The following is a 230,656-nucleotide window of genomic DNA, read 5'->3' as shown; positions in this document are numbered from 1 at the left end:
ATTTTTGGCGGCTTTGTGCAAGGAGGCACTTGAGGGGGGGGGGGGGGGGGGGGGGGGGGGGGGGGGGTTCTCTGCCGGGTAGAGCAGGGGAATGAAAGCCGCTCCCATTCCAACACAAAGATGGAACAGTAAAGTGTTCTTCATCATTCAAAGATCAAGAAAGCGCGCTCCGTTGAAGTACGCCTGCAATCCCAGAAAACAGTTGGGAAGAGAGAGAGAGAGAGAAGAAAGAGTAAGGAAAACGTAAAGAAGAGGTGGTCGATATTGTCTAAAGTCATTTCAAGGTCGTGGAGGTTGTAGAGTTGAATCATCAAGCGTTGGTGACCTGGGAAGCATGTTAGTTATAGGATTTCGATGGCTGGTAGCAGCACATTGACGCACCTTCAATATCCTCCTCGAGTAATCCTCGTTATCGGCAATGCTTCCATCACTCATTCTTCTTTGTGCCATAGCATCAGGGTCAATGCGGGCATCGGGACCTGCAGATCTGAAGGCCATGGGCTTTTGGGACGAGCTCGAGTAATCGTTGAGTTGCTGGTGACCGGTCTCTGCCTCACGACGTTGCTTGCGGCGCCAGAAGAAGAATGCAGCACCAGCAAGGGCGGCGACAACGACAATACCAACGACAACACCAACAGCGATTCCAACAGTGTTGGAGCCTCCCTTCTTGGATTCTTTGGCGCCGGCAGAGTTTGTAGCCTGAGAAGCAGGTGCTTGTGTGATGATGACGGTCTTGCCAGGAGCAATGCTGGTGATGACGGTTGCCTTGTCTGATGCGGCGGAAGCAGACGTAGCACCAGTCACTGTGGAGGCTGCTGAGGAGGTTGATGAAGAGGCGGCAGAAGACTTGGCTGCGGCGGATGATGAGCTAGACGAGCTAGATGAACCGCCACCGCCGTAGTAGTTGATATCGGTTTCGGTGGTTGTGAAGTAGACGCTCCAGTATCCGTTGCCACCACCTATATGCGAATTAGCACATGCGAGCATACGGTATTGCCAGTGATAGCTTACAAGTGTCAGTCGGATATCCTACACATGCCAAGCTGCACTTGGAATTGTCTGTCAAGCTGCTCTTAGGTGGCAGCGTGGTACCGCACCAACATTCGTTGGCGTTGGACATGGCCATGACGGTGGCATCGGCGCCGATGCATTGTTCCTGACAGTGACCTTTGGACTGGTAGTTGTATGTGTCGCTTTGCGTGAGGCCGTCAGAATCGTTGAAGCATCCAGCACTGGTGACGACTCCAGCGGTGAGGGCAGATGTCAGAGCCGAGAGGGCCAGAGTGACAGCTGCAACAGAACGCATCGTTGACAGCATGTTGTGCGAAAGTATTTTGGCTGAGAGTCGCGAGAAGAGGTTGTGTGTGTGAGTGTCGGATGGTGCGACTTGAGTAACGTCAGTCGCCTTGTCGTGCAACCACAGCTGAACAGGTCAAGTGCCAACCTCGTGTCCGTATTAGCCAACTCAAAACCACACTATCGTGACCAGCACGCGGAAGTGTCTATTTTTTGGTGGATTATCAAGATCTCGAATAAAATCCTGTATAAAAATGCCCGAGTTTCGAATCTGCCTCTTGTGGGTGTGTCGCAAGATGGCAAGCGGGAATGATGTTTTGGTCAATACAGGTTTGAGGAATGTAGAGTCCAGGGATTAGTGTGTCACTCTGAGGCCGGTCGATGGTTGTCGAAGGGGAAAATAATGATAGCGAATGTATATCTGCCAGGTGAACAGGCAGTGTCGGACGGTCTAACTAGTGCAGTCGATGATGAATTGATGGAGACTTGGATAGAGAGCGAAGACGGAGAACAATCGAAGAAGAGAAAGACAGCGTCAAGGGCAGAGACGTCCGTGTCCGTGACCAAGCAAGCAGCCGCTCCCTCCGTCCACTTCAGTCTTCCGTCCACTGATCAACCCAGCCCCGTTGCGTCTTGCCCGTTGCGCTAAAGCAGGAACCGCTTAGTGTTCCTGATGGCCCCTGGCCAATATTGAAACACTTGAGAAAATGTCAACAACTTTGTTTTCCGAGCTGCCTCGCAGAAGAGACAATCAGATTGTTTCCTCACTATCGATGGGTATCCACCGGCCATTTCTCACTTCTCCGACCAGCTCTCACTCATGCGCATCTGCTCATCCCTTTCGGTAGCGCTCAATACACCACCTGTTCTAGACCCCCCTGGGCTAAACGCGTACCCTCTCGCGTACCTGATCCCAATCTCATGGCCAGTGCGCACAGGCCCATTTCTGCTCCGCCTGACTCTTTTCGCTCCCTCTCCTGCTCGGCCACGTTGATGCGCCAAGCTCCGTTTCTTTAATTCCCTCTTTCCTCCATGAGAAGCCGTTCACAACGTCTCTCAAATGACAGGATCGAAGACCGTCGCAGGATGCAGGGTAGGATCCATCACCACGGGGAAGAGAGGAGAACAAGAAGGAAAAAAGGGCAAAGTATTCATCGTCGCTTAGGTACTCGTGTACTTCATCCTTCACCCCACGCCTTCTCGTGTTCCTCGATGTTGATCTCACTTTGTCCGAAGCACTCGCGTTCCTGTTGATCATCGACTACCTTTTCTCTCCCGTCATTAACCTCTTACTTTTCTGGCGCCGCCCGCATGTCAGCCATGCGCCACGTTTTTTCCCCGTCGCTGATAATCATTAGTCTGGAGTTGTTCTTGTGTTCAAATCCATGACCATTCTTCACTCGATGTTTTGTTGTTCTCTCATACCAACAACGAAAGCCGTCATGAGCCGTCGGGTTGAACTCGGTCCTTGAACATCATCTCCGTCGCGACGTCGGCTTTTTTGCAACAGACAGCATGACAGCCCAGCGCGGAGGTTTCAGACTGCGCTGGGCTGGCGTATAACGTTGCTTGGCTGTTTTGTATTTGGTCTTCCACAGAGACGAAAGGCAGTCTTCCTGGATGCCATTAAAGCCATCTGTCACCTTCTCATCAACCTATCAATCCCATCCGCATATGATAGAGTGTCCCTCGTATGGACAGCCTGATAACTGGATCGACTGGTAGAAGTCTCAGGATCCAACTGATATGGTCATCTGGGCATATTCATTAGATCCCAAACGGCAGTGCCACCACAATCGTTCTTGCCATTCGGATACACAACCACAATCCACGACTCGAAGAAGCTTCAGGCCTACGAAAGAGGAGTTTTCAACAAACTCCAGCTTCCAAACCTTGTAACCTTGCTATGGTTCGTGGTCATTGCACTGTTGTGCGCAGCGTAAGTTGTTTCACCCTTCTCCTTGACTTTATACCCGTGAGGCTGGATTTGCCTTAAACCGCCATCAACCGCATTTCAATAGGCCTCCCGAGCCTACAAGCAGATCGACGATACCCGAACTCCAGGTTCCCACGATCCTCGAAAATGGCGCAAACTGTTGTTCTCTTTGTTCGTCCCTTGTTTCGCGCATTGTTGCCTGCCTAGCCAGCTTGGCTACTCATAGGTTATCCCTTGAAGGTTTAAACTTTGGTATCCAGTTTTGGTTTGACACGCACGACATGTACAGAGACAGGACTCGTCAGCTGCGGTCTTGTCGCCGCTCTTGTCCGACCATATCACGAAGGTTGGTCAACGTTAGATGTCGCTGCTTGTCGATGTTTTAGTCACAAGTCTGCATGGACAGGAACACATCGTAGTCTTGAATCGGCAGGCCAGATGAAGCAATGACTTTTTGAACCATCCATATACCATTTGAGGCGCTTGACTTTACATATGCGTCTTCTGCTTCGACCCATCCAAACTTTGAAGCACGCAGCAAGCTATTATTACTGTGCATTTACGCCGGTGACACACGCCTGCCATGCAGCCATGCGGTGTCAACGTTTTTGCCTAGATATTTATATACTTAACAAGATCTTCTGGTCCCATGGCACGAAGCAGGAGCCGAGCATGCTGTGCTTCTATTCGATATCGTGGATCTACCGGCAGATGGATTCAGCAATGTCGCTTCTGGCAAAGCGAAATATGCGAATCTCCATGGCTTCATGGACGCACCAGTCTGCCTCATCATACAAGAGCTATCGGTGGCAGCCTCGCCTGTCATCACAACATGCACAACTTTTCTGCGTCCACACCTGCATCTACGTTGTCTTGTGCACAGTAATTCCCCCTTGTTGCACTCAAATACCAGAAGACGTCGGTGTTGGTAAGCTCAACACCATATACGTCTATCCGACCCGTCCCGTCAAGTCATGATACACAATGACACAAACAACACAACAATGACAACATACACTCGGGACTCTAAACCCCCCGAGCACCCCGTCGTCACTATCCGCGGACACCGGCAGTGAACTCTCGGACCGTACAGCTCCCGCTGCCATTATGCCCGTGCTCTCCTCATTTCGGCACCTTGCTCCCGCTGACAAAAGGGTTCCGAATTTTTTTCTCAGGGTCGCCAAAATACTTGGTGCATCCATGTTCTGGCCAGCAAAAGAAGACTTTCCGACACGGGGAATTGAACCCCGGCCTCCTCGGACCTAGTTGTTCATTCGAACTGTTTGAGAGCGAGAAATCCTAGCCACTAGACCATATCGGATTTGATACAGGTAGACTTGCTCAGTCTGTATATAATATTTCAGCAAGTCTCTTATGAGCACAAGCTGTTGCTGTCATCACCCTGTTTGTTACTACCATCCTCTCTTCCCTCGGCCACAGCGAATTTGCTCGCTTGTCGATCAATCGCCCAGGACTTGGAATGTTCGAACCATATGAGGACAACACCCTGGAAACTTAAGTCCAGAGGCGGTTGAGATTGATCTCAAGACTCACAGAAGCCAGCCATACGCCAGCAGACACACACTGATCAGGTCAACTCTGACTTCTAACTTCTCCAGTACGAGGAACGTCAAGAAGTACATCACATTCGCTCAAGGAGATATGAGAAAAACATACTATGGACGACAATCCCAGATTTGCCCAGATTGTCAAGAACATCCTGTTCTAAGCATTGTTATCGACCAATCGACCATCGGGCACGCAAGCGAGCTTCAGGCTTCGCACGGAAATCTCTTCCCCACACCCACAAACTGCATAACAATGTTGCAACAGGAAGCCAGCTCACTGGCACACAGTCATCCCGCAAGGATCTCATGTCCACGCATGAGTTAGAGCAAAAGCAAAGGATTGTTCACTAAGGGGTTCTGGCTTGGCAAAAATCAAATGCCGCTTCTGTGGATCGAACACAGTGCCTCCAGAATACTCATGCATGTGCATGGAGGACAGAAGTTGACTTCAGTCTGGCGCTCTCCCAGATGAGCTAAAGCGGCTCATTGACGAGGCTCCACTCCAGCATAGTATATATATTTTGATCAAACGCCGAAGAGCACCACAGGCGTCTTGTGAGTCGAGCTCGGTATCAAAGACTGTTTTTAAGCACAGTACACCGCCCGCAATCATTCTGCGTCATCATTTTACCGTGTGTTGGATATCAAGCACGCACTCGACTTAGGGTCGCTCGCTCTTTCCTCCTCCGCAAGAGTTGATGTCACACGCGTGGAAGGAGCGCCTAAAAAACCTCGCAAAGAAGGAAGGAGGAAAGAAACAAGCGTCTGCTCCTTCCTGTTTTAGTCACAGACTTCAACCTATTTCGCTCCCGTATGATATTTGATTACCCTGTTGCTTCTGATCTGAGTTTGGGGTGCTGAAATTGCTGAACGCCTGCTGCGGCCTGGCATGGTCCTCTTTCTACCGCCTTCATGGTCGTTTTCTCTATCCCGACTCCAAAACGCAGGTCTTTCCCCTTTCTCACCTACTCGTCCGACTATGTCAAGGGGTTTTGTTTAAGTTGATTACACCCTTCCAGGCCACCTCTCCCATTTGGTAGTGACGTCTTCGCGCCTCCTCTGCGTTACTGGTCCAGATTCTAGACTCACCCCAAATAAAACTCGGGCAAACAGTTCACACGTCTCACCCCCTTCCAACAGGGTGCTTTCTAGCACTGTTCTAGATCTGGACACATGCTCCAAGTAGCAAAAAAAAAGCCCAACGTGGGGCTCGAACCCACAGCCTCAAGATATCAGGATAGAAGTCTTGCGCGCTACCATTGCGCCAGCCGGGCTGGTCTGTTGTGGCAGGCAAAGCCGCCGTGGTATACAAATGAGTTAGAAACGAGGAAGCTGTAACCCGGCATCCACGAGAGCAGAGACTGCGTCACGCGGAAGATGGTGGACAAGGATTATCATCAGAGGACCCATATACTGCTGACAGTGGACTGAATGAGGTATCGACGAGCTCCCTGAAGCCCGGATCTGAGCCGACCAACAGGACGATCCTAGGGCGACACCATGTCGAGTCGCGTCTTCGCTGACGGTAACTTGTCCTTTCTCGCCCTTGAGACTGTTCGCGAGATTTGCTCTACTCTGTTCTGCTCTGCTTCTTACTCGACTATCAAGGTTTCGATCACTGTAACTGCCGGAAGAGGATTCAGCAAGCGAGAAGGATTTTGCAGCTAGAGAAGCAGCTGCAAGCCTCGACGCCGAGCATTCATGCATGACTTTACTCTGCCGCCTGGAATATATGGGAGTGCATGCAACCTGGTCATGACCTGAAAATCTTCCATCCATCCAAGTAGCAAGCCTGGAAGATATACTGGTATCCTATAGTATCTAATCAACCTCGACAAATCTAGAACCGTGGACAATGTAGACAGGATGCATCAGCTGCTGTCCGAGGTCGCCTCGTCGGCCACTTTGGGTAAAGCTGATCAAGCTCTCAATTGGACTTGCATTGAGACATATTCTGACTTGGCTGTAGACCCTTGTTTGATGGTGGGATGCCAACATAGGATCAATCTGTAAGTGACCGACCATTGAATTATTGCGTGGCACTCCTCGTAGAAGAGGTGTCTAGGTGTTTCAGCTTTCAATCCTTCAAGTCAGCTCCTGCTTCCCTTTACTTGCGTTTTCTATATCTATATCCTCGTAAACCCTCCTACTTCCCATCAGATCATATTCACGCTCACCAAGCAACCATTCTTACCGCCAACATGAATATCAAATCTCTCCTCGCCCTGTCCTCTTTCCTCCTCCCTACCTTGGCAGTCCCTCAATATGCATCCCCTTCATATCCCACCATCTCAAACGACTCCAACACCACCAACCCTCAAACCCCAAATTTCTCCTCCCAACGACTCTGGAACCTCACAAACCGCTTCCTCCAAAACCACATGTACCCCCTCAATATCGCCCAATCCCTGTCCATAAACTCTTCCCTCTTATCCGAAGATATTCTCGGCCGCGTAGATGCCACCCGCGATTACGCAGGCAGAGAGCTAAACACTGAATATCTCTTCGGCCTCTTTGCAAATATTGCTTTGAACCCTGACGCTTTTACTCTGCTGGGCTATCCCATAAACTACACTTTTACGAGATTCTTGGGGCAAGGAAATGTGGTCTCTTTCGCGGCTGTTGTGGAGTACAAGTTACCGGTTACTGGCACTACGATCCCTCAGGAGCTGGACTTTTGGGTGACGTATAACGACAAGGGTGAGATAAGTCAGTATGATGGGTGTGTACTTATTCCTTTTCTCCACTACTTCCTCTTTCCCCTTCCACCTTCTCTTCTCCTCTCCTTTCCAACCTTAGTACCCACGACTAATCGTAAGGAAAGCAACTTCCGCTACCTACAATGGCAATTAAACAGCACAATCGCCACAATCGCCAAACTCCAAAACCTCTCCACCACCACCGATTTGACCCCCCTCCTCCACGCCAAACTCGCAACTTCCATCTGTGAAACCGCGACAACATTTTGCAATGGCACGAATCTGCAGTATGAAAGCCAAGCAACATGTGAAGATTACCTAGGTAAACAGACGAGATTTGGAGAGGGTTGGGAGTGGGGAATGGATACTGTTGCTTGTCGTATGGTGAGTTTGCTCCATTGCATTTCTCCATTTACTCATTCTGTTGGAAATTCCTGTGCAAGGGGGAAAATTTGCTGATCAAAAGTGGCAGATTCATCAGAATATGGTGCCCCTACGTCCAGATGTTCATTGCGAACATATCGGTCCTTCAGGCGGTGGTATGTGTGTAGATGATCGCACATATGTTGGAAACCTGGAGGAAGACTATTTCGTCAACACGCCTTTCTTGGCCCCAGGCTTGGAAGGTGGGGTTATGTAAGGAACTAAAGGCAGCATGGTGGTGCTTTTGATGTCCTTTTCGTGAATAGCCCTTCGATGAATCTGTTATCGAAATGGCAGAGGCAATACTGCGGCAGGTATTTGATGGCAACGAGGCCCTTAGATAAGCACAAACTCCTTATTCCCACCTTCTTCAACTTCGATATCAAGGGCAGGTAGCCTATAAGGACCCTTTAATTCGTCCCCAGTGCCCCAAGTCCATCTTGGAATACTGGTACCCTGTCTCAAGCTGACACGATACCTCTTCCCCACCTCCCAGCTCTGATACCTCCCGTACAGACTCTTCACCCCAGCACGATCAGAAGGATTGAAACACGCCTCCCCACCAGCTTCATGCTCCTCCAAAAATACCTTGTCATCCTCGTCTTCCTCGGGACGTAATTCAGCCAGGAAATCTGTAGGTAGAGGACGTAACACAGGGAGTTGTAATGGGACACCAGAGTGTAAAGTCACTAGGTGGGGTGAGCTGACTTCATCAGTCTCTTCCACGTGTTGCGAGAAGCCGTAATCGAGGAGTTTTGGTCCTAGCGTCCATACTTGAAGGTGAGACGAGGGCTTTTTGGCTGCGTCGTTTCTAGATATTTCGCGTGACGATGTGGCATCCAGTATGAGGAGGTAGGAGTGCCAAGACGAGGTATCGAAAATTGTGTCTCGGACGTTGAGCGTGATGGGCTCGGAAGCGTGTGATGTAATGGTCAGTCCCATTGGTGATGGGCTTTCTGAGTCAGAGCTATACTCTGAATTGACAGAGATGTGTAGGGAAATACGAGGTAGAGGCGGTGAAGGCGAGCGAGCAATCGGCTGGGCTTCGGAGCAAACGACTAGATACGTATGAAGCATATCTGCAGCAAGGTCCCATGATCCGGGATTGAAAGTTATGAGGTCAATGCTATCTGACTCCCCAGCAGTACTGGAGACATCCGACGGTAGCGAGGTGACGTGATCTGAGATTGGGACGGAAAGGACGAAGGAGGGGCTATCCGTAGCGGCGAGATACATGTAAACATGTTTGTAATTCTGTTGAGGGGTTCCAGCATAACTCGACGGATGTTTTGTTGTGCCAGCTGAAGAGTTCCTGGAAGCCATGTCCCTTGCGAAGATCGAGGAGGCAGATGACATGGTGGCATTTGAATACAAGTGCAGGCTCCATGAAACACCGGCCATTAGCCCGGAGTTCAGACGTGCAAACACTGACAATCTTTCGCTGGAGGATATATCACGGCCGAGCACAAACAAGCAGAAGACGAACAGAGGCGGTTCGCTTGAGGCATGCTTCAGTGCCGTATAATTACCCCTAGAGTCTTGTCGCGGCTCTTCAACAACACCATCGACATCCGCACTCAAAACGGTCACAAGGTCAGCCACATTGAGAGCAGATGGGTGCAGTGCTGTTGATGCTTGCTCATCGTCGATAAGAGACATTCCATTGACGCTTTTTTCAGGCCCACTGTCAGGATACAAGTTGAGGTCAATCGACCAGCCTCGCGCCAGGTTTCGCTCGTCAAGCAACTCCTCAATGGTTGTCATTCCTTGATAGGACCATTGCTCCCTCAGACGAGTAGCTAATGAGTCCCAGCTCTTATACCTCTCTGCTTTAACACCGTATGGCAGATGTGCATCATTCGTGTACTCGACACATAGTAGCCCCTCATCTTCCCACTCATCAGAATCGACGACCAAGAAACACGTCTTGTCGGACATATACGGCTTCTCACAATCAAGCCTCCTAGACGTCTGCTCTTGCTCGTAATGCTCGATGCATGCAAACACGTTATCCTGCACAGTCGTGAATACCTCGAGGTGCCAACACGGGTCGCAAAGCTGCTGCCAGCCACTGATATAGCACAAAAGCTTGTCGGTCAGAACTCCAGTAACATTCAAGGATGTAGCTCCACGAATGAGATAGATATGAAAGGGGAATGGAGGCAGCGGCGAAGAGCCACCTTGCGAACGTGACCATGCAATCTGCACGTCGTCAAAACTGCGCACAATAGTGCGACTGTCCAAAGGTCGCTCGAGCCGTTGCTTAATCGCTTCTGCAAATGTCGGTTTCCCTCTGCCCATGATCGCGGTGTGGGATTGAAGTCGTGTATGTCTAGGATGGTGTACAAGAAGCTGGACATTGTTGTTCGCAGCATTTGCTTCGTTAAGCTCAGTCGGTACAGGTGTCCGTGCCTAGGGATTTGACCATCCTGCAGAGATCCAGATCATCAGCACCCTACGTTCTGCTTGACCAATTGTTCGTTTATTGATGGCAGATCAGAATAGTCTATCTAGATGACAAAGGGAAGTGTTGAGGACAGAGCAAACACATGCCCTCGTGAGAAACAAGGTTAAATCTCGGCCACACCTCACAACAACCGTTTGCGTCTCGGCAGATGCGGATGCCATCGCGATGTCAACAAGGCTGTTTAGAACAATGTTCACAAATCATAAGCGAGGTGACAGGCCAAAGTCTCAGTCAAAATTCGTAAAAGTGTATAAATCTAGAATCTAAGAAAATAATTTGGGATATCTCATACAATCAAGTAACACCAGTGGTCATAACAGTTTCATCCAAACCCTTTGAATCCTCCCAAATCCCCAAAAGCCCAAGAAGATAAAAGTGCAAAACAATCATGAAAGAGTTCTAGCGACCACCGATCTGGCCCTTGGGGATGGGCTTGATCCAAGAAGTCACAACACCAATAGCCATCATAATAGCACCGATAGTGTAGAAGCTCTGTCCGAACAAGGTTTTCTTGCCATCGACGCTGTAGCGGAAGATGATGGCAAACACGATACCACCCAAGTTTCCAGAAGCGCCGACGACACCAGACACGATACCATTGGCGTGAGGGTGCACGTGAGGAACGAGGGAGTAGTTGAGTCCGTTTGCGCCTTCGAGGAAGAAACCGACACCGGCGGTGATGAGACCGACGAGAGCAGGGCGAGAGTGAGGGTTCACGACACCAGTGATGACCATGAACATACCGGCCAGAGTGACGTAGGCGTGGAGAAGCACTTTCTTGCCCCAGGGGCCGGACATGCGGTATGCGTAGTCAGAAGCCAGACCACCCAGGGGACGGAAGACAATGTTAAGAAGACCGAACATGGCAGCCCAGTTACCTGCATCTTGGAGACCAAGGCCAAGGTTACCACGGTAGTAGTTTCCGAGGACGCTGTTGACGGAAAGTTCGCAGCCGAAAGTGCAGAAGTAGCAGAGACCGAGAACAAGAGTCTGAGGAGAGAAGACAACGGGGAGGGCGTCCTTGAATGAGGGCTTCTGTACAACTTCGCCGCGGACGGTGTCGACCATTTGTTCCTCGCCCATCTGGGCTTCGTTCTCGCCAAAAGTACCACGGGTGTTGTCGAGCTTCTTCTCCTCGCTAGCGACGTCTGAAGTGGAGGGAGAGCGGGAAGCTTCCTTTCTAGCCTTCTCACCTGAGATCTCACCAGTGCCAGGAACATCAACGATGGCGCCCTCGAGAGCGTGAGAGCGAAGGTTGGTCTCGGCAGTCTGGAAGCGATCGGCCCACTTACCAGTGGGAGTGTCGTCACAGCAGAAGAAGAGAGCAAGAGCAACAGCAGTGATCAAGATACCAGGAACGACGAAAGAGACACGCCATGCGACGTGGCCAGTCAGACCTTGATCCTTCATGAGGGAGGTGTAGATGGCAGGCATGACGAAGTAGGTGATACCACCACCAGCATTACCCAGACCAGCAGTCAATGAGTTGGCAGTGCCGATGATGTTCTTGTCATAGAATCCAGTGGTCCATACTTGGCAAGGCACGAAAGAACCTCCAAGGATACCGACAAAGAATCTGAGAGCGTACAGACCAGCAGCGTTCTTGACAGTACCAGCCAGGAAGGTGGGAATGGCACCAAGAAGCAGGCATCCGGCGAATGTGTATCTGGGACCGAAGCGATCACAAGCGGGACCGGCAATGAGACGAACGAGAAGAGTGGCAGTCAAGGCGATAATGTTGGAGTTGGCGACTTCGTGCTTGGTGATACCGATATCCTTGGCAATGACATCGCTGAGGAGCGGTGGGAATGCGTACCTATTACTCGGGTCAGCCACAGTCTGGGGTGGGTGGTTATGTGGGGATATAGTGCACTTACCAAGACCAGAAAGCGAGCAGGAAACCGAACCATGAGAAGAAGAAGACACGGCCATAGTTGTTGATGGGGTTAAGGACTGGAATAGTGCGGGCCTTTCTGTTGATGGGGTTGACCTCAGGGGCCGACCACAATACGCTGATACCCATAGTGATGTAGTGTGTGGTATATCCTATACTAGAGATGGCGTGTAGTTGAGAGAAGGTCGAAGACGGTTTTCCAATGCCAGAAATAGGACTGCCTTTGAACCTCTTTGGGGTTGTTGGTATGTAATAGAATCCGAATGGAGAGACCAATCGATGGGGTGAGGACGTGGAGGTTTAATATTCACGTCTCTCTCCCATTGACGTCCAGCAGTCTGTTCAATGTATCTCCGGTGCACGACTGATTACCACAACGCCAAAGCAAAAAACAAGTCCGCGGATCTGTAACTGCCGTCACAGTGCAGATCTTGGGAGCTCAGCTATTCTGGGGTCGTGTGGAAATCTGGAGCGTCCGGCCACTTGGCTACAGATAAGGACCGAAGAGGAAATGGTCGAACGATGTGCAAACCGGAGTCGTGTGCAGAGCCGCAGATGGGTCAAAAACGTGGGTGAGAAAGGTTGACTTCAGGCTAAGCCGTGTCGAGATAAGAATCCGGGACTTTTAGGATGTGCTACAGATGGGACATCCTTGATCTGCCAGATCTCCTTCTCTTCTTGCTCTTGCGTGTGTAAGAATGTTATTCACGTCGACAGTAGACCTTACCTTTCGAGCCTCAAAGTTGTCTACTCGTCGTGCAGTAGACCATCATCAGCCAACTCAGAATAATCTGACAGAGCAAGCTATGAGAGGCGGCAGGCAAAAGACGTGTGTGTCTGGCTGGGCGAATGGTTGACTGCGCATTGAGTTGGCTTATCTCTGGGCGCACAGATAGCCACAGCTTTCCGTGCGGGAAAAGTGGATTCGAACGTCCCCTGCCTTATCAGTGGCTTGTTGCTGTAAAACCTCTCATCATAGAAATACTTGACCATCTGCGATGCAAATACTCTCAGTTCCTTCTGATGCATGCTGTTTTTTGCTTTCTCCTCGCACCAATTCCTTGTACCGTACTTGCCCGTATCGCCTCGAGGAGATTGATGGTTCTGCAACTGCGAGGCATTGATTATCTGTCTCGCGAGTCGCAATCAACACAGCTAAGCGATTCGTGAAGTTAGATTTACACAACGTTGGCAGTCGTAAAAGTGTATGTTCTTCTATCTCTGTAGGTAGCAATTGCTTGCGACAGTCATCACATGTGTAAAGCAGCAGAAATCTGTTGAACCAGTGTCGTTGTGTTTGACGTTGGCGCACTTCCCGCTAGCGTCCGCGTCCCTTATCTTGTAGTTCCTTCTGACCAATCAGGACCATTTGCTTCATCAGCCCTGCTACTTCTGCCGATGACGATCATCTCGTGGTTACCTGTTCGTGTCAATAGCATGTGAGATGCTAGATTACGATACAATGCACTTTGTCTCTGCTATAAAGAATGCGAATTCCCTGTCAGAATGCAGTGATTGCTTCTGCGAGCATATTGATATTTTGTATAACCAAGACTCGCTATACAGGCAGACGTCAGGTTTGTCTGATAAATCTATCTTGGCTTACAGTCCCTTATCATGCCGAGACGTGAATGGTGAAAGCAGTCTTTGGTACTGTTCCTGCTTCGCCCTGATTACCAACGTGGAGCTTAACATCGAGGCGTAAAGCCACATGCATTCTTTGCGAGTCTGGAAGCCAAGTCACTGTGCTCAAGACAATCAGTAAAGAGATCCATGGCAGGGGTGTATCGTGCTTGGTTGATAGAGCCTCCGCGGAAATGCTGTTGTCGGATTTATTACCATCTATCTGCGTACAGACCTGTCTCCTCTTCGTAAGAAGTCTTGAGTGATATGAGTGTAGCCTGATGACAACGCAGACCACTTGAGAGGGACGCACAACTGTAAGAGTCTTTACCAGAGGTACTGTGAGCAGCAGCGTGGACGCAATTATGTTGATCGCTACTAAGGCAGGTCAGTGGATTTGCAGCGCGCAAGCCGAACGGACCGACAAAGCAAGTTCTTATCAGGTAACTTCCGTACTCTCGTCTCTACCTGGGGCATACCATGCGGGTGCTGCATACGCTTCGAAGAGGCTACACCTACAAAATATCGCCATCTCCTGGGAGCAAACCGGAGAAGTCACAATATCGGAGACTTGTTAATGTTCGCGTTTATCTTTACTGATTCTGCCACAGCATAGATCAAGAGCTCAACCAACCTCCTCGAACTCCACCCTCAAGACTCACTTCTCCGGTCGCGAAACGTGATGAAAATCAGCATCTCCGCGCGTCATGCAGGTACGTGCACAAGGCAGCGATATGCTTGAGTGAAGGAGCCGCCAGGCTGTCCGCTTGGCGCGAAGGGTATTCATGCTGGGGGTCCAGGCTCCCTGAGGCTTGCTATATGATAAGAAAAGTCCCTGGCTGATTTATACTTCACTCTGCCTACTCATGGTTAGGATGCAGTCTGCTTGATGTCTCCGGAAGCTGTTGGCAGAGCCGAGGTGTATTGTGTTGAATAAGTCTCTGTTTCGAGTGTTCATTTTCGTAAAGCTGCCATGGCTCAAGCCTCGCTTGTCTCGTCTTTCACGGCTACAGTCTCAGTCTCGGCCGCTTCTTTGACAGCAGGGACCTCGATTTCCTCCTTGACGGCCGGAGTCTCGGTCTTGACATCGACATCCGTCTTGATGGCTTCAGCGGACTCAACCTTGGGTGCCTCGACCTTCTTCTTTGGTTGCTCCTTAGGGGTAGGCTCGAAGATCTCCGCAAGATTGTATCGTTTTAGTGCGTCGTAGTCATTGGGCACGACGCTGATACCACAAATACTCTGCGAGGGTTGAGTACATGTGGTACAATATGTAGATTTATAACGACTTACAGTGTAGACTTCCACCATAATAAGGAGGTCGGGGTTTTTGAGGTCGACTTGATGGCCTGGACCTACAGCAGATGCAACCTTTTGGATGATGTCCATACGCTTCATGACGTTGTGGTTGCGGATCGTAGGGCGGATAGCGAACTAGACAGTCCATCAGGGAATGACAACGCGACAAATTACTGGAATACTGACCTTTTTAGGCACATGCGGTTCTTGATGGAAGTGAGGCGCGAGAACTTCCTTGGCTACTCTTTCCAGACCGTCTTCGGTGGCCTTACCCATAAGACTCATCGGACTCAGGCGGTTGCAGAATCTGGTACGCTTGGGAGCATTCTGTTTGGCGGCATCCTCACAAATTCTTCGTACGAATGATACTGGCTCCACAGGTGCTCTGGTCTTGAAGAAGATGACTGAGTCTGTATTAGTATGGTAATATTACATTGGATAGATGGTACTCACCGCACTGTACATCGAGCTTGATTGACCAGAACAGAGGTTTTGTTTGAGGCTTGCGGATGTCTGCGAGTTCTTGTTGAATGTCGGCTTCAATGTTGATCTCACCATCACCCTCATCATCAGATCCTGCTGCGCCAGCTTCGGCAGCCAGCTCATCGCTATAAAGCAGTTGAGCGTACTGCAATTGAAATATTAGTAGATTTTAAAAGTTGCCACAATCAAATACATACCTCGTTAAAAAGATCGCGAAGCTCAGCGGTACATTTGCCCTCTCTGCCTTTATCGCACGTGGCCCAGATACCCTGGTCACCCGGCAGGATGTTCTTCTGATTTGCGAATTGGTCGACCTTACGAGGCACACGCCATTGCTTCTACTGACTTGTCAGAATTACTTACCAAATCCCGGAATGCAGATTTTTACCTTGGTCTTCTTGTTCGCTTGTTCAGCACCACCCGCAGGGACGGCACGCTTTTTGTTCTCGTCGGCCATGGCTTTGCTCAGTTTGAGATGGAAATGGTTTGTTGGAAGTCGGAGCTTTTCTCTGGATGGACTTTCCAGAAGCCGTGAAGCGAGGTCTGAGGTCGCCAAGCCTTTCCTTCTGGAAGGAAGTACCTGGAGGTAACGATCAAGCAAGCATAGCAGGTATAGCTGTTCAATCCAAGCACATAGACTATTAGACAGATTGAAGTGAAATAAAAATCATTCATGCGTTTTGTACAGCTAGGTAAACTGCCTCGTGTCCCACGAAAGGAGGCATTTTTGGAAATCAAATAGACAAAATAATGCTTTCCCACTCTCTTTAGCCCAAAACCTCAACGCCGACGACGCCGCTACTCCGACAAGATGGCTTTTGTATGAGATACGCCAGCTTACATGCTCTTCCTTGACTTCTTCTTCTCCTTCTTGTCACCGTCAACACCCTCGCTCTTGCGCTTCTTCTTCTTTTCCTTCTTGTCGGCTTCGTCGTCTGAGTCGGCGCCGATTGACTTTCTCTTCTTGTCCTTCTTCTCCTTCTTCTTCTCGTCCTTGGACTTCTCCTTGCGGACGGCCTGCTCAGTTGCGGCAGAAGTGACACCATCAGCCATCTCGACGTCTTCGGAAGCACCAGCGGTAGGGTCTGCGATGTTGATGTCTCCAAGAACAGCGTTCATTGCGGCTTGCTAGCAGGTTGTTAGTTTCATGTGTTCGTTCATTCGGAATCATGTATTGATGCTTACCATTGCTTGCTCGTTCTTGGTGGGGGCCTCGCCAGTGGCGTAGAAGTTCAATCTCTCCTCAACCTGTGCCTTGAGAGCCTCACCAAACTTGGTGGTGGGAGTCTCTGAGAAGTTGTCGATTCTTGAGGCGATCGAGGTCTTGTTGGCAAGGAAACGAGAGATACGACCCTTGTTCTTGGCTCCAGCACGACCGATGAAGGAAGAGTGGTAGATGATACCGAACTTGGGGGTGTTGCCCTTGGTCTTGAGGGCTCTGAAGAGGGCCTTCTCGGCACCGAGAATCTGGACGGTAGAGGCGGGGTACTTTGCGAGGTTGGTCAAGGAACCAGCCTTGGAAATGAGACGGGCACCGACGGTCTCGCCGATGAGAGCAGCCAAGTTGGGGGCGACAATGCTCATCTTGGAAACGAGATAGTTGCCAACCGACTTGCGGTACTTGTTGAGCGAAACGACGCGCTCAGCAAAGGCCATGACGTTCTCCATGTCAGCGTCGGAGATATCCTGACCCATGGAAACCTTTGCAGCGTCGAGGATGCTGCGGGCGACGGCCTCGTCGTCGTCGACGATGGCGGCAATGTCGTGCAGGTTGTCCTCGGTGAGCTCCTTCTTGTCCTTGATCAAAAGAGCGAGCTGGGCGTACTTTGTGTTGTCCGAGACGACCTTGACCAGCTCGGGGAAGTGCCAGCCGTACCATTCGCGAACACGCATGGAGAACAGGTTAGTAGCCTTGTCGAGATGATCGATGGTAGCAATGGCCTGGATGATGTGGTTGTCGTTCTTCTGGACGCTGAACTTCACCTTGGCACGCGAGTAGGCGTGACCAAGACCGAGCTGAGCGCGGTCGACATCACCGATCTGGAGCTGCTTGAGCAGCTTCTCGGCGTGAAGTCTCAGGCCACGGAGGAGGTCGGCGCAGACTTCGGAAGTCTCAGAAGTCTCGCACTCGAGCGAAGGGAAACCGGCCTTGATGCTTCCGGCAAGACCTCTGTCGGTAACACCGAGGACAGTCTTGTTCTTCTTGCTGGCCTTGGGCATGTTGGCCTCGAGGACGGTCTTCAGGTAGTCGGACATGATGCCTTCGGAGACGAGGTTGGCGTTCTCAAGGGCCTGGGCGGCACCCTGGAAAGGAGCGAAGGAGACAAGCTCGACCATCTTGCCTACGGGGGATTAGAGAGGTGCGCAGACGAGATGACAGCATGTGGGAGGCAATACCGAACTTTGCGAGGTCCTGCGACTGCTCCTGGACTTCCTTGAGGCGCTGACCGACCGAGTCGGCCTGCATGCGGACCTTGAAGATGGCATAGCCCACACCGGACTCGTGCAAAAGGTAGTCGACAGACATGGCGCCAATAATACGTTGTCGTAGTTAATATATGGCGGCGCGCAAAGGTCTCTCGTCGGATGAACTCTTTACGTCGAAGCAGAGAAAAAAGCTGGAGGACCGAAATTCGAAGTTTTTGCCAAGACCCAAGCTTGCGGCCGCCGTAGGGCTGAGGGTCCGATGCGAGACTGCGAGACTGCGAGAAAGTTGGCGGTGCTGCAAGCAGGAGATACTGTTTCCAGCTACTCTGCCCATTTACTCTGCTTAATCACAGGGTCTTTGTCAGATTCCAGGCGTAGTAATAACCACATACCATCGCCATGTCTGCAGCCCAACTCCTCAACCCCAAGGCCGAATCAAGGGTGCGTCGCCGAATTATTATTATGCGCCTGCCAAACATAGACTGACAGGATATATACAGCGCCGTGGTGAGGCCTTGAGCGTCAACATCGCTGCCGGCGAAGGTCTCCAAGGTGTCCTCGCCTCGAACCTGGGTCCTTCGGGCACGCTGAAGATGCTGGTCGATGGCGCTGGCGGTATCAAGCTCACAAAGGACGGCAGTGTCTTGCTGCGCGAGATGCAGATCCAGAACCCCACCGCCGTCATGATTGCCCGCGCTGCCACCGCTCAGGACGAGATCACTGGTGACGGTACCACCTCTGCTGTCATCCTCATCGGCGAGCTCCTCAAGCAGGCTCAACGCTACATCTCCGAAGGCCTCCACCCCAGAGTCATCACCGACGGCTACGACCTTGCAAAGACCGAGACCCTCAAGTTCCTTGACGACTTCAAGCTCGAGCGCGAAGTTGACCGCGAATTGCTCCTCTCCGTTGCCCGTACCTCGCTCTCCACAAAGATCAATGCCACCCTGGCCGAACAACTCACCCCTGATATCGTCGATGCTGTCCTCGCCATCTACAACGCTCCTGCTAAGCCCGATCTGCACATGGTTGAGATCATGACCATGCAACATCGTACCGCCGCCGACACACAACTCATTCGTGGTCTCGCCCTCGACCACGGTGCCAGACACCCCGATATGCCCAAGCGTGTTGAAAACGCTTTCATCCTCACCCTGAACGTCAGTCTGGAATACGAAAAGTCCGAGATCAACTCTGGCTTCTACTACTCGAGCGCCGACCAAAGAGAGAAGCTTGTCGAGAGCGAGCGCAGATTCGTCGACGAGAAGTTGCGCAAGATTGTCGAGCTGAAGAAGGAGGTCTGCGGCACCGACGGCACCAAGGGCTTTGTCATCATCAACCAGAAGGGCATTGACCCCTTGAGTTTGGATGTCCTGGTCAAGAACGGCATTTTCGCCCTGCGCCGCGCAAAGAGAAGAAACATGGAGAGACTGCAGCTCATCTGTGGTGGTATTGCCCAGAACAGTGTCGATGACCTCACACCCGATGTTCTTGGTTACGCCGGAAACGTCTACGAGCACCAGCTTGGTGAGGAGAAGTACACCTTCATCGAGGATGTCAAGGAGCCCAAGTCAGTCACCCTCCTCATCAAGGGTCCCAACGCACACACAATCGCCCAGATCAAGGATGCCGTCCGTGATGGTCTTCGCAGTGTCTACAACATGATTGTTGATGGTAGCGTCGTACCTGGTGGTGGTGCCTTCCAGATTGCCGCACATGCACACTTGAACAGCGAAGCATTCCGCAAGACGGTCAAGGGCAAGGCCAAGTGGGGTGTTGATGCATTCGCGGATGCTCTCCTCGTCATCCCCAAGACTCTTGCTGCCAACTCAGGTCACGATGTGCAAGACTCAAGTAAGTCATGTTCACTCGATAGAAATGAGGAAAATGCTAATTTGTGTAGTCGCCGCTCTGCAAGACGAGCAAGCAGAGGGCAACATTGTCGGTCTCAACTTGACGACAGGCGAGCCCATGGACCCTACGCAAGAGGGTGTCTACGACTCATTCCGTGTACTCCGCAACTGCATTGCATCAGCCTCTGGTATTGCATCAAACCTACTACTTTGCGACGAGATGCTCAAGGCCAGACAAATGGGCAGAGCCCCTGGTCCTGGTGGAGAGCAGATGGAGTAAACAAAAGTCAAAGTCAGATAAAAGTATTCATGACGATCATGGCACAATGCGCCGAGTTGCAGCATTTCTTACATTTCGACTTATGCATCGCTCTCAGTAGGTGAAATCGCTGTTCCGTGTCGATTGGGTAAAGGGTATGCTCCATAAGCGAACCTGGTTCCAGTCATGGCTACAATGTTGCACCCTTGACACAGGCAGAAAGGCAAGGTCGAGAGAGTGACCTGACTCCACATTCCCATACCGCGGATTAGACGCTTGGCATCGAACGGGCCAAGAGTCTCAACAGCTTAATTCCATACACTACCTGTCTTGTCGTATTGTACCTCGCTGCTGTTCCTGTTCCTTCTCCTACTCTGTACCGACTTTTGTCTCGTCCCTCTACTCCTATTCTTTTATTCTAGGACGCCAGCGCTCCCTTCCGGTTAAGCGAGCGGACGTGGACACAGGTCAATCTTCCCCGTCTTTTTGTCTCGGAGATAAGTCACACGACCGTTTCGACCACCTCGGTGCGCGCATAATCAGCCGCCATGATTCGGTATAGACGTTACAGGGCCTTCATAGCCTTCACAGTCATTGCTATCCTCGCTACATATTACTTCATAGGACACGGTGGTATAGACCTTCCTTCGGCAATTGGTGCAGGATCGTTGAAAGCTGCCGGTAATGATGCAGCAGCCGCGGCTAAGGAGAAGGTTCAAGCTGGTCTTGACCTGATCAAGCCTGACGAACCGACGAAAGAGGATATACTGGGAGTTCTACCGCCCCTCCCGACCACCAAAGCAGCTCCTGCTACTACGAAGATCGTCGCCGAAGCACCGAAGCCGTCGACTGAGAAGACGACCACTTCCTCCGCTGCCGTTGCGACAGAAACACCCACACGAACCCCTCTTCAAGATGCTGCTGCCATGCTACCTCCCGTACACGAACTGGACGATATGACAGAGATTGGCGAAGGCAGATTTGAGATCCCACCAACCAACCAAGGCCAGGTCAGCGTGCCTGAGATACACTGGTCTAGGCAAGATGAGCATTTCCCTGTCGCAACAACCATCCAGCTCCCTACTGGCACTCCCAAGGCCATCCCTCGTATCCAGCACAAGTTCAAGAAAGAGTCGTCTGCGGATAAGGCTGATAGAGAAGAGAAGCTCAAGATCATCGAGGGTGCTGTTTCACACTCCTGGAGTGGGTACCGGTCAAAGGCTTGGTTGAAGGATGAGGTCAGACCTGTCTCTGGAGGATCCCGTGATCCTTTCTGTGGTTGGGCTGCCACTCTGGTTGATGCCTTGGACACACTCTGGATCGTTGGCCTCAAGGACGACTTCGAAGAAGCTGTCAAGGCAGTCGGCAAAATCGACTTTACAACTTCCCAAAGAAAGGACATTCCTCTCTTCGAGACGACTATTCGTTATCTTGGTGGCATGCTCTCAGCTTATGATCTGAGTGGTGCTAAACACAAGGTTCTGCTGGACAAGGCTGTCGAACTTGCTGATGTCTTGATGGGCTCTTTCGACACACCTAACAGAATGCCTGTTACGTTCTATCGCTGGATGCCAACTTTTGCTTCTCAGCCCCATCGTGCTGGTACTCATGTTGTCCTGGCTGAGCTGGGCTCTCTTTCCGTCGAGTTCACTCGTCTTGCGCAGCTCACGAAGGAGCCCAAGTATTACGATGCTATTGACCGCATCACTGATGCTTTCTTAGAATGGCAGAACGCTTCGGGTGTTAACGCCACACTGATTCCCGGCTTATTCCCTGTTCATGTCGATGCTTCTGGCTGCGAGAAGCCCGCTCAAATCAAATCTCACTACTCTCACCCTGCTGGAAAGGACGGTGACGTTGCAGTGGGTGATGGAGAGCCAGTAGTTCCCGAGCGCCCAGTCACTCAGGGTCAAGGTACAAGGACTGGTGCTTCCACGGAGAAAGATGGCTCTTCTCAGCCTGTCAATGCTGGCGGTTCGCGAATGGGTGCAGCTTCTGCTGCTGGAGTGGGCAAGATCATCGGCTGGGACGACCCTCTGACCGAAGGTGATCTCGACAACCCCCAGGTAAAGGCTGCCGTACTCGACTCCAACAGCGCAGAACTCAACAAGCGTCAAATTGGTGACGTCGAGAATCAGAAGGAGAAGGCTGCCGAGGACGTCTTCCAGAAGGAGACACAGGCCAAGATGCATACTCTGCAGAAGGAAGTCTGCGTTCCTCGTGGATTGGCCTCAAGCAGTGGTGGGGGTCATGACACCTTTACCATCGGTGGCATGGCTGACTCTCTTTACGAATACTTCCCCAAGCAGTACCTCCTGCTCGGCGGCTTGGAGGGTAAATACAAAACTCTGTATGAGCAGTCTATCGATGCCGTCACCAAGCACCTTCTCTTTCGACCCATGACGCCTGAGAACGCAGACATCCTCTTTGCAGGCGAGTATACCGCTCGCGCACCCAGCGTAGAAGGCACCGTAGAGGGCGCACTCAAAGCCGAAGGTGCCCACCTCACCTGTTTCGCCGGCGGTATGTACGCCATGGGAGCAAAAATCTTTGGCCGCGAAGAGGACCTCGAGCTAGGTGCCAAACTCGCCGAAGGCTGTGTGTGGGCCTACAATGCCACAGTCACCGGAATCATGCCCGAACACTTCCTAGTCTCCAAATGCGACAGCATGACAGACTGCAAGTGGAACAAGACAAAGTACTGGGAAGAACTAGACCCATACGCTGCAACCCGCACGCAAGTCAACCTCGCGAATCCACTAGGAGGTGACCGCAATGCGCCTCAAGTGGGTGCAAAGAGAGATCTAGATGGCCCTGCCGCTACGATTGACCATGTCCCTGCTCCTGCGGTGCCGAATAGTATCCCGGAGCTTGATGTCGCTACGCCTGCCGATGCCGCTCGTGTGGAATACACCCCTCCCACGCCCCCTACCCATGAAGAATTCGTCCTCGCACGCATCAGTGAAGAACGTCTGCCCCCAGGAATGACACGTCTGCTCTCTCGAAGTTACATCCTTCGCCCCGAAGCCATAGAATCGATCTTCTACCTCTACCGCATCACCGGCGACGCACACTGGAGGGAAGTAGGCTGGCAAATGTTCTTGGCCGTCCAAAAATACACGCATACAACTTATGGAGCTTCTGCTCTCGATGACGTTACCAAAACCGTTCCTGGACAGGTGGATAGCGAAGAGAGTTTCTGGTTGGCGGAGACGTTGAAGTATTTCTACTTGCTGTTTGAAGAGGAAGGGGTTATTAGTTTGGACGAGTGGGTGTTGAATACCGAGGCACATCCTTTTAGAAGACCGGATGCTCCCGTGTATTCTGTGCCTGCTGCTGGTGTTGCAGATGTGGAGGAGACTTGAGGTATTTTTTTTTCCATTTGCGAGTTCTCATGCAAAAAGGCACAAAAGTAGGATTGATATGAGCACCTTTTTTTTTTGTATATCAGTCACCCTTCCATGAAAAACGCAATCTCCTAGCAAAGCTTGTTTCAATGTGAAATGTGCAAAAGCTGAAGTTCAACAAGACGAGGACGAACCGGTTTTGAAGGAGTTATCGTGAGACAGACGAGCATCAGACATAAAAGAGGCATAGACAAAACGAAAGTGTAGGCGAAAAGAGTAGAATGATTTCGATCAAGCCGCGACTCGAAACTGGACCCAAGCCCCTATGTCTTTTGCTATCGAGTACAAGCCACCGAGCATCCCCGCCAACAAACCCTCACACCACAGAAGACATTTGAGACGGAGTTTGGTTCCAATACATGGTCTTCCTCTTCCCTATGAAGGCTCAATCATCGAGCTGACTTGGTGCTGGCGAAACTGATCCAAGGAAGAGGATCCAGACTTCACTTTTGACTCCGAGGTAGGCACACTGCCGACAACAGCAACATTGAGATTGCTTGGTATCACTTTGGGTGCCCAAGCTTACCTGAACTTTGTCAGCTTGCATGATTACAGCCTTGGAGAGAGAGAAGGGGTCGTGGCAGCAGGAATGAGGAATCAAGTAGCGACATCGATACGATGTCATCCCTGGTCTCTGACATCTCATGGCACAACATCAGCAGCGCGTTTGCTGCCACTAAAGCCAAGAGATAGCCAGCTCGATAAGTAACAAAGGAAATGAAGCAATGTCCAACCTTATGCCACCACAAAATCACTTTGACCGAGCTTCATGACATTACTCATTCGGATGCCTCTGCTTCAAGGGCCGAAATCCAGTAGTACAGCCATCTTCACACCTCCAGACCTGTTGAAGCTAAACACGGTTGCTCACGACTCCCTACTGCTTAGCTGCCGGAAGACATTAACATCCATGGCTCTGACAGCGTCACCAACCAGGCCCATACGACACGTCTCTCAGGCATCACCTCACACCGTGAGAGGTCTGACTACTTTCCCGTCGCAAGTATGATGAGTATGTTCTCGTGCCTCGTCTCCGTGATAAAACTACAGTGATAGCCACGACACCACGAGCGTGGAGGGCTATACAATGCGTTCTGGACCCGTGGTCCGTCTTCTGTGTATGCTCTTGTCGTGAGTTCGGGAAGTACGTTCTCGTGCCTTGCTTCAGTGATCAACTGAAGTATCAACTCGGTACCACGAGCGTTAAGACTAGATGATGGGTTTGGGACCCGCGGTTCATCCTCTGTGTGTACGGCGCTGTCTGACACAAGACTTCTGCGTACTACCCCGTCGTAGGTACGAGGAATACGCTCTTGTGCCTCGCCTCCGTGATTAGTCGCTGCATCAGCTCGGCACCACGAGCGTCGAGAGCCCAAAGAACGCGATCGGGACCCGCGTTTCGTCTTCTGCGCTCCGTCTTCTACGTGTGCACACAAGACTTCTGCGTCATAGTGTTGTCAAAGCGGAATCATATCCAGCTGATTGTGGTCGCCATTGAGGACGTTGTGATGATGATTATCGGAGACGTTGGCGTCTTAAGTAGTCTCTGGCAAAAAGTATCGGAAAGAACAGTTTTACTATTATATCTTCCCTTCCCTTCTCTCGTAGCCACGATAACGTGAGAAAGAGTATGCTCCGGTGTATGTCTTAGGATGTAACGTTCGAAGATAATCAACCAGTATAAGTTTTTTAGTGTTATAAGGGAACCAGCAAAGTTCGGGGCAGCCATTTGCCGTGACGATACCCTGCGTTTGGACGACGGATGTTGCGTCGAAACAGCGACTCACGGTGTCTCGCTTTTTCTTCACACGAGAGTGTCGTCTTTAGTCTTCTTCTTCTCCTTCTTCCCACGAGAGTGTCGTCTTTCGTCTTTCGTCTTCTTCTTCACACGAGATTGTGGTCTTTCGTCTTCTTCTTCGCACGACACTGCTGTCTTGTCTCTTCACACGACGACACCATTTACCTTTCTTCCATCTTTGTTAGATCACAAACATGGCAAACAACATCGTCACCTACCGCAAGAACAAAATGGCTTCCTTCGTGGGCCTCGCTCCGGAAGTGCGTCTCATCATCTACAGCTTCTTGCTCGAAGAAGCTTTCGCCAGCAACAAGCGTGTCGTCTACGCTTTCGAAGGCAGTCAGCAGACTGGTGTCACGTCTATAGACTTACTGTCTGTCTTTGAGGCCGGCGACTCGGATCTCGAAGAAGACGTTGTTCCAGTCATTGCATGGACCCGCGACACCATGGAGTACGAGCAGGACCGTACAGGCCGCGTCATCTCACTCGTCGATGTCCTCTTCAGATACGGTCCAGAAGTACGCAAGAGAGCCGTTCACCATGCCAACATCGACGGTCTCCTGGCTCTCGGAGGTACCTGTCGTCTTCTCCGCAGCGAAGTCCTCCCTATCGCCTGGTCCATCGCCGACATCTCAGTCTACACGCCTGACAACGGTTTCAAGGATGACATCCAGTACATCTTCGGACACTGTTTGTCAGAGCAAACCTGCAAGTTGATCCGTACCCTGTACATCGACGTCGGCAAGAGTGACTGGTCGGTCGCCTGTGTCAGCGAGACCGCCAGCTTCATCACCAAGAGCCTGCCCAACCTCAGCGTCCTCACCATCGCCATCTCCCGCCGTTACACCACTGGTGAAGACGACGTGCTCAATACCGGCCTGATGGCGCTCACCATTGTACCTTCCACCATCTCCATCGAGATTGTGGCTTATGTTCGTGCCCATCTTGTCGCTCAGCGTCAGCTCCTGAACTACGCCATCTTGGGTATGTCTAGCGATGCCAATCTTGCGGAGATCATGGAGTGGGAAGATGGCGTCAGCTACAGTGACACCCTTCGTGTCGAGTTGAACCGCCGTCTCGCTCAGTCCGCCAGAGCTGTTCGCAGACAGAATGAAGAGGGTCAGGAGGATAGTTCGTTGCTTGAGGATACCGTTGTCCTGCGCTCAAGCATGGCAGATTAGCGGGTCAGTGCCAGTCAGATTGCCCGTCAGAAGAGATGGGTCTGCAGATAGGAGGTCAGGGGCCATAGGTATTGTGCCTGGTGCGGGATGGCGTTGGTGCCCGGGTCGACTCTCTTTGTGGACCTCTATATGCTATAATCTCCGTCGGACCGCAGAGTGGTTTCCAGTCAAGTGGGTGTTGTACCTGTGGTGGGCCATCGTCGGTGCCCGGGTTCGACGCTCTTGATCGATCTCCGTATCTCATGTAGCTGCCAGAATGCAGAGTAATTTCCAGTGGAGTGACCTGAGTCAAAGAGATCAGCCTGTTCTATCCCTCTCCATGAACGACGACTCTCAGATTGGAAATCTTTATGCATTTCTACAACCTTCTTTCCAGCCTACCTTCATTGCTGGAGTTCGTGTTGGTTCAGCCTCATTGACCCCAGATAGACAGAAATTGAGGGAAGACTGACATCAAACCTAGCAAGTTCTGCTGTCTCATAGCAAGCTTATCCCTAGTGGGAAGGTATTACGTATTGCTTCCTCGGTCCGTTCTTTCCACTTTCTTAATTAATCTCCTTCCTCCATTGCTGTCAATCTCTGCACCTGCAACCCACCGTTCTTCTGGACATCTTCAGTGACGAAGGTTTTCCAACTTAGGAGCCACGAGCACGAGGCAATGCGTGTCTTCCCATATCGATAGCATACCACCTCTTGATCTCTCTCAAGCAAACACCAGCAGCAATGTACTTCCAGCTCTGCAACTTTCCCACCTTCTTGTCGCCCAGCGCAGGTTCGTCCGTGCCCACAGCAAGACATGCGATGGCTCTGGGAAGAGCTTCTTCGTTACGGTCATTGTCATCGTAGTCACCATCAATGATGCGAGAGATTGTGAATGTGAGGACATCTTCGAGCTGTTGGCGCATGGCTCGAGTCGCTTCGCGGAGGCGCTTGGATTGCTTGCTGCCGTCGCGGCCGAGGATAGTGCCAGAGAAGATTTCGGTCTCAGTCAAAGGGTGACGAGGGGAAGAGGCGAACTGGTAGAGGGACTGCAATAGGGCTTGCTCGTATCTATGCAGTGGTCAGTATGTGTGGATAGTGACTGTTTTCGGCTGAACTCACCCATCTCTGATCTGTCTGGCAAGATCTAGGTGATGACTCCACTGGATAATCTCGGTGTGCTGATGAACATAGGTCCAGAGAGTTGAAAGAAGATTATCCTCATGGTCAAGGATGAGTTTTGTAGCATCCTGCATATTCTTCAAGAATTGGTGCTCGTCAATGGCACGGTATAGGTGACCAAGTGCCTTGTTACTACGGTAGTAGCGCATGGGCCGAACACCATCCAGGTCGCCGAAGGGGTCATCCTCCTGATCTTCATCATTCTCAACTGCATCTTCGAAACTTGCGAATCCACCAGATTCCACGATGACTCGGGGGCTTGGAGCCATGAAATCAGGTTTGGCACGATGGGCGCGTGGTGCGTTGATCATACTCACCTACTAGCGTTAGCTTATGATGATGTTCTGAGATGTTAGCTAGACTTACTGATATGCCGGTCTTGGAAAAGTCGACAGCAGTCGATGCCATACTTGCGAGCTGAACGCAGTCATTATCAAAAACACCAGCTTCTTTCTGGTCTGCGAGCTGGAGATGACGGGTACAGATCTGACCAAGCTGATCAGTTTCCATGAACTCGACAAAGAAGTTGCTCATATCCTGGATAGTGACTTCGCGGTCAAGTTCGCGACCGGGGACACGGGCATAGTCGGCAGGTGGGGCAATCTCTCTTTGAGGCATTAACGAGGGCTCGAAGATGACGTTGTACAGGTCACCATCAAGATCACCACCACTGAGCTGACTGGGTAGATCGCGCTGGCCATGCTGACTGAAGACGACACAGTTGCGCAGATGCTCGAGAGGAGAGCCTTCGGGTACGTCGATAGCTTCAACGACTCTGATATCACCAGGGTGTAGTGCAGGCGAGCGCGTGATGATGACTTTGCCTCCCGTGAGGACCTTTCTGGGCTCGTCGAGGGCGCTCTGAGTCGCGACATAGATCTGACCTTCTCGAAGAAATCCTGTCTCGTCCATGATGCCGTAGAGCGTAATACCATTCTGCACAGGGATGCGTCCTTTGTATTTGATGTCACGTAGCTTAGAAATCACAGCCATCTCAACGACTCCCCGGAGGAAAGTGTCCTTACGATAATCGAGGCCAATGTCAGCCAATATCTCGAGGAGGCCGGGAAGCCTTGCGGCTTTGCTCGTTTGCGTGTCGTTGAGAAGGAAAGATGCGTTGAAAGTGTTTGTGGTCATCGATCTCAACTTCTCGATTGCCTTGTTCTGTAGCATCATGAAAGAGTGCAGAGGTACATTGAGATCTTCCAGGATCTTGATGAATTGGCGGTTGAGGACCATGGGATAGGGTCGCCATGCTGCACCACAGACCTCTAGGGTAGTGGAGCCAGAGCCAATGAACTTCTCCATAGAAGGCCGGATGTTGAATTGTTCCTCGTGGAGACGTGAATCCAATGATACGACTCCCTTTGAGCCAGCGAACCGAATCTGCAGGATGACGGGCTTGACGGTACGTCCGGACCCGTAAACGCGCCAAACTTGACGAAGAAGATCAAGCGAGATGGTACTGCATCCATCGCTAAAACAGCGACCATTGCGTTCAACGTCTGGAAGCCTTCCCAGGACACCAGCTTCGACCTGAACCGTACCGGTGGTGTCGGTAAAAGCCTGTCCAATCCGTGCGGCGCAGCCGGCGGGAGTGCGGATATGACTGAAGTCACCAAGGTTTCTGATAAGCTCTGGTGCACGCAGTGTTCTTCCTTGGTACACGAAAGGTGCCATGAACCAGCAAGTTTGTGAACGAAGGCTTGAATGCGAGAAGCCCAAGAACGAGTAACCTCTTCCGGCAACCAAGTATTCTGACTCCATAAACTTGCGGAAGCGGGAGTAGATTGCTGTCTGATCGGACTGACTGTCGAAGTGAACAGGCTCACCATCTTCATCGACGAAGGTGACTCGGATGAAATGATCAGAATGATCTTGATACTCTCTGAGTACGCGGTTGCTGACTTCCGGCTCAGGACCTTCCAGATATACGCCAGACACTGTCACAGTAAGTTTGTGCACGAGCACGATGTGTGCATGGCGATTGACTAGCTCGTATGGATTTTGCGACTTTGATCTGTCATACTCCTGTGCATAGTCCAGCAAGTTGTTCGTGATTGTGTTGACGGAATAGAGCTCTGCTTCAGAGTGGGGGCTGAGCGCGTGGAGGCCCTGATACACGCGTTTGAGCGATTCGACGATTGCAGCACCGTCGTGGTTGGCCTTCAAAAGTTCAATTGTAGGGAGAATCTCAATGATTCGGTCGGGCGGTAATGCACCGTTCCGAGCCAAGCGGAGCACTTGAAACTTGACATCAAACGGTAAAGAGTTGTAGGGGTACATGGTGGCCAGAATCGTGTCCAGACGCTTGAAGGAGGATGTGAGATTGTTGCTTGGAGACAAAGTCGGAGTAGAATGATTGATGGTCATCGATGAGGTGTGACGATTGTTCCTCAAGAGGTGGGAGACCTCTTGTAATTGTCTGTAGTCAGCGAGCTGAATCTGGTACACAAAGGAGGTACCGACGACCTCGCTATGAGCCCGATTGATGCTGGTGACTCGCTGTTTCTGTGGTTGCCACTTCGCTCCCGCTCCAGCCCACAAGCCAACGCGAGCCATGAGCTCTGCAATGTCGACTGTAGGGTTGCGGTAGAACCTGGGAGCTAATTGCAGACCGAAAGTTACGGTTGGATCCTTGTAGCTTCCGGTGGTTGCCGTATCAATGTCAAAGTAGTTGATGTCGATGCGAGATGCAGACTGATCATCATGACCGCTTGCATCGTTGTACAGAATAGCTAATTGACGATGGCCGAACAGGACCCTTCCACGTCTTGAGTCAATGAAGTGTTGCACGAACGTAAGCTCACCATCGACAAAAGACCAAACTCCGCAACGCAGATGGGAGATCTCGAAGCTTGAGGTTGCGTTACGATGGGTGGCAGGACGACTTTGCATCATGGCGCCGGGCTGCGCAGCTTTCGACTTGAGACTTCGGAGGAGCCATTCATCTGGTTTGTTTCTGGACTCCGCAAGATTGATGCGGTGACCATTCATACTAAGCTGAGACAAAGGGGCTCGCTGACCAACGGATTTTCCATAGTTCTTTAGAAAGCGTTTGCCTTTGTCCGTGTTCGAGAAGATGAGCTTAGCACAGGCTTTGCTACCTAATTTCTCGCAGACAAAGTCTGTGATGCCGAATTCGGCGAGAGGAGAGCGCAGAAAACGCTTCAGGTCGCGCTCTGTGCAGTGCGCCGGAATGCTGTTGATGAACACCTCCATAGTTGAAGATGATGAGGCGCAAGCTTGCGAGTGTGTCTGAGAAAGCGCACTCCAACAGGCCCGGATTTTGGAGTTCAAGAAATCGAAAGTTGAAGGTAGGAGTTGTACAGTATGACGAAGGAACGTTGTAAGTTGCTTGGGTGCAGACTACTGATTGTTCAGAGAATGCATCAACATGGTTGGTGGTCTGTGGATGACGGAAAAGTGAGGAGCTCCATGAAGATGTGAACTCTGAGAAGACTGAAGACCCAGCAAGTTCATATCTTCACTTCGCGGTGGACATGCAGGCTGCCGCTACATGCACATTGGCGACACAGCTTCACTGCAGCTGCTGTGCAACATGTTTATCACAACGCTCCATGCGGAATAATTTGACCAGTCGTACTAAGTGTCAGTCGCTTGGAGTTTGTAAGAATCCACGGTTGTTATGCAATCAGATGCATAATTTGAGGTGATTGTGACCAGTTGAGCGAACCCAACAAGCCCCTCTTGTGGTAGAAGGAGCGCGACGGGGAACACCGCGCGACCGCGTCATTTTCGCGCCGCGAATTTCCAGCCTCTCAGCAAGCAGCTCCGCATCACATCCCTTACTAATTCAACTTGTGTTCTATCAGATGCAGGTACTGTCATCGCACTAGACACGTGAGAACACCTAGATCAAGTCCACATGCATAAGGACGATACGACGATGATGACGGGCAGTGACTGACCAGGCAGATTGGTCGATAGAGGAATACAGCTGCCTGCCAGGGACAAATTGGCCAAGTCTACTAGCCTTGGGGCAAGGACTTGATAACTCACGTCCATCGAGTGTGGCTTGATCCATCGCAAGATTCAGAGGCGGGCAAATATCGGTATCAACGTCCGCGGGTTTAGGACTTTGGAGATCGTGAGAGCCTCCAAGATTTCGGGTACATGATAGTTGTGGGGTAGTCTGGAATGTTTGACGTCTAAAGACATCTAGGCTCCTGCTTTCCTACATAAGATATGGCCTGTAAACACTGACTCAATTCATCCATCAATGGCTGCACAGACGACTGGGCCAGAGCTGCCACCTAACGCATCACAACTTCTAGATGACAATGCGAAGGACACAGCCGAATCACGAAAGTCTTCGTCTCAGGCTCAAAGCTCATCCAGAACTCCAGAGGGGAAAGATGAAGATGAAGGCAAAGGAGGAGGCATCGGGGTCTACTTCGTGAGTACGCAATTCGTGCATATTCTGCATGCTTGACTAACCATGATTGGCTCACACAGCGAATATTTCGGTATGGCGATCGTCTTGACTACCTCCTATATGCCATCGGCATTCTTGGCGCTATCGCGGTTGGTGCTGCTCTGCCTTTAATGACGTTGGTCTTCGGTTCGTCGGCCAGCTCTTTCAACGATTACGCTGTCGATCAAGGAAACTCGAACCAATTTCAAAGTGACATCAACCGCCAGGTCCTTTATTTCGTGTATTTGTTCATCGGCCGTTTCGTGATTGGATACGTTGCAACCCTTTGCATCTGCATCGCCGCTGCAAGAACTACCAACTCATTGAGGAAAAAGTTCCTTGAAAGTCTGTTGAGGAAAGAGATCTCGCATTTCGACTTGCAGGGCAATGGATCTGCTGCTACTCAGGTCACCACGAATGGGCATCGGATCAACCAAGGCATAGCTGAGAAGCTGTTTTCTCTTGCCATGGGTATTTCGTTGTTCTTCTCATCTTACATCGTTGCACTGGCCGTGCAATGGAAACTTGCTCTCATCACAATGAGTATAGTACCTGCAATCGTTTTGATCGTCGGAGGATGCATCAGTCTGGATGCACCTATCGAGGCTCGGATCACACGTATATATTCCAGGGCAGCAACACTGGCGCAAGATGCCATCAGCTCTGTCAAGACTATTCACGCCTTTGGAGCACAGTCAAAAATTGTCGAATGGTATGATGAGTATCTGCAAACAGCACACAATGAGGGCAAAAAGAAGTCGCTAATCTACGGCGTTTTGTTCTGCGGGCAGACATTTCTAGTCATGTCAGGCACCTCGCTCGCGTTCTGGCAAGGCTTTCGGATGTTCCGCAGCGGCGAGATTGGTGATGTCGGCACAGTACTTACTGTCATCCTGAGCGTCACACTCGGTGCGACCTCTGTACTGCTCATTATGCCACAGATACAGGCCATCACGAATGCTTCATCGGCCGCTGCAGAGCTTTTTGCAATCATCGATAAGCCATCTCTACTCGATCCTCTCTCTCCCGAAGGTATAATGCCTGATGATTGTGTCGGAGACATCGAGATTCGCAACTTGTCTTTCTCATATCCTTCGCGACCCACGGCGCCTGTACTGCAAGATCTTAGCCTGCGTATACCTGCTGGAAGGACTACCGCCTTAGTCGGACCCAGTGGATGTGGCAAGTCAACGTTGATTGGCCTACTAGAAAGATGGTATCAGCCAACATCAGGACAAATCCTGCTAGATGGCCATGACATCAGTACCTTCAACACGAACTGGCTGCGCAACAACATCAGACTAGTCCAGCAGGAACCCACCCTCTTCCAGGGCACGGTAACTTCGAACGTTGCGAAAGGCCTGGTCGGGGATCAACTAGGCTTGAGCGAAGAACAGCAGACTCAACTCATTCAGCGAGCTTGTGTGGCTGCCGATGCCCATGACTTCATCCAAAGGTTCCCCGAAGGCTACAACACACAGCTTGGAGAACGAGCCAGCATGCTCAGTGGCGGACAACGCCAGCGAATCTCTATCGCTAGAAGCATTGTAGCCGATCCCAGAATTTTGTTATTCGATGAGGCCACAAGTGCGCTTGATCCTCGTGCAGAAAGAGTGGTTCAGGCTGCGCTCAACAGAGTCTCGATCAACAAGACGACATTGATCATCGCACACAAGCTCGCTACAGTCATGGCAGCTGACAATATCGCGGTCATGATCAGTGGAAGAGTAGTCGAGCAAGGTACTCATAGCGAGCTCCTTGAACGCGATGGTCTCTACGCAGCCATGGTACGCGCGCAGGACTTAGGATTTGCCGTTGCCGAAAAAGAGCCTGAAACAACATTCAGCGGGTCAGAAGAGCCTATGAAAGCTGAGAAGGCGGACATCGAGATCGACGCAGCATCAACGAAGGAAAATGAAATCGGATCGGACGTGCCAGGATCCACCGCAGATAAGCTTGTTGCCGGCACGCTCAACTTCTCCCTCATCAAATGTATCCTCATCATGCTAAGAGAGCATTCCGACCTGTATCCATGGTATTTGCTCATAATGTTGGTTTACTTGACCGTCGGAGGCACACAACCGGCTCAAGCCATCATCTTCTCCCGTCTGATCCGAGTCTTTACACTTGAAGGCTCGGAAGCCAAACGACAGGCTGATTTCTATGCCCTTATGTTTTTTGTTCTGGCTATTGTCAACCTCTTCGGCTATTTCTTGATAGGTGTAGCATACAATACGCTTGGTCAGACTCTCACTCATCGCTATCGTCGTGAGATGATCGAGCGTATCGTTCATTTCGACCAAGACTTCTTTGACAGGCCTGAAAACTCTTCTGGCGCCCTGACTGCCAAGCTATCTTCCGTCCCTTCATCGGTACAAGAGCTAATGTCAGCCAACCTCGGTCTCATGCTCAATGTAGTGGTCAATATCATAGCTACTAGTGTAGTAGCCATTGCTTTCGGGTGGAAGCTTGGTCTAACGCTAGTGTTTGGTGGACTTACAGTCATCGTTGCTGGTGGATATATTCGTATCAGACTGGATCAGAAGCTAGAAGCTTCAACCGAGGAGCAATTCGCGAGTAGCGCTGGACTGGCGTCTGAGGCAGTTTCGTCTATCCGGACCGTCAGCTTCTTAGCACTCGAGCGCTCGGTCATGCGCGAATACAGCGAGACGCTGGATGCCATCGTCAGCAAGGTTATCCGGAGTCTGGTAAGTGATAGCAAAAGACCATGTTACGGACATCTGCTAACTAGGCATGGTCATTATAGATGATGACCTTGATTCCTTACGCGTTCTCTCAATCAGCAGACTTCTTGGTGATGGCGCTCGGGTTCTGGTACGGCTCGCGACTCATAGCACAAGGCGAATACTCGACAACCCAATTCTTTGTAGTCTTCCTTTGCGTCATCTTTGGTGGCCAAGGAGCTGCACAATTCTTCGGATATACGACTTCGATCACCAAAGCGAGAGGTGGCGTCAATTACGTACTCTGGCTTCGAACCATTAGACCCACCATATGTGAGACAGAAGAGAATGACGGCAACGGACCTCGCGCGGAGAAAGATGACGTGAGCTTAGAGCTTGATCATGTCGACTTCCAATACAAGCAACGCGGTACGGCGAAAGTCTTGCGCGACATCTCGATGAAGATACCTGCGGGAACATACGCTGCTTTTGTCGGACCCTCAGGCTGCGGTAAAAGTACTATCATCGCTCTTCTCGAGCGCTTCTACGACCCCTCTACTGGTCGCATCACCCTTAATGGCGATGATATCTCGTTGATGTCGCCACATATGTACAGAAGCTGTATGTCACTGGTTCAGCAAGAACCACCACTTTACCTGGGCTCTGTACGTCAAAACATCACTATTGGGCTGGACTACGAGCCTTCTGATGCAGAAGTACTGGAAGCTTGCCGTCAAGCAAACGCCATAGACTTCGTCACCTCGTTGCCAGAAGGTCTTGCAACACCTTGTGGCTCGCGCGGTTTACAATTCAGTGGCGGCCAACGCCAACGTATCGCGGTAGCTCGAGCGCTTATACGCAAACCATCTCTATTGCTTCTCGATGAAGCGACATCAGCACTGGATACACAGAGCGAGAGGGTGGTACAGAAAGCACTCGATGAAGCTGCTGCTGGAAGGACGACCATAGCAGTTGCGCACCGTCTGAGTACGATCAAACATGCTGATGTCATCTTTGTGATCGAAGATGGCAAAATCGCAGAGATGGGTACACACGAAGAGTTGCAAAGATTGAGGGGCAAGTATCATGCTATGTGTTTGGCGCAAACTCTTGATCAATCCTGAGCCTACTGTAGAAAGAAGGACATATCGAAGTAAGTGGATGTGTTCAGGGGTCGAACATTCTTGTCGCAAGCTTCGCATAATCAAGGGTTCGGCAATTAGAACAGTCGCTCTCCAGCGTGCTTGATGCCACATTCTGGACCAGTCTCACTTGACGTTGTATTCGATCCCCGCTGTGCGACCGCTATGAGACAGCCAACTTTGACATCCAAACCGAATCCAATCCGTCGATTGTGAGATCACGTTGCTTCCATCTATGCAACAAAGTCAGCGTCTGTATTTTTTACTGATGTCAGACAGCTCACCGATTCCTAATCGCGAGTCAATACTGCATCAAATGTGATAGTTGCACCGGTCTCTACAAAACATCAAGCCACAGTACCGCTGGGTCTAGTAGTTACTGTGTGACAACAAGCCCAAGGGTGCTCTGCGTAAGTCTTGAGTGTCTTCGAGAACCTTGCCCAGATTATCAGAGTCTCTCCTGGTCTGTCTCTCGATAGCGAGATTGCGGAGTCGATGCACAGTGGTTTCCATGGCGATAGTCGATGCTTCCAGTATATCGCCGAGGATACTGTCGTCTCTGAAATACTCAGACCAGACTACATGAATGTTCGTTGCAGGGTGGTTGCTTAGCGACACAGAGATGTGCGAAGGGATAAGCATCAACACTCCCACATCAGCCAAGTTTGCAATACCCATGAGAATCGTGGATGGGTGTGACGGAGAGTTCTCGGCTATGGCACCAGATATGCTGAGCTTGACAGTCTTCAAGTTGTGCAGACGCTGGTTGATAGCATTGACGAGTGGTTTGAGCTCTCTGACGACCGAATTCTCTCCGTCATTGAAAATGACAATGTTGAGATGCTCGATATTGGCAATCGCTGTAGTTGACAGTAGTTCGAGGACGTAGAGTAAGGAGAATGCCACGCCAGATGATGCACCTTGAACGGACAAGTCAGCATTGCGCCAAATATGAGGCACAATCTCATGATAGAGGAGTTTGCTGGTTCTGGCGACAGCGAGTGCAGCACTACTTCTGACGCAGTGGGTCATTGGAGCTTTCCAGACCAGCCCTTGGAAATCATAGGGACCCTGGGGTCGATAGCGTTTGCAACAGCCGTGTTCGAGCGACAGATACTGCATGAACTGTTCGCCTGGAGGACCGTCCAAGATCACACCAGCGCGTTTGTTCTCAGCGATGGCTTCTTGGATCAGTAGATGGTAGATCATGGTTCGAACCTCGGGTGGCAACGACAAGAATGATGCCATCTTGGGGTGGTTGTGATGATCGTTGGTTCGCGGTAGTTACAAGAATGTGGGAAGAGATGTCCGTCGTCGAGGACAGAGGGTTGCGCGGGGCTGTCGAGGGCGACCGGGGTTCGAACCGATGAGTCGCTCACTTTGTTTTTTGTCGTCGCTGCCTAGTTGTGCATAAGCCTTCATACATTCAGTCCGACACTTTTACGGAGACAGAGCTCGACTAGGCAACAAAGCTTACAACAGTTTCACTCGTGACCTGTGGTACTATGGTATGACCTTGCAAGCACCTTCATAAGTGTCGTTCGAACCTCCATCTTTCTTACACCTCCAACACCAAACACGATCTGCGAATCGCGCAGATCTATCATCATCGGTGTGTTCACCTAATCGCCAACACCGACATGCCATCTTTCTTGTCACTCCCGTCTGAGCTTAGGCTCGTCATTTACAGCTGCCTCCTGGACGATGCCATCGCCAGTGGTGCCTGCATCTTCTGGGCCCCGGATGTTCTCGAGGATGAGATGGACACCATCTCTGTTTCTTACCGTCGAATCACTCCCTCTGCCGAAGATACGTTCAACATGTTTGGCCTTCCCGCTGCCCTGAGTCACGTCGACTTCAGTGCACTTGCTTTTCTTGGACAGGCTTCCAGACTGATCCGCGACGAAGTGATGCCTCTCATCTGGTCGTGTCCGGATCTGTCACTCCATGGACAGCGGTCTAAATGGGTCGAAATCTTACGCGCTGTGAAGTCACGCCAATCCGTCAATCAGTGTTACGCTTCAACAAGCACCATACTCTGCTATCCCCAGAGAGTTCCAGCTGGTTGGGGTCAGAACGACAGGGTCCGTCAGGGAGTCATGAGGGCCTTTATTCTCTTCCTTGGCATCCAATTTCCTAAGCTCCAAAACTTGAATGTCATCATGTCATCCCCAGCTAAGTGTATCATTCCTGTGGTGTATCTAAAGCTACCGCCCCACGCAAAAACGATGTTCGCTATCAACAATCTACTGCATCCTACAGTCTCTGTCAGTTACACCTTGCATATCAGAAGCTCACTCCAAAACCTAGTGGATATTGGTTGGTTTCTTCCTTCAGAGCTCAAAACATTTCACGAGAAGTACGAGAGCCTTCCTCGTGAGTACATCGCAAACTGCCGCAACACTCAACACGAAAGAAAGCTCAAGAGAGAATGGCTTCACTCAAACCACGCAAGCCTCTTGGAGGAGACCCTTATGCTCCGAGCACTCTTCCATTGCTAAATCAAAGTACACGGCTTCATGGCAAACAATGTGCACGGCTTCGTGGCAATAGATGCACACAACTTTACGATAATCGATACACACGACCTCACAGTCTTTACACGCTCCTAAGCAGCAAGATCACAAATTGTACGATACCAAGCTTTGCTGCTGTATCATCATCGACTGACGTGATTACTCCAGATAGCGCAAAGGGCTTTCCGCTCACCAGACAAGGGCTCGACCCTCACAAGAAGAAACAGATCATGTTGTCAGCACTCTTTCGACAATAAATCAGTCGGGGGCTGAGGAGGAACACTACAGACACTCATTTTAAAATTCGGACGAAACATGGGCACATGGCAAAGGTACTCCGAGTTATCACAAAGAAAGTACATACAGCGAGAGATGCCTACGTTTTCCACACAGCACAAATACCTGAGTGAGCTCGTGCATCAAACCGCACTCAGCCGATTACCATATTGAGTGACTAGTTTGATGCTCAGAACGCTTTGATGACACCGTGAGTGAGATCACTAACAGTTAGCATTTTGAGTTTCCACATCAGCCTTTGAAAAGTAAGACGATGATCTAGGAGAATACTACTCTGCTATACGAAAGCGATCCACGGTCGGGACGGCGCCGTAGAGCTTTGTGTGACAGAGCACGAAACCCTGAACAAATCATGGACCTCCATGATTGACTTCGCTATCTCGACAATCAGTCTGTTTACTCTACTTATACCGCTTTATCAATCTGGATCTTCGTTATATGTAAGTCTGGAGTCCTGAATGGCACCGGCTTCCATCGGTATGATCACGACTTCCGAAGAAGCACTTGCGACCAAAAGACATTTCCAGGCTGCAATCTTGATTGTTCGCAAACAGCATCTCTCATTTCCTCTAATCTTAGTAGCGGCAGAGCTCTTTGTATCTCACTCCCGACTCTCAACTCTTTATGATCACACTCTTGACTGCACAGTCATTGGCTCAGACAGCGGAGATGAATACATTATGAGCGCCTTTGTATCGTATCTGGGGCAAAAGCAGCGCTGGGACTTTGCCATCTACCGTCAGCATTCTTCTTCGGAAGCCGGATGGACGAAATTACTTGCTATGTTTGCTACTTGGTCTCTCTTTGAGTTTCCCAGCCCAGCGCTCGAATATGGCCGTGTGGCTAGGTCATGGCAGCAAAACTATTGGATGAACGACAAGTTGCCGTTTGACAGTGCCACAATTGAACAACTCCGACAGCACTTTCAGCTATGGGTAGCTTCCAGGGTTTTGGGGGTCTGAGAGCACGGCCAGAGAGTTATATGTTCCTGGTCGTTGACAAGATTGTTCTCGACAACGTTCGCCCGCAGGAATCCAAGCTGGACTTCAAGCCGAGGGACGAGGGACCCTATTTCAAAGCCATAGACGAAGTTCACCCCCGACGAAAGTGAAGGACATTCTGGCTGGATGAAGCTGAGCCTGGTGTCTCTGCTCGATGTGTACAGTAGAGGCATGCACTTTGAAGGCATGAGGGGTCTACGATTGCGACATTCCGATTGGTACACGAGTAGTCTACCCGAGGAAGATACTACGTATCTGGAGGAAGATGATTCCGTTCTCAACTTTGAGCTGGCCATCTGAGTCTGGAGGCGAGGAGAAGACATCGGAGACTTAGCCGCTGCGTACGTCCATTTCAAGTATGTCTTCCTAAGCTCCGGGAGCTGTGTGTTCGGCGCATTCGTCGCGAGCCTCATCTGGAGCACCTGAATTCATTCTCCGACAAGGTTATTGTAACCAGAACGGCCCGGCTTGCATCCCAGCGAACGCTTGCATCCCGCGATGGACCATACTAATACCCTAAGATATCTATATTGTAAAGTTTTTGTATCAAACACATACGGCCACAGTCAGCTGAAAACTGGGCATCCCGTCCGCTCTGCCATACATAAGCAGTTGAACGGCAGATTAGTACTACGGTGGGTGACCACGTGGGAATCCCTGCTGCTGTATGTTTTGCATCTGTTTTGTCACATCAACCAGCGTGGTGGAGGCCTACTCTATATCACTTTTGACGTAGCTTCGAAAATACATGGGTGTTTTGTTCCATTCGGCCGTTCGCTGAAGAGCGTTGTTTTGTTCAGATGCTCTCACAGAATTGGCAGGTTGTGCCGAGGTCTTAACACTACTCTGTCGTTTACGCAGCCCTGACTGATCTCTTCTATACCTTCATCTTGGTGAACCATGTCGGGCGAAGCAAGGTTCTGATGAGCGTATGTGTCCTGCATGTCCTGCAGGAACCACAAACCCTGCCGCCTGGGGACGACCATAGCTTCAAATTCAGAGCAAACTCGCAGGTGTTACATTAAGATAATAGCTCTGGCTATGCTGTGACATAAAACTGATCAAAGTCTTCCTGGGCGACTTTACAAGTCCATTCAACCAAAGCTTTGCTAAATACACAAATAGCAAAGGTCTCTCCAAAGCAGCCATTTCCCGATTATTCACATATCCTTCATTACATCCACTCACAGATAAATTAAATAAGTCTTGGGCACAGATACGAAGCAAGAAATTGGTAGAAAATGATGTGGATGAGAATGAATTTACTTTGAGACTGGTGGGGGGAAAACACGAAACTACTTACGGTGGAGAGAAGTGCAAGCAGAGAGATTGATGGAATGCCGCATGGTGCTGTTGCTTGAGTTTTAGTGAGCGTCCTGGTCCTTCCTTATATCGTCGGCTCCGATCATGATTTGTGGGAAGTAAATACGGACTCATGATACATCGAGCCAATCTTGAAACGGTCGAATCGACGTTGGTATCAAGCCTCTAGTCATGCTCACTAACGCTCCACAGAGCATACGGCACGAACACAAACATTGAATCAATAAAATTGTTTTTACTTCGTTCTCTCGCTTACATTCCGCAAGTCTTGTTATGTTCACTTTTTGTTTCGCCCCATCCCGCCAACGCCATGCTGAATCAAAGCTCGCATAGACACAACCCCTCCTTTGCAATGTCAACATGTAAAAGGAGACCATCGGGGAAAAGATAAAGAAAGAGAGAAAGAGGAGAAGAGCAAAGAGGATTACAACCCATCCCACTTTTAGACCGGGGGCTTCTTGCCAAATTTAAGCTTAAACTTTGGCTTCTGCTTCTCCTCTGCGCCTTCTGAGGGGCGGGGACTGTTGGTGGCGGTGGTGGTGCCATTGCTCTTTATCGGATGGTTTGTCGTCATGGGACTGATGGCGCTTATGGGAGCGGAGTCGGTTTCCTGCTTGATGGCACTCATGCCATTCCAGCTCCTGAAAGCGCCAACGCTTGTACCTGTATTCAATGCGGTGGTGACCTCCGGGCTGGCAAAGTAATCGCCATTGCTGCCACTATGGTCTTTTGAGCCTCCACCTGCTGTAGGTGCAGGGCTGGGACGCGCCGAAGACGATGTGTTGATCTTGGCGGGGATGGCGGGTCGCTGTTTTTGCGGTCTGTTACCTGGTTGAGGTGGCTGCGCCAGGATCCTTTGCAGACGTTTCTGCTTTGTGATTTTCAGGCGAAGAACCTTCGATTTGCCGGGCTTATCGCTTGGTGTAGGCTTTCTGGACACTGTGGCTGAGGTAGGTGCGGAGGTGCCAGATACAGTGCGAGATGGCGTTTGTGCATGTACCTTTCCCAAACTGATACTCGGGCTCTTTTCCACCTTTGGTGTTGCCGACGTGCCATTTGTGGTCGGCAGCGTGAGATGCGGGCGCTTAGGACTAGTCGCGCGTGGCTCGGCTGTCGTACTCTGCTTGCGCTTCAGAGTGAGTTTCATAGACCCACCCGGAGTTGATATTGGCAGAGGTGGCGGAGACATGGCGGTCGGGGGTGCCTGAAGAGGTCTTGGTACTACAGGAGCCGGAGCCTGATCGTGTACTTGCGTCTTCCTGTAGAGCTCTTCTTGTATGGCAGCGACTTCATCTTCCAGTCTTTGTTTCTCATGCTTCTTGTTTTTGATGTACTCTTTGGTTTCCTTCGCAAGTGGTCCAGTGTACTTGATGCCATGCTGCTGCACCATTTCGAACTCCTCTAGACCAAGACCAGTAAATGGCGTTGTTCGGAACTTATCCTTCTCTGTGAATTGCATCTTGGCTTTGCCAACGTGCTTAACATTGTAATAACGAGGCAGGCGAAGACGCACAACAAGGCCGTTTGATGGATCATAGACCAGGGCCGCAATGTCCAGGAACGAGACGACCTCAGGTATGGCGAGCGTCGGTGATTGTATGACATGCCACAATGATGCTTTGAACACCTCGTCGTTGATAAGGGCAGCTTTGAGCGCGATCAGAGCAAGCTCTGGAGGACTCTTGCCCATTACGTCGAGCGGTACTGGTTGAACGGCCAACGGCTCCTCCTGCTCGAGGACAAGGCCCCCAGTTTCGATAAGCTTGGGAGCTGGCTTCTCGACCTCTTGTGACTTAAGCGCAATAGTTCCTAGAGCCCGGCCCAGTACTTGCAGAAGTTGATCTCTGAAGTAGGGTGAAGGATCGTCACATAGCGAGTACAGTAGATACTTCAAGATCTGTGGCCGCCTGGCAAGTTTGAGTTGGACCAAGGAGTCCCATGCTGCGAGCCGGACCTCATCTGCGTTGCCAGTCTGTGTGTATTGTAGAATGTCGGCCTTCTTGTTCTTGACGACACCATGTTCCAGCAGCTTCCGCATGCATTCGAGTGCCGTGACAGAATATGTGTTCTGATAAGAAGAGATCCATTCATCGATGCGACGGTAGCGTTCGAGCTCGTTTATGGCTTCCTTTTGGAACTTCTCGTCTTCGATGGCTTCTTGCATCAGATCGTCTTCGTCGTCAGGATTGATGGCGAAGGTCTGCTGTGGAGCTGTAGACGCGACCAGAGATTCGGCGAGACATCGCATGAGTGTGGATACATAGTAACAGTCGGAGAACTGAATGCTGTCAGTGGATGACAAAGTCACACAAGTACAACTGTCTTACCTCGTTATTGGAGTTGTCGTTGAACTTGAGCTTGTCAACGAAAAACCTCCTCACACTCATCGGTACCTTACCACGCTCATCTTTGACATGTGACAACGCAATTGGTATGGCTTTTTGAATCAAGTAGCTCATGCGATCCGAGAAGTCGTTGGCGCGAGGCATGGACGAATCCGCGAAGCAGAAGAACTCCTGGAATGCTCTCTCGAGATGGTACTGACCAACCCAATTCAAGCTAGGCGTGGCGCATTTGGTCAAGCCCTCGGCTGCCAGTGTACGGATGCCGTGGAAGTATCGGCGGTCCATCAATGTCCTGACGAGAATTGTCGACATCAGAGGATGTGCGTTCTGCTTCAGGACATGCTGAAGCGACTGTATACAAGTTAGCGCCGTGTCAAACAGCTCCGTGGCGGAGCATTGCTTACCTCGTATTGTGCAACAACATCTCTATCTTGTTGCAACTGACTGACATACATGTAAATTGGCATGATCAGGTCGATCTTGCCAATCCATTCGAAGTCGGCATCCATACGAATCCACTCGTAACTTTCTTGGCCCATTCGGTCTTCCTCTTCTTTGCCCCAGTCGACCAAACGCCAGTCTTTGACTTCATCTTCTGACTGAAGCACGTCACCAAGACAGTATAGTAGCACGTCATTCTCGGCTTGATCGCCAAGGTCATTGTCGTTGACAGCCATAGCCCGCTCTTTTGCCCGTTTAGATCTTTTCAAGCGTTTGTACTTGGTGTTGTACGGAATCTCGATCTTGGTGTGCGTGTCCTTGATCTCCACAATGTGTTCGTATGGTGTACCATCGGCTTCGTGAATACGAATGGTCATAGGCCCAGTAAAGGGATCCGAGACCTCAGGGGCCCATACTTCCGAGACTTGTTCTTTAGCCTCTCTCATGAAGTTAGACGGCTGAAGTTCAGGCTTGATCTTTCGTTCGCGTTGCGTTTGGTAAATGTTCATCTCCACGACCAACTTCTTCTTGTTGAAACGCTGGTTTACCTTGAACAGGGGACAACCAGCGCCATATACCCACTGCTTAAAGAACGCATCAAGTTTGGTGTGTCCAAGCTTCTCACAGAGACGGTGGAACCAATCCGTGGATAGTTCACCGTTCTGAAGGTCACCCGTCTTCGCGTTCAACAATAACCTGACGATAATGCGTGCCACACCAGCCGCTCCACTTGCCTTTGTGAGTCGACGGTCCAGGATGAAGAGGACGACTGCTGACTTTAGAGCCATGAATTCGTACTCTGAAGGGTCAATGTCAAGCTGAGCGCCGAGTTGATGTATGCTATAACGTTCAACATCTTGCTCGAACACCTGTTCGGAAGCGAGTTTCTGTTGGTAGCGGTACTCGTTGTTGCCGGCCAGCTTCCTCATGAATGTGTCGCGCATGAATCCTGAGATACCGGTGATGGCCCACATGTCTCGAGCTTCTTTGGGAATGATGTTGACACCAACCCATTGGCTCGCAAGAGCGTTAACGAGCACTCGAGTGTTCGCGTCCAGCGGTTCGATGATGTCTTCTGGGAAGAGCAGTCTCGTACTGCAGATAGACAGAGATGCGGTGTGTACCACATCTTGCACCAAGTCATCGACAAAGATTAGCTTGTAGCTGGAGAACGGGAATGAACCGTAGTTAACGGTAAAGTAGTCGATCGCCTTCCAAAACTGTCAGTTGATCATCTAGATAACACAAACAGAGTACATACCTTGGCCATAGGCATGCAGGTGTTTCGTAGCTCTTCTGCTCTGCCTGGCAGACAGAAGCCATCTACTTTGATGGCATTTTGTCCAAGCTTGTCATCCTCGTCAACTTCTCTGAAATCAGTAAGGTCAACATGCTCGAAAGGACCGATGGCAAAGCCGATGTGGCGAGCAGTAACGGGAGCAAAGCAGGCAAATGAGACTGTCCGCCAAGTAGGATCCTGGGGGTCAATAATCTGAAATCTGTCAGATAAAGCAATATTGGTATATGGATGAGACTGCATACATCGTCTGTCATTTCACCAGAGCACACGATACTCAGATCCAAGGATTTTTCTTCCTCGCTGAGATTGATCGAGTACTCTTCCCGCGACTTCTTGTCTTTCTGGTCGGCCCCGATCATGTCCACGTCTCCATCGGTAATACTTCTTTGCGATGTTTTTCTGAATGCATCGCCTAATGTCTTGTGGCAGCGTATGGAGATCTCCCACATACAGCGGGATGTGACATCGTCAACGCACGGGAAGACAGAGCAGATGGCGCCCGGGCCCAGAGTATTTCTTGTGTATAAATGAGGATATCGCGAATCCTGTTCCGAGAACCCGACGAAGTGGAGACCGTCGCGAAAACTTGTGACTTCGAAGTCGATGACAACTCGTAGAGGGGCATACCTTAGCGTCGGCTCCTGGGCGTGTGATGCAGTCGGAGTGTCGGCTTGCGCAGGGAAGTCGCTTTCTTGTCTTTTGAGGCTGTCTCTGGCCAAGGTTGACGAAGACTCGCTGTTCAGCTCCTTTATTGTGACGCGCGATGGAATGGTCAACGCTAGCTCTGGGTCCGGGGATTGCTTGATGGCGCCCTCAATCTTGGTACGGAGGTATTCATGCTGATGGGCGGTTGTTATCCCTGGGAGTTTGATCTTCTGGTAAGGATCTGAGTAGGTGACTTGTGCTTTCGAACCTTCGACGGTAGCACTCAGGATACGGGCCTGGCGGCAGTTTAAACGTATGGTTTTGAGGTCCTTGATTTCAGGCTGGATTGTGATTTCGGTAGAACCAGAGATGGCCTGCTTCGCAAAGTTGACTGTGAAATCGACCTTTTGCGAGACAACGGAGAAGCCGAGATCCAGCGATTGCTCGGTTGGTAGGGCGTTGTCAAAGTAGCCCGGCATGGCGCCCACTGCGCGCAACCTCTTGACCAAGTGTCGGCTCAGTTTGCATTTCCCATGCCCCAAGACATGCGCGATACGGTCGCGTTAGTTGGCTGAATTCGGTCGTGTGTTGCGCCTGCGTGTTTCGAGGAAGGTGCGGCCGGTAGAGGGGTGGTGATGGGGCGGCGTTCGTTGGAGGCGCGTTGCAGCGGTAGACGTTCGATGGTGAAGAAGCCGGGAGGTGAGAGGGGCGAGTGTGACTGCGATGAGACGACCGACGGCGACGAGTATGGATGCTTGACGTGATGCGCGCGCGAGGCTCTGATCGACTGAACGAGCTGTAAAGTCGATGCTGTCGGGAGTGACGAACTTCGGTGAAGCTGGTCCGAGCTCAACTTCGCGACTACCTCGAAGTTGCATCTGAAACAGTGAAACTCTCTTCTACCGTCAAGTCGTATCGTCAATATCATAGTGACGTGCTTCGTGAGCGCGATGCTCGAGATGAATCATCCTGGAACATAGTGACGGCGACATGGTCTCATCTACTCTGAGAGCACAACACCTCGTTGCGGCCAAGTCTCGCACACAATCACATCGCGTGACAGGATAAACGACACTTTTGAATGTTCATAGCAGTTTTCAATTGAGCAACCATAATGCAACATCCCTCAGGGTATTTCGCTATATCCGTGCGCCCAGAACGCCACTCCGTGTATGCTAACTATGTGTTATCCTGTACATCTGCCTCGCCTCTCATGCTTGACTTGAATCCATCGCACTTTCCCGCTTCATTCTCCTACGCTTCCTGGCATTGGCTCTCAATGCATCTGGCGTAACGTACTCTTCTGGCAGCGCAAACTCCTGTTCCTCAGCCTCGGGTATTGGTACGCCGAACGCTGTCAGAGTCCGGCCATGTCTGGTGTTCCCTAGCGCTGCCGCTCGTAGATGAGGTTTCGAGTAGAAGCTCACAAAAGGCCCATCGGGTGTGGGCTCTCGATATATAATCGGAGCAGGTGCTGGAGGCGTAGGTGCGGGTTCAGCGACTGGTGCTGACGCTCGTGTCCTGCTTTTGAGCTTTCCAGCCTTGCCGTCTTTACCACCACTTGCTCCTCCTGAAGCCTCAGTCTGTAGTTGACGTGCTGCCGAAGCATCCAGATCACTCGAAGACGGCTCACTCTCACTTTCCTCCTCCTCCTCTTCCTCCTCGTCGTCATCGTCTGCCATGGCTGCAGCTTCTTTCTCTTGCCGAATGCGCCTTTCTTCGTCTTTCCACGTCTTGAACTTCAAAAGAAGTGCACTGACTTCGTCGACAAAGTATTTTCTCTTTGGTTCGTACTTTTTAGCATCTGCGTCTGCCACACTGACGATACCCATGACACGCAGCCAGTCGTGTCCTTGTAGAGCTTCGAGAAGTCTTTCGAGGTGTGCCTTTTCATGCATGGCCCTCTCCTTCTCGATGTTGCGTAGTTGTTTTTCTTTGCGTTCTGCTCGACGATGAGACTTGAAGTAAAAGGCATCGGTCAATGGATCCTTGGGATGGTGGCCAACGCTCTTCTCGATGGACGAGAAATCGATGACCTGAGCTCCATTGTATTTGTTCTTTTGGGTTGGTGAGGATGGTGGTTTGTTAGGCGAGGAAGAGGGACGACGGTTCCGTGCATTGCTAGCCAGGCTATCTGACTTGAAGCCCGGGTCTTGTGCAGGGTTGTAGGGCTCATGGCTGATATGAATGATCGTATCCGTAGTGATGAATTCTGTGTCTGGTCAGCTATGGTCACAGCACGTAATCGACTTGGTCTCACCTGGTTCCTTGTTGGAATCGTAGATAATGTCCTCGTAGTAGGGAAAGTAGACAGCCAGCTCACTCTTCAGACGCGGACCTTCATCGTGAGAGCGCAGACTACGCCTCTCTGACGTCTTTCGAGTCTGTCTTTGTGACGGGTTCAGAGCGGTGGCCGGGGTTATGGCAGGTGACGTGTTGGATGTTGGTGGATCGTCGGAGGGATCCAGTTGGGTGCGTGCGCCGTTGGTAGTCTGCAGCACCTGTCCATGTGGTTCGGAGAGGGTCAGCTTGACGGGCGGTCTCGGGGTCGGGATGGTCGCGTTTGTGTCGCCAACGTCAGCAGATACCGCAGCTAGCTTCGGGCCTTTGAGCGTCAGCTTGAGGCGTTTGGCGGGTCGGTCTATTTGTGCCAAAGGCTCGCTGGTTTCATTGTCGGAGGGCAGCGGTTGCGGTGATGTCGAAGGCCGCTGTGAGGGGGGTGGTGTGGGGTGTCTGACGGAGGCGCGCCGGTTGGGTGACCTGGTCGAGGTGGGCCGGAGAGAATTGACCATGCTTTTGATGGCAGACGACCATGATTCTTGTTCGACTACGCCGTTCTCGTCCGCCGCAAGCGCTTCGCTGTGCTGTTGGCTCGAATCCTGCGCTGTCTCGCGGTTGCTCCGTTCAGGACCCTTTCCTGACAGCCAGATTTGGAGAGGAGTCATCCGACAACATTTGGTCGGCCTACTTTGCGGCGGAGTGTCAATCCTAGGCCCAGATCCTCCTCTTCTACCTGTACTTTTAGCTATTGTCACTTCTAGCGAGAGCCGACTCGTCACTGTCCCGCGGTCGCGTCTCCCTTCATCGACTCTACGAAGCTCCAACGAACTTGGCTTGGCACCATCTCCTCTTTTGCGGCATGCAATCTGCAACTATGGGCGAATGGAACAATTCAATATCTTTCATCGGATAGCTACACACAGTATTTAGACAGATCTTGAGTCGGATCCGAGCCTCTTCCATAACTATTGGTTGAGAAGACGCATGTGTATTGCGACACTCACTCGATGGGTGCCGGTCAAGCTTCTCACAAACCAGCAGCCTTGACACTTCACGACCACACAGATCGTTAAGCTTCAATGGAAATGTCAGGTCACTTCTTGAAACGGTTCCTGAATCGATGGATCACAGCGTAGCTGTATTTGAGACTCGATTGCGCCGGGCAAAGGCATAATTGTGCTATAAAATCGACGCTGTCAGAATGACCCTGTCCATACTGAACTGAGCACGTTCCAACCACGCAAGGTAGCAAGAAGTATATCATATTAGGTATTAGTCTGCTGCTAAGCTCCCTGAATTTGCTGTCGGCTTGTATATGTACAATGTTGGTTGGCCTCAGGCGTTGATAAACTCCGTGACTATTGGTGATCTTGAGAATTGTGGATTGAGAAGAATGCATCTATGATACAAGTCAGCGTCTGAAACACGGTGTCTGATAGGACTCGTACGTAAGGAAGTGACCAAGACCAGCCTTCCTTTGCTCGAGAAACTTTGTTCGAAATCGTGCTGCGAGGAAGGTTAGGAATCGGAATATGTATGAGCTTTTGTCATCAACATACAGACAAGACTTTTCCGAGGCAGCTCTGGGATAGATGCTTCAGAAAGGGGGAAAGCCCTCACAAGATTCTGTCTGAGTGTGTCGAACTCCGAGTATCTGATCTTGTGTCAGCTTGATATGCTAGAAGCTGCTTGCAATCCGAGGCCCGAACCTTTTGCGTAGGGTGATGCTGCCACCCTTGAATGTTTCAATGGTAAAGTTCCACACGACATAGGCACCTATCCCTGTAGGGCCGCTGACGACCACGTAATCGTCCACGGACACATCACTTGCCCAGCACACCCGTCCAATTTCATGGTCTTCATCTGATTGATCGACGAGATCTATACCGTGGGCTATAGCCGGCGTAGCTGAGTCAGTCCGCTCAAGGCGGAGGCCATTGAAGTATGGCGGTATTACATGAGGAGCTGCATCTGCAAGTGTGACTGATGACGCGGCAGTGTGATCCGAAGTGTTCACGGCCTCTTCATGTGTTGTAGGGGTGGCGGCGGCAGCGGCGGCCAGAGGCTGGTCCTTATTGCGGGGTGACGAGGTATCGCCGTTGACAAGAGTTTCCGTCTCCGCAGACTCCATCCATCAGTCCGTGTTGGGGAGAATAATAAATAGATTGAGTTAGCGGATCCTGTGGTTTGGCGATGCACGATTATCCATGGGGTAAAGAGGTGTGTGGTTTCTGGGATAGTCGCGAGCGTTTGCTCCGTTAAATCGCTCAGCCACTTAGCGCAGAAAGAGGGCGATCAGATGGCGAGAAGAGGTTGGAGAAACAGAGCCGCAAGTCAGGGCTTGGCTATATGTCTACCTATCGGCTCTCGTAGCGTCCAATAAGTAGATGAGAGCTGGGACCCTCCCCGGCCCTGATATTCTCCGAGATTCTCGAAATCTCCTTGACTCGCTAACCATGGTATGGGATTCATCACAACCACCAAATGTCTGCTCTTTGCTCGACGACTCACGGTTGACAGCGAGACAAGGATTCTGTTTCCGGGCCTTTTATGGATAGAGAGCAGATATCGGGACTCCACTTATGCCCTACATGCCGTAGTTTGATAGGCCTGGATGCACCTCACCCGCGGTCGAACGACCCCAGAATGCATGCAGATACGGGAAGGGCGTTGACCACTGCTTTCGCCGCCCGCCATCCCCGTTTGTGCTCTAGCAAGTATTTCAAGCGCGAGCTATGGCCCTTGAGCGTACAGGATAAAGACTCAACGCCTGTCCTGCTGGGGCAACCCTCTATATCTCTCCAACTCTCTCGTTAAGTCGGTCCAGCACTTCTGATATCTGTTCCCTCTCACCTTCGTTGTTGAACATTGTCTTTCTTCTCGAACACTATATCTGTCGTTCCTCGTACTCAAAAGTATCCTCCCATTCACACATACAACCAGCACGATGCGTGGTTTCGGTCCTCTCCTCCTCCTCCCTGTGGTCGCCAACTTGGCTTCTGCTCAGTTCAACGTCTCGAGCGTGCCTGAGTCTACCAGAGGTTCGTACTACTCATCTTTCCACTCCATGTTCATGATATCTAACCTATGTAGAAACCTGGTGCACCAACCAACAGGCCGCCTGCCCTATCATCTGCTCCCAAACTTCCGCAAACTCTTCAGAGACCCTCGAGGTATGTGCTTGTTCAAGCTATACGACTGTAGTACATCGACTGACTTCAAACATAGAACGACTGTGACCCCGAGACCCTCGACTACTCATGCCTCTGCAGCAACAACCTGAGCCCCAACGCCTCCGAGTACTCGCAAACCATCCCCTTCTACATTTGTACCGCCACAAACCAAGAGTGCATTTCAAACTGCGGCGGCAACACTCAGTGCGAGTTCAACTGCAACGCAGACAACCCTTGCGGTGCCCAGAACCCTACACGCATCAATGCCACCACTTCCTCCGCCTCGGCAACCGCTTCCTCAACTGGCTCTGGCAGCGCAGGCCAGGCTACAAACTCCGCCGGCCAGACCATCTACAGTGGTCTCGGCGGTAGCGGTGGTGCCTCTGCCACTGGCTCCAGCAACACCAAAACTGGTGCAGCAGCCGCTCTCCAGCTCGGCCAGGCTTACGGTCTCCTCGCCGTCTCTGCCGGCATCTTTGCCGGCTTCGGTCTCCTGCTCTAAGATGTCTCTTTTCCGAATATTCCCTTCCCACCTCTTTTCTCTCTGGCTTTTCCAACCAATTCCCACTCTCCTTTTTTTAATCAGAGCATAGCAAGCGCAAGCGATTTATTCCGACCTTTCTTCCTTCCTTTCTACTTCGCATGGGTCAGCAACGGGGAACGACATTCAATCTTTTACTGAGCATAGTGTGCTGGGGGCGTTTTCTGTTTTCTTGTTGCTGTAGTTCGGCCATGTCGCTTTTACACATGGACATTTGGGATTAATGCTACGGATGATGTTTTGCTATACAAACCAAGCTACGAAATTAACAATCACACTCTCTCCATACCAATATTTGACGAACTCAAAACTACGAAACCGTGGCGTGCATAAGGTAGTCGATATCTCGGACTTTCAAGAGTTTAGCTACATTGTTCATGTGATATTGGCGTTTTTTGTACCAAAGTACCCCAGAGATTAATGATCCTTTGCCCTTTTTGTGTCTTTTCAGGTGTTTGATCGTCCCGAGACTTTGATATTATACTTTCTTGATCCCGCCCGTGTTGACCTCTGGGTGTATCGAAGCCTTCCGTGATGGGTATATGTTGCAAATGCAGGAGGCTTGTTGATCATACACACCGCTTGCGCATCATAAATCCTTGTGGACGGCAAGTCGATGGGCAGCGACGGCTCGTCAAACATGGCATGTGATTGGAAAGCTTTGTGTTGGTCACAACGCCATCACCAAGAGACAAGTCAAGCGAGAGTTGAACGAATCGTAAATGCATTCTCTCGCTGCAAACTGTACAAATGCCAATCAATGCATCAGCACCCGAACAGGGGGTATCTTTGTATAACTTTTTTTTCTACTTTGGTGATTTCCTTGGATTATCCCCAACTCGCTCTAGCTAGTCTTGGGAGCAGCAGCAGCAGCAGCAGCTTCGTCGAGATTTGTTGTGTCGAGCTTGTCAGCGACAGCATCGACGCTGTTTGCTTGTCTGCTGGCGTTGATCTTGGCTGCGACTTGCTCCTCGAGCTTGTCCATGGCGATCGGTACACCCTCCTTCTCGGGGTGACCGTCTGGCAGACCCATCTCCTTGAGCTTGCACTGACCAGCCTTGAGTTCTTCCTCGCCGAGGATAAGGGCAAAGGGAACGCCGTTGGTCTCGGCAGCCTTGAACTGTGCGGGAAGCTTGGGCTTGACCTTCCAGTTGAACTCGGCCTTGATGCCGGCATCCCATAGACGCTTTGCGACTTCCATACGCTGGGGTAGGAGGCCCTCGAAGCCCTTGCCACCAAAGGCCATGACGTAGACGTCGACTTCGTTTGTGCGGACGGCCTTGTTGCCCTCTGCTTCCAGTCTGGCCTTTGTGATGCTGAAGATGCGCTCGACACCGAAGGAGATGCCGACACAGGGGAGGTTGCTCTTGCCGCTGAACATGCCGACGAGCTCGTCGTAACGACCACCAGCAGCGACGGAGCCAACACCAACGCTGGGGTCGTTGCTACGGTCATCATCCTCGTTCTTGGGCTTCTTGCTCTTTGACTGCACCTTCTGGCCTTCTGAGGTCTTGGGGGCAGAGCCTTCGGTAACAATCTCGTAAATGACACCAGTGTAGTAATCAAGACCACGAGCCAGTGACATGTCGAAGGAGATTCTGTCGAGGACACCAAAAGTGTCGAGGTAGTTGAAGAGAATCTCGATGTTGTCCAGACCAGCCTTTGCAGACTCGTTTGCGCTTAAAGTTGCGTCGGCTTGGAGGTCTTTAAGAAGGTCTCTTCCACCCTTGCGAACAACGTATTTACCAATCTTGTCTGCAATTTCAGGGTCGAGACCCTTCTCCTCGGTCATCTCTCTCTTAACCTCGTCCCATGGCGACTTGTCGAGCTTGTCAACAGCAGACGAGATGGTTCTGAGCTTGTCGGTGGGGACACCGCAGACAGAGAAGATACCGTCCAGAATCTTGCGGTGGTTAAGCTTGATTGTGTATTTGCCCTTCCAGCCCAGCTCGTCAAAGATCTCGCATGCGATTCTCAGGATCTCAGCATCGGGGATCATGGGGTCGTAAGCACCGGCAATATCGAAGTCGCATTGGTAGAATTCACGCATGCGGCCCTTGGTCATGGCGGGCTGGTCACGGCGGTAGACCTTTGCGATGTGGTAGCGCTTGATGTTCTGGACGGAAGTGTTCATGGCGAGCCATCTGGCGAAGGGAACGGTCAAATCGTAGCGCAGAGAGCACAGCTCTCCACCCTGGTCGGCGAGGTCGTAGATGAGCTTGCTGTCCTCACCGTACTTGCCCGAGAGGATCTCCTTGAGCTCGAAGACGGGACTGTAGAGCATAGAGTCAGTATGCTGGGAAGACCACTGTTTCGCATATTCAGTGACTCACGTATCAATAGTCACAGCACCGTGACGCTTGAAGACGTTGGTGATTGTGCTGAAGATCTTGTCGCGGATGACCATGTCCTTGCCCTCCCAATCCTTGGTGCCCTTGGGCACCTTGAGCTGGAAACCGCCCTTGTCTCCCTTGTCCTTGCCCATGTTGTATTGCTCTGCTCGTTCCAGACGGTGAATGGATGTAGAAAATGTGCGGTTGCCCAAGTGTCCAACTGTGGGCCTGAAGAGTCGGAGTTGAGAAGAAAAAGTCCTTGCGATTGGTATGACAGCCTTCATGCAAGTATGCAAAGCTAGTCAGCGGTATAGAATTGAATGTCACAAAAGCAGATGGAGGGGTACGAGATCGGGCATAAATTGTACACGTCGGAGTCATGTCTTGGCAATTTTGTCGTCTTCACGACCATGTTTTGCGCTCACACGTTTCGACTTCGACTTCAAACCGCGACTTTACTTCAACCCGACTTCCTTTCCTCCACGCCTTCGTGATTGCAAGATGTGATGGCGCCCCATGCAGAGATAAACCCTCAAGACATCACCGAAAGGGCGCGTAGAGATCTGCTCCAACTGCTCGAAGGCGTACGTAAGGCTACCTGGACGCTGGCCGACCGCTATCCCGTTCCACCTGCTCACACCCATTGCGCAGGTTCCTGGCAAGAAGAATCTTGTGATTGAAAAGTCTCTTGCTGGTCTGATCGGCTTGCTTGTCAAGTTCAGTACCTTGCAGGAGTATGGAGTCGACAAAGTCTTCTACGTAGAGAATCGCAACGTCGACGACTCTCAACGAAACATTGTCTTCCTTGCCAGAGGCGAGAAGCCCAAAGACGTTCAACTCATTGCTGGTAGGTCTTCCTGCTTGTAGTCGTCATATCGTCCATATCTTCCTTTCTCGCATATCCTTAGCTAGACATTTCCCCTCTTCCTCATCCATGGGCCTTAAAGTAGAGTGCGCAGGTTTACACCTACCCTGCACGTTCAGTCTTGTGCCCTACATCAAAATCGTTACATTGACAGCCAGTCGATGCAGCATGAATCATTAACTCTCTCGTTGCGCCTCCGTTCTGAGAGATGTTATCATTACATGCTAACATATCCATAGAACAGATTAGTCAAATCCGTCAAGAAAGCAAAACCGATCATGAATTTTCAGTCTTCTGGGTGCCCAGACGAACGCTCGTCAGTGATAGGATTCTCGAGGAGGCCGGCGTGCTTGGAGAAGTGACTGTTGGCGAATGCCCGTTGTTCTTGGTCCCTCTGGAACCTGATTTGCTATCACTGGAGCTGGAAGATGCGTTCAGTGACTTGTATCTGGTATGCTTGTACTCCAACTGTGTCCCGAGGCCGACGTACTGACCCCGGTCCAGCGCAAAGATCCCACATCAATATTTCTTGCAGCTACAGCATTGATGCGGTTGCAGCGATCCACTGGCCTCTTTCCTCGTATCCTGGGCAAAGGCGACAATGCGAAGAAACTCGCCGATCTGCTTATTCGTATGCGATCGGAAGAAGAGGTCAGCGCTTCGTCTGCCACCTCGAAATCGCCATCGACTTTTGGCCTGACACCTAGTGCCGTGGTTGAGAATGTCATCATCATTGATCGCGAGGTCGACTTCTTCACACCTCTGATGACCCAACTAACATACGAAGGCCTGATCGATGAGGTCTTCGGCGTCCGTCATAACCAAACCGAGGTCGATACCTCCATTGTAGGAGCAGCACCTCAACAGCAAAAGCCCCAAGGAGCAGCAGGTGCAGCAGGAGGCTCAACCCAAGCCGCTACAAAGCGCAAGATCCAACTCGACAGCTCCGACAAACTGTACCCTCAGCTCCGAGACTGCAACTTCGCCGTCGTAGGACCTCTGCTAAACCGAACAGCACGTCGCCTCCAAGCCGACTACGAATCCCGCCACAAAGCAGACCAGTCAATCTCCGACCTCAAAACTTTTGTCGCAAAACTTCCCTCCTACCAAGCCGAGCAAGCCTCATTAAAGATCCACACCTCCATGGCCGAGGAAATCATGAAGACAACCCGCAGCGAAATCTTCGGCCGTGTCCTCGAAGTACAGCAAAACTTTGCAGCCGGAGCAGACCCTAGCAGTATGAACGACAATCTAGAAGAACTAATCGCCCGAGACACACCCTTGCCCACAATATTGCGTCTATTATCCTTGGAGTCTTGCGTAGCTGGCGGTATCCGTCCGCGTGAGCTTGAAAACCTTAAACGACAAATCATGTACGCATATGGTCATCAACACCTCCTCACCTTTTCCTCGCTTGAGAAAATGGGTCTCGTGGTTCCTCGTGTGAGCAACACTGGCTACCTCAACCCAATGAGCGGCACGAATTCTGGAAACACGGATTACAATTCCGTGCGCAAGACGCTGAAACTGTTTGTGGATGAAGTGGACGAGCAAGATCCTACGGACATCTCATATGTGTTTTCTGGCTACGCGCCGCTGAGTATTAGATTGGTGCAGTGTGTTTTGCAGAAACAGATGTTGGTTAGATTGGCGAATCCTAGATCTGTTTCTACTGGGAATGCTGTAAATGGAGGGGCTGGTGGTGCTCCTGCTACTGCTCAGGCGGCTGGATGGAAAGGGTTTGAGGATATTTTGGCGAGGGTCAAGGGTGCTACTGTTGATGAAGTGCAGAAGGGGTCGAGTGGTGAGGCTTCGCAGGCGAGACAGACGCTTAGAGGTGGGAGCGGTGGTGGGAGAAAGACTACTATTGTCTTCTTCCTTGGTGGTGTCACGTTTGCGGAAGTTGCGGCGTTGAGATTCATGGGTGAGCAGTTGGGGGATAAGAAGAAGATTGTCATTGCTACGACTGGTATCTTGTCGGGCAATGCTGCTGTTGAGGCTGCTATGGAGAAGAGGGCCTGGGGTCGCAAGTAGTGGATGCATGATAGGCAGTAATGTGAAGAGCGTTTGTATTTCCTTTGGATGGATCCTCGAATGGTCATTGTTTGTCCGGTGTGCTCTTAAGACTATGTGATCTACAAATAGCCACCTCCAGAGAACTTTGAGCCAAAGGTGGAAGCCTTGTTGAGTAGATCTTTCTTGTCGACCAGACCGAGCGAGCTTCCACCAATGTCCTTTTCCCTGTTGAAGGCTCGTTTACTCGGATCATCATCCTTGTTCTCTGGATTCGACTCTTTGTGCTGCGCCATTAGTGAAGGCCCTCTTGCCTTGTCCTGTAGCAGCATGTCAGTCTGTGTGGTCAGCGTCGAGAAAGTAGCCAAGCTTACAGTTTGTTCACGTATGCGTCTCGCCTCTGCCTCTTTCTCCCTGTTCGCAGCAGCCTCTTTGGCATCGACGTGTCCAGAAGTGGCAGGCTTCACACCCATGGCTTCGTCTTGTAGACGTTTGAGCTTCTCCTCTGGGGTTTCTGTCCATGCTGCGGCAATGTTTCCTCCAGCAGGAGTTGTGTTGCCACCTCTTGCGTTCTTGCCAGTGTTGAAACCACGAGCACGCATTTTGGATGGGTCCATGCGTGCTGCGAGGTCGTCTTGCTGTGGTGGTAGTGTCATCCATTCGTCGCGCTGAGTTTTGACTGGGGCAGCTGCGGTCTGCGGTATTGGGGGACCATTGTTGGTGGATGGGTTGAGATCGGCTGCGGTGGGTAGGGATGGGCCAAAGTCGTCGTCGTCAGAGTCCGAGTCCGAGTCGGGTGGAGCAGTCGGGCGCTCATCTAGAGGGGCCGGCGGTGGAGCGGGACCGGCGACAGGACGGACGGGCTGGACTTCGGGTTCTGCTGGCGGTAGGGTGGGACCGACTGACGGCGGAGGTCCTGATGGTGGTAATTGTGGAGCAGCCGGTACTGACGATTGCGAGGGCGGGAGTTCTGGACCAGACGTCTTTTGGCGTTTGTCCTTGGGGCTCTCTTGGTTTGCGCCGGAAGAGGTGGCGGGCTGATTCCTCTGTGCCTCCTCTTGTTGTCGCTTTCGCTTAGCTAAAAGATGCGGAGGAAGATCTGGACCGGCTGCCGACATGATGGAATGCTGTGTATGAGAAGTTGTTGATGCTTAGGATGAATTGGTCGGTGTGGAAAGCGCGTCATCGGTATCGCCATAACTTCGGATTGCTCGAGGAGCATGGACTTAGGCTCCAACAGTCAAGGCATTATCTCCACAAGCCCGCCATCAACAGTTCCGCCTCTCTCCCGCTCTGTATATTGTATCTCCAATCGATTGTCTGGAGGTCGATCCTGGAAAGAAGCATCAAGACTCGGCGAAGTCTGGAATAAAGAGAAGGAGGCCTTGCGATGTACACGGGTCGACACGTTGGTCAATGAGCTCCCCGCCCGGCCTTACCGATCTGGATGCCCACGACGGTGATGGCACCTCCCCCTTTCCAGACCACTACAACGACCCTCAGGACAACCATGACTCGTTTCTTACCGCCGACGAGACGGTGAGCCGTGATGTCAGTCCCGTACGCTCTCCCGACCAACCCGCCAGAAGCCTCGAGGACGAGCTCCACTCAGACGACTTTGACGACATACCCGATGTCGTCCCTCATAGCCCCGCCTTAGCCAGTCCATCCGAGTCTGCCTCTATCCCGGACGACACTCCGTCCGTCCGAGGCTCTCTAGCCTCTTCGCTGCCCACTCGTCGTCCCCGCTTGAACCCGCGCGCCTCGACAAACACTCCTCGAACCCCTTCTGGTGCTCTCCAGCCCTTTGAGCGACGCTTCAGCTCTAGATTCACCTCGCCCTCACCCTCAGCTCGTGCCTCGTCTCCTGCCTTTCTCTCTCCACACTCTCGCCAGTCTTCTCTATCCTCTCAAATTGTTTTGTCGCAAGGTGGCAGTGACGTTGCAGACAATCCTGATGCTCCTTGGGAGGTCATACGATGGACAAGACTACGGAAGATCACATCTCAAGCCTTTTCCGAAGCCGGTAGACGCAACTTTGGCCTGCCCGTATGCCTGGCTGTCTCCTCGTCCATCACCATTGGCACCTCCAAAGGTCTGATCCTGGTCTTTGACTACCACCAGACTCTTAAAGGTATTATTGGTCAAGGCACAACGGCAATCGAGTGCGGTGCCATTACTTCTCTCGCCATCTCCGCAGACTACTCTGCCATTGCCGCTGGACATGCTACTGGTCATATCTTCACCTGGGAGCTTTCACGTCCTGCTAAGCCCTTCCTCCACATCCCGCCTGTAGTCAGAGATGGTCAACCCCACTCTCCAGATGGCCATGTGCCAGGTCGTTCAGTCTTGCATATTGGTTTCCTCGGTACGCGGCGCACCGCTTTGGTTTCTGCAGATGACGGTGGCATGGCCTTCTCCCATCTTGCGACTCGCGGCATGGGTGCAATCTCCCGCTCTGTCAAGACGACCCGCTTGCTCGGACGCTATCCTATCGCGAATGTACAAGAGGAAGTCAGAATAAAGCCTAGCACGGTGCTTGCATTTGCGCCACTCCCTCTGGGCAACGTAGAGCAAGCTACAGACGTCATGGGTCTCACAGCTCTACTGACTCCATACTTGCTTGTCATCGTGTCCACCACTCCTGTTGCCCAAACACAACACAAGGCTCCAAGGCCGAAGTCTATCTCGCGCCATAGTGCCATGAGTGGATGTCTAGCCTGGTTCCCAGCTGTCAGGTTAAAAAACAGCAACACAACCGCAGAGCGCGATACCTCTGAAACCAAACTCGTATATTGTTGGTCAAATGTTCTGACTGTGCTCGACGTCGAGGTCCAGGGATCACAAGACCCGGCGGATAAGGAGAAACCTCCAACGTTGTTCTTCCATTCGCGGAGTACCTGGGAGTGCGAAGAAGCCATTGTTGCAGTCCAATGGTTGAGCCGTTCAGTCATCGGCGTGCTCACAATCAGTCAGCAAATGATCATCATAGAAGATGGTGAGATGCATGTCATGGACTCCGTGGACCTTCTCCATCGACACATTCATCATCATGATATCTTCTCGAAGCAGCTGCATCCTGTGGTTGAGCAAGCCGATAATGAGCATTCAGAATTGCACGGAGTGATTGCCGACGCTTTCTATCAGAGTTTCCGAGTCTACAAGAACCGCCTTTTTCTGCTGGGAGCAAGTGATCTCTCAGTCGGCACACTGTCGAACTGGGCGGATCGCTTGACTGCTCTGATCGAGCACGGCGATTACATTGCGGCGATTCAGCTTGCTAGAGCCTACTACACTGGGCAAGCGGGCGGTATTACAGTAGGCTTGCCAGACAACGAACATGCTCGACATGAACTGGTTAATGGAAGGTTACTTGAACTCATGTCTGCATCCATATTGTTCTCGTTCTCTGAAAACAATAGCAGTGGGCGACCGCTTTCCGATCTAGTGGCTGAGTGCTTTGATGCCTGCGTGAGCATGAACAATCAGAGCTTTTTATTCGACGAAGTCTACGAGCCGCTGAGAGATGCTGGCCAGAGAGACGTATTCCTCGAGATCCTGCAATTATACATTATGGATGAGGAGGTTACATCCCTGCCCCCGCCGCTAGTCAAAGACCTCGTGGAGTGCTGCATCTCGAAGAGACAGGTCGCTCACCTAGAAGAGCTTCTATGCCGACTAGATCCACGCACTTTCGATCTGGACCAGATCACGACTCTTTGCAAAACACACTATCTCTACGATGCATTGACATTTGTCTGGAACGAAGCATTGAACGACTATGTCACCCCGTTGTCTGACCTCCTAGCACTCTTACGCGATGTCAAAGACATACAGGACGAGGCTGAGGAGGTAGCGTTGGAATCGGCCGTAAAAGTCTTCCCATACCTCGCATTCATTTTGACAGGAAGGAAGTACCCTCAAGGTGACTTCCTGGACGACGAAAAAGCGGACACTCAAAAGGGGAATATCTACCGATATCTCTTCTCTCACGAGCCTACAGGGTGGCCGCCGGGCTCTTCGTTTATCCTTAGAACGCGACCGAACCACGCCGACGAACCTGCTTTCCCATACTTGCGTCTCTTACTCGAGTACGACTCGGCTAGCTTTATGAGCATGATGACCGAGGCTTTTGAAGACTCCTATCTCAATGAAGCACAAGATGATGAACCTGCCGTCGCTCAACCACGATCCAATGGTACAGGCCTGAAGATCACTCGACAGTATATTGTCAGTGTCCTGCTTGATATTATGTCATCAGATGAATTCGTGCCTGAGCAGACCATCTACCTTGATATGTTTATTGCTAGAAACTTGCCGAAGTATCCTCAATTCATGGTACTGTCAAGCTCATCGTTACATCAAGTCCTTGATCGTCTCTGCAGCTTTCGCGAAGATGATCTGGTGGACGATTGCCAGCTCAGCGCGGAATATCTTCTATCCGTTTACCACCCTCCGGTCACCGACGCGCTTATCAACCAGCTTCGGGATGCCGAATTCTACCGCGTGCTCAAGACATTGTATAGAGGCGAGCACCGACCTGTAGATCTCATCAATACATACTTCGAGGACCCCAAGGGAAAGACTGCTATCTTCGACGACCTTGCATATGCTCTCCAAGAATCGCCGGAGAAGCAGACGACTCAACTGAAGGAGCTTTTGTGTGAGCATGCTCAAGAGTTGGCAGCCATCAACACATCGAAGACTGCGCAGACACTTGCGAGATATACTGATGACATCCTTGAACGTTTCACCGACGGCATTGGAGAATCATATACACGCTTCCACTTCTTGCGCACTCTGCTCGAGCCGTCATTACTTGACCATCGTTCCAGGAAAGCCGTCAATGAGTCTGTTTCTGAAGGCTTGGTATCACGTTTCTGTGAGCAGTATGTCGAGCTCATGTGTATCCATGATCCACGACACGTAGCTGATTATGTCGGTCTCTTGAAGTCTGGCGACCTCGATCTTGATCGTGTGCTTCCTTCGATGGAGGAGAATGGTGTTGTCGATGCTGCAGTCTTACTCATGGCTCAAGACGGATTGGCCAGAGATGCTATAGACCGTCTCTGCAAGCATTTGAAAACGCTACAGAATGCAATCTGCAGTATAGTACAAGCAGCGTCAGATGCGCCAGATATGCAAAGCACAGAAGAGGCCACTGATGATCTTGTGGATGCCATTGAGAAATATACACGTCTGGGCATCTGGCTCTGCAACGGGCAAAGCGCTGCAATGAACCACAATCGCCATCCACGCCAACGCACAAACATGGCATGGGAAGTCAAAGAAGATGACCTCGAGCTAGACGAACTGCTTTGGCTAAACCTCATTGACGCCATCGTCTCAGTCTCCAAGTCCGTGTCTGCAGAAACCAACAACCTCATCGACGACACCACCTTCGACATTGACAAAACCAATAACGTCCTACGCAGCACCGTCCAACAAACCTTTACAGCCCTCCTCAGCGCCACCTCTTCCACACCCCCAGATCCCTCCAACAACTTTGACGCCACAACTCGTCGAAATCAGCACAATCAATCCTTTCTCTACATTTTCCGCGCCTTTCTCTCCCGCGCATCTTCCTCCTACGCACCCACCCTCTCCGATCTCCGCGCCGTCCTTTTGGACATCTTTGCAGCATATGCTCATGAATCTTCCGTTCTGAATCTCGCTTCTTCATTGCTGGATATAGATGTCTTTGCCGATATGGACAGTATCCACAATCTACGAACCACTGGCTGGCGACCCCGCACCCAATTCTGCGAAGTCTGCAAGAGACGCACCTGGGGTACTGGAATTTCTGGTGTAGTGGAAGGGGATGCAGAAGTCATTTGGGAGGAATTTGAATACATGCAAGAGCAGAGGCGGCAGAGGAAAATGCAGAAATTAATGTCGGTGGTGGACAATGGGAAGGGGAAAGAATCTGTAGGGGTTGGGGAGGGAGGAGGGGTGGAGAGGGGAAAGCGGAGGGAGGAGGTTGTTGGGGAATTGGCATTGGTGGTTTTTGCGTGTAGACATTGTGTGCATAGGATTTGCTTGGAGGAGGAATTGGCGAGGAGGGGGGATGAGGATGGAGGGGGCTATTATTGTCCTGTTTGTCATGAGGAGGGGGGTTGAGTTTAGAGGAGGTAGGGTAGGGTGAGATTGGGAAGATTGGGGGGGGGGGGGGGGGGGGGGGGGGTAAATGTTCAATTGTTGATATCTTTGTGTAGAAATAATGGATGACGAGGTCATTCGAATTGACGCTTTTCCCCGCTTGATGACCCCCCTTCCTCCGCGATGTGTTCTTGTTTCTCTTATCTCTGCCTTTCTTGATGATCGTGTTTTGCCTATCTTGGTGGTTTGTTCCGCCTTTTTAGCTCATACTCTAGCGTCCAGACATGACCCAAACCTCTGCCTCGAAAGCATCCAGTTCAGCCATACGCTTTTCATGACACGCAAGTTTGATCAAACCGCAGAACTCCTTGCTGGTGGTCTCAAGGTAAAGACGGTCGAGTTGATCGACAGTAAAAGCTTTGAGCCGGGCCTTGATATCCTCGAGCTTCTCGGTTTGGGCGGTAATTTGATCAGGTGTGCGCATATTTACTAGTCTGGCTTGCGCGAGCGCTCCGTACATGTCCTGATTTGAGGGATTGTAGGGCGGTTCGGCTTCTTCTTCGTTCAAGGTGGCACTGGAGTAGTCGGGTAGTTCTTCGTCATTGGCGTCGTTGTTGTAGCCATCGGGAAGCTCTTCGTCATCAGCGCTGTATATACCTGTTAGCTAGATTGACAGCCCAAAGTGGGCAACAACAGCTCACCCATCAAAGTACTGCTCAGCATTGTAGCCGTCGTCAAAGTCCTGCTCCAAGGATTCAATACCAGAGGCAGTCATTGTGTTCCACTGCCGATGTGTTGTAGGAAGCGAAAAGAGGAGATGGATGGAGTGAAGATAAACAGGGCAGACAGAAGCAAGTTGTGCAAGAAGAAGACAAAAACAAAGACAAGCAAGAGAGGAAGTTGTGAATTGAGAATAGGTCGAAGTGGATGTGAATGTTTATGTCAATGTAAGGATGCCGAAGTGAATGCAAGAACGGACGTGAGAAGCGGCACATGCGCCTATTGCGTAGGCTAAAGTAGAGGTCGATAGCGAGATCAATCACCACCACCTTCAGATGAATATCTCGGAGCATCACCGAGAGAGACCTCCCTAGCACAAACCTTTCACTCTACTATCATATTTCCAGAAGTTCACCAATCTTCCGGGTGAATCGGTTGGCTGGCGTAGCGGGAGAGTTTGAAGTCAAAGTGCTTCCTCACCCTCGGAGGACTCACATGTACGCGCTAGGCCACTTGTTCGAATTCCCATAGAGTCAGAGGTCCCAGTAATCCTTGCAGACAACACAATTATGACGAAAGGAAACTTCCACCGAGGTGTTCTTCAGTACTTTCTCTTCCCTCTCCAGGCTCAGGCTCACTGGAGGGGTCTCTGTTTTGCCAAATTTGGCGTGTTGTTTGTTTGTCTTTGACATGACTTGCTTGTCGTGTGTCTTTCTGATCCTTACTTTGATGTTGGTTGTTATGATTCCAGACATCGACGAATTGTTCCACTTTCACGAAGGGAAGCGAGTTCGAGTTGTAAACAGGTATTAGTGTTCTTGCAGTGTAGCATTTTGGTATCTTTAAATCATCTCTTCCTACTCGTCGGACACACAGAAAGCCTTGAACTCTGACCAGGCCTTCTCGAGGTCGTCGTTGATGATGACCTTGTCAAAGACACCAGGAGTCTTTGCGAACTCGAGCTCGTTCTTGGCCTGTGCAAGGCGCTGGGTGATGGCGTCCTCAGTGTCGGTAGCACGGCCACGAAGACGTGACTCGAGGATGTCGAGGGATGGCGGTTGGAGGGAGAGGTAGCGGGCGTTGAGGTTGGTCTTCTTTACTTGCTTGACACCCTGTGATAATAGAGATCAGAGCTTATTCCTGAGAGAGAGAGCTGAGATCAAACGGTCATCCATACCTCCATCTCAATGTCCAGGATGCAGGTGCGGTCCTTCTGGGCGACGTCCTTGACAGCCTGGACGCTGGTGCCGTAGTAGTTGCTGCCGAATTGGGCGTGCTCGATGAAGCCTCCCTGGTCGACCAGGCTCAAAAAGTCCTCCTTGGTAACAAAGTGGTACTCGACACCATTCTGCTCGGAGCCTCTGGGTTGGCGGGTAGTGTCTTGTGCATACTATCAGTCTCCAATGTTGATCAAGGAGATGAGATTGACATGTTCGTACGAGAGATGGAGAAACCGAAGCGATCAGGGTAGTCTTTGAGCAAACGGTTCAAGTGGGTCGATTTGCCAGAGCCAGAGGGCCCGGAGATGACGATGGGACGGTTGGTCTTTTCTGGAACGTGTGATTCATGTCAACCAGTGGCTCTGATATGGCGTGTGTAGCGGTGATATGGACGGACCGATGGGAAACATTCTGGCGGTGGTATATGATCTCGACACGGACTGAGTAGTTTTGGAGAGGAAGGAGCGACGGAACATGAAACAAGGAATCAGACCTTCTAGAATGTCAACATGTTCTCGTCGCATGTGAAATCTAGGGGTGCCTTCTTATCTTATCTCTTGGCCACATAGTGCGGGGACTAGTGTCGTTGGCTCCTTCCAATACAGGAGCCGCATTCCGGCATCCGTCCAAATTTTGATGATGCTATTCATTCTATACGTCGCATGCACAACTATCCAATCATGGCAACACTAACAGGCGCCCAGTAAGATCCTCTTGATATAAGATGTTCTAGTGGTACTGATAACTGGGTCGCAGAGTGTCGAGATCAGACCTCAACGGATCACCACAATCATCACGCGCTTCTTCACCAGATCTCGAAACACTGGAGCGGCTAGGCGCAAACTTGCAATTCGAGATAGTCGACAAATCACCTCAAATCTTGGAAACAATCGAAAATCCGGAAGACGAGGAGGAGGAAGTCGAGTTCCAGCTGTTTGCGCCCACGAAACCCTCCACCGATGCATCGGCCCCGGCTCCCGTTCCTCAAAAGATTCGCATTCGAACACCGTCGGAAGAGATTAGAGAACCTGGAATTATCGGTACTGGACGTCCATCGAGCTACTATCATACTGGGGGGGTTGATCCGATACGCGCCAAAGAATATGAGATTGCAGCCGTGACTGGTGCAGACGTGATAGCCATGTCAAAGCAACCATGTCCTGGATGTGCATATCCTTGGAAGGTTGTCAATATCCCTGCGTCACAAGCAAAGGCAGCTCTCGCAGCCGAAGCATCACAAAATCCGGTAGCCGAAGCCTTCCTTCCTGACGTACCAAAGAAACGCACACGCATGGGCAAGAAGGATAGAACAAAAAAGAGAGCAAAGATGGCAGCTCTCAAGGCCAAAAAGGAGGAGGAAAGCAAGTCAAAGGAAGAGAAGGAGAGACTGGATCGCGAGAAGAGGGCCAGAAGAAACAGAGAGAAGAAGTTCAAGAAGAGAGCAAGGGACAAGGCCAAGAAAGTTGCTGGCAAAGAAGGAGATGACGCTGGTGCAGATGACGACTCTGATGACGAGAGTGATGTAGATGTCGAGATGGCTTCATGAACCTAGGCTGGATCGATCCGCACCAACTCCTTATATGACATTTGTCGCCAGCACAAACCAACCGAGATCGTAAGACACCTGCTCCAATGAGATGGCCCACGGAACTCTCCACGAAGCCACCAGAATGAGACGCCAGATGGTTTTTAGACAAGTCCCGCGACAAAGCACATTCGGCAGAGGTTTCGATGAACAGCGATGAGACGGCTAGACCAGCAGGTCTGTCATCAAGACCTGTGGCTACGCTCCTGCGACGAAATGTCGACACCGATCGTTCGGAAGCCACGTTCAGAAATACTCTTTCTTCCACAAGGGATAACTATAGCCAGATTATTGCTGTCCTACTGCAACACTGCGACGAGATCGGATCGCAGACTTTGCTTGCGTTGTGCTCTCTGAAGGATCTACCAGGAGACAGCCCTACAAGATTGCTCCACTTCTTTGGCGAGAGCAAACCTTCTAGGTCGATGCATAGTCTGAGTGTCTCTCATCCTAGAGCACCCACGCATGACCTTCCATGCCAATCCGTAGATCAAGTATAAATAACATCCACCCCCCATTTCTCATCATCTCACAATCATCAGAACTCACACAAGATGACAAGCATGAGTTCCGCCCCAGACCCCAACGATCACGACGATCGAGTTGTCAAAATCAACCTTGGCGACCCAATGTACGAGCAATGGCACGGGTCATATACCAACCGGCGATGACTACACCTTCCCACCCCCTGCCGACTTCTTGAAGCTGCTCAGCAGACACTTCAACCGCAAGCTAGAGACTGATGCCACTCTACGCCAGGAGTTTGGTCTACGCTACCAAGGTCAGTCAAGACCCACCTCACATCAACCAAAACCAGCCCTCTAACACAAAATCTACACAGGCGCCAAAGTTGAATTCATCAATCTCCCCACTGGCTACACCGTTACCAAGAAAAGACGCGGCAACGATCAATCCACCTCAGACTATGAGATTTGCGGTCACTTTGCCTTGCGCAATCGCTTCTTCAACTCTGCTCCTCAGTTTTTGGAGCATGCTGTTGGGATCATGAAGTTGCATTTGGTGGATTGGCTTCAATTGACTCCGGGTGGGCAAGCTTCGGAAGCTGATGGGTTGGAGTGTAAGTGTGTGCTTTGCAAGAGTCCTACTGCTGAGATGGATTGGGTGAAGAGGAAGGGGGATAAGAAGGTTGTGGGTGGGTAGTTGGGTTTCTTATACTCATGATATTGCGTTTGGATCGGGTTTGTTCGGAGCAAATTTTTCGAATGGTCGGTTCTGCATCATGGTAGTGAGAAACTCGGTGGTTCTGTTTCTGAATGTCTGTGGGTAGTCCCCCCTGACTTTTCCGATCATGACGTTCATTCCGCTGGCCACGAGGGAGATTGAGCAGGTTATAGTTTAGCCCAGGATGGCTGCCTAGACTGCTCGGATTTGCTCGCTCAACTTATGTAAGCAGCCTCTCTCTCTCTGCTCGCCTATAAATGCCTCCTCCTCGTCGCAATTGTTCTTTCTTCTTCCCACCTACTTCCTCTTCCGCAATTTCCTAATCTCCTCTCTCGCCCCATCGCTTCTACTGGTCTGAGGACTGGTAAGTGAAGGGGAAATCATGGTTTCAGAAGTGTATGCTTGGAGGAGAGGATATAGGCCATGATGCGTAAGCCATTGACGTGTAGTATTTGCTGTAGGATACACTATGATCTCTCATGTACCAATCTACCAAACTTCCACACCTGATCCACTTGCAATCGTTGTCCATCGCCATCGACTTCTTCAGATAATACAAGCAAGTCAGCGTCAGCATCCGCCTCCAAACATCCCTTCACACCTTCCATCCCCAACATCTTAGATGGGGTGATGGTAACAGCCCTCACAGCTTCGGGTATGCTCGCATTCGACCAATTTAGGAAATTGTTCACACAATCCAATAATGTCGCGCAGCCACCAGCAATCTTGTCCGTGCCTTCAAGAGTGAGGTTCGATCCCTTCTTGATAATGCTATCGCCATTCGTCCAGTTGTATGTGCCATCGGGCAGACCGGCGAGACTCATGGCATCGGTAACTAGAATCATGCCCTCGGGGTGTGCGGCATATGCGATCTTGACGGTTGTAGGGTGGAGATGTATTCCATCAGCGATGACGCCGAAGAAAGGAGTGTGTGTTGATGGATGGCCCAGGATGCCGAAGACACCTGGGTTACGGTGATGTAATGGCTTCATGGCGTTGAAGAGATGTGTGATCATACCAGCGCCAGCGGCTACAGCTGCAGATGCTTCTTCATAAGTGGCTTCTGTGTGGCCAATGCTGAAAATGATGTCGCGTTGCACGATCTCAGGGATGATTGAGGTCATGTTGCCAACTTCGGGGGCGGCGGTCAATTTCTTGATGTTGGGAATGTTGTGGGCACCATAGCAGGCTTCGAGGTCGGCGAAGGAGGATGCTGATTGCAGGACTTCAGGACTGTGTATGCCGTTCTTGGTTGGGCTGAGGAAAGGACCTTCGACGTGGGCGCCTAATGACTCTGCACCTTCATCCGCATCGCGGTCTGCACCCGAGGGACCGAGGTATGGCAGGGCGCTGTGATAAAGCTCTGGCTTCTGACTGGTGATGGTAGGTAGATATGATGTAAGGCCCGTTCCAATCAATCTTCTGTTCAGCTCCTTGAGGCCTTTGCGATAGGAGATGGGGTCTTGTGGTGCTTGCGAGAAGTCAAAACCGAATGCGCCATTGAATTGTACATCGATGAATCCGGGAGACACAATGCGACCGCCGAGGTCAATGACCTCATCTGGTGCTGCTTGATGTTCATAGAAGACTTCTTGGCTATGTAAGATGCGACCCGTTACAGAAGAGAGCCAGAGATCCTCTTCGACCAATGTGTTGCCTTTGATCAGTCGACATCCGGTCAGGCGAGTGATGCCGCTTCTCGGCCGTTCGGGTGATACAGCTGCTGGCATTTTGACTTGGTCGACAGCGGGCGGTGATATGTGTAGCGGGGGTTTTGTTGTTGGCTAGCTTGTGAAAGGTGCGATCTGCTGGGAGTGGGGTTTCTTTGAGGGAGGGGAAAAGTACAGGTATTGAGGAGGATATCAAGACCTGGTTAAGGACAAATTACTGAGATAGCGAGATCGGCGACCTACCAATGATACGCATGAGAAAGCTACATCTTGCTGAAGCTCCATGACGAGATTACAGATACTTTGGTCCACACGCCCTCCATCAGTTTTGATAGCCTGATGCTGCTGTAACCTTGATGGCCCGGCTGATTAAAAGCAATCTGCCCGATAAGGAATGGCAGCAAAATGTAACATGCAACAGAAGCTTGATGGAGACTTGAGAGCTCGAGTAAGATAGCCGACTAGTCCACGTGGGGCGGACGAAGTTTGGCGACTATCGACGTGATTTTTCTGTCAGTTGCAGGGCGTTCTGATCAAATTGCTACATGGAGTGGTATCCGACAAGAAGAAGGAACGATGACCCAGATGTCGTCTGGAAGCGCGTCGGCGAGCACGGACTCCCCGGGCGTGTCAATTGGCCGGTGTGGGGAAGGCCAGGGCGAGGTTACATCCACCCAGCTCGTTGCTTATCATTACGAAAGCACGTTTCGTTACCACTCCACAAAATGAACTGGTGGTTGTCGGATGCCACGCTGTGTCGTCAACTCGTGAATTAGCACCGCTACCGTATCTCGGATCCCGTTCGGCAAGCCCTACTCACGGCTTCTGGTTGTGACTCTCGGCGCGTGGGACGCATGTCATCGTAGAAGATACCAAATCATGGGGACTTCCGACGCTAATTCGTCGAGCGGGCTCTGGGAGAACATGGACAGGTAAATTGCCATAGTCCGTTTGGTTGAGCATGCGACCATGCACCAAGTGCAGTCTGCTAATCATGGCGTGTCTACCAGAGCCCTGGGCCAATTGTTTATGATGGTAAGGCTGACTGTCAAGATGTTTCCAGACTAGTGTTGACTTTTTGCATGTAGGGCTTTGATGGAACTGCAGTGACTCCTCAAATACGTACTCTTATACAGGAACATCATCTTGGGTCCATCCTTCTGACAGCCAAGAATTTGAAGTGTAAGTAGGTCATTTCCTTTTTGGGCTATCGCTAGGTGGTCACTCCCTATTGCGTACACTGTAGGGCCGCGTGTCTCTTCGCAGCCGCGGTGATATCTACAAAGCTCAGCTGGGGAGTGGCAACGAACATGCGTAATGAGGCTCCTAGTTCCGTGTCTCTCGAGTACAGTGTGTCCTAGAGTCGCCTCACTGGTCTGAAGCAGATGGAACAAATGCACCGATAAGTTGGTCAAAATACATACTGACACCTATCTCAGCCGCTGAAGATACAAGCGCCCTTGTCTACGAACTTCAAAAGTGTGCTTTCGATGCCGGACATCCGGTGCCTCTACTTATCGGCATCGATCAAGAAAATGGAGGTGTCAACTCTCTGTTCGATGATATCTTCATCCGACAGTACCCATCAGCTATGGGTATCGCTGCGTCAGGAGACCCCGATCTTGCATACAAAGTTGCAAAGGCAAGTGCAGAGGAGATTTCTGCCTGCGGAGTCAACTGGATCATGGGACCTTGTTTGGACGTCCTCACCAACACTCGTAATCAGCCGCTAGGGGTGCGTACTACTGGTGATGATCCAGTGCAATGTTCAGAGTACGGAGTGGCGTTCATGAAAGGTTACCAAGAAGCCGGCATTGCGACTATGGGCAAACACTTCCCCTCGTACGGCAACCTCGAATTTTTGGGATCGTCGTTGGATGTGCCTACGATTACTGAGTCGTTGGAACAGTTGAGCTTGAGCGCTCTGATACCGTTTCGCGATGCCATCAAGCAAGGGCTCGACTCTATTATGGTTGGTGGTTGTGCGATGTCATCAGCCGGATTGAATGTCATGCACGCCTGTCTCTCCGATCGAGTTGTCGACGGACTGCTAAGGAAAGAACTCGGATTTGATGGTGTTGTCGTCAGTGAGTGTCTCGAGATGGACTCACTCTGCCAGAATATCGGTGTCAACGGTGGTACAGTCATGGCCGCCAACGCTGGTTGCGATATTCTGTTACTCTGCAGGTCATTTCAACATCAGCTTGAAGCTATCAACGGCATGAAAGTTGGCTTAGACAACTGTATGATCACCACAGACAGGGTTCGTCGGTCACTTAACAGGGTACTGGCCATGAAGTCAAGATGTACATCTTGGGAGAAGGCCTTGAATCCGCCAGGCATCAGTCTTTTGTCGCGACTGCAGCCATCACATACTTTCCTGTCCACCACAGCATACAATTCGAGTATCACTGTCGTGCGAGACCAGAATGGATACTTGCCTCTGACCAACATCATTGAGCCAGAGGAAGAGCTGCTTCTGCTTACTCCTCTAGTCAAACCACTAGCTGCATCCGCAGCCTCTCGAGCACTGTCATCCCATACTTCCGTTGACTCCCCGGAACCACAATGGGAACGAGGCAATCCAGGATTGAGTGGTGAGAGAGTGTTCAGGGAGCTCGGACGATCTCTTGCCCGTCAAAGAACAGGCAGAGTACTGCATACCAGCTATACAGCAAATGGCGTCCGACCTCAACACGAAAGTCTGATCAACAGAGCAAGCGCCGTCATCGTCGTCACAGCAGACGCAAATAGAAACATGTATCAGAACGGATTCACAAAACACGTCTCCATGATCTGTAACATGCAATATACAGCCGGTGGCGATAAAAAGATAAAGCCACTCATAGTCGTGGCAGTCAGTTCACCCTACGACTTTTCCACAGACACATCAATCGGGACGTATGTCTGCACATACGACTTTACAGAAACAGCATTGGTATCCCTAGTCAGAGTACTTCATGGCGATATCAACCCTACAGGTTCACTCCCCGGCACAATCAGCCGCAGCGAAAAACTCACACAATCAAAAACACACTGGCTCGTGGAGATCTTCAATGAGGAGCGAGATGGCCTAGCCCTCGATACCCTGATCAAAGAGATCACAGACTGGTCAGCGCCAAACCAGCGCTCGGAACTAAAAGCCGCAACCTCAAACTCCTTCCTGCTCCGTCAGCAAAATGTCCTGGAAACCCACTTCGTGGTCAGAAATAGCAGTACGTCGGCATTATACGGCTTTTGCTCGACCTACTTCTTCAAATCTACAGGCACTGGAGCGATAGGCGCACTATTCGTCGATCCAGGAAGACGAAAACTCTCCATCGGCCAAAGTCTACACGATCGCGCCATTCGTACTCTCCTGCAACGAGAAGGTATAAAGCGCTTCCAACTAGGCTCAAGACTCCCCAGTATCTACCTCGGCATCCCCTCCGACCACGGCTCCGAGCGCAAACGTCTACGCGGCTGGTTCGCAAATCTAGGCTGGAACACCGCACTCTCCCGCCCTGTATGCAGTATGGTAATGCGCAATCTACCCTCTTGGTCCCCTCCCGAGGGAATGGCGCAATCTCTGCAAAGCGCAGGAGCGGAATTTGATCTCGTGAGGGGTTGGGAACATAGTAGAGCTGTTCTCGATCACATAAAGACGAACAACCGTCAAGGCCTTGCAGAGGTTTATAAATTGGCGCTCACAGATGCCAATTCTTGTGGTATTGTGCGTGCGACACGGCCGGAAGATGGGAGTATTGTGGGTACGGTGGTGTTGTATAACAATGCTTCTGCATTGGCGGAGTTTGTGCCTGCGCTCAAGGATGAAGGGGCGGAGGATGGGGGTGTGGGTGGTGGTGTTAGTTCGCCAGTCGTTTCTCCTTCGGCGGGTGAGTACGCGACCATTTTGCAGAGCTTAATCTTGTTGGGTGTCAAGCAAGTCAAGAAACAAGGGTGTGCTTCTTGTGTGCTTGATTACATGGATGGAGATGGTAATTTTGATGGGTTGTCGGCTATGGGTTTTGAGACTATGCATACGTTCGAAGAGGTTAGTTGTGATGCTGCGACTATCACTAGGGCGAAATGAGATGGATGGTTCAAAGTGAATGTGGAGTAAAGGTTTATAGTGCTATCGGAATCCAACAACCATTTTGTTATTATGCAAAGTATCAGTTCCTATGACTTCGACGAGCTCAATAAAGACGCGACTCCCTGAATTCTCGATTGTCTACCTAGTAAGCCGTGAAGGGGGATCGCATCGGTGAAACAAGGGTAGTGAGTAGTAGTCAGTCCGGCATCCGAATCGGAAAGGGCCGCGGGGTAGGGCAGACGACATGGTCAGAGCCAAGCCCAGCATTGCTCCTCATTGCGCTAGCCTGCGATTCAACGACGGGCTTCCCGTCTCGATTCGCTGATTGAGACGTCAGAAAAAGTCGCCATTGATCGGAGACGAGCTTCCTGTCAGGTACTTCTCCGCCTCCATAGCCTTATGCATCTGCTCTTTGTAGGCCTTGATGTGTCTCTCAGCATGATTACGTGCGTCTTCGTCGACCTCGTTTGATAGACTGCGATGCAGAATTAGTGATTACGGTGGACCACACACGATATGGCTCAACATACAACTTCAAAGTGGTGGGCTCCTGGAGCTTGCAATAGCCACAAAGACCAGGGTCGATGGCCTTGTCGTCGACGACGTGGTTGAAGGGTAGAAGTGTGTGATCATGGATCTGTCCATCGGCTTCTCTGAATACCTCACATTTACACAGAGTGTGGGGAGTGCGGAAGAGAGGCAGACTATGCGCGATCAGGAGGAGAAATGGCGGGCGTGGTCATCAAGACTCACGCATCGTCACCAGTGGCGCAATCGACGCAGGCGTGTGGATTTGGGGGGGCCGGTATTGGCAGTGTTGACGTTGGACTGAGCCTTAGCGGCGGGTGTGGAGCTTGACGACATTGTGCAGCGATGTCGAGGTTGATGTTGTCAAGGAAGTCGAAACTCGAGAAGAGCTACGCTTTTATGTCGTCTGCAACACTCCGAGAGTGAGTGTGAGAGTGACGGTGAAGCACAAAGGTCGTGTTGTGGCGTTGTGTTAGAGCCAGTCAACAGTGATGTAATTGTCGTTTGACGAGTGTGAGCACGGCGAAGCCGAAAGGTTGAGTTGGAGCCAGTGAACAGTGCTTCGAAGGTCTTTTCAGCGGGTGTGAGCACGAGTATCATCTACTCAGCCCACGTCTTCACTGAAATAGCGTTTATTTTTTAGACGACTTAGACGGTCACGAGCTTTGTTCTCAGGCAGTGGGTTAATGTGATGAACGACGTGGGGGCGATACACAGCATCGACGGGAGGTTGCCAATCGTCCAAGCTCAGCGGGAAGTATTCGTAAAGCAGATCTGCACTCTCATCTGGACTGCTACCAACCTGTAAGGCAAAGGCAGAGGGCGTGCTCGCGGCGCGATTCGGAGCTACACGCTTGCTCAAATGCCCATTCCTTGGCGGACTCATAGAGGCTTGCTTAGGTTCCTCCTCCTCCGTCAACGACAGCTTTTGTGGTACTTGAGGTGGGGCAGGCATGGTTGATGGTTGGCGAACCAGGTCTGGAGATGAGACGGCGTAGTCCTTGGGCTCCGAAAGACGTGCAGTAGGGGGTCTCGCTGTCATGGCGTTTTGTTGGAAGCCATTGTTAAAGAGTGCAGGCATCTGGAAGTCTGCAGGATCGAAAGTTGTAATGACAGGAGCTTCGTTCATGGGCATATTGACTACGCTGCTGCGAGATGGTTTCCTAGCATGACCATGATCTGCTTGCGATGGTACACGCGGCCTTGGAACTGCTGTGGTAGGCTTCTTTGCCTGCGTTCCGTTTCCAGTGAGCAGGATGTCTTTTCTTGATTGAAAATTCCTAGGACTGCGACCTCTGACTACGATAGGATTCGATTTGGAATGGCAAATGGTAACTTTTCCTCCAGTCGCAAGAGTGGCCACAACCTTGAGATGCACAATGAAGTGCTGCTGTAGCTCTTTCCTTCTGCCGTTGTTCGCTGTGGCGCTACGGAATTGCAAACGTTTCCAATGGAAGGGGAATGTTGCAAAGTTGGAATCTCCCTCTTGAGCAGCCGAAAGGTCCAGCGATATTGACGGTGGTTCCTTCTCGGCCCTTTCTTCGGCGGTTGAGTTACCATTTGGCGGCGTCTTCCAAGGAACACAAATGATCTTTGTAATGCTCCCTTCGGCAGACTCTGTTGCAGAGATGATGACCTCTTGAGTTACGATAGGGATCTGTTTCGTCTGCTCGGTGACAATGTTGCGAAGCGCTCGTGGGACCATGACACTGCCCGAGACCTGGAAGATGTTGCGGCGATAGCACATCAACTCGGCATTGTCTGTTGGTTTGGCCCAAGCCGAATTATCGGTGAAGAAGAGACCTAACAGATCGGCGTTCAAGCTCACCGAGACCTGGCGATAGTTGTAATCTAGCAAGGCATACTCGTACTCGGGCGGCGTGAATTTCAGGTATTTATGGCCTTGTTCTATAGCTATCTCTTTTGCGTCTTGCGCATCTTGAGCATCTTGGGTCCCTGTTTCGGCGATGGTCTCAAAGGCTCCGACAGCGTCGGAGAAAGCGTCGTCGAAGGTGCTGGAAAAGCGCTTGAGCGATGGCGTCGTTTGTGGCGGTGGTAGTCCATAGTACTCGTCTCTGTCATGACGATAGTTAGCGGGAATGTGACAGCAGTACAGAGGGTGTCGGAGTTACAGTACCCAGGGTAGATGGTCTGCGAGTCGTAGGTAGAGTATTGTTCCATGAAATCATTAGGCATCATCATCATGTTCCCGTACATGTTTGGAGGGGGGTTCACGTTGTCGGACGTGTCAAAGTTTGTGGCCATATAGGTCATGGATATCGGGTCGAAACCCTCCATTATTGCGTCCGGTAGTCCTGTATTCGCGAATGCGATACGACTGTCCAAAATTGCGAGTGACTCCGGGTAGGGATGGAGTATGCGACCAGGAGTTATCGTCGGTCCTGCAGAGCGTATTCAGTGTCGCGAGAGGGCATCAAGTCCAGTCACGGCAGTATCGACCACCGAGGCAGCGTAAATTAGGAAGTCGCGGTTTGCTCGTCTCTCGTGTGATACGTCGGACGACCTGCAGTGCCTGCTTTCTGCTCACCGTTCTGCCCAAGCTTCAGCCTGTGTCGCTCGAGCTTTCCGAATTGAAGCAATAGTCTCTCACGATCTTGCAAAATTGCAACTCTCTTGCCATATCATCAACATGCTATGGAAACATGGTTAGAGGGGACATCGGATGCGACCAGCACATGCGGAACTTCGGAGGTGACGCTTCCCCTCCTAATTTGGTCTTCCCGATTCAAACGCTCCCGAGTGGCTTATCTTATCGGCTCTAGCTCACAAGCACCCCATGACATCAAGGTCTCAGTGCCTGGTGGTGTTCAGGTTGCAGTGGTGTCCGCCATAAACTATGTCTACCCAGCAGCACGTCTGGCTGTTTGATCGGCTCGCCAACAATTTCTAAGCTTGCTGGAATCGAGTCTCGAAGCAGCTAGTCGTTTGTTACTCTGACTTGTGACAGTTCTAGGAGAGAGCCTCTTCCCATTCAGCATTCACGAGACATGTGGATATCCAAAAGAGGTGTTCTGAGTATTCATCTTGTTATTATTGTAGAGATCTGAGAGAAAAAGTCGCTAATGTCAAATGTATCCCTTCGGCTAAATGTGAAACCTCTACCTGCATATCAAATGCAGGAAATGCTCCTTGTATCCACAACGCCTTCATTAAATGCGGTCTGCTCAAAGACAGAATTGTTTTCCGAGCGACAGTCCACTAATACTATGCTTCGGATTCTGAGGCGGCGGCGACAGCGGCACCGAACACCGAGCTCTCCAGAGCCATCTCAATAGAGATGGCCCCTCGTGCCTGGCCACTAATTGCTGCCAGCTCATCGAGATAGCTCTGGCACCTTGAGCGGAAACCTGGATATTTCTCCATCACCGTGCCATTGCAGGCCACTGTTGCTCGCACTCGAGCCTGATGTGCAAGCTGCGATTGAGTAGTGCTTGTCGGATCCACAAGGCCGTGTTGAAGCGACCAGAGAGCATGAACCGCTGTAGCGACCAGGGCAGCTGCACGACCAGATACTAGTCGACTGACTTGTTTGACGAAGTGAAGGTCTCTAGGCGACGGCGTGCGGCCTGCGGGTAAAGGATGCGTAGATGTGAAGACGGATGCGGCACAGGATAGAGTGGAGGATGAGTCGCTCTCAAATACAGCAATCGTCCCGGTATCCAAAGAGTACGGCTCCTGCAGCTTAGCAGGCATCATACCACAGAATAAATCAGCAGTCTCGATTGCTTCAATGAGGATAAGACGGACCAGCTCGCCAAGATACCTCCCGCTAACCCTGTACTCCAGAGGCTGGAAATCGGGGAGGTCATGGGTGGCATTGAGATATTGATCCCATCTCGAGACTGGTAGCACATCCTTTCCAAACATGCTGAGCTCGGTATTGACGAGCACGTGTTCAGCGGACGCGTGCCAGCTCTTTGAACGGTTTCCATACTTCTCCTGCGCCAGAGCGGAGACAGGTAAGTAGATAGCCGAATTCATGCCAGTACCCAGTATAAGCGACAAGCGAGTCGAAGGGTCGCGATAAGCCTGTGAGAGCAGCGTTGCTGAAGAGTCATTGATGATGGCCTGGAGCTGAACTTGAAGATTGCGATGTCTGCAAGAATCCATCAAAAGCTCGTAGAGATCTTGACCTTCAACGCCATGGGTAGCACAAAAGCCTTTGCCCATGGTCAGGATGCACCCGGTCCGCGTGGAAGTCTGCTCGATAGGAAACGACCATGACATGGCCATGGACAGTGGAGTCGCAGCTTTCTGGTCTGGGCCAAGTACCTCCTCTATTCTGGTGGCCATCCAGTCGAAGAAAGCCTTTCCCTTGAGGTCTCTTATGGGCTCGTCTATGACGAAGCTCTTCATTCTTTTGATTTCCATTCCATCTCTGGCTGTTTTCTTGCCACTGAGGTGTACCAGTGCGATGCGAAAGGTCGAGCCGCCGACGTCGAGAGCGACGAAATCGCCAGACTCGGCGCCTGTTGGCAAGGCGTAGTGGAAAGACGGCAACATGCATATGTTTGACGACTGTAACTTTGTGTAAAACTCGGTTTGGAGCTGTTCTGACATGGCATGCAGACTTCTTGGACGCAAAGGGGCCTCAAAGAGGCCTTCGACGTCATGCAAGAGTTTGTCCATGCTCCTTGTGCGCGAGCTCTGTGTTTCTAACCCAAAGACATCTTTGTTGGGCGAGGGCAGTTGTAAAGGCTGGATCAACGAGGCTAGCATGGCAACCAGGCAGACGGGTTATGGAGCTGTAGTAGCGTGACGAGTGGTGACAGGCAGCGGCGGCTTATAGGAGTCGTGTATTCGGGCTAAGTGATGCTTGGTCGAGAGCAGGGCGCTGGCAGACGTGTTGACTTGTCGACTTGATGACCAGTCACTTATTGACGGAAGATTTAGTTATGTATCACAGCTGTAAGGACGGCTCACGACAGGCGTACCCGAGAGCGCAGGGATTGATGAGCAGGAAGGGACGCAATACGGATGCTGCCAAACGTGATGGCTCGCCTCCAGCATGGCATGGGGCATGGCCGGTCAAGTTGCAGTCTGGCGGGATGTTTGGTTGCAGCAAATCAGTGCAAGTGGATCATCGCGGCGGGGTGACTTTGACGCTTCACCGTTCCATCAGGCCTCTACAAACAGCTACGACACTGCACCACCGCCTCTGTTCTACACACAGCGCTCTCCTCGGCCTGCGTATCCTACTGATACGCCTTGGCCGAGCCCTAATCACACTACTTTGCCAGAGTATTGCAACCTCCAGCCTGGGTCCTCGACTACCTTATCGTCTATTATTTCCCGTTTGCATGGTCACGAACTTATCGATGATGTTACATCGGCATTCCGCGATCGGCATAATCGCGCGCTCGGACGACTTTCTTGTCCTGTGTACTTGCAGAGCCGCGCGTTCTTCCACCTTTCTCAAGCACTGATCCTACATGACATCTGGTATACCGATAAGACATGTCGGACATATCTCCTCATGACCGATGAAGTCGATCTCAAAATATCAAAAGATATTCGTTGACTGTCCTGCCAAGCAATCATGTCACATCGAGTATTCTGACACGAGCGTAGTAAGGCTAGTAAAATTTGCTTGGTCATTACAATGTAGTAGGTACGCTATACGAGAAAAACAACACCGAGGCAGATTCGCTTCCATCAATTCGTCTGGCGTCACGAAATCGCAGGATCAACCCGCGAAATCATCACAGACTTGACAACATATCATTCAAACCTTCTCGGCATCATGAATGGGCTTGCCGTCGGCTGTGCCGATAATCTCTTCGACCGTCTCATCGGAGAATTTGACGTCTTCCTCAACACTAACATGGTCCTTGACTCTGATAAGCAAGACGGGTAGAGCACAAACAAGAGCGCCCAACAGGAGTGCCCAACTTGATGCAAACTCGCTCATGTATGGAAGACTCTGAGAGTCCAGACGCCAGATGACTGCAGCTCCGGCGGACTGAATACCCTTGTAGAACCCGGCAAAGTTGGTGAGCTTGCGACCGTTGTTGGTCAATGAGCCCATGAACCAGTATACACAAGTCTGCCATGCAGCATCGTAGAAGCCGTAGAAGATGTAGAGGAACATTGGGCCAACGTAACCGGAGTCACTCCAATCCTTGGAGACGAATCCTGAATCCTTGGACACAGACTCGCGGGTATATCGTGTTTGGAAAGCATAACCACCGCCAAACACGGCGAGTGTTAGGATGAGGATGGCCACCCAAGCGATCTTTGCTCTAACGGATCTGCGAATCTTGGAATAGTCGAGGCAGAAGCCGAAAACGAAAGCTCCCACAATTTGAGCGGTCCAATACAGGGTGTTGTTCAGGGCTCTGGTTCTGGTGTTGAAGTATGCCAGATTGACACCGTTGAACTGGTAAGTGTAGAACCAGTTGGATGCGAAGAACATGGGGAATAGACAGATGATATAAGGATCGCTTCTGATCGTCTCCCACAGTCCCAACAGCTCGGTCTTCCAGGTGGGATTTTTCATAAGGATGATACGAGATCCATCGTTACGCACGACAGACTTCGCATCGACCAAGAACCAGGCCAACCCAGCACCACAAGCTGTCAAGACAATGAAGCCGACATAAGTTCCATCGGAGACAGTACCGCTGCTAGTAGAGTTGATGTTCTCACCAAGAGGGATCTGATGACGTTAGTGCTAAAGATTGAGATGAGAAACGGATTTGACTTACCAGACTTCCTATGACAGCACCAAGATTGAAGATCATCCAGAACCAAGAGATGTAGCGGCCTTTGGAGTTCTCGGCAGGGTAGGACATCATAATAGCACCCTGAGCAGACCACAGCATACCAGCACAGCAACCCAGCAGAGCACCTGCAAAGATGTTGAAGCCTGTGTTTTGTGTGTGGCTGTAACAAAGGAACGAAGCCACGTAGATACAGTAGCCCAAGCCACCGAATGACAGAGACCATCGGATACCAACAAGGTTTACAATGCTACCAGCAAAGAAACCTAATGAGAGTGTTAGACTTGACTTGAAACATTGAGAAGCTGCAACACTTACCAATAACAGAGAAGCAAGCATAAAGAGCAATGTTGGCCTCATCTGCTGCTTTGGCTGAGACTTGGCCACCTCCACCCATACCAGACAGGGCGTTGAACATGCCAGGGCATAGGAAACAGACAAAAGCGACGATCACCAGTTGTGTGGCAGGGCTGGCGTAGTGAGGCAGTGTCACAGGACCAATCTTGACCGATCTGTACTTCCGGCCAACAGGCATGACAACACTCGTTGTGCCATTATCGACGGATCCATTGGCCGATTCGACCTCATGTAGGTTCTTCTCGTTGGACTGAGCCATGTCGACTCGAAGTTGGGAAAGAGGCTTGACAAGGAGAAGAAAAAAAGGACCAGTGTCGTGTGAGACCGAAGTGGTATAATAAGAGACAGTCAAATGCGGGGGCGGCAAGGGCTAGGTTTTTTAGGACTGTGAGGAAGACCCTTTGGGAGAAAGCTCGAGCGAATGGTACACACGCGACTGGGCAGAGTGGAAACAGCGGTGGGAAAATGTGGTGCTTTATGTCAAGTGCGTGTAACCACTGCAAGGCTGGCTCCAATGAAGCGAGTAGGAGCGTGAATTGAGATAAGTAAGGAGAGGTGGTCTCGTGTCAGCACTACCTGCAGATAACACAGATGCATTGGATCGTCGCGTGCCCCGGCCTGCATTGTCCGCCCCCCAGAAGAAGGTTGACTTCCACGCACTCGACTAGCCAGACAGCTTATCGCGCCCCATATTTTTAGCCACGGCTTGGCTCCACGCCGATACGTCCTTGCGCTGGCCGTTATCAGCCGGTTGGTTAATCAAAACTCGCGATGCAACCACAGCTTGTTTGACAGCGTCCCTCTCCCATGTAACACCTTGATAGGCACGTTCGCACCACGAGGAGTCATCATGATGCCTTTGCCGATATACTACTCTTCGACGCACGGGGTGTTTGAGAACCTTATCTCATTGTGACAGTCCATCAAATCCTCCAGTCGCGTAGTATTCTCCTCGAGGTGACCCGCGACGGCCTTCGATCTGGAGATGGAACCGTGACACTTCGCCGGCCAGTGATAGCAATCCGGCTCGACATGTGGGTTTCCTTAGAGACAAGTCTTCGATGATGTAGGTCGATCTTGAATTTCTTTTGTTCCGATATAATCCCTTCACTGCCATCTTCTTCTTGTCAGTTGTCACAGCCCACTCTCTAGAGACATCGTCTTTTCAACTACACACATTTGTCTCCTAAAAGAAGACCTTTGACCATTTCACAAACATGTACGTCCTCCTCGCATTGGACTAGCAGGCCGATGCTCATGGACCTATCTCAGGCGTCTCATCATTCGTGACGACAAGGACACAGCATCCTCGTTCATCGCAAATTATATCATCGGTACGTGGTAGTCCCAATGGGTCAACTCCACATATACTGAGTCTGTCAGACCGTATCAAGGCATTTGGCCCGACTCCAAACAAACCATTCGTACTCGGTCTTCCCACTGGCAGTTCGCCAGAGGGTGTGTACAAGAATTTAGTCAAACGTCATAAGAATGGCGACATATCATTTCGCGATGTAGTGACCTTCAACATGGTAAGCATGCCAGGATTGATGCTCGACTAGCATGGATTTGACTAATGTTTATTGTGCAGGACGAATACGTTGGCCTCCCTCGCGAGCACCCCGAGTCGTACCACAGCTTCATGTACAGACACTTCTTTTCACATGTCGACATCTTGCCATCGAACATCAATATCCTGAATGGCAATGCTCATGACCTCGAGGCCGAATGCATTGCGTATGAAGAGAAGATCAAGCGCGCAGGTGGTATCGAGCTCTTCCTTGGTGGCATTGGTCCTGACGGTCACATCGCCTTCAACGAGCCCGGATCCAGTCTCGCATCGCGCACTAGGGTCAAGACTCTTGCATATGATACCATCGTTGCCAACTCGAGGTTCTTTGGCGGAGATGTCGCAAAGGTGCCTCGTATGGCATTGACGGTGGGCGTGCAGACAGTCTTGGATGCAAGAGAGGTCGTCATCATCATCACTGGCTCACACAAGGCTCTCGCACTCCAGAAGTGTATCGAGGGTGGCGTCAACCACATGTGGACGCTGTCAAGTCTGCAATTACACCCTCATGCAATGATCGTCGCCGACGATGACGCTACATTGGAGCTCCAAGTCAAGACTGTCAAGGTGAGCAAGCCATACCCAGGCTACAAAATCAACACTAACAATGTTGAACAGTACTTCAAGTCCATCGAGCAGGTCGCTTCGACTCAAGGCTTTACTCAGACTCTGCCCGACATCAGCATCACCACCTCGAAACGTGATTCCATCATCGAGAAGCTTGACAGCCCTCGCTCGCCCAAGTCATCCTCGCCATTCGTGATCACCTCGAGCTCTACACCAACATCACCTACGTCAATCAGTAACACAAGCAAGACCTTATCAGTACACAAGACAAGCACAGGCCTACAAAGATCTGTGACACCTGAGCCAGTGCTAGACAGGATGGCAGATAGACTACCGCCCTCTCCCTCCCCAGCTTTCGCAAAGCTATCTGTTAGCACGCCAATTCAACGGCCGATCACTCCTGAGCTAGTTCCGGATCGCATGGCTGATAGACTTGCCAGAACGCCTCAGATGGCAGGTCAAGGTCATGATGACTTGGTGGTTGATGAGCTGCCTTTGAGCAGTATGGGACGCAGAATCGCTGTCTGATATGGCTTGAGCTTACTACCATGTTATTTTATGTGTATATATGATATCCAATGAAGTGTTGTACATGATCAATCACACACTGCTACACGATTGTTCACCCTTCCTGGATTCTCGTATTACGTCATTGGTATTGTCTGGGGGATCACCCTGGTCTTGCATTGCTCTGATTGTTCCTCGACCCTCGTCGGGCACCTGGGATATTCATCCATCGCGTTCCACTGATGGACACCATATCATATGATGGTGATGTTTTGAAGCGTCTTAACTGATGGATGTGGGTGTTGACTCAACATCGTCCATTTCTTCAGAAGTCTCACGGACACCGATCTTTGAGACCAAAGCACTTCCGGATGATTGTCGCCAGCTTGCCTAACCGCCAACATATTCACTTGGGTGTCCAGCGACTACGAAACTCTGCAACACCAACTCTGTCCAGACACCTGCTTGCTTAATACACATCCTGTGTCTACACTGCTGCCGCCTGCATCAAATATTCAGTCTCGGATGACACCTCTCTCCACATCCGAAAACGCCCCCATCTTGCACCCCACATGGCACGCGAAACGGGTCATTTCTTGCCGAGAACAAAAACCTTGCTTGAACAAAAACCCATGACAGCATCGCACCCGGCCACCGAAATTCAACCAAACCTTCCTCTGTTTTGCTGCAACATCGAGCAGCCAAGACACTGAAGGATGCAGATCATCGCATTCGGTTAATTTACAATGAGGGGTATAGACATTTTGACCGACGGGTGTTGATCAGAATGCAAGGTAGGTGGAGGAGATCAGGCGGATTTGTTTGTGCATAAGTATGTGGATGATTCCCAGGTAAGGGAGATGGAATAGGAATACGAAAGGCTCGAGTATCAATCATGTTTGTTTCGACTCAATTACTCGCCGCACTTGCTGGTGTTTCTGCCTTCTGTGCAGAGGTATCTGGTGCGTTATTGCCGGAAAGAGATGGAGTAAATTCATTTGTCTATGGACGTCAAGAGGCGTCGAATAGCTCTGGATCATGGCCGTATGGACCTTTCAGCACTCATGGCCGGGACATTGTCAACACGAAGGGCGAGGCAGTGACCTGGGCAGGCGTCAACTGGCCTGGAAGTGGTGAGACCATGGTACCCGAGGGCCTTGAGTGGGCATCAATTGAGGACATCATGTCTCAAGTCAAGAGCGTGGGCTTCAACTTCATTCGTCTGACGTACGCCATTGAGATGGTTGACCAAATATACGAGCGTAATGGCTCAGATGTTGGTCTGGAGATTGCCATGATCAAAGGACTTGGCTATGAGAATGGGTAAGGACAGCTATCAGTGTAGACAAGGACTCAATACTGACCTGTCAATAGCACCAAGGTGACCAACGAGATCATTGCTAAGAACCCCACCTTCAACAAGGACACCACGCGCTTCGAGATCTGGGACCACATCGCCCAAGTCGCCCTCTCCAAGAACATCTACATCCACCCCGACGTGCACGTCGGAAAAGCCCAATGGTGCTGCAACAACACAGACGGCAACGCCTGGTTCGACGACTACAACTTCCCCGTCGCAAACTGGAAACGCGGTCTCCAATACGTCGCCAACTGGGCCAAAAAGCACAACAATGTAGTCTCCATGTCCCTACGCAATGAGCTTCGCAGAGCAATCAATGAAACCGCTCCCACCTCCACACTAGGTTATAACTGGGTAACTCTGGTAGGAAACTACACAGCAGCCACCGATGCCATTCATGCCACAAACCCGGATCTTCTGGTCACTTGGTCAGGGATGCAGTATGATCAAGATCTCTCCGCCCTCATCCAGGGTAAAAATCTCAACACTGCACCCTGCTACAAATGCGATGCCATCCGCGATGGCCTACGCAGAGAGCCTATCGTATTTGATCTAGCAAGCCACCCTTGGTCTGACAAAGTGGTTTATGAATTGCATCTTTACGCAATGTCTGAAGACCTCGATACCGGATCCTGTCCAATCGTGTTTGCAGAGCTCTATAATGCTGGATTCAATGCCATTGGTATGGCGCCCCCTGCCGCATGCAACATTACTCAAAACTGTATCCCTGCTGTCCGAAACACTCCCGTCATCATCTCGGAGTTCGGAGCTGCCCAAGACGTCACTCTGCTCAACAATACTCTGATGAACTGTCTGAAAGATTTCACAGAGCAGAATAATGTTTCTTGGGCCATGTGGAGTTTGGCGGGTAGTTATAGGATCAGAAGTGGTGGTCAGGGTGTCGGTGATACCTGGGCTTTGGGAAATTACAATTGGACTGGTTGGAATTATCCCGAAGGTGTTGAGAAGTGGTGGAAGCCTTGGGTTAGCGAGATGTTCAATTAGAAGAAAAGACATAGCTGAGCTCGAAAAGACATGTTCTGTCATGTTGACACTTCCGTTCTTATATGCTCTTCTTCATGACAAGACACATCGACATGACATAGAATCTGACAAAACGAGAAGGAATGTCAAAAACACGCAAGAGTATATCGAAACAAATCTATGAAGTAGAAGAATCATTTTTCGCATTCCCATCATCGACAAAATCTAAACTTTTTTCCTGTTTATGCTGAAAAGAGAGACGTATGACCTTTTGGTTTCCCCTCTTTCATATCGAATCTACTCGTTGTAACCAAGAGCGGAAAGCTCCTTGCGGACACCCTCCTCGGTCGAAATCTTGGATACCTGCGTGTTTTCCAACTTCTCACCACCGGCTTGACGCATCTTCAGGTCGTCGATGGCACGCAGCTTCTTCAACAAGGCACGAACCTTTTTATCTTGGCTGGACTCAACAATAGGGCTGCTGACGGTGACCTCGGGGGCAGCGACAGGAGCAGGGGTGGGAGCGGGTGCCTGCTTGACGGGAGTTGCAGGGGCGTCCCCACGGTAAGACTGGCCGCGCACAGGGCCGTGCTGACCAGACTTTGATCTGCTACGTTCTCTGCGCTGCTGGCCGTCACCGTTGGCCTCGGGGGCAAGACCGGAAGCCTTGGCCTCTGCGTCCTTGGCCTTCTTTGCCTCTCTCTTCTTCTTGTTCTTGAGAGCAGCCTTGCTAAGGTTCTCATCACCATCGGCGCCAGCGAGAGGGACACCGCCGCCGGGAGCGGCACCAGAAGGATCGGCAGTCTCAGCACCAGGAACCTCTCGTCTTCTAGGGCGAGAGCCGAAGCCGTTAGCTCCGATGTTAGCGGAAGAAATGCCCTGGTTGATGAAAGCGGCACCACCTTCGTCCTCACGCTTGAAGTGGAGAGGAGTGGAAGAGCCACGAGCGCCAGGAGGTCTGTAAGCACCAACAGGCTTGGAGGGAGCCTTCTTGGTGGCAAGATGAGCAGCAGCGGACGAGTGAGGAGCAGGGGGGTTGACGAGAGGGTTGCCCAGAGGGTGCTTCTCGGTGGACTCGGGACGCCAGGTGACGTGATACAGCTCGTTCATCTCCTCGTTGAACATGAAAGAACCCGAGACGTGCCACACGCGGATAGCGTTGTCGACGCGCAGACGAGGGCTGGTGGTGGCTGTCAAGATGTGCTGGCCATCAGGAGACCACTCGCAGATACTGGCATTGCTGGCCTCAATGGTTGAGACCTTTTGGTAGTTCTTCTCCATGTCGTAAATGTCCATGGTACCAGCCAAGTTGCCGAAACCAGCGACAATGACAAAGCGACCATGAGGAGAGAAAATGATGGTGTTGCGGGGGCCGAGGTTGAAACTGTGCTGGGCGACAGCACGCTGGTTGTAGATGGTAGTCTTAGCGGGCATGTAGCCGTAGACGACACCGAATTCCTTGGAGTTGGGTGACCAGGAGACGTCGTGGATGGGGCCGTCCTTGTCTAGAACACAAGTTAGTAAGAGATACCAGAGAATGAGGGATTTGGTTTGACGTACCCAGAACGATACGCGAGTCAAAGGCACCGCTGGAGCTAAGAATGTACATGTTGGTCTCTCCGTAGTAACTCTTGTTGGTCTTGTCGACATCGGTCTGGGCCAGAACGATCAAGCTGGTGCCCTCCTCGTTCCACTTGAGCTGGACTTTGTCGGCCTTGAAGAAGGTCTTTTGCGAAACGGGCGAGGTAAAGTGAGGCACGTTGAAGACCTTGACCTGGGCGGGCATGCCCTTGCGCTCGGGCACAAAGACGGCGATATTGGCATTGCGACCCTTGGACAGAGAAAAGTCCTGAACACCCTCGACACGCAGCTTGTTGTGGACGGTGCCCAAGTCGGACGTCTTGTAGAAGTGTACCTCGTTGGTGACGGCGCGAGCACAGAACTCCTCGTCAAGAGTGTACTGCAAGTTCCAGCCAGTCTGGTTCTTCTGCACAAATTGGCCAACGACCTGGCGATCGGCCTCGTCGGCAATGGTACGCCAGACCTTCAGGTTCTTGACGGCGTCGCCATTCTCGTCCTTGGTAGGTCTCTGCCAGGTAATGATGTAGGTGCCAAGGGGAGAGAAGCCCAGCTCGAATACGTTTTGGGTGGGAAGAGTTGCGACTGTGTGGCCCTCAGTCGTGTCGACAACAGTCACCCTGAGGTGTGTGTTAGCATGAACATGGCAATCAGAGGACACAAGGGACGTACTGGTCAGGAGAGGCCCAGGCGAAGAAGCGACCGTCGGGCGAGTAGACACAGCAGCGGAGGTTGCCCTCTGGCCGCGTGAAGCCTGGGAGCGCTTCATATGCAGGCGCGGCATTCAGGATGCCAACACCCTTAGCCGTGCGATCTGTGTCGCGTCAGTTCCACTTCTCATCAGGTCCCCTCAGTATTTCGTGTGCGTACATGCGAGTTGGGTAGGTTGAGCCATGGTACTAATCAAAGCCACGGGCTGCAATAAGTCAATCGTCGATAAATCTGCGAGAGCGGCGGGCGGTATGGCTATGGCGCGAGGCGGCGGATAGGCAGGCAAAGATCCGAGTTGCGTGGGCTAAGATGAACCGAATCACCTCAGAATGTAATAGTAGACGGCAACACTGGCTCCAGCTGGTATGTGATACTCGGAAAGCGCAACAAGTTCGATTGAATATTATTCGCATCAGCCAGCCCGCCAGCCCCCCAAGCGTGACGTTTGTGCCAAGCTGCACTGAAACATTCTGATGTTTTCCACGACCATTCTGCTGATCCAGTCATTCGCACATCAATAAAATCTATCCCCAATAGGACAAGGACCAATCTGCCATCTCTCTTGAAGGTCGTACTGTGCTATCTGTTCAAGGATTGAATTGGGACCTTTTGCAACTGCCAATCATTCATCTACAAAGGAAAATCATCATCATCAGCATCGTGAAATCACCCACAAGCACTAGGAGACCGCAAAGGACATGTGAATGAAGGCCTCCAAGTCCTTTGGATTTGACGAAGACCGTCTCCACCAACCTCCCCTTCTAGACTGTTCTGCTCCCGTCAGTAGACTAGGTGAGGCTACATGTGAATCTGCTGCTGTGTCAGGCACAGAGATCGAGTCGATCGAGCTGCTACGGCCCATGGCTGGTCTCCTTGTCGGGCTCGGTCGAGGAACCTGTTGCTGCCCGTGTGGGCTCGGGGCTGCCACATCGCACTTCGTATGGCCCAACGACGTTTCTGATTCATCGCCTTGGGATAGTCAGTACCTAGATACACTGACTCAAGACATAGTAAAGCAAATTTACGTTTGTACTCGGACCAGAGCGCCGATATGTAGCCCTTCTTGAGTTCTGTTCTCCGTGACTTGGACTCTTGGACTATTTGCCAAAGGCAAATCTCTGCTGCCATGTCTTTATGTCCCGAGGTAGTTGAGCGTCTGGTGTGATATGGATGTGTCTAGAGTATAAAGAGGATGTTTCATTGTGCCTCCATGGTCCTGCTTATTATACCACCTGTCGGGCGTGGTCCTGCGCGGTGCATAATCACGGAAATGTTTGTCAGGAGATCTACCCATGCCAAGTTCCGTGATGTCTCGAGATACCTACAGATCTCAAGCCGACCGCTTTTCGATCCGAGCAGCTGTATGCACGACATCTCGAGATATCAGTAGCTTGGTACATCAAGACTCAAGGTTGTTGGTCGAAGTCGGTATAACAATTGCTGCTCGCTCTTCCGATGGGCTATCTTGAATAGTGCGACCGCCGATGCCTCGACACCGGCAGAGGTACGGAACATGACAATTCTGCCACCTACTGTTTGAGTACACACTGAACAAGCAAATTGATGGACACGGTGTTGCTGTGCGGCTTGCTCTCGGACTGTGATCTCCTTGGACGCGCGAAGATTGGAGTCTATGGTTCCGATTGCGATGCAAAATCTCGACGGCCCGACAGAACAACTCTGTACCACCTTGGAGCAGAGAGACCGATTGGCAAGGCGATGTCGAACCATGAGCAATCGCCTTGAAAGGGACTCTTGGGTTCAGGGACTTGTTACACGATGTGGACCGTGCGTTTTACGCCCAGACTTCTACCGAGCCTGCCATTCGCTGCAGCCACCGTTGCGCTGTCAGTCGTCGCACAGCTCGCTCGCTCGTCCAGCATCTGTCGAACCCCCTACGCCCTCACTCAGTTCATCGACTATTCAACTCAAACCATTGCAATCGAAGCAGCTTCCATTGCAGCACACAGGTTAGGCAGGACCTTTTCTCACAATCTCTGTCCGTTCGGTTGCGCAAGGGTTTCCCTTCGGTTGTTCTCTCAGGGCGCGTCTTTCTCCATCTACACAACCACCTATCCAGAGTGTTGTCATACTCGCTGCACCCTGCCCACAGCCTCTCGCCAGAACATACGCAGCACCAGCTCCCTAGATACCAGCTATTGTCATCTCTGACTAGCCGACATCTTTTCCGTGCACCTTCATCACCTGCACTCGCACTCACCAGCACCACCACCACATCCTCCGCTTCTTCTACCAGTACCACTACTTCTGCACGATTCCCATCTCGATCGCCAAAGCCCCGTCCATCCCGATCCCGTTCTCCTTGGACACCAGCACACTCCCCCAAGTGTACGTAAAAGACGCGAATATAAGGACCTATACAGAAGCTTCTCGCACCGTCCACTCGTCGTAGCGTGACCTTTGTTGTACACGCTTGATTCCTCAGCAAAAATGTCGACTTCTCCAGTACCCGCAACTGCGCCTTCGCAAAAGCGCCCCCTCGAGGAACCCTCCTCGCCCAATGGCCCCACCGACCAGCCCGACGCAAAGAGACCTGCCCTCGACAAGGTCAAGGATGAGGCTCCCGTTCAGGAGGCTGCCCCTGCATCGCCTACTGCCGACGACGTCAAGCCCGAGCTGGAAGCCTCTGCTCCCGCTGCCACCACCGCCACAACAGACGTAGTTCCAGTCGAAGCTCCGGCCGAGTCTCACGCAGACACAGTCGTGCTCGATGCTCCCCCAGCTGGAATGCCTTCGGCCACTCAGGTGCTCGAGACTCAGCCTGTCCAATCGACTGCCGCTAACGGCACATCTACTGGTGGTCAAGATCAATACTCAGCACAACAGCAGGACGAGAGCAACTGGCTGCACATCAGAGCAATCATCTCTAGTGCAGAAGCTGCTACTGTGATCGGAAAGGGTGGAGAGAATGTGACCCAAATCCGTCGCATGAGTGGAGCTAAATGTACCGTCAGTGACTACTCCCGCGGCGCCGTCGAGCGTGTTTTGACCGTCAGTGGTCTTGTCGATGCTGTTGCTAAGGTATGCTTTGTTCTCCATTGGATCTCGTTTCTTGACTAACAGATTACTAGGCCTTCGGTCTTATCATTCGCACGCTGAACAACGAGCCCCTCGAGGCTCCCTCGACTCCTCAGTCCAAGACCTACCCTCTTCGTCTTCTGATCCCCCACATTCTTATTGGATCCATCATAGGCAAAGGAGGTGTAAGAATTCGCGAGATCCAAGAAGCTTCCGGTGCTCGCTTGAACGCATCTGACTCGTGTTTGCCTCTGTCCACCGAGCGTTCGCTCGTTGTGTTGGGTGTTGCAGACGCCGTCCACATCGCCACCTACTACGTGGGTAGTACACTCGTAGAGCAGCTTACTGAGCGCTTCGGCGGCCCTGCTGCTTCGGCCTACGCCACTCGTAGCGGCGCTCCTGCCGGTGTGGTGCCTGGAGGTATGCAAGTCGTTCCTTACGTTCCCCAGCCTGCTGGCGGACAGTGGGGCGCACCTGACCACTTCCGTCGCCAACCTCCTACCCAGCGTGGTCCTCCTCCCACCGGCTACGGTATGCAGCAACAACACCCCTACGGCGGTGCTCCTACTCCTGTGCACCCTCAAGCACCCGTTCACTACCCTGCCGCATCACCCAGACAGCCCTATGTTGGTGCAGGACCTCATGCCCCGGCTCCTCACGCCGCCGCTTATCCTGCCCAGCCTGCCGCAGCTGCAGCAACCGCCGCTCACGCAGGCCCTCCTCAGCAGCCTATGCAAGGCATGGTACCTGGCCAGCCTCTGACTCAGCAGATCTTCATCCCCAACGACATGGTCGGCGCTATCATCGGAAAGGGCGGTGCTAAGATCAACGAGATACGCCAGCTCAGTGGAAGTGTCATCAAAATTAACGAGCCCCAGGATAACAGCAACGAGCGTCTCGTTACCATAACTGGAACACAAGAGTGCAACCAAATGGCGCTCTTCATGCTATACTCCCGCCTCGGTCAGTAAATTGTATCTTCAAAAAGTGACGAGCAAGACTAACCCGTCAAACAGGCCAGGTACAGGCAGGTCAAAAGTAAACGCGAAACGAAACGATATCTTCCTGCGAAATGACCACCAAACCGCATCTGTTACTCTGGATCGGGATTGGCACGAAAAAGTTGACGAAGGGGCCAGTCAAATGGCAGACATGGAATGTATTTTTAGTAGAGGCACGCTCTTGACCAGATTCGGAGCGCCGCAAAGGGGAGAAGCAGGTACGACACATTCCAATGCACAAGCCATTGTTCACCTAGCACCCGGTTCTCCAACATCGCACGGTGATTTGTGATAGGACGCCCGTAATACAAGATTTTGACCATGACTGATGACGACTAACGATTTGACGAACATTGACCAAGACTCCCAGTATAGTCCGCGCATTATAATATCGAAGGACTGCCATTTGGCATCCAGGTCCTCGAAAGAATGCTGTCGTCGCGACGCTGGCCAGACTTCTGAGGCGAGCGCGAAACTTCCGCTTTCGGAAACAATTGAGCAAACATGAGCTTTGACGAACAAAGCACACAACGCATGCGACAGAACAAGTCATGAGCACTTATTGTACTTGATTTAAAGAGCAATTCACGTGCGGCATCTGTCTGGCCGTTTGCTCAGTATCACACTTCCGATCGATCACACTCTGTGTTTCGGGTTCGCTGGCGTTGGCACGGGATTGATCACACTCGTTTGTTCCATTTTCCTTTCTCGACTAACTCGCCTACCTACCTTGAAGACTTTCCTACACACTCTTCTATCGTTGGATGCTCGATGGATACACCAATTGTCGATAACAATACCATGTCGGACACAGTCACAGTTTCAATGACCACTCCCGATGGCCATACGTCGTTGTTAGAAGTACCACCACGTGCACCTCTGCGCGGGACCGGAGTGCGGTATGCGCCCACGCCTCTTCATCCTACAGCGCGCGGCAACATTCGAACGAACTTTAAGAGCTTCCACGAAGTTGCAACCATTGTGGTTGGCGGACAGCATGTGCAGGACTCGCATTCACGTGGTCAAGGACAGACAACGTACACGATCCACAAAGACCTGTTAACTGCCGAGTCTCCCTTCTTCTCCGCTGCATTGAATGGTGCGTTCGCCGAGGGTCTCGATCAAACAGTACGCCTGCCCGAGGAGAAGCCCGAGATCTTCGAGTGGTTTTTGTGGTGGTTGTACACGGGCTCACTAACGACACCCACTCCTACGAATTGCCACACGGAACCAAGAAATCAACGAATGCACGGTGTGCTTGGGCTGCCTGGTCAAGGACCGCCTTTCCAACATCACATGACACATACCGACGGTGATTTGCGGAATACGGCCGGCTCACCAAAGTACTTCTTGCTGCTCGATCTGTATGCCCTCTCGGACAAGCTGATGACTACGACACTCTGCAACCACATAGTCGACACGATAGCGAGACTCTCCGAGAGCACCAACTCAGTGCCCACGCCATCGGATACATGGATCCTTTACGATACGATTCGTGACAACGCCCCGATGCGCAAGCTGATACTCGATCTATTCGCATACAAGAAAACGGACAAGTTACTCGAAAGCCACAAGGACGAATGGCATCCACGATTCTTACGAGAGCTGGTTGTCAAACTCAAGCGACCAGGACTCGAGTCATTGGACAGACACTCGCTTTCACCGTGGCGACCTGTCAGCTGGCAGACGAGTAAAGCGTGCGAGTCATGCAGAGAGTTGCTCAAGCCAGGCATCAGCTGCGAGAAGTGCGAGGTCTGCGAACGAGCCTTCTGCTGTGGATGTGCGAGCGCTGGCAAAACGAGTAGTCTGGGAGGAGATGTCGGGACTTGCAAGCCATGGTTGAAGGGAATGTGCTCAAGATATCATGAGCATGGTCCTGGTGAGGATGAGAGCAAAAGATGCGCCAGATGATTGTAGCGAGTCAGGGAAAGTGTACTGACAATGGATGTGTAAGGGCAATGCTACAGAGGAAATGTCCTCTTGACCAGCGGAGGTTATTTTGATGGGGAGATTTGCTGAACAAGGAGAGATGGCTCGAATGTAGCTCAGATTGTGCTGTAACAATAACGACCTAAGATCAAATATGTGTGGAGCCTGGCTGTCTACGTCAAAGTGCAGAGAGCGTGGGAGAATGTGGAGTGGGTGTGGGGTGGGGGGCTGCAATTGACGCAACAAGCGCATGGCACCTTTGCTTGCCTATCTAGTATCAACTCGCACCCAAAATGGTCCACAACATAGATACTGGCGCAGCATCGCCTTCTCTCAAGCTCACATCGCTCGGCTCTCCACTGCGATCACCTATTCCCAGGAGGGACAGCAGAGACATGTCATCGTCGCACCGCCAATCATTCAGCGAGCGCGGCATTCCAAACTCTCCACGCCAGCGTAATGCCTCGTTGTCGCAGCAGGCCATTCAGGATTTGATCAACAACCCTCCTGTCGGTCGCAAAGATGACGCTCTCCCCAAGTTTGCAGGCCGCGACTGGCGTACGATCACCTTGGCAGAGATACTGGTACCTGATGAGGTCCGTTTCGTCGAGGTCAACAGCACCATTGAAGCTGCCACAAAGGTATTAGATCACACCTGAACCTTGAACTGAACTCTATCTGACTTGTATGAAGTTGTTGATCGAGTCTGGAGCACCCAATGTCATCCTCATCCGCGACTCGCCCTCGTCCCACCGCGCCATTGGCCAGTTCGACTACGACGACCTGAATGCCTACCTCCTACTCGTTACTGGCCTCGCCCGTCCTCAAGATTCAGACTTCGATCAGGTCGACAAGATTGTCTCTCGTGCTCGTACAAACCAACCTGTCGAGCTTGGCCGTGTCAAGCATCTACTCGGTCGTAAAGAAATACCTGCCTTCTGTGACGCTTCAGCCACGTTAGCTCGTGCTGTCGAGATATTCGGTGGAGGCTGCCATCGTATCATTGTTCGCTCGGACGGCTCGGAAGATGTTGTGGGCGTCTTGAGTCAAGTCAGACTCGTACGTTTCCTATGGGAGAACAGCGCTAGTTTCCAGCCTGTCGAGCAGCTACACAATCGCTCGCTAAAGGACTTGGAACTGGGGAGTCACAATGTCAAATCCATCAATGGCGATCGTCCACTCAAGGACGCTCTGTTGCTGATGCACAGCGAAGGCATCACCTCGCTTCCCGTCTTGGACACCCACAAGAATGTCATTGGCAACATCTCACACGTCGACGTCAAGCTGTTGACCAACACCTCGGCACTCCCTCTGCTCGACTCTTCATGCATCCACTTTATTACTGTCATTCTCTCAGAACGCGGCATGAACGACGGCCAAGACTCGTACCCCGTCTTCCATGTCAACCCAACCAGTACTCTCGCTCATACTATTGCAAAACTCGTCGCAACCCGATCCCATCGTATGTGGATTGTCGACGCACCATCGCCCGGCTCTTCCATCCCACCCTCACCACATCTTGGCCCTTCAGTCACCGCGCCACCACCTGTGCTCTCGCAACTCTCTTCCACTCCTGCCGGTCCACCTTACACACCAGCGACACCCAATGTCTCCGTCTCGGCATCAGCACTGCCTGGAGCCACTCTTGGAGGTCACCTGAATGGTGTTGTCAGCTTGACTGATTTGCTCAACCTTTTCGCACGTATGTCTGGACTCAGCCCGTTGGATCCAGACGAGACTAGACGTCGACGTCGCAGAAGTAGCAGTCACTCCTCTATGCAGGCCAGTGTCGACAGCTTCAGGAGTAGTATGGATATTGGACGCACTGGCAGTCAGCGTAGATGAGTGTGATCTCTCGCAACGAGTTTCTGGCTTCATTCTCACCACGTTCTTTTGACGTGATATAGTGTATGCAGCGGTGGCGTTTTTGTTTTGTTTCGGAGGACTCGATTCGACATTATCGACGGCGTTCCAATTCTGTTTCTGGTTTTTTCATTCTTCGTCTCTGCGGGCATATGAAGAGCTGGATTGATCTTTACAAGGTTCTGGCGGTGGTTTTGGTAGGTGGCGTTTTTTCCATTCCTCTTTTGCGAGAAACATAGAAATTGTACGAAGCAGAGATCACGAACAAGATGTCCCATGAACTGTCAAGAGACCACAACTTGCCAAGGCCTTATTCTTGAGACCAGATCCCGAAGCACCAGTATGGTATATGTGTAGTCTTGCGGCCCACTTGTGGTCTGATGAGCAAACTGTACAAGCATGGCATGATGTTGGACGAAAAGGTTAAAAGATCGGTATTTGGGATGGTAAAAAGGGCCTTTTTTCCTCAATGTGTGTACTCAGCGAGGTTATCTCGACCACAAGATTTCTTGTGTACTCTTCTCCATGTAATCCTCATGTATCCTCATTGTCTTGTCGAGCCATTTTTCCTTTTCTTTCTTTCTTGAATCTGTGTATATACTCCAAAGGTGCAAAAGAAAATATACGTTTTTATAATAATGGCTGAAAAGGGGCGAAAAAAAAGTGAAAAAAAGAAAGACAAGAGGACTTGATTCCCCCTTTGAGGAGTGACGTGAGGATGTTGGTGAATGCTGACGTTGACAATTGGCATTAATTCCGTTCCAAGGCGGAGAAGAGTGAAGATGAGGAGGAGCATGTGTGGTTAAAAAAAAAAAAAGGCAAGGAGTCCAAGACTATGGACACGGTGGTATGAAAGATTTGAAGGAAACTTTTCATGTACAAAATCAACGATCAATGGAGGAAATGGAGAAAAAGTGTCATGAGCTGATGGCATTGCGAGATTATCGGCCCAAAGTTCCAACATGGGCGTCTCTTTTTGATTTCGCGCATTGAAAATGTAATGAGATAGTAGAGTGGCGGATGCATTGTAAGCAAGATGTGAAAATGGACGAACAGATGGAAGATGATTGTGAGGGAGAAGAAAGAGGAGAGTTACGATATGTGAGACAGCGTTGCAAAGAAGATGGGAGATAGAAGAGGCATGCCGGAGCAGGGTCGAATGAACAAATATGTCGATCTTGCATTGCGAAAACAACGACAACCCGTCTATTCTTGATCCATATCATCGATGTCGTGGTTCACAAATTGAAAGACAGATGCAGTATTGGTTGAACAGGATGATCTCAACTTGCTGGAAATGTCTCTAGGGACGAGAGTCCTTTGCTATACATCAAGTAACATGGAGGCGTGATGCTTCAGGACATGTCATAGACACAGGATAGGGTCTAGAGTGTGTGCTGCAAAGAAGAAACCACGACTTAGTCTGAGGGCGGAGTGCCTTCTTTGTTGCACGCTGAAGCGAGGACCTCGGGCCATGTCGTACGCAAGGCTCGACATTCTTGCCGCTCGAAAATCTTGACGTGTGTTCGGTTTCGAGCCATCTTGGACCTGCAGTCGTTCAGTCGCGGATGTGCCATAGACATGACAGGCAGTGTGTTGCTGATCAGGGTCATGAGATTTTGCCACAGTCCAGTTTTTCTCAATGATACCTTAGTTGGCGAGATACGGTAGAATGGTGAAACAGAGCGTATCAATGACAGATCTCAACAGCAGGGTCTAGCTTTGGCCGAGCTACCCCTTCGCGTTCAATAGTAGCATCCCAAGTCTCCGCTAGGCAATTGCACCAATGTCGGGAGTCTCTTTTTTTGGACAAAGACGCGAGCGAAGACGATGAAGAGATTGACTAGGGCAAGGTCGAGAGACTTTCTCTACCACGACCATCGAACAGAAAGAAGAGTCCCAAGCATGATGGCCAGAGCTTTACGAGGATTGAAGTCGGAAGAGCGGAATGGCGGGAGATGCATGTACCAATGCACCTACCGAAGCGGATCATAGTGTACCTGATACGTGGGGTGATGCCCACACCCAATGGAGGAAGTATTGGGCGAAGAACTGGGCTCCGAAGAAGCGCAATACAAAGTGATTCAGGAACCACAAGCGACCAATCGATCGCTTCGGCCGAGTGATGAGAACGTAGAACTGCACACATGAGGGCAAATAGCTAATAAGGCACGAGAGATTTGACGCTGAGTCGGTGTAGATGTCCAAGACGGATATAATTCCGATCGTTTTATTGGTCTCCAGAGTCTAGAGTCCCCGTGAATGGCAGACACTGGTTGATGTGTCCATGAGCAAACAGACTGTGTTGAGTTTGGCGCTCGAGGTCGATAGCCGTCGGCTTGGTTGCTGGATCGTCAGCTGAAGGCTAGCAGAGTCTTCTCTCAGAGTCATCCTATCGTTTCGAATGATTTGAAAATAGTACGCGACTCACTCTACCCCAAGCTGTACCGACGCCTTTTCTCTCTCTCAAACTTTGACGTGAAGAGTAATGAGGGCTTGTTCCATTCTGATCCGAGGATGTACTCGGACTTGGGAGCTCTGTGTTTCGAAACATGTGCTAAGCGGAGGCCGCAAGGAGCCAGTGTTTCGGGCCAAGACGCCTCCAACGCTTTTCATCCAACGTTTGCAGCGAGGAACGAAAACCGGCTGGCGATGTAAAGAAGAAGTGGTTTTTCGATGCTAGTAATGATACCCTCATGCATCATGCCAGTTCCTCTAGAAATGGGATGGTCAATCACATATCTCGAAGAAGATGTGCAAGCAGAAGAAACCCCTGATCTGCAATCGACGCTCGCTTGGGGCCGGGAAGGGCCTCTCGGGTCCACAAGCCTTATACAGATGCTCGATAAGTCAACCTCGTGGTTGGCTTTGAAGTAAAGCAACCAAGTCTTGGAAAGTAAGACCTGAAGAAGCACTGCCACAGTCGTAGCTGCTCGATCGGGCGACGGAGCAATCTAGGTGAAGTCATCTTGCGATTGGTGTTAATGGAATCACAGAAGCGCTCAAGTGGAGCTTGGACCAATCTGAGCGGCGAACTTTGCAGAGAGCCGGGCGTCTCGCTCGGTGCACCGGTCGCGAGATCGTAGCCGCTTCTCGTTTTTGACAGGAGCGTTGGAGGGCATGCATACCTGTTGGATTCTTGTTCTGACTGCACTCTGATGAAGCATAACACGCAACGCTATCCGATGAAGAGCATCGAGCTTTATTTTCCAGTTGTTCACAGTCATTCACGAACACCATGTTGTAGTACACAAATAGCAGCATCGACGGATGATTTACCCTAGCCCAGAATGTTGTCTCCCGGAAATTGATGGTAGAGTGGACTATCATCATTTCCCTTGATTGGAGGACTTCCAGAGAGAGACATGCGGACTATGGGACAAACGGATTCGGCTCATCATGAAACAATTCGCGACCGCTTCCACGAGGACGACCTTCTCCGGTGAACGATCTCCCGCTTCTTGGACACCTCCACATGAAACGCCGGCTGCAGTCTGCCCCGTATTCTTTGACTGGTACCTGCATTAGACTGGACCTTAGTAGCGACCATGGTCAGATCATGGCTTGCTCGGTGAGCCACTCTATGGCAATACCGGCGACAACAGCGTATCGAGCTCGTGCCAGGTCACACTGACTCTTCACCCGACTTCCCATTCTACTTGGTAGATTGAGGAGGCGAGCTTGCTATAAGGCATGGACATCTCCCTCCAACACTGGCTTTCCCTGGAGCATCCGTTTTTCTTCTTTTTACATCTAACCCATTCTTTCTTTGTTGGAGAGTCAGAGTCATTCGTTCTCTCTACTCCCTTGTCTTTTGCATTATACCCTGTTTGATACACCACGGCAGCTTCCTGTCACTTCACCAGTTTTCTCTATCATCGTTAAACCAGAGCCATGCAGCTCACATCTGCCACACTCCTCGTGGCTGGCCTCGCTGCCCAGCAGGCTACCGCCACCTTCCACTGGCCCATTGATGCTGGCAAGTTCAGCACTTGCAGCAACGCCGATACCAAGTGTTCGCCTGAGCAACACAAGGGTTATGATTGGACCGGTCTTAACATTGGCTCTCCCGTCACCAACTACGGTGCCAACACTTTCAACGGTGGCTGGACCTGCAACAGCGTCAAGTCCAAGCGTGATGAGCTGACCAAGCGCACTTTCAACAACAAGTGTGTCTCTGGTAAGCTTCCCACTTGGGGCTCCTCTGGTTCCTCATCCAAGCACGGCGCTGGTAGCCTGTCCATTGGATGTGGTGGCGAGAAGAACAAGTTCTCTATCTCTGAGATGCACATCTCTTCCTCCTACAGCACTAACGTTGACTGCCACTACAACATGCCTGATGGTTCCGTCTGCAAGCACACCGTTCCTTGCAGTGCTGGTGGTTCCATCATCAAGAACACCCAGTGCGGTGGTGCCATCTCGGTCGACTTCTCTCACGGCAAGCCTTCTAGCTCTGACAGCGGTTCCAACAAGGGTGACTGCAGCCTTAACATTCACTCCGTTGGCTTTGCTTGTGGATCTGGCTCGTCTTCCACCAGTGTTTCCCTCCCTACAACCGTCTTCGGCTCCTCTTCATCAGCCGTCTACCCTTCTTCCGAGTCTGTTTCGCTCAGCACTCCCGTACCTGAGACCACATCCGCCGAGTTGAGCTCCACTATTCCCTCAACTCTTGAGACTCTCAGCAGCACTGTCGTTGTTTCTAGCAACAGTGTCTTCGTGCCTGCAAGCTCTGATGTTCCTTTCCCCACCGGTTACCAGAACCAGACTACTACTCAGCCCACTGCTGGTAGCAGCTCTGGCTCTGTCTCCAGTAGCACCGAGGTTTCTCCTGTCGAGTCATCGTCCTCTTCAGTCGAAGTCTCTTCCGTTCCCAACACCAGCGGTCTGTATCCTTCGGGCTCTGTTCCCGTTGGAACTGGCTACTATCCTAGCACATCTGCTAGTTCAACCCTCCCTGTCGGTACTGGATCTCTGCCTTCAAGCAGCGTCACTGTCCCTGTCGGCACTGGCTCTTCGCCTTCCAGCAGCATCGTTATCCCCGTCGGAACCGGCTCCCTCCCTTCTGTCAGCACTGGCGTCTACGTCAACAGCACTGCCGTCTCAACTGGCTCGACACCATCAGCTACAAGCCCTGCCCCCTCTGCTGACTGCCCTGCTGTCGTCCCCAGCTGCTTGAACACCTATCTCCACAACACTGAGTGCTCTAGCAACGCTGATGCTGATTGTTACTGCAAGGACGAGGACTTTATCAACAGTGTCTATCAATGTATTGATGCATACGGTGGCTCGGATGAGAATGTCTCGCAGGCTATGTCCTACATGGTCGGTATCTGTGCCAAGGCTATTCCTTCCAACCCGGCCATTGTTACCGCTGTTCCTTCGACCATCGATATCAAGCCCTCCTCATCAACCGTCAACCCCGTCACCGGCGTTGCTTCTTCTGCCACATCCGCCACAGACTCGATCGTTTATGTTACCGACATCGTGAAGTCGACAGTGACTACGTGCCCAATTGGTTTTGTCACAACCTCATCTGGAATTGCAACCACATTCACCGCCCCATCGGTTGTGCCTACCGTCTACACGAGCAAGTCTACCATCACAGCTTCGATCATCTCTTCTATGACCGGTGCTCTGCCTTCCGGCGAATCAGTTTACCAGACTTCGCCTGTCCAAACCGATGAGGTTCCTGGTTCGTCCAAGGCTGTTGAGACATCGCCTGCATCTGTCCACGTTCAGGTCCCCCATACCGTCACCATGTACAGCACTCAGATCGCCACCGTCACCTCGTGTGCCCCTGAAGTCACCGACTGCCCCGCACGCGAATCGACCTCTCTTGTGCCCACTGGCAGCTCTACCACCAACATCTGGATTCCCGTTACAAGTGCCCAAGAGACGTCTCCTGTCCAGACCACTGAGTCAGCATCGAGTCACACCCCTTCAGTCTCTTCCGGTGTTGCTTCCGGCGTCTCATCTGGTGTCGCTATGAGCAGCCCAGCCGTTTCCAGTGCACCTGCAGCTCCTAAGACAGTGACTCTGTTCAGCACCAAGATCGACACAATCGTTAGCTGTGCCGAGGACGTTGAAAATTGTCCTGCGCGCACCTCAACTTCCCTTATCGCCACCGGTGTCACGACTGCGCCTCAAGCTTACGAGACAGATGCCGTACCCGCTTCCTCATCAAAGGTCCCTGAGGTCCAAAGCACCGTCATTGTTACAGACATCGTCAAGGAATATACCACCTTGTGCCCTGTTGGCCATGAAATCACAAGCTCGGGAGTTGTCTCGACCTTGACCGCACCATCTATCATCACTTCTCAGATCACCATCAAGAGCACCATTTCAACCACCGTGCCCGCTCAGACACAAACTCTTATTTCGCCCGGATCATCTTCTGAAGTTGCTGCTGGTTCTCAATCTGCTCAGATGACTCAAGGTCCCTCGGCTCCTAAGACCTTGACCATCTATCAGAGTGTGGTCGCGACGATTACATCCTGTGCCTCCGATGTGACCAATTGCCCGGCATCAAGCACAGTTGAGTCGACATCATTCTTCGCCATCGGAACAACTGTTTCGAGCGCCGAGGTGCCTGCTGTGACTTCCGAGGCCTCTCCCGCTACTACTGCCCCTGCCGTTGTTGGTTCCTCTGTGCAACCCATGACTACAATTGTGTACTCAACCGAGTTGGTTGTCCCTGCAACATACACTGCTGGCGAGTCGCAAGGCGCCGTTGTGCCCAACTCGAAGACCACCTCGACCATTCACATGACTTTGACTGTGCCTGAAGTCAACTTTGTGACCGAGACAGTCGATGGCAAGCCGACCGTCGGACTTACCTACCCTTCGCCCGTTCCGGCCACTACCACGCCGCTGGTCAGCGCTACCAGCTCCATTGTGAGCGCCGCCACCCCTGAGGTTTCTGCTCCTGCTCCTGCGCCTGCAGTCTCAGCTGCCAGCTCTGGCTTTGCTCCTCACTCTACCCTTGCCAGCACCTACAACATGCCTGCTAAGCCCACTGGCAGCCCCATTTCCTACACTGGAGCTGGTGCCAAGGTCGGCGGCTCCCTTGCTGGCCTCGCCTTTGGTGCTGTTGCCGCAGTCTTTGTTCTGTAAATCTAGAGCATTGCATTACTGTACAAACATTTCCTTTTTCTTCTAAATGTCTACTAGCGACTGGGGAGCAGATGCAGAGGATGTAATGGATGAAGTACCCTTGAACAGAAAAAAGCGCTCTCAATCGTCTCCGGTCTGGCATTGTAGAATGAATGTGTGGCGTTGTTCTTGCCGATCACGTACTCTCTTGCCACGCTCGGCCTCTTGCGGAACTCTTGCGGAAGATGTTTGTTTCCTTTCATGACTTTCCTTGAACAGTACGCCTAATTAGCGGCATTTATTTCCTCTATCGATCAATATACCAAGTTCGAAACTACACACATGTGCCCAAGCAAAGTTCTATGTGAACTTGATTCCAGCAATAGTCTTGCGAGACATGGCTGCAGAGATAACCAAGTTAGCAGAATCCCAGTATGAGACGGTATAGTCGCCGAACTGTGGAAAGGCACGGTCACTTTCAAAGTTTTGAAACTGCTCTTTCGTAGTGCTACAAAGCTTCTGCTCTCGATGACAGGCTCTGCATATGACCAAAGTACTGTGCATCTCGGCAGCATCCCCGATCATAAAGCTGTGTATGGGATCATGAGCAGAGTCATCTCTGAGACAAATGAACCAGCTCTGCTCTCATCATCGGGTGTTGGTACGATTCTGGTGTTGTCTAGCAATCGCTGTCTCAGTACAATGTCTTCTGCCTCCATGGAAAGATTCAATCGTCCGCTCCCAACACCTCTCGCAAAGATATAAGTCTGACAGACCTTCTGCTTTCGTTTTTCTTCAAGCATATCTGCTTACACCACAACAATGTCCTCGTTCACAGATCTGGCCCCAGAGATTCGCACATCCGTGTATAACATCCTGCTTCGCGATTCGCTCGCCAACAACCAAAGCATCTTGTACTATGGTCGCAACCCCTTGAGAGGCCATCAACTGTCGCGGACGTCTGGTCGCTGCAAGCGGCAATACACATTGAACACTCTAGACCGCATCACTTTTGTCCCTGAGGTCGAAGCCAGACGCGTTGTCCACTTGGAAAATATCGACGATCTACTCAATCTCGCGGCAACATGTCGCTTACTCCACAGTGACATCTTGGCCATGGCCTGGTCAAATGCAGATATTCACGTCGGGTCGGACACATTGTTCAAGGACTTGACCTGCATCTTCAGAGATCGGCTGTCGACTGAGTGTTGCGCATTCATCCACACTCTTCGGCTTGACATTGGCGAGAGACAGTGGTCGCTCTCTGCTGTGAACAAGACCGCTAGTCTCATTACTAGTTGCCTGCCACAACTTCAATCTCTCTTTCTGATGATCGACTGTCGATGTGATCTTCGAGGGCCCAGCGGCCTAATGGCTTTGGCTGGTTTGCCTTCTCAGATTACCGTCATCTTTCGATACTATTGGGACTTCACTAGGCTGCCCGGAAGCCGTCCGACTTCTAAGACCAAAGATTGGGCGGACTACAAGAATGACAAGTCCTTTAGACAATTGCTTGATCGCCGGTCGAAGGGCCATCGCCGTAGAAAGATGCGAGAAGAGAAGGAGCTGATGAAAGCGGCGGGCAGTGCTCTTCAAGATACGGTCGAGTTGCGCGCTCTCATCCAGAGTGGTCTTCCGGGACGATGCGAAGCGTCTGGGCAGCTGCTCGCAGATGATTATCTACTCGAGGAATAAGTTTGATGAGGAAGAGTGAGGAGCCGGACTTTCAATAGGTGACATGGACAATCCTCGAGGAGTCACGCGTTTTTTTGAGGTCGGCATCAGCGTCCGCATATCAATGACGGCGGATATGATAGATGCAGTTTGAAAAATCAAGACTATGATCGGTTTCGCTAGGGCAGACTATACGAGAATGAGAATAGATATTGGAAATCAAATGAGCAAGCTCACATAACCTCCATGTTAATCGTGTTACCGAATACTTGCTTGTCGCGTTCTGAGGGGACGTGTTCTATTTTCTTTTTAACAAATGACGATAACAAGAACATTGCGTAGGTTAGCATTGCAGCCGTTTTGCAAGAGAGACGAGAGGTTGGTCGAGACTTTGTCCGTATCACATGCGAACCGCCCATAACGCCTCAATGACGTGCGTCGACAGCTTGCGCCACATCGACACGGCAGCAAGAAACACCTGCCAAAAAGAGCCGCTCACACAATAAGATGAACCAAAATCCCCTATGAACCTAAGACCTTTTTTCACTATCGTAATAAATGCAAAAAGCTGTCAACATGTCATCCTACTTTGACGTACTATCCTGGACGCGGGCACGCAAGAACCGTGAAGCTTTGGAGAAGACCAACCCTCAGAACCCTGTTCTCAACGACGACGACGAGCAATTTTTGGAAAGGATTACTAGTCAAGAGGCGCCTGCTCCACCACTTCCTACCATTGAGCCTACAGTTATTGATGATGAGGGAAACAAAAGAGAGGCTAATGCGACGCAAAAGGAGGCTGCTGAGATGATCTTGCCGGCTAGTCCTGGAGAGAGCAAGGAGAAGAGAACTTGGGCGAGCTATATTCCTAATGTTCCTAATGTCGCGGTGCCGAACATGTCGAACATCCCTTCGATTCCTGTCATGCCTTCGCTAGCGTCTTTGAGAGGCAACAAGGCGAGTGCTAAGGCCGACGATAAGGAAGCTTCCCAGTCTGAGGACTCCGAGGTTAAAGCAGCTGAACAAAAGCCGGTCGAGAAGAAGGAAACACACGCGGAAAAGGCTGCTGCACCTGTCCAAGACGACAAGAACGACCTTACCGAGAAGGCCGAGGAAATAGTCCAAGCCACGACGGAGGTGGCCCAAGAGACCAAGGACGAACTCACCAAGGACTCTGCCACCGCGTCAGAAGCAGAGGCCACAAAGGACACTGGAGACGACAAGTCCGAGGAGACTACTCAACGAACGTGGGCTTCTTACATCCCAGCTATCCCAGCCATGTCCGCCATTCCCACCATCGGTCGCAGCACAAAGGCCAAGGAAGAAGCAGAAGAAGCGGCAAGGAACCAGACTCCTGAAGCAAAAGAGCAAAACGAACGCGAGGTGTCCGTACTCCTGGATAATCTGAACCTGTCGGCAATCAACAACCGCGTCTTCAGTTTCAGCGACCAATCGCAAAAGCTATACGGAGAGTTCACCTTGATACTCAAGGACATAGTCAACGGTGTACCAACCGCCTACGAGGATCTCGAGACTCTACTCAAGAACAACGAAAAGCACCTCGAGCAGATGTTCAAGAACATGCCTCCTTTCGTTCAAACACTCGTTAAATCTCTTCCCACCAAGTTCGCAACTTCCATGGGTCCAGAAATCATGGCAATGGCAGGCGATGAACCCGGCCACGACTTGAAGAAAAGAATGGAGACTGTCAGTCAAGCCTCCTCTTCTGCCGCCGCGGGTGTCCAAAACGTCAACCTCGACGTCAAGAAGAAGCAAAAGAGAAAGATTCCCAACATCAAGGATCTGGCAAAGCAGAAGGGAGCAGTAACCAGTATGTTGACGAACATTGTCAACTTCCTCAAAGTCAGATTCCCTGCTTTTGTCACCGGCACAAACGTCGTGATGAGTTTGTCCGTATTCAGTAAGTCACCCTTTCTACATCCCCTCTATACATTCCTCTATCCTAACCACCTTATCACAGTCCTTCTCTTCGTATTCTGGTACTGCCACAAACGCGGCAAAGAAGTCCGTATGCTACGTGAATCAGAACCCACAAAAGCTTCCTCCTCCTCCGCCAACATATCCGAACTCTCCGACTCCGCAGAATCTTCAGAAGATGAGGTCGAAGAGAAAAAGGATGCTATGGATATAGACGAAGAGTCTGATACAGAGGAAGAGAAGATTAAAGCTGCCAAGGCTTATGCTGCTGGGATGCAGAAGTCTGCGGTGGGTGGTCCGGATAATGCTGCTGCTTTGAGAGCGAAGAGGGTTTTGGAGCAGGATTGAGTGGGTGAAAAGGAGCGGGAAGTCATGAAGGTGACGGGATTACTCTTAATGATTATGAAGACTTTTACGACCTTTTTCTTGCTTTGACAACTGGAATGATTCTTTCCTTGCGGGACTGTCATGTTTTGACTCTTCTCTTGTACCTGTCAGGTGTCTAAGCACACACGTGAGGGCTATCTAGATTTACTTGACGTTTAGTGATGTTGACAGGAATGTATCGTTCAAGCCCATACGTGCACACGCTAGTGATTTTCTATCTAGTAGGCACTATCGATCAACGATCCAACAACAGTAAACAGGAGCAGCAACCAACACAAGCATGGTTTTTAAAAACTGGATTTGATTGGATTGATTGGTATCTTTTGAATTGTGGTCCCATTTTCCCATTTTTGAGCACCTTCGCCATGCCAATGCCGAGTATGCCACACGCTTTGTAAATAGAATTAGAAAGAGCAAAGGCGCTTTGAAACATTCGTTGTTGCGCGCGTTCGCTCCCTTTTTTTGGTCTCTTCCCCCATTGGAAGCGCTCTAATTAACCCAAGAGCTTGTCTCGCACCGAAGCAAAAAAGAAAAAAGTAGAAAAAAGAAAGGAAAAAGCAGAATCTCATGAGGGCGTTCCGTTAGCAAGATCGATGTAACGACACATCAACCGAAGCGAGTGCTGAATAGCTTGACGCGTGTGCCAGTTGCATCGCGGCCAACTGCCTCGCTGAACAGAAGGATGCCCTCCGGGGCTCTCTTCTGGTCCTGCAGTGCAGTGCAAGCGTCGATACGACGACGCTCGCGCTCGCGCACGACATCGCCAGCAATAGTCAGCGCTGCGTCAATACCCAGGTTTCTGACGAGACCTTCGTGCTCCAGCACATGCCTCAAAAGCTCAAATGGCATAGACAGGAGGGCCGAGGACAGAACATAGTTAACAGAACCGGCGTCTGAGCTGCTGGGAGTTGTTGAGCCTAAGTGAACGTTTGAGCCAGGACGCTGAATAGGCTGAGCATCTGAGGAAGCAAAGACAGACGAGGATCGGGAGTCGGGTTGAGACTGGGATGTTGAAGCAGAGTTATCCATATTGGAGATACGAGGTAGCGAAGCGAGCTCGGTCGCCGAGGCATCGAAGAAGCCGGGTTGCAAATGTGAGACCATGAAGAGTACAGCTTGCCAGACTATGTGGTCGCCGTAAGGGCCGTACAAGCTGTTGCCACTAAGACAGTAGCCACAAGCGGCGAAGAAGAGGACAGTCTCGAGCTCGTGGACGCCAAGTATGCGGTAGGCGATGTTGTAGGCGTGCATGACGATAGGCTCGGCACCCAGGCAGTGACCAGCAGCGAGGTATGACAGGGCAAAGCGCATGCGGGTGCTCGGGGTACCGGAAGGGTTGCCGAAGATGTACATGGGGTCGATCAGCGGGCTACCGTAGACGTAACGCACAGCTTCAGCAAAAGCGGAAGCGTCTTGGAAGCAATAGCTACGAGGCACGTGAACAATAGGGGCGCGCGTTTGGGTGATTGTTCGGGGCAGGCAGTGAATTAGCTTGAGGAGACTGGGGTAGCGAGCAATTATAAGGCTGTGGACTGGCAGCATCAAGGGCTCGTTTGGCTGGTCACCAGAGTAGAGCTCAAGAATCAAGTCGGCGAACTGGGCCTGTCCCCAGTAGGACTGGACGAAGTCGGCAATGTGCTGCGCGTTGTTGTCGAATGGCGGCAGACCAGCGTACGAGGACTGCTGGGCATGATGCTTGTATGGCATGTGGATATCAGGCGTAGCAGCAGCAGTGGCGGCAGCATCACCGAGCGGGACAGAGGGAGTGCGCGAAGGTGAGGATGACATGCTTCCTAGCTGGGTGGCTGTTCCGTTGGCATATTGAAAGGCGTGACCGTTGACCGGAGGGGCGGGCATGGCGGCTACCGGAGCAGGGGCAGGAGCATATTGCTGAGCAGGGACATAGCCTTCGTAGGGTCCAAGGTTAGGAGGCATGACGGACATGGCTGGAGGAGGCACAAAGGCGTTGGTGAGGGTGGCAGGCGATACGCTCGACGAGTCTTGGAGACCACCAAAGACAAGCGGCTCACTGTGCTTCGGCTGATGCTTGGGGACGAATGGAAGAGCTTGGGCGTCCTGATGATGAGGTTGGCGGCGAGGAGCAGTCACTTCTTATATTTGGTTAGCATGTCGGACGCGGGTGGGAGCAATTGTCAACCTACCATTGCTATTCTTCACACCATGAGTCACCTCCTTCTCCGCAATCTCTTTCTTGCTCTTAACAGCTGTCTCTTGCTCAAATGTCTCGTTGTCCTGAGCAGACTCCTTCAATGCGACAAGCTCCTTCTCGGCGGCTGTCTGTTTGACTTCTTCTTTGACTCCGTTGCTAAGAGCTGCGGGCTTGTCGACTTGGTGGGCATCCTCTTTTTCGATAGCGTTCGCGTGCGTCGGAGCTTTGTCTGTCTTGACTGGTGGTGCTGCGCTCTTTCCCTTGTCGTCAGCAATCTGTTGGTCGCTCTTGTCTGCGGGTGCGACTTTTGCGCGGCGGATTGAAAGCTGATGGGGAATGGCAGGCACGATGCGCTGCCGGGCCATTGCCTTCGAGCTCATGGTGCAGATGAGATGGCAAAGAGCTTCTGACTCCAGAGGCAATAAACCAATATCAACATGCGCCTCCGGAGTGAGGTGCCTGCTTTCAATGTCTTTTCCTAAAGACAAACGCCTCTACCATTAGTCCGTCATCCGCCGCGGGGACGCTCCATCAACTTTTTGCGCTAGACTGGCCCGTGCGCGCTATTTCATGTTTTGGCAGTGACGACAAAGTCACGTTTCATGCATATTTATCGAGCTTCACTTCACTTGCACCAACCGAAACCTACACCTTCAGCCTACCTGTATCGTGGCAGCACATGCTCTGAATGGATGCACCTCGTTCGTCAACTCAAAGGTAACGACATAGCGATATCATGTACCCACGAAAGTAAGCACGGTAGTACAGAATAGGATGCAAGACAGGCTTGCGAGCTGCCGTTCAAGCATGGACGTTGGTGTGCCAGGCCTCTTTTGTTCCTTGATCTCGATGAAGCTGTCAATCTGTCTTTGAAGTGAACGTTGTTCCGTTGGGCTGTTTTACGACATTTTTGCGTTCGTGGTTGTAGAGCTTTCTTGAACTGCTTACAAGATGTATATTTGTACAAATCAATCATCGCACGCAGCCGCTGATCAAGGCCTCGCTGTGTATCAGTCGACCACGTGGACTCTTGAAGACTCTTAGGCTTGCTCAAAACCCCTGTCAGCCTTGACTCCATGTCCAAAGACAGGCAGACCTCTGTTCATGAGCTCTTTCTCGATCAACTTCCACCTGCCGACGTTCCTATCTTTGTGAACCGCTGTTTGGCGGCCCCCGCGAACCTGCAAGTTACTGTTTGCCATCAACTCGTCGTTAGCCAGAAGTGCGAAGGAAAGCTTCTTGGGCTTGGGCTTCGTAAAGATGGCTTGCTGGAAGTCCTTGAGTGTTGTTGCCCTGTGCATAACGATATCCGGAATGTTCATCTTTACAAGGGTTCGCAATTTCTTGGTGAGCTGTATTGTACCGTGTAAGCACTAGCCATCATGCTGTACTTCTCGATTGTCCACGTACCTTGAACTTTGCGTTGACATCGTTGATCGCAAGGTTTAAGCCTTCCTCTTGCAGCTGCGACTCCGTGAAACTAGCCTTCGTTGCAACCGCCTTTGCAGCGGCTATGACTCGGGCTCCGGCATCCTCAGGGCTCAATGCATTTGTTTTGTGCACCTTTGACCATCTGTGTAGTGTCAGCATGATTCGATGTATGTCCAGACTCGTCTGCCTCGTACCCCTTGTATTTCGGCTTGTCGTCGAACTGCTCTTCCACCCATTCTGCACTTCCGACACGTTCCAGATCCTTGCCCTCGGTCGACACAACATAGCCAGCGTCCTCCTGTGGTGTCTTGGCCCATCCCTCAGGGAGACGTCTCTGTCGTTGGTCCCATCCTGGATATTCTGACGTGTGGCGTACTCGTTCTGCAGTGCCTGTTACTTTGGTCGTAGCTACATCGGTCGAGTTGCTATCCTCCTTCTTACGTCCAAGAAGCGCATTGAAACGGTCCTTGAATGCAGGACGAGCGGCGGAAGTCTGCAGTTGGCGTCGTTGCGAGGCGGCGCTGGCACGTAGTTGACACGATCGGCAGGTGTTTGAGGTGGCTGAGGGGATCGCCAATTGGCTGGTTACCCGTCCGAAGGTTGATAACCGCGACATGAAGTGTCTAGTGTAGCGTGTCCTGCCGTCGTCAATTTGTTGCTCGCCGCATCTTTGACAATCCGACTTTCTGCCAAGCTTTCAGCATTGACCTTCTTCGATCATGCAGCTTGCGGACTTTCTGGTTTCCAGAAATATCACCTCCGACATTTTTAGAAGAATATTACTTTGGAAACGCACCGCAATTGGCTGGTCTGAATCGACAATCAATGTCTCGTTCGCGCAATACTGATGGTATTCTTCGCTCCTAGTTCGGGCCTGCCGCAGTGAGAAAGTCAAAATCAGCACCCTCCTCGGCTTGATTCACACATCGCTCATACAGTCCCCGATAACCACGCTTATTGCCCCGAATTTTCTTTGTAGTATGGTCCTCATTCTTCTTTGCCGCTGAACGTATCGCAATACGATGCGCAAGCTCTTCGTCCGATACATGCAGTCTGAGAAGTCTCTTCTCAATATCGCACTCGATCAAATCCCCATCCTCCACGCATCCGAAGACAGAATCTGGTATTGCGGATTCTGGAGATATATGTAAGACAATCGTACCACCAGCTGTGCCAGACATGCGTCCATCGGACAAGCGCAGCATATCTTTTACACCTTGAGCGCCTAGTTTGCGGGGAATGGGTATCACGCCTGCTTCTGGCATGCCTGGGTTACCGATTGGACCGACGCTTTGTAGGACCAGTACGGAGTCTTTGGTGGCCTGTAGGTCTGGATCATCGATGCGAAGAGCCATGTCAGCTGTGTTCTTGAAGACTAGAGCACGACCTGTGTGAGTAAGAAGACTCCTGTTTTTGGAAGCGGCGGCTTTCAAGACTGCTCCTCTTGGTGCGAGATTTCCACGCAAGACCACCAAAGCGGATTCTGGGTAAAGTGGATTCGAGAGCGGTCTGATCAGTTCGCTCGAGTACTTGAAGGGCTTGAATGGGGTCGCCTCGAGCTCTTCCCCGAGAGTTTTGCCGTTAATTGTCCTGGCTTCCAGATGTAAGAGTGGCTTAATTGTATGCAACAAAGCAAGCATACCACCGGCGTGGTGAAAGTCGGTCATCTACACGATATCAGCGTAAGTTTATAAGCTTTTCATCGGCCATGACAGACGTAGTTGTCACCGCTCGGCTTGAGGTCAACGAGAAGTGGCGTCTTCCTCCCAACCTCATCGAAAGTTTCCAATGTGATGGATCCGGCAACATCGGGATGACGGTTCACAATTGCCATCAGGTGTACAACAGCATTGGTAGATCTTCCGATGGCCTGAAGAACGGTGATTGCGTTTAGAAAAGACTCCTTCGTAAGAATCGATTGTGGAAGCCTTTTAGCAGCGGCCACTGCGACTGCGTTGGCTCCTGTTTGCTCAGCGATGCGAAGCCGTGCTGAGGATACAGCTGCTGCAGATGCACCGTCAAAAGGCATCAATCCGAGCGCGACTGTGATGCAGGCCATAGTGCTTGCGGTACCCATGACACCACAAGTTCCTCCCTGGCAGTCTTCAGCAAATGATCGTAGTCTCCGTTGGCATACTAACAGTGGGTGCAAGCTCATCGTTCACAGCAGCAATATCTTCCATGTCAATCTCTCCGGCTCTATAGGCAGCCCAATTGCTCCTGCAGTCTGTGCAAGCACCCACTCGGGTACCTCTGTGAGATCCCGGCATCATCGGTCCAGTCACTAGAGGCAAGACTGGTTTGTTTGCCGAGATGCCTCCCATCAGCTGCGCCGGTACCGTCTTATCACACCCTCCTATCGCCACGACTGCATCCACTGGCTGTGCCTTGATCATTTCTTCCGTGTCCATGCTCATCAAGTTCCTCAAATACATACTCGTAGGCGAAGCAAAAGATTCATGGACACTGATTGTAGGAAAGTCAATAGCAAGACCTCCATGAAGATGGATACCTCGCTTAACCGCCTCCATTAATTGCGGAACGTTGGCATGACAAGGATTAAAACCACTATGAGTATTGATGATTCCGATGATAGGTCTTGACAAGGCATCTTCTCCGTATCCAGCGGCTTTGATAAAGACCTTGCGTAGAAACAGACTGAAGTGAGCATCGCCGTAAGATGTGAGGCCTTGTCGCAGTCCAGTCGTGGCAGTCAGAGGTTTCGAAAGGTCGTAGTCATCCTGAGGTTCTGCTTTAACTTCTTGGCCTTCCATAGTGTTGTAGTTGTTTCCAAAGGAGTGATACTGTGGTCTTTGAAGTGGTCATGGTTGATACCGGATGATGTGATTGGAGATGCCCCACACACGACCCCTCCGCACTTCTCTCCACGATGCCTCGGGTGAACTTCAGCATTCTGTCAGGTCAGAGAACATTTTCGCACATTCACTAGGACACTACATTTGTATGATTGGGAAGACGTAAAATCTTAGATTGGTTTGGTACAGCTGATACTCCGTTGCAAGATTACAATTAAATCATCCTCGCACAAGCCTTCAGGATCTGACCTATTTCCAGGGGCATGCATAATTTTGTCCATAGAGTCATTGTCTTATAGTAAGTGACTGTCTTTGGAGCAAGATCTGACTTGCAAATTATTCAGGGGCAAGACCGGTTTTCCAAGACGCAGCGAGATGTACAAGTAGCTCATACTCTCTCGCACTTGTGGCAAACCATCTGGGCAGCAGTCTTCTGCCAGCAGAAGTGGCTATCTAGGATTGTGACTTACTCGCCTCGAGGACTACTCAATTGTTGTCGTCGAATACCGGATGTTTCACCTCAAACTGTGGTTTGAATCTTTCTTCGAGGTTTCTCAGTCTCTGTGCGGCAGCTTTGGCCTCTGCGGATGCACTGTAGATGTTGACTGTCGCAGCGCTCAGGGCCATGTCCATGGTTGTCTTATTGTTGCAGGTGGACTTAATGTATGGGGGAGTTTCCTTAGAGTTGTCGCACCTGTCGTCGAGACTCCTAAGTCTATGAGTATCGACTCTGGTCTGGGCACCAGTGGCGGCACCACAAAGGCTCACTATTCTTGCGCTCAATGCCATGTCGATAGTGGTTTGGTTGTTGGAACTCATGCTGTGTGGTCTTGCATTGCCGAGTGCGATAACTAAAGTGTCGGTTGTTGCCGAGCAGCTAGTTGCTCTTTTAGACTTGTAAGTTTCGCAGACGGGGTAGATGAGGTGAGAGAAATGTCACTCAAAAATGTTCTGCTTTTAAACTACCTACGACTCATACATGAATTACTCACAAGCTTTAGAGTACCACATTAGCGGTGCGTGGCACTCACGTGTGTGCATACTTGCTTGCGGAAGACGTCGTAACATCAGTGTGTCAGTCGAAGGGTGCTGTACTTACTCAGGACGGTCATTGTAGAGACAATAAGATATGGTCGTCTGCGGACCGAATACCTGCGCATTGACCCTCACGATGGACATTTCTAGCGGAGTCCTGTCCGAATCTTGCCTTTGCAGGCCATGCGCCATCAGCCAGTAGTATCGTCGAGAGCCTCAAACAAAACGACCAGCCACAGCCAGCCTCAGCCATCCTCCAGTTGGAATCGAAGCTAATTCGTGTCAAAAGACAAAGCGACGCGGCATTGAGGAAACCGCTCTCGGCAGGCTGTGGACGTGGAGCGAATGGTGTAGATAGAAGATTCGGAGAAAGAGCAGGCGATGTGAGATTTCGTACGTTGAAGTAGAGATCGAAGCGCTGGATCCTAAGGTCAGGACGGTTGGTCCGTACGAGTAAAAGGCAGAGAAGATCGAGGAAGACCTGCCGTCTGATCGCCAGAAGTCTACTGTGCAACCTAGATCAGCTACCAGCCATCGTACTATACCGGAGATGTAGAGTAAGCATATGATCTTCTAGCGACAAGCTGTAAATATTCCTTGTTTGACCTCCGCTCAAGAGAGCTTCCTTGCATGCAATAGGCATTTGCATTATACCAGGGTCCGGATATAATCAACGCGGTGGACCTCTTACGGGCCGGCAGGAAGAAGTGGAGGGGAAATGGAGATGGGCGACTCAGAAGAAACCCGAGAGGTGGGCCCGCACAGGCCGTGGCTGATGACGCTGGTGCCGATGTTGACCTGCAAGTTTTGTTTTGGCAGGTTTCCACCTCCCTCAGCCTCTGTCATGACGTTTGGAATAGTGATGCAAGCCGCATTCGCGATCATCGAAACACAATATTCAACGTTCAAATCTGCCCTTGAGATGAACGGACGAAGATGTGATCTCCTGGCGGCATGGCAGTCTTCCCCAGGGGGGACTTGCTTTCTTTTGTCGAATAGCACAAAACTTGCCAGGGCGATGGCACGATCTTCGCTTGCAGCTACAAGACTCGATACACGCGAACGATCATGCGCCGAACGTGTCTTGAAATCACTCTCCGAAAATCCCCTGCTTCCTCCGGTCCCACCTTCATTAAGCGCCCAAGCAATACGAATACTGTGATTGCGCACGATTCTCGGTAGACCGAATATCAACACCGGTGCTCGCTGCGCAAGAACGACACTCTGTGACTTCATACTCGCAATCTCTGCCCTGTAGCCACCAGATCACCGTCTCGTGTGCTTCATTGGTGTTTCAACCCACAAAAATGATGTTGTAAGTCGTCGCGATCTTCAGGGCCACAGTACCATAGAGTTTAGCTCCCGAAGAGCCTCTTTTCTGCACGACCACGTACTCCACCCTGCCATACGGATCATGATCCCTCGCCCAGATGTGTTCAAAGGCAGGTGCGATACACGCCAATTCTGCGATCTCTGCTTTCAATTTATGTAGCACTCGCCTGATCAAGACTGACTTCTCGTACCTGACTCTCACCAATGCAGCCTTACGTTGCCGTATCTCTCCGCGACTGCCAACTATCATCACACCATCGGTCTGACCGCGGTTTCGCTGGTGCCAACTGTGCCAATCTTCTCCTGTTTTCCCTATTCTGAGCAGGGTGTTACGCGGCTCAAGTCAGATCGGGTCCCCCAATAGGTCACTGGCCGTCATTCAGTTTCTAGAATTTTACACTAAGTAATACTTATAGCCATCGCTCTGCCTTTCCAGCCTCATCCTACATCAACGTCTAGTCGCAATCACAACCGCACAATCAAATGTCTACCTCTTTTACTGCATACACGACCAACTCTCGAGAATCTCTCACATCAACCATGGCTAGCACCACGCTGCGACCTTCAAAGTCAGTCTCTCCCACGCTAACGTCATTTTGATCGCGACTAACACACTCCGCAGACACGTTCGCTTCGCCCCAGAGTTCATGGACGAAAGAAGATCCAGCTCGATACTTGAGGACTCTTTTTCAGACTCATATAAGGACTGGTCACCTGAAACATCAGCGACTCCTGCCATGCCTCAAAGCGCAAAAAGCACACGCAACGACAGCCAAGAAAGACACTCGAGCACACGACACACCATCCCCTGCGGATCCTCTCGACGAGAGTCCGTGGAGGGCTTCGACGACATCAAGCGCCGATGGTCTAGAGAGTCTCTGTCCGAGGAATCATCCGCCATCGACGACGAGTAGAGCATCATCACCAAGATTTACGCTCAACAAAACATGGTGTACATCAATGACAATGATGACGCCTCTTACGACCACACGACTTTTATGAGAACAACGTTTGCTTCTATTGGTGTTTGGGAACAGCGAGGGATTATCATGAGATTGGAGACAGAACCGAGCGAGTTTCAGAAGGTGCATTTTTGGATGATAATCAGCGATTCTGTTTGTATGTTTAGCCGTAAAAAGCACGCGCCGAGTACGTCAAGCTGGAGAAACAGGCTGGCTGATATCGCCTTCTTCATTTCAATCTTCGTTACCATTTTGGCCCGATATTAGAAAACCTCTGGTTGTGTGAGGCACCGCGACCCACTAGATCTTTGGCGCCAAGCAACATGCCGTCCGTTCCATGTATAAGGTGTAGCGATCGGCACTTCGACATTGACGTAGTTGTCGCGTGTCAAGGCTGACTTGCTCAGAGCCAATTGACCAAGTCGGGCTGCCTTCAGGATGACCCTGGTCTTGTGGGTATCTCATACTCAGATCTCTAGAGAAGGACATACAGCAGTCTTGTCTTTCTTGATCATTTACGTAACACTCGTGTTTATCTATGTGATCATCGGAACGGCCTGAGCTCGGATTGGGCATCCTCAATATGATTACAAATTACTTATCGCTCTTTATGCCTGCCTAACCAGTGCCGGAACCTATCACCACCTGTCATTCCATGTGACGAGACCGAGTCACCTAGTTACCTAGACACGTGCTGGCTTTAGTCTTCCAGGCAAAACATGTGCTGATCTAACATTTCCCACACTGGCAAGGTTGTCCGTTCAGGGACCAGAAACAAAACTCGACTGGTCCAGCCAGATCGTGTGAGTCTTGCATCACTTCCACAATATGGGTGTGATCTGTGTTCTCCTTGCTCCTCTCCGGTAGCGTGACTGCCTTTGGATCTGATGCCGATTTTCTCGCCACTAACATGTTCATCAGTAAATGTTCAAATTGATATTCGGACTGCCAATTTACCTTCTACCCTCGTCACGGTGTCCTCTGGCTTGACCTTCTCGACTGTATGACTCTGTTCCTTACGCAACTGGTCGCGCAAGAACTTCTTGTAGCGTTGGATTGCCTCCTCTTCATGATCGAGGATGTCCCACCAGGTAGGGCTGTCGAAGTCATTGATACCTTCGGCACTGCTGATGGAGGAAACGTCTGAGTCGTATCGTTTGTAGGGTTTACAAGTGATGTATGAATGTTGTTTTGAGGTTTCTTCTGTGGGTGGAGTAAGGAGCAGAGGTTCCAGATCGTAGAGTTGGTCCCAGTTCGACATTTGATGTATAATGATGGCCGTCTTCTTGAGATTGGATATTGTGTATGTGTGCTTGAGTCTTTGAAGATGTTTTGGATGATGGTTGGTAGACACAAATACATCATAGAACAAGAGATTGAGCTTTATACAGGTGATATTGCTCGTGGAATGGATCCGTATACCGATTGCGTCCGTATGATGTTTTCGTGGACAGGAGACATTCAGCTTCACCCGGGCGCCTATTCTAACCTCACCTGACGCCCAGCAAAAATCGCAACACTACGGCATGTCTGCATCACGCGATCTTTGCCCCCCTATAAATCTGTTTCCGGCCTTTCAGCCTTACATCCCGTAGCTGTGGCTTTTGTTTGGACTGCTCGTCAATGCAATTCTCGACCGAGATGGCGGTAGAGCGATCGCTTCCTAGTGTAGAATGCGACAATCATCCGATCTTAGCTTCGTGTATATCCGGTGACTTGGGTAATAACATGTCCTGATTTAGAAGCGTTGACCGCTTTAGAGGATTTCGCGTACAACGACCGAAGCGTGTTCGTTGACTATTGGTATTCCATTTCGAGTTTCTAGTCCAGAAGCAGCCTTGAGCTCGATATCATACTCTTTTGAAGAACTACGTCTTTGAACTGATGCCCGCGACACCATTACAATCCCACGCGATGAAATCTGCCTCGATCTGCACATGGTACAAAAGAGATATGCGAGGAACCAGTGACTCATTGTAATTCCTCTTCCAGACCAGGTAATTGACAGGACCTGGCGCAAAGCGAAGGGTTCTGGATGATCATTTGCTTGGCCCATTGTAGGCGCCGCTGGAACTCTTCCTCTTCCACCTCTGGTACTGATTGACGTCGTTGACAGCAGACATCATTACCATGGTTGCCGTGAAAATTTCCCCGGCGGTCCATCTCCAGTCTCACTTCCTGTTCGTACATTGCCGACTCTGTTGTTGCACGTCAGCGATGACTCTGAGCGTCTGTCGAGGATAAGGTACCTTCTGGTGTGACTTCTGAAGCGTGTGGAAAAAGGTTGAGTACGTGTGTTGCGGTGGTAGTCATGTCTGAGGCTTTTGCTGACATCTGGATAATAGTTGTTGTTTGTCTTTGGTGTGGCACAGATGGGATCTTGCTGAGTAGCCCATGGACATGCTCTAGCGTGCGAGCGTATATACCTCGACCTACCTTGTCAGGGCTATCCGAAGACACCCTTGTCACAAAAAAACATCATGAGACTGACGAAATCGTAAGCAAGCGCAGCGATCGTGTCCAGACGATGATTGGAGCGATCATGAAGATGCTGTTTTGTAATCGGACTTTGTGGCGTGACCAAAGCCAGACATCACCAGATTGCGGAACAACTTCGGATCGGGTCACGAGGATTCCGTATTTACTTCGACAAACTTCTGCAAAACTGCGTCGCCAACTTCTACTGCTGATTTGAACTCGGGGTGGCAGACCCGTAGACTTTATGGACCGGATTGTTGATTTGGGGAAGTGTTCACTGGAAGATAGGCATGTGACAACCCCGCGGGGTCAAGCTTCCGAATCGGGCAATCGGCTCCTCCCAAAATGTCGCCTATCAGTACTCGAAAGCTGCGATATAACAAGTAGTCGCCCTTGAAGTGAGTCTTGATAGATCTTTCCTTGAATTTCTTTCCAATTCTTCTACCTTGACTTCAATCCATACATCTCGATCTACCAATCAGTCGATCAGCCCACACAGTCAGCATACAACATGTGGTCAGTTTTGCCAAGAAAGAAGTCCGCTACATCACCCCGCCTTCATCAAGTAAGACCTCTCACGCCTCCACAAGAGGAGCGTACACATGAGCCATCACAGCCGGCGCCTCAGAAGGCCGTCGTGCTAGACGCTAGCTACACGACTCAGAACCAATCAGAGACATTCTCAGACAAATCACGCGGCGAAGTGACATGGCACACCCTTCTATCATCCGATAAGACTGCTTCTCAGGACATGTCTGCTGGTATTGCAAGCTGCCCCGCAAACACTGGTTACTTGGCTCATCATCGCCATACTCAGTCTGAGATCTACTACATTATCTCTGGAAAGGGCGAAGTCACTGTCGATGGTACAGTTCATGCTGTCACAGGAGGAAGCACAGTATTCATCCCTGGAGATGCTGAGCACGGTATCAAGAATACTGGAGAACAGGAGCTAAAGTGGTTCTACGTCTTCCCAACTGCCAGCTTCAGTGATGTCAAGTACAAGTTCTCCGAAGTCGAAAAGGTCGACGATCGTGTTGATGAGTTTGTACCTCGCAAGGAGCCTCCTGTTCTCAAGATCTACGGTTGGGATTCTTGAGTCAGTATTGACGCATCACATTATGGGTTACGGGTCACAGGCTTGCACGGTATGGAGTTATGGGTGATGACGATGGTATCAACGGATTTGTACACAACACTTTTTTTCTTAACAATATCTTACGAACACACTATTATACCCCTGACGATGACTCTCGGATGATCTTGCGGCATTTGTTTCGTTGACCAATCGTTTTTCCTCCAATAGTCTAGGCTCTCGTCTCACGTGGTGCGCACCTGCAACGACCAGGAGACATACCAAGCAAAAGCCACCAAGCGGTGTGGGCCGAGCGTGTACGTGACGCGACATTAAAACTCATAACATTCGGTCGAAAGTTTGAACTGTAATAAGATGCTGCAAATATCTCTTGTCTAGTGAAGATGTAGGGCTGTCACGAAAGTCAAAAGTACCGAAATGGCACCCCGACCTCAGGATATGCCACTCCCACTCTTAGGCCTCGGACTCACGGCTCCAGACCCCTCAAACACGAGTTATGACTCTCCTGGCTGGGAATGGGCACGAGATGAGGGTATTCTGAGTGGTGCATATGTTCCTTATATTTGCGAAGCTATACTCGTAATTCTCGTCTTCACGTAAAAGCCCTGCCACACAAGTCCATGACGACGACGAAGCTGACTATACGATACAGTTTATGTATCCTCGACCACAAATACTCAAAGACCTTGCACAAAGAGCAGAATCAGCTCCTCAAATCACTTTACAAAGCTGCAGCTGTGCGAGAATTTGCAGACTGGCGAGATGAATGGGAAGTCAAGTTCCCAGACCTCTTTATTGGCCATGCAATCTGCACGATCTGTCTTGATCCCATAGGCGACCGAGAGATAATTTGCGGGTTATCGTGCTTGCACGTTTTCCACAAGAGCTGTATGGATGCTTGGTTTGAAGCGTTACATATCACTTGTCCGCTGTGCAAGCAAAACATTCTGAAGCTACCCTCGCCATGCTACCGAGCGGGATCTGGAGTATGAGCGGTGCTAGAGCTTTTACCGGAGTATCTCAACAACTCTTCCAACAAATCCTTCTAGACCAGCCGCGCCTTTCTCTCCTCGCTCGGTACCACCAAATAAGCCTGGGCCTCCTCCAGGCATGACCAGTATCTTCAAGCCTACTTCGACGTACTCCTTGGCGGACTCGAAGTGGAAAGTGACCTGCAAAAACTGATGCGTGACAGCACCAGCGACGGCCCTGTCAGCAGATTGGCCGTCTTGAGAGCCATTTTGTTCCTCAACAATCTCCGAGTATGGTTCTCCATGTGCTAGCTCAGAAAACTCGGGTATCCTACAAGACAAGATTCTGGCAGACGAACGTACGCTGGCGAGATAGAGTACGACTTGACTCCCCACTGCCAGGGTACCTAGGTCGTCTCGTCTGAACTGTGCGACAATCGTGCTGGTCGAAGTTGCAGGTGTATTGCAGAGCACCATGCCTCTTCGAATTTTGATGGTAGCCCACGTGTCGAGAGTCTTGTCATCCACTAGCTCCAGTCCAATGGTACCGGCTTGATCGGCGTGAAGCGAGGAAACAGGAAGTCGCAGGTTCCTGATACTTACAACCTTGACTTTGCGCCACTCATGGTCGGACGCTTTACTAATCGAATGGAGGTTGCTCGACGGTCTAAGTGCACCGGGAAAAGATCGAGATGTCGGCAAAGTCTGCGAAAGTCGAGGCCGCTGTTGAGTGTCCGAGTCTTCCGAGTCATCACCGCTTGATAGAGAGCAAGGTCCCAAGAAAACTTCTTGATTCACAGTCAAGGTACCCCTACCAAGATGGCCACTCAAAATGATAGTGGTTGGATCTTGCGCTTTGTTGTAGATGTCTTCAACATGGAATAGCGAGTTCAAACCGGCCTGACTGGACGATGGCTCTTCTTGGAACTCCGAGATAGGAAGCTCGTTCAACAGCGCATGCAGATTGTCAAAGCCCGAACCCTGAACAGCGCTTGTCAAGACTATCGGGACTGCCGACAAAGGGTCATCGTGTAGACAGTCAATAGTCTTACGTATGCCATCGGCCTTTTTCTTGGTGAAGCTCTGTAGTTGTTGTTCAGATATGGTACCAGGAGGATTTGGTATTATCAGAGGCTTCCTGCCAGCAGATTTGAGAGTAGAAAGCAGCTTCCCAAGAGTTGCCTTAAGTACAGACAACTGAGCTAGATCAAGTTTTGTGACAACGACCACCAGAGGTAGTTGAAGACGCAGACAGAGATCCAAATGTGCAGCAGAGAGATCTACGTCGCCAGCAGCAGGTCCCAGAACCTCCGCGACTTTGCCCGAAGATCTTACTTCGTCGTCAGCAGGGATGCATAGCAATACCCAATGCGGCTTCCAGCCTACAAGCCCCCTGACGGTCGTCCGTCTGTATCTTGGATGCCCAGCGGAATCGGCCACAAACACCAAACGCCCGTCGGCTGAGGCTGCGTGCATGTCGATCCAGGAACTCACCCCTTCAGTGGCATAATTTATGACATGTACATCGCCATTTGACGCCGGAGAATATCCGATCAGCTCTTGTGTGACTGAGCTAGTGATACCAGATGTGATTTCGTGCTGGTGTTTGAGCATACTCAGACGGCTCGAACCTTTACCATTGTCTAGCGTAGTTGTTGATAGCGTGCCCAGTAAAGAAGACTTGCCAGACATAGTCGCTCCCGTAAAAGTAATCCGGAGCTGCTTTGCAGATCTGGACTCAGGAACAAGCTCTTCAGTGACCGTACTTGACCCAGTTGCGCAAACATTGTCTGTGCCGGACGACAGGTTGGGTCTTACTAGCGCTTCTGCAACAAGGAGGTCGCTTGTGTGTTCAACCAGAACAGAAGATGGTTTGTCATGGACCTGTGCCATATAAGTACAACTTCCGACCTTCACCATTCGTTGAACTTCAACGATGCAACCCAAACTGGCGGCCATAGCGCGCAGATTGTTGAGGCTGTCCTGCATCTCGTCCTCAGCGAGCCCAACAAGCGTGCCATCATCAGAGACACCAATCTCGTAGAGTGCCCCCTCACTCTCCTCAAGACCAGGATGTATAGGTTCTGGTTTTGGAGGAGCTTGCAATTCGGTTGTACTTTCTGGCAACTGTGGCAGAGTGAGACTGGTGGATGTATTTGAGTGATGCGGACAAGATTGTCCAAGTCTCCAGAGAAGCTGGGTAGTCAGGTGTTCGAATCTGTCTTGCCTGTAGTTCGGCGTTACAGATGGCGAAGCACTTGTCGCTGGCAGTACAGTTTCGGAAGCTGTACGTGCAGGCCCGTTGTACTTGGAGTGTTTCGAGCCAGATATTCGAGTCACAGTGCTCATATTTGTATAATTGCGACGAGGTCGAATCAGCAGATGAAGTTTGTACTCCACAGGACCTTTTTGAGGTTCCGCCTCAAGTCTGGTGACATGGCCAACATCATCCAGATATGCAGCAGGTTCAGAATCAGCGACGAACTTCTGGTTGACTGATGGGGCTCTAGAGCTGTTTTGCGAATCGAGCCGCTTGAGCCATGGCGATGATACTCGCGGCTCAGTCTCGTCGAAGGTGAATATGGATGCCGACGCCATAATTTTGGTATAAGACTTGTATGACTCTTTCTTTCTTAAGAATCTGGAGTCTGTTTGATCGCTTAACACGTAGACAAGCAGACTTCGAAAACGACGCGCGCCCGTTTGAACTGCGATTTGTGTAGCCTACAGATGGGGAGTAAGAGTAAGTAAGCAAGCTTCAAGTTCAGCTTTGTGTGTATAGCGAGATTTATGGTATTCGTTTCGAAGTCGGTTTCGATAATAATAACAAATCGGTGGTTTGAGGTCGGGCTTGAGAAGATGATTTTGATGATAGCAGCATGGTGGCGATATCAGACGACTGTGAGCAGTATACAGAGATGATGTCGAGACGATATCGAAGTTGTTAGAATTGAGCGTTCATTGTGTTGGCGGTGTCGGAGACCATCTTCATCAAGCAATTATGCAAAGACCAGTGCCATTACAGTCATAGAGCAAGGACGACTCGACGTTCGAAATCCTTGGCGGTCGGCACTCGGCGCTTGACGCGCTTAAAACACGCGTATCTCGTACCGCACAAGCGCGTCACGTAGAAGATGAAAATTATGGAAAGGGCAAATGGTCTCGATTGGTCATTTGTTTACCCGATAATGAGTCCGCAATTGCATGTGCTTGCTCTTTGCACGATTCACCGGTGAGCTCTGACTGGCACACTAGATTAACCGGTGAACCATCTAAGAGAGGTGGTTAATCAAGCTTGGCGTCCAAAGGCCGAACAGGCCGAAGGCCGTTTTGTGGCATTGGCTCCAGCGAATGAGCAAGGGCGGAAGAAATATTGGAGAACACGTCAATCTAGACGCGTCCACCTGCCCTCGCAGTTCTATCAGAAAAGGGGAAAGCGCGAAGTTGATCGGAAGGTTCAAGCCATCTGTGATAGGAAAATTTAAAGGGCAGCCCCCTGGCTTGCGCCACCAGAGCCTGTCTCCACCGTGATAGACAGTTTGTGTGCCCCAAAGAGGCCAAGACACTACCCAGTCGTTCCGATTGGACGGCTTTATATAGAGCGCTGCCTGCGTTGTTCATCGTTTGCATCAGGCTGCATGCCATGGCACGATGAAGGGGGTCTTTGGGACCCTAGAGTCCAATGACATGGTGATACATACGAATGCTGGGCACGGCATTTTTCCCTTCAATCGGGTTAATTGCTAAGGCATCGGTTAAGGAAAGGCTAGCACTTTGTCCATGATTGGCCTACACGGAAATTATGCTACCGTCTGGTACGAAGAGTGCGCATCTGGAAAATGAAATGCGGCACAGGGCCAGGTAAGAAAGCGATCGACGTGCAGACAAATTTACTCACGTGTGGTGTCAGAGTCTGCAGCCTGCTCGATGCTGTGCGGTCATGTAAAGCGCCCCATCCAAATGCTATTTGGAAGAGCAAGCCTCATGCGATAGGCGAATGAGGATGTTCCGGGAGACAGGCAGCTCCACGCCTGATCTTCGACGCTAACCGAGCCCGTAATCAACATACAGGACGCCTCATATATGCAACAAGCTATGTATACAGATTCGTGACCGAGGAACCACTCAAGGGATATCGACAAAAGTCAAAATTGATGACATGTGGTCATACGAGCAATGTGATTACAGATTGACAGCAAATGAAGAAACGATAAGAAATAATAATCGTGAATAATAGATTGGCAAAGAAGGGTATCATATTGAACATCGGCTCCTCCGATGGTTGGTAGTGGTGCCGTTTGGACCATGCTATAGCGCCTGCGCTACTTGGCCTCTGACGTTCTGCGTTGCTTTGAACACTTTTCGTGGGCCAAATGACCGTTTCTAGCTGTTGTTCGGGTGAATTCCGCTCCACACTTTGGGCAGTATGATTTAGCGGCCGTTCCTGACTTTTCTCGTTGGTGTCGCAAAAGGTTACTGAATGTAGAGAACTCGCGTCCGTTGCAACCATGTTCCCAGCACTGTGGTTTTGGTTTCTGGCTTCCCACTCTCACTTGAGAGTCAGTGCTGGTTCGAGGAACTTGCTGGCGCGCGTTGATCGCTTGGGAAGAAGGGTAGCTGTAGCTCTGTGTGGCGGGAAAAAGGGGTTGTGAAGCTTGTACGGCTGGTGTCGCAAACGAGGAGGTGTATGACTGTGTGTCGTAGATGCTCGGTGATCGAATTCGATCCATGCTGATCTGGGCTCCTGGGCTTCCGGCTAATTGTGGTTGCGCAGAGTCCAATCCTGCTGTCAATGGAGGTGTCAAAGGATCCATGTGTTGAGACAGTGGACTGTGTGATATGCTCCTGTTTGTCAGCGAACGGTTGGTGGTGGACGCAAGCGGATATTCGAGGCTGTCGTAGGTAGATGTGTGGAATGGGCTGACTGCTCTGTTGAGATGGCTCAATGAGGATTCGGATGCGTGGTTCAAAGATGGCTCCATGGGAGCTGCAGAGTAAGCAGACTCCAGGTGTAGAGGTCCAGATGCGTATATGCTCTGCTGCGATGGTGCTGAGGTACCAAAGATAAAACCAAAGTTGCTTGACGGGTGGATATGAGAGTTCGATTCGGACTGTTGATAGCCTGTGGAACTAGAGTTAGCGACTTTGAATCACACGAAATAGATTCACCTGACTTACTGTTGTCGAAAGAGGGATCCTGGAATGCCATGTTTCCGTAGTGAGGAGGAGGGAGATAACTCAGGGAGCTGGAGGCCAAGTCAGTTGGCTGTCTCTTTTGGTCATCACGTCTGCTGCGACGGCACTTACGCCATGTCTGCGGATGTAGTAAGGACACTATCTTTGGAACCACCAGATACAGAATTGAATCTTGGATGGTTGCTTTGCAAGGATCGGAAACCAGGTAATGTGAGTGATTCACCAGCTTGTTGAAGTGGTTGATGGTCTGATGTCAAGCCGAAAGAAGCTTGAGTACGCTGAGGCGGGGGAGATGATTTTGCAGCAGTCCAATCGTTGCTACCCAGGTTGTTGAGTCGAGAGGGTATATGGTCTGGCAGTAGCTCGGGATGACGTTCAATGTTGGCAGCAGATAATGATTGAGGGCGACTTGATCGAGAGTTGCTTCGTTTCTTGATGCCACCAGAGTCTTGTAGATGAATGGGGAAGATGCTATCTGTTCTTGTCCTGGGGTCTGAGGAAGAGGATGGGCTCAGGTACGGGGAGTTCATGACGGATATAAGAGGTGCCTAGACAAAGGGAATCAGAGCGGGAACAGGATGCAGGCCTACTTTCATAGGCCGCATTGGCATGAGACGTCTTAGGCGGAGGTGATCTACGCCGGGATGACTACCTAGAGCGCTGGTTCAGTTTTAAACACTGACAAGGCGCAGTGGGCTTTCCAACAAGCAACGGCGGGAGCACGCAACCACCAACACATGGCCAGACATCGACCGAGCTAATTGGCCCGGGGCTCCAGGACAGAACTTACAGACCCCTGCCCCTCCATTTACTGCGCACGGGTGTGCTTGAAGCTAACATATCTTCAGATGCAGAATGAAATTTGCGATGCGAGTCGCAGGTATCAGCACGACCAAGGTTGCATTCATTTCTGGCATGATGCCTGTCACAGACCCGATGAGGCGGCTGGACCGGGTCTTAGGTCTCGCGATGGAGACTGGGTAGATCTTGATGAGATTGTTGCAACGTTGGCAACCATTTCCCTCAATTGAGTCATGGATTGAGTTTAGTGAGAGGTTTGGCGCAGTTTGGGGCTGTCAAAAAGAAGGTAGAGGTGAGGGGCAGATGTCGAAGCCGGGACCCGCGATTTCTCCTTTAGCGTTCAGGTGAGTCGCCGCGTGCCCTCCGGCTACCACATTGAACTTAGTGGAATCTAAGTTGGGAACAGAGCGCACGCTGTACCAAGCGTGTGAGTCTGAACCCAGAAATGAACCTTCAACTATGCTCGAGATCTGGTCACACAAAGCTTCCTCTGCTCGTCCGGTTCTTGCTGCCACCGTACTCGAACTCTATATGCGATATGACTGCAACTGCTCATAGAGCTGCCTTAGTAACCAATGTCGACGACTCAGGATCTGTTTGGCAATCTCAGGCTCTTTCCACATGAGGAACAACCGGTCAATTCTTGCCGAACTATGACTAGGCTAGACGACAATCAAAACGAATAACGATAATTAAAGGGCTCATCTTGCTCAGGCCTCAAGTTGCTAATGCAGTGTCGAACCGAATGGCGGGGGTCAGGGTCTCGCGCCCTATGCAGCTATGCTAGAATGAGATCGGCTGGGTTCCGTCCCACCAAGTCCATCCATGCCTGGGGGCTGATGCTTGGTTTCTGACCGGTTGGACCGTTGCAGCCCTCTGCCGTTTGGTGTAAGCCGTCGGGCCGCATTCCTGTCGTTGCAAGAGGCTATCATCGGCTGAAGCAGCGGCGTGCCTATCACGAGTAAAAGACTTGTTCATGCCAGGACAGGCACAATATCGCGGCAGACATGTGTCGCACGACAGGCCGCTTTCCGAGTTGGCGTTGATGATCTTGCCATCACCGATGTTCTCAACTCCTTGACTGCTCCCGCTTGGCAATCTTCGTTAGTAGTCAAACAGCATTGGGAGATTTCTTGGTTGATTCGGGCCGCGCTCTGAGACTATGATGTATTGTAGTCGGGGAGGTATCTGGCTGGTCGAAGATGCCTCGCGGAATGCCTCCTTATACGGTTAGCGTCTGTCACATGGCGGGTCTGCCAGTAGTTCCGGCTTGGTGTTGGTCTGTGAAGTTTGTCCCCGCATCAAGCAGACTCCAAGCGTCGCTGGCGTTCTCGTCTAAAAAACGTGTCTGCCTGAAGATGGCCACAGACACCGTCAAACCGGTGAACAGAAATTCAAGACGGCAGATATATGGCGTGATGGCGGGTTGGTTTATTACCACCTTGGTGGCCGTGCACTATTCTTGGTTTGCTGCCTTAATCGAGGCTCCGGCCAGCGAGGCCACGAAAATCGACAACCAGCGACCGGTCAATTTCAGCCCCCGTCAACTGCCCCGTTCTCCACCGTACGTCGTCGCTTGATGTTGTCCTGCTCTTCGTCTGCCGTCTGGCCTGCCGGGCGGCGGTGTCGTTGATCGAAGCTTAACTTTGAGTTACTCTGCTATTTACGCTTAGAAGTAGGGTGATGACCGTAACCTACTTGTCCTATCACGTGCGGACCTCGCGCTCTACCGTCACAGAACACCACGATCGGTGAGAGCTTGAACTTCTGAGTATCGTAAAATGCCAGGCGAGGTCGATGATCCGCAAAGCTCCGAACCTAAGATATTTGCTTGATATATCATGACATTGGTGAACGATAACCTCCTTCGTTTCGCAAAGGCCGTTACTCGATCTCAGGTCAGATACGAGGCAAACCAAACATTGAAGCTCGACAGGTCGACCCTGTGCAGCAGTGAGACGCCGATGTCAGCCACCAAATAGCGTTGTACGACTCAGATGCTCGAGCTTCGTCGTGCTGCTTTTTCCTCCGCCCCACGATCAGGGTGCCCTATTGAAGCTTGATCTTAGGGTTTCAGATTAGGCAAGGTCTGCTTGACGCCAAAATCAAACCGTCCATCTTTCCCTGATTCAGTAATCAGAGTGCTCGACATAGATGTGCGGCATAACATTCCGCGATACAGAGCCACCTTCCGCGATATCAAGACCGTGGCTTTATCTTCAGGGCAACTCAAGACCGAGACGTAGATGTGGACCTGACAGGGTGAAAGGTATCCACGCATTTCTCCATGGCACACTCGCTTGTCCTGGGGGACCATTTCTCGAGTCATTTGCATATACTTATCACGTAACGCCATTGCGACCGCGGGTAAAAGATCGATCAGATGCTCAAGATCCCCATCACAGCCTAATCTGAGGCAGCCAAATTGGTACAACTCTCAGAGTTTCGCTCTTTGTCGAATCTCAGGGCCGAGACGGGCATCGTCAACGACAACATTCAGTCCCTCAGACCCGCTCTCGGTCCTGATTTCCATCTCTTGACAGTCTTCAAGACCCACGTCATTTGCATACTGTACGACTACAAAATCAATAGCTTTCGCGCCAAGCACAACCATTGGCGCGTGCCATGTACCAGGACCATAGGTGACAGCTTGCGAACCATTGGCAAGAAACGCGCGCGCACGGCTGAGATCCGGCTCGCCCGGGCCTTTTGGAGGTTGGGGCCCATGGCTGGAATCTGAAGACGCAGAGGGATCACTAGAGTTGTCGAATGGAGAAGGTTGAGCCCTGGAGAAAATTTCGGTCCAGCTCCGTTCTCGTTTCGGAGCATGTTGGGGGTAGGGTAATGGTTTTTCCGTTGTTTTGAATGTTGGAGCGACAATGACAAGATAGACCGTTGTCGCATCATCGGCAGCTAGACCGAGAGGAACAAAGGTCTGAGGAGTGAACGGGTGTCGTTCCAGAATCTGCACGGGAAATTTCGATGCTCGTTCCTGAGCGGTATCTGAACCGCTAGTGACTGGCTGCAGTTGACGCGGTGAACAGACGAACATGTTCATGACGGCCCTCGCAGGATTTCCGCTTGGGGCCAAATGGTAGAGGTTGGAGACATGAGAGACGTCGATGTACTTGAGAGCTGAGCCTTGGTTTGCCTTGACGACTTTGGGCTCGACAGACCTGCCAGTTGCATTCGCGGCATTCTCGACGACGGTACCAAACTCAGCGAACGCGTCCTGAGTCAAAGGCTGCACCGCAAGATTCAAGTTCGGCGCAACAATGTGAGGCAACATCTTGACAATGTGACTCCGAAAGAACTGTTCGGATTTTATAGCTTGGTGAGTGTTTCTATTGCAAAAGTTCCTAGTGATGTTTATATCGGAACCTCCGAGCTCGGAGTTGATGGACTTTGAAATGCCAAGACATCGAAACGCGAACGCGTCTTCTCAACGACGCGTCTCACACCACCTTTCTGTCGACGACAACACATTATTAGCATTACAGTATATTTACTATGAGCTCTATAGCAAACAGGTGAGACTAACTCGAATTCAAGTGCAATTCAACCGGTCTGACCTCCTCTTCTCAGACGACCACTCAGGACATATTCGAAAACATACTCGAAGAGGAAGCACCAGGACAGCAACAATGATACCCTCAAAAGACGACGTGTTTCGATAGTCGATAGAGAAGAACTGGCATCAAATCCTTCGTCGGATCCTCCACCATCAGATTTTGCAATCTTCTCTGACGAAAACACTCATCCGTCAACTCCACCATCATCACCACCATGTCTTGCAGTCTCTCCAAGGGCTCCGCCGCCGAGAATGCAGCCTCTGGAACCACTTGTCCAGAAATTCTCGTCGACCCCACAACTAGTTCCAAAGCAAAATAAATCGCTTGTCCAAATGCAACTCAACTTTGGCCAGTTGATGAGGAAGACTTGCAAAGAATGCCGTATGGAGTACGTGCCTTCTGCTCCAGAAGATGTTGCTCTACACAAAAAGTTTCATGCGCAGCACACAAATGGTATCTTTATGGATCGAGACTTCCTTACGAAAGTCAAGTCTGAAAAAGCCGTGTGGCATGGATCACAAGGAGACTTCATCATACATCTCAGTGGCTCTCAAGATCCGAAACATTGGTTGAAGAAGGCTCGCGCTGTGTTCGACATGGCGACGACGGACCTGGGAGCGGTTGACATTCCTGATGAGAAGTTGTGGGGATCACAGTTCGTCACAAACTCTACTCGGAAGAGAGCAGTCAACACCAAAGACGGGAATGAGGCAGACAGGTACAAGCTGTATCTTTACATCAACAGTGGCAGATGCGTTGGCCTTTGTCTTGCAGAGGGAATCGACAGAGCATTCAAGGTGATTGAGCCAAAGATAATGGGGGAGGTGAAACAGAAGGATGAAGAGGAGACATCTTCGAAGGCATCAGGAACAGAGACTCCAGGATGTGAGCTGCTGTCCATTAGTGAGAAGGCAGATGAAGCGGCAGTTGGCATATCTCGAATCTGGACATCCCAGGGGTCGAGGAAGAAGGGGATTGCAAGGGCACTGTTGAAGTGTGTTGCAAAGACGTTCCTGTCCAAGGTTACACCTAAAGACATGGTTGCATTTAGTCAACCGACCGAGATGGGCACAGCCCTAGCCAGACGGTGGTTTGGACAAGAGTACGGATGGCATGTATACATCGATTGATGGGATTGTTAGTAGAGCATGGGAATAATGATAAAGCATCACGAGGAGTTTTGGTCTACAGCCTGACGATCCATCACATGTGCAAGGGCCAAAGTATGTTGTGAGTGCTTTGCCATGGGAGCTCGGGCGGAGTGGACTCAGACTTGAGGTGGATTGGACAGAGGCTCGTAAGTGCTTCTGAGAGACGCAAAGACAAAAGCGACTTGTGGAGGGGACAGTCCACAGCGCGCATGACTTGACGTCGTTGGCGCTGCGTCACTATTGTGTTTTAACGTTTGACAGTCGCAGTCCGCGGGGAAGGGCAGGAGCAATGCACGTATCGGAGTCGCCGGATCGGCGGGGCAGCAAGCGGTCGTCGAGCGCCAACAGGCAGACGATGATCACGGCCATTATCCAGGCAAGCATGCAGCTAGGTCGAGACTAGAGAGTGATCGATAATGGGCAATCCGTTCAGACAGCAAGTCCTCTCGCTGGACACGAAGGCGGCGCGTGAAGCAGCGACGGCAGCCAACACAACGCTCGACAACAATCAGCCATCAACAAACAGCCAGAGTAAGAGCCGTCCGTCTATACAGCCATTCGACACCTACTGAGCAGTTGGCAGCCAAGCCAAAAGCAAAGAAGAAAGTTCGCATCTTATCGCCGGTCGTAAGCCCAGACTCACCGGCCGCATACCCTGAGCATGACCCTTTCAACTCCTACCTCAACCCCGTGGGGCAGCCTACACCACCCAAGGCCGAGGGACAGGACGTCGATATAGCACGCGAACTGCGCAAGTCGTTCATCGATTCGTTAGCAAGAGGCGCAACCAATACAAACATAGAAGCCTCTGCGCTTCTCGTGCCGAGCCATCCACCTGTAGCTCCAGCCTCAGCTCCAAGTCCGGCATCAGCTCCAGCACTCGTAGCAAAAGACATGCAAGCATCATCTCAGTCAGGACAGCAGATGCCGTACAATCCTTTTGCCAAAACATTGGCCACGATCGATCCCCAGAGTGCCTCGTCGGCGCCCGTCGGACTCTCTCGAGATGCTTCCGCGACATCCGCTAAGCCGGCCATGGATGTTGATGCCTTCACACGCATGCTGTTGACAGGCAACACACCGTCTGCTTCTCCTGGACCCATGGCTCCATCGACCGGTCTCTCTGCCTCGACGAGTAATTCACTTGGAGACTTGCATCCCGAATCTCCACCTGCTTCTGACGATGAACATCACCATGATGCACCGGAGCAAGACTATGAGCACCTGACAGGACTGGTCCAATCGCCAGCTATATCATCGAAAAGGCCGAAGCCCCCACCGCCTGCCCATCATCACGGCAAGAGCCTGTCCACTCCCCACAAGGGCCCGCAAACCGTCTCGTTCGCCGACTTCGACGTACCTGCCACCCCTCCTGCTCTCCCGTCGCCCTCTGTATCATCACCAATGCCGCCACTCATCAGGTCTCCCTCCGATCTGAACAAACCCTTGCCTCCGCCCCCTCCGCCACGCCACTCGCCTAGCCCCGATGCGGCACCCTCGATACCTGATCTTCAAGCCGACGGTCCCGCACAATCACCACAGCTCGCATCCGAGGACTTTGATCTAAATCTCAAGAAGCCTCCCCCACCACCGCTGTCACGTAGGAGCAGTCAATTGAGGAGCTTGGGCGGCAGACCTCGGAGCAGCTCCAACCTATCTCGCTCGTCGGTCCCTGACGATTACAGCGAAGGCACTGCAACGCCACCAATCAAGCCTCCTCCACCTCCGGCAAGACGAGGTCCCCATTCTGTAGAAACAGACCTGCCGATTCCATCATCACGACCGCCACCTCCACCTCCATCTCGCCATGCAAAACAACAACCTCCAAGTGTCAGCCGTACGCCATCCGCAACCTCAGTATCTTCCTTGAATAACCGTACGCCTCAAGCCAATATGCCACCACCACCACCACCGCCGCCGCCACGACGAGGTGAAAACAAGCGACGAAGTCTAGACGGTACAATGTTGAATGCCTCGGCTCCGAATTCAAGAAGGATGAGTGACACCAGCCGCCGGTCTAGTGGCGCGAGCTTATATTCTACCAATGGTCGGACAGCGTCTGTGTCTTCCATCCCAACTGTAGACGAAGGCGATTCTGGTGAGGACAGAAGCTTCAATTCTACACCACAGCCCGAGATGCAGAATCAAAAAGCAGGAGAAGCGGCGGGAGGTGACATTTTGGCCGACATGTCAGCCATGCAAGCTGAGATTGATGCTCTGATGGCGAGGTCAAAAGGAGCTTAGAATAGACCGTGGGTGAGAAATCTTTTTATCATTTCCATTCGCGTGAACGAAATCATGTCAAAGGTGTTTTTTCTGTTACTTTTGGAGGGGTGTTTTGCGAAACATAGATTGGATCTTCGTTTCTATTGATACAAGAGACTTTTCTTTCTTCGAGTCTATCTTGTGTACTTTCCTGCTTTTCTTTTCTCCCATTCCTGAAACCACGAAAAAACAAAACGCCCAACGCGGTGCATGTTGTTAGTCATTTAGGATGAGCAGAAGGGGCTCTTCCGCCGCCTGATTCTCAAAGTTGGTAGCTGTCAAAAGGCACAGTCTCGTCACCCTTGGAGTGCACCATGAGGAGAGCAAGCTTTCGAGAACCATCTCCTTGATCGTCCCCTACTCTCCAAACATTTCTCTGCATCGCCTCAAACCTAAGTTTCCACAAACCTTTCTCTACACCACTCAAAATGCTTCTTCATCCTCTTGCCCATCGACTGCAACATCACACTATCAATCTTTGCAACAGGATGAGGACGATGAAAGATGATTTTTCTCTTGCTCGCATGCTCAAATGCAACGGCCGAACCACCTGAGTTGCGAGCGGCGAAATTGAGATCATTCATGGCGTGGACGAAGAGGTCCCAGTCTGTGGTTTTTGCGGCTGTTTCTTCGGCGGTGGTTGGGAACATTTTTTTGAGGACTTCGAGGGCGCGAGGGGTTGTTGGGATGGGTTGGGTTGAGGGTGTGTCTTCGATGGGTTCGGGTGCGATAGGTTCGTTGATGGGTCCTGAGGGACGGGTCTTGGGTTTTGGGGCTCTTTCTTCGATGACGAGCTTTGAGATGTCTGGACCTGTGTCGAGAAGAAAAGTCAGCATATGGCTAAGGAAAAACTCATGCGACTGTCAGGAGCAGTGCTTCAGCTCTTCGCAGAGCAACAACACATGGCTGCCACAAGGCACAACACTTTTGCCATAGCGGCCGTGGTGATGAGAGGACATACCTTGATCCCAGAGAGTGCTCCGAGTTGGGATCTGGGTTACAGTGGCCGACTTGATGGCTTCCAGAACCTCGAGTCTTTCGCTTTCAACCAGCTTCTGGTATTCTGAGCTGCGTGATACAGAGATGAGGGAAATGGTGTCTTCAATCTCCCTCGGCTCCATTCGTGTATAAGTCATCATACCACGCAGAGCTTCAAGCGCTTGATCCCAGAATCTCGTGAGGAATTTACGCTCCATGGTCCTCTTTTCAAGCCATGCTTCATCTCTACGGCCTGCCGCGGGTTGTGTCTGGTCGAAAGTCTCCAGAGATTTCCATGGGAAGCAAACTGCCTCTTCAGCGGCCCCCTCAAGAGCAAGTCCCCTGGTATACGCGGTCGAGTTCGTCTTGCGCAGGTCGCTCAAGCCTTGTTCGTCTCGACGGAAGAAGGAAGGGCGATGGGATCTTACTGCTAGAAGCATTTCATGCAGGGCCGCAAATTCTGAAGGCCTCGCATACACGGTCTCGTCCAACCGATCACGCTCCTTCTCATCTGCCTCGGCCAGATATGCCTCCAGCTTTGCGAAAAGCTCCGGGTGATCCAATCGTTTGTCATTATCTGTGTCTCCCGTACATTGGAAGACAATCCAGTGTAGCTGATCGCCAAAATAATCTTATCCAACATGGTCAGCTTTCATCCAATCGCCACCCACTGTGACCTTGTAGTTGTCCTTGAAACCAGGACTCTGAGAGATCCAAGCGGTAAAATGTCTTATTGTTTTGTCCATGTACTGAACGAGAGCTGCCTCCAAGAGAGCGAGACTATGCTCGACTTGACGTGGCAACGGCTGTGCTGGATGAACGTTGTCTCGAAAATGATCGCAGAGGTCCTTCATATGGGACCACTCCTCGTACAATATACGCCAGCGCGAACAAGTCTGTACACATAGTCGAATGTCTTCGGCAAGAACTATGGTTGCCATAATCTTAACGACGGACGTATGAGGGGTCTGTCTGTAGCAGCCAGAGGTGGTCCTGAGCTGCTTGCATTCGAGCCTGTGACACGGAGCAGTAGTGTTCCACGTCGAATCTTTGAGGGCTTGAGAAGGGTTGATTGACGTATTCCGACCACATTTCAACGTTGCTGGTCTGCTTGAAACCGGCTTGTACCGTTTCTTGCCATCTGTCTGAGGCTTCTAAGCTGTCAGGATGAACGCCTCCAAGTATGAGTTCCACGATGGAGCGAAGTCGAGAGAGTATGACAGCCTGGGCCTCGATGACCAAGCGCGCACGCGGATAGCCAACAATATCCCAGCGCTCCGCAGCCTCTTTGTTCCAAGGAACCAATTCGCCGTAGTCCAGACCATGCATAACGACGCAACTATGGCCACAATACTCCATGCCAAGATATCCAGTGGCGAAGCCCTGCTTGACCGTGTTGCTGTCAGACGCGGCCCACTCCTGTGGAGAATACTGAATCCGGTTCTGAACCAGTCCGAAGAGAATGTTTGGGCTTGACTTCATGATTTCCACGCTCATGTATGGTAGTAGCCAATTATTCCGGTGTTGTTGACGGGCAGTGGGTCCAGATATCTCTTCAGCATCGAAGCGTAATCTGTACCAAGCTTTTTTCTCCATGGTTGGGTCTGCTTGGATCAAGAGTGCTTCACGCTTGTCACGACTCTTTTTCCTCCATCGACTAAGTATCGTGTTTCCAAATATGCTACACAATTCGGCCAGGTGAGCTCTGTCGATGTTGATCTGGCTGACAAACTTGGCAAGGGACACCTCTGCTTCCTGCGGCCTGACCATGTTCTCGTACTTGTGACAAAAGGCCTTTTGAAGTTCTGGCGGAACGAATTGCTGTCTGCAGCTTGCGCATTCGCAAGGGGCAGTGTACCTAGCCAGATTTGTCCCATGAATTTCCGATCCTGTCTTGAATCTTGGACCAATCGAATGGTTGCTCCACATGATTTTCCGCTTGACCGTTGACTGAGGGCGAGGGAAAGTGATTTATCGAGTTGAATATTGCGCCCAGGGATGGATTGAGCGATAATTTACGGAGTAGATCGATCTACGGTGGTATCCAGATCGTGGTGTCAGATCTCTGATATGGCCGGAACTTTGTCTACCGAATTTCGCGTTTTTATGGTTCCGTGTGCATCGAAGAAATGACTCGAAGTGAAGACTATCGCTTTGGTACGCGCGAGACGCGACTTCGAGGAACAAGACGTCGACTTTCTTGCGGTGTCTCTCACTCTCACTCGTGCAGAGACACGGGCGATATCTTGACTGTGATTGCCTGGCGCTGAGATTCAAGGTCGGCGAAGTGCTTCAGCAGGCGCGCCTGTTGGAGTAACTCTAGGAGTGAAAGTGATGGTCAGATGTTGTTATGCGTTCAAGACTCAAAAACTTCATGGGGACCGAATTGAACGGTGTGAAGGGTCGAGAAAAACGACAGACTGAACACAAGAGCAGATATCAGCAGTGGCAACAGCACTCCTTGTCACTACGCAACACATCAAGACGTGTTTCAGCGGATTTGAACAGCACAGTAACCAGCCATACGCCTGAACACAACACAAAGAATGAGAGAGAATAACATAATTGAATTCGATTGTTGACAACTTATTCGGTCTTCGCCCTATCTACCTTTCCATGTACGCTCGCCGGACTCGGAACTTGCTGATGAGGAAGAGAAAATCTCCAAAAGCAAGCACTGCACAATGGCTTGATCTCATACCCACGTCTGGAGGATCTTTTTGGTTGAGCGCGACCCACAAAGGGAATTGATTGCATCAGAGATTTCTGCCAAACGAGATCTAAATATATCAAGTTGCGCGGCAAGTTCGTCTTCTTCGACTCCGGAGAATTGGTACTGAGGGAGAGAAGGTTGGATGGTGAAGGGAGGGTGCTTCTTATATAGGGCTTGGTTGTGGCCTGCGCTCGGAATTCGCTTATGTAATCAGCGAGTCGGGAAGTTTCCAGCCCTGGCTGACGGTGCGCTCTCACTTGACTCGGGCTTGGAATTTCGAGAAGTGAATGTGAGGTTATGAAGTGATGATTGTATGCAGAAACAATTTATATATTTACCCCGCACTTCTGAGCTGTCAGATGCGCCACAGCCGTTGTAGATTATACTTTGATGAACTATTGGGCCGTGCAGCTGTATAAGGCCTCCGGCGTCGCAAGCAAGCCATCAATTCCAACATTGCTTTGGAGACTTGACTCACGATGACTTGAATACTGCTCAGGCGACCCTCTGATATGCTTTAAGCGCTCTGAAGAGCAGGATGTCAAAGTCAAGAATTTCTTCTGTGCGCCTCATAACTCGACATTTGCAACATACTCGTTGGTCCACCATTTCTCCTGTGCGTAAATGATTTAAGACTAGAAGGTCGCCAGTGGCGATGCTGTGGGTCAAAAACATACTGAATGTAATTAAAGATACTTTTAGTTGCTGGAGACCTCGTACAGGAAACAAGACTGGTTCAGGTACGCTACACGACGAAGCAGATGCTTCCTTGGTCGATGACAGGGTCATGAGCACGACGTTCTAGATGACGCACAGACCGCGATTGAAACACGTCGACTTGGGCCGATGCCAAAGCAGCTTGGAGAGACAACAACCATGGCAAACATGTTTGGAGCATTGAACAGATTTATCTCGCGTCTGGACTCGGATCCACAAGCCCAGAAGCAAGGTGGAGGATCCGATACCTACGGCTTCCAGGTGCTTCGCAACAACAATCCAGAGCTACCCCTGGAGCCATGGTTCGACTCTATCATTGGTATCAACGGGCGCACTATTGTATGCAAGAGCAGGTCACCCTGGGTACAAGATCTGGAAACTGACGCATAGCAGGATAACCCCGATCCCAGCCTCTTTGTCCAGGAATTGCGCAACTGCGCCGGCACCAACATCAGTCTCGGAGTGTACAGCGCCAAAGGACAGCAGATCCGCGAAGTCTTCATCTCCATCCCTCCGGACGGATCATCGTTAGGACTCGCTCTACAATGGTCGCCACTCACAACTACCGAAGCCGTCTGGCATATTCTTGACGTAATTCCTAACTCGCCTGCCGACGTCGCTGGCTTGCTGCCCTACAGCGACTATGTCATCGGAAGCCCAGAAGGCTTGATGAGAGGCGACAGTGGACTCAGCGAGTTGATTGAAGATGTAAGAGTGGACGATCAAGTTGCAAAGGACGGAAACTAATACGATTGAACAGTTCCTCAATCGACCCCTCCGCCTGTATGTCTACAACAACGAATACGACGTGACACGCATGATTACCATCACACCATCACGTGGCTGGGGCGGTGATGGTGCTTTGGGCTGTGTACTAGGCTTCGGAGCTCTCCACCGTGTTCCCGCCCCTTTGAACGAGCCTCCACAGGCACCAGGAGAGACACTTTTCGAAACAGCTCGCTTTAGCAACGAAGAGCCTCGATCTACCTCGACTCCCGCTGGCGACTTCCTCGTACCCGCCAATCTGAACCTTAGCGCTACCACCCCACCTGCGAGCATCACTATGGGTGGAGAGAAGAGAGGCTCGAAGAAATCAAGAGTGCATCACGCTATATCCCCTACTGCAGGGCTCGATGATTATTTCGCCGAGGGAGAGCAAAAGAGTCGTGAGTTGGATAACGCTCCTACCCCAAAACCGACTTCCGGCTTGCCTCCACCGCCAAAGGCAGGAGGGCCGCCAAGAAGTACCAAATCGCCTGTCATCGATGCTGCTTCCGAAGAGCTCGAAGCAGAAGTGGGAGACGCCTGATGGAAATTCTAGCAGGACAAGTAGTCATCAGTCGCCTTGCTTCTGTCTTGAATTGGTATAAATTGATTGACGTGCACACACACCATTGTTCGACGAAAGACCACAGATCATCTGATGCTTTGTTTGCTAGCCGCCGCAATATGGTAGGTAGTCGTTCTTGCCGATCTGCTATAAGTTTCACGTGCCAAGACCTTGCTCGGCCTCCATAGAGCGATGACTTAGGGCGAAGCGGTCAGGAAGTAGCATAGGGAAGCTCTTGCTCGATCAGAAGCCTCAACAATCGCTCATCTGACGCCGCCTGTTTCCTCTTCCTTCCTCCCACAGACATCCCACCATCGCCAACCATTCCATTGCTCGCTGGTAAGTTATTTCATCATGCATTTCCCACTTATTCTTGCCTGTGTACTGGCTCTCGCATGCATATCCACAGCAGCAATCGACGTCTGTGCTGCCGCAAACGGAGAACGTGCTCCAAAGGCCGAAAAACCAGGCCGCTCAAGCTTCGCTATTCTCATCGAACCCTTACGAAAAGTCATCGATGTCTTCTTCCGTCGTCGAGATCTGGAAGCAACCAACGAGCAGGTGGCTCATCAGCCTTGGACTATCAACACCTATCCTACCTATGCCCATCAGGACGCTAACGGGAACTGGACCGTACATGTCCACGGCAACATACACAAACGTCAACCCTATGGTGAGACGGAGCTCAATGACATACTTGTCGGCTTCTTGCCTCGTGCCAAACTCCAGTACAGCAACTTGAAGTTCTGGGAAGGCAACTACCACATCTTGAACTCCACCGAACTCGACATGGGAAGGCCCTTAGCTCATGACATTGCCTCGTATCCTTTGGAGGATACAACCATTGGTGCCTTCATGGAAGCCTGCGACGAGGGCTCCATTCTTCCAATCTCGAGCAATGAGGAAGGCTCATTCTACGGCACCATCACCGTATCCGCCGAGTGTGCTCCGTCTTTCGACAAAAACATCAGTCACATCCCAGTCCGCGACATCACTCTTGTTCCTTGCAACCTTCGTGTCGAAAAGGACAAGGACGTCCAGAATACCGCAGACGTCTTGTTCGTTCCTCCAAGAGGCGTCACCATCATCGCCGACGTCGACGATACGATACGTGAGATGAATACTTGGAACCCGAAGCAAGCATTACTCAACGTCTTCGTCCGGCCGTTCAGACCATGGAGAGACATGCCTGAAGTGTTGAGAAATCTCAAGCAACGCATCGAGGCTGAAGGTCAGAATGTCCACATCCATTACCTTACGGACGCCCCCGAACCCATTGCACGCTCCTACTTCCAAAACATGACCGAGTTCTTCCCCTATGGCTCATTCGACTTCCGTCCAATGAACTTCACTTCAACCAGACAGATGATCGCGGCCCGTGAGCACAATCTTATAAGGCTCATGGAGAGCTTCCCTGAGCGAAGATTCATCTCTATTGGCGACACTGCCAACTCTATGGAAAGATTTCCATCGGACATGAATCGCTTCTACCCTCGGATCCAATGCCTCATCGTCCGAGATGTGCAGGCGACCGAGCCTTCGGACTGGCTCACTCCGGACACGCGGAAGTTCTTGGATCTAGCCGACACTGAGTATCTTTTCTTCCGAGTACCAGGAGACCTCAACCGGCTCTCAGGAAAGCATCTGGCGGCTCTTTCACCACCAAGAGGTGACAACGTGACTCGGACATACGGCTGTTTCGACACAGAGCAAATGCTTGAGCAAGGATTGGAGCCTAGCGATGCAAGCCACACCAGGATCAAGAGCTACCTGACGGCGGCATGGTGGAACATCAAGTGTACTCTGATCTTGTCAGCTTGGAGGCCCAATCACAAGTGTCCTCTGGATCGCATTGCAGGTACGGAATACTGGGATGGCCAGATCGAGGAAGAAATTGAGATGGAGCCCCTCACCGATCACATGCCTGTCAACGAGTGGTACACGCTGGGTGGTGATCTTGACGACTCAAAGCCTCAACATGAGGAGCCAAAGCCTGTGCCAGGAGTGGAGGATGAACCCAAGGAGAAGAAGAAGCCCAAGGAGGAGAAGACAGAATCAGAGGATGAGAAGCCCGAGAAAGAGAAGACAGAGTCAGAGGATGACGAGCCCAAGAAGAAGAAGCCAGAGAAGGAGAAGAGCGAATCGGAGGACGATGAGCCCAAGAAGCCGAAATTCAAGGAGGATCCCCCACACGAAGAAGACGATCCTTACGACGAGGATGAGGATGATGAACCCGAAACGACGAAGCCCAAGGAGGATCCTTCATATAAAGAAGGCGATCCTTATGACGAGGAGGAAGATGATGAACCCAAGCAGAAGACCGAGGAGGAAGACGATGAGCCCGAGGAGAAAAAGCCCAACAAGGATTCTAAGAAAGAAGTAGAAGAAGAAGAAGATCCCTACTGGCTCGACGAGAAGCATGAGGAGGAGGAACTCGATGATGACAAGCCCAGGAGCAATCCCAAGAAGGAGACCGAGTCAGACAAGGTGAACCGTTACGACCAAACGGACAAGGAAGAAACGGATTCTGATCAGACCGAGGTCGAGTCGACCCATAACGAGATTTCAAGCACTGAGGATAGTGACGAAGAGAGTCATGACGAACTTTGATGAGATTATTGTCATTGCTGAGACTATAATTAGTCAAGAGCCCTAAAATCAAAATTCTTCGCTACAACTCCTTACTTGCCATTCGCATATGACTGCGTGATGTATCGTGTTTTGAATTGCTCTTCATGGCGGCTCACCATGCCCTGTCCACTTGAGGGATGCTGTCACTGATGATGCCAAACAATCTTCACTCAACATTCTGTCACAAATGTCACAAGGCTCGCGATTCGGAAGTGCAAGGAAATAGGGAAAAGACGACTGTTTCAATGACGAGACTCCGCCTATGCAGTGTAAGAAATACAAAGCCCTGTTTTGAAAGTAACGATATCGGTCCTTTGCTCGTACCTCTTTGAACACCATGGAAACATCATGTCCATTCCTCACCGTCCATCACCCAGAACGCCAATGATACCTATCCCGCCACCTCTCGAGTCCATATCCATATCGACATTGAACATGCGAAGACGCAGACTTCTCCGATGTCTTCTGATCATCGTACTCGTCTCCATATGTTTGTTCAGCCAGCGAATATCCACACTGATCCGGTATCTCCTGGTCATGGTACTCGGCCCCCCATGTGAGCGGCCGCGAAATCATTCCATCTGTTCCAGCCCTGCAGATCTATGCTGCATTGGCGAGTGCTGGAGTTCTCCTTCTTCATCCTCGTCGCCGAGTTCGTGATGATCTGACTCTTCCTAATACTGCATACCACCACCACCGTAATTCTCTTGTCGGTCGTCTAGACTTCTGTAGTTGTTTCCTCGGCCCCTGCCTCCTCTGCCGCCTCTACCTCCTCTGTTGTTACCACGGCCGCCTCGTCCTCCTCTTCCTCCTCTGTTGTTTCCTGGTTTCGAGACGCCGCCGCCACGGGCATTGTGGCCGCTGTAGTTGCCGCGGTTGTTATTGCCGTAGGTTTGACCAGGACCTGTGGGGACATTGGGACCAAATTGCACGGCTGTGGGATCGAGTTGTGAGGGTGTGGCTTGTTGATCTTTTGGTGCTTGAGGCGCTGAAGAGCCCAGAGCTGGGAAATCTTCTTCGCGATGTCTGCGTTGTTGAGGACGGGGTTTGCTGTTTGCATAGGAGTTGTTGTTGTCGTCTTGATCTGCTGTTTCTCTTTCGATTCTTAACAGGACTTTTTCACCAACGACCGTGTCGAATTCGAAGGATTGTTCGGGCGTTGTGGGTGTCCAGTTTGAGATGTATTTTGCGTCTACCGGGCGAGCATTGTTGCGGAGTGAGATTACGACGGTGGGAGTAGGGTTCTCGGAGTAAAAGCGTGCTCTAGGGTCGGCGGGCTCGACACGGGCGGCCCATAGCTTGTTCTCGAAGTGGGAGATGCCTGTTACTCTCCAAGTCAAGCGGTGGCCGAGACCACCAACCTTGTTAAGGATGCTCTGGGGTGCGGGACGAGGGGTGATGAGGATGTTGTTGGCAAGCGTGCGCCAGTCGCGATCAGAAGTGTTCTTAGCTAGTGCTGCAAATCGCTCGGTGTCTTGGGGTGAGATGAGGTAGCCTGTGTAGAAGACGTTGCGTTTGATGGTCAAGGGTACCAGGCCGGGTGTCTCGCCGTCGAGTACGGCTTGATTGTGTGTGTTGATCATGCGCTGGACTTCTGACACCTCGACAATAGGATCGAGGGTTGTGGATTCTTCGGTGACTTGAACGACGTCGGCTTGGATGGGTGAGCGAGAGGTTACGGAGCGATTGAAGGTAGCGAAGAAGTCACGGAATGCCTTGGTACTGCGAAAAGGTCAGTACAAGTCCGGTAGACGATTGGGAAAGGCAGAAGAAGATACTGTTTCGGGCGGTCTTCGTAGATGCGAATCTCGTCAGCGTCCGAGTATGTGCAGACCAGATCACGCAGCAAGTCTTGCTTGAAGAGCATGGTCGAAGAGAAGCGCTGGCCGGATGGACCGACGGCGGGCTTCAAACACACCATGTCGAAGTCGAGTTGCTTCGCTCTGAACATGCGGGTGACGAGATGGGCGAAACCTCTTTCATTGCGACCAGTAAGGAGCACGGTAAGAGCGTCCTTTTGCTGCATTGATAGACGCACAAGATCGACAATGCCCTCGTTCCACCAGCCTGACCAGGCAGTCTTTTCCTCGTCGTCCTGGCCCTTGCCCGTCGAGGCTAAGATGTTCGCGTCATGCCACCATCCACCAGTCGAGATTTGCTCGAGTGCTTGTAGCGTGCCGATAGTCGGACTGGCCCAGACTTGCTTGTTGGGTAGAGGACTGCAGAACAGAGTATTGTCAAAGTCGTAAACGTGAATGGCCTTGATCTTGTCCATATCCGGGAGTACGGTAGGGTCCTGACATGACCATCTCTTGAGGCCCGTCAGGGTATGTGTTGTGCTTCCGTCCATGGTGGAAGTGTTTGACGAGCGGCGCGCGACTGGAGGCAAATAGCGAGCGACTGTCGAAATGCGCATACAACTAGCACTACCTTGTGTCTATGACGAGAACAAAATGATTTGGGAAGCTGCGACTCGCGACTCTTCGGCTTGCCGATCATCAACATGACTCGACGCCTCCGGACCCTGCATGACGTTGATGCCTCTCTCTGTCAATCCTCCTCACCCTTCCTCGCGCCTTCTTCCCCACCGCATGGAAGTGTCGCAGCATGACTACGACCCATCCCTAGGCTTTCGTATCAAGGGCAAGGCCAAACTACGAGATGCTCCTCAAGACACCTGCGTCATCTGTCTGGACACGGTCACCGAACGCGCCGTCGCCGTACCTTGCAACCACCTGAACTTCGACTTTCTGTGTCTATGCAGCTGGACTCAAGAACATCCCTCTTGCCCACTATGCAAGACTCCTCTCACAGCCATTGAGTACGACTGGCGTTCTCCCGACGACCGTAAAGTCTACATTATTCCAAAGAAAGAGGAGCCAAAGACACCCAGTGTCGCAACAGGCACATCTCGCTTTCGTCCACCGCGCCGTACACTTGCCCAGTCGCACCATACCACAAATCGCAACCCCGATGCTGCTCTCGCTTTTCGCCGCCGCATCTACGCAGACCAGAACTACAGTCTCCACGTAGGCACGAATCGCACTTCGCAATACCGCAACTTCACTCCCGCCACCTTCACCACCTCTGCCGCTCTTCAGTCCCGTGCTCGCCTTTTCATGCGTCGCGAGTTTCAGGCCTTCGACTTTCTCGCTGAAAACAACGCTAGACTCGGCTTTCTGATAGAATACATTGTGGCTGTACTGAAGACGACCGAGATCAAAGATGCTTCTGGCTCCGCGAGTACTTTGGCCGCCGAATTCCTGGGCACGAATGCCGCCTCGCTATTTCTTCACGAACTCGAAGCTTGGCTGAGGAGTCCGTATGAGAGATTGGAAGATTGGGACCGTCATGTCCAGTATGCGCCTAAGAGACCTCGATATATGAATGGATGAGAGCAATCGCATCTAATCGAGTCCTTCTTGTGCTCTGGAATTATGCCAACTCTCACACAAGCCATGTGTCTCGCAACGTCATTAATACGTCTGCTCGAGCCTATCCTTCCGCCATACAGTTGGTACGATCCTGAGTATCTACCAGGGCGATGAGCAACACTGAAATGTGTCTACAAAGTGGGAAATTCCAGACTCATGATCACACTGCGTTATCATCGTGTGTCATTCTATACTTTATGTAGCCATAGAAAAACCAATGCCGGGGTGACGGCGGAGTCTAACTCCGACTGAATCTCGAATAGCCTTCTCAGCCTCAACATCTCCGACCACGCTACAAGCACGTTGGGACTTCTCACTCGATACTCCATCTCCTTAGGATGTTTACATCTCTATGATAACCATCCGAATAATTCGTACCTCTCAACATGACGTTACACCGAGAGCGGGCCGCCATGATTACCTACGAGAACCAAGACTTGCCGCCTTCGGGAGTTGAAGATTTCGCGACAAACCCTTGAGATGGCGTCATGAAAGAAGATCGACCCAATATAAGCAAAAAGCGTTCGAATTGTCCAAATAGCTAAGAAGATGGTGTGTTGAACAAAAAGGCCAAATCACGTTCCCGTATCTCTGTTAGATTGTGTTTTCTTCTGCTGCTTTCCTTTGGCCTATCGTGGGTTTTGTGGTTACTGGACTTGCATATGAACGTTGGTCTTTGTCATATTGCTATCTGCAGCTTTCTGGTCAACAAAAACAATTGGAATACCCTCGGATACTTCTGGACTGTGATTCTGACACCAAAATACTGGAATTTGCTGGACTGGAAAAGTGACTCAACATCATGGCGATTTTTGATACGAAATCTGCCTCGGCAGCAGGCAGGTCGTCTCCAGACATGCCTCACGATGCCGAAGCAGATGCCAACCTCTTCGATCCCGAGACTGGAGTGAAACGAGGACTCAAAACCCGGCATCTCACCATGATGGCTCTAGCCGGTATCATCGGCCCCGGTCTTCTCGTCGGTGCTGGTGGTGCCCTTTCGAACGGAGGACCTGCCTCATTGCTGATAGGCTTTGGTGTCATTGGCATCATTGCCTTTAGTATCATGCAATCTCTCGGCGAACTCACGACTCTGTACCCTTCTGGAGGCGCGTTTACGGAGCTGGGCGAGAGAATGGTGGATAAAGCTTTTGGAGTCGCTGTGGGTTGGAATTACTTTATCATTTGGGTTGCGGTTCTGGCGAATGAGTATAATACTATTAGTAGTATCTTTACTTTTTGGGCCCCTCAGGTCCCGTTGTGGGGTTACTTTCTCATTTTCTGGTTCTTCTTTCTTGGGTTTCAGTTGTTGGGTGTGGAGGTGTTTGGAGAGGCGGAGTTTTGGCTTGCTTTGCTCAAGTTGGCTGGATTGGCTGCATTTTTTGTGTTTGCCATAATCTATGCTGCTGGTGGGTTAGTTGGGCAGGATGAACCTCTTGGATTTCGGTATTACCACAACCCTGGAGCTTTCGTGGATGGCTTCAGGGGTGTCGCTACGGTCTTTGTGTTCTGCAGTACCTTTTACGCCGGCATCGAGTCTGTCGCTGTTGCAGCCACAGAGACCAAAAACCCTGGTGTTGCCGTGCCTCTGGCCATCCGACAAGTATTCGCACGCATTCTGTTCGTGTACATGGGCTCGGCGTTTTTCTTCGGCCTCGTATGCCCAGCAAACGCAGACGGCCTTGCCAATGGAGGCAGCAGAGCACTAAAGTCACCCATGACAGTCGCGATTCAAAACGCCGGTTGGAATGGTGGTGTCCATCTCATCAACGCCTTCATCTTTGTAACATGTCTTTCAGCAACAAACGCATCCATCTACATTGGCTCTCGCACCATCCTCTTCATGGCAAAAGACGGCAAGGCCCCTCGCTTCCTGGGCTGGACAGACGAACGCGGTGTCCCCGTCGCCGCCATAATCTTTACAAACCTCTTTGGCGCAATATCGATGATGAATGTCAGTACTGGAGCGGGAAAAGCATACAACTACATTGTCAATCTCTCTGGAGTCTCGACTTTCCTGGTCTGGGGTAGTATCAGTTTCATCCACATCCGCTTCCGCTCTGCATGGGCACGTCAAGGCCGTACACCCGAGGAACTTCCCTTCAAGTCGATGCTATATCCCTGGAATGCGTACTTTGGACTCTGCGCCAATATTTTCCTTGCTCTTGTTCAGGGATGGGGTAATTTTGTACCCTTTGATGCTGGAGGCTTTGTGGATGCTTATATTTTGATTCCGTTGTTTCCTGTTATTTACTTGGTGTACAAGGTTTGGAACAAGACGAGATTTCATAGGTTGGAAGAGATTGATTTGGATGCTGGGAGGAGAGGGGATGTGGATGCTGCTAAACAGGCGACTAGACTTGTACCGGATGCGACATTGACATCGCAGGTCAAGGGTGGCAGGCTGAGGACGATCTGGAAGAATCTTTGACTTAATATCTATATAGTACATTAGTCGTCTGTAGTATTTGTATCACGTTTGTGCAGTTGCGTCTTTCTGTTGGTCACACATATAGCCGAGTAGACACGCAAGGATGAAAATGAGGGCATGACATCGTGAATAATGGTCTATATGCTATTAGTACACTGGAGCTCCGGACTCCATATTTTCTCCTGCAGAGGTCGTCTTGACCTTTGACGATAGTTTACAGTATTCGAACAAGTATAACGAAGGGTACTCTAGGTAAGACGGATCATGCTCTTGAAGCGGCTTGCAATTCTCTGGAAGAACGTGCGATCGGGAACTTCATCAAGCTCTTTGACAAGATTAGTGTAGTGATCTGGCGCAGAGAGAGGGCGCATCATGTTGGGAGACACAGGGTACTGTAATAAGTCAGCGAAAAGAATCGAGACGTTTGTAATTGTTGCAACCCACCACAGAAGTGTATCTATTCTCGAGCAGCGAGTACAAGGCATTGATCTCGCGGTCCTCATTCCTCGGCTTGGGTGCTGATGCTTGAGCAGTGTTGGCCTGGTTGACTTGTGCGACGGGCGCGGCTTCGAGACGCTTCTTCAGGACGGACTGAAAGGAGATTTCAGGGCGCAGACGGTCGACAGGCCATTGTGAAAGGATGCGGGCGTAGTGCTTTGAAGCTTGCTGTAATGGCTTGTCAGTCGCCTTTGTTCGATGGCACAAAGAGTGAAGCACATACAGCGCGTGACATTGTGGTGGATAGCGTGACGAGTGTGGGATTGTTGTGTTTGTAGATTTGTCGCAACAAATGGTGGTTGATCTGGGAAAGTAGTGACGAATGGACTGACAGTCGACAAGGCTCTCTCACAAATTGATCGTCGACGACATCATCAAAAGCTTGCACTCGTTTCCCTTCCCCGGATTCGTGGCGCAGACGGCGATACGCTCGGCATCGGACGGATACGATAGACCGACGAGGGTCCTCGTGGAAGAGGCTGAGGCTGAGACCAGACTAGGCATCGCAATCATCACCAGCGACTCATCATCGCCCGTCCATTCTCTTCTACCATCATCCGCCTTGTTTCTTTAATATTCAAATCATCTGTCCACGACCCCCGACGATTCATCCTGAGTTTTTGCGCCCGACCATCTCTCCCTGTTTCCCTTTTACGACTTCGACTCCACTCGACTCTGTGTTTACTTTCGCCTCCTCCTTTGACCCACGACCCCGGTGACCGCCTCGAGCCTCTCTACGCCCGTCGGCCCACTTCGCCTTATCGCAAGCGCCCGACCTCTGCGCGAGTCCACAACCATGTTTTCCTCCAACTATGAGCGGGTGAGTTTGATCGCGGCTTACTGTTTCCTTTCGCTTGTTTCCTAACGCGACTCCAGGTGCAAACACATGACGAGGACGACCATGTAGCCGGCCAAAACTCACAATCTATCCCTACCTCGCCCCCGCCATCTTTCCGCTCTCGCAACTCTTCTCGCCGTAACTCTGCCCAACAGGATCACCACCACGACGAGGATGCCGACCGAGATATTGACGACGCCTTTGCCGCCCCTTCGGATGACGAATCAGACCACGACGGCCCAGACGCTGATCGCAGGCGGCTTGTTCAACCCAGTGGCCGCGAATCTCCAGAAACTGCTGCACCCGAAGTCCAACCTCCTCGATTAGGACGTAGAGTCACCGAAATTAATATGTTCCTTCCTGGTGGTAGTCGCTCCAATAGTAGCAGAGCGATTGGTGGTGGAACCAGCGCCAATGATGGTGTCTTTGCAAACATTTCTGCGAAGCCTACACGTGGTGAAGAACTAGAAGAGAAGCCTCCGGTATGTTTCGTGTATTGTCGTACTGATCTTGCAATGTACTGACCTTATCGCAGACATATGAACAAGCAGCTGCTGATTCAGCGCCGCCATACTGGGAAACCTCTATTCTGGCTCCTGGTGCCTTTAACAGCGACGACATCTTTGTCGATGGTCTTGTTGTCGGCAGTCTGTTCTCCTTTGTCTGGAACGCTCTTATCTCAATGTCCTTCCAGCTTATCGGTTTCCTCCTCACCTACCTTCTTCACACAACACATGCTGCCAAGCACGGCTCTCGTGCTGGTCTGGGTATCACCTTGATACAATATGGTTTCACATTCCGATCAGTGCCTTCAGATCCCGTCACTGGCGTACCCGCAAACGACCCATCTGGTGCCATCCCCTCAGACCCCAATGATCACGATTTTGATCCTTCCAAGGGAGTTGGATCCGTTGCTGGCCCCGGAGAGACGAACGGACTAGGTGCTCAGGACTGGATCTCGTATGGACTTATGATTGTCGGATGGTTCATCTTGATCCGATCCGTTAGCCAGTTCATCCGCGCAAGGCGGCAGGAGATGATCATCCGCGGCACCAATGACCGTGGTCTCGGTACGGCTGTTGTAGCAAGCAACGAGACACCTGAGCAAGCCGTCTAAGCTCAAAAGGTGGTTTGTTGGAGACTCAGGGGTATTGGTTGGAAGGAATGTAATGGTGTACAGTGGAGTTTCTTCCCTATGTGGCGATGATCATATCACAATTTTTTGGTTTCAAATTGCATTAACAGCGGATGGGTTGATCTCATATTTCCGATGGGGTCAAGGGTTCAGGGTTTCTTATAGCTGTGCGCGTGAAAGCAAGAAATTCAGCTTACTTTTCTCTTCTCACCTTCGGTCAAACATCTGATGTATCGAGTGTGACGATCGTGTGTTTGGCTCATTGATAGTAGTCGAACAATATAATTACATGCCCCATCCTTCCAAGAAAAAACCACCACTTCATCTCCTCGGGAAGAACCTCTGAACATTTCTCCAAACCCCCATCGGCGACTTTCTCAAAAACGCCAAATAGTACGCAGTACCAAACACCAACCCACCCAAATGCCCAGCATGCGCAATCCCCGAGTTCGGAGAATCCAAAAAATAACTATCCACCAAACCATAACCGGCCACAAATACCCAAAGAGGGAATGTTATGGGGATAAGCATCAATTGCATAGGAGCATTAGGAACCATACATGCCGTCAGTGCTCCAATCCCCATGACAGCACCCGAAGCACCCAAAGCTGAAGAGTTGTAGTTGCGAGTTTTGTTTTGCCAGTCCGAGGGGGAAGATTCTGAGATTTTGCGCTTGCGGTGGTATAGGAAGCCGAAACCGCCCATTACTGCCGAACCCCCTGCTACGGCGAAAAGATGCAAACCATTCATACCTGGTATAAAAGCACAAAGGCTGCAAAAGTTGTACAAGGAGAGCATGTTGAAGGCGAAATGGACGGGGTCAATGTGAGCAAATGCAGATGTTAGGATAGTCCACCAACGACCATTGTCCCAAGATGCTGGAGAAAGTAAAGTGTGGCTGAGGAGTTTCTTTTCTAGTTTCCAGTCTTTGGTATATTTTGCGTAGTTGAGGGTTCCAAAGACTAGGGCGTTTGCGGTGAAGAGGAAGTAGAAGGCTGACATTACGCCGTTGCTTCTGGGGGAGTGGGAGTAGCCGCTTCCTGAGTGGTAGAAGCGTTGAAGTTTTTGCAAGCGAGAGCTGGTGATTGGGTCGAGATTGTTGTTCATCTTGCGAGTTGTTGATGGGGTGAAGAAGGAGTGGCGTGGTTGAAGTAGTGATGAGGTCTTGGTGGTTCGGAGAAGAGATGAAGCCTTGTGGGACTGGAGAAGAGATGATGCTTTGCGAGTTTGAGGGATTGAGTTGGAGTTTGCCACACCTAGTCTTTGGCGAAGCAATTGGGAAAACATTGTGATAGGGGAGTGGACGAGAAGGAGAGGTGGTGTTATATCCTATGTGGTCGTCGGATGATGCTCGCTTATGATGCAAGAACGCGGCACGAGCAGTCGTGGCCGGCGCTTAATGAGAAAGAGCTTTCTTGGGTGCTGCCAGGATTCTGTATATTCCGCTGCACGACTGGACTGACGAGAGACTTAGCGACGATGTCTCGTGCGAATATATCGAGTATCCCAGTCGGCAAGAAGAGGTGATGGATGTATAAAGTGGACCACTGCCACCCGTGATTGGCCGACGTGTGCCAAGGCTTCACAAAACAGCTTGATGTTCCAACATGGACGAGCGGCGCACGACGACTTTCTACCATCTTGACTTGATCTTCTTCTCCGCCGCATTCTTGTGCACCCCCGCTCGATCTACCACCAGCTCGCTTCTCTCTCTTTGCCCACACTAGAACCGCAACCAATCTCGCCGCTCGACTTCACTCCTCCATTGACGTGAAAACTGCGTGATACCACGACACGAATCTCCTCTACTCGATCACCACAAGCAACAGCTTACCCACGCAAATCAACTACAAACAATCCGCTCTGCTCGAATTGCGCCTACGCTACTCCACTCGGTGCTTTCATTCACTGCGCGCATTCACTCAAACGTCTACGCCATTCGACACGACTCATATTCCTAGCATTGCGTGTCCTCCGAGCTCACGTCTCTTTCTTCTCGCCCATCACCACAATCCACACAACATACAATGGCGGATCAACTCGCAAATCAGCTCGAAGCTGCTTCGCTCAAGTATGCCGACATCGGTCTACCACCTCTCTGGAACCACGCGCTGACAATATCCTCCCCAGTGAATCATCCCAGCAAGACAACAACTGGAGGTCAGGACTGAAGGTGCCTGCCAAGGACGGCAGAGTCCAAACAGAAGATGTCACCGCGACCAAGGGTCTTGAGTTTGAAGATTTCTACCTCAAGCGCGAACTGCTCATGGGCATTTTCGAATCAGGTTTCGAAAAGCCCTCGCCCATCCAAGAAGAAGCTATCCCCGTCGCTCTTACCGGCAGAGATGTCCTTGCCCGCGCAAAGAACGGTACCGGAAAGACTGCTGCTTTCATCATCCCCACTCTCGAACGCGTCAACCCTAAGAACAGCAAGATCCAGGCCTTGATCTTGGTACCTACGCGAGAGCTTGCTCTCCAAACATCGCAAGTATGCAAGACGCTTGGAAAACATCTTGGTGTCAACGTCATGGTCACTACTGGAGGTACTGGCTTGAAGGACGACATTATCCGTTTGAACGAGGCTGTCCACGTCCTCATCGGTACCCCTGGCAGAATATTGGATCTTGCCAGTCGAGGTGTTGCCGACCTGTCGACCGCCCAAACATTTGTCATGGACGAGGCCGACAAGCTCCTCTCCCCTGAGTTCACCTCGACTATTGATCAGTTGCTCTCATTCCACCCTCCGGACCGCCAGGTCATGCTCTTCTCGGCCACTTTCCCCGTCATTGTCAAGGAGTTCAAGGACAAGCACATGAAGGACCCCCACGAGATCAACCTCATGGATGAGTTGACCCTACGTGGTATTACCCAGTACTACGCCTTCGTCGAGGAGAAGCAAAAGGTCCACTGCCTCAACACCCTCTTCTCCCGCCTGCAGATCAACCAGTCCATCATCTTCTGCAACTCTACTACCCGTGTCGAGCTGTTGGCTAAGAAGGTGACTGAGCTCGGCTACTCGTGCTTCTACTCGCATGCACGCATGTTGCAACAGAACCGTAACCGCGTCTTCCACGATTTCCGCGCTGGCCACTGCCGTAACCTTGTCTGTTCCGATCTTCTCACCCGTGGTATCGATATCCAGGCTGTTAATGTTGTCATCAACTTTGACTTCCCCAAGAACGCCGAGACCTACCTTCACCGTATCGGTCGTTCTGGTCGTTTCGGTCACCTTGGTCTCGCTATTAACTTGATCAACTGGGAGGATCGCTTCAACCTTTACAGAATCGAGCAGGAGCTCGGCACTGAGATTAAGCCCATTCCTCAGCACATCGACAAGGGTCTGTACGTTTACGATACCCCCGAGAATATCCCTCGCCCCATCACCAGCGCCCCGCAGTTGCAGCAACAGCCCCAAGAGCGCCGTCAGCACCACCAGCAGGGCTACCGTGGCGGTCGCGGTGGTAACTACCAGGGCCAGCAAGGTCAGAGAAGAGGACCTCCCCGCAACCAAAACCCCTCCCAGGGCGGCCAAGGCGGCCAGGGAGGATTCCAGCAACAGCAGGCTCAATACAACCAGCAAGCCTTCCCCACCCAACAGCAGCAAGCTCCTTCATACCCTCAAGGTGGCTTCGCTCAGCCTAGCACTTTCCCTACCCCCCAAAGCTTCCCTCAGCCTCAAGGACAACAGCCCGGCAGGTAGTCAGGGCATAATTTTTCTGAACTTTTTTTCTTGGTTCTTTTCACGGCGTTTACACTGGAGTTGCCCTAGGAAGGTCTATTTGCATTCTCACGATGGGATGAGGAGAAGAGGGAAAAGCAAGACATGGATTGTCCTCGCGCCACGCTACCAATGAAGTTTACACCACCTGCCTTCCGGTCCAGCACAACGTCGATACTTCTATATTCAACATCACCGCCCGTACGCGCGCTTCTGGTTGTAGCGAACACAACCGGGCTACTTTTAACATCATTTCGATCGTCTTCAAGCGCCATTTCGACACGACGCATGCCTTTCCATTTCCTGAACTCCCTTTTCATGCACCATGTACCATCAAGTTTTTTGCACTCTTTTCCCGCTCTATACCGAGGTGTATCTGTGTTGAACCAAATCCGGCTGGGCCTAGGTCAACATGGTACCTTTGTTTATTACTCTGCTTTTTATCACCCTCTACACCCTACATCTGTTTACCCGACTTTGCAACTTTACTCTCTTCACTCTTGAGAACATGATCGACACTTTCAAGTCGTGGTCGGCAACATTTTTTCGAATCCGATCTCGACTTGATTGCCAAGAGCGATACAAGAACTTGACACCTGTGGCGCCTCATGGACGCTGCATTCAAAATGCCGACATTATCGAAACCAGACCAACACTATGGTTTTCTACCTACACTGTCTTATGACACCCAAACAAACTGTTGATCATCCACCTTCACCAGCCTTGACCTCCTAGGCTAGTCGAAGGTGTGAACCAGATCAGTACCAAGACCTTTCTACATTCCCACATTCTCTTGTAAACACTCTACCTTATTCAGACTTGATCTCAGATCTGATTGAATGAGAACAAGTGATTGGAAGGAAGAGGGGGACACTTGGTTGGAAGGAAAATAACCCAGAAAACAATTTTTGATGGAGAGAATGGAAAGGATCAATCGAGAGCAGGAAAAGCTAGGTTCCGTATAGCGTTACTGTTACTGTCCTCAATGTCAAGATCCTTCTCTTTCAATGTTGTGTATCTCTGTGTTGATCTCGTGTCCTCGGTTGGTCATGCTGTATAAGCTTGCTACTGTCGCATGATCAGAACTTGATGTTGCATGACCTCTTCGCCCTTGTGCTATCCCAGTCCGACCTCGTTGACTTTTCAGCCTAGACGTCCTCATTGGCTGCATCTCGACATGTTCAATAAGCTTCCTTTGTCTTGTAAGAAAAGCAATGCACAGCAATACTAACAAACAACACTCGGAGAGCCCCGACACTAAATGAACTCTTCATTCGACATGGATATTCACTACCGACGTTCTGTTTCTCCATTCACAAGCTCCCCCCCCCCCCCCCCCCTCCTCTGCTGTATAAGAATACAGAAAAGATTTTTTTTTTACAAATCAATCTTAGTAGCAACCATATTCTCCGACATGAAACCAGTAACAAACAACCAACCCCTTTTCTTTCCTCCCTCCAACCCGGGATCAATACCGATGACTACAGCAGCACTAGCTGTTCTAACTTTACCCCCGTCATCTTGAAAGACCAATTTCTTTTGCCAATTGCCCTCTTGTTGTCCCTTTGATAAAGTGTGGGAAGGGTCTGGTTGTACTAGCCATACGTAAACGGGATCTTTGGCGTTTGGGGTTTTGATGTTGGAGGCGAGGTCTAGTCCGCGGGCTAGACCGGCTAGGATGTAGCCACTTTTGTCGTCGGAGTCGGTGGCCCAGGGGTCGTGGTACCAAGTCGGGTTATCCAGGGTAGAGTCCAAGTGTATGCTCTCCCTAACTTCTAGAGTCTTGTTCTCGGCGTGCGGGAAGGCGCGGTAGAGGATTCCTCTCTCTGCACTGACCACCGTGACTTCTTCGCTTTCGTGAACATGGCCTAGGCCATTATTGTTCTTGATTCCCGTCAGAGCGGTTTGAACTCCCAAGCCTTCAGAGGGAGAAGTAGCGTAGAGATCTGTAATGGACACGAGTTGTGTATTCGACCATTTCACCGGTGCCACGCCCTCAAGTTCTCTCATCAAGCCCTCCCTGTAGAAATGGTCATTCGTGACATAAAACTCCGTAGGGCTGATTGCGTGTATATCATTAGGCGTTTCAATACGTGGATGGCTGATTGTGCGAATGTGTTTTGCTGTACTGGTGCCAATGACATGTCTGAAGAGTTCGATGCGTGAGTTACTCTTTTGAATGTGTTCGCGACGAGAAGCCACGAATTCTGGATTGGGTTGATGGTTTACGGCGAAGATGTATACAGTGTTTTTTGCCGAAGGGTCGGCGATGACATCGATGCCGTGGGTTACAAATGTCTTGTCGAAATCAATAAAGGACAGACGGATGCTTTTCATAGTCTGTAATTTTGTTTATTTAATCAGTGTCTGTACTTTTCCTTTCTCAAGCTTTGTAGAAAAACATAGTAACGTACCTTGGGATCAACGACATGAATACTTCCCTGTGTCCCATCCGTGGGCGGCTCGAAACTTCCCAATGGAGGAAACCATGAAAACCTGGTATGTCTATCCTCACAAGCCGTAAACAGCAAGTTTGCAGGGGCATAGTAATGCAAATCTTCGCAATGAGTCGTGTCCTCTATCTTGACATAATCTGCTGCATTCGCTATCGTCGAGGTTATTGCAGGTCTACCCACTCCAATAACTTTGAGCTCATGGCGGATTGGAGGGATGATGTAGGTGGAGAGTGCCGCTAGAGCGGCAATCGATGCCACAGTTATTGTTCCTGGCATGCTTGGCGATGGTATAGGAAGATGGAGAGAAAGGGAAAGAGTCAATTGACAAGGGGGATGGGCTCAAGATCAAAAGACGTTTGTGGTTGGAGATGACGTGGGGATTAAAGTTTAGTGTATGAACCGTCTGGGGCTCCACGGTTAGATCGGAGATAAGAGATGGAGGTCAACCTTGATGGATTTTAGTGTCTAGGAGAGAGATGGCAGCAATCATGAAGGAGGTGATGTGATTGACGCAAGATCTGGATCCGAGACGTAGAGTTTGTATAGATGAGCATGTATGTTGTGGGAGGAACGAGCGTTGACCGATCGACATGCAAGAGAAATTAGACTGACAACGTGAAGGACCTCGATCCTGGCGATGTAGAAAGCTTCTTCCGGAGTAACGCGCCCCGGAAGATGGTTGATAGATTGTGCAAAAAATATGCCTTACTGTAACGCCGAAAATTGAGAACCCACTTCACCTCTCGGATGAGCCTCATAAACCATCTTACACCACTTCGTACTCGCATCTGGAGCCGACATCGTAGTAATCCTCATCTTCTCCCGATCGACAACCATTACCCTGCCAGTGATATTCTCAAGCCATCCCATCTCACCTTCGATCTTGAACTTCGGCACTAATCGTCTCGACTCCTCAATCTGCATGTCTCTCTGGAATATCTCGAACAAATCTCTTCTTTCCACAAGTCTCTCCATATAAAACTCCATTCCAAGTTTCGCATCACCATGCAAGATCCCACCGTAGATAGTGAGTTCGTCTTTGAGTACGCTCAATTGCAGATAGGACCAGATGAAATCATCAAGTTGCTGGTTGGCCAACTGTGCCCGCTCGTGGTTATCGTGCACAACCTGCACAAAGTCCTTGGGCGGGGCAGCGGTGATATGGATCATGTCCAGTCTTTGGGCTATAGAGCATAGAGTGGCAATCGCCGGCCATGCTTGTCGTAATATCGCTCGATTGTCAAACCAGTAACGTCGCTCTGCACTGACGTAGTATGGATCCAGTCCAATTTCCAGGACCTTCAAGGCTGGAAGGTGTTCATTTACTGCGCTGAAAAGAGCTTGCATACTCTTCTGCCAGAATTCCCCCTGCAGTTGGAGTGTTTGAATTTGTTTGCCTGCAGAAATCGGTAGTGCCTCGAAGACTTTGGCGATGAAATGAGGGTACTCGACCGCACCACCATAATCGTGCATCGGTCGCCACAGCCCCAGCGGAGTAGCGGCATATAGTACTGGTGAGGCTTCTCGGTAGATGGTTCGACAAGTCAAAAGAATAGCACGACAATTTTGGCCGGCACCAAAAGCGACACCGGAGTTGCCGTACTTCTGTTCAAAGAAGCGTCCATCTTTACGGTATCCGATGGTGTTTGGCTTCCACTTCGGGTATTCTCGTGCAATGTATGTATCATACGTGAAAGCGCCGGCATTGTCGGGTATGTGTTGATAAATGATGTCGCGAAGCTCACGAGGGAGGTCGAAGAAGGAGACGAGCGGGGTCTGCCGTCTGTCCATCGTCTCCATCTGGATTGTTGTTTCTTTGCTGCTCTTTCCTGGCTTTGATAGGGCGAAAAATGCAAGTCAGCAGAGACTGGAATCATGAAGGTATCATCCCAGAAGGTGATCTTCTTATCAGATGACATACACGCGACGGATGCGGCAGCCTAATTGACCCCGCATAACATTCACCACACTGCAAGTCACACATGCTAGTTATGTCAAGAGGCACGCGCATGTAAGTAAGTCGGTATTGTGCATTGCATCTGTGGAGCACGAAGCTAACGTCATTGTGTGATTGCCTGCCTCATAGCAATTTAATTCTCTGAGCAGACCGTATTGCCAGTAAAGCCTCTCCTATTAGAAAGGCGTTGTTAGACTTCCACTATCAAGCAAAGTACTGAGGCAAGCAGTCGCAGGAATACGGCTTCTCCACAATGTCGCGATGGGCCTTGGGATCCTCTAGCTTTTCAAGCCAGGCCTTTGTTGCCCTGTTGAGGTCATCCATGTAGGGCCGTAACAATGGAGTACGTGCTACCCTCTCAGCCCAAGTGAAGCTGAAAGGCTTCAGAGTCAACGCATCTAGCATGTATACGAGTTATCTGACAACGGCGGGTCCAGATGCTGGCTGCTGTAGACGTTTCAGGACAATCACCGAGAGGTGCTTGATCTGAATGCCCGTCTGATTGATCCATGCCACCGGTGAGCCATGCGCACCCATTTGCGATACCGTGTGTTGGTCTGGAACGCTTCCTCCGGCATTGCAGATGATGAGAGTAACTTTTGACAAGAAGGCTCCCATTGGCTCATGCATGCTGCGAAGTAGTGCTTTCAAAGGTAGTGAGTACAAGCCAAACATTCCCAGGAAAACTACGACTTCCAAGCGTGAGTAGCTTGACAAAATGGGCCTGGCCTCCTTAGAGATCTGATGACAAGACTTCAAGATCCCTACATGCACGTTGCCATTCTCTAAGACAAAGGGGCTTAATGGCCACGGTGGAGCATGAGATGATTTCGACTTGCAACGGTGGAATCCTATACTCACACAGTCTTCACATGTGGCTAAGGCGCCTGAAAGATGTGCATCGTCGTGCTCGCACCAAAGCAGGCGGGCAGTGTTAACTTGTTCAGGTGTGAACAGACAGTCGCAGATCATGTTGCGTATCTCAGGCGGCAGCGACAAGAAGGATAATCCAGACTGTGGCTGCTTTGCGACGACCAAAGGCAAAGCCGCATCGACGGTGGGTGGTGGTTTTTGAGACAACGCCATATATGCTATGTGTGGTGGGGGATATGGAGAGACTTCGCTACTTTTGGTGGGCGAAGAAGCAGAGGCTTTGTCCTTGAGATCGGGGTCTGGAGGAGATGGAGTGGAGGATGCCATTTTGAAACCGATGCACGACGGGACGAAGTTTGTATGCGTTGGCGAGGTGTGAGAGGATGATGGAGTTGACAACGGGAACTGAGTGAGGACGGCTCTGACTTGCGACGATGATCGGAATGAAGAAGTGGAAGACAGCTTCAGAATGGCGAAGCAGGTTTGAGAACGAGCGAATTTGTCAAGGGTGGACGGTCGAGGGAAGGTGCAAATTAATAAATTTGGAAGCAGCGACCTTCAAGGGTTAATAGTTTCATTTTCACATCATGGACCGCCGAGAGAAGCAACGTGTATGTATAATTGAGCGATCTGAGAGCTAACAGAAGGTTTAGCTTGAGTGTGAGCAAGGTATAAAGCGAAAGGCAAGGAAATATTGGAGCTCATGGCGAGCTAGAAAAGAAAAACAGCGAAGCCTAGTGCGGATGAAGGAAACAGCAAAGTCAGGCACAGCAACATCTCGCGATCAGGTTAGCGGACCCAGACGCTCAACCCGATTCCTCCCCGATCAACTCTCTCGACGTTCTCAGTGTGACGGGCAGCACAAAGATTTTAGCTGTGGTTGACCTTGCCGACGAAATGGATTTCCAGCTGATCTCCCTAAGCTCCAACTCCTGCTCCTGTCTGACGAAGCTGAACCGATTGATCGAGTATGAGGGGCACGTTGTCCATCAGCCTTCCGTTCAAACGGTCGCGGAATTTGCGAATCATAGCCATCAATGCGACGTCGTTTTGTCTGTCTCTGGAAATGCCTTTGAACAGTGCTGCACGCTTGGTAAGGCTCATTTCGACGATAGGCTGCTTCACCACCATCAGATCAAACTTCCTGAAGATCTCGTGTGCAGTAGCCACACTGGCATCGTAAGATCTACCACGCGTTGGGTCCCTGGTGACAGTAACGATTCCGGGTGCGTATCCGTTGAGCGCGATCATGACGTTGCCGACAATCTGCATAAAGAGTTTGCGATCTATAGAATTCTCATGTTTCAGAGGGGCGACTGCGAAGTTGAGGGAGCCAAGATTGCAGGGAAACATAGGCAAGGCGCTGAGGCCGCTGAGCGTGCCGGGGTATGGTCGCAGAAGGATCGAGAGATGGGTCTCGGAGTAAAGCATGGGCATTGCTTCCGAGTAGACTTGCTTTGAACATCCGAGGATTGCAGGGTAGATTCTTCCACCAGGTCGTTCAACTAGACTACCCTTCTCGTGATCATCGATAATGGCATGGCATTGGCAAACAAGATGCACTCTGCCTGATAGGCACCAGATGCACTTTCCCTCGATGCTGCAGAGTGCTGTAGCTTGTTCGAAAGAATCGACGGAGGTCGGCAGCACTCTCTGGCCGACAGTGCGGACTTCACCTCTTTCTACCGAGGTAAGTAGATGCTGGTAGACGAGGGTGCGCAGTTCTGGTGGGAGTTGCATGAACGATGGTTTCGACATCGAGCGAGCCATCACGAGATGGGTGTAATGAGACAAGGGCGATAGAGTGTGGATGTACAGGTATAGGATAAGATGGGTGCGCAGCAGATGGAGGCTACGCGCGCCAGGTCGGTGTCGAAATTGCAAGAATAACTGTTGCTGGATGGATGCACGAGACAGAGGTGAATTGAGGTGGTCTGGATTTGGGAAGTCAAGTCGGGGCAGAGCATGGGTCCTTACGCGTGGGACTGCCGAGACAAGACCCGATCGGTCGGAAATACCGAAACGGACCGTCACGACGGACGTACTCGAGCCAAGTCGAGCGCTGTCAAGACCACACATCACGGCAGTGCCGAGACAGGATCCATGCCAATCGAATCGTCGAGCCAGAACACCCAACCAGATGCATCTGAGCCGAGCTGAAAGCTGCTGTACACTGTCAAAGCCATCGCCACAAGTAGATATCGAGTGCCGAAACACGACACTCATACTGACGATGCGAGCTAAGTCAAAGACCAAAGCAGAACGTTACAGGTAGAACGCTCAAAGGCTTAAAGACCGCAGGGAACCTGAACGAACATATGCAGGCCAGTGTTGAATGCTACAAAAGGGCACTCGATCGAAGAGATCCTGGTCACCCTTGCTTAGAAAACCAACGACTGACCCAGGTCAAATCGAACAATGGTACAGCGCGCTCCGATCAAGAGGAAACTTGAGCCAGCCTCGCCTTGATGAATGCGAACAGCCGCACACACACGGACCCACGACGAGTATGCTTTGCCAGGCGGGAGCTGTTGTATGCGTATATATTGGCAAACTCGTCCATCGACTGAGTCAGGCGCACCAGTGGAGCACACAAGAGCCTGCCTCGACCAACAGTGCCGGTAGACTCGGAAGTCCTGCTACTTGATGCAACTGGCAACGACGACCACTCCCAAGGAGCTGATCGACCACTATTCAACAACTTCGGTGACCCACCAAGGAGCTGTATCGGAGCGAGGTAAGACTCGACCGGAAGCCACCAGTCATCGCCGAGGACCCGGCGACCGTTGGCTCAGAACATGAGCTGTTTCTCCTGGGCAGTACGGGGTTGAGCAAGAGTACCACACCTTCAGATCCTCGCAATGTCCCTGCCAGGTAGAAGTAATCGAGATGCAAGTCACTGGGTATGGGTTTGAAATGACATGTACATGTCGGCAGGCAGCATCTTTCAAGCGATTAGCTTTGTCAGACCAACAGATCTACTTAACTGCTGAGTTCCACACGCTTTCCGAGGACAGCGCGAGCATCACTCTCAGCCAATACCTCCAAGCCCATCTCCTCTAGCACGTCTCGAGCAGCCTCATTGTCCATGAAGACTCTTCTTTCGACTTCAAAGAGACCCCATTTCTTCTCTTGGGTCACCTCGTTTTTTGGGTCGACCTCAACAGGAAGCTCGCCCCTTACAGGCAGGTCGAGCAGTGTCAAACCATTGTCAAGGCGCAGCATGGCAGTTTGACCAAACCCGTTACCGAGATAACGATCAAACACGCTGCAGATGCCTCTAAAGTCTGACTTGAATTGTGAAGCACCAGCACTCGAAAAGTTGTGGCGGAGCAGCACATTGTCCCACAACGTGATCTGGAGACTGTGGCCTACGACGCGACAGATACGACGCAATGCAGGTCTTGCTAAAGCTCGGGACAAGAAAGCAAGATGTGTGTCCAGGAAAGCAAGAGGAGGATCCAGTTCAGCCGTCAGACTAGACTCACTGCCTGAAGCAGAGAGAGACGCCCATGGGCTGATACGAGTGTATGGCCTCAAGACATCACGAAGGTGGTAGATCAGAGTCTCACAGATGACCTCCTCAGTACGGACACGCAGTCTGCGGTAGCTGCCGGCCATGATCTCGAACAAAGCGCCTTCGAGCTCCTGGGTCTCTTGCGAATTATTGATCGAAGCATTCGTCTTCGCCGCGATCTCAGCCATGTTCAGATCGCCCTTGATCTCGATCTTCGATGACGCTCTGTATTGCAGCTCTTCCCAGAGCTCAAGGAAGAAGACGTCATCGCTCCAGTCACGCATAGCTCTTTCCAGGTATTCTGCAGAGCCAAAGATACGACACAGATGATTCATGCCTTTGACCCCTGAGAGTTCAGCTTGTTCTTCTTTGGTAACACCATTGACAGCACGTCCGACAGCTGTGGTGTTTGTCAAGAATATCTGCAGGCTGTTGTTTATGCGAAGATAGAATCTGTTGAAGATCTCAAGCTGGATGTCAGTCAAGAACCGAATCTTCTGACTAAATGACGACAAAGATCTGTAGCGCTCTGTGATGGTCTCAAGAAGATCATTGACTCGAACGGCGGCCTTGGTGGGCTTGGTACTCTCAGCCGACACAGAATCAAAATCAAGTTCGAGTGTTGATCGATCCGAGATGATGCTTTCATAGCGAGCCAAAGCAAAGTCGCGCTCCACAGCTAGCCACTGCACAAAGTAAGACTGTTTCTCCAGGACATAATGCGCAAGGCCACGCCACACAGTAGCGGGAGAAAGCGGTGTGTAGTTCCATTCCTCTTGCAGAGTGGCGTCGAATGTCATGACCTCATGCATCAGGTTGCTGAGTAGCTGTGGCTGGTCTGCAACTTGTGGAAGAACTGACAGCAGTTTTTTCTGCAACATTGGTATCAGAGCAGTGATGAGCGCCGATGTCGCATCAATGTAGGCAGGAATCAGGGCAAGATCAGAACCTCGGAAGTTGGCCAAAAGCTGAGGCTGCAGATTACTTTGGAAGAATCCACAGTAGGTGTTGATCAACTCCAGGACATGGTTCAAGAAGTACTCGGGCTTGTCCAGACGGTTGGTTGGACGGTCACCAGAGAAATGGTAGTTGAAACGAAGCTCGAGTGATTGTACCATGATTTCGAGGGGTAGCAGCACAGCAGGTTCGTCCTTTGAGGTCTTTGAACTGTTTGCTGTGTCGGCTGACACCAGCTCCGGCTTTTGAAGGTCGATAAGTTTTTCGATGTGGATGTTCCACTCTGCCTGTAAGCCTGGAGGTACCGAGATACCCTGCTTTGGCCAACCCATCTTTGTCAAGGTCTTCTCAAAATCGGCCGCAAAGGCTTGCTCGATTTGATTACGCAAGGTATGGGTGGTCCTCAATACATGGACGATGAGATGAGGAGCGGCACCCTCTGCCGCCTCTGAGAGCGGCTGCAGACTAGCAGAAAGGGCCGATAGTTTCTTGTATGCGGTCAAAGCAGCCTTGTCAGACTTGCTCAACTGTTCACTACCTTCAAGACGTAGTGTGTCCACCTCTTGCAGCATTTCGGCATAGCCTGAAGCCATGTCGAGCTTTCTCAAACGACCCATACTAGATTCAAACTTTTGCAAGGCATCATCGCTGGTTTCTGATTGTGTCACAGCCTGAAGTCGGCGATCAAGGTCATCCTGATCACGCTGGAATGTCGTGGCCTTGTCTTTGATTGATGTCGCATGTCTGTTTGAGGCTTCCTGAGCAATGTCGTGGTCCTTCCGGGCATCATGGAGCTGCGAGAATGTCAGAAGAGAGTGGGCACCGGTCACTCCTGGGCTTTCCACGAACCTGCTGCTTAAGCAGGTCTTGCTGCGCCTTGACGCTTTCCAGTAAGGTGTCTAGAGAGTCCAAGTCGGCAAAAGACTGTAATTTATCGTCCAGGAAGTCGAAAAGTCGGACATCATTGTCCTGATTGTTGCGATAATTCTCGAGCGCCATCCTTGCTGCAAGAGGTTTGTTATTTGACAAGCTGTTCACTGGCACCTGTAGCACATTGTCTGATGACGCGCTCGTGAACGGGCCTCACGCGCGTTGCTACGGAGCACTCCTCCGGGGTGTGGTGAGCGTTGAATCCTTCACGCGTTTGGCTTCTGCTGCCTACAACCATCAATTCACATGTAGATAGTATCGTCCCGCGTAGGTCAAATTTAGGTTGCTATATTAATGCATCATCCGCTCCTCAACATCTCGTCCATCTGATACAGAACCACGCAAGATGGCTCGTCCACCTTATCTCTTTGTCCAACCCTCCCATATTCTGGCAATACGATCCATACCAGCAGTGGAGAATTGCATTGTCGATATGGCTCTACGTTTCGTCATGCTTGGTCGCATCTACACTGCTCGCCAATTCATAGAACTTCTGCATTCGCGTCCGCTTCTACAGACTCTCGACCTTGCAGGCCTACGTGCTTTGGTCCCTTTCTGGCGTTTATCGGCATTCCCTACCGGTATCCCACAGTATATGAGGACGGATGCCTACTTCAGGGAATACATAAAAGACAAAGAAGAACAAGGATTACAATGGCCAGTCTACGTCAAGCAAGAGCAACGTACGGAGAACGAAGCCGGTATAGCTGCAATCTTGTCACCTGAACATGACATCCCTCATTACTACAAAACATCGGGTGCCAGAGTCGCCTTAGAGATTGCGGTCAAGCTCGCCGAGGAACGTGGCATAGATCCAATCGTTGACTCCAAGGTCCAAGAGATTCTCGGCAAGCTTACAGAAAATTACTCTCACGAGGACAGAGATCTGGACCTTATCGACTCCCCGCGCTGCTGGTCGTTATTCACGTCTGGAGCTGTGGCTAAAAAATGGGACCTAAGTGATCAAAAACTCGACGCTCAAGCTGCTGATCTCCTTGAAGCAGCGCGACAGCGTTATTGGCGCGAGCCCTCATCATCGAGTCCGGCATCTATATCCGAGCTTCTCCGGTCGTGTAACGATGATTCTGTGGCAAGGTCTGACGAATACTGGATTGAAGCAGGTGAAGAGAAGCCTCAATCACTCTACTCACCACCCGCCACTGAGGAAGACATTGCCAACCTTGAAGCGCGACTCAAGGTCAACTTACCGGAAGACTTCAAAGAGTTTCTACGCACCAGCAATGGATTTGGCGGGATCTGGAACGGCTATGGTCCTGACCCTCCTATTCTTTCCACTGATGAAATAGACTGGTTCGAATCTAGAGAGTACGAAACAGAGTACTGCCAATTGGAATTACCCTCTTCCGTCACTGAGCTTCGAGATACCCTGGCATACAAAGATGACGATCTCGACCCTCCTCTGTTTGAAGACGTCATCCGTATAGCCAGCTATGATATTGACGATTTGTGGCTCGTTCCTCCCGAGTTGATGCAACGAACGCGTGAGCACTACAAAAAGCTGTATGCCGTTGTTGATGACAATGGAAAACGAACTATCGAGCGTGCGATCGATAACTTCGCTGGCAGTTGGGAAGATTGGGAGAAGCTAGATTGGGGTTGTGTGTACTGCGCGCGTGGTGGCGGCAACGGATGGGGTATCTACAAGAGTTTCAAAGCATGGTTGGAAGATTCAGCTTTCAGCGCAAGGAACGATGGTCAAGTACCGTAGGTCATTGTGGTCGCTTCAAGGCAATCCATGGTTACATGTATAAGACCAAGTCAGTAGTTGATAGATGTGGTTCGTCTGTTTCGATTGCGCCTTCATTGTTCAACGCTACTGTGGGTTCATCACGAAGCACTTTCTTTGCTTTCTCTATTCGTGCTCGATCCTTCGCGGGTGTTACCCAGCATATCCAAGGCTTTCTGTAACAGGAGAAACTTCCGGAAGCGACAGCATTGTCACCTCGACCGTCTGTCTCATTGCGTTTCTTTCACACAACTCCATGCAGGGTCTCATCTCCGTTTCCCTTCTTCGGTTCAACTATAAAGACCTTCGCTCTCCTCCACACACCTAGGCGATTCTCATTCAATCGACTCGAATTTGCTATCGTGTCTGGCAGAAAGTCCACCAAGGCGTCTAGAAACAGAACGAAGGCCGATGCAGATGATCAGTCAAATCCTCCACCCAACTCGAGTATGGTTGACGCCAAATCACCCGATGTCAAGCCAAAGGCCAAAATGCCTAGTAAAAACACCAAGACTATCCCTTCTTCGAAAGCTCTCGGCAAGCAAGTAATGGGTCGCTACAATCCCGCCGTAGATTCAGACACGGAAGAAATCATCGACGTCGCTCAACCTACTGGCACTGAGCCCAATGCTTCTGCAAGCAAGATAAGAAGCTCCAACAATGACAATGGAGAGCCCCTTGCCCCTGTTACCGATGGCGAGGATGTATCCGCAGAACACTCAGACGGCAGTGCAAAAGCCGACTCCAGCATCTTTCCCATCAAGCCCAAGATATGTGTAAAGAAAGGCAAAGCTGCTGCAAAGAAAGACGATACAACTCCTGCCCCTGAGGTTGAGCCAAAACTAATGCACAGTTCATCTGCATACGTACATGATCGCCCAACTTGGTCCACAACACGTCAAGCACTCAATTTTCCTGTTGTTGGACCAAACTCAACGCACAGTCCATTCGTATCGAGATGCTTCCAGCCCCGAATTGTTCCCAAGAAGATTGAAGGGCCTACTGACCCTGCAATCAAGCCCTCGAAGAGCACCCAATACCCATCGTCTCCTCAGACCGTCGCAGATACCCTGCCAAAGAAGACCACAGCACCTCCTGCCCCTGAGGTTAAATACTCTTCGATCGAGAACCCAATCCCTACCAAAATTAGACCCTCCGATCCCAGACACAATCGCTTTCTCGGTCCTGTCAATCAGATCGTATCCCGTGATCGTGGTACGACTGATGAAGACACCGCAATGACTGATTTCGACGGTCCTGTGCCAAGAAGATCAGACACCAGAAATCCCTATGGTTACCCTGACCCATCACGTTCGGTTCCTGTGGACGAGGAAGGTAATCGTAAGTCACTAACCTCTACACCTATCCTGATAGTACCTTATAGCTAATACCGTCATAGCTACGAGCTACTACTCACGTCTAGATGGTGGTACTCAGACCTTGAAATTCGTGGAGCAGGAAGGATCTGACGGCAATCCTTCTGGCTTGCGTGAGTGTTTATACTCCCGCTGTACTCAGTATAAGCTTCCCGGCTAACTGTTTTTCCATAGGTGCTGAGATGACAGAGGTGGAACGCGTCAAGCCCACTGCCACCTATGCCTGTAAGAGCGACAAGCGATGCAAGAAGAAGGATTGCCCTAAGCATGGCAAGAAGTAGAGGCCGACCACAATTGGTCTCTCGAGGACGAGAATAGGAGATGAAAATTGTTTCTGCATCCAGATAGCTTTGAATGCTAGAGTGCGCCGGTGAGTGAGAGAGTGATGGAGGGTCTCAGATGGTATGCTACTACTGCATCTCCATCTTCATGACTCGCTCGAGAACATGGCTGTCGAAATCCAAGGTACTTTTATAGCGCAGACAGATGCTTGCGAGAGACGAAGATAGGGATGTCTCTCCACAAGCCACTAGTAGACGAGAAAATCACTCTGCTTTTTGACAACATCACTTCCACCCTTCCATTGAGCCAGAGACACTGTGCACACGCAAAAACACAAATGGTAGCAAGCCACTGTACAGCAAGAAAAGTAAATTCGTATACAGCATAAAAGAAGAAAAGTCCATCTCCACCACTACTATTACAGATCCTCTCAAGTGGAATTCGAGTTATCAGCACAAGAAAACGCACTCCCGATCTGTCCCGAAGCATATGCCTCTTTGATTTGCACAACAACACCATAAGTACCTCCAATCATGACAAAGATACCCAAAGGGATAAACAGCGCATGCAACCAAAAGCCGACCTTCTGGCCGACACTCCCCTTTCTCCAAGACTTGTGATCATAAATCCACAACCATGCGGGAAGGGATATGGCGAGGGGGGCGAAACAGATACTTCCAGCAAGTGAAAGCAGGTAATCGAAGATTGGCACTGCTTCAGCGAGGACGAAAGAGATGGCTGCGAGGGAGAAGGTGCAGGAGAGCCAGGTGGCCCAATGGGTGAAGGTGTTGGATTGGAGGTGGGGGGAGTCGCGGAGGAGGCGGACGAAGATGTATTTTGCGGCGACGTGGAGGTAGAGACATGCGCTGACTACCAGGGAGGGTAGAGCAATACCATAGCAGACCATCTTGATGGTTTGGCCTGCACTCTGTGGTTTTGTTAGCATACTTCCAGGGATGATTAGGGGCGCGAGGATACTTACACCTAGAGAGGGACTGGCTACCCACTTACCGCACCAGCGGTAGACGATGAGACTGAAGCTGAGGTATGCGGCGGTAACGATAGACATGCAGATAAATAAGGCCTTGCGGTAGTCTCTGGGATTCTTCATCTCAGAAATGACAGGTAGCATAGCACTAGTACCAGCACCAGAGACAAAGATTGTGCAAGAGGCTACCATGCCTGCCGCAAAGGTCGGGTAGGCAATGGCGTAGAAGCCGAACTCGTAGTCGCCGGTCTGCGGTGCTGCAGCAGGTCGGTCCCGGGTTGTAACAGCGATGACAAGGACGAAGACGGCAATGAAGATAGATGCGAATCCAATCCAGGTAAGCCACCCAATCTGATGGAACTTGCGTACTGATGCTGCGGCAGCTACAAAGAAAGTGGCCAGAACTGCCCACCAGACCGAGCAGGCAGCGTGGTGGGACAAGGCATTGATACCGATCGAGACGCCAACGATTCCAGAGCCAGTAAGGATGACATAGGCGACGATGAACATTGCTCCAGTAAGCTCCTTCATGATAGGACCACCAACTACACCAGCCATGTCGGCGATACTGTGGCACCGAGGGTGGTTGTTCCGGAAGTCACCCTGCAAGACTGCAGTATATGTATTGAGAGCTTGCCAGCCAATGACACTCAGTGCACCTCCAACAGCACCTAGTGAGTACATGGCCGATGGGATAGAGAGAACACCGAGAGCGAAAATGGTCTTGAGGAAAATGACCGTAGCCATTGGCCATCCCACAGTTCGAAAGTTGACTCCATCTTCGGTTTGCTTGAAGACTTCAAAGTCCTCGGTGACGCCTTCGAGTTTCTCCGGATCTCCTGGTTGCGTTCCTACGTGTAGGCCTTTTTCCTGGATGGATGGTGTTGAAGACATGTTTGAGATTTTGTCGAACATAGATGAGATGCTGAGTAACAGAGGTCAGGGAGAGCAGTGATGGTCATACTTACATCTGTCGCTAGTCATGACTTACCCCAACACTGATGGTCGTCAGGGTCATATCTAAGTGTGGCAGACGAGGTGATAAGCAGGTACCAAGAGCTCCGAGAAACGGTATCAACACCATTAAACAAGGATCAGATGGCGATGTCGCGCGTGATTGGGTTACTTGTGCATCGTTTCTGCTTCCATGCTTGTTCTCCAGCATGCCATGACTTGGGGTCGTCAGATAAGGGAAAGATAGGCCGTGTTGGGGTCGGTGCTTTTGGTGGAAGAATGACAATCGTTGGGGTCGTTATGTGATAAGATGTGTCTATGCCCCAAACGCTGTATCTGATGGGACTTTTGTAGCGAGCCGTACATATTATAGAATTGATTTAACGAGCTTGGTCTCTGACACTCTACTCGCCCGTTGTGATGCGCTTTAAAATGGCTCTACATTCCCCAAAAGGGCCTCAGTCAGCCAGATCAGACCTTCCACCTGTCTTGTCTGATGGTTGGATTCTCCTCCTTTTAGTACAGTAGGCATTTCGGCCGAACGAGCGCACGAGATAAGGTCATGAGAACTAAGCGATCTAGTCAGTCACTATTGGGTGTTCCAAGTCCACCCTCGATATGCGTGAAGACGATTGCCATAGACGATGCCTGTATGATAAATCGAGGTTGTCCATCGGCTTCAGGGTCGAGGGCGATACCGGAACGAGTGGCCGGCAGCACGGGCGCACTCGGGAGGAAGCAACCCCGCGATCCCCGCCGTGCTAGATGGAGGGGACAGCTCTGGACTTTTGTCATCGCCTGTCGACGTCTTTGACTGCTTGACACAATCCAAACCATAACACATACCGTATCTCCCCAATCATGACGATAACCTCCGGAGCGCCTGCCCATGGCAACCCAGCACACTTGCTGCCCCCATCCTGGACTAGTGTCATCAGCGCCTGGCTAGCTGAAGACACACCTTCCTTCGACTATGGTGGTTTCGTCGTAGGTGCCGCACCAGCAACTGCTCGTCTCCTCGCCAAATCTCCTGGTATCCTCGCTGGTGTACCTTTTGTCGATGAGATCTTCAAGCAATTAGACTGCAAGGTGGAGTGGCTGGTCAAGGAAGGCGAGCTCGTGGGTCAGAATGGCAAGCAACACGTAGCCACCGTAACAGGTCCCACACGCAACCTCTTGCTAGGCGAGAGAGTAGCTTTGAATGTCATAGCCAGATGTTCTGGTATTGCCACAAAGTATGACATACCTTACACCTCTTTACACAAGACACAGGCTAATGACATTGCAATCAGATCGGACTCACTCCTCCAACTCCTCCGCCGCGCCGGCTACAAAAATACCCTCGCCGGCACCAGAAAAACCACGCCGGGCTTCCGCCTCGTCGAAAAGTACGGCATGATAGTAGGCGGCTGCGACCCCCACCGACAAGACCTCTCCACAATGACCATGCTAAAAGACAACCACATCTGGGCCTGCAACAACAACATCGCCACCGCCGTCTCCGCCGCAAAAGCAGCCGGTGGTTTCGCCATCAAGGTCGAGGTCGAATGCCAGAGTTTGGATGAAGCTAATCAAGCTATTGAAGCTGGTGCTGATGTGGTCATGTTGGATAACTTTACACCAGAGGAGATGAAGAGGGCGGCGAGGAAGATCAAGGAGAATTATGGGGGTGGTGTTAGGGGCCCGCTTGTGGAGGTTAGTGGTGGCTTGACCGAGGATAATGTGGAGGATTATGTGAGTGATGATGTGGATATTATTTCTTCGTCGTCTATCCATCAGGGTACTAAACATGTCGATTTCTCGCTCAAGATTGTGCCCAAGGGGGCTGAGAGCAAGGAGGGAAAGGGTGAGAGTTTGGCTGTATGAAAAACAAAGAGCAATCTATAGAATATACAAAAAGCATAATCATGAGCATCAAAACACGTTCTCTGAGAAGAGTAAGTGATGGACAATGTGAGCGGTAAAGTAGTGTTGATACAATGAATCGAAATATGTACAACTTCGGACACTCTAATCCTTGACACCCCACTGCCCAACCATTCCCATGGCCTCGCCACCACCTTCAGCAAGCAACCCCGTCTCATCCCTCAACACCCCAGCAACACAATGCCATCCATCCCTACCACCACCATGCCTCAACACCTCATCCCTAAACCTGTGACCCGCCTCTGGATCCACAGCACCCATCTCACCCCTCTTAAACACATCCTTCCATATCTTCCCCGCAATCGCTCGATCAAAAAGATATGAATAATAAGTCGCTCCATAACCAAACAAATGGCCAAAGAAGCCTTGCCATGACGTTCCCGCCGGCTCAGGAAGAGAGGAATATTTCCCCCAAACATCATGATATGTTCTTGTAGAGTCAAAGCCACTCGACAGCGGAAGCTTGGAATGATAACTCTGATCCAGCATCGCCAATAAAATCTGTGCTTCCGTCTCTGTACCTTGACTTCTTGTATCGAGGTTTACTCGTTCGGCAACTCGACTTGCATCCAATGGTTTATCGGTCTCCCAATGCCTGGCATATAACGCCAAAACCTCGGGGGCAGAAGCAAAGTGTTCCATGAGTACAGAAGGCAGTTCTGCGAAATCGGTGGCGCAGCGTGTGCCGCTTACATTTTGTAGAGCAGTTCTACCACAGATGGAGTGGAGAGCATGACCCATTTCATGGAAAAGCGTTTGAACTTCTCTGAATGTGAGAAGAGCGGGTCGTTTTGTAGCATTACCTTGGGGAATGGCGAAATCGCAGATCAAGGCAATGGTGGGAAGTTGGTATAATTCGTTGTTATCGCGGAGGGACTTGTTGACTGCGAGGCCGTCTGTTGCGGCTTCTTGGGCGGTGTCGAAGAGACCCCCTGTTGCATTTCTGAGGGCTTCTGCTTCTTCTAGTTCGTCGGGAAGGATGCGGCGACTGCAGCGGAGGGTGAAATGTGCTGGGTTGGGTGATTTTCCAGCACGCTCGAACAAATCGCAGTAGATTACAGCAACATGACCTTCACGATCATCGATTACATCAAGGCGACGGACATCGTTGTTCCAAGTCTCTCCGGGAGCAGCTTCCTTTGGCACCAAACGGATGCCATAAAGACGATGAAAGAGACGGGATAACCCTTGCATCACCGTACCGAGCGAAAAGTAAGCCGAGAGCACATCTGGAGTACGGGCTCTAGACCTCATCGAAGACAGAAGCTGATGCTGGTAGTAGTCTCTGTCCCAAGCATTGAGTTGGCCAGGAAAGTTGCCACTGCGCGCATCTGCTTTCTTCATCTCCAGGAGCTCATGAACCTCTGACTGAACCCTTGGAGCATTGTCAGCGGCCAGCGCGTCCAAGAATTTCACCACGGCTTCTGGGCTCTTCGCCATTTTGTCGGAAAGGGCCATATGAGCAAATGAATCATGACCAGATAAGCGAGCTAGCTCGGCACGTTTATGCAGTAAATGTTCCAAACGCTCGATATTTGCTCTGGCCGATGTGCGATTCGCCATGTAGATTTCTCGGCGTGTGTCTGCATCTTCTACAGTACGCAGAGCCAAAGAAGCAGGCATACCAATGGCAGGAAGGGAAACACTTCCCCAGCGAGTCAATTGACGCACGACCAAAGGGTCCATTCCCTTCAACTTGCTACTAGGAAGTTTGAGAAGTGGTGTTTTCGCTACCATCTGATCCACAAACTCTGGACCAATCTCAGCAATATCATTTGAGAGGTCGACAAAAGTCTGGCGATCGGTCTCAGAAAGATCAATGGCGGACTTGGCAAAGTCTCTGGCCAGGATGTTTGCGACGGTCACTTCCTCCTCGCTCCAGGATGCAACGACCTCGGGGAGAGAAAGAGCAGTCTTCAATTGGTCGTTCAGACCAGTAGTTGTATTCAGCACATTCATGTACTCAAACATCTGGGCGTAGGCCTGAGTAGCGGCAGCCTGTATGTTGCGATCCGGGTGGGTAGAGCGGACAAAGTCGCAAAGGTCGATGACACGACATAGCAAGTCACTCAGTCTATCCAAATCTTTCGCAATGCTCTTGTACTGTTCCGGGGTATCATAGGCCAGTACCTTTGTGACTATGCGTTTACATTTTGCTAGAGTGATCGAGGCAAAGTGCTCAAAGCCTTCTGGTCTGGTGAGGTAGCGGTTTTGGAAAAGTCCTACAGGCTTCCGGCTTGGATGGTGTTGTTTGGTAGAAAACTCCTTCCAGAAGGGCTGTGAGTCGAAGATCTGACGTAGTGTGGTATCTTGGTGCGACAGGTTCGGGTCTTGGTGCGAGACAAGCGGCGGCGGGGCGGAAGAGGTCGCAGTGGCGGTCGCGGAGGTAGCAGCGGTGGCTAGGCGACGACGATGTCCATGTCGGAGACACTCGGCGCAAGTCCAGGGCCTTATCGGAGGAGGCTTGAGCATTCTTGGTTCATGTCCAGACAAGTCAGGATTGCAGCAGCGTCATTTGTATGAGCAAAGGCGGGAGCCGGGTGACGGCCGGGGAGTTTTGTTCCGAGCAGTTCAAGGTTGACGACCCGGGGCAGCTCGCACTTCGCAGGCCGGCACTCTTGTCTCGAGATACGCACGTCTTTCCCATCTAGACTCTTCATAATGCCCTTCCAGCCCCTCTTACGGCATGTGAGTGAAGGCTGATGATATGCGCCTGCCAATTGACCCCTGCTGACGCCGTATGCAGAGCGCCGCGCCCGTGGCAGCCCTGACGATGGCTTCGCTCGCTTTCTACCCTAAGAGAAGCGTCTACGCCGAGGAGCTCCAACACGTACGAATATTCCTGAAGACCATACCTCAACCTTTCAGTCCCAGTCTCACACCATGATGCAGCACACGCGCAAGCCCATCTACGACACTCCGCTCGCTGCCACTCCCTCTCCCGCTGCCGTCCACGCGACCACTCTCTCAGACGAGCCCGTCAACACCCCCGTGCGCGATGAGCAAAAGGAACACAACAAGGTCACCACCGAGCAAGTCGCCGCCAGAATCTTCGGCCAGCCCGCCTCGCCAACACCCACCCAACGTCTCGCCGAACAAATCAAGCGCGCCCGCGTCTTCCTGCACGCCCAAGCCGTAAGAGCCGAAGATAACATCGACAAAGGCCTCACCAAAGCCCTGCACCTCGAGCATTCTGCCATCTCCACATTGCAATCCCTCGCACCACCCAGAGAAAGCGGCGAGCGTCTCCTTCCCGGTGGAGTCTATGTCATTGTTGCCGCAATGGCCGGCAGCATCATCGCTCGTAACCGCAACATCCTGCTCCGTGGTATCGTTCCTGTTGCCGCTGGTGTGGGTACTTCTTACGCCGTTCTTCCCATCACTACCCGCAATGTCGGCGATCTCATTTGGAAGTACGAGGAGAAATACCCTGTTGTCCGTGATAACCATATCCGCGTTCGTGATGGTGTTTCCCACTTCATCGAGACGGGTAAGGCTCACTCGCAAATGGGTTACTACCAGGCTGTCGACAAGGTGCAAGGTGTGCGTGAAGCCGTCGAGCAGTGGGTCAGCAAGGGCAAATAAATTGTGAGAAAGTCTTGTCGTTCCTTTTGTTGTTTCCCCTCATAGACTTCTTAACGCCCTTTTTGTGTCCTATCTTTTGTTCCCTGCTAGCCATACGAGTACATCGAATGAAAAAGTCTGTATAGTACGATATGATCAGAGACACGGCAGGACTTTCTCGTTAAGAATGCAATTGGGTTCTTCTATCTGAAATGCTGATCGAGTATGCTAAGGATCTAGCCTAGAGTGTTTTCCTATTCAAAACCATGCCATGTCTGCCATTTTCGTGCCTAATTCAAGCATTGCCCTTCAGTCCACGGCCTTCTTGGCAGCCGGACTCTCGTACTTGCTGCGAAGGAACTCCTCGACATTCCTATCGCCAACAGCATCCACTCTTGGATCCTCCGGCTTCTTCGGGGGCTGTTCCTGCAACTGCTCCTTATTCTCCTGTTGCGTTCCATATCCCACAGCAGCCAGCGCACTCGCTCCAACGCCAGCAGCAGTATCATAAGCCTGCCCTGCAACCTGCTTAGCCTGATCCACATACGTGGGCTGAGGCAGCTCTGGCTCCGGCATGGGATGTTCTTTAGGCGCCTGCCCAATAGTGTTAGGCTCGTTCACTCCGTACGTGTCGCCAAAAGTGCCTTCGCGCTTATCGGGCGTGCCGTCTGCGAGGGTGCCGTCGGCGTGCGTGTGGGATTGGGCAATGTAGCTCGTACCTGATGTGCCCGTTCTATCGGTGCTGGGTTGGTTTGCGGAGGTCATGGTTGACGAGACTTGGTGCTGCTCACGCACGGGAAGGGCTGTGTGGTTGCCGGTAGGGGCGTCGGTGTAGGTTGGTGGAGGCATGGCCTCGCTCTGTCCTGGGGGTGGGCTGGGCGGGTGGGTGTCCACGCCGCTGGTGGTTCTGTACAAGGAAGCGTCCTGTTTGGCAGCAGGAGCGGAATGTTGTGATGACTTGACAATGGCAACCTTCTGCTCGCGACGCTTGCCGCTCTCTGAACCTACGGCCAAGGCAACTCTGTCACCGTTCGCCTCAGTCACCCACCTAATGGGACCAGTAGGGATGGTGTCCATGCCGTTCAGCTTGTGTGGAGCAGTCCATTGGAGAACGTTGTGAAGATCCGGATCAATGTTGGGCAGATCACCAAACTTGTACTTCAGCTTTCCGCCGTATTGCTCGGGGATATTCTCGGGCTCGATGTATTTCGAAAGCGTCGGGTACATTTCTTGCTTGGAAAGAATGAAGATCTTGGACTGCATGTGCGTTAGTAACTATACCTTCTACTCAGCAGGGGAGTGGTACATACCACAGTGATAGGGTCGAACCACTTCTTGACCCAGCTCCAGACAGTAGGGAAGAATGATGGAGCACCAATGATGAAGATTCTGTCCAGAGTTTCGGGATAATGTGCCGTGGCCAGCTGACTGGCATCTTGCATGTGGTTCTTCAGATTCCAGAATTGTCTCAATCCGACGTTAGAGATGTCGACAATGTTGCTTGACTGTGACACGGGTGTCTCTGGGTAAGGGCGATTGGGCATCTCGGAGCACAAAGGAAGAACAAAGTTGGTGAGGTTCTCGTAGAGAGCGAAGAGACGGAGCATCTTGGCGGGTATCTTAGACTGCACGGATTGGTTCTTGGACGAAGTTGAGGCTTCATAAGCCGAGACAGCCTTGCTGTTCAAGTGGGCGACTTCGAAGATGTATACCGGGATACCGCGGCGATCTTGTCGACCAGTCCATTGGGGGTACTGCAGACTGTCAGTATATGGGCTGACTCTTGATTCCGTTTTCACCGACCAAGACGCGGGTCTGCTCGTATTCGCTGATATCGATGGTGTCGTAGAGCTTCTCCAGCTGGTTCTCCTTGCGCCAGTCCTCAGTGTCCTTGAATTGACCAAATGCTTCACCGGGCACAAACTTGCGAGCACGCAAGTACCGTCTACCAGGGTCAGCGGGAGTCCTTGAGGATCGTCTGGCCTTGCTCACAGCATTGTCTCGTCATCATGACTGGGGAGGCCATTGGGACCGCCGGTGGGGTTATAGTATCCCTTTTCCTGACATAGCTCCTTGAAAGCTAGTAGTGCCTTTTCTTGTCCAGCACTCAAGTGTCCGACATGGGTCGCCGGGTACTACGTTGCAATTGTCAGCTTTCACTGCCCTATGAATTGACTTCGGCGGCTAGCCATACTTACCTGGTACGACTCCATACGCTGCAAGTCCGCTCCAGACATGATCTGTATGGTTTTCCGGCGATAGCTTTGAGAGATGTGATAGGTCCTTAGGGAAGCGAGATAGAGGTAAAGGAACAATCTCCTATACCGATCGCGATCCTGCAACTAATTCCAAGTCATCACTCCTCTGGGCACCGTCATAATGCTCGGTGTGCTCGGAAGCCGTTGCAGCCGCACCCCGCCATGCTCTGCCAAGCGTCCTTCTGCCTTGTTGTAACTTCTACTCGTGAAAGTGAAGGCATTGTTAGTTTGTTACCTTTGAAACACGAGCTCGTACGACATGCTATTTTAGTCTTTCTGCGGTAGCTGATACAAGTCTCTCTTCATGAGGAACGCCACCAAGGTCCGCCACGTCGAGGTAATGTTCCCTACCTGGCAAGACCAGGCGTTGCAGCATCCGAGCAGTTCTGAGGAAAGCACAGAACACACTTGAAGGAACAAATAATCTTATCTAATCTTATCTCATTTTCAAGATGGACCTGACTCTGTGTCAGCACAGATGATCACATCGAATCAGAGAAGTTGTTGACGTGTCTGTGTATTGTTGACTTCTCTCAGCTGTATTGAGAATAAGGACGCAAATGAGAACCGGGTCAGGAAGAGAACCTATCCGAATACTTGCTAACCTTCGTACTTGAGACTGCCTCATTCTATCACGACGAGGGAAAGCAATACTTCCGTGGTCCGTACACGGACGTGTACCCCGTCTTCCATCAATGGTGCTTACTATGGCCCTCGACCACAAGAAAACTGGTTCCTGGACGAGATCCACGGCCAGGCCAGGAGACTCGGCTGCCATATGATGTATCCACAGCCATGTCCAGAAGCGAGGAGAATCTGTAGTATGCGGGTCTTTCACCCACATATGAGTAAATTGATCCTAGCCGACATGAGGCTAATGAGGATCACGCCCGGCGCACCGGGTACGGCCAACGCCAACGAGGGCGTTTGTCTCGAGGCGAGTATGCCCGGTAGGTTGCGAATCGATAAGTAGCGCTTGATCCCTGGGGCATGCGTCTCGACTCCACCACCTCAGTGAGTCTCGGTTTATTTCTTGACCGAGTCGTTCTTACCCGAGGGTACAATCCACTCAGTCTACGCAATGACATGCATCAATATGGATCGCGGCAGACGTGAGTCGTGTCATGCATACCGCCGGAGCGGGCCATAGCGCTAAAGAACCACCGATTCGCAACGACATTTTGATTACCGACGACACCTGCACGATCGACAGCTATCGAACATACCCGTCTCAAATTCTTGCGACGTACATCTGTACAGACCTGGACTTTCAAGAACGGGGAGTCGGACAAAGTTCGCATCTGTCGAGAATTATCCTATCAACTGTGAGATTTAACAACAATATCCAGAAACCACAACAGCAGACCACAGTGCTTAGTGAAAAGAAAAAAAGGCCAGCAGCCAGATTGGTCGCAAGGCGACACAGGACAAGGCGCAAAAGCAAGCCTACTAATGCACTCTGCACCTCTCTACGCGCGCTCCCACTGCTTATACGTGCGACTGAGGCGTGATCTACCCAGGCAGCCTTCTTCCAGTGTCTTTGTGGTTGGACTCGAAACGCTAACGGAAGGCTGAAGCAAACTGGTGTCAAGTGTACGTCTTCAGCAACCATCACGGTCCGTAGCGGACGCCATCCGTTCTGCCAAGCTCATTTGTTGTCTGCCAACTGCAGTCATGCAATATCTAACAAATAGCCTGATTTGCAGACGTGCTAGCACGCGTCTCGGGGTCACCGTCCGTCAAACCAGGCATCAGAACCGCCCGGGCTGCCCTGCATCATTGCGTTGTTCGGCATGTAATATTCCTATTGCAGAGCCGCCTAGCAAATCTCTCGAATAACGTGGTTCGTGTCAAGGAGCCCCAACCTATGCAAGAAGTGTCCGTACTCGGCCTCAACTCCCGATTTTCCAGCCCCTGTGGAGTCATGTCAAGATCCGACATGGCATGACGCGATCCGCGGCGTGGGCAAAGTCACACCCTCATCACAAGCCAAGCAGCCTTGAGTATTCGATGTAGTATCCAGCCTTACTCCCAGTATCCCAGCATACTCAAGCCAACTCAATCATGTCGTGGCTCAGATTTAGTTGTCATGCTCTGACTGGTTGTGCTCGGTCAAGACCTTGAGTGCCTATAGCCGGAGCAGCCAATTAAAGTTGAGTCGAATTATACAGATCCCGAGGGCAGTCGCTCCATAGGCGCCAATCCACTAGACGCCGTACCGCCTCTATCTAACTTTTTCATTTATTGCTTGATTCTTATGGTCTTGCAAGCGACGATCTTATGCTCCCAGCATGCCACGCAAACGCACAGCAATCTCCAACACAAAGGAAGGTAGCCGCCTCAAGTTCTTTCTTATTACCTAACCTGATCGAGTGAATGCGTCGCAAGATGCCGGGTCAACGTGCTTTGGCGAACCAGGGCGAGTCCCAATTTCAGGTTTAGATAGGACTGCAATTGAGGCAGGTTGTGTTGATATGCGGCACGTACCATGCCACTGGTGTCCCCATCTTCGTCTACAAATATCAAGTGCCGTCTATCACTCTTAGGGACAGACAGAGACTGAGTCGTTGGCACATACACGCAAACAACAGCCTTTCTTCTCAGGCGATCATGATTATAACAGACAGATTCGAACTTATCATCAATGACGACCGCGAGCTACGCATCCATCTGGAGACGTGGAAGCAGGACACAGTCAGAGACTTTCTAACGCGGCTCTGCAATTCCACAACGCCCCGACTCAATCGCAGCGGCATACACCTGAGCTTTGACGGCGTTCGTCTGGGAGAAGCAACGAGTATGCGAGAGGTGAGTTCCAGGCTGTTCCACAAGACTCACAGACTGTGTTCAAGGATCCTGATTTGGAATATGCAGAGTGGTCTGGGACATCAGGATGAATTGGCTCTTCATTACGGACAGAACGCCTGCAAACTGTGCACCGGTTCACGTAAGTCCTTTGCCACGTTCCATGACTCCTCTGACACTTTGAACTGACAAATCATCTAGACAATGGCGGGTACATGACTCGTCAAAGTCGTTGACGCAATCATTGAGATTGGACAGAGCAAAGGAATGAGCAACTCTTCACAACAACCACAAGAGAGAGAAACCCTCTTCCGAAACGAATTATGAGCACATGAGAGGATTTGGGATATCAGGAATACTGAAGGAGTACCAGCGAACCGATTGTTTGGGTAAAAAGTCACATTTTTGTACGGGTAAACCCTACCGAGCGCCATGTCGGTATATGTACCGGCATTGGAACCATCCAATTTGAACAACATATTACGAAATTGTGACACTCTTTCTGTCTGAAGCAAGCACAGACGACTTTGCCTATCAGCACATCGGAGATCTGATGCCTCTTGTAGTAACTATTGTGTTTTCACATTTCTCTTATAATGATTCTTGTTCTGAGGAAGTTGGGCTGTTCTCTTGCACTCTTGTATACTTAGCGAGACCCATTTCCGCTCGATCGATTGATATGTGATATACAGTGACCAGGTTCGCGACACTACCTATGAACACATCTATGCCTATAGATGATCTCCCCACTCTTACAGAGCACGAGTATAGCTCCCAACAAAGAGGACAGAAATCATGGCACTCCCAAACACAACATCATACCGCCATCACATAAAATTACAAGCAAGAGCAAGTAGCCAAAACTATCTACCCATCCCCCATTTCCCGGGTTCCATCTAAACTCTGCTGAACCCAAGCACCTGATACCTCACATTTTCCAAACTGCCCGGATACCTCAACTTCTCCTCTAATCTATTAACCTTCATTTCCTCTGCTACAATCTTCTCCCATCTCACAATCGGCAAATTCTTTTCGTACTCTTCGGTTTCCTTTTTGCCTTTGCCGATGGGAGCTGGTTCGATTGGTTTGCCTAGAAGCACTCTGTCGACTAGCCATTGCATGGAATATTCGGTGGTCTCGTCGGAGTCGGGGACGGGTGAGGAGGCGGTAGCGGCAATGGTGTCGAGGATGAGGAGTGTGCTGCCTACAGGGAGGAGGGTGTCTAGTTTGCGCAGGAAAGTGGTTGTGCGGGGGATGGAGGTGTTGTAGAGGTCGTTTAGGGTTAGGAAGAGAGTTACCAACACTGGCTCTGTGCCGATGATCTCTTGGAGCTGAGCAGTGCTGAGGGTGAAGATGTCGGACTTAGTAAATGTGACGTTCAGAGTTGATGGGTTGACGAGAGCTGTGTTTGCTGCTCTGGCCGATGCGGATGCGTATTTAGACAATGGGGGTGGTGTTGTTGCACTCGTTTCGAGTTTCGAGATTACAGAAGACCAGTCTGCTGAGTCGATGAGCTGTAGATCCAGGATTGGTGTTGATGCTTTGGCCGTGGGCTCCTCATTGGTGTCGATTTCTCCTTGTGGTTTGCCAACAGCGTCGGGCCGAAGATGGCGCAAAAATCCAGCAAATGCCACCAATTCAGCTGCTCCTCCACCGAAGCAGAGAGCTTTCGTCTTACTCTGTGATGTTGCATCGGAGAGCCTTTGCACCCACTCATCCTCTGCCCTCTGCTCAGCAAACTCCGCCATGACATTCGCATAAGCCAAAGCTCTACTCGGCGACCATCTCAACGCATACCCCTCCCTCTTCTCCTCACTCCCAAACGCCGTCTCCAAATCCCTCTCCAACAACGCCTCATTAACCTCCCTCAAAAGCTCCTTCAATTCCTCAAAGTCCTCACTTGCAGCAAATGAGTTTTGGAAAATATTCAACATCAATTGCTGCAATTCTACAGGTAATAATTGATCCTGAGGTAACGGTGCATCTTTGGGTCCATCGAGGTGGACTTTTGCTTTTGCTTTTTTCATGTAGCCTGAACCTCTCCATTCTGGTTTTGCGATTGGTGGGGGGCGGGCTGGTGCTTTGGAGGTGCTGCTGCTGAGGATGGGTCCATGTTTCCTTTGCGATTGTGCTTTTCTGTCGTATTGTCCCATTGTGAAGTTTTCTTGTTGTCTGGCTGCGATTGTTATGTGATTGGTGTTTGATGGTTGCTGTTGGTAATGTATGAAGTGTTGCAGAGTGTTGGTCTGGAACGTTGGAAATTTTCGTCGCGAACATTGCGGAGATAACGCGGTAATATCACAAATTAACCACCAAGGTCGCTAGAACAGATGCAGCATGACAGTAGGTACTGTGGTGTGTGGGTATGAGTGTGTGATTAAATTGCTTTTGCGCTAATACACGCTCGAAGTAAAATGCCGTGATGATGTCCAATTAGTTTAGCAAAAGCAGAAACCATGAGATGCTCAGGCGTTGAAGCCACATGTGCTGTCTCTCGTAAAGCGAATACGACGAAAGGAAAAAGGAAGGGGTATCTCTGAACCAAAAGTGCAATGCATATGATACTTGCCGTATCTTGTCTCATCTCAACTCCTCGTCCAATAAGGGCTTGAGAGCTTCGTTGTCTACTAGCGCCTGCATCCACGCCTGGACGAAGGAGCCGTAGTCATGTCTCCGATGCATGGATTCTTCTGCATCTGTTATCTCTGCTTGTTGTGAGTCGCGAACTTGTGCTCGGCAGCCAGCCTGACTTGTCATGAGCTCCTGCAATACCTTCGAGAGGCTATCAGGGCAACTCGATCTGAGCTGCTGTGCCATCGTCTGACTTGTCGGTGCTTCTGCAATCATGTCGTTCGTCAAACCGTACTCCTCACTTGCGCCAGACAATGTAGAGTCTTCGAAATCAGAAGCCACGAAGCTTCGCCAAGTTTCAGACACCTCATCCAGACGTGCCTTGATGTGCTGAAGTGACCGGATGTTCTGCGCAAGAGCGCGACGATCCTCAATGACAGGGTCCCGCACGACAGCCATCAAGCTGAATTGGAGCTGACCCTCTTCGTACTGCGCCATCCGCACGCTCAACGAAGTTTGAACGATGTTCAACCAGTCTTGACCAGGTTCTATGGTTCCGATAGCTGTGGGAAATGAGTCTAGGCCGTCGAGCTTCCAGACGTCGTCGTCGATAGGCATGTAAGCAACAAAGTGAAAGCCTGATTCCTCAGACTCCTGATCCACGTCTTCGATCACTGGCTTGTTGTTTCTAGCTCTGCGAGAAGGATTAGATCTTAGTGCACCTTTGTTTGGCTCTGTGTTAGCAGCTCTCTCTGCCGCTTTCTCTGCTGCTTTTTTTGCTGCCTTGGTGACTCTGGCAGCGGTCACGGCTTGTGTCTTCTGCTTCTTGGCTATCTTCTCGGTACGCTCGTGCATCGAAAAATCAATTGCAAGCATGTCAGTGTCCCGTGCAAAGGAGTTGTGGATCTTGCGAACAAAGTCAAAGCTGTCGATAGCATAACCTCTAGCAACCGGATCGAACGATTCGGTAAAGTCTTTGAAAGACTGCAAAGGTTGACCAAGCTCCAGATCCTGAATGTTGTTGACTATGTTGAGTAGAGCCACAGTTCCACAAGCATATTGTGGAATCTTGACAAGTTAGAATGAAGGAAATAAGATGGTATAGTACAGTATCTTACCTGATTGGCGAACCAGACGCGAGACGGACATTCTGTCTCCTGGACTTGCTCTGGATCCCCGTCTGCTTGGTATCTGAAAAGAAAGATGACTGCGTGTACTGGTTTGGGCAATATAGCAAAAGCGGTATCGTCGACGCCAAAGACTTCTTGAACTTTGAGACTGCGAACGCCTATGTCCTTGAGAATGGTGGTGAAAAAGGCCTGTAGATGCATAAGTTCAAGTCGAGATTCGACGAATAGCAGTAAAGCCGACTGGTTCTGACTCAATTTCGCACCATCCTGGCCACGAATTGAGATTGGGAGTGGTAGGTTCCGGTGGTGATGAACTCAAAGGTGTACTTGGTTCATCTGTGCGTCTTCTTTTCTTTGCTGGCATGATGATGACGGTCCAGATCAGTCTAGAACTTCTTTGGACTGACGATTCTTTAGAGATGGTCAGAGCATAGCGGAATTGAGAGACATGGATGAAAGTGCGAGAAGATAGTCCAGATGCATGTCGGAGGTTTCGAGTTTGGACAGGGTGACGACGCGTTGTGAGCGCGCACGCGCTTGGGCCAAGGCAGTGACGAGCTTGATTGTTTTGTACTTGTTTTCAAGACATTGGACATAAGCTCGTTCTTATCGCCCACCTCACCCAACTCCGGCTCGCATTGGACAGATATACAAAGACCCACAGTATGCGATGAACGGCACACCTCGTCTTCGCTCCGGCGCCTTTCCCTCGACGCCGCAGTCGACGCGGCGCAACAATTTGACTCCTCAAAAGCTCCCAGACATCACGCAGCTCAGAGCTCCGGCGCGACAAGCACAGGACAATGACGGTCCGTTGATCCCTGTCGAGACTCTGGATGCGCCGACACAACGACTCTATGTGGTCGGCTTCTACCTGGCCTTGTTGGGCTGGAAGCTGTATGATCATTTCTACCTGAAAGAGGAGGAAACAGAGTCGCTATGGCTGTTTATGAAATGGGTCGCCTTTGATGGAATCTTCCTGTTTGGTCTGCCCGAGTTGCGCATTCCCTGGCTCGAGTGGTCTTCGGCCACCATGCTGCTTCTCTTCCTGGCACACGCCGCTCTGGACGCCGTTCTGATGTTCCGCATTCAGCTCCCTCTTGGTGCCGGTCTGGCCGCCGTAGGCAAAATCTTCTACGACCGGGAACTCGGTGTTTCAGGCCATCACGTCAAGCAGTCCAGCATTCTCCACAATTCGTCCTTGATCCTGGGAAAGCAGATCATCCACATTCTACCTGAAGGCTCTGCTATCCTCAACCCAGCCAAAACTTCCTTCTGCCTCGATTCGTCGAACCAACAAGTCTACCTCCCTATCCAGATCAACCAGACCACTCCGGTGAGCATCGATCTGCTGCGCTACGAGTTCGATGGTGCGACCAACGAGACTATTCATATTTCAGGCAAGGAGATCAAGAAGTTGATGAAGGAGGCCGCTAGACAAGCTGCACACCCCGCCTCGAACCAACCTTTACTACTGCGCTACCCTACCAAGAAAACTGGCAGGTACCTCTTGAGCAAGGTTATGGATGAGTCCAAGTTGGAAGTACAAAGGAAACGCGTCGGCGACACCATCGTTGTGACATGTCCTCAGGCTGTCATCAAGTCATCGACACCCGAAGCCTGCAAGGGTGATCTCTCGAGCATCGACCTCGAGGTTACTGGAACTCCCCCTCTTCGCATCAAGTACAGAAAGATCACCAATCAAAGAGAGCAAGAGGCCCATTTCCAGAGCATTCAACCTGACGACTTCATCTCGCCCCTCATCCAGCAGTCTACAGACTCTCTCGCTATTAGAAACACAAAAGATATCTCTTGGGCACGTGCTCAGACCGTCACTGTTCCTTTGAGAGAACACATGGGAGAAAGTGGCAAGTGGGTGTACTCCATGGACGAAGTCGAGGATGCCTTTGGCAACATCGTGTCTTACACCGAGCGTCAACATGATGACCAGGATAAGCCATCCACAAAGGCTGCACATCTCCATCAGGTTGTGACCGTTCACGAGCGCCCCATCGTCGTCATGAGAGGTTGTGATTCTCAGCACCCTCTCAAGGTCGCCAAAGACCACTCCATTGCCCTTCCTGTGCAGTATGGTTCTACCGCAAGTAAAGGTTCTGGCGGCTTCCTCGGCACTTCTTACAACATTGAGTACAAGTTCACCCCAGAAGGTCAACTCCAATCCAACGGTGATCACAGCGACGCAGCTCAGATCAAGTTCATCTCCATCAAAAATCAGTCGCAGAGGCCCAACGTTCAGGATGCTGGTCTGTATACGCTGCACAGTGTTTCTACTGGAGTATGTGCTGGCGAGGTTTTGGAACCTGCATCTTGTCTGCTGCAAAACCCTGCCGAGCCGAGTCTCCGTATCGACAAAGAAGAGATTTTCGACAAGTGCGCTAACAAGCCCATCGGTCTGCGTGTCGACTTCCATCTGACAGGAACGCCGCCGTTCAACATCCAGTATCAAATCACTAAGAAGGATAGTGTCCATCGTGTGACACACACTGAGAGAGTCAACGGCTTGCGTGGACAGATCGAGCTGACACCCCCAACTGCTGGACATTACACCTACAACTTCTTCGAGATTAGTGACGATGTTTACAAGGGGCATCCCCTCAAGGGAGAGGACATGGTCATCGAGCAGGACGTCAAACCCTCGGCTTCTGCAAACTTCAAGGAGCAATCACCTTCTCGCAAGGTCTGTATCGATCAGGCGGTGTCCTTTGATGTCGCACTTCGTGGAGAAGGACCATTTACTGTTGAGTATGAACTCGTCCGTGGCAGCAGCAGAAAACGCCACACGCTTAAAGATATTCATGGTGATCAATTCACCATCAGTACCGACACGTTGACCAAGGGTGGTGACTACACTCTTGCTCTGGCTAGTGTGACCGATGTAATGGGTTGCAAGGAGTTCTTGAAACAGGAGGCCAAGATCAACGTTCGTCACCAGAGACCTAAGGTCTCCTTTGGGCAGATTGAAAGCTCGCGTGCTATCAAAACTCTTCAAGGCAAAACCATGAGACTGCCCCTGAAGCTTACAGGAGAAGCGCCCTGGAGTGTCCGCTACCGCAACCTTCGCGACCCCGAACAGTCGAAGATCATCAAAATTGACAGTCCTAATGGCTTCTTCCCCACAGCCGAAGAAGGCACGTACGAGCTTCTCGAAGTCAACGATGCTATCTGTCCTGGTGCTGTCGATGAGAATGCCAAGAAATTTAGTATCGATTGGATTGAGCGGCCCCATCTGAGGATTCCTGAGACTTCGTACGACAGGATCGAAGGAGGCAAGTACATCAAGAACGATGTCTGCGAGGGCGAAGACGATTTGGTCAATGTGCACTTCTCTGGTGCGCCGCCATTCCAGTACAAGTACGATGAAAACATCATGTCTGAACGTGGCGCAAAGTCGAAGCGTAGCAAGGCCATCACTGCCGCTCTTGGTGTCTCGTCTATTAACCTCGACACCTCTCAAGCTGGCGTGATCGACTACGTCTTCACCGAGTTGGCCGATGACAATTACGATCACAGCTCGAAGCATTTCACCCCGGTCACAATTCAACAGCGGGTTAACTCTCGTCCTTCTGCCCGCTTCACCAATCCAGGCCGTACATACAGCTACTGCTCTGTGGAGTCTGCTGGCGAAGAAGTCATTCCTATTACACTGGAAGGACAGCCTCCATTTGCTATTGACGTTGAGATCAAGCATCATGGATCCGCACGTCCTGAAATCTTCTACGTCAAGGACATCACTAAGAACACCCACGATCTGCGTGTTCCTCATTCATCGTTGCACCTTGGTAATTCTGCTGTCTCTATTCGCAGAGTTACTGACAGTCGTGGCTGTAGCCGCATTGTTGACGCCACTTCACCAAGAGTGCAAATCTCCGTTCATGACGCTCCCACCATTCGTGCTCTGGAAAGTCAAGAAGATTTCTGCGTGGGTGATCGTATCTCGTTCTCCCTCTCAGGTCAAGCTCCTTTCCAGGTCTACTATGAATTCAATGGTGTGGCCCGTAAAGCTAGCTCTGGCTCGACAACGTTCAAGCGTCTGGCGGAGAAGCCCGGAACATTCGTCATTACCGGTGTTAGCGATTCAGGCTCTTCATGCCGTGCCACCACCAACATCCAAAAGTCTATTCATGGCATGCCTTCGGTACGCGTCGGTAAGGGTGTTGAGTCGCAAGTCGACATTCACGAGGGTGGTGAAGCTGAGATCACCTTTGACTTTGGCGGCACACCACCATTTGAGTTCACCTGGACTCGCAGCACAAACGCTCGTCGCGGCCAAAGGTCTGAAGTTCTGGAGATGAGAAGCGAGCTCTCTCAAGACCACCACATGGCCATCCGAGCGAGCGAGGAGGGTACTTATGAGGTTGTGTCTATCAAGGATAGATATTGTGCCTATGCCAAAGAGGGCATTGATCTGACGAAGAAGAAGGGCAAGTTGCTTACATATTAAGCGTTGTTATCTTGTGTTCTCCCTTCTTCATGTATAGTTCTTACCTGTTTCTTCATTTGCACTTTTTGGCGGGCATTAGGAAAATCAAAATATTTCACGACCATATCTTTACGCATGACCTATAGTTTTTGACACGGTCGCAAGCTTAAACTGACATTCGACATAAGTTTAGGAACGGTCGGTGGATGTTCGTGGTTTGCAATTGGATGGCCGTTCACCAGAATGTCACAATAACCAAGCCGTGCGCCACCTCCGGTCACATTTCGCGTGTCTTCTGCTCAATTCGGCTTTAAGGTGATCAGAAATTCTGCTTGAATCATAGGAAGTTCAAATACCATCATCTGGAGAATACAAAAGAGTGTGTAGGAGGCGTGGTGGATGTCGGAGGCAAGTGCTCGTCTGCTGACAGGGTGGTGGTGTCGACCAAACTTGCTTGAAAGTACAAGATTGAACAGCCTTGGAACGCTTCTCTCGACGACAGATTGTACCTGATGTATGGTAATCTCAAAGGTCTCGATCTGAGCAGTATTGACAGGCGAAGTGCTTAGTCGTGGTTGACCAATGCTATTATGGTATTGATCGGTTTGTTACTCCCCGCTGACAAACCAATCGATTCTCACACCTCGATTCTACACCAGGTCAAAAAGTGTTGATCAATCTATACTCCAGCTGTCGTGCTTACCAAACACTCAGCGAGCTCGAGCGAACCAAGTTTGGAGATGATTGATACGTGCGACGAAGTATAAATTGACGTTGCCGTAGCCGTCCGCTGGCTTCCCCTCACATCGTCATCATCGTTGTCCATCACTATTCATCAATCAACAACACCAGCATACTTGCAAGACCAACACATTTATCGCGATCATGACTTCTGCACACACCTCTCCCACCATCATCTGGCCCGAAAAGTTCTTGCCAGGTACTACCGATAACTTTGTGTCTAACGAGACGATAGTCAAAGGCCTCTCCTCAGCAGACATCTGGAAATACCTCGCCGACATCACAAAATGGGAAACCTACTACTGGAACTGCTCCAAAATCACTCCCCCAAAGTCTGGACCAATGCTAGAAAAAGGCAACAAATTCAGCTTTTCAACTTTTGGCTTCCCACCATTGCCCTCTGAGGTTTACGAATCTGTTACGCCGTCGAAGACTGAAGTTGGGCGTTTGGCTTGGAGAGCTGTATTTGATGGTGATGGAGATGATGATAAAGCTGTTGATGTCTATCATGCTTGGGTTATTGAAGATCTTGATGGAGATCGTGTTAGGATCTTGACGCAGGAGTCGCAGATTGGCAAGCCGGCGGCTGAGCTGTCTACCAAGAAGCCGAACCCTATGCTGAATGGTCACCAGGACTGGCTCGATGGTCTGGTCAAGGCTGCAAGAGAAGGGAAGCAGGGTTAGGTAGCAGTCGTTGCAGACTAAAATTGGGATGTTCAGACAATGTCGAATTGCTAGTATGCTGGAGTCCGTGGACACGTTTGATAGTGTACAAAGTCGGTAAATCGCGAAGGCACTCTGAGTCCCCGAAAAAAACGACAACTTCCATCATCCGGCTCATATCGTATGCGCGTTTGGTCTTGACCTCACTGTTGAAAAGGCACTGGAGATTTTCCGAGCACTTGAAAGACAACGGCCGAGCGCTGAACAACTCATGATGCCCGATTCAGGCGGTGACATTCGATGGCTTTGCCGTCTTGCAGAACGAAAGCTGTGGCGCCAACACACGCTGTCCTGTACTTACAATGATCGGTCATGCTCTACATGACCAAATTGCGATTGTACGTACGCAGTCCAGTGCTGATCCGGGTGAATGTCGTGCTCAACAGACTTCTCCAACTTGCTCCATATCCTTTCATCCTTTGAACGGCGTGATATCTCGGAACCCTTCTTTGATCCCGGGGTCTACCACCAGCGACTGGAGATGCTCTGGAGCTCCACACGGAAGAGATTCATTTTCCCCTCTCCGAAAAGAAGATCACATGGCCGCGTGGATCTCCTGGAGACCCAGAGTTGGGGTTCGATGGAGGAAGAAGTCGGAAATTCCCCGTATCAGGCCCATAATTCTCTTCAAAGGATGTGAGTGGACCTGGAGTCGGCATGGGCTCGGTGTTACCGACGTCATCGGTATTGTGACGCCGACCAATATCTGGGGATGTTGAGACTGACAACATTCTATCTGCACATGTCGCAAAGTGTTGTCGCGTTGAAAATCGCTTTTGCATGGTGCCGAAAATGCTGCACAGAATATTCTCTCTCGCCACGTAGAGTATATAAGCACCGCAAGCAAATGCGTCGGCTCTTGGCTCCGACGCGTGATATTCCTTCTTTCGATCGCAAAATCGATGCTTCGATCGTTGTACCTGAAATCCTTTCTTCGAAGCGACTGTTGACCATTTTTTGCTTGAGTTTATTCAGGGCACTATCCGAAAAGTGATCTTCACGGCCCTACTTCTCGTCACCTTACCCAATATGGTAGAATCTAAACTCTTTGAGAAGCATTTTCAAGACGTTTGATATCATTGCCCAGCCCTTGTCCCCAATTAGAGCCGCAGGACATGTAGACTGTGACATCAGTGACGCCTGGAGCCCGGCGCAAATCACAAACATAGGCACTTTCAAGCGGGCTTCTCCTCATCGTTGATATCCCAACCTGCTCGGGTGGATCTTTTTCTCCATCGATTTTTCACACCGCACGTCATGGCTGTGGAACCCGGGGCCTGTTTGTCCACTACTGAGGACTCGTACATAAACATAGCAACCAGCCATGTACCCCGTTTTTTCGTAGAACTCACGCTATCTGGTTACTTTCGATCATGGCAGACGTACGGCCAGAGCAAACACGCAACCCTAGTCACGACCTGAGCGGAAACAACTCGGAAAAAGATGATGAAACAACACGCAGTCCCAGCCCTGTTGGCGAGCAGAATGAGAAGGCTGTCGTCGATGCCCAAGGCCGAAGAGAACTGAAAGAGACCGATTGTCCTGAAATCCTCGCATACTCCTGGCCGACATGGAAGAAGTGGGGTTACCTGGCCGGCATTGCCGGTATCCAGATCTCCATGAATTACAACACCAGTGTCTTCCCTAGTGCTGTCACTCCTCTGACGGAAGCTTTCGGTATCGGTGCTCAAGAAGCCAGGACTGGTCAAATGATCTACTTGGTCCTATACTCCTTCGGTTGCGAGTTGTGGGCACCCTGGTCCGAGGAATTCGGTCGTTGGCCCATCCTTCAGCTCTCTATGTTCCTCATCAACATCTGGCAGATTCCTTGTGCCTTGGCTCCCAACTGGGGAACTATTCTCGTCTGCCGCGCTTTGGTATGTCTATCAATCAATCTCACAACGTAGCCACATACTGACTTGGAAACAGGGTGGTCTCTCTACTGCTGGCGGTAGTGTCACTCTCGGTCTCATCGCCGATCTGTACGGTCCCGAGGAGCAACAGTATCCTCTTGCCTTCATCGTTTTGTCCTCTTGTATCGGTACCAGTATCGGAGGTGTCATTGGTGGACCCATTCAGCGCTTCCTTGAGTGGCAATGGTTCTTCTGGATCATGCTCATCTTTGGCGGTGTCGTTCAAGCCATCCACTTCTTCATGCCCGAGAGTCGTTCGACCATTCTCCTCGACAAGGAGGCCAAGCGCCGCCGCAAGACTGGTGAGGACCCCAACATCTACGGACCCAACGAGCTCAAAACACCCCGTATCTCACTCAAGGAGGCCGGCAAGGTCTGGCTTCGTCCCTTTGAGATGTTCCTCCGTGAGCCCATTGTCCTCTGTTTGTCTTTGCTCTCCGGTTTCTCGGATGCTCTGATTTTCACCTTCCTTGAGAGTTTCCCCGAGGTCTACGGCAAGTGGGATTTTGGTATTCTTGCTCAAGCATGGGCCTTTATCCCCATTAACCTTGCATACTTCATCGCCTACCTCATGTATCTGCCTTGCTTCATGCGCGACAACCAAATCCGCAGAAGAAAGGGCGATGACTGCTTCTTGCCCGAACGCCGTCTCAAGGTGCTGCTCTGGCTGGCTCCCCTCGAACCCATTGGTTTGATCGGCTTCGCTTGGTGCTCTCTCGGTCCTGCCTACAACGTTCACTGGATCGCTCCCATGATCTTCTCCACTCTGGTCGGTATTGCCAACTACGCCATCTACTTCTCATCAGTCGACTACATGATTGCCGCCTATGGTGTCTACTCTGCCTCCGCTTGCGGTGGTAACGCGTTTGCTCGTGACTTCCTCGCTGGTATTTCGGCCATGTACGCCACTCCTCTCTACACCAACATTGGTGGTCACCCTACCGAGTACGCCAGTACCATTCTCGCTGGTGCATCCGTCCTGGTCGTCATTCCCATCTACGTCTTCTACTGGAAGGGTCCTGAAATTCGCGACAGGTCCAAGTTTGCAAAGACTTTGGCAGAGGATCGTAAGAAGGAGGGAGTCAGACGTCTCAGTTATGCCGACAACCTGCCGTAGAGAGTCTTGTCAGACAATGCTTCTCATCCCAGTTTGCTTTTCATTATAATTGTACTATCAGATCAGATACCCCGTGGATTGTATAGATACCCCATATGACCGTTTGAGCCATTTACACTTGATTTCGCATCGTCCGAGAGCGTTGCATAGCAGTGCATCATATATCTTCTTAACGACCAGGACCATGTGTCGAAACTGCTAAGTGCCTCCCACACAGTGAAGTATGTTGACCGAAGGTATTGCAAGTCTTTCTGCGCACAGGGACTCATGTTGTGTCCAGGATAATCTCGACAAGCATAGTTCTGCTTGATGGACGAACTTGGTGTAATCGACTTACATCTTGTTCTTGACAACAGCCGAGAGCCCTAGTACTACCGTGGTATCAGCGCATACAAGGCTCGCATGATATGGACCACGAGCCTCATGTAACAATAAACGTGGCGGTCAATTATAAGTACCTGGAGGAGGGCTTTTGTGTGTGACATGTTCATGCCCGTCCGGCTCCATATGCCCTTGAGGACACGAGTCTTGTGACACTCGAGTCCTCATCCTTAGCCCTGCCGAGATGCTGCTCCATACATGCGTCGACTTATCATTTGCCAGCATACAGGATCAGCCATGATGCAGATCAAGTTGCGGGGTTGATCGTCTGCACAGGCAGAAGCCAGTCTGATGAGCAGCACAATGCAACACTGTCATTGATGCCAGAAAATCTGGCTTGCAGGAGGATGTCCGTATGGCAGCTTGTGGAGAACAGAATATCAAATCTACTGCGCCTCCACGCAATAAGAGAGGTCGTGGTCGAAAGCCAAGTACTGTCGTACCATCAAAGGCCAGACACATGACCACTTTCTCTTCAACTATTATTCCGTGCGAAAGACATACGGAGCAATACGAACGCCTCAAGCCATCAATAGCGACGTGAACAAGCAGAAAGTTCAACTTGACTCTGGAGTCGCAAACACGTGTTGGTCATTGATCTTGAGGTTGGAGCAAGGTAGAAAGAAGGCTGGCAAAACGTCTAGAACAGGCCAAAAGAAGCTTAAGCATAACTCTACCAATCCCATGGCGCGAAAATCATAGGAGAGCTGAATGACCCCTTTGCGATCCGCGGATCCCTTGCCACAAACGGGTAATCACGATGCTGCCATCAAATCCCCCCGCAGAAGGGCGATCCTTCCCGGAGAAGAGGGTACAGTACCATTATTCGGCAGGAGACTTCTGATGCACCACAGCTTGCATCATTTCTAGAAGATCATTTTTTCTTTCCCTGCCACACAAACGCATACTCAGCTTAGAACATTCTTTCCTTTTTGGCGCGACGCGACTTTTTAGCTTCCACCCATTATATGGCTGGAGAAATGGGGAATGCGGTCAAGCTTGGCGAGGAGGGTGACGACGTAAAGAAAGCACCCTCGGTGCACGTAGTGGAAATTCAAAAGGTGGACGAGTCCGCTTTGCTGCAAGTTCCCGTATCACCATTGCTTTCGCAGAGTTCACAACAGCAGACTCGGAATAGCTTTCTTGGGACATTGCAGCGTTTGTGTTTCCCTCGGTCACGACGTGGGAAGATTATTCTTTGGATTTACATTCTTGCTGCTGCCGTCATGTTGTTGTTACTTATTCTTTTGGGCTTCTTCTTGGGGGCTCATGCGAGGACGACGACAAAGCCGACGGCCACGCAATCTGGAGGTGTCAGCTGTACTGTCAGGCCGGTTGCTGGCGGAAGAGACTCTGCTGGTGTTATCCGGAATGCTTTCGAGAGTTGTGGAAGTGCCAAAGCCGGACATCGCAACCGCATCGTGTTTGAGAACACTACTTATACCATCGCCAGTGTCTTGGATACCACTGGCTTGAAGGATGTCGATATTGAATTGCATGGAACACTTTCTTGGGACAACTCTAACATCAGTTATTGGTTGGAAAACTCACTACCGATGGGTTATCAGAACCAGAGCACTGCTTGGCGATTCGGCGGCGATGGGATCACATTCCAAGGATACGGTGCTGGTACCTTCAATGGTAATGGAGATGCCTGGTACCGCTTCATCAATGGTAGATCGAACTACCCTAGACGACCGCACCAGTTGACCATTACTGGAACGACGAATTCGACGTTCGAAGGCTTGAATTTCTTGCAGAGCCAGATGTGGACGATGACCGTGATCCACTCATCAAACGTCCTGCTGCAGGACATCTACGTCAACAATACTTCGAAAACTGGTGTAAGTAACTTGGTCTTGTCGTGATACGACATGTTCTGACATATCAGCCAGGCACCGACTGTCAATACTGATGGAGCTGACACCATCTATGCCAACAACATCACATTCCGCCGATGGATCGTAGACAATGGAGACGATGCCATCTCACCAAAAGCAAATTCGACTAACATTCTTATTGAAGACAGTCAATTTTATAGAGGGTCTGGTATCGCTCTGGGGAGTATCGGCCAGTATGATGATACGTTTGAGATAATTGACAATGTGACGTGTCGTAACATTACGTCCCACCGAACGAAATATGGTGCCTATATCAAGACGTCAGTACCCTTGATCCGTGTGGTTTGAAGTTGGCTGACAGTATCGCAGATGGACTGGAATTAATAAAGGTTACCCACCGAACGGAGGAGGTGGTGGCTATGGCTATGCCCAGAACCTTGTCTTTGAGGACTTCAAGTTGGTAGATGTCCAGAAGGCGTTCACGAGTAAGTGTCAGAGTGCTTCGGAGTAAACGTGGAAGGCTGACACTCTCAAAGTCACACAGTGTACAAACTTCGAGGGCAACAAGGGTGAGTATCTCTTTGACCATCCAACTCAACTTAAGCTGACATGATGCAAGGCGATTGCGATACATCAAAGTTCAATATCCGCAATGTGTCCCTCAGCGACTTCTCAGGAACTATTCGCACGGACATTGTTACTACACTACAATGCAGTGCGGCATCTCCTTGTCGCAATATCGAGTTCTCGAACATTGTCTTGGAGAACAGCTCGAATCACACGACGCCAAGGCAATATCAATGCGATAGTGTCAAGCGAGCCGCAGGCTTCAACTGTACAGGTCCTCCAGATGGAGAGGACAATGCGTTCAAGAAATGATGCGCAGAGATTTTGCAGATCGTGTAAAGAAAAAGTATTTTACTGAAAGAGACGAAGAGATGGAGAGAAGAAGGAAAGGAAGACGAAGTGAAGCAAAGGCATGACTCGGCAGTACGGTACGAGCCATGCACGACGTCGGCGACATTGGTTTACCTTTTTACGAACCTGGGGAACAGCCAAGATATATGGATGGTATGCAATCGGATGCAACGGAATCGGATTCCCATGGCATGTTCATCATGTGGACGACCAACAGGCAGCAAACAAGAATGAATGCATGAAAATTTTCACGATGCTTTATCAGCAGTTTCTTTTAGCGGACAAGTCAGATCACAGCAAGGAAAATAGTGCTTATGTGCATGTCTCGGATGCGGTGGAATCTGTCAGTCGCAAGATGATGTGATGACTTCTCACATGATCGAAAACGGTCAAATAAATCCAGTCAGACCAGCACATGGAGCATACCACGGATCTGCCGGCAGGAAACATTTAGATCGGTCAATAGTATAGAAAAGTTCTTCGATCCTGTCGCCAGATGATCGATTTTATGACAAGGCGGATGTCCGCATGCGCGCGAAGGAAGGCCGAATCTTCCAGACGCTCAAGTGACGATTTTCATATGGACATGTGTCGCGCGTGAACACTCGCCAAGACGCCATGTGGTATAGTCGAGCTCTAGCTGCGTGTCAAGGAAGTGTCGGCACCGGATCGCTGACTCACCAATTGATGAAAATCGTGGGAAAGATGGAAAGAGGTTGCAGGGATGACTTTCGATATGCATATCGTCGCGAGCGAACCAAGAGAGAAGCACAACAGTGAAAGACTTCGATCTCTGAAGTCTGTGACTGCAGAACGCGCAATCTCTCGAAGTCCATCACAATTACTATCCCCAAGGACTTGGTCTCCGTCGCATGTGGAAGAAGGTGCGAAGGAAACAGGAAGCCATCCCTCGGCGACGGAAGGCAGCGGACCTAAGGGATCGGCCGGCAGGTGGGAAACTTCGGGAAAGCGTTTGTTTGGATAGCGTCATAGCGTCCCTTTAAACAAAATACCTAATGTTTTCTAGGATCTTGCAGGTATGGCTTCCACACCATTATTACGATGCCATGATCTTGTTTATCGGTATGGCTCGGAAACGGAGAGCAAGAAAAATGTCCTGATCCGCAGGTAACTGTCGCGGCAGTGTCGGTAGTATTAAAGGGCAAAAATGCTCACCACACCGTCATAATCTTGATCTCTCCTTACTGACATCTTTAAATCGTGCGTACAAGTAGTCTTGCTGTGCGACACTCATACCCTCAAAAGTCTCATCAGCTGCACCATTTGTCTTACACTGCTCTGTGACCACCCGCAAAAGCATTTTGTGACCGGTCACAAATATCTTGTTCTTTGTTGCATCTTTTGATTGCATCTCTTGCGTTCGAGCTTCCATCTCTTACAACGCTTCTCTATCCTCATCGTCAGAACGGCCATCTCTCAATATCAACTACGACTGGCTTGATCTATGCCGCTTGGTCGTGCGTCTACGAGCATCTCGGCAGCGCTCTTGCTCGCCGCTCTTCCCTTGGTGACCGCTCATGGCGACGAGCATGAGCACTCCGGGATGGCGATGGACATGAAGACCGCGCACATCAACACGACAGTAGCAGCAGCAGCATCGGCTGCTGTAAGCAACTACTTCCGGTTTCCAGAATTTGCAGGCTGGATGTACGCGCACATAGCTCTGATGACAATCGCATGGGCTGTCGTTCTCCCCCTTGGTAAGCAAAGTATTTCTTGTCTTCGGTGAGACCACGGCTGACCAAAAACTAGCTGTTATGTTCAGTATAGCTCGCTCGCGCTTCACGATACCAGCACAGTTTGCATTCTTGGCTGTGAATGCCGTCGGGCTGTTCTCCAGCATCATTTACGACGCGAAGACTCCGGATCTCTACCCGAACAATGCACACCATAAGATGGGGTGGGCTGTCACTTGGATCGCAGTCGCGTGGTTCCTGATGACATTCGTCAACTTGTACATGGCAATATCCGAGAGAGTCAAGCAGAGGCATGAGATGACTACCGATAATATTGCGCAATACGATCGTCTGCAAGAGCATAGGTGGTCGGGAGACTCGGGTCATGATTCGGCGACCCTCTGTTCTGGATCGCGCTCGCCGAGTTCGGACTCTGTACCACTGCACAAGTTCGAGACTCCTGAGGATGGCGACGGGGATTTAGTATCGGAAGAGCAAGGCTTCATCCAGAAGAATCCCGTCGATCGCTTCCTTTCGCGCAGGGTCCCTCGCATATCGTCTGTACGAGCACTCACCGCCTTCAGGGTCGTGTCTACTCTCATCGAGCGTTGCATGCCAGTCCTTGGGTCTGTGAGCTTAATAAGTGGCGGTGTTGTATTCGGCGGTATCTACGTAAGTAAAAGCAGTAAGAGCACACAGGACCATGCTAACGAGTTCAATAGCGCGACCGTCTTATCTTCTCTGGTATGGCACATGCGGTCAAAGGCGGTATCTTCTTCTGGTACGGCATCTTGACTCTGGGGAGATGGATGGGTGCATTCTCGGATTTTGGCTGGGCTTGGAACGTCAAGCCTCGACACCCGATGGTTTCTCGCTTCGCGGCCGGACTCCCCTCCGCCGAGTTTGTAGAAAGCTTTGTGATATGGTTGTACGGTGCCAGCAATGTGTTCCTCGAGCATCTAAATGCTTGGGGCAAGCCTTGGAGCGCTCAAGATCTCGAGCACGTCAGCATCACCATCATGTTCTTTGGTGGTGGCTTGATGGGCATGCTCATCGAGAGCGAAAAGGTCAGAACCCTTTTCAACACCTCAGTATCGACATGGCAGGAAGAGGCTGCACACTATGGAGACGCCGCCGAGAAGGAACTTCAAGAGTGGGACGTACCGAAGACCTACAAGACTAGCCTCAACCCAATGCCCGGCCTTGTCATCATGCTACTTGGCATGTCCATGTCTGGCCACCATCAGCATAGCATGGTCTCAACAATGATGCACCAGCAATGGGGAACTTTATTCATGGGCTTTGCCCTGGCTAGAGCAGCCACCTATATCCTGCTCTTCCTTGCTCCACCAGTCTCTTTCTTCCCGTCACGACCTCCGACTGAGCTGATCGCCAGTGAGAATGTTTTGATCATCTGATGATGCCCCTACCTCTTCCTCTTCCAATGCCAGAGCCTCTTGTAGATGCAGGTATGCCACCGCCTCTTAGACCGCGAGCGGCAGGCGTGCCCCTTCCTCTAGATATGGAGCTGGCGCCGCGAGTCCGGGACGAAGTGGTGGATGGAGGAACCATGGTAGATCTGTTCGTACGCGTCGTCTTTGGAGTAGGAGGATTTTCGACGAAACTGGTATCGGTAGTACTACAAGGTCACAATCAGCATCAAAGCCTCAGCGTGTCAAGTCTGGGGCAACGCACAGGAAGGTAGCGTCCACGTCCCGCTCGCGATGGTGGACCTCAGCAGACATGGCATTATCCTGATGTGCCTGATTCTTCGCAGCTTCAGCGGCGCGCTTGAAACTCTCGATACCAGGAGCTTCCGGGAAGTCGACGCAGAAGGCACTCATATTCATGCCGTAGAGAAAAGCGCCAAAGCATTCGTTGAAGCGGTTCAGACTCTCGTGCAGCAATTGGAGGTGCATCATGTTGGCTTCCAGATCGGCCATGCCATCTGCGAGTTCCCCAAAGGCTGGTTCGAGTGCTTCGAGCGGGACAGCTTGGTCGGAGAATTGGCATCCATTTGTGGGAGTTGCGATTGAGGCACGGAGACTTGTGCGTGAGTGTGGCCGCAGAGGAGTTGTTGGTCGTGAGGGGAGATTGTTGCGAGTTCGTGATGCTGAGCGAGCGCGCGACGGCGGCGCCGATGTGGGCGTTGTCGAGGTCATTGTAGATTGTCACCCTATCGATTGACTTTGTGTTTGTTTATTGAGATGGTGGATTTCCATGATTGTTTTGATAGAGCATGACGCCAAGCTCTCGGAAGCGTGCCCCTCCGGACAGTGGGAGGCAGGTGCTGAAGCATCAATCTATATTCTACAGGCAGGGAAAGAGCTATCCACGTCCAGACACTGCCATACCTTCTATTTGTGCAGGTCTGGCAAGACTGACTGAACACCACGTCGCCGACACTAGCACACCGTCCTCTCAGACAGTGCTCACACCGCATCAATACCCGCATACCATCAATCACATCGCGCTACCGCGGCACTATCCGCGAGCTTCTAAGAAGGCTTGCCCGTAGATCCGTCGTCCACAAAGCGAGCTGTGACACTTGAATCTGGAGGCTTGACCAGAAGAGAGGTAAAAGGATGCATCGGATATCTGATGGGTCTGCAGCGGACTTGGTTAAGAGACCATGAAGCTTGTTACATTCAAGATGATTATTTATTTTGACAATTCGCCTCTCACAGCATCCGCGAACTGCTTGACTGCCCAGTCAAAGCTATCTAGAGGCGCAGTAGCAAATGTCAGACGAAGCTTGATGCCCTTGAGCTGATCAGGATCAGCATCGAACCAACTGCCCTTGCTTATCACTACTCCCTTCTCCATTGACTGGTTGTAGATTCTCTCTTCAAGATCCAGCAACGCCATCTTCTCTTTCTCAACTGAACGGTCTGAAGCCGATGAGCCCGAGACACGTGATGTTTGTGATTGAAGATGAAGCCAGAGGAACATGCCGGCTTCGGGAACGACCCATGTGAAGAGATCTGGTGGCAGGTACTTCTCACATGCCGAGACAAGAGCGTCTCGACGTTGGCGGTACTGATGAGACAAAAATGCGAGCCAACGAATGAAGCCCTCATGACCCCAAGTCACGTCGAGCAATTTGTACATGGCGACCTGAGAGAACCCGGAAGGAGCGACACTGCCGACTTCAGTGTAATTCATGTACTTTTCGGCAATCTGAGAGCAGCATGTCATCCATGCACATCGGAGTCCAGGCGCGAGAATCTTGGATGTAGCATCTAGGCGCACGACGCGGCCAGAAACATCCATGGAGAGGTATGATGGAGGCAGCTGGCGAAGGTACTCGTCAATCGGCATTGGCGCGTCGTCTCCATCATCTGGTCTCGAGTGTAACTTTAGGAAGTAATACGGGTCGTCCTCGATGATGTACAAGTCATGCTCTTCCGCAATCTGGTAGATCTTCCTTCGCCTTTCCGCAGATTGTGTGGCTCCGGTAGGGTTTTGACCGCAAGGAACGATATACATCACCGACGGCTTGCGTCCCATAGCTGGGTCCCAAGAACGCAGCTTCGCCTCCAGATCTTCAGGGATGAGGCCTTCGCCGTCCATCTTGATGCCGAGGATGTTGATACCCAGCGGTGTCACGGCTTCGATTGCTCCTGGGTAGGAGTACTCTTCTGTGACGATCCAGTCTCCTCGGTCGCAGAACATGCGGAACACCGTATCCATCGCCGATGTGGTTCCGCTTGTCAAACAGGTCTCCCAGTCATCGTATGGCGGATCGTGAATCATCTCGATATGTTCAGTAATGAATCTCAGCAACTGTGGCGACCCAGCAGCATAACCATAGTTCAACGCAACAGCAAAGTCGAAATCTTGCTCTCCCCTCGTACAAGGCATAACCACACTCTCATCACCTTTTCCCCTCGACTGTCTGCCAGAAAGCTCCAGTGAATCCCAAGGGAAGTACTCTGGAATCGGTCTTCCAGCTCCCAGACTGATCTGCCGTTGTGGGATGATGGGTGCACCGTCTGAGCCAGGCTTGACACTGCTGGCTGAAGCTTTCAGATTCGAGGGTAATCGGTTGCGGCATTCTGTGCTGAGGTGATGATCCCAGTTCTTAGACCTAGGCTTTGACCCTGGTCGACACAGCTTGAAGAATTCGGATGAGGTGAAGGGAGCAGGACCGGAAGGTAAAGGCTCGGACAAGGTCCTATGCTCAGTATATTGAGCAATTGCTTTAGACAACATGATGTGTGTGTGTGTGTGGGTGTACAACGAAATTGAATTCTTGACAAGAAATACTATCTCAAAGATGAAGTGTAGTATAGTAATTGGAAGTAATTCAAATACTCCAGACCTTTGTTTGCCAAAACGACGGAGAAACAAGTATAGATATAGGGATGTGTGATGATGGTGAGATGGTCGGACAATTCGGAGTGTGGGCGTTGTGCTTCCTTCGGAGTAAACGTTTTACGTACAGTATAACCTTTCACCATTGCGTTTGAGGGATAGATAAGCAATTGAAAGCCGTACCCCGGTGGGAATGACCTTGGATGGATTATATCCGATAGGAAGCTGGGAGCCGATGTGACACGGGGTATGTTTTTTATTTCTCATGGCCGGCATCATAACATCGAGATTTAGGGATGGTGTTTGAATGGTAATGTACCCAGCAATTTCGATTGATCATGGCCATTTCAAGGGTCTGAGCATGTGATGTAAAAGCAGTGTGAGGTGCACTAAGACTTGGTGGAGATTTACGTAGCACAAAATCGCTGAATGGAACGCAATGCTTCGTGAAGACCAGGCACTTTGTGTGGCACAGATTGTTGCCAGCGAATTCGTTTCGGATGTCTTCAAATCTAGACCCCCGGAACAATACTGTTATGTGTAACTCCCAAGGAACTCACATCTTCGACTGCTCACGAGCTTTTTGGTTGTTCAAAAGCTTCAACAAGAAACCCTGAGCATCTTCACGCTCCATGAACACCTCTAACATTCGAATGCCTTGCCCACTTCTAAACGTGTCTGACTTCATGGCCTCTTCTAATTCGCCCCAAGTTTTTGCCGAGAATGTATTGTTCGCAACTTCCTCTTCTGTGGCGCCGAACATGTTCAGCGCTTGCAAATACCTCCAAGAAGCAATGTCGTTATAAGTTTGCTTGCGCCCATGAATGACACGTTCGATGGTGTAGCCATCATTGTTGATGACTACAATGACAATGTTCAACTTCTCCCTGATCATAGTGCTGATCTCTTGGACGGTCATTTGTAGACTTCCATCTCCAATGAACAGAACCACTCGGTCTTCAGAGTCGCTTGTGCTGCCGGATCTCTTCTTCCATTTGTTCGAGTCGCGCTGCGCCATTGCGGCTCCAAGGGCAGCTGGCAGCATGTAACCGATGCTAAGCCAAGTAACAGCGGTGAAGTAGTAACTTCCAGAAGGAAGCACAAGATCACGAGTTCCATGAGAGGCCGTGCCTGTCTCACCCATGACGATATCGCCAGGCTTGAGCAGAGGATTGATGATACGATAAAAGTCCTTCTGGGTGGGTAGAGCTAGGGTTACCACAGACGGAGGTGCCGAATTTTCTTTGGAGGGGCCTGCTGGTTTTGAAATCTTGCTGCGATCTAGCTGCTTTAAGAGGCTTGCTACCAGATTTTTGTTCGATATATCACGAGTGATGTCGCTTCCGATCTTGACGTGTCGTTCAGAGAACGATACTGAGATCGCTTGCTTCGGTATAGTCGAGAACAAAGCAGTGTTAGTGCTGCTAAAGTGAGGCCCGAATATCAGAGCAAGATCGGACGACTCAAAATAGGCCTTTGCATCCTCACTGCCCAAGTCGGCGTTGTATATACCTTGGAAGCTTGCCAAATGCTCATCAACTAGACCCTTACCAAAGGGTGACGTCCACACTGGCCAGCCTGTAGTCTTGACCAACTCATTTACTCCCTCTAGGACATCCAAGCATCTACTTTCACCGTCCACAAAAATCAGAGGCTTCTTGGCGGAGTGCATCAGCTCAAGAATACGCTTAGAAACTCTTGACTCGCTGTCGCTATCAGAGGCAGCAGGTAGCGATATTTCAGACTTCAGGCCGGCCGCAGGAACCTTTACGTCTACCATGTCGGCCGGGATCTGGATGTATACTGGCCGACTGTGAATCAAAGCCTGTTGTACAGTCACATCAAACTGGTCCGGAGCGGTGCGAGGATCCAGGAGGTTTGTCTGAGCGATCGTCACATGTGTGTGCATTGCCGCAAAGCGATCAAAGTCGCCATCGGCGAACGTATGGTGTACATTGGTACGAGCCTCTTGGGTTGCTCTAGCTGGTGTGCCGACGATAGAGATAATGGGAGCTTTTTCTGCATATGCTCCGGCTATCCCATTGACAGCTGAGAGCTCACCCACACCGAACGTGGTGACTAGAGCACTTACACCATGAATGCGTGCGTAGGCATCAGCGGCGTATGCGGAGTTCAATTCATTACAATTGCCAACCCAGTGCAATCCTGCAGGCTCAACAAAATCCAGAAGCCGAAGGTTATAGTCGCCAGGAACGCCAAACACGGATCGAATGCCAAGTTGATGAAGACGAGTGAATACGTAGTCGGCGAGCGTGATGGTTTCTTGTGATGGTGGAGACATTGTTGAGGTAGTTTGAGATCCAATGATATGAGAACGTACTCACGTCAAGTGACTATACACGATGAATACAGAAGTCGAAGTCCGATAAAGATGCTTGTCATCAGAGCCAGCTGAGACGTATGCTCGGAAACGATGATATGTCGTTGTCATCGGAGTGAGCGGGGCAGGAACGACCGAGGCGTATCCCCAGCCCCTCACAATCTCGCCAAGCCGCTCCCAACCGAACTCGCCGAAGACTCCTATCGAATCGGAGTGATGTGGCATCTCCTTACTCCGACCAAACCATTCCAGAGGGAAAAAACACGATTCGCGTCAAGGAAATTATGCCACCTCGTGAGGCAGCTTGCGAGCCTTGTAGGAGGTCGAAGTTGGCCTGTGATCATGCTCGGCCGGTGTGCACTCGTTGTTTGGGTGCTAACAGAGGCGACGCTTGCGAGTATAGAACTGCACCATTCAAAAGAAGGCGAACAGATTTAGGTCCTTCACCTAGGACTAATATTTCACGGTACACCAAATCAGAGATTTCTACCCTTTTTTTGGTGGTCGTTGATTGTTGTATAGCAATGGCAGTCAATCTCGAGAATCCGAGCCACCACCAACAGCAGCTGCGACGCCAACAATTCGACCGTATCCAAATCCAGGCTTTCAAGGCTCGCTGAGTTCTGCTGCAATTTTCAGTCACATTTCTCCTCGACATCATGAGCCGGGAAGTGCTCAACCAGAACCCGACACTGTGCCTGCTGGGGTGTCCGTGCCTGCATTGCTCGACAACGATGATATTGCTTGTAGACAAGGAACGTCATTGATAAAGTTGCTGCTTGAGGAATACCCATTGAGTACCCTCAAAGATCTGGTCTCGTTCTGGCTTGCCAAGGGCATCAGTCTCTCACATGCTGAGTCTCTGCTGGGTTCATGCGTGGACAGCATGGACGAAGCTTTAAACTCTGGACAACCAACAGACACTTGCATGGAATACTTGACTCGGAACTCACAGAGCCCTTTGCTATTTGGACCGGAAACGACCTTTGAGGCATACGCTGCCCAATTTTCAGGTCACAATGCCCGATTGGAGACGTTAGGTATCTTCTTGTCGGCGGTTGTGAGAGCCACGAATGACGTCCCGTTCTTCCCTACCCTGTACAAGACTGATGAAGACAAATTCAGACTTCGAAAGTTGGCGACTCGACTGAGCGACCATGCTTTAGAAGTCTGCCTTTCACTTGATTGCTTAAACGACCTTCAGCTTGCGTTCCAATACGAAAACTTTATCGTGCACACCTTCGTTGACGGAGACCAGAGTTACAGCTCATGGCGCAGACTAGGCGATGTCATTGCCTCAATGCTCGCTCTTGGTTATCACGAAAGAGTGGAAACGCGTTCGAGAATCCCAAACTTCTTGGTGGAGCTACGGCAAAGTGCATTTGCACGCATATATACCGACGACAAGGAAGTATCTATCTTCCTCGGTCGGCCACCTCGGTTGAGCAGACGATTTTGTCACTTCCGCATACCAATTGCTCTCGACTCGTTTGAAGTCAACACGTCTGTCCCAGGCGGTGAGACCACCGGACAAGCGAACGAGATCAAAATTGACTACAGAGCGGGATGTAGCTGGGCCGCTCTGTGCGCGCTACTAAAAGAAGAAATTCTCGAGTTGTTTATAGAGAAGAACCGCGAACACTGCGCCCAACGGGCCGGCGTTATCTGTGCGAAGGCAGAGGCACAATGGCAGCAACTACCCACGCACATGCGTTACGATGTCGGATGTCTCAATGACTACAGAAGGAGTCCATTCGAACGCGACTTCCTGATCAGTGCTCGGCTCGATCACATACACATTCGCTTTCTTCTACGATTCATCTTACTCAACAACTTGGCACATCCAGACGACGAGATGATCCAGATCGCGCACGAAATGCTCACTTTGGTCGTTCAAGCAGTGCTTGCTCGCGACCGCCTTGCCAATTCTGGAAGTGGTCTTGTGTGGAAAGTCATCCTCTATGGTTTACCAGCTTCTGGCATCATTTTGCTCGCGATCCTCGAGCAGCGCAATCCATATCACTTTGGAGGCTTATCTCGCGCCAAAGTTCTGCAAAACCTGAGAATACTGGTAGCCGAAATCCAGATTGGCGCCTTGTCACATCCCAGAGAGCCGAATTTTGCACTGCTTACACGAGCCGCACAGACAATCGAGAATTTCCTGGATTCGGAGGAGAGACATGATCATCATCCAAATGGTCAAATGAGCACGCATCCAGACGCTGCTCCTGGGCAAATGGGCCCCTGGGCATCCAATTTGAATCTGGAAGCCTGGGACTTTGACCTCGGGTTCTGGGAAAATTTGGCCGAGCATCCCTTCTTGTCTAATCTCGAGTTTCCGACGTAGACACGACTCTACAGTCAGTTGCCAAGTCCCTGGGTCGAAGACTAGAGGCGAAATTCGCCGTAGCAAAATTTGCTCGATCACTCTCCTCCACACTCTTTCTTCAGCCGCCACCCTCATTGCTGCCTGGAATCCCTCCCAGCCTCTATGTACTTTCGAAAGTGTGCTCTACGTACAAGTTCAGCCACGGTGGTGCAGTTGGTAGCATCCCTCGAGTCCAAGTGACTCGGGGAGGCCGCGAGTTCAATCCTCGCTCGTGGTTCTGGACCTTGACTTGGGCGGCCGATGGTTCGTGCGAGCAAGGTTCCTTTTGCTCCATCAACATACATCATTCGGTATCAACTGTGGTGGTTCTCTCCTTATGAAAAGTGCCTTTCTTTTTCCAAATGGGTTTACATCTGCTTGATAGCTTTGTCCTTCTATTTGCAGCCTCAAACTAGTGCAGATGGCAATTTGACTTTCTATGTGTTTCAAGCTGTTACGTCTAATTGATCTTGCGACAAAACGAACCGGAACAGAAGACTGAGAGTGATCTGATTGCTATGATGACCAGGTGAGCCTAAGTGTGACTCTAATTGTCCTCTTTACCATATTCTCACCGACGTAGTAGACGATACGTGAGAACTAGCTACAAAAAGTCTTGGATCAGTATCGATGCAAGTCAGGGTCGGTATATCTGACCATTCTTGGAGATAGGAGCCGCCGGACCGCGTGTTTAGTCTCAGCCCTTCTTGAATTGATGTTGATACGCATGTAGCTACTCATCTGAAACCTCTGTGCTGCCCGGAGCCATTGATACTAGCTAAGAAGCAATTCCCCGATCCGTGTGAAGCTAGTTGTATGACATAAGTTCCAGCCATGCGCGATGTTTCTACCGCGCCCCTACCCGTTCTCATGTTGCCATAGCTTTCCGCATAACTCCTCGCTTCCGTAACAGTCAATTACTACATTAGAACGCTTCAGAAACAGAAGTTGACATTGCCGTCGAAATCCTCCCACAATCCGTTCTCGGGGGGACCATCACTTCTTCTAGGACCTTCACATCCATATGCAAAGGGATCGTATTCTTCGAATCCCTTATCCAGGGTGTAGCACTCAGGCTCGGATAGTTCAGTACCGCGAAGCATACAATCCATGGCTTCTGAGCACCAGCGAGGCGAGAACGTCATGGGAACTCCCTCAATCTTCTCAATCATACCAGCAAGCTGTATCTGCGTGAGGACCTTCATCTGGAGTGAGGTACGTCTGAAGACAGAGACCCAGCTTCCATCGCTGATGGTGATGCCGAGAGACAGATGTCGCAAAGAATGGCCGTGACGCACCAAAAACGCAACTATTGAGTCTTCAGATACAGAGATGTTGCTGAGCATGACATCCCGCAGGCCTTTCATGACCATAGCGTCCAGCATATCGCTACCCACATACTCCTGTGTGCGAGCGAGAGGCGCAAAACCTATCCAGAAAGTCTCCAGAGAGTGCGCTTCGCTTAGTGCGTCCTCAAGATCGAAACCGAATTTGGTTCCTGGGTTGGAACCTAGTCGGTTCCAGCCGATGCGAATATGCTTGAGGCGTGCAAGAGAGTCGAGGTATCCTGTCTCGTTGTAATCATCGCAGCCAAAAGGCAAATCGATGATCATCAGGGAATTCAACCCGGCTTTCTGGTGACTCGCAACTTCCAGGAGTTCAACCATGCCGAAACCAGATGGATCGTGTGATCTGATGCCGGCCCAGGAGCCCCCATGCGGATGGATCTCCTGGAAGATGTCAAGTTTGTTGCGAAGTATCAGCTCCTGTGGCTGTGGCGGGGCAAACACAATGTTGGTGAGGTTGGGACATATCTCAAAGGCTTGAGAGATGAGCTCCAAGAAGCGGGTCTGAAAGTCTAGAGAGGGTTATACAGTGACGAGACGTTGTTGGGCTTTCCAGTAGTGCTCTTGAGAATTTCTGAGGCGCCTGTTCACCTGGTCGGTAGCCTTCTTGAATGACTTGAACGCAAATAGCCAATCGCCACGAGACTGAGCATCGAGGAGCAGAGGGTCGCCGTCCTCATCATAAGCCACATCATCAGGCTTGAAATCCAATCAATCAGGGTAGCCATGTTGCAGATATTGATGGCCATCAATCCAAGCCTGAAGAGTCCACTGCGGTTTGAGGATACTCAGGTCCACCAAGATAGTGGTGATGTGCTTGTTGAGATTTGGGTGTTTGATGATCTCCTCAATCTCATCGCAACTATCTGGGTGCTTGAAGAGGAAGATGCAAAGTAGCAAGTACGGCACGGCGGCAGAAGCGAAGTCCTTTGAGACCAGTCGAATCGGCTTGAGTAGCTTAGGACTTGCACGCAGGAAACTGCAGATGCGCTGCTTCAGCTCGAGAGGGACTCTATCCATGATGACGGCGCATGAATTGGCCAAGAGCGGTGGAGAGGTAGAGTGTAATTTACGCAGGGTTCTAGGGTGCTTGAGGCGTTGGTTGCGTTGATTTGCTAGGAGGCAGATCGGTGTCGAAGTGGAGGGGGAGGCAAGGTCTAGAAAGCGCCAGAAGTGCGAGCGAAGGTCAAGCTTGGAGTGAGCGAAGTGTGAAAACGAGTGAAGTGCGAAAGGTAAGTGAGTCGTTGTGTTTGTATGCCGCGCGAAGTGTTGCAGTGTTTGCTCAAGGCAGTCGCGGACAAAGGCAGCAGTCGACGCGAGCCTTCCTGACTTCTCAATCTGAACACATACCACCACTTTGGAAATAACCGAAACTTATGTATCACATAGGGAAGGAAGTAGAGTAACGTCTAATCGCCATGTCTCGAAAGTTTTTTTTAAAAGGAAATACCAGCATTTACAAGCAAAAAAGAAATCACTGGTCTGGTGGTCGGGAATTTTGTGCTTACCTCTCCATGTCATTGTTGTTGTCGTTGTTATCGTTGTTGTCATTGTTGTCATTGTTGTCCTCCTCTGTCTTCACTTTCTCCCCCCAGTTTCCTCCAGCCTTGAAAGTTTGACTAGACCCCTTACATTTCTCAGGGGCACATGCTTTCAAGGTCGATGTCGAAATTGCTGCGAAATGAGGTGATGATCAGCAGATTCGAACTCGTGGTGTTGGTTGTCGTGGTGTTGTGGTGGATGTATTTACTGACTGCCGGATTGGGTTAGCTGGTGATACGATACGTGGTGGTATGACTACCAGACCATAGATGATTTGTATACTAGTAGGAAAAACTCCTGGTATTAGTATGCCTGGGAAGTAATGAGGGAATGTCAGTATCTCTTCTCAACATTCGTCACTTTTCAAGAGCGTAAGGGGGTAGGAGCAATTACATCCATTGCTTTCGACTTGCTACGTAGTGTCTGACCTTATCTGCTGTTCTCCTCCCATGTCGGACCAGTGCAGTTGAACCCAACAGATGAGAGGTTGTCACACAAGTACTGACTTGGGGCAGTACCGTTAACAGTGTCGACGATATCGATACCAGTAATCTCAATGCCGGTGCAGGGACTTGCGCCAGAGCACTGCATCGATCCCACAACATCACTGACAGCAGTACCGGTCCAATTCTGCAGGCGAATATCACGCAGGTTGAACTTGCTAGTATCACAGCCACCTGATGCGCCATTGTAGCTAGTGCATTGTGTGATGGCGTAAATACCAGTGTTGTTTTCCAAGACAAAATTGGAGAAGGTGATATTGGCTGCGTAACCGATGCCGCCACCTCCACCGTTGGGGGGATATCCGGTTGAGTTGCCAGTCCAAGTCTTGATATAAGCTCCATATCTCATGTTGTAAGAGCGGATGTTGCGAGCAGTGACATTTTCAATGTACTCGAAGGTATTGTCGTACTGACTGATACTGCCGATAGCAACGCCCAGACCCGTGTAAAAGTCGCAGTCCTCGATCAGGATATTGGTACTGTTAGCCTTCATGGCGATGGAGTCATCTCCATTTGTAATATTCCAGCGGCGGAAGGTAATGTTGTTGGCGTAGACCGTGTCAGCACCATCAGTGTTGAGTGATGAGAAGTCAAAGCCAACTGGCTCGTTACCAGTGCTGTTAACGTAGATGTCTTCGAGCAGAACATTCTCGCTGTGGATGACGGTCAATGTCCACATTTGCGAGTCAACAAAACGCGTACCAAGGAAGTTGCTGTCCTTAGTTCCTGTAATCGTGATTTGATGCGGTCGGCCGGGGCTACCTGGATGTCAGTATCCAACTCATCAACACGACCGATGTAAGTGCTTACTAGTTATTAGTGCCGTTCACGAAAGTGTACCATGTCTGTCCAGAGCCATTCAAAGTGGCACGTCCATGTCCGTCCCAATTGATGTTCTCTCCACCAAACAACCAAGCACTTGACTGGTTCTGGTATCCGACTGGAAGAGAATGATTGAGCCAGTAAGGGATGTTAGTGTCCCAGAGCAAAAGACCATTCAGATCGACATCGACATTCTTCAGACCAGTAGTGTTCATGACACTGTGAATGTTGTATGTCTCATTCCGGAAGACGACCTTTCCTCGCGAAGGCTCCTCGTTGTGGCCGCATTTCTCGAAGGCTTCGATGATGGCTGGAGCCGAGTCACCGCCATTTGCACAAGGCTCAACGATGCAGACACGTTCGGAGACGGTGACAACAATCTGAGCGACAGCCAATACTGGCACACCGAGTGCTGCAAGAAGAGTGGCGTACATAATGATCAGATGGGTGAGATATACTTACAGCACAAACAGCAAGGCAGACACCTCAATATATACTCGCTTACCAGCAACACTACGACACTGAGTTGCATTGATCATCGTGAAAATTTCCATGGCACTTGCTGATCGTTACCTCATGGTTGCAGGGACGATCCCCGAGTCGGGGTGCAACAAGGTTATGCTGGAGAGGATGATGTCGAAAGAGCTGGAGAAAAGCCGGAGATGCACGGGACCATGTATTAGTGCTCCACATTATCGGCAATTGATGAGACTGTCGGCATTTGAACCCCACCATTTGCATACAAGCTTCATCTATTTTGTGCCGATGTGATCAAGAACAGGCATTGTTTGCAGGAAGCCTCTGGGTAAGGACGGACGAGTGTGAGAAGAAGAACATGAGGGCGCATCATGATGCATATGTCGGGTATTCATCATTGTTGTAGGTAAAATCGAGATGCTGGACGACATTACATGATTTGGTCATGAGTTACGAGGAAATGCTCATGCAGGCCACTTGGAGGGAGCATCGACGACGGTCCTTGAGAAGCGAGCACTGATTTGATCCTGGGCCTTTTGTTTTTGCTTTGCACCAATACCAGAACGATCCAAGACGGGAGTTGCGTTCATAATGTTGTCGAAGTCGTCGTCTTCAGCACCGCCCACGTCTGAGCCGGACTCGTCATCAGAATCATGTACTGGCTTGGGTTCGGTCTGTGCAAGACGACCTGGTTGCGGCTTGTCATCTGGACCAGCAGGGGCAGGATTTTGGAAAGGCTTCGAGGCAAGCACACGACGGCGAAGCTCTGCCATTTCCTCCTCGTCATCGTCCGAGGGCGGTAAGCCGTAAGGATCACGGTCCTCTTCTTCTTCCTCCTCCTCTTCCTCCTCGTCCTCGTCATCCTTGTCTTCCTTCTCTTGACCGTCGCTCTCCTCATCACTTCCTTCCTCGTCTGACTCGTCGAGCATGCGGGTGCGGTTCAAGTTTCCTCCTCTCCATGCGTCGTCCTCGTTGGCCTCTCTCTCGGCACGGTCCTGGGTGTATTCAGTCTCGATCTTCTCCAGCCAAGCCTCCTCAGCCTTCTTGATGCCAGCCTCGTCCTCGCAGGCAGCATATCTCTTGAGCACGGCTTCATTGATGTCTAGGAAAGCCTGACCGTAGCTGAAGGTGCTGAGGATGTGCTCGGCCCACTCCCTCTTTCCGCAAATCCAGAAACAGGCAGCAAGAGCCTCGACACAGTTCATTCTCCAAGGTTTGCCGTAGTTGGTGGGGTTCGCGGCGATCAGATAGGGCAGAAGTCGTTGGTGAGGACCTCCAATCTTGCCAAAGGGCACCTCGTCGATACGCTTCCAGCTAGCTTCGACAACAGCAGCACCGTACTGCTCGAGGAGATGGGCGTCGGCGGGCGAAATGATAGTCTTTGCATTGGGCGAAACAACAATACCAGCAAACTTCTGGCCAACGTGCAATTCACGCATGAGGCCTAGACGCATCAGACGTTTGCCGCTGCATCGTTTGGCGTCGCAGTGTCCGAGATCCCAGGCGGCGGCCTTGTAAGGAGGCCGCTTGGATGCAGCCTCGTCGACAAGTCCTTCCTCGCCACGAGCTGGCGGCATAGGGCGAGCAGAACGACTGTTTGGGTAGCGCTTGCCCTTGTTGGACATGTCTTTCTTGTGGCGGACCATGTTGACCTGATGTGTCGGTAGTTGGACTGGATGCGTACAGGTCCCGGGTCAGCGACACGTTATGCAAGTACAATGAGTTGAACAGATAGGTTGGATAGATGACGAGATGAGGGGCAGGCAAATTTCGAGGTGGATTGGAAAATCGTCACGAGTCAAGCGCAAGTGTCGAGCTACGTCAGGGTTGAGGGCGCCAAGAGGCTTAGTCCACCACAACGTGGTGCATACCGCTGCCTTCGATTGCTCATCGTCGCTGCTACACTTTTGGACTGATTCTCTTACAAGCGTCAATCCTGTCCAACGGACGCCAGACTTTCTTCTCTCCTCCAAACTTAGCAACCCAACAATCGCCCATCGTGGAGGCGGCATCGGCCAGATACGCGGCGCGGGACCGCTGGGTGCACGAAGGACCAGCTCCCCAAACCCCGCTGCAGCGCTACATTCGTGAGTGTATGCCGTGGCTTGTACCGAGAGTCTGTCCATCTGACCTGTCATCCTAGACAATGCCTGCGACCCTCAGAACTTCGAGCCGAACCTTGCCCTGAATCTCGAGATAGCCGACCTGATCAATGCTAAGAAGGGAAATGCTCCGCGCGAGGCCGCCGTGGCCATTGTCCAGTACATCAACCACCGCAACCCAAATGTATCCATGCTCGCCCTGACCCTCCTCGACATCTGCGTCAAGAACTGCGGTTATGCTTTCCAACTCCAGGTCAGCACAAAGGACTTCCTGAACGAGCTCGTCCGTCGCTTCCCCGAACGCCCTCCTATCCGCGTCACTCGTGTCCAAAGCCGCATCCTCGAGCTTATCGAAGAATGGCGCTCCACCATCTGCGTCACGTCAAAGTACAGGGAGGATCTTGGCTTTATCCGCGACATGCATCGCTTGCTGAGCTACAAGGGCTACACTTTCCCCGAAGTCAAGAAGGAGGATGCCGCTGTGCTCAACCCGACAAACGACCTCCGATCCGCAGAGGAGATGGAAGAGGAGGAACGCGCTGCTCAGTCAGCGAAATTGCAGGAGCTTATCCGCAGGGGTACTCCTCACGATTTGCAGGAAGCCAACAAGCTCATGAAGATTATGGCTGGCTTCGACACTCGCCGCAAGACTGATTACCGTGCAAAGGCTGCTGAGGAGGTTGGCAAGATTCAGCAAAAGGCGAGATTGCTGGAGGAAATGCTCCAAGGTTACAAGCCAGGTGATGAGATCAAGGAGGGCGATGTCTTCGAGGTGAGCACTCTTGTCCACTGTGCGACTCTGTCGTAGACTAACAAAGCTAGGAACTCGCAAACGCATTAGCCAGCGCGCACCCGAAAATCCAAAAGATGTGCGAGGAAGAATCTGAGGACACCGAGGCTGTCGCAAAACTGTTTGAGATCAATGACAGCATTCACAGGACGAGTGAAAGATACAAGCTGATCAAGAAGGGTGATCTGGAAGGCGCTAACAGAATCGCTGCTGGTACTCTGGGCATCAGCGGTGCCGGTGTCAAGAGCGGTCCTAACAACGAGCTGTCATTGATTGACTTTGGCGGTCCCGAGGAGGAAGTCGCCCAGCCTGCTCAATCCCAGCAGTCACAAGCAGCTCCCCAGTCTAAGGGTAATGCTCTTGAGGACGACTTGCTTGGCCTATCAATGGGCGACTCTGCCTACGGCTCGGGTGGTGCCTTGACTTTGGGATCCCCAAGCAACGGCCTTGCCGATCTTGCTGGTCCTTCGAGCTCACAACCAACCCCAGCTCCTGCACTTACTGCTATTCCTCCTCCTGCCCAGCCTCAAGCGGCCAAAGCAAACTACGACCCCTTCGGCATGATTTCCTCTCCTGCTCCCGCCTCAAATGCCTTCAACCAACCTCAACAACAACAAAAAGCCGCCGACCCCTTCGCTGCTCTCTCCGGTAACTCGCGCACCGCATCTCCTTTCCAATTCCAGCAATCCGTCAAGCCTTCACCACCGCCCGCAGCTCCGCAATCAGCTGCATCACTATTGGGCGGTGACGACGAGTGGACGTTCTCCTCTGCTCTGCCTACCCAACCGCAGCAACCTCAGACCAACGTCGTTACTGTTATCGACTCGAGCGTAAGAGCTGTTTTCCACATCTCAAGACCGGCTGGTGCAAACGACTACCTGGCTATTGATGCCAGGATATCAAACAAGACCCCTCAACCCGTCAGCGACTTCACCCTGCAGCTGGCTGTAACAAAGGTATTTTGAAATCTAGCATCAAACGTTTTGAGGATCTCAAATCTGACAGCTGAGTTAGGCATTCTCCCTGCAATTACAACCACAATCTGGACGTAACCTTTCACCAAACCAGGCCGATGGCATTAAGCAAGCCATCCGCTTACAAGGTGTAGCTCCTGGCAAGGGTAGTGCTGTCCGTATGCGATGGCGCGCCAGCTACACCATTGCCGGCCAACCGCGGGAGGAGAGTGGTGAAGTCAGCAACCTGGGCGTGCTTTAGAGCAGTTGTAGAATCTTCTTGCTTTCTCCTGTTGTTTAATACTTTCTTGAGCGTAAAAGACGATACTTGACTTTTCAACGTACCTGTGCGATCTCAAGGTGATCAGACTGATTCGTGCCACAGTGAGTCCCAACATCAGCGGCAGTGGTCTGATGATGAGACCAGGAGTCGCCAGTATTGACGGAACACGATTATCAAGTTGCGGATCTTCCCGCTCATTTCGGGTCTATTCTCAGAAACTAAACGAGGGAGAAATGATCATGATGCTACGGTGGTAGTGGCTAACTAGGTATTGCAGTGTTCGGACTGTGATTACGAGCTGCAAGAAGTGGTACCATCAATTACGGATTCGCGGATCCTCCAGGTGCCTTGTCAAAGGTTCCGATTGCTCGTAGCTGCAAAGGGGCTCTGGTGTTTGTACAAGTATGAGTCGAATGTGCAGCAGTGTATCGTGAGAGTCGTAAACCGATCACAACTGTCGAGGAGTTTATTTTAATGGGGTCATACGACATGGACCGGACATGCGAGGCATTCAAATGATGGCGGCAGCTGTTCACTAAACCGACATCGGTAGAAGTCGCAGGAGGCAAACACGCATCGTCTATTCGGTGACAGAGCGGGTTGCTTGTTGAATATGATACCGGAAGATCATGATTCCAGGTCGTGAGATGAGCTGCTTTATGCGATACGAAAACATGATACACGCAATCTGTGTTCGACAAAGGGAATGAATAGACATGCAAGTCAGACAAAATGCATGTCACGTTACGGCCCGATATCAAGTTCATGCCTGTGTCGCCAGAGCACGTACACGAACGCGTGGTGGCCAGAGGAGACAGATTTGTAGATGCGGGAGTGGCCGAAGCTAAGCTTTCTTGTGAGCCGTGGCACGCTCGGCTCGAACGGAAGTGCAAGCTTGAAGATCACCGACGATGTCATAGAGGTCCAAGTTTTTGTCGGAAGCTGTTCAGAAAGGCGGCGTGCTAATCGATCCAAATTGTTGTTCGCCATCAGTAGAGGACACCATTCCAAAAGGTGAAGCTGAAACTGATTTCTCTCACGGAGTCGGTCGCACTATTCGAATAAGGCCGCAGGAACGATGGCAAGGATGTGGTGATGGGGTGACTTTGTGGTTCGGCCCTATGACGCTGATCCGGAACATTCTCACATGGTCGGAAGCTCGAGGGTGGAAGCAGTTCAGCAGTTGTAGCTTCACTGTTTTCGTCTGGACCCAACACTTCTAGATATAAACCAATTCACCTCCCAGGGCACCATAGCCTTTTCTTTTCTTCTCATCCTCATCCGAGACTCTCCAACCTTCACACCCCTCTTCCACCATGGCTTCGCAAGACATCCGCACGAGCTCGCTCAAGAAGCCCATCACCATCACTGAATACCTCTTTGCTCGCCTGAAGCAATGTGGCGTTAGCTCCGTTCATGGTCTTCCTGGTGACTACAACCTGGTCGCCCTCGACTACCTGGAGAAGGCTGGCCTCAAATGGGTCGGCAACTGCAACGAGCTCAACGCCGGTTACGCTGCCGATGGTTACGCCAGAATCAAGGGTGAGTACAATCTCGAGTCATTCTTGCGATACCACGGGCTGACGATGATTAAGGCTTGTCCGCCCTCGTCACCACCTTCGGTGTTGGTGAGCTCTCAGCCATCAACGCTATTGCCGGTGCCTACTCCGAATACGTCCCCATTGTTCACATCGTCGGCACTCCAGCAACATCAGCACAGAAAGACGGCCTCCTGCTCCACCACACTCTCGGCAACGGCAACTACGATGTCTTCATTGACATGTTCCGCCCGGTCTCCTGCGCCGTCGCCAATCTCAAGGACCCCAACACGGCCGCTGACGAGATCGACCACGTTATCCGCGAATGTTACATCCAATCCCGTCCCGTCTACATTGGTCTGCCCTGCGATATTGTCGAGGACATGATCGAGGGCGAGAGACTTGCTCAGCCCATCGACCTTTCGTACCCCGCCAACCCCGAAGAGCAGGAAGACTACGTCGTGGATGTTGTCCTGAAGTACCTGCACGCAGCCAAGAACCCTGTTATCCTGGTTGATGGTTGTGCCATCCGTCACCGTGCCCAGAAGGAGACTCACGACCTGGTCGTCAAGTCTGGCCTCCCCACATTCGTCGCTCCTCTCGGCAAGGGTTGTGTTGACGAGACTCTTCCCAACTATGGCGGCGTGTACGCCGGAGATGGCTCCAACGAGGGCGTCCGCGACCGTGTCGAGAGTTCAGATCTCGTCATCAGCATTGGTGCCATCAAGTCCGACTTCAACACTGCAGGCTTCACCTTCCGCCAAAGTCAACTGAAGACCATCGACTTCCACTCAAACTACATCCAGGTTCGCTACTCACAGTACCCCGGTGTTCGCATGAACGGTGTCCTCCGTAAGGTCGTCGACAAGATGGGCAAGCTCAATGTCGAGGCTGGACCCAGGCCCACAAACCGCACAAGCAGCCAAGAGAACACCCAAGTCATCACACAGAAGTACTTCTGGCCTCGTCTTGGCCAATGGCTCCGCGAGAACGACATTGTCCTTACTGAGACCGGTACCGCCAACTTTGGTATCTGGGAGACTCGCTTCCCTGCTAAGGTCCAGCTCATCTCTCAGGTCCTATGGGGCTCCATCGGTTACGCGACTGGTTCTGCCCAGGGTGCCGCTCTGGCCGCCAAGGAGCTCGACGAGGAGAAGGGCGAGAAACATCGCACCATCCTGCTCACAGGTGACGGTTCCTTCCAGTTGACCGCTCAAGAGGTCTCGACCATGATCCGCCGCAAGCTGAAGCCCATCATCTTCCTCATCCAGAACGACGGTTACACCATTGAGCGTATGATTCACGGCATGAAGGCCGAGTACAACGACGTTCAAACGTGGAACTACAAGGACCTGGTCCCCGCCTTTGGCGCGAAGGAGGGCGAGTACAAGACCTACACCGTCAAGACACGCGAGGAGCTGGACGAGCTCATGGCCGACGACAACTTCAACGCCGCTCCTTACCTTCAATTCGTCGAGATGTACATGCCCAAGGAGGATGCTCCCGAGGCACTCAAGCTCACTGCTTCGGCAGCCGAGCGCAGAAATGCAAAGGTCCAGGCCTAAAAGGTTTCTGCACCGAAAACAAAGCGGCCTTCTCTTGTGAATATTATTAACGAATAACTTAATTGGTTTCTCCTCTTTGATGAACATAGACTTTAGCGTTTTGCTTTTGAAATCCACTTCTCTTACTCCTTCCTCGTCTCCTCTCCTCCCTGATTATGCGTGTGGCTCCAAGGTTGTCTAGGATCACCTTCTGTAATGTACCAAGCCTTGCTTGAACATTGCGTAGATGCTGGATTTGATGATCCGAGCCCTCGTGGCTACTAGGTCGTCATGATGAATGTGGGTGTCGGCGCTGTCATGGACTTGTTACGCATGAGTGCTCATATATCCCTGTTTCATGACCTGGTTCCAGAGGACTGATGATGGACTCTACGAGCCTCTGCATCGCATATGTGTATCGCAGTGATTTCCTGATCCTCCCAAATGACGTTGTCTTGCATCGCTTGATGGCCGAATGTGTTCCTGCTATCGCGTTTGATGATCGTATCGTGCCATCTCCACCTTTTAACCACCCATCTCAACATCCTTCTCCTCGGCCAACACAGCCAACCTAGCCAACACATCCCTCTGCCTCTGAATCTTATCCTCCAAACCCCTAATCTCCTCCTCCTGCTCCTCAACCCCTCTCTCCATATCCGCCAGCCCACCCAACTCGGCCAACGCTTTCCTAATCCTACTCTTCAAGAACTGAGCAGCCACAGCAGCATCTTTGTATTCCAATTGCTGTGGTGCTGATGTCGGGAGAGCTGAAGCGGAGGTTACGGGTGTATGTGCGGCGTTTCCTGGTGGGAGGGCTGCTGAGGTGTCGGGGGTGTAGACGTTTAGAGAGGGTTCCAGTCGCGAGAGGAGGGCGTGGAGGGGTGGGAGGATGTCGAAGGTTTGGGGTGGGGGGAGGGGTGGTTGGGGGTTTGTGGGTGTTGAGATGAGGGGTGGTGCTGTCGTTGTGGTTGGTGTTGCGTTTGATGACATTTTGTATCCTTTTCTGGCAGAAATGGTTGGCTTTTGATCGAGTTGTAAAGTTGGTGGCGCTTGGAGGGTTTATTATTTGGAGTGGAGCGTTGGACTGGAAGTTTACGTTGGAGTGATGCAGATGACGGAGTTGCTTGCGACTTCTCCGCATAGTGTAGCAGCACTTCCGATGCTCGCGAACATCAGTTTACCTTGACTTCTTCTTCTTCTTCTTACACACCTGAGTAATCAAGTTTCATTGTATGTGAGTTCACTATATAACAGGTCATTGAAAAGTCTCACTAGGTATCGATCAGTATAGAAGTGCGAGTACCTTAGATCGATAACTAGCTGAATTCACATAAACGATTTTGTGCTCGGCACAAACTTTCACAAAGCTCGTCCTCGTAGATCGCTCTGTACATAATTTTGTGGAGATGGTGCCCATGAGCGATGTTCGGGTCCTCTATCTTTTACTTCTTAGCAGGAGTCACTATGACGAACCACGACACACCTCATGCACTTGTACTTCCGGAAGCTGTGCGAGAGGTCCTCGAGTATCTGAACAGAATGTCTTGGTAGTCTCCCCAACTTACAGGCACTGGGAGTCAAAGGACTCAAACCGGACAGTGTAAGCGATGAAGTGATGCTCTGCACCTGCTACAATTCGAGCGACTCCTCGTCTGGAGATTTATTGCAGCAATTATACATCGGTTCTCTCCGCAGGACTTTCTAGAGAATAGTCAGCGGCTGGAAGTTCGGATGGAGTGGCGTGTGGCCTATTCGCCTGTGTCGAACTCGCACAATCTGTCACGTCTTCAGCTTCACATAACAACCGTATTCGATAAGAACCATGGCTTTTTACAAGGCATAGGTGAACACCTTCTCCGGACATAAGACAGAGGAATATATGCTTTGTGATGAGCTTTGGTCTTTGACACGTTTGCATAAGCTATGCCACCTCTGCCTCGCTGGTTAGAGACTGTCGATGTGCGATAAGCTGAAGGACGGAGATTACGTGCAGTTCTACTCGAGCTTCCCGCACTTCCAGCAACTCGTCTTTCGATTCGGGTGGTCTTCCAGCTTCGGCCGCTTTGACTTCGAGCAGAACTTGCGCTCATTTGCACTCCTGCAGCCTGATTCTTGGACTCTTCTACCATAAGCCGTCACCGCTGTGGCCCAGCTTGAGGGATTCCATGATGCAATCCGTATCGTGTCCGAAAGCGGAAAGAACGCTCCAAGACATAGTTGGAGAATGCTCCTGCTGCTGAGAGCGCAGAGTAGTGGACGCCGAACAGGATCCCCAACGATTTGTTCAAGGAAGGCAGTGACGATGCAAGAGCTCGATTAGAGTTGCATCTCAGACGCTGCCGTTGAGCTTTTTGCAATCCACCTGGAGCCGTGTGTAATCGAAGGAGTCTTTCCAGAGGCTGAGCCCTATGCACTGGAGGAATGCATCTCGGAACCCTAGATCATCCCTTGCCTCGAGACGGCCCATCTGTCAGCTTCTCAGTAAGCACGACCTGATGCTGATGATATCTTTCTTTGACACTGATAAGTAGACAGCCTTGGACTAGGTTGTGTGTGGTGATGACCTGGAGGACGATAGCGTTTCTCATATCTCAATCCACGCATCTTGATCTGACATCTTCAGCGAGAACATCTCCGTGCTTCTGTATCATCAAATAGCAGGTCCGGGAGTGTTTCTGGCTTCTGCTGGGCAAGTCGAATGTCTGCCGTCGCGGTCACCTAGACACAAGGAGCAGCGCTTGCCGTTTGCCAGCTGCTTTCGGCTTGCCGGCAAGAAATTGCTCTGTCCTCGAGAAATGGAAGGAGTCGAGCCTGGTCAGTGTGTCGATCTTTCCAAACACAGGGATCGTCGAGCGACAAACATGGTGTTAACGGATCCTGTGTGGTGCTCGAGAGTGGTGTGGGTTCTAGGTCGATAGGCAGAAGGTATGGTAGCAGAAGGCACCACATCTAGTCTCTGCAGGACCTTCCAATGGAAAGATCTTGGAGGCAGAGCACTGTGCAAGCCGACCGGTACCGCTTCGTTACTGAACAAGCGTCGGAGTAGTTCTACGTCGAACGTTCGATGATGTCGTTGCCTGGCGCGACGAACAGCCCGTCGACAGCCGGATAAAGAAGCAAACGACATCTTCTCTCGCAACATACTGAAGCCGTTTCTCCACCTCAAGGTTAGAGATCTGTTGTTTACGCAATCCTCGTCCCCTCGCACGATACTCTCTCCAGTACATTGGAAGATAAATCTTCGTGCTTCCCTCCTTCTTGCAGTACATCAAGACCAAAAGGGTACTCCGACCTGGAGACGCACCTCCGTCTCGTGTCGAGTCGTCTCACCTCGTCCCTGAGGCGGTTTCGTCGACACCTTCGACGTGTCATTCCAGATACCAAAAATTGCGACTGTCAGCCCTCTTTCACAATCAATAAGACTGCTCTACTGTTTTCGTGAGTATCGCCTGCTTGCCATGGCAGCCGAACGCAGAATAGCGATCGAACTGGCCTCTGACCCGGACGAAGCAACCATGAATACCGCTTGCACCGTGGAGGAGCTCCTCTCTATCAATCCTGATACTCGCCAATTGTTTGCTAATAAAATCAACGAAATAACCTTGACCGGTCAATGCTCAGATGAAGTCACACAGCTGGAACACATCAGCTTCCCAAACCTCCGCCGTATGAATGTCAAGCCCCGCGAGCAGGTCTTAGTAGCCGTCCAGCACTTCTTTTTCCGCCTCATCGAGCGCACTATCACACTAGAAGATGTGGCTGTGTGGCTGCATGTCGCGGGTGAGCTCACAAGCTCAAGAGCTTTCTCTCTCCTCTCTGTTCTACCCGTTCTGAAGAGTTTGGAGTTCCGTACACTGGCTGAACCTCTCTTGGTGGGTGTCGCCGCTTCAAAGCAGATCTGCACTCCTGGACGCTTCGCCAGTCTGAGAAAACTCAACCTTTCGGCCAAGAGCCACACCGTTCCCTCCTTGTACTTTTCCCCTCAGCTGGAAGAACTGTCGGTCGATCTAGACGATTCCACCGGACTGACCCGTGAAGGCCTGCTCATCATATCAAAGCTGAAAAACCTCCGCTCTTTGAAGTTATCAGATGAAACCTCAGATGGCAATCTCCACTCGAGCATATCGTGCTCTGGATTAATCTCGTACTTTTCGCACATGAAGATGCTCGAACAACTCGGAATCGCCTTTCTTTTCAGCGACGGCATAGAGCGCAAAGTGTCGACATCTGACCTCATGAGTATCGCAAAGCAACATCCCAAGCTTAGATACCCCAGCCTGCCGCAAATCGATGGGTCCCTCCGACTTGAAACGACACGACGGACCTCTGTTTCCGGAGCTTCATCACCTCTATATATGGGTGAACAAACAGGCCTTCTATCCTCAAGGGTAAATATACATCTGCCTCAATGTTCGCTCGATACCTGACTGACATTCTAATTCCAGTAGTGTATTATGAGACTTCAGATTACTTGTAAGTTGTTTCTTCTGCGACCAAAGTACCTCGGATCTAATCAAGTTTCCCAGCCACTTGCCCACGGAAATTGAGGCTTTCGATTACATGTCTGTGCTGTTTGCTCACTGTCCGAGAATCAGTGTCTTTTCCTTCTTCCACTCTTTCTATTGTCCTGACTGGCTTCCTGTTTGGAGTACCAAGAACAAGATTAGTGAATACGCTGAGATAATCATCAAGGAAAAAATGTACCTCGAGGAGCATCTGGAAAGCGAACTCGGGAACACAATCCTAGACTGGCATATCGCCGGCGTCGGTGTCGAGTACTCGGAGCCTCGCGCGGCCGAGACTACAGAACTTACGGAGCAGCTCACTATCATGGAATAGTGGGCGCGTGAGAGGCGAGCACTCTTTTTGTGGCATTGAAGGAGCAACGAGATTGGATACAGAAAAGCAAGGTCATGTCGTAGCTCTTCTTACGATGCTTTTTTTGGGGCACAAAATACATGGATATGGTATCAAGAAACCTAGAGTTATAGCACAGTAGTCGAGTAATCGAAAGTCTGTCTACTAATGCAATCCCTCGTGATGCATCTTTCAGGTAGAAAAACCATGAAAAGGCACAATACTTTCTCAGATCCATGAGATGTCTCTCAAGAACATTAATCTACCAAGATCCCATTGACCAAGTCACGGTTTCTGAAAACAATCTTACCTTTTTACAGCCCCGTCCTGTAGTAGTAGCCTTTCATGGAGTCAAGGTGATCTTGAAAATCTCAGCCAGAGGCTCAAGGATAGATCGACTCTCCCCCTACCATCTCGCTATAGATATAGCTGTAGAAAGGCACAGTATGATTTCGGACTAATCGCGGTGATCTCTGGGGGGGGGGAAGACGGTTTCCCATCCTCTCCATGATCGTTGTGCCTGGAAATGTAAAAGATCATGCATTCTGACAGCACACTTGGAACCAGCGCGCTTGGATGAAGGGTCGGTTCACCCCACCGTTCTGCGAGCAAGAGGGCTACACGGAGGACAAAATGATTTGCCGCAGCGCCAGCTATCGGTGCTGGGAAAAAAAAAAGCAGAACGGAGCTGCAGAAAGGCAAGATTGGGAAGCGTTTGTTAGAGAGCAATCACCTCGTCAGTTCTCCTTCGTCATGTACTTGGTCGTCGAAATGACTCTGCATTTCTACAGCGCACGTCTGCAGACTCATACCTCAACGAGAGACAAAAGTGCCCTGTAAGTGAGACGGCGTAAGAGCCCGGTATCACGCTCTCCTGGCGTAATCACACGACCAGACAGTCCTAACTACTTGCAGAATAGTCTTCGCAAAGATCGACATCGTCCATGGAGAAGCAGGTTAAAATATTAATTCTGTTATTTCATATCTTCAGTCCAATTGTCCTTTCTGACGTCCTAGCAAGATGTTTTTTCTCATACAGACACAAAAGACGAAAATGTATGACTGGAAAATAACGCCCTTTCATGTCCTTTGATGCAAGAAAAAAGCGACAAAGGAGAAAAAAGCCGACAGATGAGTTCTGACACAAAAATGACTGATGAGGGTGGGACGCTTCGAGGCAAATTTGCAGACATTGTATGTGCAACAAAGTGAAAAGTAGGGTTGGGAACGTCTGTCCAACTCAGACGGAGATGCTGGTAATGGGTATGATGTGATGCTGGCAAAGATGCATATCGAGATTGGTAATGAAAAGTGATCCGCTGGCTCATGCGTGAGTACTCTCGGAGTACTCGATCCATTTGTCGATGGCCATTTTTGGTAATTAATGTTTTCTGAAAGACGTCGGTGTCGAGTTGGCATCTACCGCGTGATGATCAGGCCAAAGCCATCAAGCCAATTACCGCAGGTACCGTAGACACCGGCAATACTGTATCCTCTGGGAGGGATCAAACTACAACTGTTGAATGTGTTAGCACTGGTTCATAGTCGATATTGATGTCAATGTTTTCACTTACCCGCTGCCACCATCTTTGTTGCCGTACCACTCGCTGCGACGGCCACCGCTAGTCAGGATCTGAATGCCATCAATCCAGAGGCCAGCTCTCAGATTGAATCCCAACAATGTTTCTCCAAATCGTGCGTTGATGGGGAACTCATCGCCGCCCTCTTTACCGCCTTTCTTTCCGAATAACTGGTTCTCGCCATCTTCGTACACAAATTCGATACCATCCAGCGCAAATCCATGATACACTCTTATTGATGTCAGAAGCTTGCGCTTCTCGTGTGATGATCGCAAAAGCACTTCCTGAGGCTTGGTTCCGTCCATTTGTGAGAATCCAACCTTTGAGCCTCGGAAGCCCAGTCTGCTGTCAGGAAGCTTGAGCTTCGAGTCCTTGCTCACGTGCTGAGCAAAGTCTGCAACCTCATGCTCGCCTTGTCCGAGGGAAAAGACCTTGATTTTCAGCTTCTTGTTCTTGTTGGCCTCGCCGACCCTCGCTCTCAAGTCGGCTTCTGTCAATGTAATTTGACGAGGTGCGCCTGTGGAGGATCCACTAGAAGGGTCCAAGTACTCGATCCAGTGACGACAAAGATCATCCCCCTCGGTATAGATCTCGATGAAGGCGATGCCGGTGCTTGCGGTGACCAAAGCAGCTCCTTTATCGACAGCCCAGACTTGGATGCTATCTTCCGGAGGGACATTGATATCAGTCGGAAGAGCAAAGCAAGGATGTAATCTGAATCGCAAAGCATCCAAGCGATGCCATGCACACTCATCCTGTTGGAGACAAAGACGCATGCCTTGCGATTTGGTGCGAGTCGAGTAAGGTTCTCTCGTAGTGAAGGTACGGTTCAAACGGACATAATCGCGGAGCATGACACCCGATTCTTGATGGGGACAGCCAAACAGGTGACCAGTCTCATGCATGTGGGCGCCAATCCCGATGTTAGCAGCCTCCCAGTTGCTTCCGCTTTCGTTGCAGTCGTTGGCGACATAGTTGGTGTCGGTTTTTGTGCAATCAGTAAACGCTGGCACAACTTCTTCAAGATGAGCAGGATATGACTGCAGAGAGTGAGAACCGAAGACGGCAAGCTTCACCTGTTCGTCGCCACCACCTAGAGCGGCATGGCCCCTGACTGTACCAGCCTTGGAATCCCAGTGTGTGTCCAAGTACATGCAAGATACGTATTCTTTCTGGCCGGGTCGAGGCTTGAAGTGGTTCTTTACAGCATCCATGGCGATGGAAAACAGATCGCCCTTCTGTTTGGCGGGACCGTATTGTTGGGCAATGTTGAGATCTTGAATCTCGGCGACGGTCTTGTTTAAGGTGATGATGTGGATCTTGGCCTCGTTGCGCATCTGGCCTGTCACAAGATCGCGTCCAGTCAAGCTGCCAGGTTGCCATTCTTCCTCGTAACGGAAACAACGACGCCCGAAACCATGACGGTTCATTTGTTCGCCGGTAAAGGCCTGCCACAGATAAGCAGCCATCCTGAACTTCCTCACGGCAGTCTCCAAGCCGTTACCCTCGGACTTGACACGGTCAGGGACAGCGTCAAATGTGCGGGGTGAGTCTTTTGCAACCAGAATGGCCAAATGAAGAGGTGGTGCCGAGTTCATGGGGAGGTAGTTGATCTGGAAGTAGGAGGAATGAGCAGGTTGGCCGTTGATCTGGCCTTGTGAGGGGCGACGCTGGCGAGGGATGAAGTCTAGACGAAGGCGATTGGGGCCTGGTTGGAGGTATACGAGTGCTTTGAAGTGGGAGTCGCTGACGGGCCAGGACATGGGAGGGAAGCAGTCTTGGTGCGAGCAGACGGTGAGATCACCATCTAAGGGCTGTGACGGGTCGCCGACTTGACCGTATATGAGAAGGACCTTTTGATGGACCCAAGAACCCTCGGATGCGGAGATGACGCGAGGAGCGAGCGGAGAAGTGTATTGCGTGGGCTTGGGGGAGCCGTTGACGGAACCCTGGATTCTTGTCAGCAGTCTGTACAGAAGGCGATGTGCCGAGTCAACTCACAGCGATGCTGTAGCGGCTGCTGTTGTTGTTGGATGGAGCGGGTCTGGCGCCGAGTGGTGGGGTCTTGCTGCCGTTCATGCCAGCCAGATTTGTGCTGGATCCAGAGACACAAGGCATGGAAGGCAGAGGAGGGGATGCGGCGGGAATGGGAGGAGACTTTCCACCAAAGACCGAGTTGAGTGTTGAGGACGACTTGTTGCGCGGCATGTCAGGAACGGGCTCGGCCGTGGTGCCATCTTGCGACCGAGAGTCATTGCTGCTAGAGTGAGAGTGGCCGTCGTTTCCAGAGCTCGTCTTGTCGGTCTTGAAGCTAGCCTTGGACCTCCGGCGGAAGTCTTTCAGAAAGGAAGGCATGGCGGTGGAAGGAGGTCGCTAGTCGCTGGTGGGTGCGACGCTGCAGGACGAGGCACTTTTATGCGCTGCGTACAGACCGTCCTTCGTTGGCAGCAAACAGAGGGATATGGTCGAACGACCTGCGTGGTACCGAATATGCGCAACACGGCGGATGGCTGCTGAGAATGCTGCACTCTGCCGCAACACAAATGGGCCCTGGTCCAGAGTTACGCGTTTCAAGGGCTGGCCAAGCAATTCTCACCGGATGATGATCAGGTCGAGGCAGGTGGGATTTTGTCCTTTCAAGTCTGGCAATGCAAAGTTGCAGAGATTGAGCATGCCTAGGAGGAAGAGGGTAGGCCGGGCAGAGGATACGAGCGCCGTAACCAACTTCGAACCTTGAACCAAGATGAATGTTGAGCTGCTGCCATGAATACTCTCAACCCGCAATTGCATTATCGCATCAACGTCAAAGGTGGTTGGTGCTCGTCCGCACGCTGCCCACTGCCCACTGCCCTCGGCCACTAACCCGACACTAGCGGCGCCACAAATTATGCTTCTCTTGGAAATCGGTGCCGTCATAGTCTGAAATCCATTGGCCGCTCTCCGATGAAACTGTTCGTCCAATAAGCCATGTCTCTGTAGAACGACAGAGGAAGCAGGTGCTTGCAAGTAGAATACAGGATCATGCGGCTCTCACGCTACGAAGGTCTGAGTTGCTGCATGCTGCTATTCATATCCTCGGCCGATCGTCACGAAGCTGTGAGCCAAACAAGAGTCGGCTTTGACGACTCGGCTGCCAAATTCATCACTCCTCCGCGCTTCGATTGCTCCTCTTCCAAGGCAGAGCGAGCCAAGGAAGGGATTTTGTGCAATCCACTCTCTTTTCCTCCTTGGACGAAGGCTTCGAGATTGCTTCATCTGGTCAAAGCCGTCATTCAGGAGAGGAAGATGATTGCTAGTACGAGCAAGGGGAATTGGACATGAAGACTGATTGCGAAGAGTCAAGACTGCTCTGTTGCCGCTGCAACTTGGTCGACAACAAACGCTTGTGTCTGTGTACCTGGAATAAAGAAGTTCAAAACCTCGACTTGACGCGGAGACGTGGTCGATTTATGACGATCCATCAACGGTCCGTCAATAAGCTGGAGTACCTCGAAGCTGCGCACCCCCAGAAGCTGCGCAGCTGCGCAACTGTATACCGCTGTTTCTGATCAATTTATACGACGATACGTAGTTATATTTGGAATTCAATAAGGCATGCCTCGTAACTCTGGTTCAGGAGGTCATTTGAGGCCTGTTCCGCATCAAATTGAGTCGCTCTTGCTGCTGCTCGTGTCTCAACTAGTTNAGTAGCCTCTCGAGCCTTCATAATGATTTCTATGTTCGCAAACTTGGTATTTNGGTTGACTGGTACCTTCTTACGTCTCTTANCTACTAAGGCCTCAATTTGAGCCGCTTGTTGCTTGGTTTTGTGCTCAAGATCAGCGTTACGTGTATTAAGAAGATCTAGCGCGAAGCCGACCTTTTTGTAGGCATAGAATAAGGCCTCCCTTTGGCCATTACTTTGCCGAATAAATTGAGTGTTATNGTGTACTTGACGTGAGCTTTTTGGTGTAGTATAAAAAGCTGGATTAATTGGTTGTAGTGGTGGTGTTTTAGCTCGTGGTTTTGAGGCTGGTATTTGTGATGAATTTAAGCCTTTTT

General features: G+C 51.0%; 97 protein-coding genes across 97 annotated transcripts; 46 read left to right on the top strand and 51 right to left on the bottom strand.

Annotated features, from left to right (window-relative positions):
- Positions 1–68: 68 nt before the first annotated feature.
- AUEXF2481DRAFT_44311 (uncharacterized protein) lies at positions 69–1,536 on the bottom strand. Its single transcript, XM_013484301.1, has 3 exons — positions 1,012–1,536; positions 382–959; positions 69–325 (listed from the first exon to the last, which is right to left on the bottom strand). The coding sequence occupies exons 1-3, from the start codon at positions 1,304–1,306 to the stop codon at positions 311–313; spliced, it is 888 nt and encodes a 295-aa protein (XP_013339755.1). The 5' UTR covers positions 1,307–1,536; the 3' UTR covers positions 69–310.
- A 1,940-nt stretch (positions 1,537–3,476) lies between these two features.
- Positions 3,477–4,634, top strand: AUEXF2481DRAFT_44307 (uncharacterized protein). The gene has a single exon (XM_013484300.1). The coding sequence runs from the start codon at positions 3,956–3,958 to the stop codon at positions 4,208–4,210; it is 255 nt and encodes an 84-aa protein (XP_013339754.1). The 5' UTR covers positions 3,477–3,955; the 3' UTR covers positions 4,211–4,634.
- Positions 4,635–7,001: 2,367 nt separating this feature from the next.
- Positions 7,002–8,139, top strand: AUEXF2481DRAFT_33264 (uncharacterized protein; the record flags this gene model as incomplete). The annotated part of the gene is made up of 2 exons (XM_013484290.1): positions 7,002–7,883; positions 7,972–8,139. 2 exons carry the CDS (start codon positions 7,002–7,004, stop codon positions 8,137–8,139), a joined length of 1,050 nt encoding a protein of 349 aa, XP_013339744.1.
- A 119-nt stretch (positions 8,140–8,258) lies between these two features.
- AUEXF2481DRAFT_33263 (uncharacterized protein) lies at positions 8,259–10,223 on the bottom strand (the record flags this gene model as incomplete). Its single annotated transcript, XM_013484289.1, has 1 exon — positions 8,259–10,223. The coding sequence occupies one exon, from the start codon at positions 10,221–10,223 to the stop codon at positions 8,259–8,261; it is 1,965 nt and encodes a 654-aa protein (XP_013339743.1).
- Positions 10,224–10,722: 499 nt separating this feature from the next.
- On the bottom strand, positions 10,723–12,750 carry AUEXF2481DRAFT_508599 (uncharacterized protein). The gene is made up of 2 exons (XM_013484347.1): positions 12,267–12,750; positions 10,723–12,205 (listed from the first exon to the last, which is right to left on the bottom strand). The coding sequence occupies exons 1-2, from the start codon at positions 12,410–12,412 to the stop codon at positions 10,789–10,791; spliced, it is 1,563 nt and encodes a 520-aa protein (XP_013339801.1). The 5' UTR covers positions 12,413–12,750; the 3' UTR covers positions 10,723–10,788.
- Positions 12,751–14,884: 2,134 nt separating this feature from the next.
- Positions 14,885–16,145, bottom strand: AUEXF2481DRAFT_8734 (uncharacterized protein; the record flags this gene model as incomplete). The annotated part of the gene is made up of 6 exons (XM_013484271.1): positions 14,885–15,148; positions 15,200–15,340; positions 15,392–15,609; positions 15,659–15,833; positions 15,886–16,026; positions 16,077–16,145. The coding sequence occupies 6 exons, from the start codon at positions 16,143–16,145 to the stop codon at positions 14,885–14,887; spliced, it is 1,008 nt and encodes a 335-aa protein (XP_013339725.1).
- Positions 16,146–16,442: 297 nt separating this feature from the next.
- Positions 16,443–18,281, bottom strand: AUEXF2481DRAFT_44303 (uncharacterized protein). The gene is made up of 3 exons (XM_013484299.1): positions 18,086–18,281; positions 16,874–18,030; positions 16,443–16,816 (listed from the first exon to the last, which is right to left on the bottom strand). Exons 1-3 carry the CDS (start codon positions 18,213–18,215, stop codon positions 16,526–16,528), a joined length of 1,578 nt encoding a protein of 525 aa, XP_013339753.1. The 5' UTR covers positions 18,216–18,281; the 3' UTR covers positions 16,443–16,525.
- AUEXF2481DRAFT_508291 (uncharacterized protein) lies at positions 18,271–20,288 on the top strand. Its single transcript, XM_013484346.1, has 3 exons — positions 18,271–18,556; positions 18,616–19,969; positions 20,019–20,288. The coding sequence occupies exons 1-3, from the start codon at positions 18,515–18,517 to the stop codon at positions 20,246–20,248; spliced, it is 1,626 nt and encodes a 541-aa protein (XP_013339800.1). The 5' UTR covers positions 18,271–18,514; the 3' UTR covers positions 20,249–20,288.
- Positions 20,289–20,775: 487 nt separating this feature from the next.
- On the top strand, positions 20,776–23,592 carry AUEXF2481DRAFT_70137 (glycoside hydrolase family 47 protein; the record flags this gene model as incomplete). The annotated part of the gene is made up of 3 exons (XM_013484316.1): positions 20,776–21,165; positions 21,253–22,305; positions 22,375–23,592. The coding sequence occupies 3 exons, from the start codon at positions 20,776–20,778 to the stop codon at positions 23,590–23,592; spliced, it is 2,661 nt and encodes an 886-aa protein (XP_013339770.1).
- Positions 23,593–25,626: 2,034 nt separating this feature from the next.
- On the top strand, positions 25,627–26,613 carry AUEXF2481DRAFT_33258 (uncharacterized protein; the record flags this gene model as incomplete). Its single annotated transcript, XM_013484288.1, has 1 exon — positions 25,627–26,613. One exon carries the CDS (start codon positions 25,627–25,629, stop codon positions 26,611–26,613), a length of 987 nt encoding a protein of 328 aa, XP_013339742.1.
- Positions 26,614–27,248: 635 nt separating this feature from the next.
- AUEXF2481DRAFT_8730 (uncharacterized protein) lies at positions 27,249–30,996 on the bottom strand (the record flags this gene model as incomplete). Its single annotated transcript, XM_013484270.1, has 3 exons — positions 27,249–27,663; positions 27,715–28,091; positions 28,141–30,996. The coding sequence occupies 3 exons, from the start codon at positions 30,994–30,996 to the stop codon at positions 27,249–27,251; spliced, it is 3,648 nt and encodes a 1,215-aa protein (XP_013339724.1).
- A 1,021-nt stretch (positions 30,997–32,017) lies between these two features.
- AUEXF2481DRAFT_70104 (uncharacterized protein) lies at positions 32,018–36,020 on the top strand (the record flags this gene model as incomplete). The annotated part of the gene is made up of 3 exons (XM_013484313.1): positions 32,018–32,194; positions 32,254–34,920; positions 34,980–36,020. The coding sequence occupies 3 exons, from the start codon at positions 32,018–32,020 to the stop codon at positions 36,018–36,020; spliced, it is 3,885 nt and encodes a 1,294-aa protein (XP_013339767.1).
- A 272-nt stretch (positions 36,021–36,292) lies between these two features.
- AUEXF2481DRAFT_508403 (uncharacterized protein) lies at positions 36,293–37,482 on the bottom strand. The gene has a single exon (XM_013484345.1). It carries the CDS (start codon positions 37,284–37,286, stop codon positions 36,408–36,410), a length of 879 nt encoding a protein of 292 aa, XP_013339799.1. The 5' UTR covers positions 37,287–37,482; the 3' UTR covers positions 36,293–36,407.
- On the top strand, positions 37,483–38,951 carry AUEXF2481DRAFT_508404 (uncharacterized protein). Its single transcript, XM_013484344.1, has 2 exons — positions 37,483–38,668; positions 38,723–38,951. Exon 1 carries the CDS (start codon positions 37,679–37,681, stop codon positions 38,537–38,539), a length of 861 nt encoding a protein of 286 aa, XP_013339798.1. The 5' UTR covers positions 37,483–37,678; the 3' UTR covers positions 38,540–38,668; positions 38,723–38,951.
- Positions 38,952–39,155: 204 nt separating this feature from the next.
- Positions 39,156–39,813, top strand: AUEXF2481DRAFT_92310 (uncharacterized protein; the record flags this gene model as incomplete). The annotated part of the gene is made up of 1 exon (XM_013484343.1): positions 39,156–39,813. Exon 1 carries the CDS (start codon positions 39,310–39,312, stop codon positions 39,811–39,813), a length of 504 nt encoding a protein of 167 aa, XP_013339797.1. The 5' UTR covers positions 39,156–39,309.
- A 1,804-nt stretch (positions 39,814–41,617) lies between these two features.
- On the bottom strand, positions 41,618–46,385 carry AUEXF2481DRAFT_8726 (uncharacterized protein; the record flags this gene model as incomplete). The annotated part of the gene is made up of 5 exons (XM_013484269.1): positions 41,618–43,453; positions 43,503–43,871; positions 43,925–45,172; positions 45,223–45,453; positions 45,504–46,385. The coding sequence occupies 5 exons, from the start codon at positions 46,383–46,385 to the stop codon at positions 41,618–41,620; spliced, it is 4,566 nt and encodes a 1,521-aa protein (XP_013339723.1).
- A 732-nt stretch (positions 46,386–47,117) lies between these two features.
- On the bottom strand, positions 47,118–48,851 carry AUEXF2481DRAFT_8725 (uncharacterized protein; the record flags this gene model as incomplete). Its single annotated transcript, XM_013484268.1, has 2 exons — positions 47,118–48,118; positions 48,167–48,851. 2 exons carry the CDS (start codon positions 48,849–48,851, stop codon positions 47,118–47,120), a joined length of 1,686 nt encoding a protein of 561 aa, XP_013339722.1.
- A 646-nt stretch (positions 48,852–49,497) lies between these two features.
- On the bottom strand, positions 49,498–50,518 carry AUEXF2481DRAFT_44293 (uncharacterized protein). The gene is made up of 3 exons (XM_013484298.1): positions 49,896–50,518; positions 49,746–49,840; positions 49,498–49,692 (listed from the first exon to the last, which is right to left on the bottom strand). Exons 1-3 carry the CDS (start codon positions 50,315–50,317, stop codon positions 49,598–49,600), a joined length of 612 nt encoding a protein of 203 aa, XP_013339752.1. The 5' UTR covers positions 50,318–50,518; the 3' UTR covers positions 49,498–49,597.
- A 615-nt stretch (positions 50,519–51,133) lies between these two features.
- AUEXF2481DRAFT_33249 (uncharacterized protein) lies at positions 51,134–51,861 on the top strand (the record flags this gene model as incomplete). Its single annotated transcript, XM_013484287.1, has 3 exons — positions 51,134–51,227; positions 51,280–51,359; positions 51,415–51,861. 3 exons carry the CDS (start codon positions 51,134–51,136, stop codon positions 51,859–51,861), a joined length of 621 nt encoding a protein of 206 aa, XP_013339741.1.
- Positions 51,862–52,744: 883 nt separating this feature from the next.
- Positions 52,745–54,385, bottom strand: AUEXF2481DRAFT_8722 (uncharacterized protein; the record flags this gene model as incomplete). Its single annotated transcript, XM_013484267.1, has 2 exons — positions 52,745–54,173; positions 54,234–54,385. 2 exons carry the CDS (start codon positions 54,383–54,385, stop codon positions 52,745–52,747), a joined length of 1,581 nt encoding a protein of 526 aa, XP_013339721.1.
- A 354-nt stretch (positions 54,386–54,739) lies between these two features.
- Positions 54,740–57,132, top strand: AUEXF2481DRAFT_70043 (uncharacterized protein; the record flags this gene model as incomplete). Its single annotated transcript, XM_013484305.1, has 4 exons — positions 54,740–54,817; positions 54,885–55,080; positions 55,338–55,549; positions 55,603–57,132. 4 exons carry the CDS (start codon positions 54,740–54,742, stop codon positions 57,130–57,132), a joined length of 2,016 nt encoding a protein of 671 aa, XP_013339759.1.
- Positions 57,133–57,233: 101 nt separating this feature from the next.
- AUEXF2481DRAFT_8720 (uncharacterized protein) lies at positions 57,234–58,229 on the bottom strand (the record flags this gene model as incomplete). Its single annotated transcript, XM_013484266.1, has 2 exons — positions 57,234–57,431; positions 57,486–58,229. 2 exons carry the CDS (start codon positions 58,227–58,229, stop codon positions 57,234–57,236), a joined length of 942 nt encoding a protein of 313 aa, XP_013339720.1.
- Positions 58,230–58,527: 298 nt separating this feature from the next.
- Positions 58,528–63,231, top strand: AUEXF2481DRAFT_48362 (uncharacterized protein; the record flags this gene model as incomplete). Its single annotated transcript, XM_013484304.1, has 2 exons — positions 58,528–58,657; positions 58,772–63,231. 2 exons carry the CDS (start codon positions 58,528–58,530, stop codon positions 63,229–63,231), a joined length of 4,590 nt encoding a protein of 1,529 aa, XP_013339758.1.
- Positions 63,232–63,481: 250 nt separating this feature from the next.
- On the bottom strand, positions 63,482–63,985 carry AUEXF2481DRAFT_33244 (uncharacterized protein; the record flags this gene model as incomplete). The annotated part of the gene is made up of 2 exons (XM_013484286.1): positions 63,482–63,857; positions 63,912–63,985. 2 exons carry the CDS (start codon positions 63,983–63,985, stop codon positions 63,482–63,484), a joined length of 450 nt encoding a protein of 149 aa, XP_013339740.1.
- An 802-nt stretch (positions 63,986–64,787) lies between these two features.
- On the bottom strand, positions 64,788–65,560 carry AUEXF2481DRAFT_8717 (uncharacterized protein; the record flags this gene model as incomplete). Its single annotated transcript, XM_013484265.1, has 4 exons — positions 64,788–65,042; positions 65,108–65,310; positions 65,370–65,480; positions 65,548–65,560. The coding sequence occupies 4 exons, from the start codon at positions 65,558–65,560 to the stop codon at positions 64,788–64,790; spliced, it is 582 nt and encodes a 193-aa protein (XP_013339719.1).
- Positions 65,561–65,830: 270 nt separating this feature from the next.
- On the top strand, positions 65,831–66,696 carry AUEXF2481DRAFT_8716 (uncharacterized protein; the record flags this gene model as incomplete). The annotated part of the gene is made up of 2 exons (XM_013484264.1): positions 65,831–65,853; positions 65,907–66,696. 2 exons carry the CDS (start codon positions 65,831–65,833, stop codon positions 66,694–66,696), a joined length of 813 nt encoding a protein of 270 aa, XP_013339718.1.
- Positions 66,697–67,289: 593 nt separating this feature from the next.
- Positions 67,290–67,896, top strand: AUEXF2481DRAFT_33241 (uncharacterized protein; the record flags this gene model as incomplete). The annotated part of the gene is made up of 3 exons (XM_013484285.1): positions 67,290–67,384; positions 67,449–67,516; positions 67,577–67,896. The coding sequence occupies 3 exons, from the start codon at positions 67,290–67,292 to the stop codon at positions 67,894–67,896; spliced, it is 483 nt and encodes a 160-aa protein (XP_013339739.1).
- A 445-nt stretch (positions 67,897–68,341) lies between these two features.
- AUEXF2481DRAFT_44285 (carbohydrate esterase family 9 protein) lies at positions 68,342–70,128 on the bottom strand. Its single transcript, XM_013484297.1, has one exon. The coding sequence runs from the start codon at positions 69,645–69,647 to the stop codon at positions 68,385–68,387; it is 1,263 nt and encodes a 420-aa protein (XP_013339751.1). The 5' UTR covers positions 69,648–70,128; the 3' UTR covers positions 68,342–68,384.
- A 428-nt stretch (positions 70,129–70,556) lies between these two features.
- On the top strand, positions 70,557–73,659 carry AUEXF2481DRAFT_70111 (glycoside hydrolase family 3 protein; the record flags this gene model as incomplete). The annotated part of the gene is made up of 3 exons (XM_013484314.1): positions 70,557–70,622; positions 70,676–70,769; positions 71,027–73,659. 3 exons carry the CDS (start codon positions 70,557–70,559, stop codon positions 73,657–73,659), a joined length of 2,793 nt encoding a protein of 930 aa, XP_013339768.1.
- A 1,135-nt stretch (positions 73,660–74,794) lies between these two features.
- Positions 74,795–76,488, bottom strand: AUEXF2481DRAFT_33237 (uncharacterized protein; the record flags this gene model as incomplete). The annotated part of the gene is made up of 2 exons (XM_013484284.1): positions 74,795–76,265; positions 76,328–76,488. The coding sequence occupies 2 exons, from the start codon at positions 76,486–76,488 to the stop codon at positions 74,795–74,797; spliced, it is 1,632 nt and encodes a 543-aa protein (XP_013339738.1).
- A 728-nt stretch (positions 76,489–77,216) lies between these two features.
- AUEXF2481DRAFT_44282 (uncharacterized protein) lies at positions 77,217–79,233 on the bottom strand. Its single transcript, XM_013484296.1, has one exon. It carries the CDS (start codon positions 78,928–78,930, stop codon positions 77,416–77,418), a length of 1,515 nt encoding a protein of 504 aa, XP_013339750.1. The 5' UTR covers positions 78,931–79,233; the 3' UTR covers positions 77,217–77,415.
- AUEXF2481DRAFT_92294 (uncharacterized protein) lies at positions 79,220–79,732 on the top strand (the record flags this gene model as incomplete). Its single annotated transcript, XM_013484342.1, has 1 exon — positions 79,220–79,732. One exon carries the CDS (start codon positions 79,220–79,222, stop codon positions 79,730–79,732), a length of 513 nt encoding a protein of 170 aa, XP_013339796.1.
- A 204-nt stretch (positions 79,733–79,936) lies between these two features.
- AUEXF2481DRAFT_70154 (uncharacterized protein) lies at positions 79,937–81,468 on the bottom strand (the record flags this gene model as incomplete). Its single annotated transcript, XM_013484320.1, has 3 exons — positions 79,937–80,869; positions 80,919–81,199; positions 81,252–81,468. The coding sequence occupies 3 exons, from the start codon at positions 81,466–81,468 to the stop codon at positions 79,937–79,939; spliced, it is 1,431 nt and encodes a 476-aa protein (XP_013339774.1).
- Positions 81,469–82,189: 721 nt separating this feature from the next.
- AUEXF2481DRAFT_112450 (uncharacterized protein) lies at positions 82,190–84,017 on the top strand. Its single transcript, XM_013484341.1, has 5 exons — positions 82,190–82,356; positions 82,563–82,624; positions 82,674–82,822; positions 82,882–83,427; positions 83,479–84,017. Exons 1-5 carry the CDS (start codon positions 82,352–82,354, stop codon positions 83,953–83,955), a joined length of 1,239 nt encoding a protein of 412 aa, XP_013339795.1. The 5' UTR covers positions 82,190–82,351; the 3' UTR covers positions 83,956–84,017.
- A 751-nt stretch (positions 84,018–84,768) lies between these two features.
- AUEXF2481DRAFT_74688 (glycoside hydrolase family 5 protein) lies at positions 84,769–86,299 on the top strand (the record flags this gene model as incomplete). Its single annotated transcript, XM_013484323.1, has 3 exons — positions 84,769–84,785; positions 84,964–85,257; positions 85,309–86,299. The coding sequence occupies 3 exons, from the start codon at positions 84,769–84,771 to the stop codon at positions 86,297–86,299; spliced, it is 1,302 nt and encodes a 433-aa protein (XP_013339777.1).
- A 276-nt stretch (positions 86,300–86,575) lies between these two features.
- Positions 86,576–88,751, bottom strand: AUEXF2481DRAFT_33231 (uncharacterized protein; the record flags this gene model as incomplete). Its single annotated transcript, XM_013484283.1, has 4 exons — positions 86,576–87,783; positions 87,839–88,476; positions 88,529–88,670; positions 88,727–88,751. 4 exons carry the CDS (start codon positions 88,749–88,751, stop codon positions 86,576–86,578), a joined length of 2,013 nt encoding a protein of 670 aa, XP_013339737.1.
- Positions 88,752–91,018: 2,267 nt separating this feature from the next.
- AUEXF2481DRAFT_70151 (uncharacterized protein) lies at positions 91,019–92,577 on the top strand (the record flags this gene model as incomplete). Its single annotated transcript, XM_013484318.1, has 2 exons — positions 91,019–91,609; positions 91,660–92,577. The coding sequence occupies 2 exons, from the start codon at positions 91,019–91,021 to the stop codon at positions 92,575–92,577; spliced, it is 1,509 nt and encodes a 502-aa protein (XP_013339772.1).
- Positions 92,578–92,611: 34 nt separating this feature from the next.
- AUEXF2481DRAFT_507594 (uncharacterized protein) lies at positions 92,612–93,269 on the bottom strand. Its single transcript, XM_013484340.1, has 2 exons — positions 92,962–93,269; positions 92,612–92,825 (listed from the first exon to the last, which is right to left on the bottom strand). Exons 1-2 carry the CDS (start codon positions 93,158–93,160, stop codon positions 92,746–92,748), a joined length of 279 nt encoding a protein of 92 aa, XP_013339794.1. The 5' UTR covers positions 93,161–93,269; the 3' UTR covers positions 92,612–92,745.
- Positions 93,270–93,408: 139 nt separating this feature from the next.
- AUEXF2481DRAFT_8704 (uncharacterized protein) lies at positions 93,409–94,518 on the top strand (the record flags this gene model as incomplete). Its single annotated transcript, XM_013484263.1, has 1 exon — positions 93,409–94,518. The coding sequence occupies one exon, from the start codon at positions 93,409–93,411 to the stop codon at positions 94,516–94,518; it is 1,110 nt and encodes a 369-aa protein (XP_013339717.1).
- A 156-nt stretch (positions 94,519–94,674) lies between these two features.
- On the top strand, positions 94,675–96,580 carry AUEXF2481DRAFT_507220 (uncharacterized protein). Its single transcript, XM_013484339.1, has 2 exons — positions 94,675–95,177; positions 95,230–96,580. Exons 1-2 carry the CDS (start codon positions 94,830–94,832, stop codon positions 96,379–96,381), a joined length of 1,500 nt encoding a protein of 499 aa, XP_013339793.1. The 5' UTR covers positions 94,675–94,829; the 3' UTR covers positions 96,382–96,580.
- Positions 96,581–103,846: 7,266 nt separating this feature from the next.
- On the top strand, positions 103,847–105,400 carry AUEXF2481DRAFT_44274 (uncharacterized protein). Its single transcript, XM_013484295.1, has one exon. It carries the CDS (start codon positions 104,314–104,316, stop codon positions 105,184–105,186), a length of 873 nt encoding a protein of 290 aa, XP_013339749.1. The 5' UTR covers positions 103,847–104,313; the 3' UTR covers positions 105,187–105,400.
- Positions 105,401–105,650: 250 nt separating this feature from the next.
- AUEXF2481DRAFT_92286 (uncharacterized protein) lies at positions 105,651–107,682 on the top strand. Its single transcript, XM_013484338.1, has 2 exons — positions 105,651–107,086; positions 107,147–107,682. Exons 1-2 carry the CDS (start codon positions 105,724–105,726, stop codon positions 107,449–107,451), a joined length of 1,668 nt encoding a protein of 555 aa, XP_013339792.1. The 5' UTR covers positions 105,651–105,723; the 3' UTR covers positions 107,452–107,682.
- AUEXF2481DRAFT_507131 (uncharacterized protein) lies at positions 107,552–107,992 on the top strand. Its single transcript, XM_013484337.1, has one exon. It carries the CDS (start codon positions 107,652–107,654, stop codon positions 107,886–107,888), a length of 237 nt encoding a protein of 78 aa, XP_013339791.1. The 5' UTR covers positions 107,552–107,651; the 3' UTR covers positions 107,889–107,992.
- A 104-nt stretch (positions 107,993–108,096) lies between these two features.
- AUEXF2481DRAFT_8700 (uncharacterized protein) lies at positions 108,097–110,040 on the bottom strand (the record flags this gene model as incomplete). The annotated part of the gene is made up of 2 exons (XM_013484262.1): positions 108,097–109,601; positions 109,653–110,040. The coding sequence occupies 2 exons, from the start codon at positions 110,038–110,040 to the stop codon at positions 108,097–108,099; spliced, it is 1,893 nt and encodes a 630-aa protein (XP_013339716.1).
- A 178-nt stretch (positions 110,041–110,218) lies between these two features.
- On the bottom strand, positions 110,219–111,707 carry AUEXF2481DRAFT_92284 (uncharacterized protein; the record flags this gene model as incomplete). The annotated part of the gene is made up of 3 exons (XM_013484336.1): positions 110,219–111,012; positions 111,071–111,233; positions 111,286–111,707. The coding sequence occupies 3 exons, from the start codon at positions 111,705–111,707 to the stop codon at positions 110,701–110,703; spliced, it is 897 nt and encodes a 298-aa protein (XP_013339790.1). The 3' UTR covers positions 110,219–110,700.
- A 184-nt stretch (positions 111,708–111,891) lies between these two features.
- Positions 111,892–113,929, bottom strand: AUEXF2481DRAFT_83264 (uncharacterized protein). The gene is made up of 3 exons (XM_013484325.1): positions 113,233–113,929; positions 112,809–113,186; positions 111,892–112,758 (listed from the first exon to the last, which is right to left on the bottom strand). The coding sequence occupies exons 1-3, from the start codon at positions 113,863–113,865 to the stop codon at positions 111,955–111,957; spliced, it is 1,815 nt and encodes a 604-aa protein (XP_013339779.1). The 5' UTR covers positions 113,866–113,929; the 3' UTR covers positions 111,892–111,954.
- A 269-nt stretch (positions 113,930–114,198) lies between these two features.
- On the bottom strand, positions 114,199–115,318 carry AUEXF2481DRAFT_506943 (uncharacterized protein). Its single transcript, XM_013484335.1, has 2 exons — positions 115,007–115,318; positions 114,199–114,784 (listed from the first exon to the last, which is right to left on the bottom strand). The coding sequence occupies exons 1-2, from the start codon at positions 115,132–115,134 to the stop codon at positions 114,394–114,396; spliced, it is 519 nt and encodes a 172-aa protein (XP_013339789.1). The 5' UTR covers positions 115,135–115,318; the 3' UTR covers positions 114,199–114,393.
- Positions 115,319–117,965: 2,647 nt separating this feature from the next.
- Positions 117,966–118,497, bottom strand: AUEXF2481DRAFT_8695 (uncharacterized protein; the record flags this gene model as incomplete). The annotated part of the gene is made up of 2 exons (XM_013484261.1): positions 117,966–118,141; positions 118,194–118,497. The coding sequence occupies 2 exons, from the start codon at positions 118,495–118,497 to the stop codon at positions 117,966–117,968; spliced, it is 480 nt and encodes a 159-aa protein (XP_013339715.1).
- A 1,728-nt stretch (positions 118,498–120,225) lies between these two features.
- Positions 120,226–120,813, top strand: AUEXF2481DRAFT_33218 (uncharacterized protein; the record flags this gene model as incomplete). Its single annotated transcript, XM_013484282.1, has 1 exon — positions 120,226–120,813. One exon carries the CDS (start codon positions 120,226–120,228, stop codon positions 120,811–120,813), a length of 588 nt encoding a protein of 195 aa, XP_013339736.1.
- A 355-nt stretch (positions 120,814–121,168) lies between these two features.
- Positions 121,169–121,508, top strand: AUEXF2481DRAFT_44263 (uncharacterized protein). The gene has a single exon (XM_013484294.1). The coding sequence runs from the start codon at positions 121,228–121,230 to the stop codon at positions 121,408–121,410; it is 183 nt and encodes a 60-aa protein (XP_013339748.1). The 5' UTR covers positions 121,169–121,227; the 3' UTR covers positions 121,411–121,508.
- Positions 121,509–121,817: 309 nt separating this feature from the next.
- AUEXF2481DRAFT_74684 (uncharacterized protein) lies at positions 121,818–124,471 on the bottom strand (the record flags this gene model as incomplete). The annotated part of the gene is made up of 1 exon (XM_013484322.1): positions 121,818–124,471. The coding sequence occupies exon 1, from the start codon at positions 124,377–124,379 to the stop codon at positions 121,818–121,820; it is 2,562 nt and encodes an 853-aa protein (XP_013339776.1). The 5' UTR covers positions 124,380–124,471.
- Positions 124,472–126,330: 1,859 nt separating this feature from the next.
- Positions 126,331–127,507, bottom strand: AUEXF2481DRAFT_8692 (uncharacterized protein; the record flags this gene model as incomplete). Its single annotated transcript, XM_013484260.1, has 4 exons — positions 126,331–126,381; positions 126,443–126,903; positions 126,960–127,027; positions 127,089–127,507. 4 exons carry the CDS (start codon positions 127,505–127,507, stop codon positions 126,331–126,333), a joined length of 999 nt encoding a protein of 332 aa, XP_013339714.1.
- A 2,708-nt stretch (positions 127,508–130,215) lies between these two features.
- On the bottom strand, positions 130,216–131,067 carry AUEXF2481DRAFT_33215 (uncharacterized protein; the record flags this gene model as incomplete). The annotated part of the gene is made up of 1 exon (XM_013484281.1): positions 130,216–131,067. One exon carries the CDS (start codon positions 131,065–131,067, stop codon positions 130,216–130,218), a length of 852 nt encoding a protein of 283 aa, XP_013339735.1.
- A 221-nt stretch (positions 131,068–131,288) lies between these two features.
- On the top strand, positions 131,289–132,480 carry AUEXF2481DRAFT_33214 (uncharacterized protein; the record flags this gene model as incomplete). The annotated part of the gene is made up of 2 exons (XM_013484280.1): positions 131,289–131,308; positions 131,364–132,480. 2 exons carry the CDS (start codon positions 131,289–131,291, stop codon positions 132,478–132,480), a joined length of 1,137 nt encoding a protein of 378 aa, XP_013339734.1.
- A 437-nt stretch (positions 132,481–132,917) lies between these two features.
- AUEXF2481DRAFT_8689 (uncharacterized protein) lies at positions 132,918–134,745 on the top strand (the record flags this gene model as incomplete). Its single annotated transcript, XM_013484259.1, has 2 exons — positions 132,918–133,032; positions 133,085–134,745. The coding sequence occupies 2 exons, from the start codon at positions 132,918–132,920 to the stop codon at positions 134,743–134,745; spliced, it is 1,776 nt and encodes a 591-aa protein (XP_013339713.1).
- Positions 134,746–135,158: 413 nt separating this feature from the next.
- AUEXF2481DRAFT_33212 (uncharacterized protein) lies at positions 135,159–137,673 on the bottom strand (the record flags this gene model as incomplete). The annotated part of the gene is made up of 4 exons (XM_013484279.1): positions 135,159–135,577; positions 135,728–136,358; positions 136,416–136,640; positions 136,702–137,673. The coding sequence occupies 4 exons, from the start codon at positions 137,671–137,673 to the stop codon at positions 135,159–135,161; spliced, it is 2,247 nt and encodes a 748-aa protein (XP_013339733.1).
- A 1,660-nt stretch (positions 137,674–139,333) lies between these two features.
- On the top strand, positions 139,334–140,483 carry AUEXF2481DRAFT_8686 (uncharacterized protein; the record flags this gene model as incomplete). The annotated part of the gene is made up of 3 exons (XM_013484258.1): positions 139,334–139,513; positions 139,568–139,882; positions 139,935–140,483. 3 exons carry the CDS (start codon positions 139,334–139,336, stop codon positions 140,481–140,483), a joined length of 1,044 nt encoding a protein of 347 aa, XP_013339712.1.
- A 375-nt stretch (positions 140,484–140,858) lies between these two features.
- AUEXF2481DRAFT_33210 (uncharacterized protein) lies at positions 140,859–143,114 on the top strand (the record flags this gene model as incomplete). Its single annotated transcript, XM_013484278.1, has 1 exon — positions 140,859–143,114. One exon carries the CDS (start codon positions 140,859–140,861, stop codon positions 143,112–143,114), a length of 2,256 nt encoding a protein of 751 aa, XP_013339732.1.
- Positions 143,115–143,175: 61 nt separating this feature from the next.
- AUEXF2481DRAFT_505741 (uncharacterized protein) lies at positions 143,176–143,641 on the bottom strand. Its single transcript, XM_013484334.1, has one exon. It carries the CDS (start codon positions 143,472–143,474, stop codon positions 143,238–143,240), a length of 237 nt encoding a protein of 78 aa, XP_013339788.1. The 5' UTR covers positions 143,475–143,641; the 3' UTR covers positions 143,176–143,237.
- Positions 143,642–143,809: 168 nt separating this feature from the next.
- AUEXF2481DRAFT_33209 (uncharacterized protein) lies at positions 143,810–145,485 on the bottom strand (the record flags this gene model as incomplete). The annotated part of the gene is made up of 2 exons (XM_013484277.1): positions 143,810–144,857; positions 144,914–145,485. The coding sequence occupies 2 exons, from the start codon at positions 145,483–145,485 to the stop codon at positions 143,810–143,812; spliced, it is 1,620 nt and encodes a 539-aa protein (XP_013339731.1).
- Positions 145,486–145,663: 178 nt separating this feature from the next.
- Positions 145,664–146,530, top strand: AUEXF2481DRAFT_33208 (uncharacterized protein; the record flags this gene model as incomplete). The annotated part of the gene is made up of 1 exon (XM_013484276.1): positions 145,664–146,530. One exon carries the CDS (start codon positions 145,664–145,666, stop codon positions 146,528–146,530), a length of 867 nt encoding a protein of 288 aa, XP_013339730.1.
- An 895-nt stretch (positions 146,531–147,425) lies between these two features.
- On the top strand, positions 147,426–149,000 carry AUEXF2481DRAFT_70061 (uncharacterized protein; the record flags this gene model as incomplete). Its single annotated transcript, XM_013484307.1, has 1 exon — positions 147,426–149,000. One exon carries the CDS (start codon positions 147,426–147,428, stop codon positions 148,998–149,000), a length of 1,575 nt encoding a protein of 524 aa, XP_013339761.1.
- Positions 149,001–149,180: 180 nt separating this feature from the next.
- AUEXF2481DRAFT_44252 (uncharacterized protein) lies at positions 149,181–149,797 on the bottom strand. Its single transcript, XM_013484293.1, has 3 exons — positions 149,722–149,797; positions 149,445–149,666; positions 149,181–149,392 (listed from the first exon to the last, which is right to left on the bottom strand). The coding sequence occupies exons 1-3, from the start codon at positions 149,731–149,733 to the stop codon at positions 149,249–149,251; spliced, it is 378 nt and encodes a 125-aa protein (XP_013339747.1). The 5' UTR covers positions 149,734–149,797; the 3' UTR covers positions 149,181–149,248.
- A 356-nt stretch (positions 149,798–150,153) lies between these two features.
- Positions 150,154–151,721, top strand: AUEXF2481DRAFT_505754 (uncharacterized protein). The gene is made up of 3 exons (XM_013484333.1): positions 150,154–150,318; positions 150,375–150,818; positions 150,872–151,721. The coding sequence occupies exons 1-3, from the start codon at positions 150,295–150,297 to the stop codon at positions 151,451–151,453; spliced, it is 1,050 nt and encodes a 349-aa protein (XP_013339787.1). The 5' UTR covers positions 150,154–150,294; the 3' UTR covers positions 151,454–151,721.
- Positions 151,722–151,792: 71 nt separating this feature from the next.
- AUEXF2481DRAFT_70076 (uncharacterized protein) lies at positions 151,793–152,473 on the bottom strand (the record flags this gene model as incomplete). The annotated part of the gene is made up of 2 exons (XM_013484308.1): positions 151,793–152,178; positions 152,224–152,473. 2 exons carry the CDS (start codon positions 152,471–152,473, stop codon positions 151,793–151,795), a joined length of 636 nt encoding a protein of 211 aa, XP_013339762.1.
- Positions 152,474–153,498: 1,025 nt separating this feature from the next.
- AUEXF2481DRAFT_70100 (uncharacterized protein) lies at positions 153,499–155,171 on the top strand (the record flags this gene model as incomplete). The annotated part of the gene is made up of 2 exons (XM_013484312.1): positions 153,499–153,542; positions 153,602–155,171. 2 exons carry the CDS (start codon positions 153,499–153,501, stop codon positions 155,169–155,171), a joined length of 1,614 nt encoding a protein of 537 aa, XP_013339766.1.
- Positions 155,172–156,566: 1,395 nt separating this feature from the next.
- On the bottom strand, positions 156,567–157,921 carry AUEXF2481DRAFT_33202 (uncharacterized protein; the record flags this gene model as incomplete). Its single annotated transcript, XM_013484275.1, has 2 exons — positions 156,567–157,529; positions 157,604–157,921. The coding sequence occupies 2 exons, from the start codon at positions 157,919–157,921 to the stop codon at positions 156,567–156,569; spliced, it is 1,281 nt and encodes a 426-aa protein (XP_013339729.1).
- Positions 157,922–158,135: 214 nt separating this feature from the next.
- Positions 158,136–159,836, bottom strand: AUEXF2481DRAFT_505709 (uncharacterized protein). Its single transcript, XM_013484332.1, has 2 exons — positions 159,567–159,836; positions 158,136–159,478 (listed from the first exon to the last, which is right to left on the bottom strand). Exons 1-2 carry the CDS (start codon positions 159,654–159,656, stop codon positions 158,351–158,353), a joined length of 1,218 nt encoding a protein of 405 aa, XP_013339786.1. The 5' UTR covers positions 159,657–159,836; the 3' UTR covers positions 158,136–158,350.
- Positions 159,837–160,963: 1,127 nt separating this feature from the next.
- AUEXF2481DRAFT_505895 (uncharacterized protein) lies at positions 160,964–162,911 on the bottom strand. Its single transcript, XM_013484331.1, has 2 exons — positions 161,498–162,911; positions 160,964–161,252 (listed from the first exon to the last, which is right to left on the bottom strand). The coding sequence occupies exons 1-2, from the start codon at positions 162,699–162,701 to the stop codon at positions 161,125–161,127; spliced, it is 1,332 nt and encodes a 443-aa protein (XP_013339785.1). The 5' UTR covers positions 162,702–162,911; the 3' UTR covers positions 160,964–161,124.
- Positions 162,912–163,457: 546 nt separating this feature from the next.
- On the bottom strand, positions 163,458–165,948 carry AUEXF2481DRAFT_70086 (uncharacterized protein; the record flags this gene model as incomplete). The annotated part of the gene is made up of 2 exons (XM_013484310.1): positions 163,458–165,743; positions 165,799–165,948. The coding sequence occupies 2 exons, from the start codon at positions 165,946–165,948 to the stop codon at positions 163,458–163,460; spliced, it is 2,436 nt and encodes an 811-aa protein (XP_013339764.1).
- A 172-nt stretch (positions 165,949–166,120) lies between these two features.
- On the top strand, positions 166,121–167,842 carry AUEXF2481DRAFT_505411 (uncharacterized protein). Its single transcript, XM_013484330.1, has one exon. It carries the CDS (start codon positions 166,226–166,228, stop codon positions 167,606–167,608), a length of 1,383 nt encoding a protein of 460 aa, XP_013339784.1. The 5' UTR covers positions 166,121–166,225; the 3' UTR covers positions 167,609–167,842.
- Positions 167,843–169,398, top strand: AUEXF2481DRAFT_505412 (uncharacterized protein). The gene is made up of 3 exons (XM_013484329.1): positions 167,843–168,967; positions 169,026–169,115; positions 169,177–169,398. Exons 1-3 carry the CDS (start codon positions 168,076–168,078, stop codon positions 169,281–169,283), a joined length of 1,089 nt encoding a protein of 362 aa, XP_013339783.1. The 5' UTR covers positions 167,843–168,075; the 3' UTR covers positions 169,284–169,398.
- A 316-nt stretch (positions 169,399–169,714) lies between these two features.
- AUEXF2481DRAFT_70150 (uncharacterized protein) lies at positions 169,715–171,166 on the bottom strand (the record flags this gene model as incomplete). Its single annotated transcript, XM_013484317.1, has 2 exons — positions 169,715–170,212; positions 170,267–171,166. 2 exons carry the CDS (start codon positions 171,164–171,166, stop codon positions 169,715–169,717), a joined length of 1,398 nt encoding a protein of 465 aa, XP_013339771.1.
- Positions 171,167–172,087: 921 nt separating this feature from the next.
- On the top strand, positions 172,088–173,092 carry AUEXF2481DRAFT_70093 (uncharacterized protein; the record flags this gene model as incomplete). The annotated part of the gene is made up of 2 exons (XM_013484311.1): positions 172,088–172,461; positions 172,519–173,092. 2 exons carry the CDS (start codon positions 172,088–172,090, stop codon positions 173,090–173,092), a joined length of 948 nt encoding a protein of 315 aa, XP_013339765.1.
- Positions 173,093–173,236: 144 nt separating this feature from the next.
- On the bottom strand, positions 173,237–175,624 carry AUEXF2481DRAFT_74678 (uncharacterized protein; the record flags this gene model as incomplete). The annotated part of the gene is made up of 1 exon (XM_013484321.1): positions 173,237–175,624. One exon carries the CDS (start codon positions 175,622–175,624, stop codon positions 173,237–173,239), a length of 2,388 nt encoding a protein of 795 aa, XP_013339775.1.
- A 189-nt stretch (positions 175,625–175,813) lies between these two features.
- AUEXF2481DRAFT_8668 (uncharacterized protein) lies at positions 175,814–176,737 on the top strand (the record flags this gene model as incomplete). Its single annotated transcript, XM_013484257.1, has 3 exons — positions 175,814–175,840; positions 175,899–175,982; positions 176,045–176,737. The coding sequence occupies 3 exons, from the start codon at positions 175,814–175,816 to the stop codon at positions 176,735–176,737; spliced, it is 804 nt and encodes a 267-aa protein (XP_013339711.1).
- Positions 176,738–177,025: 288 nt separating this feature from the next.
- Positions 177,026–178,953, bottom strand: AUEXF2481DRAFT_8667 (uncharacterized protein; the record flags this gene model as incomplete). The annotated part of the gene is made up of 5 exons (XM_013484256.1): positions 177,026–177,973; positions 178,027–178,470; positions 178,520–178,661; positions 178,709–178,851; positions 178,915–178,953. 5 exons carry the CDS (start codon positions 178,951–178,953, stop codon positions 177,026–177,028), a joined length of 1,716 nt encoding a protein of 571 aa, XP_013339710.1.
- A 3,722-nt stretch (positions 178,954–182,675) lies between these two features.
- AUEXF2481DRAFT_8666 (uncharacterized protein) lies at positions 182,676–183,932 on the bottom strand (the record flags this gene model as incomplete). The annotated part of the gene is made up of 1 exon (XM_013484255.1): positions 182,676–183,932. One exon carries the CDS (start codon positions 183,930–183,932, stop codon positions 182,676–182,678), a length of 1,257 nt encoding a protein of 418 aa, XP_013339709.1.
- A 206-nt stretch (positions 183,933–184,138) lies between these two features.
- AUEXF2481DRAFT_44240 (uncharacterized protein) lies at positions 184,139–185,924 on the bottom strand. Its single transcript, XM_013484292.1, has 2 exons — positions 185,469–185,924; positions 184,139–185,418 (listed from the first exon to the last, which is right to left on the bottom strand). Exons 1-2 carry the CDS (start codon positions 185,679–185,681, stop codon positions 184,360–184,362), a joined length of 1,272 nt encoding a protein of 423 aa, XP_013339746.1. The 5' UTR covers positions 185,682–185,924; the 3' UTR covers positions 184,139–184,359.
- A 226-nt stretch (positions 185,925–186,150) lies between these two features.
- Positions 186,151–189,942, top strand: AUEXF2481DRAFT_33189 (uncharacterized protein; the record flags this gene model as incomplete). Its single annotated transcript, XM_013484274.1, has 1 exon — positions 186,151–189,942. The coding sequence occupies one exon, from the start codon at positions 186,151–186,153 to the stop codon at positions 189,940–189,942; it is 3,792 nt and encodes a 1,263-aa protein (XP_013339728.1).
- An 864-nt stretch (positions 189,943–190,806) lies between these two features.
- AUEXF2481DRAFT_8663 (uncharacterized protein) lies at positions 190,807–191,346 on the top strand (the record flags this gene model as incomplete). Its single annotated transcript, XM_013484254.1, has 1 exon — positions 190,807–191,346. The coding sequence occupies one exon, from the start codon at positions 190,807–190,809 to the stop codon at positions 191,344–191,346; it is 540 nt and encodes a 179-aa protein (XP_013339708.1).
- Positions 191,347–192,558: 1,212 nt separating this feature from the next.
- On the top strand, positions 192,559–194,590 carry AUEXF2481DRAFT_83230 (uncharacterized protein). Its single transcript, XM_013484324.1, has 2 exons — positions 192,559–193,262; positions 193,315–194,590. Exons 1-2 carry the CDS (start codon positions 192,759–192,761, stop codon positions 194,413–194,415), a joined length of 1,605 nt encoding a protein of 534 aa, XP_013339778.1. The 5' UTR covers positions 192,559–192,758; the 3' UTR covers positions 194,416–194,590.
- Positions 194,591–196,022: 1,432 nt separating this feature from the next.
- AUEXF2481DRAFT_70085 (glycoside hydrolase family 28 protein) lies at positions 196,023–197,516 on the top strand (the record flags this gene model as incomplete). Its single annotated transcript, XM_013484309.1, has 5 exons — positions 196,023–196,652; positions 196,692–196,957; positions 197,007–197,122; positions 197,174–197,206; positions 197,257–197,516. 5 exons carry the CDS (start codon positions 196,023–196,025, stop codon positions 197,514–197,516), a joined length of 1,305 nt encoding a protein of 434 aa, XP_013339763.1.
- Positions 197,517–198,582: 1,066 nt separating this feature from the next.
- Positions 198,583–200,891, top strand: AUEXF2481DRAFT_44233 (uncharacterized protein). Its single transcript, XM_013484291.1, has 3 exons — positions 198,583–199,276; positions 199,329–199,924; positions 199,975–200,891. The coding sequence occupies exons 1-3, from the start codon at positions 199,021–199,023 to the stop codon at positions 200,668–200,670; spliced, it is 1,548 nt and encodes a 515-aa protein (XP_013339745.1). The 5' UTR covers positions 198,583–199,020; the 3' UTR covers positions 200,671–200,891.
- A 28-nt stretch (positions 200,892–200,919) lies between these two features.
- On the bottom strand, positions 200,920–201,414 carry AUEXF2481DRAFT_70044 (uncharacterized protein; the record flags this gene model as incomplete). The annotated part of the gene is made up of 1 exon (XM_013484306.1): positions 200,920–201,414. The coding sequence occupies one exon, from the start codon at positions 201,412–201,414 to the stop codon at positions 200,920–200,922; it is 495 nt and encodes a 164-aa protein (XP_013339760.1).
- A 499-nt stretch (positions 201,415–201,913) lies between these two features.
- AUEXF2481DRAFT_8658 (uncharacterized protein) lies at positions 201,914–203,467 on the bottom strand (the record flags this gene model as incomplete). Its single annotated transcript, XM_013484253.1, has 1 exon — positions 201,914–203,467. The coding sequence occupies one exon, from the start codon at positions 203,465–203,467 to the stop codon at positions 201,914–201,916; it is 1,554 nt and encodes a 517-aa protein (XP_013339707.1).
- A 658-nt stretch (positions 203,468–204,125) lies between these two features.
- On the bottom strand, positions 204,126–205,871 carry AUEXF2481DRAFT_33183 (uncharacterized protein; the record flags this gene model as incomplete). The annotated part of the gene is made up of 1 exon (XM_013484273.1): positions 204,126–205,871. One exon carries the CDS (start codon positions 205,869–205,871, stop codon positions 204,126–204,128), a length of 1,746 nt encoding a protein of 581 aa, XP_013339727.1.
- Positions 205,872–206,194: 323 nt separating this feature from the next.
- Positions 206,195–208,257, top strand: AUEXF2481DRAFT_70131 (uncharacterized protein; the record flags this gene model as incomplete). The annotated part of the gene is made up of 2 exons (XM_013484315.1): positions 206,195–206,348; positions 206,453–208,257. 2 exons carry the CDS (start codon positions 206,195–206,197, stop codon positions 208,255–208,257), a joined length of 1,959 nt encoding a protein of 652 aa, XP_013339769.1.
- A 556-nt stretch (positions 208,258–208,813) lies between these two features.
- Positions 208,814–210,190, bottom strand: AUEXF2481DRAFT_504044 (uncharacterized protein). The gene has a single exon (XM_013484328.1). It carries the CDS (start codon positions 209,943–209,945, stop codon positions 209,214–209,216), a length of 732 nt encoding a protein of 243 aa, XP_013339782.1. The 5' UTR covers positions 209,946–210,190; the 3' UTR covers positions 208,814–209,213.
- Positions 210,191–211,595: 1,405 nt separating this feature from the next.
- Positions 211,596–212,925, bottom strand: AUEXF2481DRAFT_70152 (glycoside hydrolase family 28 protein; the record flags this gene model as incomplete). Its single annotated transcript, XM_013484319.1, has 2 exons — positions 211,596–212,427; positions 212,480–212,925. 2 exons carry the CDS (start codon positions 212,923–212,925, stop codon positions 211,596–211,598), a joined length of 1,278 nt encoding a protein of 425 aa, XP_013339773.1.
- Positions 212,926–213,432: 507 nt separating this feature from the next.
- Positions 213,433–214,614, bottom strand: AUEXF2481DRAFT_33179 (uncharacterized protein; the record flags this gene model as incomplete). Its single annotated transcript, XM_013484272.1, has 1 exon — positions 213,433–214,614. The coding sequence occupies one exon, from the start codon at positions 214,612–214,614 to the stop codon at positions 213,433–213,435; it is 1,182 nt and encodes a 393-aa protein (XP_013339726.1).
- Positions 214,615–214,644: 30 nt separating this feature from the next.
- On the top strand, positions 214,645–217,075 carry AUEXF2481DRAFT_8652 (uncharacterized protein; the record flags this gene model as incomplete). Its single annotated transcript, XM_013484252.1, has 5 exons — positions 214,645–214,681; positions 214,897–215,055; positions 215,112–215,842; positions 215,893–216,816; positions 216,875–217,075. 5 exons carry the CDS (start codon positions 214,645–214,647, stop codon positions 217,073–217,075), a joined length of 2,052 nt encoding a protein of 683 aa, XP_013339706.1.
- A 1,337-nt stretch (positions 217,076–218,412) lies between these two features.
- AUEXF2481DRAFT_48337 (uncharacterized protein) lies at positions 218,413–220,199 on the top strand (the record flags this gene model as incomplete). The annotated part of the gene is made up of 2 exons (XM_013484303.1): positions 218,413–218,638; positions 218,692–220,199. 2 exons carry the CDS (start codon positions 218,413–218,415, stop codon positions 220,197–220,199), a joined length of 1,734 nt encoding a protein of 577 aa, XP_013339757.1.
- A 504-nt stretch (positions 220,200–220,703) lies between these two features.
- On the bottom strand, positions 220,704–221,168 carry AUEXF2481DRAFT_8650 (uncharacterized protein; the record flags this gene model as incomplete). Its single annotated transcript, XM_013484251.1, has 1 exon — positions 220,704–221,168. One exon carries the CDS (start codon positions 221,166–221,168, stop codon positions 220,704–220,706), a length of 465 nt encoding a protein of 154 aa, XP_013339705.1.
- A 2,374-nt stretch (positions 221,169–223,542) lies between these two features.
- Positions 223,543–224,843, top strand: AUEXF2481DRAFT_504035 (uncharacterized protein). The gene is made up of 3 exons (XM_013484327.1): positions 223,543–224,566; positions 224,624–224,651; positions 224,705–224,843. The coding sequence occupies exons 1-2, from the start codon at positions 223,637–223,639 to the stop codon at positions 224,624–224,626; spliced, it is 933 nt and encodes a 310-aa protein (XP_013339781.1). The 5' UTR covers positions 223,543–223,636; the 3' UTR covers positions 224,627–224,651; positions 224,705–224,843.
- A 1,128-nt stretch (positions 224,844–225,971) lies between these two features.
- Positions 225,972–226,564, bottom strand: AUEXF2481DRAFT_504709 (uncharacterized protein). Its single transcript, XM_013484326.1, has one exon. The coding sequence runs from the start codon at positions 226,391–226,393 to the stop codon at positions 226,067–226,069; it is 327 nt and encodes a 108-aa protein (XP_013339780.1). The 5' UTR covers positions 226,394–226,564; the 3' UTR covers positions 225,972–226,066.
- On the bottom strand, positions 226,455–228,733 carry AUEXF2481DRAFT_48336 (uncharacterized protein; the record flags this gene model as incomplete). Its single annotated transcript, XM_013484302.1, has 3 exons — positions 226,455–226,551; positions 226,610–228,564; positions 228,617–228,733. The coding sequence occupies 3 exons, from the start codon at positions 228,731–228,733 to the stop codon at positions 226,455–226,457; spliced, it is 2,169 nt and encodes a 722-aa protein (XP_013339756.1).
- Between the last annotated feature and the right edge of the window lie 1,923 nt (positions 228,734–230,656).

Source organism: Aureobasidium subglaciale (assembly GCF_000721755.1).
Source record: "Aureobasidium subglaciale EXF-2481 unplaced genomic scaffold scaffold_31, whole genome shotgun sequence".
Classification (NCBI taxonomy): domain Eukaryota; kingdom Fungi; phylum Ascomycota; class Dothideomycetes; order Dothideales; family Saccotheciaceae; genus Aureobasidium; species Aureobasidium subglaciale.
The sequence above is the reverse complement of the archived record's forward strand: the minus strand, read 5'-3'. Positions and strand labels throughout refer to the sequence as shown.

Coding starts and splice junctions, on each gene's coding strand:
- AUEXF2481DRAFT_44311 (XM_013484301.1), bottom strand. CDS start 1,306: ATGCGTTCTGTTGCAGCTGTCACTCTGGCCCTCTCGGCTCTGACATCT. Junction 960..1,011: donor AGGATATCCGACTGACACTT/GTAAGCTATCAC, acceptor ATTCGCATATAG/GTGGTGGCAACGGATACTGG.
- AUEXF2481DRAFT_44307 (XM_013484300.1), top strand. CDS start 3,956: ATGTCGCTTCTGGCAAAGCGAAATATGCGAATCTCCATGGCTTCATGG.
- AUEXF2481DRAFT_508599 (XM_013484347.1), bottom strand. CDS start 12,412: ATGGGTATCAGCGTATTGTGGTCGGCCCCTGAGGTCAACCCCATCAAC. Junction 12,206..12,266: donor CTGCTCGCTTTCTGGTCTTG/GTAAGTGCACTA, acceptor CCCGAGTAATAG/GTACGCATTCCCACCGCTCC.
- AUEXF2481DRAFT_44303 (XM_013484299.1), bottom strand. CDS start 18,215: ATGTCTGTCGACTACCTTTTGCACGAGTCCGGTGTGGGCTATGCCATC. Junction 18,031..18,085: donor GCAGGACCTCGCAAAGTTCG/GTATTGCCTCCC, acceptor AATCCCCCGTAG/GCAAGATGGTCGAGCTTGTC. Junction 16,817..16,873: donor CCAAGAACGAGCAAGCAATG/GTAAGCATCAAT, acceptor ACAACCTGCTAG/CAAGCCGCAATGAACGCTGT.
- AUEXF2481DRAFT_508291 (XM_013484346.1), top strand. CDS start 18,515: ATGTCTGCAGCCCAACTCCTCAACCCCAAGGCCGAATCAAGG. Junction 18,557..18,615: donor ACCCCAAGGCCGAATCAAGG/GTGCGTCGCCGA, acceptor GGATATATACAG/CGCCGTGGTGAGGCCTTGAG. Junction 19,970..20,018: donor TCACGATGTGCAAGACTCAA/GTAAGTCATGTT, acceptor TAATTTGTGTAG/TCGCCGCTCTGCAAGACGAG.
- AUEXF2481DRAFT_508403 (XM_013484345.1), bottom strand. CDS start 37,286: ATGGCATCATTCTTGTCGTTGCCACCCGAGGTTCGAACCATGATCTAC.
- AUEXF2481DRAFT_508404 (XM_013484344.1), top strand. CDS start 37,679: ATGCCATCTTTCTTGTCACTCCCGTCTGAGCTTAGGCTCGTCATTTAC.
- AUEXF2481DRAFT_44293 (XM_013484298.1), bottom strand. CDS start 50,317: ATGGAGTCTGCGGAGACGGAAACTCTTGTCAACGGCGATACCTCGTCA. Junction 49,841..49,895: donor AGCATCACCCTACGCAAAAG/GTTCGGGCCTCG, acceptor ACACAAGATCAG/ATACTCGGAGTTCGACACAC. Junction 49,693..49,745: donor GCCTCGGAAAAGTCTTGTCT/GTATGTTGATGA, acceptor CCTTCCTCGCAG/CACGATTTCGAACAAAGTTT.
- AUEXF2481DRAFT_44285 (XM_013484297.1), bottom strand. CDS start 69,647: ATGCCAGCAGCTGTATCACCCGAACGGCCGAGAAGCGGCATCACTCGC.
- AUEXF2481DRAFT_44282 (XM_013484296.1), bottom strand. CDS start 78,930: ATGCTAGCCTCGTTGATCCAGCCTTTACAACTGCCCTCGCCCAACAAA.
- AUEXF2481DRAFT_112450 (XM_013484341.1), top strand. Junction 82,625..82,673: donor CATCGCAAATTATATCATCG/GTACGTGGTAGT, acceptor TGAGTCTGTCAG/ACCGTATCAAGGCATTTGGC. Junction 83,428..83,478: donor TCCAAGTCAAGACTGTCAAG/GTGAGCAAGCCA, acceptor AATGTTGAACAG/TACTTCAAGTCCATCGAGCA.
- AUEXF2481DRAFT_507594 (XM_013484340.1), bottom strand. CDS start 93,160: ATGACTTGTTCTGTCGCATGCGTTGTGTGCTTTGTTCGTCAAAGCTCA. Junction 92,826..92,961: donor TATACTGGGAGTCTTGGTCA/ATGTTCGTCAAA, acceptor AATGTGTCGTAC/CTGCTTCTCCCCTTTGCGGC.
- AUEXF2481DRAFT_507220 (XM_013484339.1), top strand. CDS start 94,830: ATGGTCCACAACATAGATACTGGCGCAGCATCGCCTTCTCTCAAGCTC. Junction 95,178..95,229: donor CCATTGAAGCTGCCACAAAG/GTATTAGATCAC, acceptor ACTTGTATGAAG/TTGTTGATCGAGTCTGGAGC.
- AUEXF2481DRAFT_44274 (XM_013484295.1), top strand. CDS start 104,314: ATGTCCTCGTTCACAGATCTGGCCCCAGAGATTCGCACATCCGTGTAT.
- AUEXF2481DRAFT_92286 (XM_013484338.1), top strand. CDS start 105,724: ATGCAAAAAGCTGTCAACATGTCATCCTACTTTGACGTACTATCCTGG. Junction 107,087..107,146: donor GATGAGTTTGTCCGTATTCA/GTAAGTCACCCT, acceptor ACCTTATCACAG/TCCTTCTCTTCGTATTCTGG.
- AUEXF2481DRAFT_507131 (XM_013484337.1), top strand. CDS start 107,652: ATGTTGACAGGAATGTATCGTTCAAGCCCATACGTGCACACGCTAGTG.
- AUEXF2481DRAFT_83264 (XM_013484325.1), bottom strand. CDS start 113,865: ATGGAAGGCCAAGAAGTTAAAGCAGAACCTCAGGATGACTACGACCTT. Junction 113,187..113,232: donor ACGATGAGCTTGCACCCACT/GTTAGTATGCCA, acceptor GAAGACTGCCAG/GGAGGAACTTGTGGTGTCAT. Junction 112,759..112,808: donor AGCCGAGCGGTGACAACTAC/GTCTGTCATGGC, acceptor GATATCGTGTAG/ATGACCGACTTTCACCACGC.
- AUEXF2481DRAFT_506943 (XM_013484335.1), bottom strand. CDS start 115,134: ATGGCGCATGGCCTGCAAAGGCAAGATTCGGACAGGACTCCGCTAGAA. Junction 114,785..115,006: donor CTCTACAATGACCGTCCTGA/GTAAGTACAGCA, acceptor AAGAGCAACTAG/CTGCTCGGCAACAACCGACA.
- AUEXF2481DRAFT_44263 (XM_013484294.1), top strand. CDS start 121,228: ATGGCACCCCGACCTCAGGATATGCCACTCCCACTCTTAGGCCTCGGA.
- AUEXF2481DRAFT_505741 (XM_013484334.1), bottom strand. CDS start 143,474: ATGGTGTTCAAAGAGGTACGAGCAAAGGACCGATATCGTTACTTTCAA.
- AUEXF2481DRAFT_44252 (XM_013484293.1), bottom strand. Junction 149,393..149,444: donor AGAATAGATACACTTCTGTG/GTGGGTTGCAAC, acceptor GACTTATTACAG/TACCCTGTGTCTCCCAACAT.
- AUEXF2481DRAFT_505754 (XM_013484333.1), top strand. CDS start 150,295: ATGTTTTCCTCCAACTATGAGCGG. Junction 150,319..150,374: donor TTTCCTCCAACTATGAGCGG/GTGAGTTTGATC, acceptor ACGCGACTCCAG/GTGCAAACACATGACGAGGA. Junction 150,819..150,871: donor AACTAGAAGAGAAGCCTCCG/GTATGTTTCGTG, acceptor ACCTTATCGCAG/ACATATGAACAAGCAGCTGC.
- AUEXF2481DRAFT_505709 (XM_013484332.1), bottom strand. CDS start 159,656: ATGCGCGTGCCTCTTGACATAACTAGCATGTGTGACTTGCAGTGTGGT. Junction 159,479..159,566: donor GGCTGCCGCATCCGTCGCGT/GTATGTCATCTG, acceptor GCCCTATCAAAG/CCAGGAAAGAGCAGCAAAGA.
- AUEXF2481DRAFT_505895 (XM_013484331.1), bottom strand. CDS start 162,701: ATGAGTGTCGTGTTTCGGCACTCGATATCTACTTGTGGCGATGGCTTT. Junction 161,253..161,497: donor CGCATTGATGGCTATGATTC/GCAAATTCCGCG, acceptor CCTGATCGCGAG/ATGTTGCTGTGCCTGACTTT.
- AUEXF2481DRAFT_505411 (XM_013484330.1), top strand. CDS start 166,226: ATGGCTCGTCCACCTTATCTCTTTGTCCAACCCTCCCATATTCTGGCA.
- AUEXF2481DRAFT_505412 (XM_013484329.1), top strand. CDS start 168,076: ATGGTTGACGCCAAATCACCCGATGTCAAGCCAAAGGCCAAAATGCCT. Junction 168,968..169,025: donor TGTGGACGAGGAAGGTAATC/GTAAGTCACTAA, acceptor ATACCGTCATAG/CTACGAGCTACTACTCACGT. Junction 169,116..169,176: donor CGGCAATCCTTCTGGCTTGC/GTGAGTGTTTAT, acceptor GTTTTTCCATAG/GTGCTGAGATGACAGAGGTG.
- AUEXF2481DRAFT_44240 (XM_013484292.1), bottom strand. CDS start 185,681: ATGCATCTACAGGCCTTTTTCACCACCATTCTCAAGGACATAGGCGTT. Junction 185,419..185,468: donor GCGTCTGGTTCGCCAATCAG/GTAAGATACTGT, acceptor TAACTTGTCAAG/ATTCCACAATATGCTTGTGG.
- AUEXF2481DRAFT_83230 (XM_013484324.1), top strand. CDS start 192,759: ATGGCAGACGTACGGCCAGAGCAAACACGCAACCCTAGTCACGACCTG. Junction 193,263..193,314: donor TTCTCGTCTGCCGCGCTTTG/GTATGTCTATCA, acceptor ACTTGGAAACAG/GGTGGTCTCTCTACTGCTGG.
- AUEXF2481DRAFT_44233 (XM_013484291.1), top strand. CDS start 199,021: ATGCCGCTTGGTCGTGCGTCTACGAGCATCTCGGCAGCGCTCTTGCTC. Junction 199,277..199,328: donor GGCTGTCGTTCTCCCCCTTG/GTAAGCAAAGTA, acceptor ACCAAAAACTAG/CTGTTATGTTCAGTATAGCT. Junction 199,925..199,974: donor TTGTATTCGGCGGTATCTAC/GTAAGTAAAAGC, acceptor CGAGTTCAATAG/CGCGACCGTCTTATCTTCTC.
- AUEXF2481DRAFT_504044 (XM_013484328.1), bottom strand. CDS start 209,945: ATGGTTGAACTCCTGGAAGTTGCGAGTCACCAGAAAGCCGGGTTGAAT.
- AUEXF2481DRAFT_504035 (XM_013484327.1), top strand. CDS start 223,637: ATGGCAGCCGAACGCAGAATAGCGATCGAACTGGCCTCTGACCCGGAC.
- AUEXF2481DRAFT_504709 (XM_013484326.1), bottom strand. CDS start 226,393: ATGGATCGAGTACTCCGAGAGTACTCACGCATGAGCCAGCGGATCACT.